The 288358-nt window shown below is 43.7% G+C and overlaps 11 protein-coding genes, 2 long non-coding RNA genes and 1 other non-coding gene across 19 annotated transcripts in view; 7 read left to right on the top strand and 7 right to left on the bottom strand.

Moving 5' to 3' along the window:
- LOC126521321 (fibroblast growth factor 9-like) overlaps window positions 1-18452 on the top strand; it is a 109079-nt gene extending 90627 nt beyond the window's left edge. Inside the window, exon 3 of the mRNA XM_050169986.3 lies at window positions 10569-18452. Within this exon, the coding sequence (XP_050025943.1) occupies window positions 10569-10772 (204 nt within the window). The 3' untranslated portion in view covers window positions 10773-18452. The remainder of the gene's footprint in view (window positions 1-10568) is intronic.
- Window positions 18453-23870: 5418 nt separating this feature from the next.
- On the top strand, window positions 23871-37410 carry Pdss2 (Decaprenyl diphosphate synthase subunit 2). Of its 2 annotated transcripts, XR_008610353.2 has the most exons (6): window positions 23871-24268; window positions 25845-26181; window positions 29245-29493; window positions 32227-32391; window positions 34756-34885; window positions 35455-35543. XR_008610353.2 is itself a non-coding variant. In XM_050169982.3 (5 exons), exons 1-5 carry the CDS (start codon window positions 24000-24002, stop codon window positions 35605-35607), a joined length of 1173 nt encoding a protein of 390 aa, XP_050025939.1. In that variant the 5' UTR covers window positions 23872-23999; the 3' UTR covers window positions 35608-37410. The 2 variants fall into 2 exon arrangements, 1 of the variants encoding a protein (XP_050025939.1); XM_050169982.3 differs by lacking the exon at window positions 34756-34885 and having other exon boundaries at window positions 23872-24268; window positions 35455-37410.
- A 3350-nt stretch (window positions 37411-40760) lies between these two features.
- Window positions 40761-66128, bottom strand: Atg5 (autophagy protein 5). 2 transcript variants are annotated; one of them, XM_050169984.1, is made up of 7 exons: window positions 66011-66128; window positions 65554-65664; window positions 65331-65461; window positions 65163-65241; window positions 64790-65044; window positions 45089-45197; window positions 40761-42647 (listed from the first exon to the last, which is right to left on the bottom strand). In XM_050169984.1, the coding sequence occupies exons 2-7, from the start codon at window positions 65662-65664 to the stop codon at window positions 42520-42522; spliced, it is 813 nt and encodes a 270-aa protein (XP_050025941.1). In that variant the 5' UTR covers window positions 66011-66128; the 3' UTR covers window positions 40761-42519. The 2 variants fall into 2 exon arrangements, with proteins under 2 accessions (XP_050025941.1, XP_050025942.1); XM_050169985.2 differs by lacking the exon at window positions 66011-66128 and adding an exon at window positions 65825-65937.
- A 1873-nt stretch (window positions 66129-68001) lies between these two features.
- Window positions 68002-79317, top strand: LOC126521317 (ubiquinone biosynthesis O-methyltransferase, mitochondrial-like). Its single transcript, XM_050169980.3, has 5 exons — window positions 68002-68228; window positions 68304-68583; window positions 71376-71615; window positions 77874-78033; window positions 79109-79317. The coding sequence occupies exons 1-5, from the start codon at window positions 68164-68166 to the stop codon at window positions 79225-79227; spliced, it is 864 nt and encodes a 287-aa protein (XP_050025937.1). The 5' UTR covers window positions 68002-68163; the 3' UTR covers window positions 79228-79317.
- An 8765-nt stretch (window positions 79318-88082) lies between these two features.
- On the top strand, window positions 88083-98310 carry LOC126521316 (uncharacterized). Its single transcript, XM_050169979.2, has 4 exons — window positions 88083-88129; window positions 92000-94374; window positions 95643-95707; window positions 96336-98310. Exons 2-4 carry the CDS (start codon window positions 92017-92019, stop codon window positions 96430-96432), a joined length of 2520 nt encoding a protein of 839 aa, XP_050025936.1. The 5' UTR covers window positions 88083-88129; window positions 92000-92016; the 3' UTR covers window positions 96433-98310.
- Window positions 98311-107529: 9219 nt separating this feature from the next.
- Window positions 107530-128785, bottom strand: LOC126521314 (ribosomal oxygenase 2-like). Its single transcript, XM_050169977.3, has 9 exons — window positions 128270-128785; window positions 120461-120824; window positions 119451-119570; window positions 118429-118560; window positions 117305-117411; window positions 114093-114213; window positions 111979-112282; window positions 111823-111908; window positions 107530-107735 (listed from the first exon to the last, which is right to left on the bottom strand). The coding sequence occupies exons 1-9, from the start codon at window positions 128335-128337 to the stop codon at window positions 107559-107561; spliced, it is 1479 nt and encodes a 492-aa protein (XP_050025934.1). The 5' UTR covers window positions 128338-128785; the 3' UTR covers window positions 107530-107558.
- On the bottom strand, window positions 126602-128258 carry Arr2 (arrestin 2). Its single transcript, XM_050169978.2, has one exon. It carries the CDS (start codon window positions 127976-127978, stop codon window positions 126779-126781), a length of 1200 nt encoding a protein of 399 aa, XP_050025935.1. The 5' UTR covers window positions 127979-128258; the 3' UTR covers window positions 126602-126778.
- A 610-nt stretch (window positions 128786-129395) lies between the features above and the next one.
- On the top strand, window positions 129396-135966 carry LOC129382250 (uncharacterized). Its single transcript, XR_008610352.2, has 3 exons — window positions 129396-130094; window positions 132648-132708; window positions 135776-135966. It is a non-coding gene; the product is annotated as an uncharacterized lncRNA (long non-coding RNA).
- Window positions 131001-202738, bottom strand: LOC126521552 (kinesin-like protein KIF11). Of its 2 annotated transcripts, none has more exons than XM_055065909.2 (24): window positions 202526-202738; window positions 202159-202315; window positions 202014-202087; window positions 195985-196243; window positions 194500-194715; window positions 193153-193219; window positions 192714-192792; window positions 186399-186591; window positions 179879-179967; window positions 179368-179455; window positions 177382-177495; window positions 177157-177252; window positions 173263-173470; window positions 165056-165228; window positions 164410-164538; window positions 162848-163015; window positions 157337-157423; window positions 156202-156263; window positions 155541-155640; window positions 152211-152294; window positions 148905-149223; window positions 144886-145025; window positions 144592-144672; window positions 131001-132387 (listed from the first exon to the last, which is right to left on the bottom strand). In XM_055065909.2, exons 1-24 carry the CDS (start codon window positions 202615-202617, stop codon window positions 132295-132297), a joined length of 3168 nt encoding a protein of 1055 aa, XP_054921884.1. In that variant the 5' UTR covers window positions 202618-202738; the 3' UTR covers window positions 131001-132294. The 2 variants fall into 2 exon arrangements, with proteins under 2 accessions (XP_054921884.1, XP_050026207.1); XM_050170250.3 differs by lacking the exon at window positions 131001-132387 and adding an exon at window positions 135323-136120 and having other exon boundaries at window positions 202526-202736.
- A 285-nt stretch (window positions 202739-203023) lies between these two features.
- Window positions 203024-223910, top strand: FIG4 (polyphosphoinositide phosphatase FIG4). 2 transcript variants are annotated; one of them, XM_050169967.3, is made up of 21 exons: window positions 203024-203416; window positions 204346-204444; window positions 204534-204660; window positions 204741-204897; window positions 204982-205032; window positions 206575-206740; window positions 207672-207780; window positions 209842-209967; window positions 210252-210352; window positions 211266-211428; window positions 212004-212235; window positions 213512-213755; window positions 214843-214901; window positions 215095-215261; window positions 216114-216255; window positions 218226-218284; window positions 218627-218774; window positions 221123-221375; window positions 222455-222534; window positions 223206-223289; window positions 223606-223910. In XM_050169967.3, exons 1-21 carry the CDS (start codon window positions 203315-203317, stop codon window positions 223781-223783), a joined length of 2847 nt encoding a protein of 948 aa, XP_050025924.1. In that variant the 5' UTR covers window positions 203024-203314; the 3' UTR covers window positions 223784-223910. The 2 variants fall into 2 exon arrangements, with proteins under 2 accessions (XP_050025924.1, XP_054921883.1); XM_055065908.2 differs by lacking the exons at window positions 204346-204444; window positions 204534-204660 and having other exon boundaries at window positions 203026-203229; window positions 203330-203416.
- Window positions 223911-228222: 4312 nt separating this feature from the next.
- Window positions 228223-257548, top strand: LOC129382249 (uncharacterized). Of its 2 annotated transcripts, none has more exons than XR_008610351.1 (3): window positions 228223-228885; window positions 253472-253572; window positions 257285-257548. It is a non-coding gene; the product is annotated as an uncharacterized lncRNA (long non-coding RNA). The 2 variants fall into 2 exon arrangements; XR_008610350.1 differs by lacking the exon at window positions 257285-257548 and adding an exon at window positions 254094-254201.
- On the bottom strand, window positions 228394-228483 carry TRNAY-GUA (transfer RNA tyrosine (anticodon GUA)). The gene is given in 2 exon segments: window positions 228394-228429; window positions 228447-228483. It is a non-coding gene; the product is annotated as a tRNA-Tyr (tRNA).
- LOC126521308 (PAX3- and PAX7-binding protein 1) lies at window positions 231516-273317 on the bottom strand. The gene is made up of 19 exons (XM_050169970.3): window positions 273051-273317; window positions 268117-268310; window positions 267268-267373; window positions 266401-266509; window positions 265429-265544; window positions 262395-262486; window positions 260747-260877; window positions 259960-260149; window positions 257555-257675; window positions 254209-254296; window positions 248676-248809; window positions 247297-247496; window positions 242340-242469; window positions 239430-239548; window positions 236999-237075; window positions 236872-236938; window positions 235275-235421; window positions 232735-232877; window positions 231516-231651 (listed from the first exon to the last, which is right to left on the bottom strand). Exons 1-19 carry the CDS (start codon window positions 273244-273246, stop codon window positions 231591-231593), a joined length of 2421 nt encoding a protein of 806 aa, XP_050025927.1. The 5' UTR covers window positions 273247-273317; the 3' UTR covers window positions 231516-231590.
- Window positions 273318-281797: 8480 nt separating this feature from the next.
- Window positions 281798-288052, bottom strand: LOC129382248 (uncharacterized). Its single transcript, XM_055065907.2, has 2 exons — window positions 286820-288052; window positions 281798-285617 (listed from the first exon to the last, which is right to left on the bottom strand). Exons 1-2 carry the CDS (start codon window positions 286890-286892, stop codon window positions 285253-285255), a joined length of 438 nt encoding a protein of 145 aa, XP_054921882.1. The 5' UTR covers window positions 286893-288052; the 3' UTR covers window positions 281798-285252.
- Between the last annotated feature and the right edge of the window lie 306 nt (window positions 288053-288358).

The raw sequence follows: 288358 nt of genomic DNA, 5'->3' as shown, positions 1-288358 counted from the left end.
AGGATTGGCCCGAAACGTGCGCTACAGATTTGTCATCTTCGTCGTCTGCTTTTGGTAAAGAGAGCCGCGATGCGCAGGACACTTCGAATGAGCTCCTATTCACTTTAATCTGTGCGTCCGCTTACACGCCGCAGAGCGTGCCGTCTTTCTCTTTCGTTCCAGCGTAGTGCTTGTACTCCTTATAAAAACTACCAGGCGTGCGCACAAGACTGCGCTTGGCACTGAGCAGACGATCGTTCTGATGCGGAGAGAAGACGTGCTTTTTCGCGCTCTTCATTGGCTGACGACATCTGTCACTTTTAAGCTGTGGTGCCACACATTTTTGAAACAGCAATTATATAGATACTTCGAGCAATCTTTTACCATCGGCATCGCCGTGAGGTTCCGTATATATTTAGGTATATGTATGATATATGCCATGCCATGCTGTATGGCATGTATATGCGGTTTATATTGCCACACCATTCTATCATTGACGTTCTTCATACCAGGTCTCACTTTCTTGACAAACTTATTCCTCAGAATTTTGATGATGGCAGCCCACAAACAAATATCACGAAGCAAAACACCGACAGCGCATGCCTTTTGTCTTAAATATTCCCAGACTTAAATATTAAAAGTGCGAAGCAATAACAGAGCTCAAACCTGAAAATAATATTGGTACGGCTGCGCACTATACCTTCAGGATCGGCCCTGGAAAGAGATTGGAAACATACCCGAAACGAGAGAGCGCTGATAAAGTCGTTAAGAAACACGTCGGCTTTCATTAATAAATATAAATGAAATTCTCCTATGGCAGCATTAAAACAGAGGACACCTAGCACAACAGCTCGTTTTTACTTAGGCAGCTTACGTTTACTTCAGTTCATTCTGCCAGTATACAGCTACGACTCTCACACTTGGTGTAATATTCTAACATGTTGCTATCGCATTCAGTGCTTCGCCCTTATGGCGAAAGTGATTTTTTTCTTTTTTTTTACTGTGGAACAACCTATACACACCTTCGTCTACTATGTCCTATTCTTACTTAATCACACATTTCGTCTTTCTCTCTCTAGCGTATACTTGATTGCGTAATAAGCTAAAACGAATTCTTTCATTTCTTCAGATACTGCACAAGAGCTCGATTTGAACGTCCGACTATACGTCGATAGGCCACACCTGGCTTGGTGCATGTGAAAGTGTGATCAGGACTCATGTTTCTCTCTCTTTCTCTCACTCTCACATACTCCTTCGTACTTGCAGGGCAGCAAACTGGACAAGGTCTAATTATAGCCTGTCTGCCTTTTCTCCCTTCTCGATCTTCATGTGTCCAAGCGGTTCGCGAACTTTGCAGTGACAGTAATGGGAAGTCCTGTTAGCATGGGGGAATGCATGATATCTTCCCGGGGTTAGATGCACGAGAAGTCCCTAGCAGAGCGCTGAGGGACGAAAAGTGAGAACCTTGGGTAAGGACGCTCTCCGCTTGCTGCAGTCACACAACAAGCATAGCTCTCTGGAAACGCACACCACCTTTCTTTTTCAGCTATATAATAGGCAGCCGATTCAACAGCAAGGCTGCATGGTTATGATAAGGTATATTGTTACAATTATTTCTGGTAAACGCTGTAGCGTATTCAATTTTTAGCATAAATACTTTTCTCCTTCGTCATAACGATAACTGTAAAACCATTCTGGCAGGGAATTTAGCAGGACAGACAAAAGAAACGAAGATTGTATCTGTACCCACTTATATGTACCACTTATTTACACCTTGCCAATAGCTTTTCTCTTGACATAACCTAAGAAATGAGTCTTCATTTAGCCTATAGGCCATCTTGTCATCTAGCAGAGCTTCGCCAAGAATTATAACAATTTAGTATAGACAAAGAAAAAACCTATAAACAAAGCTCTGTGGGGCAAACATGCATATCACGTCCATCTCTCCTTTATTACTATTAGTTCTTCAAAACCTACTATAACCAAACAGACTTGTCTTAAATCCCATAAGCTGAATACACGAACTCTGAAACTGCCTTCTGTCCATTCCGCAAAGGCCTCGGAAGGACACGGAAGTGCTCACTAATGCAGCGGGCGGGGCGATACAAGAGGTTTCCTCCCCGGCAGTTGGCAGTGTTTATGCTTGCTCTTTGCCTCACGCCAACTAGTACACTGCGGGGGGAGTATCTGCTCCGCGCACACTCCCTCTCCCTGCTCCACCACAACGATTACATTGTAACTCTCCTGTCCAAAAGGACGTTGACCTCGACCGGATCGATCCTTGCCTGCAAAGCACTACACTACTTGCATTTTCCATTCCTACTTCTCTTATCCCATCTTTGCTTGTCTTCATTCTCGGAGCGCATTGCGTCTTCTGGGAACCTGATTCACCTCAGTTACTGGGCCAGAGACATAAGAGAGACGGAAACAAGCTCAAAGCGGCCAGAAATCCCCAGAAGAAAAGAACGCACCGAGAAATGTCTGTGTCGAGGAAACGTTCAGTACACGAGGCATCCATTTAGGCCGCCTGGTCGGGCTCTGCTAACTACGTTACCGCGCCCACATTTCAGCCGAAAGTAGCTCGTAAAGCCTCAACGTTAGCGTTCCTTTCTCTCCGCCTTTTTCTTTCATTTTTTTTTTTCCAAGTGGAAGAGCGCAAACGTTCACTTCGCGACTGTTTGCCGAGCCAGAGAAGAGACTGTTAGCTTAGGCTCCGGCGTTGCGTCTGCCCAGTTTTTTATGACTCCTCGTTCCACGTTAGTTTACGTGTATATGTTTTTCGTTAGCTTGCCGTACAAGCATGCGGTTCTGTTTACGACTGTTTCCTGCGATGATACGGGCTTTATAGCATATGCCACATTCCTGCCTCTTCTCCTTTGCGTAAATGAAAGCAGACGAAAGAATTCCAGCTTTACCACGGAAATCATATAGCGAACTCGAGTCTTACGATATCACAATGTGGCCGTCGGTCGCCGATTTGGGGCCAGCGCCGGTCGGCGCACGATTGCCGAGACCAAATGCGCCGTTCCCTTCCAAGAAATCTGATTGTTTTCTGTCTCACACTCGCACTTACAGGTTAGGCCTTCTTTTATTATTATTTTGTGACCTTAATGTCATTCGTTGCGTGCGCAGCCACTGAGGCATTCGGAAGTCTCACATTCTAAATTATAAATCACATTAAAGTGCCACAAAACGATGGGAGGACACATGCTTACCTTGCGTGTGAAACAGTCGTTGCTCCGCGTCTCAGTTTAGTAATTTTTTAGGGTCCTTTGCCTTCTCGTTAAGACCGGCATTCCTAGCTCTCAAGGCTCATCATGAAAAAGCGACCGCACTTCCAGAAGCTAAGCGAAAAATTGTGCTAGTGGCACAGGAGCGGAAGCCGCGAGCGGTGGACTGCCTACATAGCCAACGTAACCGCGCTATCAGTCGGTGCGGCCAGCGCCTGTTGTTGGCACTGACGCTATGAGTTCGCCTGTCTTCCTTATCGCCTCGTCTGTGTGCTTGCTTGAACTTTCAGCGCGGCTGGTGAATGGAAATTCTGAAAGCCAGCTTATTTCCAGAGCGCAGCTCAACTGGTCTGGTAGCGTTTTCATTTGTGCATGACCAGTTAATAATCTCATGTTCCGTATAGCTCCACTGGTAGAGCATCGCACTCGTAATGCGAAGACGTGGGCTCGTTTTCCATCTGCGGCAAGTTGTTTTTCATCCACTTTCAATTCCATTAATTTCTAATTTCTTTATTTCGATTAGCAAGTACAAGTAATTTCCCCTGTGTTGTCCTTGGTGTCTGTTTGGTGGCTTCTTATGGTATGTTTTATGATAGTGACACGTACAATATCTTTATCTGGGTAATTAACTTGATACATCTGTTTATTTTATCGCACAACTTTCTTCTTCTGCGAGCTGTGAAAAATGTTTTTTAAGAGATTGGGCTGCGTCGTAACGCACAGGTTAATCACTGTGGAAGTTGCTTTCGCTATGTCTGAGCTATTTCATTATTTTAGTCTGCAGCCTTTAGTCAGGCTTCTCCTCGTGACTACCTGTTTTACAGCGCAGCATAAATATTCGTAGTGATAAAAATCACTTGTTATTAAAGCTGGTATTCATTGTTCATTCGCAGTGCCCGCCGCTGTCTGACGAACATCGTGCTGTCGTCAGCGCGGCCTTTAATCTGAATGGGTTTCGGCTATTGGGATGGTTGTAAACAAAAAAACGCGACGCGCAACTCAACCATGATGCTTCTCCATCAAGCTTTGCCGCTCTGCCTGCTCGTAGGCGTAGTCATAATCTTCGGGACGCTCGAGCCCACTGTAAGCCTCTGCCTATTTGAGCGAGTTACTGACAGAGTTAATGACATGCTATGAGAAAAAGCAGCACAGATGACAGCAATGAAGAAATACAGCGATAGAAAAGAGTTGACTTGCAAGCATGCGGTCGTTTTCATTTACAGTTAATACACAGATTTCCTTCTTTTATGACTTTTATGCAGAAACCGTAGATAAGAAGCATTATGGGTGAGTAGAAGTAGCACTGATTAAGCAAAGCCTACAGCCCAACAGATAAAACAAACAAGCTTTAGGTTTCTGTAGGCCAAGTGTCTGGGGTCGTCGGTCACTCATGTCAACTTGTGTCTGCAGCACGAGGACAGGGAAGCCGGTCATTGGACTCGCGAGGAAGTTTGCGTGCTAATGTCGCAATCGTTTTTGCAGCCAGCGCGTGCGAGCATAGTTTGTTTGTCTCAAAAACATATAAAAATGTGTGCGTGACTCTACAAGTCACAGCCTGTGCAGCCAGTACTTCGTCTTCACATGAACGATGGCCGGTATCGCCAAAAGTTGGACTAATGCATTTATGTAATACGGAGCAGCGCTCTTGCAAATTGGGAAACGGGTCCAGGTAAAATTCGTCATAAATTTGTTCTCGTCCCCAACAATCGAAGCATTCAAGTTTAGGTCGGCGCTCATGTTTCTTCCTTGCTTTCCCTAGCACTGAGAGAGAGAAAGAGAGAGATGATAAGGAAAAGGTAGGGAGGTTTACCAGACTGAGCTCGGTTGTCTACCCTGCTCTTGGAAAGGGGGACTGAAAGATTAAAGAAAGAAGTTCACAGCATGCACGGACAAATACATGCAATGAAGCGTTCTTGTCCTGTTCATCGCAACCACCGAATATTCTCCGGCGACATTCTCTTTTGACAAAGCACTTAACGCACTCACGGAGAGTGGTGCGCCGCTCTAGCGCCGACCCGGACCACCTGTCCCGGCTCTGAGCTCCACCCCTTCGCCGTCGCGTCTCTGTCGCTGCCAACGCCGCCGAGCTCGGGTGCCGTCCCGGCGCCGTGCCCCCGAGAAGGAGAGAGAGCGAGAGAGCGAACGCGGAAGAGGCTCCGGAGCCGAGTCGCGACAGAGCACGTGTGCCGCGCGCAGACATTGTTGTCTACGGCGCGCGACTGTCGCAGGGGGAGGCCCCCCCGCGTGGCATTGGCAGCTACACAGTCGCCCTCGCTGACGGCTGCCGCATACACTGCAGCCGTCGCCTGCGCTGTAGGTAAACAGCCCGAGCATGCGGGCAACCGACGAACGGCGAGGGCAAGCTGCTGCGCGCCCGCCAGCGTTCCCCTGCCGCCGTTTTCGATGCTTCCTGATTCCCCTCTTCCATTCGCTCCGATTCTCTAAACTGGGATGGAGAAAGCGAAACGCCGAAAAGAAAGAAGAAATCGCAAAGTTCCCAAGTTATCGTGCAGAGAAAAAGAGCGATGATGGCACGCCCGCCCGCGACCACCCGGTCTGCCGGTGATTTGTCGAGGTTATGTCTCTGTCCTGAGGATTATGTCCTGAGATTATTGCGTCCTTTTTAGAAATTCTCCTTTTCTCATTGTCTTCTTTATTTTATGTTTATCTTGCTTGTTCTTTCTTTTATTCTATTCCCTTCTTCTCTTCATCATATTTGCGTTCTTTCTCTGTTCCGGCCCATTCGTGAAGAAGCGCAGGTATAAAATGTAATCGCATTTAACGGTAGTTGGCTGGCTTAACTTGGCTTATCCTGGCTTATCTAAGTATAAGCCTATGTAATCGCGCTCCCACCTCGTGTACTGTGAATAATCAACAGAAAAACGAACTCGTAAAAACTGCCTGAGTGCACTGCACATAAGTATTCGGTCCCATCATGTACCCCCTACGGCACGAAGCTTCACAGTTGTCACTGCTGATTATGGCTCTTGTCACTGCTGATTATGGCTTAAATGTTTTTGTTAAAGGTTGGCTCGAAGGCCTATTAGGTGGATTAGGAAAGGGCATTCAAAGCCATACTAGCATCTGCGCGTCTTTGGCAAAAGCCAAGAGCGAATCCAGACTGGCCCTGTCGGAGTCCGCCGGTCCGGTCCCCGGCCTAATACATGCCTCGTAGCACGGCGTTCTATCAAAACTAAACTGGCAGTGTTAGCGTTTCTGAGGTGACGTTCAGAAAAGCCGCTGCAGTGCTGTTACTGCTGTGGAAAATATCGCCGCTCAGAATTCTTACATTCGACAACGATTGCAGGCCTCGAGCGGCTTCTCGTAGCAAATGGTTTTGAAGAGTTTATCACATGCAGCTTTTAAAAAAGAAACTTACTTGCGCGAAAACGCTCATGCAGCGAATAAGACTTTCTTTTTTTAAATCCTGGTTTGATGTTCTTGGGAAGTACAAAAAGAATAGCGTACGAGATCGAATATATCGTGCTAAGCCCAGTGCTCATGCAGGCAATATGTATTTGGGATGAAGGAGAAGAATGAGTACCATGGAGCCCGATTTTTTGTCAGTCAAAACCCTATGAAGCCAACAGATAAATGTTGGCGGCGCCTGAAGATTATAGAAAACTAGGCAAGTTGGTATCGATTCATGGATAATAATAACAACGTATGCACTGAAGACGAAGTCGTAGACACAACATAAGTGATGACATTCAACTGGCAATTTAGTGAAGAAACGAGTCGTATGCACTTCTTACTGCGCCTGCTCCTGCAAGGCAACGAAATAACATCACAAACAACATGGCTTTGGGCATATGTCGCCCTGTCGGAGTCCGCCGGTCCGGTCCCCGGCCTAATACATGCCTCGTACGTAGCACAGCGTTCTATCAAAACTAAACTGGCAGTGTTAGCGTTTTCGAGGTGACGTTCAGAAAAGCCGCTGCAGTGCTGTTACTGCTGTAACACCGGACCGGACCGGACCGGTGTTAGACCGGATATTTAGACCGGTCCGGTCCGGTCTAAATATTACAAAGAACATGTGTTGTGCCTACGTCTTCGTCTGCGTTATTAGCCATGGCTTTATGTCGTTGTATACGTATTTGGCACAGAATTTTTTTATGTTGCAAATAAAGAGTGCTCTGCGAAAACAACGTTCTTCTCATCGACGTCGAATCGCGTACGTCAGATAAAGCTGTTTCAAGCGCTTCAGATGCTAGGTCAAGGGATCCCGGCATTTATTGCGGACAGCAAAGTGCAGGTAACGTGGACAGGGGGATTCTAAGTCGAATAGTCAAATTTGCGAGGTCTCTTTGAGGCTGGATATATTTCGAAACACATTATCAGAAAAGTAGAAGTGTAAGAGAACATGCCTAAGATCGGAAAATGTCGCATTTTTGTTGCCCTTTCTGAACGACACATGATACTGTGCAAGCTGAGAGTATGAGATTCTACCACAGTACGATGGGCGCTATTAACTAGCCTTGTTTGACGTGTGCCACCTTGTTTTTAAGCGCCATGTAGTTTCACTGTTGCATTCGTAAACTAACCTTCCGAGGAGACCCTGGTTTATCTTTAGAAAGTTCAATCCTTGAAAGAAAGAAAAATGAAAAGTGAATTTTTTATTATGCGTAGCGCACTCCGACTACGCACTGCATACAATGGGTACGGTTTTCAAAACATGTGCTTAAAAGGATCAGACGCTGCTGGCCCAGAGACCAATTCATTTCCCTCGCCACGGCGGGAAAGTCGAGCGGATTTCTTTTGACACTATCTGCAAGAATCGACGTTAGGACAGGCTAAGCCGTTTGTCTGCCTCGCGAATGGCGATTCGGAAAACCTGTTTGCGCACTTCGGACTATGTAGAAGCAAACGAAACTACCCGCTAAGACACGTCGAGACAAATTAGTAATCGCTCGAATAGTAAAGGGGGATGCGCCATGCGGTCAGCGACAAGCCGTATATAGTAGACGTCACAGCGGGACTTTCTCGTGCGAGCCTGCATGGCCACTCTGTCGCGTGGAAAGGAAATGCAATACACACGAGTATACGCAACGAGTAAGACGGCCGACTAGTAGGAATTTATTGCAGGTTACGGCTATGTCCCCTGCGCTGAGAAGCAGAAATCGTGGGAAACAGTAAAACTTGGCGCAGCCTGTGGGCAGATGTCCCTGCTGTTGTGAAGAGAATCGTTCGATGTGCGGCCAAGATTTCGTTAAACTTAGTTGCTTTGAGAACTAGATAGGCATGCTTAACCACACAATAACAAGTACACACTTAGAAGTTATTTTACTCTCTTCATGAGGCAGAGTCTGCACCACGGTGTTGTAATAGATTTGGTCAGAGAGGTTAAAGCAACGAAACGCTTTCAAGGCAGACAAAAGTGAGAGCTCCGGTGAAATACCAACTCCATAAAAAGACTACCCGTCGCCACTTTCGTTCATTTCGGGAACCGCCGCATCAGCCCTGTATTGCAAAAGCACTTAGCCTCATGGAAGCCACCCTCCTTTAAAGAGGAAGAACAGGACCAGCCTACACACTCCGGCATGGATGTTTAAGGCCAGCGCTGCTGCTTCCGCACTGAGTGCAACGAAGTGGCCGATTATAGTGCACTTCATCTGGTCTTGCAAGCGCTTCTATTCTGAAAGCAGGAGGCTTCTGGTCGGCACGAGAAGAAGGTTTCCTCAGGGACGTGCAGACAGTTAGTCTTCCCGGGTGAAACGCGGATAGCGTGCAAGAAAGCGTTGCGTATTCTTCTCAGATTTCTGCGAGATTTCTGCACTGATTGTCACATGGTGACATATTTGGCGCGGAATGAGGTGCTCAGGTTAACAACCGCCGGTCATGTCTGCCAGGCTAACTTCACATGCGGCAACATCATCGCAACCGCGGCCATATTTAGGCTCTAGTCAAAGCTTGCCACCGCCGATGGCTCTATCCTCGCTTGTCGGTTCCGCCGCTTTCAAAACAAAAGTAACTAATTTAAACGTATATTTAATGTGCGAGTGTGTTCAGACTCTGCTGCACTGTTTTTACTCGGCACTTCCACGACATTGAACTGGGACAGCTCGGTTACACGTCATCCATACTCTTACGCAAAGTAGATAACCCAACAAGGTTGCGATTTGCGTATGTTGGTACAGCATTATCGATGCTGAACCAGCGCAGAAACACAAAGTGGCAGAGACAAGTGCTTGTCCCTGTCGCTTGCTGGCGTATCGGTTTGTCCTATGTCCTTACATGTCTTCACAAAACACGGATTATAGTGCTACCGTTTAAAGCATCTCTTATTATTTGCCTATGCTGAGTTGGACAGGCAGTGACAGGCAGTGTCCAAGGCTGCGTACCCCCCCCCCCCCTCCCGAATGCATGGCCCAAACAAAACTTCAAAGCTAGATGTCATACAAACATGGTGGGGAAGTGGCGCGTCATGTTATTTTCAGATACATTGTTGCAGTTGACACAGCCGTCGCGATGAGTGATCAAGGCACCATTGTTATCCCATTCTGCACGCTTACTATGCGGCTGCGCCAACACCGCGCAACTGCTCCGCCGAACAGCTGCTTCAAGTATTTCAATACTCAAAATTGCGCCTGCACTTGCTTACGGTATGTGTGCAGACGCAAGTGCGCATGCGAGGGTAGTACGCGCCTGCGATTCGGGCTAACGTTCTTGCTGTTAGCGTTCGCCAGTGTGCCTCTCGCAACACTCGATGAATCCGAAGAAAGATGTATTTTCAAAAGTACACTATTGCACTTTTCAACGTGCCTGCATAAAATATTTCAGTCGCGTTCTTCACAGAAGGTATGCATAGTTACACAGTAGTCTATAAGGATTCGATTAAAAAGTGTCTTCGGAACATTGTTGTCGCAGTGAAATGAATCGTGTCACGTGACGTGGATGAACTTATGCATTGTATTTTGGGCTACACAATGCACAATAGCTTAAGCAGTGTTTTCATAACATGTTCATATAGTCCCGCTGCTACTATCTTGTCATTGCCCGTGTTCTGCCTTAATCAACTATATTGAACACAGTCTCCTTTCGGGTCATCTGACTTTTTTTTTTTTTGCCTTTACGTCCGCATTAGTCGCTCGACTTGTTGCAGCTGTTGTGTGCGTATTTTCTGTCTGTTTTTGTATTACTATTATTATCTTCTTTGCTTGTGCTTGCTTATATACATGTACCTCCCATCATATTTGATATATACCAATATAAGTTCAGGTTTTTTATAGCTTGCCATGGGGGATTATGAATGTTTAGGAAAGCCTAGCCTCTTCACATTAATCATGACGCTTGTGCAAGTTAGCGCTTTAAAGGCAGAACTCTGCTCACGTCTCGACCTTCTGTCTTTTGTCTTCGCAGAAGCGCCGCTCGGAGAAGTGCATCTTCCAGCTGACCGAGCTGCCCAACTCGTACACCACCTTCTCGTCGATGCGCTATTCGCGCGGCACCCGCTGGCGGTGGTACCTGTCCATCGGCAAGAACGGACACGTCAAGAGGGGTCGCCGGCCGCGACAGAAGGGCACAAACTTCCTGCCCAGGAGCGTCAAGGACTTCAAGCCCTGAGTCCCGCAGACGAGGAGCCGCAGGTCGTCATCCTGCGTTACTGCGTTATACAGAGCAGCCCAGCAGTCGTCGTTCTCTCCCAAGACTTCCGAGGCCTCTCCGCCAACGGCGCGACAGTCGGCATGGCTGTTGCCTCGTGCCACGTGACACACAACGTCGCCGGTGGCAGCACCAGAGTGAAAAGCCGGTCCCATCGGACTAATTCTGCTGCAGTGCCGTTGCTTACGTCTTCGAGATCGACAACGACATATTTCGACGTTGCGTGCCGTCTAATAGGTTCCGGCGGCCGGCAGGATCGCCGCTGGATGGCCTTCCAGCAGTGGTAGCCGTGACCTGCCCGCTCGCACTTGGCCGACGCGTCTTCCTGCACTGTTTGCGCGTTCCACAGCGGTGCTTTCTCCAATGTCACTGCCTCGTCCCGCGCATGCTGTTCAACGCGGGTTCTTCATTTTGCTAGCACAAGAACTACAGTCGTGCGTTTCACACTTCACCGCTTTGTTCTCTCGCGGTGCGCTCACTAGCGCACGATAATATCGTTGACGAACGCAGAAATGAATGCACTGCTGCAGCTCTTGTTCTAGTACGAAGGAAAAAAAACCGCAGTGGGAGGCGCTCCATATGATCAAGTGGCTCCTAGAAACTTTATGGTCCTACGAAGCTGCTCGGTTCGTATATGCCGAATGCGTGTGGTTTTGGTTTACTGGTGTCCTCCGGAATTGCTATGAACGAAATCCTGGCTAGTGGCTGGCACCGAGTCATAACAGCGAAAACTGACTGCACACTTTATCTGTTATTACGTTGTGGGTCTGTGTTCGATTGGTAGAAGGCAACGAATGTTCGCAAAGTCGTCTAAATTCTATCAGTACGAACAAGGTCATGTCCCTAGTTTGGAGCATAGAAGTACTTTTGGCTTCTAGATGTTCACATCCGAAAAGCATGTGAACAGCCTGCATTTATTTAGTTGGGAGCATATGCCTGTGTAACTTGTTTTGCTCTCTAGATAAAGTAAAAAAAATTCTGCAATGAACGACACTCTGTTTGTTGGCGGGCGCTATATACTGGGACATCCACGCTGTTTGGCTTGCTGGATTCAACGCAGTGCTAATGTCTGGACTGTATGTACCCATCTACGACGCTTGGAGACCATCGCAAAGTGGAGTGGACCGTGTATGCTTGTGGAACGAACTAAGGCTGTGTTATCTCGAGTTGCTACAGCATCGCGTATGTGCATGTTGTTGTGGTTTTTTTTCCCCCTTTTTATCTTTATGTGAAGCATGCAAAGCTGTTCGCAGTCGTGAAAGAGGACGTTGGTGACCCCACAAGGGTAGTATTGTTACTCGAGGAGTTGTGACAACGTGCCGATGCAATGTGCACTACTGAAGTGTGCGCTTTGTGATGTTTACGCTAGCTTCGCAACACTGACTACGCGAAGATCTACATTTTTCCTAAAAAGAAGGAGTGCTTTCATGTGGCGTCAGGCGAGCCGGGTCGTGTGCCATTCACAACGTCAATGTTTTCTCATAACGGCGACGCAATGAAAGGACAGTTCGCTTATTTCGTCCTCAGACGTGATCCCGCACAAACAAGAGGGCGCGCCGAGTCGTTAGGTATTAGAGTCCCTTTACACGAGAGCCATATGCAGGAACATTATTCGGTACCATGCCTGAGTGCATGCCGTGGTCCACGGGTTTCGCTTCGTCGTCCGTGAACACTCCCTCGTTCAAGGGAGTGTTCACACTCCCTTGAACGGGAGTGTGAACACTCGGTACCACTTAATGTGGTCGTCTCGCTGCAGGCACCAATATACTGAGCTACTGCTAGCCATGCATTTTGATTCTTTTCTACTGCCATAGCTAGAAATAGTAGTTTAAGCACTGTAATTTCTTTTTTTTTATTGTATATACAGGTTGCGAGGCATGCCTTATGACGAATGAAGAAGTGGCGTCTAAAATGGGTTTTGTTGCTGTTCAGATTCCGCCTTTCTTTTTTACATGTGTGTGCGCAGGTACACGTTCGAACATTTCTCGCATTTCTGTCCCTTTCGACGTTCCTGTGCGTAGTAAGGTGCAGGAGCGCTGGCGCTAGCAAGAGTTCAAAAGATCTGAAAGATGAAAAGCACGCGATTGTTTATATACAACGCGGGGCATCAACACTCCGAGCCTCGCTCTCCTCTGTTACTTTTCTTTTTCTTTTATCTCTTTCTTTTTCTCAGTTAAACAAGCGAAATACCTTCCTCTTATATGCGCTGTGTAAATGTTCTGAGAGCTGTAGTAAGGTTCCAACATGTACTGTTTACTAACTGAAAGTTTAAAACAACTACGTTGTTAGGTGCTCACTTGGTATCCTTCGTAAATTAAAATCTTACTTATTCCTCGTTATCTGTTCTTTCCCAGTTGAGCAGAGGTTCCCCAGTCGGAAATTAATATACGTGGTCCAGTACGACGGGGCAGTTTTAGCGACAAATATTTGTCATCTCTGATACACTGATCCCGGCTCCACGCATCTTTGATATGTTCAACAATTCGACGGTTGTTCTATACTATTTATTTTGTGCTCATTCCTTGCATTGAAAACATGTATCTGATCACTATTCTGAGTCCGGAAGCGATTTACTTGTTGCGCAATTATTTGTCCCGAGTTCTCGGTAAGCGTCTGAAGTAACATCACCCGATCAAACTTCATCTGCTTTTCTAAAAGACTCTGTTCTTCAACTAAACTAAAAACGCTTCCACCACGAATGCCTTTTGTACTCGTTATTTATTAACATCATTTCACTGGCAGCATTGCCTCTAAGAAAAAAAATAGCATCCGCTGCCTTCGCTCATTTTTCTAATGCATCGTTTCTCATACAAAGAAAAGTATTTATCACATCGCATGCCAGGCGATGAACGCGTTCCTAACCAAAGGCTCCGACACTTTATCTCAACAGAGCAGCAGCACCTCGCACGCATCAAATTACAAGGACAACTTCCCTACAAATTATTTATTTGCTGGCTTTTCATAAACAGCGAACTGAATATAAAAGACGAATTCTGTAATGTGTCAGAGAAACCATTCGATTAGCTTCTCCGTAAAGCCAGCGAAGAGTATAGGCAAGCTAATCTTTTCTTCCATTTCGTATAGTTAATTTCCTTAGCTATACTCTAAAGGTTTCGTCTATATTTCCTATGTACGGGCACTTGCAACGACAAAGCTATTGCAAGTATAGAGGCATTTAGGAAGTCCCCAACCCAGGGACGTCGCACGCAGTCAATCCTTACCTACCTCACTAGCTTGTGTCGGCCTTGTTTATCTATTACTGTGCAGTGCCTAGTATACAGTAGTCCTTGCGACGGGCGTATGCTGTCCAGCGCAGCACACCTGCTTTGCAGCACCGAGTCTTGTCCCTCCCGTTTTTAGACTTAGCAAAGTAGCTCATTGCTTTACCGCAAAGCGCAATTGCATTACAACTCACTTCGTACTCAGGACATAACTCGGCAGCCATAGATTTTTTTCTTTAAGCTATGCCCCGAGGAATACAACGCAGCATTGAGAGCGATACATTTTGAAGCACGCAGCTGCTGAAGGAAATAAATTTAAACTCAAGGAAAGGCAAGCAAACACACCACATCGGCAGATGAGAAGAACACGTAGTGTCAAAACGCATAGCACAAACAATTTGGAAGGCAAAGAACGTTGGTACTGAACGCTGAAATACGAAAGCGATAGCTGTAATTTTACTTAAGCGCTAGTGGACGACAAATGAAGACGCTCGTCTATAAAATCAAAGCCTTCTCTTTTTTCTTTCTGGTCTTTAGAAAGTGTAGACCTTCAGCGAAATTTTAGGTGTGTTTGCCGTCCTTGGGTGCGAGAGCCGGATCACACTTAAGTTTCCCAGGAAACAGGAATACGCACAGAGCCGCCGAATAAGTTAACATGGTAACTGTAATTCTGAGAAGAACAGCAAATTAAGCGCGATAACGTCTTCTCCCAACTCATCGCGATGAGAAAACAAACGTTGGATGCAGATTTATCACTGAAAGTATAGCAGAAAACGTCGTCAAACATGATTGTGAAACGTCGGAAGTTCTAAACTGCATGTGTTAAAAAAATAATAATAAAAAAACTTGCGCTGGTACGAAGCTCTGCTGTTAGTCCCCCTTTTGCAATAAACTTACTCAGCCTCCGATGCCGTCTTTTCTTACGTGTAAAAGGCCCGAGATGCCGTTATAGAAGCTTTGACTATTCTGTACCTCAAAAGTTGCAGTGACGTTATTGACAGTCTTGACGACACGCAGTTACAACGTCACAACGAAAAGAATAACAATAAAGAACACATCACGAGATTCGACAACACACGATGATCAGCGGGAGCTGTCGCAGTTCTGATGGATTTAAACGTGTTCATGGTGTGCCGAGCTTGTAACAAAAAAAAATTCTTTCACGAAAAAAGCATAAACGATATGCTTACTTAAGATTTGAAGGCGACAAGCGTCCTCTGGCTTTAATTTGATAGTAGCGCAACAATTTATTTGCAGACGTGCCACTTTTGGCTGGTATGCACCTGCGAGCAATACTCAGGTAACGTCATCGCATCTTTTTCCCACATATTTTACTCCATGTAAGAATCGTGACGCGTATTTAATTCCCTAGTAATCGAGCTTGCATCCTTTCATTAACCATGAGCTTTTCGAATCTTACTGCCATTTTCTGCGTTCTACAGCGAGTGCAGCTTAGTTTTGCTGCTTTGTAAATGTTCTGAACGTATTTGACAAGTTTGTGAGCGCAAGTTGAGCCAGTTTTATGCGAGTGCAGTGTGAAATGTACAGTGAAAAAGAAAATCGCACAGCGAGTGCAACAAGATGACGCCTACATCACCTTCAGTGTGCTTGTGCTGCACCGTGCACTCCCCATGTGTTCCTTTCTAGTTCCGAAACCGGTCGTGGTGAGGCGCCCTTAAAGGGACGCTAAGTAGAAACACTGAATCAAATCACACTTATAAAACATTATTTGAAAAGTATATTTTTGTTAATTTAACTGTGAAAAGTCGATCATTAGAAGATAAAATGAATGCCAAACTTCCATTTCTTGAATTTCGCAGCTACGTCAGTGTGACGTCACGTATCTCAAGGTATTTTCAGGTATTTGGATCGTTGTCGAGCAGTGACTGTTCTCTAAACTTGCTTACAGACATCTGGCTCTTTCAGAATACGATGAAGTACATCTTTGCAATAACTTGGCTCGCCGTCAAAATCAATGACGTCACGGCGAACTATTGCGGAAACTTCAAGCCGGCGTCGCCGCCCACCTTACGTTTCATAGCTTACCAAGCCTGCTCTAACCCTCTGGATGGCTTTGTTGGTATTATAGAAATGTAATTTACTCATAAGGCTTGAACTACTCGTCTATTTAGAGTCCCTTTACCGCATCACGAAGATTGGACCTTCTCTTTATGTCTGCTATTCGAATTTTGGCTGTGGTAGTGAGCGCCGTGTACGCGTACGTGTTCAGCCGAACAACCATTTTCCTTTTTTTTTCTGCACGTCGTAGCTTTGCCGCCAGTAAAAACTGGCTATTCAGCGGACCAATACTGGAAGGCGGACGAAAAGCACACGTTCGGGCCGGCTTCAAATCTATTGTGTCTGTAGTCGGCGAGAGTTCTCCGTGCTACAGTGTTGCTAGAAGCACCGCAATCTGATATATATTCGACCATCTATACCCAGAGCGGCCCGCTTACTGCAAGCCAGAAATGTATGCCATTTGGGAAAAAAATGCCCGACTAAAATGTACCAAATCACAGGAGGAGTTTAGAACCTAATCGTGATACAGTTGACCTTTATAACGAAGTGCCAACATGGGGCCTCCGTAATCATTCGTTATACAGGTCGCTTCGTTGCAGAGGTCGTGCACTGCAGCTCACAATGGAGGCGGGATAGAATTATTGCTTCGTTACGCAGGTCATTTCGTTGCAGAGGCGTTCTTGTTGAGGCGCTTGACAGTACCCAGTACTGATCGTATCAATGGACGATAACACCTGCCGTAGCTTGGCGCGAACAAAAGATCCACGCTATTGGCATTCGATGGTGAGTTTGGCAGCATACTCGATGAGCTGTAAATATTATGTGAAGCAATAAATCAAAATAAAATTGAAGTGCACGGTAGGTGGCTAAAAAGGAACTTCATTATGCGAAGTGAGCTTTAGGAAAAGCTATAGAACATGAGTGTCATAGGCTGGAAATGCGACTGAGATGTATTTTTAGAATTTTACAACTGAGGGGCTTCCGATGAACGAGTGATGAGCGTGTGTGAGAGGGGACGTGTCAGTGCAGTCTTCGTCACGTTTTCCACGGTCCCTCGCAGATGGCGACATTGGAGCGTTAGTTTTGTACGGCTTTGTCCCCGCTCGACTCCATCGACAACATACGTTCTTTAGGTCAATAACAGTGTGTCAGGAGCACTCTCACCAGATGCTTAAGCATGAAAAATGTCAAAACTCTAACCATCCTATCGTGGCGAAGGCCGCAGTGACAAACTGTACAGCACATTTAAAGAGATGGCTATGCAGCCTCACAGCAATGGCCTGCAACCAACGATGGATATATGAAAGGCGTGTTTTCACTTTTGTACTTTTATACCTTTCTACCAGCTTGTTGCTATTCGCCGTTGGTGATAGCACAGAACCAGTACCCGCACTAGAAGTACACAGTTGAACGTACGCGACAGGTTGCTCCTAAAAGAAGATTTTGATCCTCTGAGACTTCTACTCGGACAGAATTACGAAGTGGAACACAGACAAGGCGTGTCACCAGCCGTGAGCGAGTTGCACGCTAGTTGTGCACAGCAGCAAACTTTTCACAGTCACGTGGTCGCGATTTAATTTTTTTCCCTGTTGTACGCAAGTTGTACGCTCGGACGCTGCCGCAATAGCGGCTTTGTCCCTATTTCTCGTCGTGCGTTCATATCTAGGCTCATAGCTTTAAGTGTAGATAGTCTATATAAATATATATATACCAACCTCGCTCATCAAATGTAAAGCATGCACATGTCTTGTACATATACTAGTTATTGTTTCATATGGTACCCATGTGTTGTTTTCTCCTCGTGTTTTACATTGAAGTTTGCCACCGTTCTCAATCAAGAAAGAAAGGCGTACACATACAATGTGTCGTCGACACTAATGTCTGTCAATAGAGACTAATTTTTTGTGCATTGGAAAGGGAAATCGATTTTTACGGGTACGCATCCGTCCCGCAGTGCGATGCATCTGACATCTGGTGTGGACATTGAAACTGTGTCACCAAACTTATTTAAGGGCCGCATTCGCAAACCACAGGAATCGAAAGCACTTTGGGCCACCCGAACGGTGATGAAAATAATATTCATATGCCAAAAACGGGTGGCAGGCTTCGACAAATCGTCACAAAATTGCCACTTCAGCACGTTCACCCTTCCTTAAATTGCACCACTTTCTTCCCCCACATCAAGCACACAATGGTATAGTTGTTACTGTAGCATAGATGTGCATGTAGTGATGCATCAGATTTTTTAATTCGTTTATATTGTGTTCACATACTGATATAATAGTATTGTATGAAATTTGTGTTCTTTGTCCTTGTGTACAAGACGTGCTGTAGAACTCTTGCAAGCCTTGCAGTGGAAACTCCTACGAAATAAACATCTCTTAATTCTTTCGCAACTGCATACGATCTTTTTCTTTTTTTCTCTCGACTGATCAACAGGTGGAAACGATCTCATGGTCATGCTTACTCTGGAAAAAAAAGTGGTTGACGCCGCGAGGTAGACACCGTAAGCCACACGTTCGTTCGTTCGTTCGTTCGTTCGTTCGTTCAATCAATCAATCAATCAATCAATCAATCAATCAATCAATCAATCAATCAATCAATCAATCAATCAATCAATCAATCAATCAATCAATCAATGGCTGTTTATCTACCGTGTCCAGGAACAATCCTAAATTCTGAGTGCTGGCGCATGGATACATTAAAAACAGAACAAAAATAATACAGGGGAATGTAAGAAACACAATGAATAAAAAGAACAATCATGAAAAGAAGAGTGATAATAATAATAATAATAATAATAATAATAATAATAATAATAATAATAATAATAATAATAATAATAATAATAATAATAATAATAATGGTGGTTATGAAAGTGCATAGGAACAACCTCGAGGGTCTTGCAACTGGCGCACTAGGCAACACATAGCACAGGAAAAACAGTGCAAGCCCAGACACGTACACACATACAGACGCGCGCGCACATAAAAAAATAATAATTTCGCTGACCCAGATTTTAACAGAGCATAAAATGTGTACACGAAGAGAATACAAATCAAAAGTGGAGAAACAACAAAAGAAAGAATTACAGAATGACGGAATGCACAATAGATATAAGAGCTTTTGTTTGTTATTGAAATTCGTCTGGCACTCCTTTTAGGAAAGCATTAAAGTTAGCCATCAAGATAGCCAGGCGCTCTGAATGGGCTTTATATGTCACCTGCACTCTAGATAGAGGGTCACAAAAAAAAATCTCAGTGCCCTTCTACTCTGTGAAAAAGGATGACCAGCGAAGCCGTGCATGTGGGCCCCTTAATGACGAAATGCACCTCCACCGCGGGTCGGCACGGCATGCACTATCTTCGGGATCGGCCCACGTATGGGGACTGCTTAACGCCTGCTTCACCTCCGCCGCGGGTCGGGCCGGTATTGCACTATATTCGGCATCGGACTACGTATGGGGAGTGCTTAACGCCTGCTTCGCCTCCGCCACGGGTCGGCCTGGCATGGCACTATCTTCGGGATCAGCCCACGTATGGGGAGTGCTTAACGCCTGCTTCACCTCCCTTGCGGGTCGGCCCGGCATTGCACTATCTCCGGAATCGGCCGACGTATGGAGATTTTTTTGCCTACGACACGAAAATTTCCTTGGAGGGTAGAGGTATACAGCTTCGCTGTAAAATCTGTTGGCTGAAAGGCGCACTGTTTCCTTGTGCCTTTCTGCGGAATGTAAAAGCGCACATTAGAAAGCAAGTGTGGGCAGCAGATTTTTTCATGCAATAATTTGTGGGGAAAAAAAGAACATCCGATTTGTTGCGTCTACAGGTGAGGGTGAGTAACGTGAGTGTCCGTGTTAGCTCTATAGAGATGGAAGGCTTTTGACAGAATCGATGTTTAAATATAGATGGGAACTTTTCTGCATATTTTCGGAAAGTTCTGAATTTGACCTACAAGTGCCATCCCAAACGACGGAGGCGTACTCAAGAACTGGTAGGCATACGCTCTTATATAAAGTTACAGATGGCCCAGGTTGTTTGAAGTCTTTCATCACCCGACATACTGTGCCGAGCGTTCGAAGTGAACGCTGCTCGTCTGTTGAGCGTGGGACGAGAAACTCGGAGAGCTACCGAAGTACACTCCAAGGTCCTTTGTTCCCTGAGCTCTTGGCAGAAGAACGTTTTTGACGCTATAGGGAAATAAAGTCCTGTTCAGTCTTCCGCGTGAAGCTTACAACCTTCGTTTTTGGTGCATTTATGACCAGCTTGTTTGCAGCGCACCATGACGCAAAATTCCCCATGTCCTCCTGAAGAGCTGCGCAATCAACATTTTTTACCGCTTCGAAAAGTTTCGCGTCATCAGCATATAACGAAATTGAAAAGTTTTGAAGGACTGCCGAAACGTCGTTAATAAATAGCGAGAAAAGAAGAGGGCCCAAGACAGACCCTTGAGCAACTCCACTTGTAATCGCATAAAGTTCTGACGACTGATCATTTACGCTGACGTATCAGTACCGGTCGCGTACGTAGCTTCTCATCAGCGCTGTGACAGAGTGGTGCAGATCAAGTTGCGTCAACTTTTGAATGAGTATTTTGTGGCATACAACATCAAACGCCTTAATCAGGTCAAAATAATTGACATCCAGCTGTCGCTTCTTATACACTGCTTGAGAGGCATGCTTCGTGAAGCTAACGAGGATGGTGGTTATGGAGCGTCCCGATATGAATCCATGCTGCTGAGCAATGATACTATTTATAATAGAGGACGAAATTATTGAGCGCAGAGTTGACTCGAATAATTTAGATGCTGCGCATAGGAGAGAAATAGGCCTGTAGTTACTCGCAGCCTTTTTTACCCCCGTCTTAATGACTAGAACGACGCGCGCTGTTTTCCAAGCCTTTAGGAATATGTTCGTCTTTAAAGCAGAATCAAAAATACAAGTAAGCACTGGAACAAGCAAGGACCTGTACGTCTTGATCAAAGCAGGTGGACTGTCCCCAGGACCACACGAAAAAGACGGTTTTAAGCGTTTGACGCTCTTAAAGACAATTCCTTACAACAACAACAACAACAACAACAATAATAATAATAATAATAATAATAATAATAATAATAATAATAATAATAATAATAATAATAATAATAACGTTTATCAGATTATAACAAAAGCTGGCCTACCAAAGCCTAACGAGGGCTTGAAGCTAGGCGATTATATACTTAAATGTAACATCTTCGGCTTGAAGGGCAGTACCCGGCCGCTGGAGACATGAGAACATAGTCAACAAAAGATGATAAAGACAGGTTTAAAAGCATTAAATTTCAAAAAGTTATTCTTAGCTTTGCGGCCATCTATGGAAAACATCTCTACACACCATTATCAAACATGTTGGAATATAATATTCGCGAATAACCTTCCCGTATCTGGTACTCTCACGAGGAACAGCAAAACGTCGACGTGGACGGGGCTCTCGGTCCAAATGTACTTTAATACAATCATTTCTTTAAACAATACATCAAGATTATTGACATCCTCGGGCATGAAAATACACTCTTGTTTCCAGAATGTTTCTTTACTTTCCTTCTGTCGTTGTGCGACTATTGAACGCCATGTCGTGACCACCAGTAATTAGCGGAAGCTTTATGCCTTGAATGGCGGTACAACAATCGGCTCGACGGATAAAAATTAAATGGGACAAGGCTTATCCTATCTTTGTACAGAAACAAGGCCTCGCGATTTGCTGCAGACAAAGGTTCGCGCGAAACTCCATCCAAACGTCTCGCCTCGCTCACGTGCTTAATGACCAATTGACGCGTTGCTGCTGTTCTCCGCAAAACAGCGGCTGCGTCGACCGTGTGTGCGAGAGCAGTGACTGCGCGAGCGAATCGGTTTCGCCTGGTCAACATACGTTGCAAAGTAACACAATGTGCCGAAAGCTATTTTAATCATTGCTAATAATGCTGCAAAGTCGTCGCCGCACGGGTCAAGTCAAACATTCCTTCGTGAAAGTGACAACTTTTTTCTCCTTTTCGGAACGAATTCGCGTGGGACTCAATTCTTTAAATTTGGAACCTTACGAAATGGCTTCTGCCGTAGGTGATGGTGGTTAATACCAGAGGTACTGAAGGAAAGTTAAAGTTGGCAATCAGTAGCCGCAATATTTAAAAGCTATTCTTAGGTATAGTTGATGACGCTGAGTGTCTTTGCTGACTCACTCTTTTAAGAAGACGCAAGAAAACAATTGCATTTTGTAATGTGTAAATCACTCTGTGTTGCTCGGCCATTTAAGTACGATTACAAAAATTGCATCTCGCGGTTGATTCATTTGCCTAGCTAAACGTGAAAACTCACTGCGGTGGAATAGCAGCATACTGTGAAGCGTCATGCTGAAGAGTATTTACTGATTAAGTATTTGGAGCAAGTTCTCCGTCATTTTCATCATTTGCAAATACGAAGAAGCAAACAATCTAATACGGTAAAATGAAAATACTATAAGGCTAGACTGGAGCCGGGACAGATAAAGTATCTTCCAAATGATGGAGTCTGTTGTGCTAAATTAAAGAAAATTCGATCGATGGTGCTCTAGCGTAATGCGTAAAAAAATGTTTGCTTGAGAAAACAAGAACCTTGGAATTCAAGAAAACGAGGTCTACTGAGGTCATGCAATATACGAAGAACATAAAAGAAGAATGAAAACGAAAGTAATATAAATTCGTTAGTCCTGACTGTTTGTAAAACAGTGAGGTTCTTTATTCCAGAACCAATAAATAAATGAATATTCGGCCTTTGATATAAAGGTTGGCAGTGAGGGCTAAGGAGCGCTGGGAAGAATCGCTTTGAGAAAGGCCTCAGTGTAGCTGCAGGTGACGAAACCGAATACACGTATATCTGGAGCGGGTAAATCACCTACGTACTCTACCACCCCAGGGCGTACTGACATGCCAACCGTGGCAGTGACACACCGTGCTAGTGGGGTGACAGCAGTGCGCGAGGACTCGTGGTGGGGAAGTGAAGTTCGAGTGGTCAGCCACGAGGACCATCAACCAAAGCGTAACTTGTTGATTTGCTGTGCATGACAGTGATCGATCTTCTAGTACTAATAGAAGCGACGGCAGCTCTTTTTTGCACGCAACGACTTATGAAACACAGCGTAGGCAGGGGCGTATACAAAGGGGGAGGGAGAGGGGAACACCGGGCTAGTGCCCCCCCCCCGAGGAATACTGCTGGCTACGCCACTGAGCGTAAGGCGTGGGTTCGGCTCCAACCGACGACAAGTTGTTTTTTTCGTCCCACTTATTTCTTTTTAGCCTATCATTTCTACGTTTCAATTAAAAACAACCAATATTCTCCCCTGGGCTTTCCTTGGCTTCATATGGTTGCGACTAAAAAATCGACACTCGGTTTTCCTTCTCGTTCGCAGCGTAACATCGCACCTTCAGCAAGACTCGGTATTGGTCAAGTTGATGCATGTTTAGCTGGAAAGGCGTGGTGCAACCAGGGCGAACGTATTCTGTAGTTCGCTGATGCGCACAGAAAGCGCGAGCGCTATTCGCCAAAACCGAAACTAGCTGAACCGTAAAAGTAACAAACAATGCCGCTACACGGCGCTAGTAACAGCATCAAGCTCTCGGTGTAAATTATTGTAAACCCAAGCACCCTGCGCATTTGTTTCTATTCAAAGCTTTATATAACTTAGTTTACTTTATAGGGTACTTTAAAGACAAACTGCATATTTACAAATATTTTTGCACACGTTTTTTATATTTTCACTAGCGCCACCATTTTGTGAGCGCAAACATTGAACATTAAGCAAGCCTTACCCAGTCACGCCGGTTTTCTTCTGCTCGAAGCAATGGGTCGCCGAAGTAGGGGCAAGTTTGTTTCGGGACCGCGGCGGCGGGTAAAACCTTTCTGATCGGTCCCGAAACGTAACTTCGTTGTCTGCGCGACATGAGTCGAGCGCTGTTGCGTGCACTCTGCGCACCAAGACGTGCTGTCGTTGGTCAGTGGTACACAAGCAGAACTTTCGCATCAGCTGGTTTCTGGGCTTCAACAAAAACTACAGACTGGAACCGCGCTGTGTCGAACGCAGAGAAAATCGTCGGCTACCCGACGTCGTACTTCAGCCTGCGATGCCTGCTCAACGACGAAACATCCAACATTGCATTCCACGTGCGAAAGTTGATCGGTACCAATCACCCCGTATTGAAGACAGCAAAGTGAGTAACAGTGTAGCCACTATTGCGTGTGGACAAGTATCTCCGAGTTTTGCGTGTCATTCTAACTTACATGTGTCAGTTTGTGGCATGGTCTTTAAAAAGCTTGTGCGCGTCTTCCGTAGCTCTGCTCACGCGTTGACAATACGGCTGTGCACGCTAAACACAGTAAACTTGCTCATGTCAGTCCCCGCGAAAAAGCATGTGGAGACGATTTATCCCGCCAGTATCACATTAGACTGTTTATTATTATTTTCTTTTTCGTTTGTCTTGCGTGTTCATAAATTTTCGTGTATGCTGCAGCCACCGTAATGATGCATTGTGCGAAGTGACAAAATTAACCAGAGAAACAGAGAATCATAAACGGTACACCCCAACCTCCGCTATCGTACGCGGTCGGGCATTTGCCCTGGAATCCGTGCGAACGAACTTCCTTGACCGGATGACCCAGTGCCTTTGAACGCGTGAGCAAGTCGCGTCTTGCTCGACATTCGGAGAGGAGGCGCTGGTCGCCCGCCTACATCCACCCCGCCTCCGTCGTCGAGGGCCAGACACTGCGGTAAGGCGGTCAAAGAACCAGTGTAGCGCGTCGCCATGGCAACTGCGCGCTTGCGTCTTATACAGCCCGTTATGCTTTTGCCAGCAGTAATAAAAATAAATAGTACCTACCGATACGAACTACATAGTTTGCGTTCAAACAGTGAATAATTTTCTCGCCATACAGTGATGACTATCCACAGTACATAATACGCGAGCGCTTGAAATAAAGACCACGGTTGTGATACCAGAGAATAACTTCGGAGGAAAATGCAGGCGCTTTTGGGCCATATTTGATGCACGCGCAGCCTAATTTATGTATAGTTTAGTGCATTGCGTTTTGCCTCACATTCAATATCACATTCTCCACTGGACGAGAAACAGATGGACATCACACATTGATTCTGCATACCTTTTTGTGTAATAATCACGATAGTTTATGCGTTGGCACGACAACTTTCATACATTAGCACAAGATTTTGCATTCCCGCTTTGACTGATACTTTGATGGCATCATAGGTGAATTGCTTCAGCTTGACACAAGAAAGTCTTCCAGACCGGACCTCACACTGGCAGCAATTATTGTGTGTATCTGTTAGAAGTCAGCTAAATCATGAGCAAAAATTGAAAATATTATTAGGTGCATATGACACTACAGAATGCTCTGCCTAAATCATAGTATCTAATTGACAACAGCTGTCTTTACAATCATTATGGTGGTGGGGGGAGGATGTTTATATAAACATACATTAGCATGTGGAGAAGGCTGACAGGTATAATCAGGTGCGATTCCACTGTGAAACTGTGCAAACTTCCACCACTTAAAACTATTGCCTTTCCCACGAGCCACTTAATTGTTTCAAATCTGCTTGTATGTCTAAGCTCTTTGATTCCACAGGCTTGGCTTACTTGCTTTTACTGTTGTGAGCTTGTGGCCTTGGCACTGTATACATTCCTGTAATGAATGATTTGACGCCAGCTTCATTAGGTTCAAATTTTCTGCTGGTAAAAGTAGCACCCATGAATGATTTGCCCTTTGCAGGCGGCTGATATACAATGGACGCACCAACATTCAGACAAGAGGTCTCATTGTGCTGTTGCTGTCAAAAGCAGCTGGACACCCAAGCACGCGGCAGGACTGTCTCGAGGAAGAGCGTGTGGCAGGCATCACGCAGCGGCAGAGGTCGCTGGCTGAAATCACCGAGATGATCCACACGGCACATTTGATTCACCGCGGGGTGCTGAACCTGTCGAATGACCTCTTCCCTGATGCCACCACACTCAAGGACCTGCAATTTGGCAACAAGATATCCGTCCTGACGGGGGACTACCTTATTGCCAATGCCAGCAAGTCCCTAACGGATCTCAAGAACTGCAAAGTATGTAGCGAAATGGGGATCACTTGAACACTTTCAAACACAAATTGATTCCGTCAGCTGAAAATTTAGCGACAATATTTCTTACATCTTCGCCCATCACAGCGGCTCCAAGACTATGGTGTAGTGCTGCTGAGCTTATGGTCACGGTTTCAATTCCTGGCTAATGGAGGTGGAACGCAAATGTGGCGATTTCGTTGAAAGCGGAATGTGAAGACACTTGTCTATTTTAATTTAGATACACATCAAAAAACCTTGTGTTGTGAAAATTGTCCAGAGCCCACCCAGCATTGCTGGCATGTTAAACCGCATGAATCAATCATTTCTAACAACTTCATCTTCCTCAGAAATGGACAGCACCAGGACAGAATCAAAAGTTCAGCATTTTTTAAAAAGTCTTATAGTTCCATTAATGTAGACTCCAAGCATTACCTCTGAAACTAATACAATTATGGCAACAAGGACTGCGTCATGTGTACTGCACTTTGAGAATACCCAGCCACTTTAGAAGTTTGCCTAATATGAACCATTACTGTAAAGAAGACAGGACCCACAACATCGCTACCTACTCTCCAGATGTGTTGTGCTTTTTTTTTCTATAACATCCTTCACACATATTCGCACTGATTCTGCAGCACACGTGTGACCAGTGGGTATACGCAACACATTTTCTATGTCATTATTAAAGCAAATCGCTTTCGTTAGCTCTTTCACCTGTTTTCATAGTCAATGGTTGGTGGTCAGAGGTTGGGCTGTCATTGCCGGTACAAAGGCACCTATACAAAGGGCGCATGTGCTCATGCAACCGAGTTTCGGGGCACGTTCACTGCCAAACACGAACTGTGAAAGTTTTTGACACACATGTGATGTCCACATATACTACCGCTAGAGATTTACTGGTTAACGGCCCTGTTCTTTAGAAAATTACGCAATGAAACAATAAACGTTACCTAAATATCCTTACTGCAACAAATGTGTGCTGTCAAGTACACCATTCCTTTAATAAAGTGAATAGCTTTATTAGCTATTTGCTTACATTGGCAATTATTGTTGATAGTTTCTGCACAAATTTAAAAGAAAGTTTAAATTTTGCAGTTTTACGTACCACAAGCACAATATGATGTTGAGGCACACCATAGTGGGGGGACTCCGGATTAATTTTGAACACCTTGGGTTCTTTAACGTGCACCCAATGCACAGTACACGGATGTTCTTCCATTTCACCCCAATCGGAATGCAGCCACAGCGGCTGAGAATCAAAGCCGTGACCTCATGCTAAGCCGCACAATACCAAAGGCACTAAGCCACCATGGCAGGTGCACAAATATTTTTATTGGTATTTGTGATTCTGAGGCGTTGTTTTGGTAGGTACGTTTGTTGATGGAATGCCCCCAGGGACCAATGTATTGCTGAAAAAACTGCATTTCATGTCTTATCACATTTAATGTCCCTTTTCTGTTAAGCTTATGATGGCTGCCCCATGCCAACAAGTAAAATTTCACTGCGTCTGCTTACAGGGTATAAGTGATCATCTCAGGTAAAATAAATATAGAACAAAGATCAGCAACTCCATTAAAATAGTGAGATTTTGACGAAGAAAACCATAATGAAATATTTGTCTTTCTTTTTACCTCATAAAACAATACATAAAACTTAAATAGGTAAAACAGCACAAACACATAATCAGCTGCAGTAATGCAGCATGGACTAAAACGGTAACTCAGAAAATAATTTTCGTTAATACCAGATATGTATTAGTGAAACTTGTACTCTTTGTGCATTCCATTTACGATTAATAAATTAGCTTTATATTACCTAAAGCCCACTTGTCTAATTGCATACCACTGCACTTGATATTATGTTAACATTGTTTTGCTAATTAAAGTTGTATGCATATATTTCTTTTATGGCCAACACAAGTTTCTTTTACCATGGTGCTTGCTGCAGCTTGTGAGGCCAGACATGCAAATTACGCACAAAGTCTGTACCATATGTGGCATTTCATTTTCAAGTAACTACAACGTTCCATTAGTTATCCAGCATTTGAATAGCCACTGGTGCCTGTCGAGACTTGGGTGAAATTAAAAGGCAGCGCAAACTGGGATGTCACATTTACATATCATAAAACATAATTAGAGTGCTAACGAAGGTGAAACATACACACAAAATGCACAGGAGCAATCTGGTAGTGCCAGTCTGTGGTACTTCTTGTTCTGTTTCACCTTTTCTAGTGCTGTAGCAATGTTTTCCAATGCCAGTGACCAACTTTACTGGCTTTCAGCAATAGTAACATTTACCCATGTCTTGGCGATAAAACGCTGAGTTAGCATGGCTTGAAGGTATGCTAAACGTTTGTGTTTGAAGACACAGAAGGTTCTCTCATGTCTAATATTTTTATCCGACGTCTAAGCAGTTTTAATGGGGTCTCAAACAACAGTATATGCTCATGAGCGTGTTATTTTGATAACTGTGTTGGACTAATATCAAATGCAACTTCATTTTTCCCATCGTGGGTTGCTTTTACCCATCATAGTTTCGACTTTGTATGTACAACTTTTTACGAACAATCTTTCTCATCGTGTGGAATTTTCACACTGTGGCTAGTATTGATGCTAACAAATCTTCACAATTGTTTTTTTGCTTCTTCTCACTTGCAAAGTCGGGAACTAGGAGCCAGGTGCATATTTTGCATATTTCAGATTTAACACTCAGTACTTATGCTAAAATAGCAACATTATTACTTTCATTTGTGTTCATGCTAAAATAGCAACATTATTACTTTCATTTGTGTTCCTTGGGGTGCTTCTTAGAAGTTTCCCATAAGAATTCTCAAAAACTGTCTGAGCAATTATTACTGCTTTACATCCATTCAAAATGCCAGTGCTTAGGCTATAATTTTATGTATAGTGGTATATGCTGCAACTACTCTGTCTTGAAACAAAACGCTCATTTCTAGCGGTAATGGAAGAGTCAATTAAGAAGCTTCACCTCATTTATATATATCATTCATTATGCAAGAGAAGGTTACTATGCTTCTTGTCGCTCTGTTTATGGCTGTTTGGACAGGTGGTGGACTTGGTGGCAACAGCCATTGGAGACTTCATGCAGTCTGAGTTCCTGGGAGAACACGACCAGCAGGGCAGTCCCATTCCTAGCCCAGGCATGGGCATCGCGCAGTGGGAGGAGAAGAACTATCTCTCTACAGGTTCGCTCATGTCCAACAGCTGCCAGGCCACACTGGAACTTGCAAGTCATGAACAGGCCTTCCAAGAGCTTGGCTTCGAGTTTGGCAAGAGCATTGGACTTGCATGGCAGGTTGGCACTGTTTTTATCACAATCGCAGCTGTCCTTAGAGACAGCCACAATCTTGGGGTGGTTAGTTTGCCTAGTGATAACGTGCAATAAAATTTACTCAAAAATATAAAATTTACTGATAATTTTCATTATCATATTGTGTATATTTTCTAAAATTTGTGACGCTATCAATGTGCCAATAATGCGGATAGTGGTTAATAAACAGGCAGTGTTGTAAGTTGTATTGGAAATAGTTGGCTTCAAGTTAAGTACATGATACCTACCCAACATGCAAAAGAACCTTGGCCAAGTTTGGATTCTGTGTTCACAGTGTATTGCTAATGCTATTTTTTGGGTGTGTGATGCTCTCAAAAACTATACACCATTTAAGGTGCAGGTGTGCTGCACAGTAATAATTGTCGTTTTTTTTTTCTTGCAATAGCAAGTTAAACTATGTGCTTGAGCTGGTTTGTGAAGCCTCTCGTTTTGTGTGTTATATGTGCCTCCAGGATGCATAATCACACAAAAGTTCACGTCACTGCACTGATTTATGTTATCTTGTCTCAAGCCATGTGCGTGTCATGCCTAATCATGTAAAAAAAGGGGGAAATAAGTTTGAAGGTGAGCGTCGAAATCTTAGGGTGCTACAGCTGCCATTCATAGAGATGCTAGCGGGTGCCACAATCCACACAGCAGCTAACTCGCATGCTTCACCAAGATGTGTGGTATCTGTATCTCCCTAGCACAAGTTTATCAGCATGTCCCTGAAGCTGCAATTGATGACCAACACCACATACATCAATGGCACTGCTTGCAAGATAGGCCTGAACTTGCTTTCACAAGTCCATTCAGTTGTAGTTTTGTGCGAAGAGCCTTTAGTGCTTTTCTTTAATGCTGCACACCAAGATCTTTGCTATGAGGGATGCCGTGTACATCTGGTAATGCCATTGGCATTAAAAACGGGAAAGTACCACGCACACAGAGTTAAAAAACAAAAGTGAATACACAACTGATAGTTTTTGTATGGCAAAATTACACCCTTTATGGTATGCTGTTTTTATGAAATTAAGCCACTTGTCTTCACCGTCTCTGTATAGCCCTCTAATGTGCTGTGCAGCCTCTGCCAACATTAACAAGGTGCACTAGTGGAATTATTTGGGAGATGCAGACTGTAAAAAGTAATCAGTGCTTTTCAGAGGGCAAGCTGAACTAGCATGTGCAAGCCACTCTCACTATATATACAGTTAAACCTCGATATAACGAAGTCGGCAAACTCGGCAATTTACTTCGTTATATCGAAACTTCGTTGTATTGAAATTCTACCTCTTGTGCAAATATGCACAATCGCCGATCGATTTTTTTCTTACACGGAAAGGGGCTACAGAATTTTCCGAATTATTGGACAATCGAAAAAAGCAAATCTGAATGAGAAAATTTCTTTTGATCAATTTGGAGTCGGCGACGAATGATACGGTTTCATGCCACGTAGACGATATATTCAAAACGGCGGTACGTATTAAGCGAAGCCAGCCACGCTTACGCGCGCCATCCGCCCAAGCTGCTGTTAGCGTCGCCCGCACTGGGACGACGCTATCATGAAAAGCGCCGGCAGCAGAGAGCGAATGCTTCGTCTGCTTCTCGCTCTAACGGGTCACCGTGACTCAAGATTACGCAACCCCCAACAATAAACGCGCGGGAAGATGGCTTACATGATGCCAAGCCGTCTCGGCACGCCCGCTCTTTGCACACGCGGCAGATTACCGCTAAAGTAGGATGCGCGGCTGCGTATGCGCTCAGCCGCGCTTACAGCCATGCGCAGCCACGGCCAAAACGCGCACCAACTTGTTCCCCACTCCGCTTCCTCGCGCGAGCTTGGTCGCGTTACCGCGACATCACTACCCTCTTTCCCTTTGCTTGCACGGGGAGGCGGCACTCATGAAGCCATCTTGTCTCACTCTCGCGCGCTTTCAATCGCACTTAAAGCACACAGCGCGCGGGGCGTGATAGGTTCTTATCGCAGTTGGACTTTATAGAGAACATGATGCGGCTCCACTTCGGCGGTCGCTCTTGTCGCGCGGCGCACGATTTGACAGGTGCGTTTGCTAACAGCTGCTTGCAGTTCAATCCTTTGACCATCTGCGTCCGCGGAAGTTTCCATTTATAGTCTCGGTATTCGTTTGCGGCGGCAGTGAAATTTCGTTATAATACAATCGCATACACACTTCGGGATATTTAGGTTCTAAATACAGTGTTCTATGAACAAGACTAAGTTTCACTTTGTTCTATCGAAAATTTCGTTATATCGAGGTTTCACTGTTTATATAATACGGACATACAGATGTTGCTGTATTGAGAGCTTTCCATCATTATGATGTGGATGCAGCAAGACATGAGCAGTGTGCTAGAAGCCCCCAAGGTGGCTGAATGGCTATGGCATTCTGTTCATGTCAAAGGGTAATTTGTCTCATTGCCAGTTAAGGTGGAATGTGAGAATGCCTTTTCAGTCGGGAAAGCTTAATTTGATGGGAATCGGGAATGAATCAGGAACAACCACTGTGGTGTACCAGCTAGGCTGCTCTTGCACTTCGCTGGTATGTAGCGAGATTTTGACACATGGAAAAAATTCTTTAAGGTGTCGAAACTCGGGACCTCCGCTGCAACATTTTTCGCATTCCACAAACGATTTTGAGGATGTGGTATGCAGAGCTGGGCAGCTTGTGGATGTTAAGGGCTGAAAATTCTTTCTCCATGCAGGTTCATTCTGACCTGCAGCCCTTTGTCGACACGTACAGGCATCCTCCTGGCATGCCATTTGTACTGACGTCAGCGCCAGTTGTTTTGCACCTGGAATTGGATCCATGCCTCCTTGAAGAGATTCGCAGCCACAGGGACAATGTTGAGAAACTGGACTACTTGAAGGTACTGCAATTTCCAGTATTGCATGCGTCACACCTATTGCATAATAATATACCAGTCAGTTTGGCTTAATACAAAAGATATCTTGCAGTTTGTCTTTGAAAAGATAACTTATTTTACACTTCCAAGCAGTTTTGAGGTGGGAAACTGGGTGGTTGTTTATGATTCAGTGAACCTGTTATACTTTAAACAGTATACTTCCATTAATTTGACTATCGTTAATTCGATCTCGGCCAAAGGTCCTAGCCACCGTCCATGCATTTCTAAGGGCCCATACTTTCGTTATTTCAATCCTAAAATTGACCTTTACCGGGTAATTCTAGCTTTACTACGAGTCGGCATGCACGCGCCCAACCCGTATGTAACCCCAATAGCAATCCCTTTAGTGGCAGCGTCTGTGTCGGCGGAGCTTAGGGGACAGTCATTGTGTTGAACACGCATCATCTCGCATAGAAAACACCTATTTTTGGCCTCCCATAGGAAAATTTACAATAATAACCATAGCTCACAATGTTTGATTGCAGTATTGACAAGATTATAACATGCAGCTTTTTTTTTTCAATAAATTTGGGCGAAAAATTGCTTGCATGGCTCAATCGGACAAGATACCAAAACTGTCCTCATGGCATTGTTATGCTTTACCGCATAATATGAACTGCGGTGAAGCTGACTTTAGGAAACCAGCTGCCCTTGTGCAACGCACTTCAGCCATATTGTTGTTAAGAAATCAGGTGTGCATTAGATTTCTACTTTGTTTACGAGTTTTGTTAGTTTCCTACTTTGGACACAGAAAGTGGGCATACGTTTGATTCAGGGCTGCATTAAAATGTGGAATATACTGCCAAATGAATGAGCGGTGTGTTTGGGCACTTCCTTCTGCATCTTGTTTAATTAAATCAATTTCATTGGTTCCGTCAGGGTCAAATTAACAGAAGTCAACTGTGTATTGTACATGGTGGCCCTGATGTTGCACCTGACATGGCAGCGAGGCAGGCAGGGTGAGCAGGCACGTGATGCTGTTGACGTCAGTGCCAGATCAGGCATCAGCCATACTTGTGCGTTCCCGTCTAGTGCACGTTGGTGGGGCTTGGTGAAGTTAAGCAGAACCCTTTACATCAGCTTACCAATTCCAAGAAAGCCAGAGCGTGGCGTGCTACTCAAGGAATTGATAAGAGAAAACGAAAAGCATTGCACGGGAAAATCCACACATTAACGCCTGCCAAGAGGCAGGGCTTAAAAGTGTCCCTTCAGGAAAGCATCATACGGTGGCAACCAGTATAGCGTGCGCGCACATACACACACACACACACACACACACACACACACACACACACACACACACACACAAGTGTTGAGCCACGAGATCCAGCAGTAAAATGGGTCATCGAAACACGTAAATACCTTCACTAAATCATGAGCTGGTAGTTTCACGCTCAGGTGGCTCATGAAACAGTACCCTGTGCCAAGAATCTTAGTCGAACAAGGGTGGTGACCGTCATCTGCAGTGCTTCGGGGAAATACATGCAGCAGGAGTACAACGTCTGCTTTCTTGTTTTTGCTCATCCCACATCAACCAATTAATTGCGATTAAATCATTAATTGAAAAATGGAGGGTTACAATTATCCCACACAAGGCACTACTAGCAATAAAATCACTTCCAGCGCTTGTCGAATGGCTGCTGCAGTGCTACAGTTGACCTGCCGACGGGAAGGGGAGGAGTCAATTCAGAACAGCCATTGTTGGCACTTCTCTCATTTAATCACCACCCTCGCTGGCACAGAGATTGAGGTAGAGTTGGTACCATTTGAAACTGGTTGAGGATTCCGAGTGGCAGAAATTTGTGATAGCAGTCAGAGAAGTAACCTGGTACCGTATTGCTGAGTAACATGTGAAGGAACAAACAGCGCATATTCTGAAGGCACACAACCAACTGGAAATATAGTATTCATAACTTAGCAGCTTGGCTTTTGTCAGCTTGGTTTGGGTGCAGTCAGCAACATAACCATACAAAAAGTAACTTTTTCTGCTCATCTCGGTGGCTTAATTAGCATGTAGTCACACAAATGGAGTACAAATTTTCAAACAGCGTGCTACAAGGTGTCCAGAATTTCAGTTGTGCTCATACATTACTTCTATAGGGCCAGTGGCAGTCTCGTAAAGCTTTCCAACTATAGGTCAGCGTTTGTATAGTGCTTCAAGCAAGTTGCATAGCACAGTTCTCTACTCAGGGTTGCTATGAATCTGTCACTTTCTTATAGTACGTTAAAGAGCTTGCAGAACACATGGTAAGATTATTGCTCTCATTAAAAATCCTGAGAATGCTCGTTCTACAAACTGTGTAATATGTTGTCATAATCGTGTTGCAGATTGAGCTGCAGGCTCAATAGTGAGGAACACACAGCAATACAGTTGAACCTCGCAATAACGAAGTCGACGGGGAACACCAAAAAAATTGCTTTAGCAAGAATTTCGTTGTTGCAAAATGAGACAGCACAGGTAGGTAATGCATCGCAGAAGGAAACTTGACTGTCAAAGTTCCGTTAGCCTACCTTGGCAAACTTGCAAGTATATATAACCGCTTTGCCAACAGTACAAACTGCGCTGCATGCGTCAACCAGCAGTGGCAGCACTGCTGTGGAGCCGTATTCTCGGTCAGCTGGTTTCGGAGATACGATCACTTTTGCGAGATTTTGCATAACTCGGCACCAGATGCAGAGCAACAGCGCTTCATGCATGCAGCATCATTTCTCCACTGCACGCTGTCGGCCATAGGCACCGACGTCTGGTGCCGAGCGCAAAAGTGATCGCATCTCGTTTACCGGAAGGCATTTGAGCACATTTTGGAGGCTGCTAGCTTTGCTTGAGTAGGTAATATGCGGGGTTATATTCCGGCAGATTTTGTCGATGCAGGATTGTAGTAGTACAGCGACATTTCGTTGTTGAGAGGTACGAAATGCATTGAATCCTACGGTTGTTTGTCGAGGATGCGAAAATATTTTGTTGTCACGAGAATTTCATAGTAACAAATGTACATCTAAAAAGCTTCTTTTTCTTGCGTGCCATAGGTTCACAACACTATAGTAAATGGAGATGGCATCGAGAAGACGAAGGCACTTTTGGAGTCCTACACGTCAAGAGCCCTTGCTGTTCTCAACCAAATCCCTCCTTCTGAAGCAACTACCGCGCTTCGGAACATTGTGCAAGCTTTGAGAGAGTGACATTGTTTTCATGTTGAAACTGACATTTTATTGAGCGGCATAACTCACTAATTCTATTGACTTGCAATGTATGGTGTTTTCTATCTATATCAGCTGCTTGCTTACCTTTGTTTTCTCTGACAGGGCATTACACAAATGAGCGCAGGCTGCTAGCAAAGATAACAGCAGAGCGCATATTGCCCACAATGATTCATTGTGATACATTGTACAAGTTGCTTTCATTGCAGCAACTATAATCTGCAGTGACATCGTGCTTCATATCAAAAAGAAACTTAAAATCTATAGGCATGACAAGTCCTGCTCACAGAGAAAGAATCCATGCAAGCTGTTCCATTTGCTGTTACCATGAGTTTTGTCTGTTACAACTTTGTTGCTTGAAAAATTTACCAAGGGTGCTTTTAAACTTTACAACACCATGTTTCACAAACTTAGGGAGTAAGAGTAAACATTGCCCAAGTGAAGTACACCCACCCACTCCTTTAGTAGGAGCAAACATGAATGCTCAGTGTTCACAATCCTGTTATGGATTAGCAACACACAGTAAGTGCACTTTTTTTGTAAAGGAAACAGTGGGTGCTCAATTCCAAAAAGCCATGTGTGTGGTCTCTTTCAACAGTGTGTTCCATCTGGTGCATCTGCAGCTGTTAAAGTACAATGCAGCTCCAGCAGACATGGTTGTGTCAAGTACGTTACGACAGTTTTAGGTTGTCATATAAATATAGATCCATCTCCCAACATTAACACCTTAAAATATGAAAGACTGTTGAATATTTCAGCACTGATTATTTCAATTAGAATTTTTGAAAATCTTGAAGTATGCAACAAAATATTTCTTGAACTGCTGATTTTCAATGTTTAATTGGATTAGCTGTATGCAAAGTTGCCTTGAAGGGGAGCACCAAGTCTGCCTTATTACGATATTCCATCTGTACTAGAGGCTTCAGTTATGCAGACCTGTGTGTTATCATATTACCCTTGCCAGTGTGTGGATTTCTTACATGGTAATGTAAGACACTCTTATTTTGCAAGCCCTTAAATCTTCAAAATTTTGAAAGGCATGTGGAATTCATGAATTGGAATCAGCTGACCATAGAAACAGTGAAAACATAGTTGCCAAACCAATGAATGACACGTCCATTTCATTGAAAAAATACCGGGTCCACAAAATTATATAAGGCAACATATTACTAATTACGATGGCAGCACAAATAATTTAGCAACAAGCAGCGAAAAAATTTCACAGGACAAGTTCTGTACTGACAACACACAAATTACTGCACACAAACACACACAAAGAAAATGTGCGATATGATAGAAGCCCTTCACATTTGAATGTGAAATCAGCCTGCTCAAAATATTTTTGTCCACACATGGTAGTACAAGTTGGGCTACAAACGCAGGTAGGCTTTTTGTACTTGTCCTATGCATGTATACACACTGAACTCTTAGCTGCAAGTTTCCTGCTTGCCCTACATGATTCTTCGACTGCTAATTGCCGATTTTTCACTGCCATCATAACGAACGTCACTCAACTTGCCAAGTTTACGTCCATCTCTCTCTAATGATTATACAGTATCACAGCCCTTGCATTGGTGCACGCACTACTACTTGAATCAACATGCCACTTCAAGGACCCAATAGTACTTGCATTTTCCCACTGTGTGGTAGGTATACCTCCATCACTGATCTGGGAAAGGTGAAACAGCCAGGTTAGAAAAGAACCTTGTTTTCACCAACTGTGTCTCATGTTTTTATAGAAGCAAGACAAAATAGTAAATGAGTCTTTTGTGTTGTTGTACATAATCTTCTTTGCACATTGTACAGTTGTATGGTGCAAAATAAGTTTACCGTGCACCTAATGTACGGCACATGAACGTCTATGCACTTCACCCCCATCGAAATGTGGATGCTACAGCTGGGAATCCGCAACCTTGTGCTCAGCAGCAAAACGCCAATGATAACGACTCATTAGCAGGTATCAAAACAAATTCAAAGTAAGAGCTAAAGAACATGTAAATCTATGTTACACTAGAGTGCTAAACAGCGACTGAAATGGCAGTGTGGCAAGACTTTACTTGCAGTCTTACCAGCTTTTTTTCTTTTTTTTTTTGCAAGTGTATCCACGTACTTCCTCTAAAAAATTTTGCTTCAAAGTCTTTCAAACTATCATAAATGTAGGAATTTTGGGACACCATAACATTGACTAACATGGGGCAAATCATCTACCGAAACTTTTCACCAATGTCTAGTTCAGACAGGTATTATAAGGAACGAGCAGTGAATTGGCTAGCAGAGTAAAGGGCTTTTACTTTACTAATCTGAAGCTGAAACTTTGTTTACCTTCAAATTATAAGGTTACAAATCCAGCATAATTCAAAACAACACGGGGAACCAGTTTCCTAGTTTAAGAATGCATATAGTCCACGCTATGCCTACAAATGTTTTAGTGCTTGTTAAAGGAGAACACGTATTGCTACCTGCATTTGGTTATGTTAACACGGCGACGACAATTATACAACCTTTATACAGGACAAATACTATGTTGCCACCTCTTGATCCAACTGAAAGGTCCATGCAGTATTGACTTGTCCAAAAGTCATGAAAAACGAAAGCAATACTTTAGGTTCCTCTGAGTGAGTCCAGCTGCTCCAATATATGTGCCTTTCTACAGTTGATCTGTCTTATTGTTCATTTGTTGCAATAAGTTTTGATAATTTACTGTTACACTTGCAAACATCCACCAATCTAACGTAATCAGTGAAACTGCAGCACTCGCAATATTAAGAGCCATTCTAATGGGTTCTAAGAAGCATAAAAATATATGTGTTTGATGAACACAACATGAAGCCTGAATCACTCAGCACAATATATACGACCTGTTGTAAATGGAGAACATTGTTGCTTCATCATAATCAACGAGCTGATGCACCGTACAATACATTTAAGCTGCCTGTTTGTGGCTATTATTCATAAACTATGTTCTAGAAGGTAAAGAAACTTCCTTAACTTCGAAGTCGCTAAAATATTTATTATTTTTATTATTCATACTTCAAAGGCCCCAGTGTGGGGTATTGCACAAGAGATGAGTGATCATTTCAGTGCAATGTGGATTCAATGGCAGCCTTGAAATGATGTGGATTGGAATGGTGCACGGCATCGGCGGAAAGGTCATTCCAGTCCCAGGCAGTATTCACAAAAAAGGAATGAAGGTGCACAATGGTTCAGGCAGGCGGAGGGTACAGAGATTTTTCGTGACGTAATAGGCAAGATTGACGGTGCACTGGAATGATGGCTGAAGTACTAGGAGCAGAATGATAAAATTTGTGGTAAAGCTCCTGCTTTTAATTTTAGCTGAGAGACAGTAGTGTGGTATGAATAATCAGAATAAATCAAACGAGCTGCACGATTTCGAACTGCTTCTAGAGTGTTAGGGCTGTTTGGTGTGGATCCCAAATAGAGTATGCATATTCTAGCTTACATCTGACAAAAGTTAGATAAGTTAGTATATTTAAGGATGGGGGTACAAAGTGCAAGTTGCAGCAGAAGTAACCAAGCATGCAATTAGCTTCGTTAGTAATGTTCGTAATATTAGAAGACCAGGAAAGGTTACTTGAAAGTGTAAGGCCAAGGTACTAGCACAACTCCACAGATGATATTTCCGAGTTGCAGAGAACGTACTTCGGAGTATGGTGGTGCTTCCACCGATGAAAAGGTACTAGTAAAGTCTTCGTAGTGTTCAGTCACATTAGCCACATGTTGCACGAAGTGGTAACTTTGTCAAGATCATCTTGCAATGTGCGGTTGTCGGTACAAGTAATGATTGGGCGAGATATGACACAATCATCAGCAAAAATGTGAATGTTAGAAGAAAGTTTAGTGAGTAAATCATTAATATGTATAAGGAAGAGAAGGGGCCCAAGGACTGTGCCTTGGGGTACTCCAGAAAGAATGGGGCTTTTAGAGGAGGAGTGGTTCTTAGCGTGCACAAACTGTTGTCTGTTAGTTGAGAAATTAGGTATCCAGTGTAAAACAAGAGGATTAAGGTGTAAGCGAGAATGTTTTAGAAGCCATCGATGCGGAACTTTGTCAAACGTCTTTGAAATCTAAAAAGAGGGCATCAACTGGGATTTTTTGATCAAGGTTAGAACCTATGTCATTCATAAATAGAGCTAATTGGCTATCACAAGATAGACCTATGTTGGTTATGGTGGAAGACATTGACAGACGTTAGGAATGTAGCAATGTGAGAGTAAAGTACATGTTCCATGAATTTTGAACAGATGCTGGTTAGAGAAATTGGGCGGTAGCTACTGCGTAATGATGAACCTTTTTTGGGGACTGGTATAACTTTACCCACTTTTCAGTCATCTGGCACCACTCCTGATGACAAAGACTGCTGAAAAATGTGACACAAGATCTCGCTAGTTATATAATTAGTATTTTTTACGACTTTGGAATTAATACCATCGATGGCAGGTGAAGATGACAGCTTCAAGGAATCAATACATTTCCTGATGCCATCAGAACTAAAGGTGATTGCGGGCATGGTATGGTAATTTGAATATGGGAATTCAGGGAGTTCACCTTTGGGTTCATTAGTAAACACGGAGGAAAATACGTGATTAAGTACTTCGGCGGTTTCATGACCAAGAATAAGCTTATTTTGCTTGTCACAAAGTGCAAGTGGTTGCGAGCACTTTGGATTTATAATATTCCAGAATTGTTGAGTTATTTCGCAGAATGTTTGGTAAAGTAGTCAAAAAGAAAGAGCGTTTTGTTTGACTAGCAAACGATAGGTACGTTTTTTTCAGCGTTGTAGTATTTATGCCATGCGCACTCAAAGTCAAAACGCCTAGCAGCACAGTAAAGCCTTTTCTTTTTATTGTTGAGCCGCTTTAGTGCCGTGTTTAACCACGGTGATGAGTGCTTTTTGGTTATAGTGATAGTAGGTATGCAAGTTTTTATCAGTTCACGAATTTCATTATTGAAAATGAGCCGTTAATTTCAACGGAACGTTCTGAGAAACCGGTAAAGAACAAGCTATATTGCTACTAACACTGCTAAATAAAGTTGCTAAATAAAATAATTTCACTGAATTTTAAAAAAAGTCACTAAATCTAGTGACAAAATCAATGGAATAGCAACACATCATATGCACTGTAAATCATATGGCTTGTATCGGGATACAAGCCTTTTTTTTTTATTTTTACAACCACAATATAAATCTAGAAGCATATGCACTAAGAACAACTTTTCTCATCTAAATAAATGACAGTTAATAAATTAAGAAAAATTCTATACACATACGCAGCTTACAAACACTGCACTCCAATCTTCAGACTGAACACATACAAAATTTGAAATATGTGTATAGATGACACAGAACATCTTTAATATGTATTTTTAAATAGATTATGAAAACCACGCGGTCATATGACCAAAGTATCTCAACTATCACGCATTGTTTAAAATTATTTAAAATTGACATTCGTTCATACTAAATAGCTTTTTTCATTCGTAGTAGGAGATCAAACATGTCATCGAACAAAGCAATCTGTGTGCTTACTACCATGAATACGAAGTGGCTGACAAACTCACATGAGTAAGTACCATGAAACCATGCATTTAATATGGGGCTTTGTTCTGGCTGCTGCTTATGAAATTTGCTTCTCGTTTTACATTCATGTATAAATGTTTAACCAAATTTTTACCGAATGGGTTAACTAAGCATTTTTAGTTGTTATGTACCAATAAATATATTTGTTTTGTGGCCCCAAAATTGTTCTTCATTTTACACTCACACTTGATTATATGCAGGATTTCCTGGTACATTTGGCAAAGGTTACAAAAGCTTTGCTGCTAGTTGGTAACTGAAGGTTTTCACAATCAGCTTTGTAAATGGTGTATTCCTGAACCCACTACATATGGAATACACATTTTTGGTGCCAAGACTTTTTTAGCATTTTAAAACTATGCATGACTGGTGGTATTGGATGAATGAAAATTTGTTGTGTATACCTTATTATTGGCTGTAGCAGCACAGCTTTCGAGCTTTTGGTGGAACGTTATTCAGATGCCACTTTTAAAAAAATGCAAGTTGTGCTGTCTATGAATGGTGCTGTAACAGACTAATGCAATTGTGAAATTGCTGCCCACAGCTTTATGCAATGTATCACACATTGACAGGGGCCATGCGACACTGTAAAAATAAGTAGGCTTTACAGCACAAGAACAAAAAGAAACTTGGGAATGACTTGTTTTTCGCAATATCTCACAACAGTGGAGTCACACTCAAGCAAGCATGACTGTAAATTTTGACAAGATCCAGTTAGATCTAATTTTCTTAATGGCAGTGCAGTAATTCGCTTAACGTGACCATGAAATAACGTCCAACAAGCATCATCATCAAACATGACAACATGTTCAATTGGTTCCAAAATGCTTCTGCAGCACTACAATGTTGAGTAAGATAGCATTTGAGTTGTGTTGTAGGGTTATGCGCGTTCTGACAGTGACAGTCTAACTTGATTGTGCATAGCGGAGCTGCTTTAGTCTCCAAATGTTGATGCTTTATACAGTCATTGTAGCACTGCTGCAGTGCTCTAAGCAACCAGTCGAAGATGTCAACAGATATCTAAAAATGTAAAAAGTGCACAATGTGGACAAGAAAAGCATGCACCTTGACAGGTAGGAATCACTTTTTTTTGACAGCCCAACTCATCGTTATGACAGTAGTACCATTCTGGTGCAAATCATCTGCACAGTCGAGCAGAATGTATGAAGTAACCACACAAACAATTTGCGCTTGATATATCATAGTCGTTGCAAGCCCTTTCTGCAACCAAGACAAGCTGCCCTCGACTAGTGAGATAAAATTTGCGAAATATCACTGATGGACACTTGAAGCTATCACTATGAACATGGCATGACACACAAATGCAGAAAGTTGTCCGGATAACTGAGGTGTTCACTCATCCACTGAAGCGGTGTGTCCAGAGGAACCTGGATCCCATGAGTGATGACCACATGTTTGGCTCCATCTGAAGAAATGGAAAACCCGCCATGTCGCTCGTGCAAAGCATGTAACTACAATAGAGGCATGCAACACAACAAAAAAAACCTGGGAAAATCATTCAGGAAAATGTCACTTTGAACGTGGAAACCTGAGGGCAGGCACATGTTCAGTGAAGGATATAGATCTTTATGTTTTACAGCTCGCCACTTGCTAAGAGACGTGAAACAAATGCAAACTCCTGTCAAACGGGAGTCCTGCATCCTGTCTCGTGCTCATATGAGTGTTTTCAGCATTTGGCCCACTGAAAACGGAGATTAAAAACATTCCGAAACCTCCAACAGAAAAATTAGGTTCACAGGAGCAAGAACTTAAGGATGAATGGTGCAAGTGAACAGGGACGAGACAGAAAGCACAGACAAGCGCTCGTCCGTGTTTTTTATCTCGTCCCTGTTCGTTTGTGCCATTCTTCCTTGAGTATGGTTTACCAACACACCCAACAGTCAGTACTTCTAAAGGAAGAGCTTGGTGACATTATCAATTTCCATTTCGGAAATGAAGTGGCACGGCAGATCTGTCACAATAAGGTGAAAGTATTGCTGACAGATTGTTGCAAAATACAACCCCAATATTTATGCAAAAGATCAAACAGTATATTGCCTTTAGGTTAAAGTAAACAGCCGCACGAGAAATGTGTTGCCCGCACCAATGGCTGCTTAACAACACTTTAGCAACATCATGCTGCAGTGTTCACGTACTTTTGTACTTTCAGTTTTCCTGTGTTGTGAGAGAGTTGCAACAATGTTATATCTGGCAGTAGAAATTAAATTTAGACGATAGCGTTCCAACTGGTTTGGAAAGCTTTTTCATCAACACATTTACTCATGCTGTTCAAAATCCGTGCTCTTCAACAACTGATTTAACCACTCAAGAGAGCTATATACTGGTGATCACAGTAAAAACAATATTTTTGTTTACCAGCTTTTGTTTTGTTAAAATAAAGCTGTTTTTGTATTTTTTGCATTTCTGATTAGCTTAAGTTAACATTAACCGGCTCAATGTCTTATCTTCTGAAGGTTCATGTCCTGTCAGAAAAAGGCTCGGATCATCTGCATGTATAGCAAAATGTGTGTCAGGATCAATACTTACAAATTACTAACATACAAAATAAAAAGTAATGATCATTATATGCTTCCTTGGGATACGGAACCAGCATGAATAGTCTGATGTTGGATACAAGGCGGTTAAGTGTTAGCTGCTGCAAACAACGCTTAAAATAAAACTGAGAAGGGTTTAGAAAAGCTACTACAATAGTTTGATATTTTCTCTAACTAAAATACAATGAGTAACAAAACTGTGTGACTTGAAATGACTAACTACGCAGAATGTAGTAAAATGTCTTTCAAATAATGTAAAATTTGTTCCTTCTGGCCCAACAGTCATTTCAGCAGCTTAATTTTATTGCTGGAAGGTATTTGAACCTTGAAAAGACAGAAATTATGGTATATGGAATGATAATAAAAACCTATTAATGCTAGCAGTTTGAAATTATGACTTCCACTTTTGACAACTGTAGTCACTCTGGAAAAATACCTTTGGAAAAGATAAGATTCACAATAGGCTTTTGAACGGTGCTATTGTGTTTACAACAAATGATTGAACATATCTACAGACCACAGGCATCAGTGTACATGCCACTTCACAGAAACTTATTGAAAGAGACTGATTTGTGTGCAGTGCCTGGAAATAAGATTGAATTGCTATTAAACATTTTTCATCTTAACACATTACTGATTAGACCTCTGCTGCAAAATTAATACACGCAATATGCACTAGAGAAAGAGTCAGGACACAAATATTGTAGTCATGTAGTGGGTTCTTTCTTCTTTTTTTTTCTGTCTCTCTGTCTCTCTCTCTCTTTTAGCATTAACAATTTACATAAGGCAAATTTCTCAAGTGACCGAGTGCCAAATACACTGAATGTGAATTAGTTGAATGCATTTCCTTCCCTGAAATATTTTTTCAAAGCTACGGCACAGCGTCCACAGATGCACTGAATACAGATTCTTAACCTGATCTACTGCTGTATGTTTTAATGATACCAAAAATGTATTAGACGATGAGCAAAACGTGAACAAGATGAATGCAGGAGCCAACGTTTCAACAAGTGGACTTGTCTTCCTTGAAGAAGACAAGTCTACTTGTCGAAACGTTGGCTCTTGCATTCACCTTGTTCACGTTTTGCTCATCGTCTTGAATTTCCATCTCCCGCATGTCCCGTCTTTTCCCAAAAATGTATTAATGTGTTAAAGCTATAGTTTCAGCAGGCAGAATTAAATGTTATCTGAAGGGGCCTCACCCGAAATATGTAGCACTTCTAATTTATGACAATGCTATATCTCGGTAAACATCCCATATCATTTCTCAGCAAGCATTAAACAACACTGAACACCCAACAAAGGTACTAACCACCGACAAGAACCTGAGGTGCCACTTGCTGCAAGAGGGTCTCTAGAGTTGCCTTGTCACCAGAAGGTGCCACCGGTGAGACTAACCTTTGGACAAGACTTCCATCTGGCTAATGAAATAAAAGGAAAATTTAATATTGTTAGTATGCATTCAATGTTACTAAAGTAGCCCAAGTCACTACACACAGCGTGTACTCACTTTTTTGAAGAATACAATATTTGCAGTGTGTAGCGACAAACTGCCCTCATAAAAATGGCATAGACTTTACAATCTATGACAGGCTCTACCGAGTAACTTCATCAAATTTACTTTGTTCACTTCCCTTAATATATGCGGCCTCAACACCACAGTAGTTGAAACAGTAGAGAGCAGAAAAAAAAAAACGGAGTAGTAATATTGCAGATTTCTTGTAACTGTGTCTGTTTCAGTCGACAAAAATTACTGCCTCGCACTTCTGATGGTCAACATTGGTGGCTGCTGCTACTGTTTCTGGCATGCAGTTGTCGTTTTTCTTGCATGTTTTACAGCAATTGGATTTAGCAAGTATGCAATGGTGCTGCTGTCCAAGTAGGTTTTCTGAATGCAATTTTAGGATATGTATTTTTACTTTAAATAGTCAACAACATTGGCCCTTATTCAAATAATTAGTACAGGTGCCTATCGTAGCACCCAAATCATCATTGCCACCTATTCCAAAGGACAAATTATTCTGCCATTTGGCACCCAGCCATCAAGATAGCATTTAGCGAGGCAAAATGGTACTTCCTCTAAGTGACACTAAATTCACCTGTCCAACCGAGGTATTACTTGGCTTTGTTATCATCGCCTCCTGGTGTCAATACACGGTTTCCTATGTTCTGTTTTTCTGTACTTCACTTAGCTAAGTTGCTCAAAAATAATTATGATACACATGTACATGTGAGCTGAGCTAACAAGTGACATAGTAAGTAGTGTAGCACTTCCAATTTATCACAATGCTATATCTCCGTAAACATCACATATCATTTCTCAGCAACCATTAAGCAACACTAAACACCCAACAAAGCTACTGACCACCGACAAGAACCTGAGTTGTCTCTTGCTGCAAGAGGGTCTCGAGTTGCCTTGTCACCAGAAGGTGCCACCAGTGAGACGGTGCCACCACTGGTGCCACCTCTGTCTGGAACATATGGCTCAAAATTCAAGGCTAATTCAAGACAGTGAGCAAAACAAGAACAGGTGAAAGCTGGATCCAACATTTCGACAAGTGGGCTTGTCTTTTTCAAGGCGACATATGCTTTCCTCAACATAGTATAGGGAATGGTTTTTCTAAAGAGGAGAAGAGGTAAGGTGGGTAGGCAAAGCAGCGAACGAGGGTGTGCTAGCGGCGAGGGTGTATAATTGAAAAGAAAGGTGCACTATTCAATGTAGGTGGAGGAATGTGATGCAGTGTTGTGTGTCAACCGGCTGATGCAGTAAATGAATATGAACTACAAAAAGATATAACAGAGTTTTCAAGACACATGCGTGTCAAGGAATTCTTTTTCAATAGGCCAGACATAGGAAAACAGGTCAGAGAATCTCTTAGACCAACTAGTATGTGGACACTGGAAACCAAACAATGCCCAGACCTTGATTTATACATACAGCTAATCTCAAAATTTGTCACCCGCTCAGCATCAAATTCTTAAATCTTTAGCTCGCGGAAAGAGAGAATATTGTAATTAAACCAGCAGACACAGGCAGCAGTATCGTAATCTGGCTTATAGAAAAGTACAAGAATGAGGTCTCCAAACAACTGAGCAGTCACACCCATTACAGAAAACTCGACTCTAACCCAACTTCACACTACAGCAACATTGTGCAAAGTACAATAGCGGAGCTCCTGTCCAGGGAACTAAACACCCAAACTGGCTTCATGATGCCCAATAACAAAGAAGCAGGCCTTTTTATCTTCTTCCTAAAGTACATAAGGTTCCTGTAGAAGAAATATTTACAGCAGAAATCTCAGTTCAGCCTATAGTGTCTAATAACAACACACCTACTGGGTCACTATCTAAATTCTTAAACCACCACCTGTCAAACATCCCGACCACACTCCCATCTTTTGTTCAAAGCACGCCCCACTTGCTTCGAATTATCAACTGCATTAACACCAACCAAATCCTTTCCTACCATGCTAATCTAGTCACACTAATATATCCATGAGTGAAGGAATTGAAGTTGTATCGAAGTCACTTGCAGTCAATCCTCAAGCGCAGGCTCCTCAAGTTTACCTCATTAAAGCTTCTTTCTGGGCGAGTTGGTGCATACTTGGTTTGAAAATTATAACAGCGCAAACACGTGCAACCACAAAGAAACAAGTAAGAGACACAAGCGCTGACTGTCAACTAAATTTTATTGAGGGAAGATGGACACCTTATATAAGGCGAAAGGCAGAGGTGAAGTGGAAGGGAGTGATACAATCGGGAAAAATCACATTGCACATCAATGAACGTATGTGCCGGCAATCAACTGAAACAAAAAACAAAAAACTAGAAAAGGGCAAGAGATACTAACACACAATCAATTCAGTAAGTGGTCGCTTCTAAAAATTAAAGCTCTGGAGCAAATAGCGATGCTGAGGGGGTGATTACGCACTTGCTGCCATATTTCTTTATGCAGAACGCTTCCAAACTGACACGTGCCGTCGTGTCGGCACTCTTACCGAGAATCTGTCTCTCCCAACCAAGCCTCGCAGCCTCTGCATTTAATTACATGCACGACCAAATGTGCATACTGGTCCTTTAAGTCACTTAAATTTCGGGCATAGTCCCCCAAGCGATCATTGTTGCAGTGGCCGGTTTGGCCGACATAAAGCCTTCCACACTTCAAGGGAATGGCATAGACCATTCCTGTGGAACACCTGACGAACGGCTTGTCATGTTTTACCTGAACACCTCTTTTTTTAAAAGTTGCAGATGCATGGGCATAACTGTACCAGCTTATTGGGTGCCAAAAAAACAACGGACACCCCATGCCTGTTGGCCACTTTCTTGAGAATGTGCGAAGTCTTGTGTAGGCAAGGCACAACCAAAGGCTTGTCGGTCTCCCGACGGTCACCTTTTCTTCGTGTTCCTAGTTTTAGCTTTTGAAGGAGGGTCTCAGACACAGCAATCAAGACCAACCAGGGGAACCCCGTCGCCAAAAGTCGGCTGGCCTGATTCTCAAAACTTTTCTGCATTAGGTGCGGGCACGGTTTTTGATGAGACGATTCCAAGCAGTGCGATGCTATAGCTGTTTTTACAGTTGGGGAATGCGCTGAATCATATGGCAAAAATCCTTTTTTGCTCGAGCGAAATAGCCCCAGAAACCGTGCCTTTCACAAAAGGGTAGTCTCAGGTCTAAAAATTGTAAAACATGTGTCAGATAGTTCATGGGCAAAATTGAGCTCAAGTCCATGTTTGTCAAATGCGTTTAAAACTTCACCTACTGTAAAGAGGTAGGTGAAGGCTGTCTGCTTTTTTTAAAAGCACTAAAAAATCGTCAACCCCCCATACCTAAAAACCTTCATTACAACAAACCCCCCTAAAAAACACCTATCTAAAAGTTTATCTACTTTTGCTAAAAATATGTCACAAAGAATTGGGGCCACGCAGGACCCAATGCAGATACCGTTGCACTGCAAAAAAGGCAGGTTGTCAAAAACAATAAAAGTAGATCTCAGGTAAAACTGCAATAAAGATTAAAAATTATCTACCAACAAGCCTGTTGAATTTTAGAAAAACACTTTGCCGTTTGCTTCTACACATTCCTTAACAGCCTACAAAAGTTGATCTTGAGGCACAGAATAAAACAAGTCTTGTACACCTACAGAGCAACCAAAGCCAATGGTATCTATGCTCTCAAGAAACAGCGTGACATCGGTAGATTTCTTTGTAAGGAACGGATCATCCAAAGCAAGCGTTTTGAGATGCCTTTGCAAAAACCGACTAACGTTTATCTGCCACAAACCTTCTTCACTAACGATAGTCCGGAATGGAATATCTGGTTCGCGGGCCTTGGCTGTAAAGAATGCATTTAGGCTACTACCTCTGTTTTAGCAATATCCCTCGCAAGTTTGTCAAGATGTGATTCCTTGTGGAAGTTAATAATCTTGGTCTTGACTCTAACAGCACTTTTCTTAACAGGCACAAAATTCTTATTGATCCCCAATTGCGCTTTTTGGTTGTACAACCCCTTTGGTAGAACAACAAACCCAGTCTCTTTGTCTGCTTAAAAATTAAAAATTAAATTATGGGGTTTTACGTGCCAAAACCACTGTCTGATTATGAGGCACGCCGTAGTGGAGGACTCCGGAAATTTCGACTACCTGGGGTTCTTTAACGTGCACCTAAATCTAAGCACACGGGTGTTTTCGCATTTCGCCCCCATCGAAATGCGGCCGCCGTGGCCGGGATTCGATCCCGCGACCTCGTGCTCAGCAGCCCAACACCATAGCCACTGAGCAACCACGGCGGGTCTTTGTCTGCTTGAACAAGCGTAAGGTTATTTCTTTTAAACAGAGAAACCATGCTATTTAACAGACGTTTTTTCTCTCTGTGTGTAAAGAACGTTTGGTGAGCATTTCTCGCAAGAGCACAGATTCTCAGTAAGAGTGCTGACACGACAGCGCATGTCAGTTTGGAAGCATTCCACATAAAGAACTATAGTAGCAAGTGTGTAAGCGCCTTCTCAGTATCGCTATTTGATGCAGAGCTTGAATTTTTTAGAAGCGATCGCTAACTGAATCGCGCTCCTGACTGTGATGTTTCCTTCAACCATGAACTAAATTCTGTACTAGCGAATCTTTACACACGCTTCCTGTCTGCGAATTTTATGCTCTGTGGCGATTTTAATTTTCCGGACATTAACTGGGCAAATCTAGAGGCACATAACCGGCAATCCAAAGATTTTCTTGACACAATCCTTACATTCAACTTTACTACGATGGTTAATATGGCAACCCGTGGGGAGAACATTCTAGACCTTGTCCTTGTTTCTAACCTCAAAATAATAAGATCGCTATCATCCGTTGCTGGTCTAAGCGACCACAAATTACTGCTATTTAATCTCTGCATCCCAGTTCCTTTCAGACAGCCCTCGACCAAATACATTAGGGACTACAACAAAGCAGATTTTAGCAAAATTAACACTGAACTGAACACGTTTTCAAATTCTTTTCGTGAGACTGCTCCTTCTCGTACAGTAGATGAAAACTGGTTGTTATTTAAGAATAAATTATTATGGCTTGTTGAGAGACATGTACTGTTGCACCGCAGGGCAATCCCTCCGTTAGCAACCAGTTTGTTGCATTGGTAAGCGATCCCACTGCTGGTGACCTGTCTCTTGCGTACCCCAGGGTAGCGTACCATACTGCTGCCGAGAAGTAGCGGCGACTGCCTTTCGAAGCCCGACCGACCTTTCCTTATTGGGTAGCGTGGCGTTGTCGGCGAGCTGCAGGCATCCGGTAGACCATGGCGACCGAGCAAGGGCGAGACGACGATTTTCTAGTGCGAAACTTGCACTGTTTATTCAAAGGTAATTGAAAGAAAATAAGAAGAGAATGAAGTATCAAGTATGAAGTATATGGTATGAAGTATCTCACAAGTACATTTCGGAGCCCCTTAAATAGGCTCTCTACAATCGTGTGGGCGGGATCTTGCTTCCGACGATGACATGTGACAGGCACTGAGAGAAGGCCCCTCCTCCAGCAATACCAAGCACGGGAAGAAGTCGATCCTCTTTTCGACGAATCCGGCGAGTAGGTCGTGTGAAGGACCTCTCCGGCGCCGTGGGGTCCGGCCAAGAGAAGGTGAGGGGGACGAGGTAGCACCCATGGTGCCACACCAAGAGAAGGTGAGGGGGACGAGGTATGGCCCTTGGCGTCCGGCCATACCTAACAGTACCTCTTGTTCGCATTCGCAGTGATTTAGTTAAACCCTGGTTTTCTAACACACTTTTGAGGCTGTCGGGAAGGAAAAAATTTCTGTTTCATGATGCGAAACGCTCTAAATCTTGTTCAAAGTGGGACAAGTACTTCAAATGCCTGCGCAAATACACTAGCACTTTGAGACAATCCAAAAAAAAGTTCTTCCACCACGACTTGCCTAACATCATACGTGTCAACCCCAAAAAATTTTTGAATATTCTGAAACCAAACAATAGCTCCAATAACATTTCCTTGACTTATCCTGACGGCTCAAATGTGCCGCTTGATCAGCGGTCAGATGTAATGAACTCATATTTTTCTTCTGTTTTCACTCGTGAGCCTGCACTGAAGGATTTTGATTTGCCCAGCCACAGTTTTCCCCTCATGTTTCCCATTACAATTAATTCTCAAGGCATTATGAATCTTATTGATAACCTAAAGATTTCTAGTGCCCCCGGGCCAGATAACATCACTGCTAAGATACTAAAAGGTACGAAAGCAATTTCCAGTCTAATATTACAAATAATTTTTACCCAGTCCATTACTGAAAGTTCACTTCCAAATGACTGGAAGATTAGTAAAGTGGTACCGGTATATAAGTCAGGCAGCCACTGTGATCCTTCCAACTATCGCCCCATTTCCCTAACGAGTATTCCCTGTAAGCTCCTAGAACATATAATATATTCGCAAATATCATGTCATCTCGGTGATCATTCCTTCTTTTTTCACAATCAGCACGGTTTCCGGCCTGGTTTGTCATGCGATACACAGCTTTTTGAATTTATTACTGAACTTCATCTGAATTTAGACTCATCACTTCAAACTGACGTCACATATCTAGACTTCGCCAAAGCATTTGACTGTGTTCCCCATCAGCGGCTCTTGGCCAAACTTTCATGCCTCGGTCTCGACCCTCTCGCACCGTCATGGATCCGTTGCTTTCTTACTAATCGATTCCAGTACACAGCTATCGGAAATCATTGCTCAACCACTGCTAGCGTCATCTCCGGAGTACCACAAGGGTCCGTCCTCGGTCCCCTTCTCTTTCTCATCTTCATAAACGACCTTCCCAATGGCATATCATCCAATATCCGACTTTTTGCAGATGACTGCGTAATCTACCGTTGCATTACAGACCCAGCCGACCATGCAACGCTCCAAAAAGACTTACATTCATTAGAAACCTGGTGTTCCAACTCTTTAATGAAACTTAACATCTCCGAATGTAAAGTTATGCAGGTATCCCGTAAACACTCTAACAAGAATCACCCGTACTTTTTAAACTCGACAGCCCTATCCACCATTGAATCGTATCGTTATCTCGGTATTACTATTAATAGCAAGTTGACCTGGTCCAACCATATAACAAAATTGGCTACCGACACTAATAACTCACTTGGTTACGTCAGACGTACCCTTGCGCTGTGCCCCTCATTCACAAGAAAACTAGCTTATGAAACTTTTATTCGAAGTAAACTTGAATACGCCTCAGCTATTTGGAGCCTGCACCAAGCTTACTTAATTAATATGTTAGAATCAATACAAAATCGTGCTGCTAGATTCATCACTTCCAGGTACAGCCGTGAAGAAAGTGTCAGTGCGATTAAATCATCTCTAGGGCTCAAACCATTGGTGTTGCATCGGAAAATTGCGAAACTGCGCCTTTTCCAGCGACTTTATTATAACTTCCCCGAACTGCATGGAAGGCTTCTAATCCCACCAACCCGTACATCTCGTGGCCTTTTTAATTTTAACTCTTGCAGCATCCAGCGCTTGCACGGTTAAACATTTTCCTTAAATCAATCGTTTTTGCCTAGCGCCATTATAGAGTGGAACAATTTACCAGATAGAGTTGTCAATGAGCGCAACCCCATTATCTTCAAGCAGCTGCTTACTCATCACCTTAAGCCCCAACCTTATAATGACTGTACTGTGCCTTCATTCTTTTGCGACTGCCGTCTCACATCGTGACTGTTCTGCTGATTTGCTTTTGCATTCTAGTTAGTGTGCCTCTTGGCTTTTTTTTTTTTTGTTGTCGTTATTTGTTTGTTTTAATGTGAATCCACAGGCTGAGTCTTGTAAGAAATTGTAACCATATCTTTGTTCTATCCTTATCTTCTGTAATCCCCCCCCCCTTATGTTATACTCCGACAGGGGTCCTTAAGCAAAAATAAATGATGATGATGATGATCTCTTGCCCTTTTCTAGTCTTTTGTTTTCTGTTTCTGTTGATTGCCAGCACTTAAGTTTATCGATGCGCAAAGTCATTTTTCCCAATTGTATCCCTCCCTTCCACTTCACCTCTGCCTTTTGCCTTATATAAGGTGTCCGTCTTCTGTCAATAAAATTTAGTTTACAGTCAGCGCTTGTGTCTCGTCCTTGTTCCTTTGTGGTTGCATGTGTTTGCGCTGTTATAATTTTCAAATGACGTTTACCTGTCACTCCTTAGGTTAATTCTCATGCTCAACATTTCAAATTCGATTCTAGTCACTACCTGCAAACTTTCGGCACAAACATGGGAACACCATTCGCTCCCATGTATGCCAACATTTTCATAGGACAGCTTGAAGCAAACCTGATAAAATCATACCCTCTAAAACCCCACGCCTATATGCATTACATTGACGACATATTTATAATATGGGAACACGATACAAGTGCGCTAACCGATCTAATTAGCCATTTCAACTGTTTTCACCCTAGTATTAAATTTACTGCTCACCACTCTTCTAGTCAAATCAACTTCCTTGACATGACGGTCTGCATAGAAAATGGAAAACTGAGAACGACACTTCACCGGAAGCCTACGCATAGCCAGCAATATTTTATGGTGATGACGATGATGATCAATGGGGTTTTATGGCGCAAGGGCCAGGGAAGGCCAAAGAGCGCCAGACAATGGTTGATGTAGTTGATGTTGTGGTCAGTGTTAGAGTGCATATGTGCACGGCTGTATGAAGGCCTAAAAACATTTGCTGTAGAGTGCGTAAAATATATGTTTAGGTAAAATTATGTTGGGCAAAAATAAAATACAGGCTACAAAGAGGTGATATACTAAAATGTGTGGCTGTCAGTAGCATTACTGTCTCATCGGCGCCCTTTCAGAGTAAGGGACTGGAGTCATTTGCTATACAAAACGGTATCATTGCAACAGCGGCTTCACAAGTGAAGCCCCGTTATGAATTTTTGGAGCTACTATAGCACGCAGCAAGCAGACTTCATCAAAAAAATCTTGTACTGATTTCATGTTAAATAGTGGTTCATTACCAAGAAACATTGCTGGATGAAGAGGGATAGGCTGTCTGCATGCTAGAGGAAAGTGTTTTTTCCTTTCAGTGTCTGCTTCCCGGCACTCCAGTAAGACATGGATGACAGTCAATCTCCTGCTACATTTAGCATAGATCGCAGGTTCATCGCCAGTCAAAAAGTAGTTGTGCATGGCCGTATGTGTGTCCTATTCTCAACAGAGTTAAGAGGACATCGGCTGCCCGTGATTTCGTTGCTGATGGCCATGAGCCTAACTGAGGTTTAATTAGGTGAAGCTTGTTAGACGTATTAGCATCTCAAAGGTGTTGCCAATAGCTTCTCAGTTTTGTTCGCAGGAAATGTTTCAGATCTATATCTGTGCCAGCTATGGGAGCGTTGCGAGGTTTCGTTGCTGCAGATGTAGCGAGTTCATCAGCAAGCACATATCCCCGAATGCCTCGGTGGCCAGGAATCCAGCATATTACAATACGTTGTTCAGCAGCACAACTAGTGCAGAAAAGCGAATAGAGTTCGATTACTACAGGATTTCTATACTTTTGTAGCGACATTAAAGCCCTAACTTTGCTCAATGAACCTGTAAATATAATTGCCTTCTCTAAATTCATATGCATGACATGCTTTACAGCCGACAATAATGCATATGCCTCTGCCGTAAATATGCTCGTTAGTGGGTGCAGAACATTTGATTCCAAAAAAGATGGTCCAATTGCTGCATAGGACATGCCCGCATGCGACTTTGATGCATCCGTATAACATTTCGTGCACAAGTATTTTGCTTACAGCTCCAGAAAGTGCATTCGAACGTGTTGTTGTGGAGCGTGCTTTCATACTTGTACAAATGACATGTCGCATTCTACAATTTCCCAGTGCCACGGCAGTAATGGCCTTGCTGGGGTCTTTAGATGGTGTTCTTGAAGCAAGACACTCATTTCATCACTAAGCCTTCAAACATGCAGCGAGAAAAGTGCTCTGAATGTTGGGCGATTATGAAACAGTGTAGCACAGGTCATGTCATTTACAGCTGAGTAACAAGGATGCTCAAGGTTCAAAAGCACTTTGAGAAAATATGCAAAATTAGAGTATGACCTTTGCAGGTTAAGTGACCACTCATTTGATTCCAAGTGCAGACTTTGTACAGGGCTTGTTCTGAAGGCACCTGTGGCCAGGTGGATGCCTAAATTATGAACGGCATCCAGTATATTTAATGCACTGGGTGTTGCAGAGTGATAGAATACAGTGCCATAATCCAAACAGGATACTATGAGGCTCCTGTACAGGTTTATTAGACACTTCCTATCACTACCCTGTGTTGCCTGCGACAAAACTTTAAGAATATTAATTGTTTTTAAGCATCTGTTCTTAATATATTTACAGTGGGCTATGAAGGATAGTTTGGAGTCAAGTATGACACGCAAAATTTGTGCACCGTGTGCAGAGGTATGCATTGCCCATGAGTTCAATATAAACACCTGGGACTAGGCCTCTCCTCCCTGTAAAATGGACGCAGGAGCTTTTCTGCAGATCTACCTTGAACAAATTTTCATTTGCCCGTCTTGACACCCTGCTCAGGCCAAGCTGAACCTGTCACTCGCAAATTGTGGGATTGCGCAATCTGAAACCTATTTGCATGTCATCAACGTATACTGAATAAAACATGGTACACAGAATTGATGAGCATAAAGAATTAATTTTTACAATAAAAAGAGTACAGCTTAGTACACCACCCTGTGGCACCCCCGTTTCCTGGAGAAATGGCCTGGAGAGAGCATTTCCAATTCTGACACAAAATATGTGGTTTGACAAATACCTTGCTATAACCTTAAGCATGTTTCCACGAATGTCCATCTCTGACAAATCTGGTAATATTTCATAGTGACACATCTTCTTCTTTTTCATATCAAGGAATATGGGCAAGAAGTACTGTATGTGAATGAAGGCATCACGGATGTGCGACTTTATGCGTACTAGATGGTCGGTTGTAGAGCGACCTTCCATGAAACCACACTGACAAGGGTCAAGCGTTTTGTTAGATTTTAGGAAATGTAACAAATGGCAATTTATCATTTTCTCAAACAGCTTGCAAATACAACTTGTAAGCGCTATCGGACGGTAACTCTTAACAGAAGATAGATCTTTACCTTGTTTCAACATTGGAATTACAACAGCCTCTCTCCAATTTAAAGGCAGGTGTCCAGAGGCCCAAATGGTGCTAAAAAGTGCAAGAAGTATTATTTCTGTATCTTTATGCAAGTTTTTGATCATGTCATGTACAATCCTGTCGGCTCCGGGTGCAGAGCTCTGGCATGCATTTAGAAAGGCTTTCAGCTTGGCAACATTGAAAGGACGGTTAAAGGATTCACTTGGTCTGTATTTCCGATCTAGTGTCTTATGTTCCGCTATTTCTTCGTATCTAAGGAACGGTCTAGAATAATTAATTGAGCCAGAGACGGTTTCGAAGTGCTCCCAAAGTGTGACTGCCTGCTCTTCCAAGGTATTCCCTTGATCATCGACCAAGGGTAATGGCTGGGTCTGCTGCCCATTAAGCCTCCTAAGCGTATTCCAAACTTTCGCATCTTGCGTGTAAGAGTTTATGCTTGAGAGAAATCTCTCCCAGCTCATTCTCCTCGCCTGTTGCCTTGTCCGCCTTCCCTGCAATTTTATGTGTTTAAATTCTAAGAGATTTTCTGCAGTTGGTGTTCGACGCAGTGTATTCCAAGCCCTGTTTTGCTTCTTCCATGCCTCTCTGCAATCGTCATTCCCCCATGGAATGCGTCGTTTACATGAACGACCATGTGTTTGAGAAATGCACATTTCTGTTGCACTGATAATAAAATCTGTAAAATACTGTACTGCGTCACCTATAGTAAAATAATCAATAAAATACTGTCTTAAATAAGTTGATTCATTTAACTGCTTCCAATCAGTCATTGCTAGTTTCCATTGAGGCATATGTGGTGAACAGTCATGTTCCTCTACTAGCTTGGTCACTCACTAATGGATTCTTTATTACCTCCCATTTCAGGTCAGGAATTAATGAAGTGGAGCCAATGGCCAGATTAATGAATGAGTACGAGTTATGCATGAAGTTAAAACATGTGGGTTCTTTTATATTAAAAACGCATGCACCAGAGCTTACCAGAAAATTTACGACAAGTCGCCCTCTAGTGTCGCACTGGGCGTCTCCCAAGAGATTGTTGTGGGCATGGAAATCACCTACTATCATGCAAGGTTCAGGAAGCTGATCTTCTAGGCAATAGAAATCTGTTTTTCTGAGCTGTTGATTATGGGGCAAGTACAACGAGCAGATTGTAATTAACTTGTTAATTAAGACTGCTTGTGCAGCGACTGCCTCAAGATGTGCCCGAAGTTCAAAAAAAGCGACAAGCTACACTCTTATCGATAATGATGGCTACACCACCAAACAAGGCATTAGCATTGTCATGATCTTTCTGAAAAATAGCATATTGTCGGAGAAAGTTTTATGTAAAGGCTTCAAGTGCGTCTCTTGAACACACAGCACCTTTGTATTATAGCTATGGGGAAGTTCTCTGATATTGTCTAGGTTATAGAGAAGCCCTCTAACCTTCCATTGTAGTATTTGTGTTTGTATTAGTATAGGAGAAGTGTTAGTGCTGTGTGCTGGACAAACAAAAATTAAGTCATGAGGCCTTTTCCAAGCACCATGACTCGAAGTTTGTCTTTTCTGGAGCGGTCGACAGAATCGCGCCGCTCCTTAGACACTGGATGCGCCGTCACAATCAGTGTTACGTCCTTTGCTTCTTGCAAGGCGCTGGACACATGCTCTTGCGAGCGCTGTGTTTGACAAGAGAGCTTCCTTTGAAGGGATGATACCATACCGAGATAAAAAATCGGGAGACTTTATTCGTGCCAACAAAGGGGGGGGGGTTCAAACTTTAAGGCAGTGTTCGATGAGCCCTTTTGCAGGGACCTTGCAGTAGCAGACTTTGCTCACTTCAAAAATTTGTCCGAGTAGCTTTGCTCAAAACATGGTCCAGACTGACGGCCCTTCACTAGCAGCAGGTGTTGGAGGGTTGTGTTGCACATTGGTGAGCGGAATTCAGTCCTAGTTTTTCACCCCGTGCTAAAATCCTTTCACACTCTGCCTTGCTATGCGGTATCACCAGTAAATCGAGCATCGCCTTAGCAACTCAGTGAAACATGTTTTCCATCAGTGTTTTTCATTTTTCCAACCATACACCACTGCACGTCCCACCTTTCTTCATTCAGAATGTGCTCTTGAAGACTGTACGCCTGTAGTGTGGCAAACTCAGCTTCGAGAGCATCTAAAGTGTCTGCAGCAGATTCATTGGAATCTTGGGGCAGCAGCTGAGGGAAACTGAATAAAAAACGAAGACTCGAGAGCAATGCCTGTGAAATAAAGTTCAGGTTGGCCACCTCCGCATTCTTCCAAGTTGCGTTTCAGAGTTGCGTCGACATCCATAACACTTCGCCTCGTCGCATTTCGGAAACATTTTCCGTAGAAGAGGCCCAACGTGGTCGCTGACACTAAGGGGCAGGTTGTGTTCGACGAGGAATGCCGTAAACAGGCACTCCACACATGTGACACTGTCGTCGCAGTTGTTCCGGAGAAAGTTCACTATGTTGTCTTGCTGTTCAGCGGTGCGCCGTGGAAACGTGCAGTTTCAAGTCGCCTTTGCCATTGTGTGCGGACGTCGCATCCACACGTTGTACAAAATGCATAAGGTTCTCCTTTTCTTGATGTCAAAAAGCATGGAAATTCAGAAGTACAAGATCGCAAAAACTTCTGCAAATACCTGTTCTTGGGCTTTGATAGCACCACGGCATCAAGCACACGAGGATTGTAACTTTACATACACGGTGCATCGCATACACACGGCCCAGCCAGCACTAATCATACACACAAGCAGCAATGCCTTGCAAGCAGCAGCAACAAGATGCACCATGGAGGAAGGCCTGCATGAAATGCAAGAGCTACATTGGCTCTGGTTTGGTCGGCTTACTAGGCACCATAGTCGGCTGCTTAGTCGATGATACTGATGGTGCTAGTGCGGCCTAAAGCCACTCCATCCACGTGCCACCGCCGCTTTTTTAAGTAGCGACAACCTTTGATGTGCGCAGCCTTTTCCCCTCACACCAAATCCAGTTCCGGCGTTTCCGCTTCCTTGAGTTGCGCTGCGGGAATTTTCGCTTTGACTGCTGTGACGATGTTGAGACGCCCGCGCGTGCACGCAATGCTGTGCTTGCAGATTCTAGAGCTGTGGCGGTCACCATAAGAAGAATGCAAAGGGGACAAGCTGTTGTATTCTACTGAAGTAGTAGTTCGCGGTCACTGTTTTCCAAATGCACGAAAAACGGCTGTGGTCTCCAAGCACCCAGGCATTACATTCCGTTGTACGTAGTCTCTCGTGGCACAACCCGTCGCAGGTTGACGCGAAGCAACGAACCCGGTCAGATCGCCGATTACAATAGGCTATGATTCTTGGATGGAATCGCATTAACAGTTAAAATCGCAGCTTGTGCAAACCGCAGCTGGTGCTTCTCCATCAATGCGAAAGTAAACAAGGCTAAAAAACATAGTGTCACTTCCACTCGGAAAAGGAAGCTGAAGCCATGTAAGTTCCGCTTCACGCCGGAAGCTAAGGGGGTGAGTGGCAGAGGAGCGTGGAGGAGGAGTGGAGGTTGGCAGTACTTAACCTGGTCGGCGGAAACGTGTATGGAGGGGCTTTAGCGTGGCCGTTGTTGGTGATGCTGACGATTACGATGTGGCTGTAGATTTCGCAGTGCCGGTTTCGCAAAAAACATTAATGCGCGAACAGAGACCACTTTTCGGGAGATATAAGACAATGATCGTACAATCGGAAAGTTCAGTAAAATATCGGGAGTCTCCCAGGCGAATCGGGAGGGTTGGCAGGTATGTGATACCCTTGAAGCCACCAGCCTGGAAGTCAATGGCCTCTTCTTCTGGCACAGTGGAGCAGCACTGGCTGCACCTGCCAAGGGGGCAGATGGCGTCACCGCTGGCTCACTCTGCATGGGCCGGACAGGCGCCAGCATGCCTTTTTGAATAATATATTTTCTTGCACTTTGATTGTCACAATCTTTTCTTTTTTTTTTTTTCCATAATGGACAGGACAGCAAGTATGCAGCATGTACCCCATCACAGTTAACACAGTGAAGGAAGTTTGCACAGTTTTAAGAAGACTGCTTGTGAGCACTGCATTTAGCACAAGTTTGGAGGCTGCGGCAGTTCTGTGAACTGTGGCCGAATCACTGGCACTTAAAGTATCACAGAGGGTTCGGTATACACGGTCTCACCTGGATCTTGACTTATTGCCTCGATTGTCTCGGGGAGCACGCTTGAACCGAAAGTGACAATAAGGTGCTTTGTTTGCATTTCTTTCCCGTCAAGCCTTATCTTAATCCGTTTCACATTGATCACATTTTGCTCTTTCCAGCCTCCTAAAAGTTCTGCCTCGGTCAGCTCCATCATATCGTCATTGCAAATAACGCCACGGATGGAATTCATAGTTCTGTGTGGGGTCACAATAACTGGAATGTTCCCAAAAGAGGCAAGGTTCTGTACCTGCTCATGTCATTTCTTATCACGTACTTCCAAAAGGAGGTCACCACTAGCTAGCTTCATAGCTTTTTATAACCTGGGCTTATAGAATCACATAGACATTTCACTACAAGAAAAGGTGAGATGACTCTCACTCTCTTTTTTGGTTGTTCAGAATGTATCAGATGATACTTTGGAAAGTTTTCACGTTGGTAGCCGAGAAATTGAAATGCTTCGGTGCACCCTCATTTATGAGGGCGATCAGGGAGTTTGGGAACATAATTTTCCATAGAAAATTATCAGTTTTGGCAGTAACACTAGCCGCATCCCATGGAGCCCAACAAGGGGATGCCATAGGTCTTATAAATAACAAGCGCCACGGACACCAACTGTATGTTTCCGCTATAACCAAATATGTACAGCCAAGGGTTATTGTACCACACAAGGTTAAATCTCGCTGCTAAGAATAATGGAAGTAAAAAGAAGCGAAGAGAGAACAGAAAAGATTGAAAGTGAGAAGAAAAGACGAAGATTGGGGAGAGAGAGACAGGAAAAGGAAACTACTGATTTCACCTGGGTGGGTCAGTCCGGGGGTGCCGTCTATGTGAAGCCGAGGCCAAAGAGGTGTGTTGCCACGGCTGAGGGGCCACAAAGGTCCAAACACTCTGCATTAGCTCAACCTCCAGGATCACCCTTTCACCGGACATGGGTAGGCCGTGCACGGTTACACACAGGAGGGTCCAACCCTCATGTGCTTGGGCAAATGGTGTCACAACACTAAACACCTGCTGATATAGGCACTCCTGCGAGGGCCAGCAATATTTAGACTACACCAGTCATCAGCCGTGACACTCCAAGCAAGGAATTTTTGTCGGACAGGCAAAGTGAATAAGAAGAATGTATAGCAAAGACAACGATTGGATCCACCACCTAAATGACCTTAAAGCAACGCTAGCAGAAAGAAACTATAAACAAGTTCCTCTCGACAAGCTTTATGACAGCACGTCAAGATTGGAGAGGCAGTCGGAATTAACTAAGAAACAGCCTACACCAGAATCAGACAGACCAACAGCCTTTATAACAAAATATTCTAATGCCCTCCCAAACGTAAACATCCTACTAAAATATCACCAAATATTATCAAGTAATGAGCGTCTGAGAAAATTGTTCCCAGTGGTACCAAGGGCGACCTATTGCCACAACATAAACTTTAAATATGTGTTAGCGCACGCAAAAATCATCTAGCATCATTCCCCCGTAATAAAAGCATGTTCTTGGCCCAGGTGCAAAACTTGCAGGCACCTTCAAAGTGACCTTAAAATTAAAAGCACCACAAACAGCTATGCACACAAAGTGAGAACTAGCTTTACTTGCACTAGTTCCGATGTAATTTATATGCTTGAATTCTCCTCTGTAAGAAGCAATATGACGGCGAAATGGGGCAATCAATGAAAGTCAGGTTAAACGGACATTGCGCAGACACAGCTAAAGAGCTTCCCAAAGCCGCCGCTGAGCATTTCAACCAACCAGCTGATACCTTCGATGAACTTAAACTCTACATCCTACATTCAAATTTCCATTCTGTGCGAGACAGAAAATACAGAGAATCATACCTCATCCATAAGTTCAAGACATTGCAACCATTAGGCATAAACGTTTCAAAGTGAGAATCTATTCGCTATGCTAAATTTAAAACTACAGACAACAGCACCTAGTTATTTTTATTTCTAATCGGGTTGCTCAATCTTTTTTTTTTTCCTGTTCCTTTCTTTCATTCATTTATCTATATATTTATTCAATTTTTTTTTCTATGAGCACCCTTTCTGCCGCTACTTTTATTCTCTCTTTCAGAGAGACAACAGTTCAATGACCTTCACAGAGCAGATTATCCCCACCCCTCTCCCATTGTCCAGGCCCCTTTCACAAAAGAAGGAACCTGCACTGACATGTCAACCGGATACCTCCCATTCCTCCACCGACGTTGAATAGCAAACCTTTGTTTTCAATTATACACTCTAGTTGCCAACACGCCCTCATTTACTGCCGTATCCACCTGGCTTACCCCCTCTCCCCTTTAGAAGAACCGTACCTATATATACTGTGCCGAGGAAAGCATATGTCACCTTGAAAAAGACAAGTCGACCTTTCAAAACGTTGGCTCCAGCTTTCACCTTGTTCTCATTTTGCTCATAGTCTTGAATTTCCATCTCCCGCCTTCCCCATGTATCCCAAGGGTAATTCAAGGATGACGAAGGGCAAGATACAAGGAGGGGGAACAAACATTATTCGTACAGATACAATGAAAAAGTGAAAATTTCTCCTTAGCTGCTGAGTTGGACATACACTTCAAATTGCAAAGATTTCACTCAGGTGATAGTTAATAGTGACTGACTTCAGCGAAGGATACCCGTAATGGTAAAGCCAAATGGCTGAAACTTCCTGCTAGACATTCCTAGAGCCTAGAACTTGGAAATGAAGCCATGATGGCTGTGGTGTGAACTAACTAACAAAACTAATGGTGGCACCACTCGGTTGCTTGATCTAGCTTTGTCTAGCTCCACAATGGCAACAGCGATTTAAACAAGCCTGTAATTGGTGGCTGTGGACATGCCACACAGCAATCATTTAGCGACAGTAAAAAAAAAAAAGATGTCTAGGATTGCTTCTTGATACGCTTTGCCCATGGCATAGCCCCTATGCGGAGTTTGTTATTTTGAACACTCAAATATCACCCCCAACATCAGCTTTCAATGAATTCAAAGAGCACATTTATTTTCGGAGTTTTAAGGGCCCTTGAATCTCTTTTTCCAAATTCAAGGGTTTTTAAGGATTTGAAGTAAGTGATTGAAGCCTGGTGGTGACATCGCGGCCACAATGCCTGAAAATGTGGTTGTGTTTACAAGACTAACACACCTGTACTGCTTCAGGTACTCACATGGCTACAATAAGAAATAAAGGCTAGCTCAGGCACTGCTGGAAATTGCTTACAATAAATATCAAATTTGGCATTTTCTCATACCGACTTCAAAAATTTTTCAATTTCGACAATATTCCCTCTCTTACTACCCGCATTCTTACTTGATTTGGTGAATTATGAAGCTGGCACGGAAAGATAGCAATAGCTTGGGATATTACAGCAAGTCACAAAGGATCCGTTATGGTTAACACCTAATACCACTTTCATCCTGAACACTTAAGATGTGTGCATTTCTGCTCGTTTGCTTGATATACAAAACACAATACTAACAAACACATGCCTGACACCAGCTCACACATGCCATATATGTATTACTAGTGCCTACAACAGAAACAAAACATGTTTGTGAACTCAAGGAAAGTGTGTTGGGAGGCTAGCTGGTAAGGCATTCTTTTGTGAACTTAAACTGCATAGGGACGAAACACCGAGGTAGAAGAAGACAGGATGAACGCAGACTAACAACTGGTTTAGTGAAATCACACAATGCTGTCTCCATGTGCATGGTTCGAAGAGGCAGCACTACGTGATTTCACTAAACCAGTTGTTAGTCTGCGTTCATCCTGTCTTCTTCTACCTCGGTGTTTCGTCCCTAGTGCAGTTTAAGTTCATAAAAACATGTTTGTGAGTTGTGTAGCAAAGGATTTTTGCAGCTGAACACTAGGATGATCCCAACTGATCAAATAGTGGTATTCTGTTCATGACATATATGTATATTAGAAGCAAATGTTTATCAACATGACAATACAAAAGACTATTAAACATTCTATCAGTTGTTTCCCTGTGTTCTACAGGATTGCTGTTTTTTCAGAAATTTCTCCCACTTGACCTACCATCTAATTATAGTAATATCTTCCCCACAAATTTTTCTGGCAATAGGCCCACTTAAGGGCAGTAAATAAAGTCAATTAAATAACAAAACGAAGAAATAATTGACTACAAATTCAGCTTACCGTTATATGCACTTACCATATACAGACGAAAAGGAATGTGCTTGAAGCTCTCTCCACCAATGCGTTCCATGAATTTTTTGTTGATTGCCCAGAACTGGTCGAACTTTGAGTTAAGTAATCCAACCCAAAGCTGATTGTGGTCTTTCTTCTGCATAGTGCTAACCACTTGGCTGCGATGCTTTAGCATATCTGCTTCTTTGATGGCTGACATGAAATGCGATTCAACCACAGCTCGACTTCCGCAATGAAGGATTTGCTTCTCAGGGAAATTCTAAGCAATATAAAGATACAGGACATTAAGACAAAGTTACTCTGGAGAAAAAGTCGTAGTTGTATGCTAAATCCATCAAAAATTTTCAAAAAGATAGTAAACACCAAGAGAAATGTACCTGGAAGTGAACCGTGATGCCCCATGGTAAAATGGAATCGCTAGCATTACAATCATAATGTACACCAATTGGCAAATGCCTGCAAGGGAAAAAAATTTAAAAATAGGTTTGAACGTGTGGACGCTACGTTCTAACACACTATATCGACATCCGATATGAAGTGCTCACCATTTCAAAGGTAGACCATTGTATTCAAGCCACATTTCATTTCCATGGTATCGCTCATCAACGTGCCTGGAGAAGTGCTTATGAACCTTGTCAACCACTAAAGGAAAGTAGCTTATTCTCGAAATCATTAGCTGTGAATAGAAACCAAGAACTACACTTAGCAAATCACCTACTGATTCAGTTTTCTTGCGCAACGAGTACTAATACTGCAACAGGTACTCACGTAGTAAGGTTCGGGCTGCTGCATCGTGTATACTTCTTCCTCGGCAAGCTTGAAGCACACCGGCAGTCGCCCGTCCCAAATTTCTCGTAAGACTTCTCGATCTTCCGCCATCTGTGGAAAAGGAATAAAGCCGTACCAATGAGGGATAATTATAAACTTGCAAAGTACCCCTGTCAGTTACTTTGATTTGCAAGAAAGTAATCACGTGCATCGCGTCAACTAGGAACTAGGGTCAAGGAAATTCTGCGGCTCAAGTAGTATTCTTATTTACCTGTTTTTAAGCTTAATCGAGAATGGTAATGACAACCACCGAATGATGTTATGGCAGTGATCATCTCAAAGTAACAGGCGCCACAAACCGCGCACAGAGCTTCAGTCGTCTCATTAATGTTCATTGCCACACCTGCGAACACCTTGAGGAACATAGCAAAGTGAATAGAATCAAGGTGTAACTTACACTTGACCGCAATCGATAGAAAAATCGAAATGTTTACATGAAATTTGCTTATCACGGCGGCTCCACAAAACAAATTCGCGACTCACGAGCTGTCACAAGCTCTTTTCATTAGCTATCATTATCAAAAAGTGCCTAGATGTACCACACCACTACTTGTATAATTGGAAGAGTGCTATGAGCGTCCCCTTCGAAACAGGGCGGTGGGTCGCGCTGTCAAGCTGTTCTTATTTCGTTTAAGGTCATCATCATCATCATCATCAGCCTAGTTACGCCCACTGCAGGACAAAGGCCTCTCCCATACTTCTCCAACTACCCCGGTCATGTACTAATTGTGGCCATGTTGTCCCTGCAAACGTCTTAATGTCATCCGCCCACCTAACTTTCTGCCGCCCCCTGCTACGCTTCCCTTCCCTTGGAATCCAGTCCGTAACCCTTAATGACCATCGGTTATCTTCCCTCCTCATTACATGTCCGGCCCATGCCCATTTCTTTTTCTTGATTTCAACTAAGATGTCATTTACCCGCGTTTGTTGCCTCACCCAATCTGCTCTTTTCTTATCCCTTAACGTTATACCGATCATTTTTCTTTCCATAGCTCGTTGCGTCGTCCTCAATTTCAGCAGAACCCTTTTCGTAAGCCTCCAGGTTTCTGCCCCATATGTGAGTACTGGTAACACACAGCTGTTATACACTTTCCTTTTGAGGGATAGTGGCAACCTGCTGTTCATGATTTGAGAATGCCTGCCAAACGCACCCCAGCCCATTCTTATTCTTCTGGTTATTTCAGTCTCATGATCCGGATACGTGGTCACTACCTGCCCTAAGTAGATGTATTCCCTTACCACTTCCAGTGCCTCGCTACCTCTCGTAAACTGCTGTTCTCTTCCGAGACTGTTAAACATTACTTTAGTTTTCTGCAGATTAATTTTCAGACCCACCCTTCTGCTTTGCCTCTCCAGGTCAGTGAGCATGCATTGCAATTGGTCTCCTGAGTTACTAAGCAAGGCAATATCATCAGCGAATCGCAAGTTGCTAAGGTATTCTCCATCAACTTTTATCCCCCATTCTTCCCACTCCAGGCCTCTGAATACCTCCTGTAAACATGCGGTGAATAGCATTGGAGAGATCGTATCTCCCTGTCTGACGCCTTTCTTTATTGGGATTTTGTTGCTTTCTTTGCGGAGGACTACGGTGGCTGTCGAGCCGCTATAGATATCTTCCAGTATTTTTACATATGGCTCATCTACACCCTGATTCCGTAATGCCTCCATGACTGCTGAGGTTTCGACTGAATCAAACGCTTTCTCGTAATCAATGAAAGCTATATATAAGGGTTGGTTATATTCTGCGCATTTTTCTATCACCTGATTGATAGTGTGAATATGGTCTATTGTTGAGTAGCCTTTACGGAATCCTGCCTGGTCCTTTGGTTGACAGAAGTCTAAGGTGTTCCTGATTCTATTTGCGATTACCTTAGTAAATACTTTGTAGGCAACGGACAGTAAGCTGATCGGTCTATAATTTTTCAAGTCTTTGGTCGTTTAAGGTAGCCTTTGTTTAATGTCTTACCTATCATTAACACACACACACAAATAATTTCCAGAATCAAACTTTCTGAACCACTATTGGGAACTTTGTTCTAGAGGCATAGTGTCACGCTGGCAGGGAAAAAAAGTCTTTATAGACACTTTATGTAGAGCACCGTGATAGCGTAAGAATAATAAAAAATTTTAGTGAGATGTGTTGTGAGGACACAACATTGCCGTCAGCAGCTGCTCTAATTTACTCAGGCCTAGTCAGTGCCCAGGCGCTTCTTTCACTTCTATTTTTCTGTAGTTGATTGGTTGCAGGCGTTCTATGGTTTTACGATAAGCAATTGCTTATCCAGTGTGAGGTTTTCCTTTTTATTTTCCCATTTATTTTATGGCCCAATGCGGGATTGCCCACTGATCTCCCAATTTAAATGGATGTGGCCGCCGGCATCATCATCATCATCATCATCACGGTTCTAGTTTCACTTCTGCTGCACAGCCTACTGAACTTCCGATGCGTAGTCGAACTCGCTCTTGTGTATCGAAAGTGCCAGTGTTTAGTTCTTCCGCACGAAAATAATCAATACGAACATCGTTTCACTAATTTGACTCGTGTTCGTCATGTGGGCCCGACTTCGGACAGCATTGACGTCCGGCTGCTCAAGTAGGAACTTGACGCTAACAAGGTAAACATAAACATGATGCACTTATACAAAGCTCGATATTCGGCGACCGATGCTCAAATTCCTCCGTATTTTCAGGCTCAGATGCACTGCAACAGCAAGTTCTGCAGGGTCACGCCAGTCTACGGTCTTTGAAGAAAACCGCAGTAAATTCGACGCACTTGTACATCAGTGGTGGGACCCGGAAGGCGAATTCTCTGCTTTGGCGAGAATGAACGCATTGCGCATTCCTTTGATTAGAGATGGTCTCTTGCAAACTGGAAGGTCGGCTGTGACACCGTCCGCTACATCGAGAACAAAACCGCTGCTGGGTCTGAAAATTCTCGATGTTGGATGTGGTGGCGGCTTGCTTTCTGAGGTATGGAAAAACTGGAAATGCCAGTGAATTATATATATATATATATATATATATATATATATATATATATATATATATATATATATAGTCCATTTGCGATAGCTAAAATTTTAAATGTGTGTGTGATGCGGAAAGTACATATATCAGATATGTGGGGTGGCGCTTGAAACTCTGTATTGTGTTTAAGAAGTACAAGGAGTAAACCGCTGGAGAGGAAAGAGGAAGCCACGAAACTGGTGGAATAAGGAAATTAGGGAGGCCATCGAACAACGACTGTTGGCATCACGGGAACACAGAGAAGCAAAGAAGGTGCAGTTATCTGAAGAGGAAATAGGCCAAAATGGGAATATTTTCAACAAAAGAAACAAGCGCAGGTTCTCATCCAGGCTAAAACAAAGCAGTCCTCTGATCGCTAGCCGGCTGAAGTTCGCGATGCAAATAAAGGGGGGTCAAGAAAATTCTGGAACCATATAAGCTGGCTGGGTGAAGCGAATCACAGAAAGCAGGAAGAGATTCACGATGCCGAGGGAAATTGTTTAGAGGGAGATGACACTGTGAACTACATTGGTTCAGTTATAGCTCAGTCATTTAGGAAAGACGATAGGGTAATCGTCCCAAATGAGGGAGCAACACATGATAGCACAATAGAAAATAGCTTAGAAATGACCAATCTTAACTGGAAAAAGGCGGAAGCAAATGTTCCAAAATGCACGTTGGCAGGGATAGACGAAATTCCAATCAAGTTAATTAATGAACTTGGCCCAAGAAGCAAGGAAACGCTGATAAAAGCATTGGAGGCAGTCATAACAAATAAGCAAATTCCGCACAGCTGGAAACAGAGTAAAATGAATTTGATTTATAAAGGGAGAGACGATAAGACAAACATAAAATCCTTCCTACCAATTACGATAACATCAGTTATATATAGGCTGGCGATGCAGGCAGTGAAATTAAAAATGCAGTCATGGGTAGAAAGTAATAGAATACTCAGAGAACTTCGGAACGGGTTCAAAAGTGGTAGGCGCTTAGATATAGCCTGTTCATGCTTATCCAGTGCATAGAAATAGCTAAGGCGAAAAATAGACCTCTGTATTTAGCCTTCTTGGACATAAGCGGTGCATACGACAACGTGAACAGAGAACTCCTGTGGAACATGTTAAAAGATGAAGGTATCGGTCATGAGGTAATTGATTTTCTGCAGAAAATATATTGAGAAAATCATGTTGAAATAACATGGGAAGGAATTAAAAGTACGACAACTGTCGAGGTACACAAAGGATTAAGGCAAGGTTGTCCTCTATCACCGCTGCTGTTCATGCTTTATATGATAAGTATGGAAAGAAGGCTACAAGGAAGTAATCTAGGGTATAATTTGTCGTACAGATCAGGTGGAAAGGTTGTTGAACAACGACTACCGGGTTTAATGTATGCGGACAATATTGTACTGTTAGCAGATAGCCAGGAAGATTTGCAAACTCTGGTTAATTACTGTGGAGATGAAGGAGACAGTTTAGCTTTCAGTTTTATTGCAGCGAAGTCCGGTGGGATGTTTTTCAACGATACAACTGATCAGGAGCTTACAATACAAGGCCATGAAATACCCTGAGTGGCCGAATACAAATATCTCGGGGTATGGATAAACAAAGGGCAGATGTACACGGAAAAGCATGAAAAGTCTCTCATAGCAAAATGCCGAAGACATGCCGGGATAATAAAACATAGGGCATTGTGGGAGTACTACAGGTATGAGGTACTGAGAGGTATTTGGAAGGGAGTAATGGTGCCGAGGCTTACTTTCGGGAATGCAGTCCTGTGCTTAAGGGCATAAGTTCAGTCGAGACTAGAAGTAAATCAGAGAGCTGCTGGAAGATTAGCACTAGGTGCCCACGGCAAAACCACAAACGAAGCAGTACAGGGGGATATGGGCAAGGCATCATCCGAAGCACGGGAAGCTCGGAGTAAAATCCTATACAAAAAACACCTGAGGAAATTGGACGATAACAGGTGGGCAGCTAAGGTATTTAAATACCTATACAGAAAGAGCGTTGACTCACAATGGTGGAAAATAACTAGGAAGCTAACCAGTAAGTATGCCAGACACGAGGACGGAGAAAGACAGAGCATTAAACAACAGGTTAAAAACGAAGAAGGTAAAAATTGGTTAAATTGAGTGGAAAAGAACCATAGTGTGGAACTATATCGATACTGGAAACAGCAGATCAGGAAGGAAGCGTTTTATGATAGCTCAAGAGGCAGTGCCCTACTCTTTGAAGCTAGGTCAGGATGTCTTAGAACTCGGAGCTATGAAAAGAAATTTAACGAAGAAGAAGACACATGTACTGTTTGTGGTAAATCTGTAGAAACAATAGAACACCTCATACTAAAATGTGATGATATCCATCCCGATGTCGATGCGGGCACAGTCACGTTTCTCGAGGCCATAGGGTTCAGAGATAACAATAGTCATGTAAATAAATATGTGTTTGAAAGTAGCAAAAAGCGATTGGAGGATTGGTGGCTCAAAAGCAGAGAGGTAACATAAGGTTAAAAGTATAGGAAGACGTATTTAAAGAAAATGGCAAATTTTAATAACGTACAACACAGTTAAACAAAAATAAAAAGCTGAGCATGGTGGCAACTGCCATCACCCCGTTTCAAAGGGGATGCTACAACCTTCCATCCCATCCATCCATGTGTACGTATTTTAAGCACGACGGCTGTTATATGTGTCGCATTGTACTGGGCAAGCACACTGAAACACTCATGTGTTTGTTTTTATCTCTCCCTTACAGCCACTTGCCAGGCTAGGTGCTACAGTGACTGGAATTGATCCTACACCTGGAAGCATTGATGTTGCAAGAACACATGCAGACCGAGATCCTGAAATTAAGAACAACATATCTTACGAGGCAACTGAAATTGGCGCTCTACTACAACGTGGCGTAAAATATGATGCAGTGGTAGCCAGCGAAGTTGTTGAACATGTTCAGAATTACTCAAGCTTCATCAAGTCCTGTGTCGAGCTGACAGAGGTAAGACGGCAACTGCCAGGCTAGAGTGAAACGTAAACAGCAGCAAACAATCTAAAATGTGGTTTCATCTTTCTAGGTAGCCAGCGAAACAAATGTAATTCTCTCTCAGGCAGTTAGCTTTGGGGCTAGACCATAATAAGCATCTGTTAATAAGCATGATACGTCACAACTAAAAATAATCATATGTGAGGTTATACATACCTTTGTTTCTTCCCAATAGGGTTTGACGCAAGTCGGCATTTTGGAACAGGGTCGTATTATTTTTGTTGAAATATAACTCTGCTTTGAATGTAAGCCAGCCACTGAAGTTGAAAATCCTTAAGGGTAAAAAGAAAATGTATGTCAACCTTCGTTGGCTTCCAATAGTTTGATTTCTGTGGAACATGAAAAATTGGTTTAGGTTGTTTGTGCACAGTAAGTTATTGAGTTAAACATCTATTCACAGAAAATGACTCGCATTCATTTTACACGAGCTTGCAAGCAGCTGCTTGTGAACGATTTTGCAAGGCAAGTATGTTTTGCAAAGTCTGATCAGCATACTGCAAGGCATAGTGTTAGTTTCACTTTAACCTTGATCACACGTATGCGTTGCCACCTGCAAGCTCCACCAATCGGGTGTTATGGATGAAGTTTGCACAACATTCCTTTTGCACATTTCTGCACTAAATGAGCACTGGCACAAAAGTCCCCCCTCCCTTTTTTAACATCTTTAGGCAGCCATAAACTTCATAGCTAGAGCATATAGCTTTAATTCTTGATCTTGCAACGAATAATTGCATCTCCTTTTAACACAACCATGAAGCTGAAGGGCAGTTATGAAATTGGAGATGATCACTTGGTATCATGAACCACTCACACACATGTCAGTCAGCCCAGTGCAGTGGTTGATGGTCTCATAATAACTGTCTTGAGAAACACTAGTCATGTGCTACCAGATCAATCCTTTCATTCTTCATTCTGCACTTCTCTGCATTTGACATGAGTTAAGCCCATCCTGTCGGTTATCTAGAAATTCAAAGTGTCTCTCTCACTTTTCTTTTATCCCTCAAGTGCTCAATGAATTCAGTGTACTGCTTTCAGTGGCACATTCACTGTCCAGCTGTGCACGTCTGTGCTGTGTGGAGCCACATGGCCACCGCCTCCAGCTTTTGTGATGTGACCAGCTTCTTCCTTCATGTTCAACGTCATGTTTCGCTTGGCACAGCATTTGAACTTGGTGCCATAAAAGACAATGTAGTTGATTATTTGTTGCATTCTTGAGTTATTGAGGATTTGAGTTATCGAGACTGCAACTGCTGGATTAACAGCTATCCATTAAGAAAAAATAATTAGACAAAACCTTTGTGTTGGTATTCTTCTGATGTTAGTGTTTGCTTATTCTTTCATGCTATCATAGCCTAACACCAGATCAGTTTTTGTTGGCAACTACTGAATAGTACCTTTCCATGCCATCACAAGATGCCAATCTGTGCCTCCTGAAATGTCTTGTGATTGTTAATGCCTTGAGAGCATGGTTCTACTCTTGGCTGAGCATGGTCGGAGCTTTAGGAACTACTCAAAAAGCATCTAATCCAACCACCAGTCATTCAACATTCAACATAGTTTAGATTGTCAGGCATTTAGTGTCCCATGATCAAAATACCCTTTGTAGAGTACATACTGACATCTCTCAGAGCATTTCAGTGATATTAAAGAAATACTCAAATTGACCAACGTCAGCTCAACTGAAGTCACATGGTATTGGTCAACTCTCGATTTAGGCAGAACAGAGGGAAGCTTTAAAGCAACAACCATTCATTTCAGTGTGCATTCACCGAGACATTGGAGCTCATGATTGAACGAAGCACCTTTGTCTGCATGCTCATGTAATTCACAAGCAAAGTTAGCACTAATGAAATATTGACTGGTGTCAGATTTTTTTTTTTTTTTGGGGGGGGGGGCGTTAAGTAAGCCGGTCTACACCTCCATGTTAGATTGTAACATGTGCACCTTGTTTGTTCAAAATATAAATTGCACCTCTTATGGCCCACTGGTACTTATAGCATTAAATTCCACAAATCTTCCTCACAGAATCTTGTATGGTCACAAACGGGTCAAAAACCAAATTTCGAAGGCAAGAACAATCAATATGGCATGCACTTGAGATGTTTCTGCAAGCTGAGAACATTGCTGTGGCCTTGCACATATTGATTTGCACAGAACAGTACATAGTGTGATTTCTGGCCCACCTTACAAATCTCACTACTCATTGAACGGGATAGTAATAACATTAATGCTGTCCCATTATTAGTCTGGAACAACCCAGAGTTCTTATGTCCTTATACAATTTACTAAAAACAAGATCAGTAGCACTTTAAAGTGTCAAAGTATCGAGTTAAACCTTGATATAAATGAGTAGAAAGAAATCGGTGGTTTGATGTGCTACATCGAAATTTCGTTACGTCGAAATACCATCTATTGTGTGAAGGCCGTGTCTGCGTAAGGGCCGCAACCCTAAATTTGGGATAAAATATTTCAGAAAAAAAGTTCGGAAATTATCCATGCGTGGTCCGCACCTCCATTTTCCAAGCGCGCACTTCGCCGGAAATTATCCGTGCATTGGCCGCACCCCTATTTCCCAAGCGTGCACCTCGTCGGAAATTATCCGTGCACGAGCTGCACCCGTATTTCCCAAGCGCGCACCTCGTCAGCCGTGGCGGGGTAGAACGCACTACGCTATCTCCCCGCGGGGCGGTCGCTCCATCAAGACGCGCCCTGTATGCGTTTTGATCGAGCGGCCGTGCACACACACACTTCGGCTGTTGGCGGGAGCTCCTGCGTCTTGTCCTGTCGCCAGCACCGGCCGCTGTGCGCCGTTTGTGCAGTAAGTTTTCGTTGCTCCTGCGCGTCATGAAAAATTCGAATAGTGGGTGTCTATACCGCAGTTGTGTGTTTCTTCAGTGTCTTTCTTAAAGGGCCTCTAGGCCTCATAGCAAATTTTGAGTATACGCTGGAAGTTGTTACGTGTCCTCTAGGGTGCGTTCTGCCGCAAAAAGTTTTCAAATCGGCGCATTAATAGCCGGGATAGAAATATTTCAGTGCCGCGAACCCATGATTTCAGCAGGCGGGCTCCACTGCCAAGCAGGACGCTCTCTCCACTCGCCCCGTCTAGCCTTCGAGCGAAATTCTTTTTTCTGAGTTCTCCCCTGTCGGACCTCGAGTATTGCGCGACACATACGTCACGGGCCCCGCCTTCACTTTTCTCTCCTTGTTTTTTTTTTTCTTTTTTTTCGGCGCTACGCATTTCCGCTGACGGCGTCGCGTGCAAGCTGTTGTCTCGTTCGCGCACAATTTTGCGCGCTGTGCACAAGGAAACAAGGCTAGTGGTATAATTCGTTGCTACCATATGGTGCTACACGAATACTGAGGCAGAACAAGCGGATCCCAGAGCGTGATCATGCGCCGGAGCACGGTAGAAAGTACGATTTATTACGCTTGATAATAGTTCGACACGGATGGATGAGGCGCTAAAGAGCGATAACGGTTTACGATGATCGGAGCAGCATCAGCGCGCCGTTCGCAGCAGTTTGTCTCCGCAGCGCTGTCGTTCGTATATTGGTCGGATCAGTTTTCAACATGACACCAGGTTGCTTGGAAATGAGCAAGTGGCACAATGCTTACGCATACTTAGACAACTCCCAGAGGAGTTTCTGCGTGAATAGTATTTTTTTTTTTTTTTTTTTTGCGAAACTAATGGCGGCGCGATGTCCCGAGGAGGCGCTTTACCGATGATGGTGTTACCTTAATTTAAATAGCAAGGTTTCGGCGCGGTGTGTAGAGCCCTATGGGTCTCCCCTTGTTCTTGTAGTTGATTGGAAGCTCGTCGACTAAGCATCGGCGGCGTCACGACTTTCGTTTACCGGCGCTCCACGCTTTGTTCTGCCACGCTTTATTGCCGCGCGCCGTGCTGGAGGTCACGCGATCTGCCGAGTTCTTGAGGCGCGGCCCAGTTGAAATGGTGAAGAAACGGCAGCACGGAATAGCTTTGAGACAAGTACGCGTGCTCGCCACTGCCGGCGTTATCACAGGGAGTGTTCGCGGTCATCCAGTGACTGTGGGTGCGTGTGTCTGGGCGCGTGACACGCATCACGCCTGTTTGGTTAGTAAGAGAACCTGTACAACAATTTATACTGACTGTAAGACTGCGAACTTTCCTCCTTCGTGTAATAGCGTACTACCTGCCTATGACGGTGAATTCTTTACCTACCTTTCGGGTGAGACTGCGACATTTTAACTCGCTCATTTTCACTTTTGATTAACGCATATAGGCTATAGCATTCTTTGCCTACTTCGGCCGTTTTGAGCCTTTCTATCTCTCTATCTCTTACGCCGACCAGTGACCTAAGTTGTCTACTTGCTTGGGCCACAGTATGTCGTGATGCCATCGTGGTCATTGCATCGTCGTCATTCCAGCCTTGTCATCCGACTCTCGTCATGCCGTCGTCACACCGTCGTCATTACGCGGTCGTTTTATCATTGTTATCACTTCAGTAACGTCATCCCATTATCGTCATGCCGTCGTTGCTCCACCGACGTCAATCGTTCTTTGTCATTCTATCGTATTCATACTGTTATCATTCAGTCGTGATTATGCCGCCCTTGTCATGCTATCGTCGTCATAAAGTCGCTATCATGCATCCTTTACCAGACCGTCACGCCGTCGTGGTCTTGCCATCGTCGCCACACCGGCTTCGTCATCCGACTCGTTACGCCATTGTCATCATACAGGTTTCATGATACAGTAATCGTTGCGCCATTGTCCTCATGCCATTGTCATGCCATCGTCGTCACACAGTCATCCCATTGTCCTCACGTCGTCGTCGTCACGCTGTTGTCGTTACAACATCGTCATAATCTAAGAATCGACATCTCATTGTCATGCCGTTGTCGTTGCACTACCTTTGTTGTCCCATCGATATCATTCCTTCGTCATTCCATCGTCACTGCGTCGGCGCCACACAGTCGTCGGCGTGCCGCGATGCTCATAGGTGATTTTGGCAAGTCAGTGCCGTAGCAAAGTGGGAAGATACCGGAGTATGTCGCATATAGCCGAAGTAACGAAAGTCTCAGAATCCTCAGAATAAATGTCACCTCAGGGATATTCAGGAATATGATGTGTCGCTACATTGCTCGAATGCTATTCGCATTACCGTCTACAGTCATCATGAGATGTGTTCTGCCGTAATTTCTTTATTGGAATCGCAATTATATGGACACTACAGGCGAATTCCCGGCGTCGGCGTCACAGTGATGTTCCGCATAGAGTCCATCTGCGATAACATCGCGGCCGCGCGCAGTATGCTGTAGGTACGAGTGAAAGCGTGCGAAGGCGAGCGGAGAAGCATGTTGACTCTATCCCGAGCGCGCGAGAGAGGAAGGCGTGGAGAAATCGCGCCGTCTTCCATCGCGCGCAAGGTAGCACGGAGGCGGCAGCTGCGTATTGCGCGGCTGAGTGCGGCAGCGGAGGCCCTATATCGTGAAAGCGTTCTGCGATGGCTGCAGAATCTAGGCGCGCCGAGGGCTGTTGGCTTTATGTGCTCTGTGTTCTCACCGCTTAGTTCGCGTTGAAGTGAGAGGCACCATGAAGGGCAATTCGCTCGCTGCTGCTGCCGCTCTTCCTCACGCCAACATTTTGACAGCGAGTAGTATAAAGGTATTTTATTTTTCGCTAATACACCCCGTTAGTTTATTGTCTAGCTATAGCTTTAGTTTGAAGATCTGGCAGTAATTGTGTGCAGCATGTGATTTCCAGCTTGTCTTCTCCAGCTGCGGTTTCAATGCAACATACTAGTATTACTTTTGGGAATAATTAGAATTCTCAGTATTTCTCACCATATGTGCCCAACTCAATGGTTCTGCCTTGGACCATGATAAAATTTGGATTCTTGCCTGAGCAAAGTTTTAATAGTCCATTAACTGTACTCAAACAAAATACTGCTACTGAGCTTTCTTTAACAAAGAATGTATCTCGCTTGCTTGCATCATATGTAGTGCTGTTGTGCACCCGTATACGCTAACCAACAAAGTTAATAGAACAACATTTTTTCTAATGTAATGCACGACCACAAAATTTTAATTGAGAAATGTATAGCACTGTTGCACTTAAGTAAAATATAGTGAACTGTCATGATCACATTCTATGAAAGCAACTAATAAGTGTTTCTTTGTACCATGCTTGTCTAAGAGAGGAAAGCTGATCATAGTTTACTCTGGTGGCAGGATGGCGGTTCCCTCTTCTTCACAACAATCAACCGTACAGTTCCATCATATTTAATAGCCAAGATTGCTGCTGAATACGTATTTCGCATTGTGCCACCTGGTCTCCATGACTGGAACATGTTTGTGCCACCAGAGCAGATGGAGGAAGCCCTAGAATCAAGTAAGTTTCTATTTCATTTTTGCATGACAGTCACATGGCATACTTCTTGCTCGGACATTACCTTCTTGCTACATGCGCTGTCATCTTAGCGGTAATCCCAGACACTTCCGTTGTGTTATTTTTGTATTATCCTTGAACTTTCCCTCTTGTTTACTTACTCAAAGAAGCATATGTGACATTGAATCTAGAAAGGTTGAACAGAGCATGGCAGTCAAGTATTAGCAGTCGTTGACGTGGCAGGCACGAACAGCGGTGACATTGGTCGTGGGGGGAGCTTAAACTACTGTTTGCCAAATACGAACTGCAAAAGTGGGAGATCATGTTTTATACATCCGAATAATTGGTGAGAAAACCTTGTTGTTTCTTCTTGTATTTGCCTTCTCGCCTAGAACGGTTGTGAAACAATGGGCTTGACAGCTCACTAGAGTCTAAAAAGAAACTGAGGGTAGTTATGGAACAACTTGCAAGGAAAAATTTGTGTGCAAGTCACTGCGTTGAGGTTTGAGTGTCCCTGATAAGTACAGGGGTGCGAGTAGACAGTGATCGTGACATTTATGTTTAAAAATGTTCACTGCAGTGTTATAGTGCTGCATATTTGCACTATTTCTTTGTTGTTGTTGTTGTTGTCGTGTCGTGCGTCCTGATGGCTTATACGATGCGCTGATCACAGCTTCCGAGATAGGACCACGCACTTCTGAATCCACACATGGATGGCGCTGGTGCATCGCTTTCTCGACAGGTGGCGACGGCCCTTTCGACAGTGGCTATACATGAAACAGTGCATGGAAACATGGGTGGCGGGAGGTTGATAGAAAGACTGTTGCCAAAAATGATTGATGAATATGAAAAACCAGGCAGTAAGTATTACTGGTGATGAAAAGGGCAGAGAAAGGGTGTTAAGCGTATAAGGTCATGTATAAAGAAGGAACGTACTGGATAGGCGTGGCGTACAAGAAACCGATCGCATCTAGCTGAAGAAATAAAGATCAGAAGGGAAACATTTTATAATTCAAAGAAACGCTAACGAACGAGCGCATTCACTTAACACGCGTTCTTTTCGCCTGTATACCCACAGGTGGCTGCTACGTCCGGCTTGTCCATGGCACCATGTACAACCCGCTCACTCGCGCGTGGAGCTGGGTGGACTGCACGAGCTTGACTTACGCGCTTCATGCCGTGAAGGACAAGGTGTGAAGACGCGTCACACCAGCCGCTGATACGAAAAATGCGAAAATGCGGCACGCACGCAGTCATGTTCTACAAAATAAATGTCTATACGTTTTCCAGGCTTGTCGTTTGTTCCAGTTGCCCGCCACGGTGGCTGTGGCGTTTTGCTGCGCAGCATAATGTCGAAGGCTCGGTCCCTAGCCGCTTCGGCCGCATTCCGATAAGGGCATAAAAAGCATAACGCTAAACGTTCGTGCACTGAGCTTTGGGTGCACCTTAAAGAAGCTATATGTGGTCTCAAAATTAATGACGAGCGCCCTGCTTTACGGAGTCTACTATAGCCGGGTTACCGATATGAGGTGTAAAATTCCATAATTTGCGTATTGAATAAAGGGAAAATCAGACTGATTTTCCCTTTATTCATTACTTCTCTCCACCTTGCGGGTTTCCGCAGAACTACTACGTCAATTTGCGTATTGCTTCAGTGGAATACCTGTGAACATTAAAATTTCCTAAATATTTCGTGCCCTGGAAGTGGGAAGGGCAGGGCGTGGCATTTTCATTTTTGAACTTGCCCTGAGCACAGGCCTTTCGAAGGATACATACGCATTTTATTAACGATGATTCACCTTTAGACGCAGTAAACAAGCCGAAACAAACATGGAGCAGCACATACCGACAAGCAACTCACTGTTCTCGCATTGCAGTGACATTTTGAGCGATACTGCTGCTGCCGATTTCTCCTGCTCCACAAACTTGTCCGAATAGATATGCTCGAAGCAGGTATCCTCTGGGGTACTTTCGCAGCCAGGAGACTTCAATTGCAATCTTGACTTACAGCGCGTCCATAGAGAAAAGGACCAAAAGAACGACGACGACAAAACGCTGACGTCCAACTGAATTTTTATTTCGAATAACAAGCATATATAACCAAGACAAAAGCGCCCCCTCCAAAACACGAAGCCAGCACGAATAGGCATTCAAAAATTCTAACCATAACTGCCTGCCTTAAAACGAACGATAGCGCATGTGCGATCTCAAGCAAGAATTTTGTTCGCGCATTCATGCTGGCTTCGTGTTTTGGAGGGGGCGTTCTTGTCTTGGTTATATATGCTTGTTATTCGAAATAAAAATTCAGTTGGAAGTCAGCGCTTGTCGTCATCGTTCTTTCGGTCCTTTTGTTTATGGACGCGCTGTAAGTCAAGTTTGCAATGGAATACCAACTAGCCCGTAGCAAAACCCGACTTCCAAAGGTACGGTCGGAGACGGATGAGCGAGACGTTTTCGCGAAAAGAATTTATTTTTTGAAAATTTGACGAACCGTGTACAATCGTACAATAGCCCGCATTTGTAAATTTTACGGAAAATTCGGAAAAGCTGGCCGTTGTGAATAAAAATTATGTAGATCAAGCGCACATGTTGGAGAATCTACGGGAAGCGAATCTTTCGTGAAGAGGTTAATAAATTCTGTAAAACTGAATGAGACCCTTGCGATGCTTACAAATGTCCTCATTGTCAACCTATGCAACGCCACCCCGTACCATGTTTGTGCGCCCACCCGCCGAGGTTGCTTAGTAGCTATGGCGCTGCGCTGCTAAGCACGAGGTCGCGGGATCGAATCCTGGCTACGGCGGCCGCATTTCGAAGGGGGCGAATTGCGAAAGCACCCGTGTACTTAGATTTAGGTGCACGTAGGAGAACCCCAGGTGGTGCAAATTTCCGGAGTCCCCCACTACGGCGTGCCTCATAATCAGATCTTGGTTTTTGGCACGTAAAACTCCATAATTTTAATGCGCTGCGCAGGTCACAACTTCAATTTCGTGAAGCGTTTACATTTATGCACTACCCCGTTGACTATCCGTGCCAAAGTTCTGACAGCAGTTCATGCCAATGCCCGTTGTGAGACGTGGACGGAGTGATGTCACGAGAATGAAGGCAATAAGCTGCATCGCCCTAAAATCCGTGGTGTGCCAAAAGCGTATTTCTGCTGAACTGCTTCTCTCCGATAACACATTGAAGGACATAATGAAGAAATATGAGGTACACATCGTATAATGTTTGTTGAGGGAAGAACGGTGAGGATAAGTGTATGCACGGAGAAGTAGTACGACGCGAGAGACAGTTGACAGTTATTGGCCCATGTTTAACAGATATTGAAGCGCACCGCCACATAGACAGAAGGCTGCAGAAAAGCAGAGAGGAGAGCGCTTCACTCACAACAATTTTTTTTTATTGAAAACAAAGCTGCATAGATAGTTGCACGATTCCTTGCGCACGCGCAGTAGAGCGTAGATCGATGACAGAAAGCTACTTAAACCGCCGTGGTTGCTTAGTGGCTTTGGTGCAGCGCCGCAAAGCTCGAGGGCGCGAAATGAGATCCCGCCCGCGGCGGCCTTACTTCTATGGGGGTCAAAAGCAAAAACGCTCCGTGTACCGTGCACGTCAAAGAACCCCGGGTGGTCAAAATTGATCCGGAGGCCCCCACTACGGCGTGCCTCATAATCATATCATGGTTCTGGCACGTAAAACCCCAGAATTAAATTAAAATTACAATAAAAATGTAAACACAGTGAAATCCTTATCATTTAGGTGGGCGAATCCCGGGCGAACTCCCCATCCTGCAAGATGATTGTGGCTTGACTGACGTACGCTTCCCCCACTTCTTGATATGGTATGATTTGTTCAACGAGCTCACCAGTTAGTTAATCTCGATACCTGGACATAATCTGTTTCTTTGAAAACGCGATAACGAATGCAGTTTCTGCAATGGTCAGCAAAATGTGAAGATCCTGTGGCTTTTACAATGCGTGATGTTCCCTAAGGCAATTGTTGACGCATTTTAGGTACTTCTCACATACACTTTCTCAGGCTATCGAACCGGAACTGAACCGAAAAAAGAAAACACGTTAGTTTCGCTTGAACCGGCATTAAACCGGAACTATACGATATTTTTCGCTCGCAAAGAAGAAATAACGGTTTTTGGTTCAGGTTGGCCACCTTTTGTAGAGCTTTTCATCCGTGCGTTGCCTGCATTTGTGGCTCAACTATGCTAGCCTATTTGTAAATACACACCATCTTCGCGTGATTTTAAAAATCGCGGCACCGTTAGTAGGTTTTTCAGTGTATTGCATTAGGGAGCAGACTAATTGCTGTGCTAACGCGACAATGTATTTGCATCGCTTCCGACGCGCGGACGCGCCAGACTGTGATGCGTACAAAGTACCTGAGACATATTATGTGTACTTGTTGCTTATTCTCGATACCGCAGGCACTGATCTCTTCGTTATAGCGCCAATAAACAACAGACCATTTAGATTAAAAGTGTAACTAGGCCGTCGACAGGACCTATCAATGATGCGAGCCATCGAGGCTCTCTCAGAATATTAATTTAACACAGGCCGAGATTCAAGGCCGTGAAAGTGCCGTTCGAACACGAACGCGTATATAATGGCATCCTACTGCCTGTCCCCGTGATTACTCCTCAGTCCCCAATTTTTCTTCTCTTTCCTTTCCCTCTGAGCAGAGTATCATGCTGGAGGATCCTCTGCGTTTCCTCAATATATTCACCCTCTCTCTCTCTCTCTCTTTCTCTAAAGCTTCGCTTCACATAGATTCCAGCATTGGTGCTGTATCTACATAATTCTTTTGTAACTACGTGCGGCCTCAAGAACAAACAATAGGCGTAATCTTTCAGCGCGCCTTAGCAGCAGCGTCGAATTCTTGTACTAAATAAATTGTTGCCGTCTTCCCGTCATTATTCTTCGGTTATGTAAATAAGCTTGAACCGGTTCGAACCGGTTTGGACTGAGTCGTTTTCAGTGAACTGAAACATATACCGGGAGAAAAAATTTCGCTTCGACACAATAAAATTTTACCGCAAGAAAGGGAAGCACTCTTGAAAAAGTTTGCACCTTTTGGGGCTTATCTTGTCCCACAGCAATAATAGTCATCTGCCTTGCTTGTGTGTTTCCTTTCCGGAAAACTCCGCGCTTGCTACTTTCCTTTCGAGAATGCTATGTCACGCTGATAACGCGCATGGCCGTTCGTGACTTGTAAGTACCGGGTTCGCAGCGTTAAAGAACTGAAATGCATAGATGACTATTATTGTTGTGGGACAAGATAACCCTCAAATGGTGCAAGCTGTTTTAAGAGTGAACCATGCATACTACGCTAGGTACACATTTAACAAGTTTGGTGTAGTGTTTCGCAGTGCAAGGCCACCATCATATGGTGCTGTTAACGCGCAAGCATACACGTGAAACATATACATGTCTATTACAGAGCAACCAACCCTGCCAGCACCCAACTACTTGCCGATGGATCCGATTACTGTTCCGAAGAAATTCGCTGCTTAATAAGGAAACTGAATATTTCTTTTTCTTGTGGCTGTGACGTCATAGCTATTAGGTTCCTAAAAACACTATCGAATATTCTTCTATTATCCTAGAGCTTATACTCGCGAAGTCGCTCCAAAATTCTTTTCTCCTCCAAAACTGGCTTACAGGCAGAATCATCACCGTCCACAAATCTGGAGCACCACATGACCCACGTAATTCCCGCCCAATTTCACTTACATCTATCCCGTGTAAGATGTTAGAACACATCATATTTGCCCACCTCGTACGTTTCTTGCTGACAACTTTTTTTTTTTTATTTTTTAGTCCGGCACAGCATGGCTTTCGAAAATCTTATTCCTGTGAGGCACAACTACTTGTTTTCAAAAAGCAACGTGCACTTAATTATCCCTTGGCTCCTGGTTTACAACCGACTGCATCTTTCTCGATTTTTCTAAAGCTTTTGACAAAGTTAATCACTCGCTATGATTTTACAAACTAAGCTTGCTTAACATTGATCCACTTGTCATTGATTGGATTCGTGCTTTTTTTACTAATCGTACGCAATTCGTCTCGACTAACTATCATGACTCACTTACTGCTACAGTGCAGTCAGGTGTTCCAAAAGTATCCGTACTTGAGCCCTTACTTCTGCTGACCTATGTGAACGACTTACTTAATAACATTTCTTCAACCATATGCTTATTCGCGGACGATTGCGTAATTTATCGCTTAATAACGAATGACAAAGATGTCACTGGACTTCAAGGAGATTTGCATGTCATTCTTAACCGGCTCAACAAAAGGCAAATTAATTTAAATGTATCTAAATGTAATTGCATGTGCGTGTCTCGCACTTGAACTTTCCCAGTGTATACTCCCAATAATACTGCCCTTTGCGCTGTCTCATTAATCAAATACCTGGGTGCTATCATTACCAGTAACCTAACTTGGAAGGATAATATAGATTCAATCACTGCAAACGCTAACCGAAAGTTGGGATATATCAAACGAAACTTCTACTTAGCACCACTTCCGTTAGCAATGTTGCTGTATACAAATTAATTCGGAGTCCCCCCACTACGGCGTGCCTCATAATCAGATCGCGGTTTCGGTGCGTAAAACCCCAGAATTCGATTTAAAAAAAAAAAAAACTACATGTACTCGCTCACTTCTTGAATTCGCTTGAGCCATCTGGGATCAGGGCAGTGTCACTTCAACTAACCAACTAGAAGCAATACAAAATCGTCGCGCACGCTTCATGTCGCCAGACTAAAACCGCACGTCCAGTGTATCCTACATGAAGTCAAAGCTTAACATCTTCCTACTTGCAAAACGCCGGCAGCTGTTTTGCCTTTGTTTGTTCCACAAAGCATTTTATCACAATCACTACCTTCAAACACTTTTGAGAAAATCACCGCCATACATCTCACGTGTTGACCATGCGCAGGAGGTATGTGTGCCAAGATGAAAAACCGTAGCATTTTTAAAATCTTTTTTTGCCGAAAATCTGTATGATTGAACACACCTCCTTCAAAACATTGTACTACTGACTCCTCCCGCTTTCATGCTATACTACTTGATTTTTTTTAAGCTACGACTGACTTTCGTTCTTGCTTCACATTGTACTGCTTGTGTTCCTCTGATAAATTATTTTTGTACAGCTTTATATATTTGTCTGCTTACTTGAAACTGCTTTTTTTTTCTTTTGCTAGTGCCTGCTCCCCTCTGCAAAGTTGTAAAGCCCTGATATAAAAAAATTTTTTAAATGTGATGCAAGTTTTTTTTTTCTTCGGTAAACACCTGATCGATCTTATACGTAGCGCCAGCATGACTTAACCTCTATACACCTGTATATGCTCAGCTGCGCGTGCGCAAGAAATCATGTAACTATTTATATAGTCTTTGTGTTCAATAAAGAAAATTCAGTCGTGAGTGAAGCGCTGTGCCGTCTGCTCAGCTGTAACCTTTCGTCTGTGTGCGGGTGTGCTCCGAGATCTGTTCAACATAAACTTCAACCAACTAGCCCGTCTCACGATGTTACTCAATTATCCGTCCGTTCCATTCCTGCGTCTGTGGCTCTATGGAAACTGGCGCGCGCGCGCATTTGCTCTCGCCCATAAATGCACGACGTGACGTGACGCGCGCGCAATCGCGTGAATGAGCTCCTTGGCATTTGCGCGAGAGAAGAACGTGAGCACTTGCGGCCTAGTAATCATCCGAGTGTACTTGAAGGACATTTATTACCAAGGCGATTGTCATCCGTATTGGTATCCACGCTTGATTGGTTGTTCAGGTTTTCATTTCTGGTTTTTAGTGTGATGAAGCGCAGATTTATCTAATGTACCGCTAGATTTATCTAATGTACCGCTAGATTTACCGTTATTAGTTATGTCCATCTGGCGCTCACAATACTGTGTATAGTTCCAGTACATACGCCATTTTACTCATTGTAATAAGTACTACGAAAAATAAAGCGGTTGTGGCGATATCGTTGAAGCACTTGGGCTATTGTGCAGAAAGATAGAGGTTCGATCTCGCATACGGGCACGTATTTCCTTTTTTTTATGTACTTTGTGCGAGCTATTCGGTGAAGAAGCAGCCACGGTCAGCAAGCTCCTTAGGGGCGAATAGCTTCCATAACTTTCATAATTGCGATATAAATAAGGATTATGTCGTATGCAAGAGAGGTTGGAAGGCACAACTACCGCTTTAAGAACCGGCGCGCATAGTAGAAAACACACATAATTAAAATAAACACGCAACAAGGTTTCGACAGTTTTTTTACGCTTCGCTAAGTATGTTACAATAGTAAGGTTGAGAGGCGCAGCATTCTGTGCAGTGTAAGAATAATTTAACAATTTCAATTGCAAAGCTACGATTGTGCTGAAGCAAAATGCTTCCTTCTCCATATAAAATGCCGCTTACTTGTGATTATTTGTTTTGAACACATATACACAGTTAACAGGAAAGGGAAAGCGACGAGCAGGCTGGCAACTGCCACCGGAAGGGGCACAACGCCTGCCTACTCTTCTGAAGGGAGGTGACAGCAACACAGAAAAGGAAGATAGGAAGGAGGGGAGGAGAGAAAAAAGGAAGAGCAACAGGACAAATCTAAAGACTAAAGTAGAGCACAGTACACTACGCACGTTGTTCTACCGAGTTACGACTCTGCAGCCGGAATTAAAGTGACGCCGCGTCGAGCTTACTTGTGAACTCACATGAAATTCAGTACTGTACAAAGGTGCGTTTCTATTCTGTAAAGCGTGCTTCGCCACGTATTTTTGGTGCCTGAGAAAAAGCGACATTTAGAGAGGAAACCGTAGCAGGGGGTAGATGAAACTTAATTCCTCAAGTTGTCCAGAGCTGTTAGTTTACAAACTAACCATCCTGATAACTATGAGCGATGGTTCATCAATAACACACCTTGTCACTCCAGTAGTATCCGCACGAAGCGGAGTTGCATGCTGTTATTTCATTTCTTCGTTTTATTACGCCGCGTGAAAAATAAAAGTTGTTTGTAAAAGACGTAATAGCCTTTATCTTCGAACAAGATCAGCACATGCCAGGCTGAGACCACTTCTCTTGGAATCTTGTTATTCCTCCGAACCTCGGCAGTCGCAAATAAAAGGACTGAATGATTCCCTCCACCGAGCTACGAGCACATCTGTTAACCTTTGAAGTGACTCGATCATAACTGTAACGCGCTGGTAGAGAAGTTGTGAGCCACTAACCACCGTACTAGTCAACAAAGTAAATGTTACGTTACATTATGAGGTTTAACCTCCTGAGCAACTCACGGGCTATTAGAGACGGAGTAGTAGTGCTGGAGTGCGGCTTAACATCGGCAATTTGGAATTAACGTGCACTCAAAGCAAGGTACACGATCAGTTTTGCGTACCGCCTCCCTATGAATTATTCCACCGTAGTCGCGGGAATCGAACTCGCCACCGCGTTCTCAGCAGTACAAAGCCTTATAGTCATTGAGCCATAGCGGTGAATAAAAACAGTGATGTTGCTTTGTCTCTCTCTCTCTCTGTCGGGAGGCGGCTATCACAGCATGCATTGTAGGTGTAACAAGTGGGAATTCGAACCTCGTGTAAACGTCTTCTAGGTTTGCGCTGCCGAGACTAGGCGTTTCTCTGCATCGTGTCCGCCTGTAGCGCCGTGAAGTAAAAAAACACGAATTGCTGCAGAGTCGCCGCAGCGTGTAATGTGTTTGCCAAGTCTAAAAGTAGCACTGCGGCGAAACTTGTCCTGCGCATCGTCCATTCTCATTGTCAATAGCTGAGATTCTTAGAAGCTTACGTCAATGGCCCGGACCGTAATCCCTTCCTCCAGTATCTGGCAGCGCAAGCAACGGAGTATTTCTGGCACGGTCAAGTCCTAGTGCACGAACCACAACACTAGACCGTTCTTGGCTTTTCGGATAGAACGCTTACCTAAGCCGCGCGTGCAAGCAGAGATAAGTCTGCGGCTAAAATCCAGCGGCGCGCTCCGCGCGCACGCAGCACCGATATAAAAGCGGCCGCCTTCTCGCCTGGAGCGTTGCAATCGGCGCTCTCCGTTGCGGCGACACCTTCTCGTGGAGAATTGTAAGTGCTGTCTCTGGGGCTGGTTTGACCATCACGTTTCTTAACGAAACATTATGGCAAGTTACTCAAAGCTATAGAATCGTCGAAAGCGTAAAAGCTCATTGTGCGAACGCCATTTTAGGCTGCGTCTGCGCAAGAGGACCAGAAGCGGACACACAGAACTACCTGTGTCTTCGCCATCATCGTCATAAGCCTATTATGTCCACTGCAGAACAAAAGCCACTCTCGGTGACCTCCAATTACGCCTGTCTTGCGCCAGCTGACGCCATCTTATGCCTGCAAATTACTTAATTTCATCGCGCCACCTAGTTATCTGCCATCCTCGATTGCGCGTATACCTTTTCTTTGGCATCCATTTTGTTATTATAACGGGCCACCGATTATCCGCCATACTCATTACATGGCCTGCCCAACTTCGTTTCTTCCTCACTCTCTCAACTAAATTATCCGCTACCCCCGTCAGTATGCCCATCATTTTTCGTTCCATCGCTCGTTGCGCCGTCTCTACAGCCTCTCTAGATTCTTTGTTAGGAATGTTTAAGGGCAGTGACAGATGGGAACAAGCAAGTGACGCGCACAAGCGCTAGCTATATAGTGTGTGCCCGCTTGTCTGCGCCTGTCACTGCGCTTAAACAATCTTAAGTATATGTCTTACCAACAAGGACGGACTTCAACGCTCCTAGAGTTCCTTGTTAGCCTCCAAGTTCCTGCTGCATGTGTTAGTACCGCTAGAGCGCAATGATTTCAAATAGCAGTAAGCTACCACTCGTGACTTGGTACTGTGAAGCGCTCCATCCCATTTTTATTTTTCTGTTGATTTCCTTCTTATTTGAGCCTTACTTTATTACTGTGACTTTGCGCGTTGTGCCACGACGTGTGCGTTAAGCCGCGAGAACGCGTTTTTTCGCGATTAACTGCTGTCAATGCGACTTCATCTAAGCATCGCGAAACAGCCCTTCATTGCAGTGGCGTAGCCAATGGGTGGAACAGCGAAACCGTGCTTCCCACCCCACCCCCGAAATTTCTGTGTTAGCATGCGGCCTGCTCAGCCTCCATCCCTCCCCCGCCCCGGCCAACGTGTGCCCTCTCCCTCCCCCCCCCCCCCCCCCTAAACAAAGTAAAGTCCGGCTATGCTACTGTTTCATTGTCATCACAGGAAAAAACTGCGTTTAATCGAAAGTAGCACCAAGCTATTTACAATGGAACCCATGCCCACGGGCTTATCAGAAAGAAAGCTTCGCAGTTGAAAAAAAAAACTCAAGGAGCACTTAGTATCCCTACGTGGATGCATATGAAAGCACTGCGAGCACCGCGAGATGCTTAGACATTATGCCACAACGCAAAGTCGTGGGCTCGACTGCCACCCAAGGTCGAGGGTTAGACTCCCACCAAAGGTCGTGGATTCGAATGTCTCAGTTATATGCACATTATTTCACTGTTCCTTAATTATGTTCGCCTTAATTAACATAAAATGACATGGGTTCGAGTATCGTAATTAACTTTATTTTAATTAACTGTGCCTAAATTAACTTTGCCTTAATTAGCACCAAAGGTTGAGGGTTTCGTAGCCTTTTTGTACCATCGTGCGGTCACGCCGCCAACGCCGGATTTTCCACCTCATGAGCCATTAAATGATTTCGCATTAAAAGCACAAATTCGTCCTGGATCGAATTCGGGATGAACGGCCTTGTGGGGCGCGGTCGCTATGCCATGCTAGAGCGACCGCTGTATTTTTTATTTTTTCCCCCCTAACTGCGAAGCTTTCTTTCCGAGAATCCCGTGAGAGTTTTCTACGCTTTCTCCAACTTGCGGAACTGATCTGCCACAGCCTTCACTGTAATCCTGTATGTAGTAGCCCTGCCATTGGCGCCATTTAAAACCACCGCCTCGTATAGTCTACAAACGCGAAGGAAGTGTGTTTGCGGCCCAGTGTATGCATGCTTCGCACACATTTTTAGCATTAGCGCACGCATCAGTCGCTTGTGAGGGACGCACAGCGCGGTGAACGCTGGTCTTAACAGCATGCACCATTCGGCTGCTTGGCTCATATTGCAGAAAACCTACGAATAAATGTGCAAACAGAATACTAGGCAGAAACTTAGCACCACTAGCTCTCTAAGTATGCAATATCATACTTAGAATGTTATGATTGTGACGTCTCGATAGCTGCGCGCACCCTTGCACCTTCTTTACCTCGTATCTCTTGCGATTTCGTGCACAATGTTACGCGCTCGCCTAGGCTCAACACACCTCGAGTTTTATATGCTGGATGCCTACAAAGGTGTGTGAAGTCTACCTATAATGCATCTATAAAGAAACACGTACCCAGTCGAACCTCTGAACTTCCAAGCACAGCAGCCCGATTCTCTCAACACTGGGCCACGATCGCACGCGTGCTTCTAAACATCTGGCGCGTGTGTCACAAGCCAGTTTCTCGCGTTCTTGGATCCCTCGTTACAGCTAGCGCTTTGAGGCGCTGTGTTACGACTGTCCCACCTTCGGGATCGGCCCACAGTATTAATGAGATGGATATCTTCAAAGGGGCAGCCAATATACGCCACCCACCGTGGTGGCGTAGTGACTACGGCGTTGCGCTGCTATAAGCCTGGGGGCGCGGGGTCAAATCCCGGCCACGGCAGCCGCATTTCGTGGCTTTGGCACGTAAAACCCCGGTATTTAAAATTTCTAACTGATTTCGCCTTTGCAGTAACATACGTCGCCATGCGGCGCCCAGCTTCCCTTCTTGCATGTTTGCTTCCATACACATGTAAACACATCTCGCAGAGAAGCACTATTTACGCAACGTTAAACAGGCAAAGTAAACACATCAATTGTTGCTTATCACAGCTAGTATTTCCAAAGTACACACAAAAAAAGTGGCAGTTTCGTCTGCAGGGCGAAGCATTGACAGTGACTGCAAGCTATTAGGATATTAGATAAAGACTCGTAGCACTACAAATTGCATTTAACATGCGCTACTAGCAAAAACCGTGCGCTGTCGATCACGCGCGCAATGACGCACATAAACAGAATTCAATCGATGCCCGCGAGCACTCGCAGCCATAACGCTAGCACGATACAGAGTTCACTAACTGTTTGGACATGCTGGTAGAACATGAATGCAGCTTTTTCCGCACGAGACAAGGACAGAGAAGAGGCTACGACACGTGAACGCAGACTTGCAACACCGTTTTGACCACACGTACATGTGACAAAATCTGTGAAATCTGTGACACATCACTGCGCGCCGCACGCAGAAAATTCAAAGTAGTATAGCTCCTTGCTGGAAAGGGCGATAGACGGTTTAGACACACAGGTGTCACCGCACCTGTCAATCAATACCGCTTCGATGGTCTCCAGGGTTAACTGATTACGACTTCTGCCGACAATTGTGCAAGCACTATATACCGGTTTACACGTGACCGTTGTTGTGGCGTTTGCCTGATTACGCATGCAATTTCTACAGTGTTCATCCAAAAACCCCCATCTCATGTCTATGCTAATGTAGCGATGTGTAGCTCCTGTGTCTTAGCCTCTTCTCTGTCCTCGTCTTGTACGCAAAAAGCTGCATTCGTGATACAGAGCGCCGACAGAGGGGAGAGCGCGCAGGCTTGTCCCTCTCGGTCGGCGTGTATATATATATATATATATATATATATATATATATATATATATATATATATATATATATATATATATATATATATATATATATATATATATATATATATATATATATATTGCACAGACTTTGCACGTTTTCTTGACCACTGCCCCTCGTTGTGTTTCTAGCCTGCGCCTCTTTTTTGCGTTCTTCCTACATTATTGCAGACGACATGACATTGATCTAAGCAAATGGGGTCATTGCAGACGGGCTCTCACTCTGAATGCTGACGCCGGTGTGGTTCATCCTGGTGGCGATCGCCATTCCCTGTCAGGCGTACCTGGACGACCGGGTGCTCCTTGACCAGCACTGGACCGGATTCAGTCCCACGGTCGGCGCCGCGAGGAGGGAGGAGTCCAAGATACCCATACAGGATCGCCGACACGCATCCGCTCGACTAAGTGTCAACGAACCCGACAAACGTTCTGCGGGCTTTCACCTGCGCAGTGCCGAGACGGGGCCACTGATGGTACGAGATATGCACTCTACCACAATACGTAACGCAGAGACTTCCCTCCGATTTCGCAGCGACAACGTGAGAAAGCCTCAAGTTGCGGAGCGAAGCATCCGCCACGTTCTGTCCGACCTCGAAAGGATCAGCAGACGAGAAAGGCTTAATGACGCAAGTGTACGTGGAGGCCGCACCGACAGAGATGCCTCCAGAACGTTATGTTTACCGAAGCAAGAACGCGAAATCGGGGATAGGACAATCCACAGCACGAACGGAAAAGTATCGCACAGGACGGACGACAAGCGGCGGAGAACCACTGCGGAGGCACCAACGTGGGTGAAGGGAGATTCGAGGAGAAGGGTCAGGTCTGCCCATCGCGATCTTGTTCTTTCAGACAGCCGACTGACACCCAGTCGCAGGAGCCACTGCGACGCTGGCGCGTCAGTCATTCGTCAGAGGAATTCTGTGGAGCGTATCGGACATCGGAAGCCAATGGACCGGCGGGCGCCGAGCGTAGAACGGCCCTCAGGACTCACCGAAACAGGGGCTCAAGGCCGCGAGCTAGACACAAGGCGTGAGGTGCGTCATAAGCAAGATGAAAAGAACTACGCGTCAAGAATTATCGCAGTGCGTCCAGCCTCAAGACGCCAAACACACGGCAAAATGAACCGCAACCACCACATTCATGACGCCATGTACCAAAGCCGCCTGGTCGTGGACCAACGTAACAATCTGCACGGCTTAGCGAAAAAAAATTCTTTCCGATCGAAAGCGCTGTCTTCCAGAAACTTAGCTACAGGGCGTCATCGAATGACTGAGAGGAGACGCAGCACCATGCTACCATTACAAGCCAGCACAGAGAGTGATAGAACAGACGATGGCCCTCACAACGAAAGGGTGTCAAGAGCATTATCTGGGCTTCCAAAACATGAGGTAATGCCGCCTAGAATGATATCGACCGTACGAACACAGAATCATAGAGTAGACGGAGACGTGACCCGGAACGTGCGACATACTGGACGTACTGAAACAAGGACGAGCGAACTTCGTTCTTCTTTTCGCGACACCAGAAATCGCGAAGTAAGACGTAGTCGCGTAAGCAAACGCTACGCCGTTGGTGCTACGGACGAGCGCAGACCAGCTCGCTATTTAGTCGAACGTGCACTGCCAAACATGCAAGAGAAACGCCGAGAAAGGCACGACAACTATTTACCTCTTCTCGAAAGGGTGCGGCCTTCAAACGGGAAGGAAATTATGCTGGAAACACGGCACGACCGTAGTTTTGGGTCACACGACAGCGAACGTACCAGTTACATTCTGGACAAAAGCTTCGCGGGCCCAGTACAGCATAAGAGTGCACGAAGCGTCAGTGCAGTGCGCAGACAGCTGGGTGTCGATCACGAAAGGTTTGACCGGACGAGCACAAGAGAGACATCAATCCAAGTCTACCGCGCCAGATGCGAAATCTGTAATGACAACGTTGCTTCGTCTCGCAGTGTTGAACATGGCCGCCGGATCCCTACGCCTGTGGACTCTTCGGCAAGGAATACAAATCGAAGCGGCAACGAGGTTGTTCTTGGGAAAAGCATCATTGGAGAAGGCAGGCCAAATGCGCGTGAGAGTGTCGCACAACGTTTGCAGTATGTAGAGCATGTCGTGAGGCACCGAGAACTTCGCCACGACAGCAGCGACGAGCAAATGCGCTTTGTCGACTCTCGTGAAAGAATTGTAGCAGACACCAGACGGACCAATGGTGAAACCCGGTTAGCTTTCGCGAAAATGCAAAATGCTAGACAGGTTCGCGAAGACTTCGGTTACAAGGCATCGCGAAGGTCTACAGACGAGCACAGCCGTCTAAAGACGAACCGCAACGACGCCGTGTTCGACACAACGAGATCGATACGGACCAACAAGGAAGCAGGGGATAATAGCGGTCAGCGCCCAGAAGATGCGCGGTCATCTCGCATCAGAACGGACCGATACATTTTCGAAAGAAGGCAAAGTGACAAGGGGCACATCGAGGACACTGTATCCAACGTTCGCCGTGACATGCCCACCACACTTCTTAAAACAGCGCCACATTCATCAAGAAGGTTCCAGAACGTTCGTCTGGCAGACTTTATTGTACAGGTAATTTCTCCATCGCATTTTTTTTTTAGGCTAGAAGGTGGCTAAGCTAGCCTAGTAAAATTATGAACCTACGGAACTCGGTTATTGAAAAAACTGAAACGTGCGTGTGTGCTGTAAGCATTAGATTGGATACCATCTAGTCCGATAAATCAGCGTCTTCCTGTTACTGAGTGCAGCCTAGAATCGCGGATTCGGTTTTCGTGATCATTCCGATAGGGGCGTAATGCCAGCTACACATTGAATCCTAGGTAGACGAAATTAATCTTGGCGCCTCATAGCCAAGCTGTAAATTTAGGACGTCAGACTCCAGAAAAATATTCAGACTTTGGATGTGTTAAAAACAAAACAATATCAAAGAGCTATACTAGCAAGTTCGGGTACAAGGGACGTGTCAAAACAAGTGGTCTAAAACCATAGGTCGGCTTCAATTTCTAAATGTTTGCACATGTATCCTAAAGTGAATAATTAATATTAATGAATCTTTTTAATTAATAACCTGAACATTGCGATTGTCGTGCAAGTAATGTCCGCTTTTTTAAGTTTTCACCGGAACAGGGTGAATAATATATTCATACGTTTATTTTTTCAATCTGTTATAAAAGACGGTATAAATGTATTCTTTTCAGCTGTAATTAGGGATGTGTGAATATTCGAAACTTTAGAATAACGAATCGAGTAGTGTCCTATTCGATTCGGTCTTCGAATCTAATAGACACTATTCGTAAATGCAAATATTTTTCGAATACTTTTCGAGTATTTTAAACGTCAACTGCGCCCAAATAAATATGCAATTGAAGCAAAAGCGTGGTAAATTGTTACTCCCGCGGGCATACGTAGTATATACATAAAACATGAGAGCTTGCGTAGTGCAGCAGGCTACGTCACTTAGGTGGCCATGCTTTACGGGCTGTGCAGCGACCATCCGCACCCTCTGAAGAAACTACTTGATTGGTCCTAATGCTCAATTTGTGCTTTTAATAAACAACCCTTCATAACGCACTATGTAATGAAAGAAACGTGCTAACTTTAAGAATAATGGAATGTGGGCATCGTTCTTAATCAGTTGTGATAACGACTATTCATTATTCAAAAGGCTATTCGAAAAGTATTCGATATTCGATTTGCTTCTGGCAAAATTCGATTCGTGTTCGATTCGATCTCAAAAATCACTGTTATTCGCACACCCCTAGCTATAATAATACAATAATATTGAAACGGGCAGAGATATAAGGTTATATAAGATATAAGAAATTTTGTTTCTGTTTCAGGAGGAACTAAACTACCCTGAAAATCACCAGGAGAGCACGCTGTATTGGGGTGAACTTGCGTCAAGGTAAGCGATGGCACATTGCTACGTTCTGCAACGATGGCTTTTAAATCTAGTCGAAAGACACATTGTAGGCTGTCAGAAGGGTCTGAACAATAACATCTTCAGTGATGCGGTGGGAACGGACTTATAGCACGCTGTATTGGGGTGAACTTGCGTCAAGGTAAGCGATGGCACATTGCTACGTTCTGCAACGATGGCTTTTAAATCTAGTCGAAAGACACATTGTAGGCTGTCAGAAGGGTCTGAACAATAACATCTTCAGTGATGCGGTGGGAACGGACTTATAGCTTAAAGATGCTCTCTTCTTTATTGTTGTTCTTACACGTAAAAGCGACACGGAGGCTCGGTCATTGCATGAAGAAATTTAGGCATAAGGAAACAAATGCTGTTACCCTGAAAATGGCAATCACTTCGCGCCAGTACCTTTCCGCGCAGCATTAGTTAACGATTGCCTGTGTGTGCGCATGCAGCGATCAGCTTTTACCTCAATAAAAGCCTCCGATCCGAGGTTCTACGTTCTCTGGGGACAACTGTCATGGCACAAAGGGTCAGACAACACGAATGGGTATAAATGACGGCACGGGTTCCTCATGCAGCGCATCGCCTGAGTCACTGTACATGCGCGCGCCAGCTATTTCAGGTCAGACGGCAGCCTGCTCGAGACGGTCCTGACTGTTGGCGTGGTTGCCTTGATGACCATGTCGCCAAAAAGGAAGCTCGTGGACTGATCACAGCTGGAAAGCAAACATACGCAGTACGCTCCTCGCCGAACCATTGGGACCCCTCCTGCCGCACTCCCTGCTTTTTTCAGACTTTACAACACAGATGATTTCTTTTATAGTGATTCGGTCGGCAATGCTATGTACAGCTTGGATGTATGCCGTATAAAATGAACAAAAGAATGCTTATTAATTTCCGCGACCTGTGGCGGCGCTCCTACAGCGGCCATCTGGAACAAGCAGTCAGTTCAACCCCCAGGTTGCTCCTCTGTTCCATTAAGTGGTCTGTGTAGTGTTCCTGTATACCTCCCATACAGTAACTCCAAAATGCGCATATTAAAATAAGCTATTGCCTAGTTATTTTAGGAGGGACCATGGTCCTGTCAGACCGAACGAAAAAAAGTTAATGTGTGCTACAGCACTTGCCAAAACAGCAGCTGGCTAGCGTGTTAGCAAGAAGCGCTCTAAACTCGCAGAACGTATACATAACCATCCACTCCCTGAAATATTATGCCCTAGTGACGTAGAAACACCATATGAAAATAAGCACGTGGAAGGCGCTTACTTCACGTTTATATGCGCGCCCTTCCAACCCTTTTCCATGACCCCTTCCCCCCCCCCCCCCCCGCCACCATATCGCCATGTGTGAGGATCACCCTTTCACGTGGAGGAAGGGCGTTCCTCCATGCCCTCACATGTAATTGTTCATACGCAAATTCAACCGCTTACCCCTAAACATCTGCATTACTTGGTGTCCAAAAGCTATACAACTAAAGATCTAATGCCCAAACAGTCCCGCTACTTTTTCCTAAGCCGAATGCCCATGCAAAATAGTCAAGACGACTGCACTTTCCTCAAACCACATGGGCTTCCCAAGTAAATTACGTGGCCAAGGTGTGCTTGACTAGGTTCTTTTTATATCACTGCATGATGGCATTGAGATGCTTGCCCCTTATCAACATGCCTGGTTCAGGGACCACAACGTGATTATTATACTCAACCATATCTGTTCGTTTCTAAACAAAAAAGGAACTTTGATGTGCTGCCTAGCTTATGCAGCCCGATTTTTTAAAAATCGCTTTAACGAACGGACCAACCATCTTATTAACAGTATATCACTGATCAGCTCTTTAATTAGTGATCTTAAAGAATATATTTACGTAGGTTACTTCAGGCCTGTCATTTTCCAAGGCCGTTCCATTTGAAAAATTTTCATACGCGATTGTGGGTCAACATGTCCGCCGCTAAGATTTCAGGCCCAGCATACGTACATCGTTTTGTAAAACCGCACGTCAAGCCCCTGGGGCGGTGGCTTGACGTAGGCGGATGACGATGCAACCGTCAATTAACTCGAGCAAGGGTATTACGGATACGAAATTCTGACAACGGATATTCCGATGCACAATTGCGTAACAACAAACTTTTAATGAAGATGACCTTGGAAAGTGGAATGCTTTTATAGCGCAATATAAATATATGTCCTAAAATTTATCTACATTACAGTCTCTGTTAAAGTGAACGCCAAATTATTGCGAAAATAATGTCAACCTTTAAATAATTCTGCGTGGAAATAGATTTTTTATTATTATAATTATTTGCTCGAATATAAAAATGCGTATAAATGTATGAATGCGTTTTACCAAAAATTTACCAAAAATTTATCACACAAGGCATATCGCCATACTGAAGAGAATACAGAATACGCGGCTAGTCTTAATTGAGATGCAGGTGCTGCATAAAATACAAGTGACCAAAAATGGTTTCTCGTCCGAGTCACATGGCATTGCCGACCGCTTACAACTGCAATTTTGTACGCCTGCTGTTATATGTTCTCTACAAATGCTTGACCTCAGAAAGTTGAAATAAATATACGGTTGCATTGCATAATCCGTCTAATCACTTAACCACACACAAATTTACATCTCTCTTCGTCACCATATAGTTCTCAGCACACGTTGCTGGGCGTCGACAACTCCAACTTCAGAAGGTGAGTGACCCGGCGAGTTCGATACCCGGCCACAGCGGCCCGATTTCGATAGAGGCTAAGTACGAAAACTTTCGTGTAACTATATCTATAGGTGCACTGTAAAGAACCCCAGATGGTACAAATTAATCCGAAGCCCTTCACTACGGCGTCCCCCAGTTCCGGAACGTTAAACCCAATAATTCAGGGCGAGTTCATTAGCCGCTTTATCTTTTACTTCTAGCAGCAAGTATTGTTTTCCCTGCTTCATGAAGCCTCTTGTGCGTGAGGCATGCCTCCGAGATGCGCGCTCATCTGACGTTTTGCTTAGGATAGCAAGTTACACGTACGTAGAGTTATTGGACCCGTGGCATCTCGTCTGAATGTTTAAGGCGATAACTTTTTTTTTTTTTTTTGTCTGCGTGTGAGACTCTTTCCTCCACTATGGTGTCACATGCCAGTTTCTTGCCGTCTATACGTGTCGTTCGGCATGTAACCTTGACACGTGCCTGGGAGCGAAAAACAGGTTAAGGTCGATGATTGCTTTTCGAAACCGGTGCTCCCAGCACTGCAGCGTATGTAACCGTAATGTTTACCGGGAAACGCTGGCTGGGAACGCTATGCACGAAGGCAAGCTTTCTGGTAGAAACGCGGCCTCTTGCGTGGGTCGATCTCCGGTTATTGTTTCGCACATTTAATATTTCAGTCTGCGAAGAGCTAACATAAAGGACATGTGCTGTAGGCGTCTTTCTTTTTTTTTTTTCATTACATTTGTTTGTGGGCTGCCGTTCTCAAAATTACGAGGAAAAACTTTGTAAAGAATGAAAGACAAGGTACGAGCAACTTTGGTGGTAGAGAAGCGGTTGGGTATGCGCGTGGTTCGGAATTTGGTTCGACATTCTTTTTGCCGAGCCGACGTCCAACGCGGGACGCCGGATTTTCTGCGACACGGGCTCATTGACGCTATCGCGTTGAAACTAAGCGCGCATAGCCGAAAATTAAGACAGAACGGGACGCGTTCGTCGCTGAAATTCGCTGCGCGTCTCTCGAATTACTGTGGCGCGTTGCCACGTTACGAGGTCGAGAACGTTGTGCGTTGTGTTTCAACAGGTTTTAATGATGCACAAAAAATTTACTTTCGCTGCAAGGTCCGCCATGGCGGCTGAGGGACGCGTTCGTCACAGAAACCTGCAACGTGTCTACTGTAATGCGTCATTTTTACTCGCTGGTTCTTGAAAGCTTCGCGTGCGGCGTACACCAATCACAGTGCGCGGCATCTGCATAATTTTGGTTACATTATATGCCCAATTCCGCAAAGAATAAAAGTTAAAAAAGAACGCAAAGGTATACAGCGAAATTTTGGAGGTCATAGCTGTCATTTTATGAGTGCATGCATACTAGATGGCGCCCAGTTATCAGGGTCCCAGTCAATATGCCTCGAGCAGCTACTGTGCAGAGATCATAAAAGTATTGTAAAAGTAAACAAAGAAAACGGACCGCAGAAATCAAATGGACACACTAGCAGCCCTCCCGAAGTGTATCTCCCGACACCGAAAACAGCGTTTGATGATGACGGCACAAGTTACAGCGCAGCTGTATATGGCTAGGGTTCCGTGTATTTTTGTTCTCCGTGAACAAAAACTATCATCATCAATGGCTCATACCCCGGTAAGCATGCAAACAATGTAATCGCTCATAGCCCCGTAAGGCAGAAGCTACGAGCACTCAACAATAGGAAGCGAACGGTGCTTACATTCTTTGGAATTATGCATACAACATACAGAACAGCATGTCCAAAGCTATCATCATCAATGGCTCATACCCCCGTAAGCAAGCAAAGAATACAATGGCTCATACCCCCAGAAGCTACAAGCACTCAGAAAAATGCATCGAACAGTGCATACATTATTTTTGTTTTGAAAACATATATACACTTGACAGGAAAGGGGAAGCGAGAAACGCCACCGGAAGTGGCACAATTCCTGCCCTCTCTCCAGAAAGGAGGGGACAGAAACTTAGAAAATTGCGCATACAACATGGAGAACAGCATACGCTTCAATAAAGAACAAGCTAAAAAAAGCATCCGAAACCATGATTGATGATAAGGCAGTCGTGATAGCAATGCGAAGCACGTAGCACTCTCCGCAAACATTTCCCACTAAAGATCACGTTGCGCAAGCTGCCACGGCGACGCCAGCTTTCGACATGGGGTGGGATGTCCCTAGCGTTTCATATATAAGATAGCCAGCCTAGCAACTGATTTCAATGTTGTTGCAGCACCGCTATGGGCCACCGCCCATAGCGGTGCTGCAACGACGTTGAGATTAGTTGCTAGGCTGGTTATGCTGTAAAAATTACGATTACTCCCATTCCTACCATTACTCTAACGTTGCGCTACTACCACTACTCTAAAGCCATAAAGCATTGCATACAACCCTCAGCAGTTGTAGGGGGAGGGGGGGGGGGGGGTTCAACAGCTTCTCTGGTCATCCACCTTCACAAAGTGGAATGGCTCATGTTCCTTTTATTTAAATTCAATTTTGTCGTTTCACGCACCAAAACCACAATTATGAGGCACGCCTAAGTGGGTGACTCCGGGTTAATTTTGATGACCTAGGGCTCTGTAATGGGACACTAAAGAGAAAAATGATTCAAGCTCTGCATAAATAAATAATCCCACCAAAGAAAAAAAAACTATTGCACGAGAAAGATGAAACTAAAGCACTCGAATTTCCCCTCGCGTGCTGAAACACTATGCAACAGCAGTGCCCATTTATATCTTTACATAACATTTGAAAAATTATCTGAGGAGTATTACCGTCCGACTGGAAAATGGCAAATGTTGTTCCAATTCACAAGAGTGACTCAGGAAAAGACGCATGTAACTATATAGGCCCATTTCACTCACATCAATTTTAAGTTATTAGAACACACTATCTATTCTGAAGTCATGAAGCATATATCTGTAAATAACCTGCCAATTAATGAACAACATGGTTGTCATAGAGGTGTGCCTTGCACAACACTTGATATTTATCATGATTTAGCATGTGTAATTGATGACGGTGGTCTAGCTGACTGTATTTCTCGACATGCAAAAAGCATTCGACAGTGTAACTCATTCCCTTCAGTACAAGCTCAGACAATTTAGATGAAAAAGTTACCCAGTGGATTCAAAATTACCTTTCACAGTGTAACCAATAGCTGTTGTACTAAACGGCAAAAAATCCAGTCTTGCTAATATTACATCAGTGGCTCCATAGGGCTCTATGTTTAACTGGACCTATTTTGTTTTAATCAGTATTAATGACATTTCCTTAAACATCACGTCATCAACATGGCTGTTAACAGATGAATTCTATAATTGGAATGTGTGCGATGTGGGTCAGCTGCAGAATGCCTTAGAAAGAATTTAAAGATGGTGTATGCAATACGGGTATGCATCTAAACACTAAGTGTTTGAATGTCAGTTCTACAAAAAAAAAAAAAAAAACGCCTCCAATCCATCTTGCGAAAGTGGATGTACAGCCAAGCTGGTGGTGAAGTTACATAAGCACCACCAGAAGCGGCACGCAAGTGAGCGGAAGTGCAGCATGCATGCTTATTCTTCAATATCCTCTGCCAAGCGCTTTATTGAACTAAACTGAGTGCTTTATTGAACTAAACGAATGTTTAAAAGTTAATTGCATCACAAAATTTGTAAAGTACAACTTACAGACAAGCTACAGACATTATATACCCAGATTGTAATTCGGATATATGAGAAAACATAATTCGGTTACGCGTAAACTCAAAAAGGCCATTTTCCAGCTGTGATTTTTGGTGAGCACAGACCAAGAAATACTGACCAACTAACTAGAGGCTTCGCTTTAAAAGAATTAGCCAACTGTAATTTATCTCATAAATTATGAACTAATAATAAAAACTGGAATTCACATTTAGCTGGGAGTGCTATCTTCTTCATACTGTACATGGAGCACAGGTGTGGTTGAATTGGTCACAGAAGCTGGCAGCGCACTAGGCTTCACTCAGCGAAACCTCAAAAGCTCAGAGTTCGCTTTTAAAGAATTGGAATACACTTGCCCCCTCTGGAATACATCAGAGGTCATTGTGATTGACTGTCTTGAGACGATACGAGAGGGGAGAGTGCCGCTGCAGTGAAGCACGAGATTGGCTGGGAGCATCTTTCTTTGCGACGAGAGAAATTGAGATTAACATTCTTTTTCCAACCAGAACTAAAATGGACAAAGAAAAATACTTTATGAAGCCTCATCGCATCTCAAAGCATAATGACCACGTGCTAAGAAAGTATCGGTTCAGGACAAATATGTTTGCGAATTCCTTTTTCTTTCAGGAGTAATACTGAGTAGAACAGTTTGTCTGAAGAGCAAGTGTGCTGTAAAAATGCAGGCATGTTTTAAATGCGTAAGCGTATCTATGCCTACCCAACAAGGAAACTCGTCCGTCCGTCACGTCAGAAAATATCGCCTAAAGATAGGGCCTGCAGCAGCGAGCGAATTGACCTTCATGCCGCTTATCGCTTCAACGCGAACTAAGCGGCGGGAACACGGCGCGCACGAACCTATCAGCGCTTGGCATCGCAGAATGCTTTCAAGATGGGGTCCGTGCGGCCGCACCATGTGTACCCCAGAAAACTTTCTGCTGGGTTTTTTTTTTTTGAAGCGCTGTAACCACCATTAAAACATCTTCTGGCAGCGCGGGCGATTTCTGAACGAAGAAAAAGAAAAAAAAGAAAAAGTCGCTCTTACAAGAGAAGATGCCTGGCAAGCCAAAAAAAAAAACGTAAAAACGAAAAACGAGTGATGCCACCGCCTTGAAATTCCTGCACCAGTTCGCTGCGACGTTGACGTCGTCTACTCGGGCCTAGTTAAATTTCTATCAGTATAAATGGACTACGTATATTGTATTCGAAAGATAATGAATGTTCCAAATAATGAACTTAGGAAGTTTTACCATTTCTTGCACCACAACTGCCGAAATATTAAACAAAAATGTTTTGCAATCCGTGACGTCACACTGATGGACTGGCTTCACGCTAAATTCAAAAATGAAACTCTCAGCGTCATTTTCTTTTTTTATAAAATAACATATTACCATGAAATTAATGGCAGTATAATTTTTAAGAACACTTTATAAATCCAAACTGATTCAGCGTTTCTTTTTAATGTTCTTTTATAAGAGTTCCATCTCTGTTCATTTCACCTCCATCGAAATGCGGCCACCGTGGCCAAAATCAAACCCGCAACGTCAGCTGCCACAAGCCACAGCCATAGCACACATCGTCCGCACAGGTTTCACTAGAGGGCATGACGGCATGACGACGGTGTAACGACGACGACAGCACGACCAAGAGGGCATGACGGCACCTGACAACAGTGGAATGACAATTAACAAAATAACGAAGTATGAAAACACTCAATGGATTCTTGAGGTAGGCAGAACGACGGATGCAAAGGCTGATCGAAAAGATTCTGCTACATGTAGGAGAGAAGATACTACCGTGTTACTACATTGTGCTTAGCAAAACACATCATATGAGCCACCACGGCAGCTGGTGGAAGCAGTAAAGCAGAGGCGAGAGGGAAAAGTTTATATTGTACGTTTTTAACATTGTGAAACCGCACAGTGGGTTATCGTAGCGTTCCGGTTCAATGCCGGTTCAAGCAAAAATAATGTAAAGTGTATGTCGGAAGTCCGAAATATGCGTCAACGATTGCCTTAGGGAACATCATGCATTGTTAAAGCCACAAGATCTTCACATCTTGCTGACAATTGTAGAAACCAAGTTTGCTACCCTCTTTTCAAAGAAACAGATTATGTCCGGGTGTCAAGATCGACTAACTCGTGAGCTCGTTGAATCATACCATATCAAAAAGAGGGGGAAGCGTACATCAAACAAGCCACAATCATCAAGTTTGCACGATAGGGAGTTCACCCAGGGTTCGCCAACCTTAATAATAGGCACCTCACTGTGTTTACATTTTTATTGTAATTTTAATTATAGGGTTTTACCTACCATAACCCCGATCTCATTATGAGGCTCGTCGTAGTGGGAGACTCCAGAAATTTGGACCACCTGGGGTTCTTTAATGTGCACCTAAATCTATGTACAAGGGTGTTCTCGCATTTTGCCCTCATCAAAATGCAGCTGCATTGGCCGGGATTCGATCCCGCGACCTCGTGCTCAGCAGCCCAACACCATAGCCACTAAGGAGCCACGGTGCGTTTGAGGAAAATACCGTAGTGGAGGGCTCGCATAAATTGAAGTACAGAAGCATTTTTACAGCAAAGCTGTAAACCTCTTTCCCCAATGTATTTGTTGTGTCCGTGGGCAAAAACTCAATCGCATCGGGCGGCACGTGCGGTTGGGTTCCTTGCAGCACCACCAGATGCCGCTTGCCTCAGCGCATCCATGGCGCCGGCCGTGCACGGGAAAAAAGAACCGGAAAGCTCGCCTTCGCACGTAGCGTTCGGTGCAAGCGTTTCCCGGTAAAGATTACGCTTGCATAAGCTGCAGTAGCCAGGAAGCGGCAACTGTGGCATACGAAGCAGGGAGTGACGTAACTACACTTTCGTATGTAAAAGAATAACCCACCTAGCAAATGATTTCATTTGTGTTCTGATAGCGCTATGGAAAGGCCACGCATAGTTAGGACTAGCGGGAACACGATGATCGGCGATGAGAACAGCAACATCAATATGCACAACGGCATCGTGCTCAGGCTAGGTAGGACACAGTGGTTACTGACCAAAGCAAGCCACGCACAGTTAGGATGCCTGAAGAACAGCACGATGAGCGACGAAACGAACAGCAACGTCAATATGCACAACAGCTCAGGCCTTGGCAGGACGCAGTTCAAGGCTATGTCGCACTAATCTATCGGATCAGCTGATACCACAGCTTCACTGACCAACCACCTTCACATCGTGGATTGGAGCCCATTTTAGTTTTTGCATTTTGTCTTCATCAAAATGTAGCAGCCGTGGTCGGAAATAATACCTGCGAGCACTATAACAGTAGTGCAGCAGTGGTAAACGAAGGTAATGCTGTTTGTTGTGCCCTTCTACATAACATTTAGAACATAATCTCACTTGAATGTGGATCACAAGCGTTGCATTGTGCTGGGGGAGTCCAACAAACAATCGGCAGAGCAGAAATGACAGGCGAGAAAAACCCTCGAACACAGAGGCGGTCCATTTCAATAGTTATCGCACCGGGGTGCGGTTTCATCCACTCGTCATCGCCGCTCGGTGCAATTTGTCGAGAATACCATGAGTCACACAGTTATGGCGCGATATGGCCTCAGGGTTGTTCCTATGCTAGCACCGCCTTAAGGCGTGGATAACTCAGGCACGATAACTTGTCTCTGCAGGACGTCGGCGTACATGGTCAGACTGCGCACTAGCCGATACGCTTCACATGATTGTCCCGAAAAAGGCTTCCCGTTCAGATTCAGAGCATGCCACTGGGATGGGTGTACACGATCACTTGGACACACTTTCGTTCATGGGATCACACTTGCGATTTTTTAGCATGTCTTTGTCGCGCAACTATTATTTGAATGTACAGTAAAACCTCGATATAACGAAGTAGGTAAAATCGGCAAGTTGCTTCAATATATTTAAACTTCGTTGAATTGAAATTCGTTCTTTTATGCAAATAAGTACAGTCAATTTTTCTTACACAGAAAGGGCCCGCAGAATTTTCCGAATTGTCGGCTAAAGGCGAAGCACCGATTGCGATAGCAAATTAGTAGATAGCTGTACGATGTAAGGAGAGTAGTTTTATCGGCCGTATATACTTGTAAACATTCGCTTACTAACTAAATTAACAATGATAGAACATGTAAGCGTGACTCAAAGAGGAGGTAGAAAGAAACAGACACACAGAGTCATGAAAACGCTGGAGTTGGGAATCGAGGCAGCAGCCGCGAGCCACTTGACCTCCGTGCATCCGTCGCTTCAACGAAACCTCGAAAGCACAGCGCATACGAAGCTACCGGCACTACGCGCACTCTGCAAACATCGCAGATTGCTTTGAAAACGAGGCCCGCGCGGGCGCGCACTTTGGCCATGTCGCAGATTGCTTTCAAGACACACGAGCTTGGCAACGCGTCCCTACGACGTCCGCCAAAGGCATCTATTACGGCGTCCGCGATTCGCATGACCAACGCCGTAGTAGACACCGCGGATGTCTCCACTCTGTATGGAGCGGCGGGTGAGGAGGATATCGAGACACCCTGGCAGCCGCCGGAGAAGAACGCTCCTCCTCCTTCGCCTGACCCCCCCCCCCCTTGCCTCTCGCGCCACAGGAGGGTGCGCACATCCAGGCCGCGAGATTGAACCGCGTTCGCCGACTCACCCTCACACGCTTTCACTCATACTACGCTCTGCCTCCTTCCCTTTGCTCGCGCGCGAAGCCGGCACTCGCGAAGACACCATCTTTCTTGTCTCGCCCTCGCACACTTTCTTTCGCACCTAAAGCACGAAGTGCGCGGGGCGCGATAGGATATTATTGCACATGGACTTTATACCGAACATGATGCGGCTCCACTTCGGCGATCGCTCTTGTGCCAAGCGCGATTTGAAAGGTGCGCCTGCAAGCAGTCGCTTGTAATTCAATCATTCGACCATCTGCGTCCGCGGACAAATTTATTGTCTCGGCTTTCCTTGGCGGCGGAAGCGAAATTTCGTTATATTGAAATTGCATACAAACACACTTCGTTATATGGAGGTTCTAAATACATGGTGTTCTATAGACAAGAGGTCATGGAAAGTTAATTACTTCGCTATATCGATAATTTCGTAATATTGAAGTTCGTTATATCGAGTTTTAACTGTACTTCGGTTAGCTGGCACTGTTGTACAAAATGAACAATAAATGCCCGTTTTGTGTGTTTGTGCACTACTGTGTGCAGTGTCCTTTGTTAACGGGCGCTTGAGACTAACAATAAGCAGGGCATAAGGTGTCCAACAGCTTGTTTGTTTCGGGTTTCAGTAAGCACAGCACAACTGCAACAATGCAGTTCATTTCTGAAATATGTAGTAGGTTTCACTGGATTAGATGTGAACACTAAAGTAACAGTGTCAATAGATGCGAGATTGGTAATACACATGCATAATTTAGCAATAACATAACATGTTTATTATTCTAAGTTCCTGATGCCTCAACATCTAGCAAATATAGAGACCACAGTGTTGTGACCAGCAGAAGTTTGTCTTCATCAGATGGTAAGCTGAGGTCTCCACAGCGTACAAAATCGTTGCTGCCACACAATTGTTTAATGGCATCGAGAAAGTGGGGAGGAAACTTTGCAATCTCGAGGTCCTGCATAAAGGCACAAGTATTACATCAATGGAACACACAGCCAGCACTAGTTGGTAGTACACATATATCAACTTCCACAGCTTCTTTATATTACGAGGATGACAAGTCGTTTTGTAGCCTGGCTTGCTATCGTGGACACCGATGGTGAATTCACAACTGCTCCATTGCTGCCTTGTTGCTGACATCTCTTACTGGCTTGAAAGAATGCCGATTATACTTAGATAAAATCATGAACGAAATAAAACATCTGCAAATATGCTGTATGTGTTCGGAATACTATTTTTTTTCCACAGCACAGATGACACATTGACACGAAAGAAATGCACAACACACATACTGCTAAAACACAAGACACGTAATTTCATGCAATAACAAGAGTCATGTTATCATTTTATGTCTATTATCCTTGTACCCATAGGTGCTCAAAGGTACTATGCAAGATTGCAGCAAATCAATTTTTATTTTTGCAGTAACTTAATATTTACACAGAAAAAGGAATTATAGTAGCTACTTGAAAGGTGTCTTGGCTTTGAAAAATAAATCTGTGAGGGTAGCAAGTTCTTGAAGTGCCTAAAATGGCTATAAAGACCATGTGTTAATAGCACAAATTAATCGAGCTCACAAAAGATTGTGCTGACCTTCATGAACAACATTTGAAGAGGCCCAAATGTAATTGGTAATTCAGAGCTATCAAAAACATCATGACCGCATATACAGACATCTGCTGAAACAATAGTATTGTTCCCCTCCCCCTTTTAATTTCCTTTCCTTGCTTAACAAACTAATTTTTTTTGTAAATTGCATAAATCAAATGTGTTATGGCAGTAACAATTGCTTTAAAGATGGCTAGGTTGCTACTGGGTTATGACATCTCCAAACAATCATGGGAATAAGAGTGCTATCTCTCCATACACAGTTTAAATTTAAGGAAGGGTTCCATGCAAACAGAAGCATATGTGTCTCTATATACAGTGGAACCCCGATTATATGACTTTCTCGGGAACGTAAGGAAGTGTCGTAAAATGCGGGTGTCGTAAAATCCGAACGTAAATTATGCCTATAAAAATACTACTTATTTCGTGCAACGGATTTACGAGAAACTTCATTGTAAACTACTAACATACTCTGCAGGGCTTGGAAACACAAATTACCAATAAAGTAAATGCGATAAGAATTAATGCTGCAGTACAGTTACCAATCATGCTTTATTCAAACGAACCTTTACGGCACTCTACTGCCCACTGCCGCAATTTCCGCCAACCGGCGCGAACTTTAAAAAAGTCGGTAAGTTTCTTTTGGACCTTGTTTGATCCGTGAACCAAGAGCTTTCGCTCGAGTTGGGCAACGTCCAAAGGAGGTCCTCTGTGGTGTCGCGTGAACAGATGAAGTTCTGGATGCCGTCTATGTGCCATAGCACCTCAGCGAATGTGGTAGGCACAGGCATGGCATCTGTGGCGTCCTCGTTGTCCTCGTCTGATGTCACAGCGGTGTCGGCACTAGGTGAAGCCTCCTCGATGGCATCATCCAGCGGCACCTCGCTGCAGATCGCAACATTGTCGGCCTCCATGTACTCGGCGAAGGTCGTGGTGAGGTTTAAACCCACGAAATCATCGTCGGCGAAGCCTGCACCGGTCTCGAGCGGCATCGAGGCTGTTGCGTCCCCAGCAGAGGAGGCAGTCTCTCATTTAAAGCCACTGTGCTTGAACGAGTTAGCGATTGTGCTTCGCGACACTGTGTTCCACAAATTGGCAATAAAATGCATGGCATCAAGCACAGTGATCTTTTTTTCCGACTCGCTGCACTCCATAGCCGCCAGACGACACTGCACTAACCACTTCCGGTACCCTTGCTTGACGCACTTAATGATGCCGGCATCCAGCAGCTGCAGCCGGCTTGTGCAGTTGGGCAGAAAAAAAACAACCTTTATGTTCCTCAGGCTGGACGTATCGGGTGGGTAGCAAGGTGTCCACGAAAAGCAATATTTTCCACACCTTAGCACCCATTTTGTTATCCAGTTGTTGCTAAAAATTGCTGAAGAGCGAAGGCGTCATCCACGCCTTTTTGTTGAAGTTGTAGCTGCACGGCAGTGTCTTCAAGTTCTTAAAGCACTGTGGCTTTGCAAACTTTCTAACAACGAGCACGGGCAGCCTCTCGGAGCCATCTTCAATAGCACAGAATAGTGCCGTCACACACTCTTTACTATGCTTGCCACCATGACAGCTGTCACCCTTAAACACAAGGGTTTGCTTGGGCTGCATATGGTAAAAAATACTGCTCTTATCGGCGTTGAAAACATTGCAGGGCTTGTATGCAGCAATCATCTCCGGCAGTGACTCCATCCACTCGTTCACCGTTGAAACGTCCACGGAAGTGCTTTCTCCGCAGGAGTGGCTGTACACAATCCTGTTTTGTTTTTTAAAGTGATCCAGCCACCCGTTCGATGCCTGAAAGTTGTTGATGCCCAGACACAATGCCACAAGGTCCGCCGTTTCTTTTAGAATGGCGCCGTCAATGATGATCGCAGAGCTCAGTGCTTGATGCAGCCACTTGACGAGAACTTTTTCTAACTTCTCATGCTGTCCTTCTTTTGCCGCTTTCCGCTTGAGCCCAAACTTGTTGGCATTCTGCAATATCACCGCTTTGTTTGCCAGGATCGTCTTAAGCGAGGATTCGGGTATCTTAAGGTCCCGGGCAATGCTGGCTTTCATGGCTCCATGCCGCTCTTCCGCTTCCTTGATAATATTCAGCTTATCGCCGAGCGACAAAACTGTCTGCTTTCGGGACATCGTGCGTTGCGTTGCTCCAGACAACTCAAAACCTCCGCTGAATGCTGGTCGCTAGGACTACGACTAAGAACATGTGCGATAAACCTAGGCTTCTCCGTGCTACCTTGTTGGCTATCTGCTGCTCTGAAACTGGAAGGAGAGAAACGCTTCCCCAACACAACGAGAGGCGACGCCGCCGAGAAGAGAGGGAGAAAGTGATTGTGGAGAAGAAAAGGCGCTATTTCAGCACAGCGGGTGTCGCGGGCGGCTGCTGATAGGGGAGAGAGAAACGAACGATGAGACGAGGCAAGGAAGAAAGCTGCGCCGGAGCGAACTGGTCGAGCGGTGTAAAGCGCTCTGCATGCGGATAGACGGAGCGAGGAAAGAGATCCACGGCACTTTTCTTTCGTCCGCCGTTCCACCCTGCGCTTTACGAGGGTCATCGTATAACGCAGGTCAGGCATAAAATTGCGTCGGATAACCAGGGTTTTTAATGCATTGCCTCTATAGGGACTTCGTCGGGACTTCGCTAATCGGTCATAAAACACGGGTCGTCTCAAAACCTGGAGACATATAACCGAGGTTCCACTGTATTACTTGTCCTGGTTGTTGATATATTTTATCACACATAATAAATAATTTACCCATTTCTTACTTTCACCACATTAGAAAACTTTAGGAACACTGAGAAAGAACCAAATATCCATGAGAGGCTAACTTTTATACTGTTTTGAAGCTTCCTAGTGGCCTCAAAAGCAAGGCCTCAAAATAAAGAAGAAAGTGTGCACTCAACCTTGCCTCACCTGATCAGAGCAAGAAGTACACACAGGCAAACCTCGTCACGTAGAGGTCATGCCCAACACAAAAATGCTTTTGCTATGTCTAAAATTTGTTATAAGCATACCTGTTGATATCGGAGGGAAGAAAAATTGCCTATTTTATATTTATTTAGTCATATAATATATTTATTTAGTCATATTTGATAACTTGGTATACCCATGTTTGTTATATCAAGATTCAACTTACACAGGAATGCTTTCAGCAAAAGCTGGCTTATTAAACAAACAACTAGTATTGATAGTTTTCAAAACAGTGCACCCACGACTTTCAGGTTTGCACCCTAATATTGCTTAGTCAAGGATTGGTAAAATAATTTAAATTAATTAAAAGTACAATAAAAATGATTATGACAAACAGAGGGCAGCACCACAGCTGCCTCTAGCTATGGAAAGCTCTTGATTACTTGTCAAGCCATGTGGGTATTCAGTTGGATCAATACGTGTGTCTGAAACAACCCTTTCAACATATCAAGAGCTTCTTACCTCCTCCTCGTCATCTTCGGTAGCAGAAACCATGTGTTTTTCCCTGTCATTGAACACTGATGTAACCAGCAGAACTAGCTTATTACCTGGCGGGCGAAACAACAGAACCTAATATAGTAAGCAAAAAAGGCCTAGGTACTACTGTGACAGCCTCACCATAATTTTGCTGCAGTGGTTGTTCAGCAAGTGAATACGAAGACTTATTGGCAGCATCATTCTCTTCACTCAAGTCTCCGTCCACCACATATGTCACATGGCTTGGATACCGAAACCTGATGCGATCATTCAGACCCGGTGCTTCTCCATCTGGTGTTGTCTCTAAAATGGCCTGGCAGTCCACACCAAAAGGAGGCAGCCGTGTTCGCATGAAGTCGTGGACAAGTTCTTCAGCCATGGGCATTGGACTATCGGTGCTCTTAACATAATTCAAAACGGCCTCAAGAGAAGTCTCCACGTCAGCCTTAAAGGAGAAGTGTAGAATGTACAAACTACATTATCAGCATTACCCAAGGCAATAGTGGGCACAACAATGCTCCACTTCAAGGAATCCCTCAATTAACCAATAAAAATGGGCCTCAGCACTACATCCAGCTCGGAACTCATTCACTGTGGCAGCAGCTGGCATTTACAAAGCACACGGTCATCATCTTAATTAAGAACAACTTCTTTGGAATGCGCATGTCATCCTTATCAGTTATCTGTGGTCATGCATACAGTGGTGGGAAATCTGCGCCAATTGCGCGAATCTATGCCGAATGGAATTTGCTGCGCCCTACTGCTCCTAAAGGGTGTTTCTTGCTTAAATTGTATGATTGCTGCACCAAATGTATGCTAAAGCGAACATATGCTGAAAAATGCACAGAGTGCATGCTAAAAATTGCAGAGCTGCTAATTGTGCATGGCATGAGATGAAAAATTTCAGTGACATTCAGGGAGGGCAAGCTGTGTTGAAGCAAGTGAGGAAGAAAATGGCAGATAGTGTGAAACAGCCAGAGTTGGTGAATAAGGCAAAGAAAAAAACAGGGCAGTGCACACTGAAGTGTACATTCTGTACGAATATGCTTGTGTTAAAATTCAAGCAAATTACGAGTTCATATTTTCTTGATCTTATGCTTTGTGAATGCTTACTGATGTTCTTTTTGTGCTGTGTTGGTAAAAAAAGGGCAAAGCAGCAATATATCCTGGGCTCTCTCTTTTTTTTTGTAAGCGCATGTTCTTGCGAACATGCTCATGCTGCAGGCAGCTTGTTCCTACACTCTTAAAGATGTTTACATCCTTTGGGGCTTATCTTGTCCCACAACAAAAATCATCACCTGCCTTGCTTGCGTTTCCTTGCTTGAAAACTTGGCGTTCACTACTTTCCTGTCAAGAATACTGCGTCATGCTGATAATGCGCAAGCCATTCATGACTTGCACATTCATCACGCAGCGCAGCATTAAAAGAAAGGAAATGTGTTAAAGGAAATGGGGGCAAGACAGATGAAGGTTATCATTGCGGGACAAGATATGGCCCAAAGGGTGTAAATTTTTTAAAAAGAGTTTATGTACAATATAACACAATTTCTGTTAATTTCCTAATATACACTGATCTGTGTTAAACTAATAGAATAAGTTTGAATAAGTTAATAGAATAAGACTAATATAATTTTTTTAATGTGTTCTGCTCTTTCTTTAGGATAATACAGAATTACACTTTTGTTGAAAGTGGGCTCCTTCTGTGATGTTTATAGTATTAGGGCAATCTTTTTTTTTCTGTTACAAACTGTGCTAACATTCTTACTGAAGAGGTCGAGGCTTGAATTTTGCTTGCCTATGAAAATAATATATTCTTGTACTTATATTGTTCATGGTTTTTATGAAAATCATATAAACTAGCGAGGACATTACATTAAATTTCGTACATCTGGTATGTGCTTTTGCGAAAACTCTACACCTGCTCCAAAACACTGAAGACCATTCCCACCACTGTGCATACCCTTGCATTCATTTTTTACTAAAAAAATAAAAGGCATCATTGTTATAGAATTTCAATTCGAAGACGTCAGTTTCAAGTTTAAGATGGGATTATGATCAATATTTAAGCTTATTGAACAAGTGAGGGCCATTTGCTCAATTTGACTTGGGAGTGTCAACCTAAGTGTTCCTTTTCCTTGACAAGGCTGGCATTAACGTAGTAGCAGCGAGTACTAACACGCTGAACAGTGTGAATTTTTCCATTTCAAGAAAGAGAGGTTGACAACAATCCATGTGAGTGCATGTGGTTATGTTACCTTGGCTAGCCTTGAATGCGGAAGAAACTGCATAGGAAGGCCTTTTCTCAGTTGCAGGCAGGAGTCTTGAGCAGCATCAACTAAATCCAGTACAAGATTCTTAAGACAGTCGCCTACTGTGCTGTATAAAAAATGAGAAACAAAACCGCTGAGAGTTTACACAATGACCTGCAAATGGACACTCAGCCACACACACAGCTTAGGAACAGGAACCAGACACAAGTACATTTGGACATAGTAGAAGGTAATTCTCACTGTAAAAAATGCAAAAAAGGAATTTTAAATAAAGCTGGATTACTAAGTTACGTTTCTGAAATACCAAAAATGTCACTCTCCTATGAGCAGAGCATAGGTAATTCAGAGAAGGTACGAAACTGGAGGACAGGCCCGAAGTACCTGTCAGAATACTTTGAAGACTGTAACGTCACACGAACACACTAGCATAGTATTTCAGGTGGTGCAACATTCAGTAAAAGAAGCTCTAGCCTGAAGGAGGCTCAAGAAAAACTGCAAGACTGCTTCAATGCTAGCTACCAAGAAAAAATTGTATTTTCTTGCTCACACTGGCACTGCCGCGACTGGCTCGGATGCGACGGAGACTCACTTCGTTATAGTAAGCCTCAATTGTATAAATGCTCTGCTGTCTTGCGTAAAGCCAAAACTGCATGGTGGCAGTGCGGCAGCGGGCAAAGGTGAACATGACTGCAGTCTCGCCATAAAGAGAGTCATCTCATGTGCAATCTGCGGTGATGCTGTGCGGCCAAATGTGCAACCCATTCCTATACAGAGAATCGACAGAATTCTTTTTTTTTCTGGGGGGTGGGGTGGTATAATAAACGTTTCACACTGCGGCATACATAGTGAGCATAAGCCAGGGGCATACTAGCCTTTACAACTGCTAACTGTAAATTACATCATTATATTCCCAAATAAATTGAGTTATCGGCGTTTTTCTCAATTTTCTCAAAACAAGCTTTTCGCTTAGCCTGCTTGTCTGTGGCAACAATATCTCAAGATCTAGGACAGCTACAGCTGTAACATTTTTGCCATGTGCAGTCAAATGCATAAAGCTTGACGTGCTGCAAGCAGATTCTTTCTTTCTTCATTTTTTTTAAATCTGATTTTGTTCTTATTCCCTAGTAGCCATACTGTAAACACTGAGCTGTAATGAGCTTCAAAATTGCCAATTGTTGTTGGATTTGAAAACTGATTCAAGAGCAGTCTACACATCAGCCTTAAAGGAGAAGTGTAGAATGCACGTGCTACATTATCAGCATTACCCAAGGCAATAGTGATAGTGGGCACAACAATAATGCTCCACTTCAAGGAATTCCTTGAACATTCCCTAAACATTCTTCTGTCCACTCAGGCATTATTATTGCTTTCTGCCCAGTATTTCTCTTGCCTATTGTCTCCACTAACAAAAGTAATGTACCTTTAATAATTAGTTAATAAGTAATTCCACAGTTATTTATCCTATCAAAAGTAATTGCATTTTTGAAATCAGCTCAGAAAGTTGAATAAAGCTGTCATTTAATTGAATTTGGTCTAAAAACAAGACAGCTCTATACACCATGCCCCCTCTTACAAAAGAGTTCAGGAAAATAGAAGGTTGTTGATCTAACAGCCGCATAAAACCACTTCTATTGCATGGGGGCAGTGATTAGATACGACATCAATATGTGAAAGCTAACAATATTTGAGCTCAGAAAAACATGCAATGTACGTCTTCCTAAAAAGAACTAAAGTGCACATCTAATAATACACCCACAATTGAATTGCTGTGATTTTTGTAATTCTTTCTGCAAGGCAGCCCAGGGGCGCTATAACGTAAAACTATTCCAAACTTTTCTATTCCAATTCTGATATCAGCCCTCTGCGATTGGCCAAAACTTTTTTGGACCACCCCCACTTCACCTGTCTGTCACGCGACATCACGAAAACCGCGATACCTACCCATCTGATATGATGTGTACACACTGATTATGCATGATTTGACCGAAAAAAGAAAAACAATTATTTCTGATTCGACGCCTTTTCTCCATTAGCCCCCGGCTATTGGTCAAAAGTTTTTGGGCTGCACCCACTTCACCTGCCTGTCACGCAACGTCACAAAACCGCGAAAACTCACCGCGTCAAAGTGACGTGTGCGCATTAAAGATGCATTAATATGCCGAACAAAACTGAATTTTCTTCTGAATAGCCGCAGGCTGCCCCATTCCAAGAGGAATAAAATATGGCTGCCGCCGATTGCTCAGGCGCTGGCTACTCGTACCAGCCGGAGAGCATGGGTTTATTTGCGTATAATAAAACTGCTTGCGCGGCCGTGTAACGTTTTTGAGCACTTTCGGCATGTTTACGACCTCATTCTGCCAACTCCTCTTTGCTGAGGATCCGTTTTAGCGTCATTCTTAAGCTTCCGTTGCATGCCGCCTCGATTTTCGACCAGCCACCTCAAGCTAAGTAAGGGAAAGCGGACCAATTGCAGACGCCGGCACCACCCTCTTCATCCGGTTATCGATTTTCAGTGCACTGGCTCTGCCCCATCGAATCCCTCTTCACTTGAGCATTCTCCTCGCCTCTTGTCAGCCAATTAGATACGACAAGCTGCTCAGTGTAGGCAATGTGATTCGTTTTTCAAGCAAACAAAAGTGACCTCCTATGAACGAGGAGAGCGTTTGATTGGTCTGTTCAGACAACCCTGCGGGTGACCGCCCGGTGCTTGCGTCGGTGGTTACGCAAATTCGACGTTATGAGATTGGAATAAAAACGTATTGGAATAGTCTTACGTTATAGGGCCCCAGCTTCAGGAAAACAGCTATTGGCTACTTTGGTGTCGTTTTTTGGTGCCCTTTCTATACAAAAAGCTACAGTAAATGTGCACATAAAGGCGCAGTAAATTTGAGCTGGAAAGACAAAGAGGATCCCGGGCAGGTGAGTGCACAGTCTTTGGAACATACCCAACATTTCACAACTAACTGGAGGTAAAAACCTGGATTCTGAAGCTACTTAGGAACAGACCTTATAAAAGCAGCAGTGTCAGTGCTATAAAACTGCCTAATTCTTGCTATCAACTATAGTAAAGGGGATTAAAAAACATGAGAGGCAATGGTAGTATTGGGTCATGCAATGGCAGCAGGCAACACTGACGTGGATTCACGTGGCAAGTGCACACTTTGTTATGTTACATAAGGAAGCCTGAAAGTACTTACTGATTCTGGTAAGTACTTATGGTGATATGTGTAGAGTGAGTGCCTGAAGACTCAGGTGTCAAAGCCTGGTGGATGGTTCCACGTGGCATGTACAGCAAGTCTCCAGGCTATGAAAACAATCACAAGTAAGACTGTAGATACAATTACCTGCCGTAACAGCTGCCTATTAAGTGCATAAGTGCTGCTGCTCAGCTCAGCTTTTCTGAAGAGCATTATTTAAAAAATAAAATAAGATTAATAAAAGCAAAGATGAGCTTAGCTCCTTTGCCCCTGTGAGAGAACCTGATGGGCAACACTATAACTTAACCAAAGCTATCTAATACCCAGTGAAAGTCAAAAGGAACCCACAGAAAATCTATATCAACGCAGCACAAGTATTTCGTTCACCAAATGGCAGACTAATAGAAAACTTTGACCTCAAGTATTGTTGGTTTGAATCAATCACACAGCATTAGCCCAGCTTATGTAAAAGAGATAATAATAATAATAATAATAATAATAATAATAATAATAATAATAATAATAGATTACTTTTACCAATGTGATGGGGGAGGTCGGGGAAAAAGAAGGTGGATTAACAGCTTGACTAGCCCCGTGCTCCCCAAAAGAAATAATGAATGAATGCTAACTGAGTAGCTATCACCCAAATTAACACAGTGACATTATGCATGTGGTTGAGTACACGTGAATCGGACCATGAGGGCTGTGATTCCACTATGCATAAAGTCACATCATGCCACAATTCTATAAAATTATGTGGATACATGTAAGCACCACTTTGAACAACCATATAACCATGGCATGGATAATATACACATCCATATACTACACTTAATGAACAACAGTTTACTTTTACAGCCAACAAAGGGATGACTAGCAAAAGAAAATGAAATATTTTTGTACTCAAGGTTGGCTAAGTTAATCTGAAGAGAAAATAGATATATCAACATAAAGGTAACAATGACAGGTTCTCATTCCACAAGGCATCAGGTAGGCCTGAGCAGATGTAGAAAAACTACATTGAGGATTATCATAACACGAAGAAGCTGAAAAAGCATTTTCCATGTACAAATGGGATATACTTTAGCTGACAAGGAAAAAAAGAGAAGCAGCTGCCTACTAACCTTTAATGTAAACTCATGAGTTGGCTGGCCAATTTCATCAATACTGAAATCCTTGCTGTAGGAGCGAGGCAACTTTACAGGTGGCTTGTAAAGCCTCCAGCATTTTTCACCTTCCAATTGGACAATAAATACCTGCAAGGAATTCAATTAGTGAAACTACATATATATATATATGCTGCAGCAACAGGCAAGTAGCAATAAACTTTAATGCATATAAAATTTTAAGAGTGATAATTAGGTACGCCTCCAAGATATTAAAGAAAGACCACTATTTTTCCTGAAAAACATGCTGCCAAATGTTCTTTTTTTTTCAAATTTTATCTTTTTCAGAGATTTACTTTCCATGAATCAATAAAAGAAATATTTTTCAGTGGTCCAACAAACTACTGAGCCAATATGTCACAATGTTGTAACCTGAAACTTCAAGTGAAAAAACAAAAACTGGAGATCACCTGACAAAAAACGTATGCAACAATTCTTTTCTATTCCAGTCTTTTATTTCTGACCCAGTTTCTTGACTTCTATATTTAAAACAATATGTAAAATGCATAAAGGCAAGACTAATTTTCATACTGGTTCTTGAGGAAACCACATTTTTTTTTTTTTTATACAGGCTTGAAAGTGAATCCTCAGTCCTCAAACTAAAATACTCAACTAAAAATGTGATTTACTACACCTTATAGAGCTGAGAGAACAGACAATACGCTTGGTGCAATATCACTGTTCTTACCATGTCAAGTACAAGAACATTTAAATAAAGATTTTTTTATTTCGTGCACGCTTGCTCAATGTTAGATAATAAATTTGTAAATACATGCTATGGGAAGAACATGAAAACAGCTGCACAGCTTGCTCGTGAATTCTACTGTGCTGTTCAATGTTATGTGCCACCATCTTACATGTTTAAGACTATGGTGAGCCTTGTGGAAGCAATGAACCCACAATTTCTTACCAACTATTCCAACGAATTCTTCCCGAATGTTGTCATAGCATAAGTGCAAGGGCAACTGACTAAAACTTGCCTCAACATCATCATAATGAGGGGCCAAACCTTGTGCAGACGGGGGAGTGATGTAGACATTGCATCCCACTAGGCAGCCAAAGAAACACTCCAGTTTCTCTAGAACTTCCCAGAGACCATCCTGTAGAAATATGTAGCACACTCAATGTAAACATTGCAGAAGTTTCAGAGGTGAAAAGAAATAAAAATAAACAGTGATTATTATAGACCACAACAACAGCAACACAATTGAAGGCACAAACTAGTACAAGACCAATAAAAAAGGGAGAGGTTTCCCATCAGTTATGTCATTAAATCATTATGAATGCTTGCTTCATTTTCAGTTAGCACAAGCTAAAAAAAAAATATTTAAGTGTCACCAATATTTAAGCATGACAAATTTTTCAGCAGCATGAGCTTGGTTTTAGCAATGCTTTTGTAGAGTCATGTTATCTCTGAAAGTTGCACTTATCTGTCTTTCACTGGTCTACAGGTAATAAAGCAATGCAATAAAGGTTCCCGTACCACTGGTTTAGCCTGAAAGTGAACTCTGGGCCTCTGTCACGAGGTGGCATGCCGATACTTTACAAGCTCATTAATGTCAGTTTTTAAACAAGCTACTGCTGCCTGTGAAATGTGTGGTATGTACTGGAGTTAGAAGTCCTGACAATAAAAGCTGTGAGGCAATGAGTAATTTGTCAATTACCACAGGTGCATATAGAAAGGTGATGTTGGTTATGATGATGGCCAAGTGAAAAGTGATCTACAGCGGATGTAAAATAACAAGGTCACAACTGCAATTAACTTTATGAGCATCAAAAATGTATTTGATGATGCAATTAAAACCATTTCATGGTTACACATACTTCCAGCTCCTTGATGGACAGTCATTTTCATGTTTTTTTCCATGTCTAGAGTCGCATCTCAAGCTTTTCTATAAGCACTTTTATTAATTTATGTAAAGCGTAAACAAGATCTATAAAGTGTAAGCAAACAACCAAGACAAGCAAGTTAAAGAGAAAAGTATATTACCACCCATCGTTGCGGCTGGTGGATTTGCAAGGTGGCTTTGTCACCTTCAAACAACTTCTTTATCTTAGCCACCGTGGCTCGTCCTTGCCTCTCAAAGTTTGTCCTCTTCCCACCTTCATACTTGCACACAGCAATGTCCTTTGAAAAGTAGACTTGTTTTTCTTTGACCAAAGCAAAAAAATGGTCTTTCCCAAAAAGTGGAGACCAAAATTCTGCCTGGATCGGACGATTCTGAGAAACAAAGGGCTCTTTCTCCCAGTGCTTTTTCACGAATGCTTGCAGTGACAACGGTGTGAGCAGGAACTCCAGAAATTGAAGCGGTGTCTCATATTTCTGGCTCCGGACACTTATGGCACTATTGGTGCTGAAAAAAAAGAATGAAAGGCCAAAAGAAGGCAATCCAGTTGGACAAGGTTTACGTACTATATACAACAACAGAACTGCTCAAATGTTCACACGTGAGAAGAAATCCTTTGGTGGGTCAGCATTTCTTTACCAGACAATGGAGCAAGACAATCAGAATAGAAAAATCGTTACCATATACATGACTGCTCTCAGCCTTTTTATGCCTTTTCACAGTTGGAAGAGGGCACATGAATAACGAAAAAAAGAAGTGGTTCTGCTGCAGGCAGTCATGCAGGTACTTAAGTAAAAAAGAAAAAGCTTGGAAGAAAAGCTTAAAGTAAGGGTTATTTAACTAACATGCAAGTCATGGTTGGGAAGTTGCAAGTAGCACGAAAAAACGCAGACAGAGAGAGAGAGGGGCGGAAAAACAGACAAGACTGTCCTTGTTTTTCCGTGCTGCTTTTAGCTTCTCAACTGTGAATACATACCAACTCGCCCAATTTTCAGTGCTTTTGTATGCAAGTCACACATTAAGAGAGCACGTTTTTTTCTGTCACCAGTCGCAAAAGTAGGTGTGTTGATCTATACTTACATTAATTTGTGTTGATGTAAATGCAGTAGGTACTTATTGATGTCAATACAGTAGCAACAGACAGTTCTGTTCATAGGCTAGCATGGCTTGCATAGGCTGTGTATCAGTTCAACCCTTAACAACAGCAGAGGTTTCATTGTTAATGTTAACGTTAACAATGGAACTCCTATATTTCCATGACAAAAATAAAATACTAAAAAACTGCTCTAAACTTATGAGATCATCCTTTGCAATCGGAAATGACTTTTCGGCTCGGTTTCGTGAAATAAGAGGGAACCTGTGGAACGCAGGCAAAGTAAAAAAAAAACATCCGGTGACAAGGTTTCTCTGGTATAAAATTAACAATGCTTCATTCAGCTGGGATGAGAAATCAAACTGCATACGACCGGCCTTCTGCAGTTTCCACCAAAAAAATGCCGTAGGAACGCAGACCTTGTGTCTCCACAGCAATCCTTTACATATGAAATAAAATTTGCTAACATAGATGCTCACAGCATCCAACAAAAACTGAACTGGATGGAATCTTAATACTCAGCTTCTACAGTGCTACTACTGGCGGGGGATGTACAGCTACGTTCAGAAGTTCGTTCGCTTTTGCCCCGATCGTCAGCGTCAGAGATCTTCAGCCTGCCTCTCGCCAGCCATTTTGAAACCTTTACCTTGCTCAGGGGGGCGGCAGAAAGTTAGGTGGGCAGATGAGATTAAGAAGTTTGCAGGGACAACATGGCCACAATTAGCATGTGACTGGGGTAGTTGGAGAAGTATGGGAGAGGCCTTTGCCCTGCAGTGGGCGTAGCCAGGCTGATGATGATGACGACCTTGCCCTACCTGGCCATTTGGGTGCGTCGGCATCGATTTGTATGGGCCCCTTCCCCTGACATCAGCTGGAAACTGCTGGGCCATTGTGGCAGTCGACCACTTCACGCAATATGCCAAAACTGCCGCCCTCCCGGAAGCTACAGTGTGCAATGTTGCCTCCTTCCTGCTTCGTCAGTTCATCCTGCATCATGGGCCACCTCAGGAACTGCTCAGTGATCGCGGACGTGTATTCCTGTCCGAAATTGTTGAAGCCATTCTTAAGAAGTGCCATGTTGTTCATCGTACAACTATGGCGTACCATCCTCAAACCAATGGCCTTACGGATTGCTTCAACCGTACGCTCGGCGACATGCTTGCCATGCACATTGCCTCTGACCACACAAATTGGGACGTCATTCTGCCCTTCGTGACCTATGCATACAACACCGCTACTCAGAGCACCACCGGCTTTTCACCCTTTCTCTTTCTGTATGGTCGGCACCCGTCACACACCACCAACACAATTCTACCATACCGGCCAGGTACATCTTAATGTGCTCCCATTTCTGCCATGTCGAGACATGCTAAAGAGTGCCGCGATCTCGCTTGGGCCTTTACGTCCAATGACCAAGAGCACCAAAAGAGCACTCGTGGTGACATCACTTCGGCACCCACCTTCCTTCCTGGAGCGCTTGTGTAGCTCTTGGTTGTTTCTGCTACACCTGGTCTCTCTTCAAGGCTACTACCATGCACATACCCAGGACTTTTTTTCAGGGGGATGGTAACTTTTCTATGCAAATGAGGGGCGGGTCTACTTTTATACTAGTACAAATGTTAATAATTCCCACCACTCACTATAAAGGCACGTAAAACCGCAAAACAGAAATGAAATGAGGTATCTCACAAGTACGCCTGTAATATACACCTCTGCTTTACTTGGCAAACCAGGAACTATATCAAATTGACTCGCACAGGAAAGAAATGCAGAAAGGACGCAGCCAAGAACAAGTAAACAAGCAAAAGTGTAAAATGAAGATTTCTAGTAGTATTTTGCTAATGAGCTCTGGAGGAATTATAGTGAAAGATATATTTGAGGAACAGTCACAGTTCTTTTAGGTCCCTTGTTTACAGCTCTACCAAGTGCCAAAGCCCATAAAGTTTCATACAATAATTACTAGAGGGAACTCTGGCAGTAATGTCTATGGGAGCTGTAATGGGTGCGCCTGAGCCAGCATGGGAGTTATGGGAAGTACATGGATTTGCCTAAACTTCATTCTTCCGGCTTCATACGGCTTCGTGACCATGTAAACTCTTAATTTTCAACAATGTAGCGGGCAGTAAACTATTAAATAAACATTATTAAAATTCTCCGACCGCAGAATTCGAACACAAGACCTCAAACACAGACGCCCGATACTCAAACCATTACGCCACGGTCACATGCATCAGGAAATGACATATAACACCCTTATGAATTTATCACAGGCATGCCAGTACCTTGAGACGCTAGGGGCTTTTCGATTTGGCCACCTCAACAGGTTGAACTGCTGCAATTAGCAGCGATTGTTTGTGTTCGCAGCATCTTCTGCACTTAGAAAAGCATACAATGCTCTGAAATTTACAACAATGAATGCATACAAAGTGCAATAAATAAATCCACAAGCACGAAGATCAGACTAATTCATGTACTTCCCATCAACAATTGAAGCGCCAGAGTTCCCTTCAGTACCCTGTAGGAAAGTCTATGCCAAAACCGACTTGTATTGTTATTTGGGAAGTTGCATAATGATGCGTGCTCGCCAGTTTCGTACAACTGTGTAGCATGCTGTGGTTCTAGACGTACTGTGCCCACCGTGGAAGGTTAGAAAAACACCCACATAAGCACAGCAGAGAAGTGCCTACATCGGGCAGCTCGACTGATAACTGTAAAAGCGCCATTCAAAACACACGGAATCATCCTCCACTTCCGGCTGCATTTTCTCTACTTCCTTTTTAAATAAAAAGATCATCCATAAATATTTTCACAAACAACAGCTAAATATGTTAATTCTTGCTTTTGCTTCCTGTTTGGCTGTTGCCTCGGCTCTTTCCCTTAGCAGATCACTTAATTCTTCAATTTCTTGCGACTCTTGTTTCCCATTGCCACTTTTGCACGAAAAGTACTCTACAATTAGGGGAAAACCAGACGAGGTAATGGGTGACATTCATATTGCTTATGGCTTCAACGGTTATTGCAGGGTTTGAATCAAATTTTCAAATTTTAGGGATGATTGCGAAACTTAGATCGTTGAAAAAATATTAGTGGGGCCTTTCTAGTGGCAGCACCTTCAGATTTCTAAACAAACATCAAATGAGAAAGGCAAGAACCTTCCACCATTTTTAGCTGGGAGAATACAAATCTGTTTCACGCCCTCAGTTCAGTGTCCTTTCCACTGACCCAATCAGCGCTCACTTCTACGCCTCGGCCATAGTAATACTGTAACAGCAGCCCAGTGTTGACCGCCGAATAGCTGTCAAGTCTCAAGATTGATTTGGTGGCGTTTTATGAGTGGTGGCGTGGCTGGTGGGGGATGGGGTGGAAGTATGCTGCTTAATTTTGGGGGAGGGGAGGGGGGGGCTCGGTACACGCCTGGCTACTACCCAAGTATGAAGGGCCCTATCGTGTTATCGAACGCGCATCCCCCGCCAACTACGTGATCGAACCCATTGAACAGTCTTTGGACGTTCGTTGTTGTGGATGAGACATTGTCAACTTCGACCGCCTCAAGACTTGCTATGACCCACTTATTGCGACAACCTGGTAGGTTGCTGGGTGGCTCGCTTTTCGTTCCCGGGGGCAATTGTAGAGGAGGATTGGAATGGTATAGTGGGCTTTGCTCTCCAGCACTTTCTAGTGGGTTGTTCTCTTCAGCACTCTTGCTCAGGAAACGCTGCTCGTGCTGGTGGTCCGTGCCCTGAGCTAATGGTCTGTCCCAAAAGCCAGTGGCCAGTAAATGTCTTTACACCCCAAATACCAGCTTTCAAAGAATTCAAGGAGCACATTTATTTTAAAGGAGCCTTAAGTGCCCTTGAATCTCTTTCCAAATTCAAGGGTTTTCAAGGATCTCAAGGAGGCATACGAATCCTGCTCATAAAACAGTTATCTGGTCAGAAACAGAAGAAAGATAGAACGTACTAATGCCGGCTTTTGACCTGGTTTACTCTGCGATGACAAATAACAGTGGTGAAACACAGTGCAAAAGTTTCTCATAAAATAAATAATATGCTCAAGTTATGCAACACAGTATATCCTAAATATCATAGACAATTTGCTGCTTTGCAATGTGCAGCTACAGTTGCACTTAAATCGGCCGCTCAGCATTTGGGTCAGAATATAAACTTTTCCATAAACAGCCCATACACAGTAATTTTAACGAAACTCAAAGACTCTCTGCATGCTTGTGTAGCTCAAAAGCTATTCTTTATTAAAGCTGCCTTCTCCGCAGCAGGATTAGCAAAGCCCACTTCACACATAACTTATAGACAGCTTGCACACGACGTCATGGACAGTGCTTTTCACATTGATTGTTCTCCAATATGGCACCTAGGATGACGTTAGTATATCACATTTACTGCCACGGGTAACCTGCTTCCATGAAGGAAAGCTTAGTAGGGATCCCTGCACTACAGGCTGTGTTGGAGCTGCAAAAGATGCAGACAGACACAGCTGCTCATCGTGCTGGTTCACCAACATGGCGCCTAGGATGACATCAGTGTAAGTCATCTAAAGGGAGAACAGTTTGCTTACTGTAAGTATTTACATAAGTATGTAACTGTGAATGTTGCCACAACAATATTTATGTGGTCAATCGACTTCGACAAGCCTTTTCCCCTCTTAAATGAAGTGTCAATGAAAAAATTCCGTAGGAACTTTTCTAAAAGCCATTACAGAAGCTTCGGCAGGTGCTTATCCTGCACTTAGTAGTGCTTACAGGTGAAAGGAAATGGCTTTTTGAACAGTATAAAAGAGAAAAGTGCAAACATATTTTTCAATAAACTGGTACACCTATTGATAGGCTGCAAGAGGTTAAACTTGCCTGCAGTTTTCCATTCACTTTTCCAAGCTATATGGCCTTTCTTCATTCTAGTTAACTTTGGTAACAATTATGAACTTTCTGTACCTTTAGATACTGTACCTTCACATGTCTTCAAGTTTGTCGGCGGTCATTTACCTAGTGGAGCATATTTCTGATGCCACATTTCCTGCTATTCATCATCCCTTGCATCTCAGCGGCGACCTCACTATTAGCATATAGTAACCTAGTCAGCCTGTCTCACAAACAGAATGCCAGTTTCATATCTGGTGACAGGTATCTGCATTAGGTTCTAGCAGATGTCACCAACATGAAGCAGTAATGAAGAGCACATTACTTAGATCATTCTTTATTAACATGAGGTTATACTTACAAACATGTGCTACCAATAAGAAGTACCACAAAGTTCCAATTCTTGACATGCAACTAAAGGAAAGAACTGATCCATAAAAACAGCAGTGAACAAAAGCAACAAAAGGTAATCTACCTGAACAAAAATGAATTTCGTAGCTATTCCCCATCTTCACTGATTTGCCTGTGCCATTGAAAGTCCTCAAACACAAGATTGGTGCTCATCTCCCTGGTCAGCTGCTTCTTGAACTTTGATCGGTCAATGATTCTCTTTTCCTGGAGTTTTGGATAGACTTCCTCGGGCTCAGCCTTCGCAAGCTTGAAGGGAACGTCGGCAATCAAGTCCCCAGACATGGGCCCCAGGTACAGCTGCACTCTGAGGACATAGGAAATGATAATGCCGATCGCATCCTCGTGGTTCAGTGTGGAGGAAGCTAGGCAGGCGTCAGTCTCCTTTAGCAGACCATCCAACGCAATGCCTCTCCGGTCTCGATTTTCCGATGCCAACGGTAGGAGATGAAACACCTTGGAGAAGGCTGCACCAGGAAGAATCGGGCAGTTTTCGCTGCTGTCCACGGATGCCACCACCTTAGAGTAATGACCGTGCACGAGCGTCACCTCTGTGTTCTGCAGCACCAGGACCTTGATGTTTCGCACGTTCTTCTTGGAGTAATTGGAAACGGACACGTGCGCGTTGATCTTGTCGTCGTGGAAGTAGATCTCCTTGTCGAGCACGACCTCGAGTTCCACTTTGCCAGGGCTGAGGGTGAAGCCCTTGCAGACCACGGTCGTCGGCTGGCGCTCGCTCTGCGTGAGCGGCGCGTACTGCACTTTGCGGATCGCCATGTTGACGGTGCTGCGCCGGTGCGCTTTCTGCTGATCGTCTTCTGCGACGTACACACGTAGTTCGTACTCGACACCCAGCGGTTTGCCGCGGTCGCTGGGGCCAGGCTGGAGCGTTACAGACATGGGCGCATTCGCCGGGAGGCTGAAGCTGAAAGAGTACGCGCTGTTGCCCAGTTTGCGAAGCAAGCGCTGCTGGAGATCAGACACTTGGGTAACCTGGTTGCGCTCGGGCACTATCTGGTCATGGGCAAGATACAACTGTCGGTAAAAGTGCAGTCCCATCACCTCGTCCTCTTCTCGACCGTACCGGAAAGTGGTGATCACTTGGCCGAAGACTTTCCTACCCTTGAGGTAGTCGTTGTCAACCACGACAACACCTTCAACGGGATCGCAGCTCTCGCCCCGCTGCGCGAAGTCCCGCTTGCCGATGTAAACGGTGACCTTACCATTGGGCGATACTTTCTTGTACACCTTCACGGCGACGACGAGACACAGCAAGACGAAGAACGCCATTGTGGAAGTGAGTACGCAGTGACAGACGTCTGCACGCCTGTCGTGATGCGTACTGCGCCGGCGACTGCGGCAGCAACGTATTTATGCGGTCGCCGAAACACCGCAGTCGTATGACGCGCGACAAACGAGATTAAGGTGAAACCCCACGATTGCAGTGCCCGTACAGAGAAAAAGGTCTCAGTGATGTGGCTTCTTGATCCGCGAGGATCATCGTCAAGCAAACCAAATAACGTGCAACAGCTCGACTCGCTAGCGGTCGCAACTCGCTTCCAACAGATCATGTGTACTTACCAAGTGTTGGCGGCAGTCTTCTTCCTCTTGCAGAGTTTTTCGGCACCAGCCTTGCGCTTTGAACTCATCTTTCTGCTAACTATACGCAACCGAAACTACTCCGGTAAGAGGCGACAAAATTTACCAACCACCCACGTGCGCGATGCACCGGCAACACAAGCTTCGCGTGCCCTACGAGCCTTCGAGTTGCCAGACGCTCACACGTCTCCGGCCGGCGCCTGCGAAGCAACGGAGGAAGGATAACGGAGGCCACTGCACTGACCATCATATCCAAACGCCCACATTTCTCGTATTGCGATCATGCTATTGATCACAGAGGTATCCCCCAAATGGAACTCCAAGCTTCCCGTTGTCCGGAATGAGGAAATGGGACTGCGATTCTCAGCTGGAAGTTTACAAACAAAAAGAAGTCGGCACTTTTGGAGATTCGTATAATGGATGGGTGTTCGTTCTGTATGCACGAAGTCCTGTTCATCAACGCAGTTGCCACAGCTGCAGTGATTAGTCTTGATTTAAAAAAGAAATGATTTCCACGAAATCTAGTTTTTTTCCAATAGACATTTACTTAAAGAGCAATGAAATTTTAATTAACACAACCAATGAGCAACGTGTTTCTCTTTTCGTAAGTTTAACCGTAGTCTAAAGCCATCAGAAACGTACTTCAAATCAAATACGATTAAACTTCGATATAACGAAGTCGGTAAAATCGGCAGTTCGCTTCCCTATAACGAAATGTTATGTTGAAATTTGACCTCTATGCAGATAAGTACATTCGCCGTTGGATTTTTCTTACACGGAAAGAGCTGGGAAATTTTCCGCATTATCGGGCAATCAAGAAAAAGCAATTTGAATTAGAAAAAAATATTTTGTACAATTTGAGAGGTGGCGACGAAAGATATGGTTTTCATCCCGTGTCGGTGATATCTTCACATCGGCGGTACAATTGCGAAGCCAGTCATGCTTCCGCTTCCCCCCCCCCCTCCCTTCAACACCACCAGCGGCCAACAGCCATACGCAGCCAAGGCCGCGCAGAAAACTAGACGCCAACTGCACCCCCACACCCACCCTCCTCCCCTCGCGCGCGCGCTTGATCGCGTTACCGCGAGCGAGCTCCACTCCCCCTTTCCCCTTGCTAGCAGGGGAAGAGAAAGGAGTGATGGTGAAGAGAAAGAGGCGCTATTTTCTGCAACCATTTAGGAAGCACGGCTTATTGCCTTGGCGAAGGGGTCATAGAGAAGAAAGGAGAGAAGGTCGAGGCAGTCATAGAGCCCTTGGCTGTCAGCGGTAGCCAGGTGACACATTTACATGTTACACAACAGCCCTATGTTCTCCAGGAATGTAAAAAATGTAATTAAATTATGGGGTCTTACATGCCAAAACCACAATCTGATCATGAGGCATGTCGTAGTGAAGGATTCTGAAAATTTGGACCACCTGGGGTTCTTTAACGTGCACCTAAATCTAAACCAGGAATGTAAGGAGGTGCCTGAAGGCGAAGCTGTGGTACTGGCTGGGGAACAGCAGTTACGATACCGAGACCGCAGAGAGTCCCAGCCATCTAAATGATAAGTGGAGGGAATTATACCTCTCTTTGGAGAAAGCGGGGGCAGAAACAAAGGAAATGCTCAACTGTTTCGGCCTCGCCGCATGCTGGAAATAGAGGCGGCGATCATCAAGCCATCCTTCTCAGCTCACCCTCGGACACTAGCTATTACTTGCACCTAAAACATAGAGCGCAGGGAGGATGATACGATCTTATTGCACTTGGACTTTATGTGGAACTTGATGCTGCTCCACTTTGGCAGCGCAGAATGCAATATGAGAGGTGCGTTCACAAGCAGCCGCTTGTAATTCAATCATTTGGCCATCTGTGTCCATGCAAGTTTCCATTTGTATTGTCTCAGTATTCCTTGTGTATTGTGCGTTGTGAAATCGTGTATAAACACACTTCTTTATGTTGAGGTTCTAATTATATGGTGCTCTATGGACAAGGAAGTTATATCCATAAGTTATATCCATAATTTTGTTATATTGAAGTTTATTCACTTTAAACAGCACCAAAAAACACACGGACAAGGAAGAGCACAGGACAAGTGCTGACTGCCAACATTTTTATCGAAGCCCACACAAATATATACTATTCGCAACGGGCTGAAAGAGAGAAAGGAAGAAAGGGGAGGCAAGTAATTGTCAATCAACTCCTGTTGCGCACGAGTTTCAGCCTGTTGCGAGTAGTATATGTATATTTGTGCAGGCTGCAATGAAAATGCTGTTGGCAGTCAGCGCTGGTCCTGTGCTCTTTCTTGTCTGTGTGTTTTTTTTGGCGCTATTTAAAATAAATGACCCGTACCAACTAGCTCGCACTCAAACCCTTCTATACATTGAAGTTCGTTATATTGAGGTTTAACTGCCAGATATAATCCAATGCACTTCCAAAACAGTTTGAATATTGAAACAAGTCCCTAATAGTTTACCAACATAAACACAGAAACCGTACCATCGAAAATACAATTTAAAGTAGCTATTTTGCCAGGATAAAAAGTCTACCTTTGACTCCTTGCATTCCCACATTTAACAGAGTACAGACCTTGTATTGAGCATTAGCATTTCTCGATTTTTCTTTAGTAGCGACTCAATTTCAGCCATACCCACCCAGGCAGCTAAGCACATTAGGAAATAGCCCTTGGCTGGGCTCATGCCAAGGTGCTTCTACTTAACTATGCAACAGATCCAGACAAAAGTGCAAGTTTATTTATTTAAAACACATCAACAGCGGATAAAAATGGAAGGAAGGCTGCCGTAATTGAGATTCAGCATGGTATCAGTGGTCTGGATTAGTAATGACTTGAGATGCAGCCACAAGGTTAGATTACTTTTAGTGGCTAGCACATCCGCCCTACCTCAGTCAACATTGTGTTCTCTTAAAACGGAATGCTCAGCAAGAGTGTTAGAAGAAACTTTTTTGTGTTACAACACCATAACAGTGTTCCTTGATGTGCCTTTGAAAATTACCCGTCTTGCCAATGTAGATGTGACTGCAGTCTGAACAAGGAATATTATCACAACACCTGGGTACTTTTCTTTGGGAAGCTTGTCTTTGACATATACAAGCACGTCTAAGTTCTTTCACTGGCACATGTGCAATGCGCTCATCAAAAGAACGAAGTATGCAGGCTAAGGCCTCGCTAGTATAGGGAGAATATGGTATGTTTACGAGCTACAAATGTGGCAGAGGAAGCACTAGGCAGGCGGGCAGGATAGGTGACGCTGCACTGAAGCAGGATAGTTGTTATGTGAAAGTTAAAGATGAATGGTTTCCAAATCTTTTTCTAAGTCTTTAGGAGAGCTGCAGGTTTGTTGCGAACACTGTATAAGTGATGCGAGGATGGGACATTTGTGGCAAGCAAGACGATTTGACTTGAAGTTCAAATAGCATCTCGTGTGCGTAGGTTTTCAGAACACATCGAAATGAAGTCCTGTCCCTTCACATTGCACCGTAACATCAAGAAAAGGTAAGCGATACAAACCACACAGAGGAATTCGGAGAAAAACCACTCCTTGGCAAGCCAGACAGAGGAATACAGAGAAAAACCACTCCCTGGCATACAGGGGATGAACATAGGACAAAGGAGAGTAGGATTTGCACTCATGCATAATCCTGTCGTAGACACCCAACAGACAAGTCTTTTCATGTTGACGAGCATGATGATTAGGCACATTGAGGTCTCTGGTGCTTGGCACCCATTCCATTCATCGCCGTACAGAGTGAACCATAACAACATGTGAACAGATGGTGCAAACAGTGGGAATAAACAGAAGGAAGGATGCAAAGTGATTCAACGTATTCAATTTGAGAATTCATTATTCAATGGTCTCGAATATTGTCTGTTCTTTTTTCAAATGTAAGGGATAATAGCAACACTTGTTGGAGTCTACATTAAGTCTACATAGCTTTTAGTTTGATGTGCAATTGTCAATGAATAAAAGCATAAAAGATCTCATATAATCGTAGTTTAAAATACGTGCTAGGCATTTTGCTGTGTCAATTTCTTTTTGGATGCATCTCTTGGCTGATTTCTTAGCTTGGCAGTCTGGGTGACATTTTCTTTGTTGTCAAGCTGCAAAATGAGAATGAAAGGGAATATATATTGCAAATAGGAAAATGGCATGTTAGATTTATTATGCACAACTGACCATGAACAAACAGAAATGTTTGCTTGAGGCAAACTCCGATGCCATTTATTTAGAAATGTAGAAATGCTTTTATGGGACAACAAATGGACTGATTTGAATAAAATGTGTTGCATTTGAGCGAGAAAATTAAATTCTAGTGACTGTAAGAAGCGTAATCTAAATTTATGCCCGACATTTTTTCCAGAAATTACACTGTGCAGAACAGAAGCCGGCAGCTGCGACAAGGCAAGAAGTGACAAAGAAAAGTATTTTTTAATTAAGCACTCCAATAAATCAATCGTGTTCTTACTAAAGAACTATGGTGCTCAACAGTGTGAAGGCATGCAAAAGTAAACCAACTAAAAGTTGAATGCCTAAAAAAGTCTGTAGTCCAGCAAATATTGATGTCAGAAATAAGTAAAGGAGGGCGGGACCCACATCGAAATAAAAGACAATGCACTAGACTTGATAATATGGTGGATCAAAGCCCCTTGCTAGAGCCGTGGAAGACAGTATCTATAGCCACAGAAAGCATGCTCGTGCAACTACTGTGCAGTTGTATCCCATCATGACCTCAGCTATTTTGGGCTCCATGACTGTGCAGTACACATGAATCTTCATAACCAAAGAAAGAAGAAAGAAGCTTTAAGCTATAGAGCTACTCACAGTGCAAAGGAATGACTAGAAAGATGAACATACTTACCTGCATTGCATCAACTTCAAATACTTTGTAAAATGTGAACAATTTGCGCAGAGTGCACTCTGGGATGACTGTCCTTGACAAGGACTTCCTTTCATTCTGGTATAACTTTCATAGCTCTGACAAGGCATTTCTGTTTCTCCAGCAGATATGGAGGCTTAGACAGACATGTGGGCTAAGTAAGTGCAAAGAATGCACAAAGCCACAGGGAAAGCACATGACACTCCATACACTTTTGTGACACACTTTAATAGGGACACAAATGCTGTTGATACTGAATTTTTGTTTTATGTATCATTTAAATGATATCAGAATATCAACAAAAACATTTATAATCTTACCGGCACCTTACAAAAAACTTGAATGTGCTGATTAAACAAGACATAAAGCGAACCTGCAAACATTAATATTTGTCAATTGTTGTTATCCAGTAAATGTAGGGTGCATCCCCTTTATGGGGAATTTATTGAGCAGATATTGGAATATTCCAACAGATAATAGAAATTTAGGACTTGTAAAGAATACTTCAAGGACAGAAATTTTCCCACTTGGAGAGCTTGTCTTTTTGACTCGTGAACTACCTCCCTGGGGCCATATTTTTGGGAAATAGCTTTCAGACACATTCCACCCTGTTTTTACTTCCACGAGACTTGACATGACTAGCACCGGACACATCATTGCCTATGAGCGACATTTTTTCTCTTGGCACAATGCCAAGGCAGCCCTGGCCTAGCGTGATCCAGCTTCTGTCGTGCAAAATTTTGCGAAAGTGAATGTATACATCTGAAAGAGATTGCCCGAGAATACCGCGACCCAGCGAGGTTGTCCAAGGGGAAAAGCCTTCGTTGGGGGAGCTTTCGGACAACTGCCTGGGATCAAGCATAAACAGTCATAAAAAGTAACAATTACTAGATACTAAAATGTCTAATACCACAGAACCCTTAGCTGAATCATTGGAGCCACAAATAGGAAAACACGATTGCAGAATGGGTATGACCACAGCCTCCTAGCTCCTTGTTGGTTGGTCCCAGGTGATTTAGGATATCACACAAAAAGAGACGCTTAATATTGTTAATGATTTATGATGAGAGGGAAAAAGGCATTGAAAAGGTTAGCATAGCAGTCTCCTTGTTTTGCTTGTAAAATTAAATATGGCATTATATACATTCTTGTTGCTGCAAGCCCACGGGTGGACTCTGGAGGGGGCAAGAGGGGGAGGGAGGGCGACCATAGGTGGGCCTTGCCTTCCTCATGACTATCGGTGGAAAGGGCGGGGACAAATCAATTGGGTAGGCGACACGCTCGCTCTCGCCTGCACGGTGTGGCCTAACAGAACAAATTGACAGGGAGTCGGTCATAATAACAGCTTAATAAATAGACATGGGGAAGTTTTCGTAGCACCAGGATTATCACTAATAAATCTGCCTGGAATATTAGTGCGAAGTCGGACAGTTGAAGAGAAAAAGATCTGTTTAATGATGGTGAAAAAATGCCCACGCCAGTATTCACTTACGGAAGCATCTGTGGAAATCACTGGATCTATTTGAAGGCTTTGAAGGTGGTCTTCCAACATTTAAGCCATTTATGTACAGTCGAACCCACATCACAATATTCCAAGTGCCACGAAAATTTCATTGCTATAACCGGGTAGCATGAAAACGTCAAAATAAGGGGATGGCAGAGGTGATGTGAGAAAACTATAACAGCGGGGAGGCCAGTGCCCCTCACCACCATCCTCCATTCAGCTGCTGATTGTGTTCACTCGTTTAATGCTCATCGTTCCTATAACTAAGCAACCGTAACTACGCTAGCAAGAGGAGACAAAATTTGCTAACAACCCCCATAAGTACTGCACCGACAACAATAAACTGTTTGCAATGTCCCCTATACGACCGCTGCTCAGCAATACCAGTCATCAGTAATATAAAATTACTGCGAAATTGAGATCCATACAAGTGGCCGAAGAAAGAAGACTGCAAAAGTCGCTGCTTGTGGTCTCATTTCCAGTTCCCGATCAACTTCTCACATTAAAAAGGATTAACGGGGAACAGATCTCGTAAGCGAGCATTTGCACTCGTCTACTGTTTTAGTGTCTGCTTACTTTGAACTAAGCCAATCAGGCTGCTAAGCCTCTGGCTAGGCTTATGCCGAGATGCTTCTACTAAAAAATGCAACAGATACAGATTACAGCTGAAGTTTATTAAAAGCACATCAACAGGAAGTCACGATTGAAAACTGTACTATATATAAAGATGAGACTACACAATGAATGGAAACTGCATGACTGAATGCACAGAAGCATCCACCTGTACAGCGGTGCATCAGCAAAACTTACAAGCATATTTATGAACAAAGCCATTCGGACATACATACATACATCAGTTGTAATGTTCACTTTAAGTTGGACTTGCTGCTTCTGCTTACTCATGTGACGTGAATTTCCAAAAAGTGTGCACATCTTAATCTTAAGTGCCACACAAAAACATTCTAAGCTTGAAAACTGACATCAAACAATGGGTAGCATCTAAATGTGTAAATATTCAAAATTTCGAATAGGAATCGAATAATCTGCTGTTCGATTCGTATCTAATTTGTAAATTTACTGTTCGAAGTTGTCACTTCTTTTTTTTCAGAGTGCAAGAAATGGTGGCGTTGATTGGAGTCTACATGGAGAAAAGCCAGACACAAGCAGAGATTGTTTTGAATGACTGCTGCAGAAGACCTGCGTTGTTGCAGAGGCACCGATGCTAAGCAAACTCTTGGTTTTATTAAGTTTACCTTGGTGTGCAGTCGTCAATGAATAAAAGCATAAAAGTCCGTATTACGAGTTCTCATTAAAAAAAAAAGGAAAAACCAAAACGCATGGTTCACGTAGTTAAAATGTGCTAAGCATTTCGCTGCGTCAGTTGCTTTTTAGAAGTAATTCTGGGCAGTTTTCGTGACTTGGCAGCCCGGGCGACGTTTTCTTTGTTGTCCAGCTGCAAAATCAATGAAACGAGAGAAAATGCCGCAAGTAAGAAAATAACATTGTATTCTCCCTGCACAAATAACCGTAACAGGAAACTTTAGCTCGGGCCTGGCTCCAGTGCGCCACTCATATACATGTAAAATGCAGAAACTTTCTTCCAAGATAACCACTGGGCTGACTTTAATAAAATTTGTTGCATTTGAGAAAGTTGAATGTAAATTCCATATTGAACAGTCACTACAATTTAAGACTAATTTTCAAAAATTAGTAAGTTCATAAACTTCTATATCTGTTCTTGGTGCAGAGCTACACATCTGAACAAGAAAAATGGAAGCACACAGTTCTGTAAATTGCATCTTTTAGAGCACCTAAAGTGGACAAATTTGATATATCAATCTATATCTTATGTGAGTTTGTGACATTGTTTACAAGGGTTTTGCTGGAGTCCTTCCTACTCGCATATTAGTGGTCTATTTGAGAGCCATGTATACTACAGTGTAGCCCAGTTATAATGAAGTCAGCGGGAATCAAATTACTTCGCTATAACCACATTTTCACCATCTCTGAACTATAAAAAAATTCAAGCATTAAGCAGACCAAGTAGAAAATTATATTTACACCCTCTGAATAAAGTGTTCAAGGGGTCCCCTGCATGCGTTTCGCGAGCATGCGTTTCAGAACGGCCTCAACACTTTAACTGAGCGCCAATGCCCTGTTCGGAACTCGGGTAAATACGTAACATGTCGACAGTTGCAACAGCTTCTCCAGAGGTCACTGGCCGAGGTGCACAATTGTCGTCACCTCCAAGGTCTGAGGCACTTTTATCAGAGATAGTTTCCTTTTCAGAAACACTTGTGGCGAGTTCGTCAGTGGTCAGTTCCTCAATTGCGACTAAGTCTTCATCCGCTAGTATAAAGTCCATATAATCCAAGCTGCGTGGTACAAGGTTTGCATTGCCCACAGACTCCCAAAGCTGCCCCAAGCTCATCACTGCTGTAGCACCGATGTCAACAGCTACTGTTTAGTCTATGGCAGCGCTTCTGCCCCACAAGAAACCTTTCTGGAAGCAGTGAAGTATGGTCTGCAACTTCACACCCCTGCAGGCTTTGCTTGCAAAAAATGTCGCCTTCACCAGCAGCACCTTCAAGTCAGAGTTGTTAGCTGTTCGACTGTAGACAAGCAGATGCTCGACGACACGGCTTCAGATAGTGGACTGAAGTTGGCGATCACTCCCTCGCCCATCGGCTGTAGTTTGGTGGTTGTGTTGGGAGGCAAGAAAAGGACCTCAACAGTGCTTAGATGTGTGTCGACATGGTGTGCACTACATTATCAAGCAACAGCAGCACTTTGCCAGGGTGCCTACCAAGCTGACATTTCCAATTTCCCAGAGTTTTCCAGGTTCTCCTTCAGTGGCTTTACAAAAGACCCCAAGTTGCACAAACTGTTATATGTCAAGACAAGCAGACACCATGTCGCCCGATGCTGTCACTCTAGTAAGCATGGTAGAAAATATAAAAAAAGTCTTAACCCAGTTTTTATAGTAAGGAGTAGTGCTTATTTTAATCAAAAAGGAAACAGAATGGAGAGGTTAGTGAAATGCACAGCAAATAAAATACCTACGAAAAAGAAAATAGTAAAACCTATTGCGAATCGAGTCGAACGTTCTCAAATACAAATAAAAAGGAGATGCATACAGAAGTTAATATTTTCAAATATGAGCCATTTCTATCAACTGATAGCAAGCTCATTGGTATGAGGCCCGAACTTTGTCACAAGTGAGTCAACCTCAACTGTCCTGACATACTCTCAGCTTGAGTACGACGTCTTAGTGTTGCGTCTCACTGAGCACTTTAAAGAGTTTATTTTGCTTTGGATGAGGGGCATCTGCATCTCGGTGTCAGGCGACACACACACTCTTTAGCTCAAGCTCCTTCAAAAAAGCGGCGGCACACTTTCTTTCCAGTTCATTCCTCAAAGTGTAGGTCATTTTTGTTCTCGTCCTTCCGCCGCGCGTTCACCTTGTGGACCATTTGAAGCATCCTCTTGGTCAGTTGTATAGACAATGTCCGATTCTTTGGATGGACTCCTTAGGGGCCGCAAAAACGTCAGAAAAATCTGGCAGTTCGAAAAAAATGAATGCATGTCTTTTACGACCTTAAAGGGCTCAAATCGCCACAGGCACATCCGAAAACACTCTGTATGCCTGCCAGTACACATCTTAGGCATATCAGCTCGCACTGGTACAGGAGATGGCGGGTGCACACCTGTATAAGGAACACAGACGGTGTCCCGTGACAATTGCCCCTTCACATGTTTGTTATGTTTCACAGCAATACTTTTACACATGCTACACCGCGTAACATTACCGTACTAAGGCGATGCTAGCTTTTGGGAGCCGGTATTATGCAACGCGCCGTGCTTTCTTCACTTCGAAGCTAATCGTGAGGACCACATAGGCAAAGTCGATGCCATTGCTGACAGCGGCAAATTCTTTCAATAAAAAACGCAACACCAAACGGCAAGAAGCTTAATAGTGAACATCGAAACAGCTAGGCCTAGCATTGGTGGTGGCTATGGTTCCCAGCAGATCTGCGTGCGATCGCCGGTTTGAGGCGTCGAAACAATCAAAATGGTGGCTGTAGTGGCTTTTATTAATGCTATTTTGGACCTGCGATCGCTGCGAAAGGATGGGAAAGTTCGACGACGCAAGGGTCTCTCGTCCGAAATTTCAGACGTTCTTATACATTGACTATGGGGTACGCGATGGCGCCGCGAAGCTGTCTAAATCATCGGGTGTCCGGAAAGTCAGTTGTTGACTGTACACTGGCAACTCCTACAGCCGACGACACAGCGTCAAAGTAGATTTGTTACGATTGCTCTCTGTTACTCGAGCCAGCATTAGCGCGACTTGAGTTCCCTTTGAATAACATTACAGCTAATTTTCCCCGAGTATTTCCAGAGTATTTAAAATCTGAGAATTCCTGGTTTTCCTGTTTGGTAGAAGCCCTGTTTGCACTTCTTCGCGCTCACCTTGTCAAAGTCACTGAGCCACTTCGAGAAGATGTCTCCTGTTATCCATGTCTTGGTGAAGCCCCGCTGTTTCTTAGCCTTGCCGATGACCAATAGGGGCAACTTGTCTGGGCCATTCACATTCGCACACACCAACACGATGATGTGATTCTTGCCGTTTTTCCTCCTACGCATTTATCCATCTTTGCCACGAGCGTTTTTGCTGGCAGTAACTGAAGAAATCGCCCCTTTTCAGCAGCTTTATGCATGTCCCTGTCGGTGTATGTATCAAGTATGCGGTCGCTGTGCTTCTCCAGCTAACGTTGGAGAATGTCTTCATCAACAGACGCAGCTTCACCGACAATGCTTTTGTACAAGATGCCGTGCCAATTCTCTAAAACGCTGCAACCATCCATTGCCTGGATTAAAGTTGTCATGGCCAAAAACAAGCCCCAAACTTCAGCCTTTGCTAGCAGGACTGGCCCACTGAGTGGGACGCTCTTTGCACGAGCATCTACAAACCATTTGCAGAGCCCTTCTTCTACATCGCTGTAAGTGGAAGCGCACATCCCCTTCCGTTCACCGATGCCAATGTCGTCCAAAACAGCATCAATGTTGCTTGAGTTCTTTTATGATTGTTGCCAAAGTCGACCGCGCAATGTCAGTCTTGCTTTTCTGGTGAATTTCATCAGAAATGGCGCATTTCACTTTCAGAGAGCACGCATTTCACTTTCAGAGAGAGCACCTTTCATTTAACTATGGACGTTTCGGGTCTCATGGACTCGACAGTGTCAAAACGTGGCGTTGCAGGAAGCACAGGGCAGGCCAAGCTGTTACCGTCGAAAGGGCAAGAGCGCCGTGAGAGCAGTTACTGCACGCTATATCCGCTGAGTTGCGTTTATTTACTTTATTAAAACTGTACCAAGACCTCGAAAATGCGAAAATTAGAACAGGAAATCAAGATCACTTAATTATAACTGCTATTTCACTGTTAGTGGGTTCGTTATAAGTGGGCTACACTGTACATCAGTTTTGTCTGTTTTATATGTACTATCAGATACAATTTATGGAATCGCAATATCGTTTCTTATTGCCGAGTTACAGAGTTGTATAATTGATAGTCTGATTTTTTGAAAATATTTTCAATGATTTCTATTAAAAAATTGACAACCTAAATCAAAAATTCACTAGCAACAGTCAATAGATAACTTTTTCTAAGTTTGTTGCATTATTGCATGATGGAGGTTTGAGGTTTGCACATGCAACAAACCTCATCAAACTTGGTGCAGTGGTTGCCGAGAAAAATTATTTCTCTTTTCTGATGTATTTAGATATAAGCCCCCAAGCTAAAACTTTCTCTGAAAGAGAATAAATAAGGAAATAAAGTAGGAGCACCGACCTTATCTTTTCATTAACAATGAGGTTGCTGAACAAGGATATCGGATAGACAGTGAATCAGAAACTTTATACAGTAGAACCTTGTTTGAAGAGACTACAAAAAAAAAAAGGAAATAAACAACAGCTAGGAAAATGTAACCATGTGGAAGGCAGCAAATTGCCAATGCAACTTCAGAAGTATCTCTGAATGACTGCAAGTAGAGTTATTAGGTGTATCAGCGCTCACACTTAGACCAGATATAACACCTGCGTGGGTCTATAGTTAAGGGACACATACAATGTTCTCACACAGTGGGCCCTTGAGATTTTGATTTCAACTCTGAATTTCAGTGCCTGTATATGCATCACCACATAACACAACTCTACTGCAGTGAATTGCAGTGAATTATGCAACGCATACAAGATCCTTGCTGGCCCCAAAACTTAGTGGCTCGCTGCTCCGGCAAGCGAGCTGCAAGTGGAGGAGACCAATAAGAGTTGCTCCTACAGTGGCATATGCATGAGAAACTGGTATCATGCGGACCCGCCCGACCGCTCTATCTGTACTCGCGCCTGTTTCAGCCGGACCACTTGTTTCGAACTGTCATCTGCTCGCGTCAGCTCTTACTCGCTGTATTTTTTTTTTTTTTTACAATGACTCATCTAAACCGTGACGTCCCGCTGGAAAGGTTGTTGGAGACAGTAAGCCATATCCAATTCTGTACGACAAGACAGGCCCTGGATACAAGGACGCGAAGGCGGCACCCAGTACCTCATTCTCCTTGTCTTTTGAACACAGTGACACCACAACAGAAGGGAGCACACCAGCACGATCATGACCAGTGGCAACTACTTTATCATCTTGGTACGACATTACTCGCGTTAAGAACGTAGGACAAAGCAGGTAAACACACCGCCGATCTGTCAGCGGACGAAGAAAAAAACATGCGAGCAGATAGAGGGACGCAGTAGCGAAGGCCAAGTCCTGCTCGGCAACTCCACTGCTTCGATGGCAGTAGGTGGCAGAGATAATTAGCACCATCCAGCAAGCTGGCAGGAAAGCAAATCCGCTTCCTCACAACTATGCTCCCCTTGCCTTCCCTCTCAACTCCCTCATCTTTGACAGTCTCCGCACATGCCTGCCTCTGCCTCTGCACACGCCTGCCTCTGCCACACGCCTGCCTCTGCCACACGCCTGCCTCTGCCTGCCACTCCTTGAAGTTTTGTTTTCTGCCGTTATCTGAGAGTGAGCTCACTGTGTGCTTGCGCGCCGGGATATTTCCGAACTAGCACTGTTCGTGCATCGTGCTATGCAGGACGAATACTTCAAAAACAAGTCCTTTCATTTCAAACTTCTTTTAATTTAAAAAATTTTCAGGCCCCTTCTAGTTTGTATTATCGAGATTTGACTGTATTGACATAAAGAACACTTTTCGCAGAACTATTGAATTTTTTTAAAATGGGTGTGACAGTAATACCGTATTTACTTGCATAACGATCGCACTTTTTGTAAAAAAAAATTGACGCAAATTCAGGGGTGCGAACATTACGCGGGTTAAATTTCCCGCAAAAAAAAAAATTTGTTTCCATCTCGCATTTGCTGCGGGATGACAACAGGTCAACAAATAGGCGGCTGCCCCTGTATGTAGTGCGGGACACCAAAACAAAGATGGCGGCCGGCGGAGCAAGCCGAACGCGCCGAACGCGATTTTTATTCTTCTCACAAGTACATTACATGCATTGAAACAGTTTCCTCCATATCAGTAATGAATAATATCGTTTATATCAGCAAGTTTTTTCTCAATCTGCATGCAGCCCAATATCATCCAATAGCAACGTTCCTCGTATGAAACCAATCGAACTCAGCGTTATCGGCATTGAATCTCTGCTAAAAAACCTTGATGAAAGTAAGGCTATCGGTCCTGACGGTATCTCTCCGAGAATTTTAAAACAGTGTTCTCACGCCATCTCGCTTTACCTTTATTTAATATTTCACAAGTCATTAACTACTGGTCTGATGCCACATGACTGGAAAATTGCAAATGTAGTCCCTATTCACAAAGCGGGCTCTAAAAAAGAAGTTACTAATTATAGACCTATCTCACTTACTTCGATTTCGTGCAAGATCATGGAACACATAATATATAAGGCTATCATGAAACATCTAACAGACAACACATTGCTTACAAACAGACAACACGGATTTCGCAAGGGGTTTTCATGTGCGACACAACTGATTGAATTTTATGATGACCTAGCGTCTGTAGTTGATTTGGGTGGACAAATAGGCTGCATATTTGTGGACTTCCGCAAAGCATTTGATACTGTTTGATATTCTTTACTACTTCATAAACTTCGTATGTTAATTATAGATTCTAGTGTTTTTAGAAGGATAAGGAACTATTTGTCAAGTCGCCGTCAACGTGTGGTCCTAAATGGTACTAATTCAGATTATCTTGAGGTCACATCAGGCGTCCCGCAAGGATCTGTTCTGGGGCCTCTTCTTTTTCTTATATATATATTAATAACATTAACTTAGGTATTGACTCTAACATGCGGCTCTTCGCGGATGACTGTATTGTGCATAGAAAAATCGATAATGAACATGATGTTCTCAAACTGCAGGCCGACCTAGATCGTATTTGCGAATGGTGCTCAAAGTGGAAAATGAATTTGAATACCGGAAAGTGCGTCCATGTGCGGTTTACTAAGAAGAAAAAAAGTAATCGATGCCAGCTACAGTCTAATGAATAATATATTAAGTAATAAATCCAAGACTAAATATTTGGGAGTGATGCTGTCTGTCGGGCGACTGCTCTTGGCGGGCACACGTGGATTATGTAGTTGGCAAAGCGGCAGTTGCTTTGAATTACATTCAAAGAAATTTAAAGTGCGCAAATTCTAACCTTAGAAGCACGGCGTACCTAACTTGTATACAACCTATTTTGGAATCTGCGTGTACCCTTTGGGACCCGTCACAGATATGTCTTATAAATAAACTAGAAAAAATACAAAACAGAGCAGCCAGGTTCGTCTCGGGTAGGTACGGGAGGAAGTACAGTTGCACAGCAATGAAAACAGCTCAACTGGGAATCCCCGTCGTCTCGCCGAAAGAAGCTGCGGCTAAAGCTTCTGTATAAAATCTATCACAACAAAACTGGAATTGATAGGGAAATGTACATAAAACCACCAAACTATATATCGGCACGCACTGATCATCAGTGCAAAATTAGAGAATACCGGGCTAGGACGGGCCTGTGTGCCAATTCTTTTTTTGTAAAAGCTATCGCTCAGTGGAATCTACTGTCATGTGAACAGGTGTGCAGTGAGAATCAAGATGTATTCTTTTCATGGTTGTAACCCCCCTGCTGTAACGCTTTCGGGCTAAGCGGGGATATGTCTGAATAAAGAATAAAGAAAAAGAATAAAGTTTGCGGCAATAACATTGCCATGTCCACTTTGAGGGGACAGAAACAGATGGGCGCGCTTAGCTGCCAGTGACATAAGAACACATGGCGGGCATGCTGCAGAAACTGCGGCATTTGTGTTCGCTACTATCCTAATACAGCAGGTTTCCGCTAAGGGTGGGCGAATATCTTAGCCGTGTTACAAGCGCCAGCGTATGAATAGGGTAGACTTCTAACGTATCAGTGTAAACGTGGCTGCTATTGTTGCCGGCCGCGATTTGTTGCGTGCCCACGAGTGCCGACGAGAAGAATCGAAAGGCGCCTTTTTTGTTGTTGACCACAGCCATTATAAAGCCTACACATAATAAAGCCGAATTTGGTTGTAGCTTTTTTTTTTTTTTTGTCACGGAAGTGCGGAAAGTGATGAAAGTAATGAAATGGGGCATCTGCTTGAGAGTTGTTGGTGCGTGCAGACCACTTGGTTTGTCTTGAAGAGTTGTTCGCGTAGCATTCGACAGATAGCGCAATTATTATTAGCTAGACTTGGCACACGAGATATCGCTGCGGCAAGTTTGGGGTGCGATCATTATGCGAGTAAATACGGTACGTTTGTTTCAATGACTCATTTACTTGCACAGTAGCAAGTATATTTTAAAGGCAAGGGTACTATTAATTTGAAAAAGCTTACCGCTGGATTAGATGCCAGTGACTCCGTCGAAGATGATGCTGAGGATGATTGAGGTTTGGACAGTGGTGCAGTCAGGTCATTCTGTAAATAAAGAGGTATTGTAATCATACCTTTGACAATTGCACATGCAAGAACAGATGACATCCACACACCCTGCAGTGGACAAAAGTTCAGCAGGCATGATATTTGACTTTAAGGGATTACAGTTACAACTACCAAAACAGACTCGATCATGCAAAGTAGCATACGATGACCAATGTCATGGCTACTGTACACATACACTAATGCAATTACCTCATCAGATGTGGGCAGCGCTAGGCGAGTTGCAGCGCTGAAATCGGTGGCCGTCCTGAGCCTGCTCAGGATCCGCTCATGAGGCGACGTCTGTGCCAACTCTACCGGGTACTGGTATTCCCGTCTCTGAGGAGTGCAGCCTGGCAGACAAAGAGAAAGTTTGCATACTATAGCAAAGCGTACAACACATTCGTTGGTAAGGTAGCACTCGGGCTCGATGTCTAGTGAAGTACCAAGTAAATGGAAGCTTTATATCGAGAGCTCCCACCTAATTATGTGCTGGAACAAAGAAGCTATTTGTTTAGTGCCTGGGGAACTGATGCAACAAATTTGATTGATTTTTTACCCTTTTTTTTCCATGCACCATCTAGGCAGTTGATTATCTGAGCCATGAATTTTTTCTGAATTATAACTCCGCAATAAAAAAATAGATCATCATAATGTCAATTGCTTGTACTGGAACATGGAAATTGAACAAAATGATCTTTCATTAACTGCCATAAATTATGCAAATAATCCAGGAACATTTGCAAAGCTTGTACTATAAACATTGTGATAATTTCACCAAGGCTGTAAACTTATATAGTCTGAAGTAGACAACTAGAGTGTATAACATTCCACAAGATTGCAATAGAGTCGAATATAGACCGCCAAAATTGATCGAATTATCCGGCAGGTTGAATTAAAAAAGATGCAGAAAAAAATACCAGAACATACTGCAGATTCATTTCGGCAGTATTTGACTTGGTGGAGTGTTAGAATTCAGCAAACGTAGGTCCGTCTTCCAGGTGTCCGAAGCATAAAACTAATGTCAGAATGACATCACAGCTCCTAAATGAAGTAGAAATCTAATGCGCACCCGATATGTTGGCTAGAAAAATTGTTGCACAATGGCGGTCTGATGTTAAAGCGAGCTTCACAACACCGTCTTTTGAAGTCAGCTCCGCCGCAATACAACCGGGTTATGCGGTAAAGCATACAACCGTTATGAAGGAAGTTATGGTTTCATGTTCAATTGCACCACGTTGGCAATTTCAGACCAAATTTTCATGGAAAAAAAAAAAGGGGGGGGGGGGGGGGTTGGAAGGCGCGTGTCACAATCATGTAAACACTGTAAACGCGTCAGTGTCAGCGCACAAATACGCACAGAAGCAAGTTGGAAGCAGTAATGGTTTTGATCAGCTTTCAGAAATGCAACTGAGTTTTCACTAACGCACTGTGGTCCAATCATGCTGGATTGAAGACGTGTGCAGTAGCTGAGTGCAAGAATAGTGACTGGCATATTAAGGAATGGAATGAATGTGTGGCCAAGTTCGCAGACCACTGCTGCAACTGTTCGTACGTGTTACTGGCACTTTCCTTGACGATACAGAAATTTGCTCATCCACCAGCGCTGTTCCACTAACCTTCAAAGAAAGTGCTTCAGCCCTGGAATGTCGGCAAGAGTGAATACCGCTCATTAAACAACAAAGGGAGCAGCGCTTCTGTCATAGTTTCACGTACAGTATCTACATACCTCTCCCCCAACTGGCACGGAGCTATGCTAACTCAATCGCCAACGTGTCAATAAGTGAATGCGTACACACTTGAATAAATGTGCACCATATATGCACTACAAATGAGGGACTACACTGGTAGTGCACATATGGTCAAAGCTGAATGGTTTGTAGCAATCCAGAAGAGTAAGCGAGTTACAAGCAATAATACATCTTTTGCTACAAGGCATTACAACATACAAAATAGCCACATGTCAAGCCTTGCGCTCAGCAAGAACAAATCTATCAGAACTGAGCACACCCGCAAGTGATCGGGCAGAAAATAATCAGGTGGTGACTGCACTGAGGAAATTTACTGAGCAAAACACTAATTCCGATTCAATTCAGGAGCGGAACGTTTGGATAGCTTGCAATACATATTTAGCCCCACTTTCAGAACAAGCACTGCTCGCGCCATCTGAACATAGCTTAATCGGCTCCCAAAGCGCTCTAGCATGTTCTGTGCAGTTGTGGCCAAAGCTTCATGTCGTCCAGCAAGTGATTGTCTCCGATACCTCCTGAAACAGAGGCTTGCTAAGCCGCACCAACGTCATACACACCAATTGTAAACATTGAGACAATGGGGGCAGTTGAGGCAAGCTATGGACACATCACATGGCAGCGCCCGGGGGATCGCCACAAGGGCCAAAAAGGGGCGCATGCTCATGTGTGCGCAAGCTGACAGGTCAAGTTGAAGTTGTACAGCAAAGGCCAATTTTAGGATAGAGAATGAAAGTTTCGGCCCCTAGAAATGCATGGGCACCAGTTGGGATTGAATTAATCGAAAAATGTAACTGGAGTCAAAAGAACTGAAGTCTACTGCATCATTTCCCATCTGCACAGCCGTGCTCTAAAAATAGAAATTACGAAAGAATTCAGGCAGAAAGCTTGCAACTTTCGACAACTAATGGTTGAAATCCCTGGCCATAAATTAAAACTGCTTCCCACAGTCAATAGAATTTAGCACTCTTCAATGCAGCAAATTGGATTCAAATGTGTTCAGCGTTTGTATAATGACAGCGTCTCTGTATTTCCTCAATTTCTGAACAGATGTGGAGCTTGCAGAGAGCGAAAGACTTTGGTTATTCATTGTATTTATTATACGGAAATAGTATTTGCTTAGCAGTTAATTTTCAGGGATAAATAAATTGGGCGATGTGAAATGCTCTTACTAGGAGATTACAGTGCATGTTTCTTTATTTCTCTTAAAAATCACAGTACAAGTTTCCTTGATAAACAGTGATTTTTTAAAATGTTCACTACCTGTAAATGAACAACAAAAAGTTTTCTTTTGCGCATCAAAAGTCTATTTGTCCACAAAAAAGGTAAGCCACAAGTAGAATGGGACTAACAGCAATGATTTGATGTGATGAAATGGCCCCAGATTTCCGTGATCAATTTCGGATACGTTGGACAGTATAAAAAATTGCCACTGCCTTTTTCGAGAATACAGGACAGAGGTGGAATAGAACAGACGAGCTCATCTCTTTCTGGCATGTCCTCATCTCCTACTTGGAGCCAAAAAACAATGAAATGTACCACCACCAACTGACTGAAGCCTATGCATTCTTTCATCCTTTGAGGGTCGATTTTTTTTATTGCAGATTTCAATTCTTAGGGACTTATTTCTAAAAAAATTTACCGCAATGTTTCTAGGGCGACCATAAAGTGAGAAAAAAATATATTTTGCATTGGTATATATGTACTCTTCATTCATGAATAACAACAAAAAAGGAAATGAACTTATAAGAATTAAAAATTTGATGCATTTTTATACACATAGTTCAAGGCCTTGAAAATGCGCAGACGAGAATAATTTGGAAGACTCCAATGTTCCTGCTCTTACACTAATATGTACATCCATACCGTAATCAAACTGGGTAGGTGCGTGCACTCAGGAAAACTGTGTGGTTGTGTGCCTGTAAAAAAAGCATGTGCGACAAACTTCCGCTAATCTTCATCTCATTGCCAACTAGAGGCAATTAGTTTTTGTGAGTGTCAAAAAAAAAAGAAAAAGCAACAGAAATGCATGCACAGCGGCATCCTTCCTGTGCGCACCCCTGTGAGCACTAAACGAGCGGTCGCCCTTTGAGCGATTAGTAACGAGATAGCCATCAGTTTTGCAAGCGCAAGGAGCTGATACCTCCCGCGGAACAAAACACGAACCACCGTCTGCGCGCGCGCCAATGCGTGATTGGTACTATATAGACGCGCGGGAGCAAACTAGTTCTAAAACAAACCATGCAACGAAAACCAAGAGAGGGATACGGGCGAAGAAAAAAATTCCCTGTATTCCCACATAGTGGCAGCACATGATAGAAAAGTTAGGAAATTGGCGGGCTTTTTTAGCGTACAGACGGCGCCATAAATATACGGCATCGGCCATATTTGAAGTTGTTTGCGGCGCCGTATATTTAGGCACGTCATTGACCCTGAAAGGGTTAAGAAAAGTACACAATGCATGTTAAAGGAACACCCTCTTACCAGTGGGGACATACTCCTGCAGGTCATTCCGGAAGAAGTCAGAGACCACCGAGGAGCATTTTGCCATGTTGTTCGCAATGCCTGCACGAAGAGCTTCAGAAATGTCCTGTGCTTGTGCAGTTTGCACAGTGCCACGCTGGCACATGGACAAAAGCTGGCCGCAGCTGTGCGACTCTGTGGCCTCCAAGTCTCCAGTCAAGGCCTTGGCTCTGTCAGCTTGGCCTTGTGCAGCGTCAGTTCCAGCAGCAACGGTTTCTGATATGCCCCTATTGCAGGCTGCCATTCTATCATCAGCAACTCTTTTCTGCTCAGCTAGAATCTGAAACAAAAGAAGCATGGAACAGGACTGTTGGAAACATACCGCTACTGGATACTCTGGAATAAGTGGATCATCTTTCACACACTTAGAGGAAGGAAGAGGAGAGAAACGAGGAAATTAATAATAGGATGTCCGCATGCAGTTCAGTACATTAAAGGACCATGAACGGATCACTTGATCCAGTAATTACAGTGCAAAGCGCGAATTCGTCAAGAGTGGAAAAAGTTGTTGCCATCACCTTTAATGAGACTAGTCCATAAAAACACAAGTGCAGAACAGCAGCATCGAATGCAAAGCTGAAGGTCAATTGCATTATGAAAACCTGCCTGCAGTGGTGGTAGCACATGCACGCATGAGCACACACTGTGCAAGGCTGTAAAAAGTGAGGTCCATTGAGCACTAGATGGAATAAGAAAGGAAAGAAAGTGAGAAAGGGGCATGCTGCTACACCAGCCAAACGACACCAGAGCACCAGGCTTAACTGTTGGATGTGAAATGCACAGTATGAAAGTGACCCATTTCTAGGGCAATGTTATTTACATGGGCTTACTGGGTGCACATCTGCCTTTATGCGAATTAAAAAATGCATTCATTGCAACATAGGGCCAGGAACTGGGGCAAATGCCATATTTACTTGTGTCGGCTAGCAACAGTGATGAGGACAACACGGAAAGCGACAGCACGGGCAATTCAGGACCGACAGTGGCAGAAGCTGCGAGTCACGTCAGCCTCATGAATGCAATCGTCGCGACGAGAACAGCACCCCGCAATCTAAAAGGCGCCCCGCGAGTTCTGCAGCGCTATCGTGCACGTGCGCGGAGAATACGTAATGCCAACGAGGAATTTGCCATGCGAGTGTTTGCCGAGAAGAGGGGGCTGGCTGAAAAGCTGCTAGGCCGCTGCGGCATCAAACGAAAATAACAGACTTTTGTTGCGCGAAGTGAATAAATACTGCCCGTTTTTTCCCTTTCATCGCACCCTCTCCGAGTTCCGTTTTTGACAGGTAAGTGGTCGATCTCGTGCTATTTCGGTTAAACAGTGCTACCGTTTAGCACGTACTTATTCCGAGCTCCGGCCAACTACGGTTTAACGAGATTTCACTGCACAATTCAATCATTTCAAGAATGCCGAAGGCCAAAATTCAAGGGGGGGGGGGGGGAACAAACCTTATTTGTACACATACACTGAAAAATAGTGCAATCTCCTGGTTATGTGCAATTTCTTGCAGCTGGTTTGCAGAGTTGGACACAGGCTTCAAGATCTTCAGGTTGCTTTTTGAAGTTGACTTTCCTTTTGTAATGACTTCAACCACCTTCTGGCACAATGGTCAACAGTCGCCGACCGTTTATTCGGACCTCACGGGGACTGCGGAAATGTCCCAATAAACAGGTGTCCGAAAAAGCAGATTAACGGAAAAAAAAATGAAATACTTTATTTCCACGCACTTATTCTGTCTCGGCAGTAGGCTTGAAGAAATTGTGAATGCGCCGTTGCACGCTGTTCCGTTTACGCGCCATCAGATAAGCCTGAATCTCTGAGAGGGTCGTACGGTCACTATAGGTGGCTGAAAGCACAGTCACTGCTTGTACACGCTTTGCATGCGACGGCAGCGTAGCACATGGTTCGTCATCTTCCAACTCGGAGTCATCGTCTGGCGATGCAGCAGAAACCGTAGTTCTGCGCATGTCAGTACAGCAGTGTCAGCACTTATGAAACTGTCAAATGAGACGGTGTCCAGAATCGCAATGCAACCACTGCGCAGGTCTCAGCAGAACATTTTCCACGTCAGTAGGGAGCACATCAGAAGGCGACAAATCCTAGGCCTCCCGGCACCCGCTTGCCAGCATTTCCCAGCACAGTCTGTGCGGGCACTGTTGGCGCCATTAGACACTTGACGCAATGTTTCCGTATGCCGCGTTGGATCACCGCAACCTCGACAGAGCACACAAAGCAAACACCACCATGCCGACACCAGTCACATAAACGAAAAACGTGGCCTATTCGCAGCGTTGTGCGCGAAGAAACAAATCGGCGGCTGGATTGTCTTGACATGGCTTACTAAGCTGAAACTGGAACTGCTATAGAGCCACTCTATCGAACCAGGCAGAAACGATGATAATGAGGGGGGATTTGCAGTAGTGCCACTTTGTGGGGCAGCAAGGAGGCTCCGTTCAAAACAAAAATGGCGTTCAGCAAGTCGAACCATGCACCGGCCAGAGTCGGTGCATGGTACTCTCGATCGAGTTGTCTAATTTTTCAGACAAGAGGTTGCAAGGTGTCCGAACTTTCAGCAGTTGTTATACATTATGGTCTATGGGGAGCCGCGAAGCAGACTGAACAATCGAGCATGTCCGAATTTTTTGAGTCCGGAAAATCAGTCTACAACTGTAGTGCCCGATTTCAGCCAACGTAACTCGTCACGTTAAAACCAAAAGGGCTGTAGCTTACTTGCCACAAGGCATGCCTAGGGCTTGAAAATGGGGCCGTGAGAGCTGCGGCATGAACTAACCACAAAAACAGCAAAATGGTGGTATGGTTTGGTCACTTGATCTGGCTTTGACTAGCTCCACAATGGCAACAGCGATTTAAACAAGCCTGCCGTTGGTGGCTGTGGACACTGCATATTGCAATTGTTTAGCAACAATCTCAACAAAAAACATATCTAGGATTGTTTGCCTATAGACAGTGTCTGCCCCTGTGCAAGCCCCTGTGCAAAGTCTGTTACTTTGAATGCTCAAAGGACGCCTCCAATATACCCAGTTTTCAAGGAGCACATGAATTTGCAAGGAGGTTCAAGGGCCCTTGAATCTTTTTCCAAATTTAAGGGTGTTCAAGGATTTAAAGAAGGTATACAAAGCCTGGGCCACACTCCCCACTTGAATAAAAATAAAAAAAATTGTTCATTATTCATTAAAAATTATATTATAATTTTATAAAATGTATAAATCATAAATAAAAATTATATTAAAAAATTATAAAGAACTCACTGCAGATGTCGAAGCCACCTCATCAGAGATGCTCTTTTCCACAATCTTATGGATGTTGGAAAGGCTGCCGGAGGCCTTTGCCGCCTGCATAAAATGGGCACATAACGTTTTAACAGGATGGTACAATGTAGAGTGCACCAGCTGCCACATGCAAGGAGGGCAACAATGCAGTTACAAATTATTGCCGGTTCGCAATGAGCCAAACTGACATTAAGAGTAGCTACAAACAGACTTGCTCCTGAAAGCTAGATCTCGGCTTTAAACCTACTTTCAATGATGGGACCTTTACTCTTAAAGGGCCTCTCACCAGGTCTGGCCATGTTGAGCCGTTTTGCGCAGTGCATACAATGCATGCTCACGTTCGTGTCTGCTAATAATTACATCGCTACGCGCCACAGAAAGCTGAAATTTCAAACTGAATGCCGTTTTCCCTTCTCGCAGATGCCGCACTCGAAGACAAGGGACAGGGGGGGGAGGGGGGGGTGACGACGTACATCAGCAAGTGCGCCTACATACATGTACATGTTGTGACGTTGCTCATAATAACCTGTGACACTAAGAATTATTCAAGGCAACATCTGTTACTTGTGTAATCTGTTGCTTCAAGAGAGGAATTAAAGTTTAAAGAAATAATAAAATACACAAACCAAATGTATGAATGTTTGTTTTTTTTGCTTCGCATCACAGGAAGAGAAATGTACTTCCATTTCGTCTGCTTGTTCCTACATCGTGCAATGGCGCACGCAGAGAACTAAACTAATTCTGTACCGGGTTCCAGCGTCGCGTTCATGCACCTTTATCCTCTTGTAGGACCTACTTATACCACTAAACAGGTGCTCTCGTGCCGAGCGCACAAAATTGCCCCCAGCACAAAACGAGACAACCGCAACAGCTCGCGTGCGGGATTGTCACCATAGGGGCGCAACTCGGCAAAAACGCGAGGGAGAGATGAAAAAGGCACGGCCTGCAACGTATTCCTTCCGCGATCCTCGAGCTTCGGTATGGGAGAACGCAGGGAAGGAATTTCGCTTGCGGAGGCTAGACTGGGCAAGTGTAGAGTTATGTTGGCGGTGATGCCTGCCTCATGAAACCATGAGTTCGCGGCACTGAAATATTTCTATTTTGGCTATTAAGGAACCAATTTGAAGAAGTACTGCGGTAGAACACTTCCTAGAGGGCATGTAACAACTTCCAGCATATAACCAAAATATGCTATGTGGCCTGGTGAGGGGCCCTTTCATGAATGGGGGTTCCATAACACACCAAAATTGAGTACAGGGACTTTGTGTTATGGTAATCTCAATCTTGTAGCAAACTGGCTCTCTAACCCAATAAGCATTTTCGATAAGCCTAACTTGTCAGTATGATACTGCTAAACATTGGCAATGTTCCTGTTTTCAAAATAAATTCAACGAAGGAACTTTCCTTGTACTACATAGATGGCTGCACAATGTTGTCAGTGCTCAAAAGCCAGATTTAGTGCACTCATGTTTTAGTACATCAATGGCAGCACTTCTTCAGCACTCAAAGGCAGTGTATTCAATGGTTGTATTCTATTAGATAGATAGTAGCCCTTTGCAAGTGCTGAAATACTTTGAAACTGGGCTTGCAGGACAGGTTTATGGCAGTGATCTCTCTCTCACACACACACACACATACACACAGTCAAACCTCGATGAAACGAAGGCATACTAGCAACGAAAAACTTTAAACGTCAAATTAACGAAATTTGCAATTTAAAGTCAGCAGTAAAAATAATCTCCCAAATTCCGAGGATATTCTTGATAGATATTATATAGTCAGAAATAATTGATAAAGAAATCGCAAGAAGGTCCGGCAATAACCCCGTTAGGAGTGCCAGCGAGGCGGTGCAGATCATGCCAAGGGTAATCCACCAGTGTGGCTCATGGCATCCAATTCGAGAGTGTTTGATTTGCTATCATAAATCTTGGAGGCATGGCAGAGCACGCTGACTTTGCTTAGTGCCAGCAGTCGTCACCAGATGGCACCCGCAAATTAAAAATAATTTTAAAAGATCTATATGAAGGAACGTTCATAGATTTATCAGTGTCGAACATCGCTCAGGCAAACATCAACAGATCTCGCTTTGACTACGAGCACTCACTGTCAGAACTCTGTACCACACCTCAGAAACTTGATTGAGCAACTGCCAACACTAGACACATGGGATCACAATCTGCATCAAGGCACAATCTTGGCTTGTCATTTGCAGTTGCTGCAGATTAACCCAGGACTATTCAGTGCAACTGAATCCAAGGAAAATTTGAATTAAGAGAGATTGAATTTACAGGAATCGACGATATTTCTGGATACTTGCACTGCACTTAAAAGAGAAAGCTGGTTCGGGTGCTCCTATCTAAATACATGTAAAAGGAGAATTAGTTTTTCTCTGCAAGTACTGCACCGAATTTGAAAAAATTTGTTGCATTTAAAAGAAAAACTTAAAATCTAGTGACTGTTGGTTTCAAATTTGTGATTTAGGTCAGAAGTATATTATTAAAATTTGGAAAAAATCCAAAATTTTCATATACAAAACTATCAAGTTTACAACTCTAATTCAGCAATGGAAAATGATATCAATTCTGTGAATTGCATCGAATAGTACGTCTAAAGCGGACAAAATTGAAATGTTACACATGAATCTCAAAAATTTAGTAATATGGAAATACAGCTTCTGCAAAACCCTTGTAAACAACGCAACAAACTCTCATAATATATAAAATGATGTATCGAATTTGTCCGCTTTCAGGGATCTATTGGATGCTGTTTACAGAACCGCAATATTCGTTCTTGATGCAGAGCTATGAATTTGTAAACTTCACGCTTCTATTTTTTTTTTCGAACTTTCGAATTTTAAAAAATATTTTAAACAAAATTCAGGCCCTAAATTGACGTAGCACTTCCTACAATCACTAGAATTTAACTTTCTCAAATGCAGCAAATTTCATTAAGATCAACCCAGGGGTTATCTCGGAGAAACATTTTTGTGTTTAACATGTATTTGAATAGGCCGCGTCGGAGTTGGGCCCGAGCTAAAGCTTCCTCTTAGCCGATGTTCTATTGCATGAGTATGTGCTTTGCATGGCATGCTGTTTAGACAGAATTCTATTGCTTTAAAAGATGCACCTGTAAACGAAAAAGAGCAAGAGGTCCATGCAGCGACAAGGGAAGACAGTACATATGCACACTACTAACTGACAAATTAAAGACTATTGGTTGGCATACATGAAGTGATCGCCTTTGAGATGCATTGGCCACTGAATTTTTAATCTGTAACCAACTACACATGAATGTTACTGGTTTACTTACTCTAGCCAAGCAATCGCTCGCTGCCTTGGCGCCGTCCTGGTGCAGAGCAGCCACGGTGGAAACAAGGCCCCCCGAGGACTTGGCGAGCGATTCAGCATTGCTGAAAATAAGGGCAAGTGAATTCACAGCTCACTCATTGAACGAATGTGCAACCTCTAATAGCTACAAACCCTAATCATAGACGCGACCTCCATTCTAAGCCTGTTGCAGGCAACTGGTCACTACATGTGGCGTCATGAGCTGTGCTCTAGGTATGTCCTGCTGACTACAAAACATGTTGCACATGCAATGTGTCAGTCTCAATGTAGTCTCTGCAAGCTGCTGCTACCAATGCTGCAAATAACAGCAAATGCAGTCACTACTAGTCACTCCTCAGTGTTGGTTAGCAATCAGTGCAGATTCCATAGGTAATTTCTCAGCAGACCTTCGTCAAATACAAACTTTATGGAGACTAAAGCTGCTTGAGGCTGTGTTAATGAGGACACCTAAAAATTGCCTTGCTTTTGTGAAGCTGCAAGAAATTGCTGTGTACAGCAGTGGAATATGAACTTTGTATATGTATTTGTACACATATACACACACACATACCAGTGAAACAACACCAATGCTATGAAGGAATCCATTGGAAAAATGCCAAAACGGGAACTTTCGTAGTACTTGCCTCTTAATGACCGATGTCTGCACCGTGCCTGCTTCTGAAACCTTAGCAGAGAGTCCATTAATCTGCAAACAACAACATTGACAAAATGCTCAAATACCATATTTATTAGAATCTCAGCCTGCAGTTTTTAAAGATGGAATGATGAAACTCCAGGATCAGCATAGATTCGAGGATTTTCATGGGAGCCATTAAAATGGAAAAATGTCACTCCGTTAGCACCTCCGCAAAAAGACATCATTGCTGCCATCACAATCCACTGGCCAGGCAACCACCACACAGGTGAAAGGACGCCATTTTGACTGCATGCTCTTAGCCTAGGCATGAATTGTGGGTGTGCAGGAATGTTCATTTTTTTTTTTGGCATTCGATTACGGCCAGACATCAGCGTAATGGCACAGAGCAACTGGTGTCACTATTGTGCTGCACTTAAGCAAAATGTGCTGGCAGCAGAGAAGACCTGAGTAGATATAAATGCTACATTTCGGATGCACTGGAAGACAGCTTACACGATGCCACGCCGTCTCTGCATGCCCACTCTTTCCACATGCGGCAGATTAGCTGCACTTATAGCTATGCGCAAGCACGGCTGCACCAGGAAACATATGCGCCAACTTACCCCCTCTTCCCCCTACCTTCGCGTCCGGTCACGCGCATTTGATTGAGTTACCGCGAGGTCACACCCCTCCCCCCCCCTCCTTTTGCTCGCATGGGAAGGTGGCACTCGTGAAGCCACCATGTTTCTTGTATTGCCCTCGCACGCTTTCACTCTCACCTAAAGCACGCATTGCATGGGGCGAGACAGGATCATATCGCACTTGTTCTTTAAATGGAACATGGCGCTGCTCCACTTTGGCACTCTTGTCGCACAGGACACAATTTGAGAGGTGTATTCGGAAAGAGCCACTTGCAATTATATCACTTAACCATCCACTTCCGTGGAAGTTTCCATTTATTGTCTCTGTATTCCTTTGCGGCAGAACACATTTTGCTATATTGAGGTCCTAAATACATGGTGCTCTAGAGACAAAGAGGTGATGAAAAGTTAAATACTTCTTGAAGTTCATTATACCGAAGGTTAACTGTACATAGCAGGTTAAATGTAGGTATATTACAGATTACACAGAAAAAGAAATACCTTGGCAATGGTGTCATTGTTCATAGCTTGTGAGGAAAAGAAGAACTGCGAGAAGTTCTCAAACTGTTGCCTGAAAGCAGCCATATTCTGAAAGATGGGGTAAAGGAAAGAAAATGAAAGGCAGTGTAAAATTACAAATATATCGTGTAAGGTGACCATGTGCTAAGCAAGTGCTTCCAGGGTTCTTAAAGACCAAAGCAATGCCAAGTGAAAAACTACAAAAGAACTACTGAACTAAATTCCTGATGTGTCCAAACACTATGGATGTGCAATATGCAGCTTTAGGCAAGCCACACACAATTTTCCAAGCGGAGTGATGCTTCAATAAATGCACAGCTGTAGCACAAGACAACAGATTTGGCATTTTTACAAGACCGGAAAATACAACCTGGTTCGTCTCAACAGTTCAGTCGAATTTTCAGTGATGAGGAATCGCGTGTCAGCACACATCATTGCTTGGTTTCCCATAGTCCACATCTTAGCGAAATTGCATATATAACTGGGCCTGTTACAGGATCAACTGAAGCCCAAGCCTGACCCGAAGCAGTTGGGCACGAGCCTGGCCCGGGATCATGTCAAAGCGTGCTTGCCTGCCCCAAGCCCGCACAGTGCTTTAACATTGCTCGCAGCTTTGTGCATGCCAAGAATAAGCACTGGTCATAGTGTGCACATGTTTTATGTACTCATTTCTGCATATATCCTTTTCACAATCAAATATTGTAGAAAAGCTGGTGACAAAATTTTGCAGTATCTGGAAATAAATCAATAAGCAAGGACATTCTTGATGTGCTGCAGTCTGGCGATAGCAAGGACGCATATATTTTGAATGCCAGGGCAGAGACATTTGAGTTGGTGTCAGCTTTTGCCGACATCACTTTAACGTGAACAGATTTTCATAGTCCTTTAGAATTTGATGTAACAGGTGTGTACTGTAGTGTGCGCTCTGCTGCAGTCACAGAGCACTGATGCACTGACAAAGAATGGTCTGCATGGTTCGCTCTGCAGTTATGCATTTATTTGGAAAACAGTCCGCTTTGCCATTTAGTTCTGAAGGCGTTGTGAATTGCCTTGACATAGTTGTACAGTCAAATATCGATAATTTGAACTCGAAGGTGACCGAAAATTTGTGTGAATTAAAAGGAGTTCGGATTAAGGGAAGCTAACTGAATGGAGGACTTACCTGCAGTGGTGCATGTGCACTTAGCGAACACATGAGTGGGAAGTTCGAGAAGATTTATTCACATGTATTTACAAACTACAGTAATTAGGCGTATCGGTGCTTGTACTGCGATAGGAAACGGCGGGAGCACGCATGTATAAAGGAAACATACCATGTCAAGTGACAATTGCCCCTTCGAACGTTTGGTATGCTCCACCGCGTAACACTGCTGTATTGGGGCGAAGCTGACTTTCAGAAACCGGCATTATGCAACGTGTCATGCTTTCCGCGCTCCAAAGCCTTTTTGGCGAGGATTACAAAGGTGGAGTCATCGGCATTGTTAACAGCGGCGAATTGTTTCAATGAAAAACACGGCACCGAACAGCAAGAAGCTTTGTAGAGAACGTCTAAGCAGCTAGGCCTAGCGTTGCTGCGGTGTGGCTACGGCTGCCAGCGGACCTGCGTGCGAGAGCGCCAGCTCGAGGCGGTGCGATAATCAAAATAGCGGTGCTAATGGCTTCGATTAATGCCTGTTCAGACTTGCGGTCATGGCAAAAAGTCCGGAAATCGGACGACGAAGGCTTTTTGCGTCCGAAATTTAAGACCTTTACACAGTGAATATGGGATACATGGTGTTACAGTGATGCCGTCCGCATTATCGGGCATGTCCCACAAATTGGGAGTCGGGAAAATTGGTCGACTGTACACTGGCAACTCCTCCAGATGAGGACACGGCGCCAAAGACAATTCGCTACGGTTAGTCTCTTTTACTCGAGCCACTATTAGGGCGACTTGGGGAATTTTTGTGCTTCCGAGTATTTCTAGACTATTTAAAATCCCCGATAATTCCTGGTTTTCCCGGTTGGTAGACACCGTCATGTAAACGCAGTCACGTCGAGCTCGGTCAGCTTGATTCTCGACTCGACTCGTTCACATTGGGTTCATGTAAACAGCCTTTGTCGCGCTAGTCGTGCAATGGTCAGTGTGTGGTCACCCCTGAATTACACCGGCACAGTAGATGAAAGGAAAGCCCACGAGGTCACTATGCACAAGATGTTGCGTTTTAGTATAGTTTGCAGCAGAATGCAGAGCCTACTGTCCACACGATGGTGGCATAGCCAAACCATATGACCACACCACAAAGGAAAACACAAGCACAGGGTGGCTAGCGTGGCTGTCAGCACCGTTGTGTTTAGCGAGCGCACTTTGATTCTTAGTGAGGTGGGTGTCTTTCGCATCAAATATATTGAATTCTTATGGGAGGAGTGTTAATTATAATAAGTAAGAACATAATTACAAGTTACATTCTTGTTTTTGTACAAAAACCAAACACCGCTGGATGCGTTTCTGGCGGCTATTTTTAAGAACTCGTTATTGGCTGTGTGACACGACCACTTCTTTGAGGTCGAACTCCCTTAGAAAATCTTCCGCTCCCTTCTCCTAAACGAGATCGTGGGTGCCCGTGTGGTACAGGCATTATTCAAGGCAACATCTGTTATTTGTGTGATCTGTTGCTTCAATAGATGAAATTAAAAAAAATACCGTATTTACCCGAATGCAACGCGAGTTTTTTTACCATAAACAGAAGTGAAAAGTCACCCCCCGCATTACATTCGAATACTAGGTATAAAAATGCTAAGAAAGGCACCAAACACTCATTATTAAGCTCGCTTAATGTGCCGCATTTACAGGCGTGTCAATTGACCTAGTCCTTCAAAGTCGCGCGCTCCAAATTCAGCGGTCAACCAATATGCGAACCACGGCCAGGGTGAGTCGCGAATGCGGTGCAAACACGAAAAAGGCAGAGCAGACGACACCAACGAGAGCGCGCCATCAACGAGTCATCTTGGAAGGACCAAACGTGCTCGTGAGTGATTCTACGACGAGCACCCCTTGGCGCGCGAAATGGATGCGCCTTTTTTTATTCTAGTGACGTAGCGATCAGTTTGGGCCACTGGCGGCGCGTCCTGGGCACTTGTTTCCACGATAGTACCACGTGACCTACACCACGGACTCCTCAGGGACCTCAGGCAGTGCATAGCCGCATGGTCTGTGCTTCGACACGGTGTGTTCCTGCCTGCTTAATGTGCCTACATCCAAAATGGCGTGCTCTCCCGCTCAGTATACCGCTGGCTTCAAGCGCAACGCTATTCTACTCGCCGAAAAAGTCGGTAACTCAGCGGCCGCAAGAAGCCTGGACATCAACGAATCGACGATAAGGGGATGGAGGAAGCATCGCCAGGAGTTGTTCAATTGCAACAGTCAAAGAAAAGGTGTCCGTGGGCCCAAGAAAGGCCGCTTCCCGGATTTCGAGCGTCGTCTTGCGGACTTTGTTGGTGAACAAAGCTCCCGGCTTCTTGGTGTGAGCATTGAAATGCTTCAGTGCAAAGCACGTGAACTTGCGCGAGATGCGGGTTTGGCGCCAAACCAATTCAAGGCATCATGCAGCTGGATACAGAAGTTCCTGCAAAGGGCCAGTCTTTCCCTTCGACGCACTACCTCGATTTGTCAGAAACTCCCCGAGGATTTCGAGTCGAAACTTCTCTCATTTCAGCAGTATGTCATTGATCTCCGCCGCTTTACGAACATGCCACTTGGACACATCGGGAATGCGGACCAAACCCCCGTGTACCTTGATATGCCAATGGTTAGGACAGTGCACAAGTCTGGTGAACACGAAGTTCGGATTAGAAGCACTGGAAACGAAAAGAATCGGATAACAGTTATGCTCGCATGTTTGGCTGATGGTCACAAGCTCCCTCCCTTCATAATTTTTCACCGGAAGACTATCTCGAAAGGAAAATTTCCGAACAATGTTGTCGTACGCTGCCACGAAAAAGACTGGATGGACTCTGGACTCGTCATAGATTGGATTTCCAGCGTTTGGGACCGAAGGCCAGGTGCATTGCTGCATCCAGAATCAATATTGGTGCTGGATTCTTTTCGAGGTCACCTTGCACCCGGCGTGAAAGAAAAGCTGCAGCGTGACCAAATGCATTTGGTTGTTATACCGGGTGGAATGACGTCCATTCTTCAGCCCTTGGATGTTTGCTTGAACAAGCCGTTCAAGGATCGCTTGCGGCAGCTGTATTGGGACAGGATTGAATGTGGATCTACCTCAACACCTGCAGGGAGACTGAAATGCCCGAGTGCATCTACTGTTGCCCAGTGGTTTTCAGCTGCTTGGTATGGGCTGCCTCATGAAACAGTCCACCGCGCAGGTTCTATTTCAAATGCCCTAGACGGAAGTGAGGACGATCTGTTGTGGGAAACAACTAGTCGCAAAGAGGAGTCCAGCTGTGATAACGACAGCGACATCAGAGGAGAGGATGAAGGTTAGGCATAGTTTGCAGGTACTTCAAAAAAGTTGCTCTAGACTTTTCCTATAGTAGTTTGTTTCCCGCGTTACATTCGTGTACTATAGTTTGGGTTCCTTGTGTTAAATTCGCGTTTTTGCGTCTTTGATCTTGCGCGTTCGCAAAGTCGACCCTAGCGTTACAATCGTGTTCTTTTTGTTTCCCGGTTTCGCCCTCGCAATGTCAACCCTCGCGTTACAATTGGGGTCGCGTTACATTCGGGTAAATACGGTAATAAGACAGAAACATAATGTCTGAGTGTTTTTGTTCTACTTCGTACCAAAGCAAGAGAAATGTACTATTTCGTCTGCTTGTTCCCCCGTCGTGCTGACATGCACGCAGACAACGAAACTCATTTTCTACCATGTTCCAGCGTGTGATAATTCTGTGATCTGCTTGTGTCTGCCCAAGCATTCGTGTAGCACTAACCTATACCGCTAGTCAGGTGCGCTCGTGCACAACGCGCAAAATCTTGCACTGCACAAAAGAAGACAAACGCAACAGCTAACGTGCAACCCTGTCGACGGAAGTGTGCAGCGCAGCAAAAATGCAAAGGGGAAAAATTAAGGCGGGGCCTGTGACGTACACATCACATGATCCTCTAGCTCTGGTATGGGAAAAGGCAGGGAAGGAACTTCACTTGCGTAGGCTAGACGGGACAAGTGGAAAGAGTGTCTCTTAGCTCTTAGTGTCTCTTAGAGCATCTCATTAATGCGGCGTTACTGCAATGACACATCAGAGAACTATGATCGACAGAGCACTACAATCACAAATTGACAATATACAATTGACATATATTTTTCGTCGTTGGAAGCATGTCAACAAGGTTGCAGTCTACTTGCTTGAATAAGAGCTTAGCACTGCAAAAAGACTTGCAATCATACATAACAGAAGACAGGAATAATTTCTGCAGCAAGTTGAAATGCAAAATGAATGTGAAGAACAAATGGGGAAAATAAAGAAAGCATTACAGAAGGAGGTAGTACATGTACTGACCTTCTCAGCTTCAGCGTTTTTCGTCTCCATTGCAGCTGAAAGTCTCTGGATCTCTTCATTATTGGCGATCAACTGCCAATTCAACTTGTCATTTTCCTCGACAATAGATGTTACAAGGCGCACCTGCTGATCATGGTGTGCGGTGACCTCGTCGGAGACAAGGCGACACTGCAAGACAATATGTATGCCCAGGAGGCTCAGGTTGGTGCTTGCAAGGTTTAACAGTTTACGAACGACACATTTAAGGCGGCTTGTTTTCCAAATTAGGCTTTTTATGAAGGGCTGTTATGCATCAAAATTTAGCCTTTCACATTTTAAGCACTTCACAGGTTTCAATAGTTAGGCTAAACTGCATGGTGGATTGAGTAGACATCCTTCAACTCATTTATAAACCCCTTGTTTTTCAACACAAACACTGACATAGGTCTCAGGAGGCTCACAGTGGGTACACTTTAACTGCATCTGATGTATGCAGGTTGTTTTGTAGCGCACAAGAGATACTCGAGAAAAATAGAGAAATCCAGTTTAAGTTCTCAAAGCAAAGGTGGGCTATGAGAGACAGTAGTGGAGGATCCCAGATTAATTCTGACCATCTGGGGTTCCTTCATGCACTCTGCATTCAGCCTCCGTTGCATTGCAAGAGTGAAAGAATGTACAGCAAATTTCTGTATGTAATGCAAACTCAAATATATAATGGGCAATTCTGTGGCAGGAAAATATTTTTTTAAAATTTGCAGAATACTACAGTTGAATCTCGATAATTCAAACTCGTTCTTGAAGTATTCTTCGACCAAAGCACGATGCACGAACAGTGGAAGCGAATACAGCGAGTGTAGTTGCTTTCTTGCCAGCTTGATGGATGGTGCTAATTACCTCTGCCACCTAAGGCTGCCACCGAAGCAGCAGTGTTCCTATCTCACAAAGCAGTCAACCAAGAATACCACTCCATTGTAGTTCTACCATTGTTGACCGATGCATGGGGCACACTGCTGTTGGCAATGCGGTTCTATAGCGTTGAACAAGGTGTCTCGAAGTAGGTTAACAAAATTTTAAGCGTAAAGTTTTATTTTGCAATGCACTCCCTATCTGTGCTGTGTCATTTTGCATAAATGGAATTGTCACAAAAGCATTTTTTGCTTTCCTTGCTGATTTCGCTCTTCTGGAGTTCAACTGTATATGCAGATTTCACAGTAGCCTACAGAACAGGGGTGGAAGCAGCCAAGCATGTTTTTGGAGTAGCTCTGGGAGTAGCAAATTTGCTACTCCGGAACAGGGATGGTCTGTTTTGGAGCAGAATATGTGCCTTGGAGCAGCTTGGTAAAGCTCAACATAGCCAACTGAGAAAGGGTGTTCCTTTTTTTTTCGCTTTGAAGAACATTTGAAGGAAGTTTCACAGCACCCTAAAAAAGCAGAAGCAAGAAGTGAGGCTTAGAAGAAAACATCGAAATTTACTTCAAGCAAACCAGCACCTTGTGCAGCTGCATCTTTTTAGTGTTCTTTCAGAGAAAATACAGCAGCATGCTAAAGAGAAAATGATGAATCAAAATGCAAGAACTGCTCACCACCAAAGCAACCTGCTCCCCTAGGGCCGACTGGTGCTTTTCCAGTTCTTGCAGCTTTATTTGTGCTGCTTGCATGCGCTCCAGAACAAGAGACTGGCACAGCTTTTGCAGCCTTGCTTGGTTGTTGGCCTGGAGAGAAAAAAAAAGAAAAAGCCTTTAGCAGGCTCACATGCAAGCACAATGTCAGCAAGAACTACTGGTGTTGCAGAGTCAACATGGAGCTGCAATCGATTAATCAACTGCTTTTAAAAAATGGGGCCTGCAAGAGGTTAGCACAATGGATGCCTCTGAATTAATCATTCAACCCTGTGAAGTTGTTCCTGAACATTCTGCTCAGTATACAAGCATTCTTGCATTCCAGTGCAGTGACCTGAAATCGAACTTACAAGCATGCACATAGCAGCTGAACAACAGCTTCGCACAGCCATGTTGCTCGGCTAGAACTGTGCTGCACATCGACGACTTGCTGTGTTAAGTTATTGATGAAGAATGCAAATGTGGGAGTGCAGAATGCTGGTCTGGGAGCAAGCCAGCAAAACCAAATTTGTGCTCTTATAATAAGGAAACCAGCATTAGTACAATGCTTTCAAAAACAAGACACTGATCCTCCCAACTAGCCATTGTACAGTAAAACTATGCTGTTTACCAAGTCGGCCGCCATCTGAGCCACCTGCTGTTCCTGGGAAGCTTGCATCGTGGACAGCAGTGATGAGAGGATGGAGGCGTTGGCTGCCGCACTCTCATCAGCAAACTTCCTAGCTTCCAATGTGTATGCAGCAACAGCAGCTTGGTGTTGCTGAACGAGGCTGTTAAGAGAGGCTGTCGAAAGAACAAGCAGAAGTAATCAAACAAACTCCCTTTATTCTGAAACATGTAAATGCTGGTCACTCCTAATTAAACACTTAAGAGTTGTGCCAGCAGCATAGACATCAAAAAGCATGCAAAACAGACTTCCAGCTGAAAAAAGAAGAAACGAACAACTCGTAGAATGTACCACTTTGTGGGAATTGTCTTCGCCAGATTTAATTGAGGTGCTTAACAGAAAGCATGCATAAAATAAAGCTCGTGCCCACTCCTACAGAAAACGCAGAATCTCCATTAAAATCTGGCACTTAAAACAACAAGGTATCTTGAAATATTGCAGCTGTACTCATGGACAAATTAATATGGCCATGAAGGCACAGCTTGCGCACTGAAGTCACTCATCAGGGTGTCTACTAAGCTGACATTTCCAAATTCCCCGAGTTCCAATTGCCCCTGAGTTCGAAAAAATAAATGCATGTAAATTACTGCTCTTATGGGCTCAAACCACCACAGGCACATTCGAAAATGCTCTGAAGGTCTATTAGTATTGGGCATATCGGTGCTTGTACTGTGACAGGAGATACCAGGTGCACGCGTGTTTAAGGAATACACACGTACTGGTCCTGTGGCAATAGCCCCTTCACACGCATATGCTTCACTGCAATGCTTTAACGTATGCTTCACCAAGTAACATATATGTACAGAGGCAAAACAGACTTTCAGAAACCGGCATTATGCAACGCACCGCACTTTTGAAGCTTCTAAGCCAATCGCAAGGACCACAAAGGCGGAGTCCGTGCCATTGATGACAGCAGCGAATTCTCCGAATGAAAAACACGGCACCCAATGGCAAGAAGCTTAATAACGAACGTCTAAGCAGCTAGGTCTAGTGTTGCCGCAGTCGTGGATACGGCTGCCAGCAGATCTGTGTGCGAGAGCGCCGATTCAAGGCGGCCAGGTAATCAAAATGGCAGTGGTGGTGGCTTTGATTGTCGTTTCGGACCTGCGGCAACGGCAAAAAGTCTGGAATATTGGACGGCGAAGAGTTATTGCGTTTGAAATTTCAGACGTTCCGATACATCGACTCAATGAGGTATGTGGTGGTGCTGCGAAGCCGTCCAAATTATCGGGCATCTGGAAAGTCAGTCGTTCACCGTACACTGGCAACTCCTCCAGCCGACGAAAGGGCGTCAAAGACAATTCATTACGATTCCCGTCTTACTCGAGCCAGCATTACTGAAACTTTTGATCCTTTCAATAAAATTACAGCTAATTTTCCCTGATAGAGGCATCTATTCCCCGAGTTCTTCCAGACTACTCAATATCCTCGAGAATTCCCGGTTTTCCTGTTTGGCAGACGCCCTCATGGGCATCTGCTAAGGGTGTGAGAGTTGTGCTCTTCGACTTTAGTTTGTCTTTTTCTGTGCGAAATCGGCCGGGATTTATTACACTCTGAGCGCCTCTGATGACGCACTTTATGTTTTCCGCTGGGACAAAGTCACATCGATCTTTTGGTTAAAAAAGGTCTAATTTGCATAATTACTTGTCAAATTACTACAAGGAGTTGTTTTCCAGTGTATGCCTCAGCAGCAGAAGCAAACTAGAGGGAATCACTGAAACACCTCATCTTTTCCTATTTAAGGGGGGGATGCAGGGCTGAAAGGTCAACTTTCGAACAGACATGCCAATTTTAAGCTTTGTCCTATCATTAATACAAATAAATTTATTTACACTAGCACAAATGAAAAGTTATGCATGCTCCGTTGAGCAAATGAGTCCCACCTTAGGAAAACAATCATATTAAAAATTGTAAAAATGAAGATTTCTGAATAAACATCTTCTTGAGAGCCAAAAATACAGGATAGTGGCAACCACTTGCAATTTTATGCTTTCTTTCTGCAGAAGCTGCATTAATTTGAAAACTAAATTTTTTTTTTTACTGTGATCGAGAAATCAATTGTACCTTATTTCTTAAAGAAACAATTTCAAAATTCAAGACATCAACACTCTTGTTTCTCACACATTTGCAGCCTAAAAACCATCACGCCAACAGTTTCCGACATTGAGCTTCAAAACAGGTAGTTTTCCCTGAAGTGAAAATTAGCCGAAGAGGATAAAATAAGAAAAATCTATTCAAAAACATCAAAACATGCAATTTTATTCTCCGGCAAAGGCTCAATTGAATGCCCCTTCTGCTTAGGTTAAGCCATCTCCTTCAAATGGACACTGCTCAGTGTCCCATTTTGCAGTTTGTGTCAGGCACAGTCCACCACAGCACCGACCTCCTGCCAATCAGTGAAGTAGTGAAAAATGCGGAACAATAGAGATAACCAGCACCGATGGTAGCAATAACTGGACAGTGCATAAATGAGCCGAAGCGTGGAAAATGGAATGCTAGAGTTGCATTTTCACCAATCGAAGCTTTAGTTTTGGTTTCGCAGGCAACCTGTACTTGTCATGGCCAATGCCTATTTGTGTTTTTTTCCACATTGTTCAGTACTCTGAACAGAAGGTCCCATCACTAGAACGCCTGAAAAACAAGCTTCTTAACGAGTGAATTGGCTCCACATTAGGTCCCCTCCCCCTCTACAGCCACATCTTGAAAATGGTGTTCATAGGTACTTTTGACAGGTAACATGTACCACCATCAGATAAAGAAAAGCTCATTTTCTTTTCTATCGCACTTGGAGCACAAAAGGATGGAGACAAGCTAGAAGGGACAACAAAGCTCATGTCATCCCTTCTTGCTTGTTTCAGTCCTTTCGTGCTGTAAATTATGAATCTGCTCCAACTCTCCAAGATTTTTTTTGTTTATTCTTATCAAAAAAACGCTTCTCTGACAGTGCTTCAAAGGGACGTTATAAAGGCAAGTACTAAACTGGTCCAAACAGTTAAAATACCATTGCAAAAACTTCACATTACTTGTTTCATGCCAAGAAAATAATTAGTTTACGAGAAAATAAAGTCTGAAGGGACCGTATACCTTTAGCACAATTCAAATCACCAGCCACCCAGCAGGGAGTGGTGACATTACATACACCATCATCATCCTTTACTGCCGTCAGCAAGTAAAACATCGGCCGACAGACAGAGCTATGGTTTTTAGCGCAAAATGCAAACCCGCGGCCATAGAGAAACCAAGAGCATTGGATGAAATGCTGCAGCTGCTGTTGGACAAGTGGCATGGACCATTCGGGAATGCTGCGACATCACGTGGACGTGGAATCCTTTGGAGGTTGTGAGAGTTTCACAAGCCAACAAAACCAGTACAGCACTACCCAATAATGAAACTACTGAAATGTGAAAGTGCACACAGTGCAGTGGCAACTGCCCCTGTTAAGAGTTCTTCGTAAAAAAAAGTCAAGTAGAACTGGACAAGTAGCATTTTCTGTCCCGTTATAATGCAATGATTTTTATTACGAGTGGTTGAGTACTAGTAACAGAATTATAATATGGAGTGCCTTTGTCATCTGGCTAGTACTTGAATGTTCCAGGGGAGCCTAATTGTGTCCTGCATTTACCCAAATTACTAGATTACCGAAGCTCTATTCTTCATAATACAGTCAACGACTGAATTTTCGGACGCCCAAATTTTCGGACATGCCTGATATTTTGGATGTCTTTGCGGCACTGCCACCATCCCCATAGAATCAATGTATAAGGACATCTGAAGTTTCTGATGCTCGAACCCCCACCGTCCAATTTTCCGCACTTTTTTGACGCGACAGAAGGTCCTTTGGCTCCTCGCACAGTGCCCTTGCGAAGGAAATCGACTTGCAGCCGAAGCATATCACCGCTTTAAACCACAACTAGCCGAATCTAGCCGTCACACACCGATTTGGTCTGGCCACGCTGGCTATGTTCATCGCTGCGATTCCGCCTCAGGCGGAGTTTCCGGAGTGGCGCCATCTCGTTTGTTTACGCAGGCCACGTTTTGGCTAGCGTGGTGTGTGGTTGTGCTGTTGTGTCAAGTGTGCTCTGCGACGCTAGGTGCTTCGACGCTCGTCAGCGAACTCTCCAATGTTCGCAACTTGAGGATTTCGCTTGCCTTCGATGGCCCCCACTCCGTCTTGTCATCCTCGCCGATGGCATCGAAGCGCGGAAAGGAGTACCCTCGGTTAGTACCGGCGCAGAACTGACTGACAAGGAAATAGTCTGTCAGGTAGTGGGGGATTCAGAAGACTCCGATGTTGAAAATGAGGAGCCAATGCCTGCGCCGCCTACAAGCACAGAGTTGACGCGAGCACTGTTGGCTCTTTCATCGGTGTACAGTGCTGACATGACCCTTGCTCAGATCGAGGTGAATATGATCCCATACAACCGGAACGCCGTCCAAACAACAATCCACAAGTTCAAGCCACTGCAGCAATAACACCGGCTGCCTGATGATGCACGTGTACATAATAAACCAGCAGCCGGCTGCATACAGAGTTCTTGACCGCTTCTTTTTATAGCCACTTCTCTGATGCTTTGGCAGGGTTTCGGAAGCCTGGTACTTCGCCCTTTACCTCTAGATCCGATAAAAAAAAGAAAAAAAAAAGGAGGTTTCTTGCATGCATTCATTTTTTTCGGACTGCCTGAATTTTTTGACATTTTTACGTTCCCTAGAGGGTCCGAAAAATCGGTCGTTGACTGTATTGACACCTCAGACGTTCTCAAGCACTAATCTATAATTTGCCTTTAGTGTCCCTTTAAAAAGGTTGTGTGTACTATTATAGAATTTTCGTTCTTAATTGAATATTGTGTGTAAACTAAGCCACAAAGGAAGAGGTAGTACCGTAAAAACCCGCTTATAATACAAGGTTTTTTTTTCCTATTATTAGCGTCCCAAATTTTCGCCTCGTGCTATGTGCAAATCTGGACAAAATTTCAGTAAGAAATTTAAGCTAGAAGTTTTGGTTTCACTATTCCTGGGTGGCTACGGCTTGACTTCTCTATTCCTGGGTGGCTACGGCTTGACTTCTCTATTCCTGGGTGGCTACGGCTTGACTTCGCTATTCCTGCGTGGCTACGGCTTGACTTCGCTATTGCTGCGTGGCTACGGCTTGACTTCGCTATTGCTGCGTGGCTACGGCTTGACTTCGCTATTGCTGCGTGGCTACGGCTTGACTTCGCTATTGCTGCGTGGCTACGGCTTGACTTCGTTACGGCATCGTTTATACGGCATCGTTTATTGTTCAGTGCACACCTTGGCAGCACGCGTGCAAACCACACTTCGCCAAGTGCATCTTTTTTACACCGCATTGAAGGACCAAGATGTCCGGACTACGAAAACAGTACTCGACTGCTTCGAGAAAGGTTATTTTAGCCGCACAGGACATTCTGCAGCAGTGCAGCCGGGAGGCAGTTTGGCGTCAACGAGGGAAGCATTCGAGAGCGGCGTCGACAGAAGAGAGCCCTTTTCAAGTGCAGCGGAACGCAAAGAAGTTTTCGCGGCCCGAAGAGTGGGACATTCCCGGAAATCAAACTCGCCCCGATGGAGTTCGCACGCCAAGAGTGAGCCGCATATCTAGCTGCGAGCATGGAGCTTATGCAGGCAAAAGGAGCTTGAAAAAGAAAAAGGGCTACCGAGCTCCACTTTCAAAGCGAGCAAGCACTGGATTTATCGCTACATGTGCTGTGCTGGATTTTCCTTATGCCACCGAACTTCGATTTCACAAAAGCTGACCAAATCGTTCGAAGAGCTGCTTGTGGCTGTCCAGCGCCACATTTTACTGCGCAAGTCCAAGAACTTCCAGCTAGGGCAAAGCGGCAATGCTGACCAAAAGGCCGGTTTATCTGTACATGCCATCGCCCCTAACCGTCCACGAAAAGGGCTCTAAACAAGTTTTTGCCCAGTCCACTGGCAATGAGAAAATGCAAGTTACCGTCATGTTGTGCATGGCAGATGGATGCAAGCTTCTGCCCTATGTTGTCTTCAAGCGCAAGACAGTGCCTAAAGGAGAGGAGCTGCCAAAAAATGTGGTCGTGAGATGCCATGAGAAAGGCTGAATGAACGAGAGTCTTGTGCTCAACTGGATAAAGTCCGTCTGGTGTAGGCAGCCCGGCTTACTGTTGTTATCATCCATCCTCGTGCTGGACGCATTTGTTGCCATTTGGCCGACTCAGTGAAGAGGCTGTTACGCGAATCTGGCAGTGAACTCGTTATTCCGGGTGGTATGACGTCTCAGTCGAGCCTTTAGATGTTTGTGTGACCAAGCCGTTAAAGGACGCGGTGAAGTGGTGTAACGCAGATTAGATGCGCTTAGGTGAACCTGCAATGACGCCGACCGGGCAGCTGAAGCGGGCTTCGCCAGCCACGCCATGCAAGTGGATTGTGGATGCATGGGCCAGCATACCAGAGGACCTTGTGCGTCGCGCATTCACGAAGTGAATCCTCTCATCCTCAGCACTAATCCTCCGAGCTTGATGGCACAGAGGACGAGTACCTCTGGGAAGATATGTCCGACAAGGAACTATCCGAAGGGAGCGCAGCTGAGGAAGACAGCGATTATAGAGCAGAGTGCAATTTAAATAAATGTTTTCCTCGAGTTTTCCTAACTCGTATTATATGCGCATAAAGCTTTTTCCATTTCGCGTCCCAAAAACTTCACCTCATACTATATGCGGGTTCGTATTATACGCAGGTTTTTACGGTAGAACCAGGGGTCCAAGAATTTTCAAAAACTTCCAACGCAAGTCGAATATCATTGTTTCAATATTTGCATGCGACCCGAAAACTATTTGAAATATTGTTAATATTCAATACGTAAAAATATTAGTAATTGGATCATAATTTGCTGATCGTGTGAAAGCAGACATGATCATTTGCTTTTGTTTTTATCTAATCCGCAAATGCGCACCTAAATTTGTAGTACATACTCAGCAGGGCTCTGCCACTGAACTAAGCTTCGTGGTAAAGCCAGCCTCTCAGTGGCAAGGGGCACGGGTTTCTGAACACAATCTGGTTGGCACAATCTGGATGGCAAAATCTGGCTGAACGAAATCAAATGCGTGGGTATTGAACAAATGAGCCAAACTGCAAAATCAACGATTTTCTAGAAAGGGTAGGTCCAATGGGCCGATCCATTACGGCAATGGCCTCGCTGTGCAAACGTGCCAGCCGCACGCTCATCTGGCAGTTGAACGCAGCCCATCGTGCTCCTCTTGAGTATTACAACAACGCTGGCATAGCAATATGAAGAATGGTTATTTTCTAAGCAATGGTTATGACAAACTGTACACCAGAACTTCACTTTGAGTGCTAACGCAGCTTTTGCTTCATTCATCTGTCAATGTTTGTGACACTATCCATGCTAAGCATATCTCGTCACGAGTGCATTTCTGATCACAATTGCTGTGGGGCCTTTGATGGGCATTTGATGCTGTATAATTATGCACACTTGGCCCATGACTTGCCAATGTTAAATAGTGTTCGGAACTAAAAAGGGTCAAATGAACAAGCTTTTACTGAAACTGCTTACTAGCCTAATTTTTACTGTTCGTAACATAATTGCATATGTGCTAACCTGTGGATTGAAAAATCTTGCAAACACAGCACCAAAAGGGTGAAATGGCATACACAGACGTTTTTGGATTCGTATGCACTTGATTAGCAATGATTTACCTTTAGATGCAGCATACAAACAACAGTGTAAACTAACAAGCAACATGATCTTTTAGGTTACAGTGGCTTTCTCAGTGACATTGTTGTTGCAAATCTTGCTTGCTTAAGAAACTTGCTTGCAGCAGGTTCATAATATGTACAGAGATTGACAAGTGGGACTTTCTCGCAATTTATTTTTTGTAACACTAAGAATTAGGCCTCGTTCTATTGTAGAAATGTTTTGTAAACTGCACGGAAAAATTTGGGAGTACTGACAGGTATGCAATTGTGCTGTGCCAACATATTGAAGCAACAAAGTTTGTTAATAAAGGCATCTGCATATCGTTAATCAATGCAATATTTGAAGAATGAGTATTTGGAAATCCCTACCTACTACACACTAATCTTCACAGATCTTGTGATGTCTAGAAAAGTAATTGAAAACTTCGCTGAAAGGCACTTACCGAATGAGCCTCCAATGCCAGTGAGGGTATCCTGTTGAGAAGCAAGCTGTGCGGTGAAACTGGATTCAATTTGATCAAAAAGCACACTTGAGTTGGCCACAAAGGCATACTGTCGCTCCTTGTTTGTCTGGTCAATGGCAGATGTCCGCTGAAGCTTTTGTTGCAGCAGGTCAATGTCTGTTGTGGTGGTTTGTGCCACACCAACCAACTGGGGGTTAAAGAAAAAGTGTATAGTTGTCTTCACAACGAAAACATTACCTTCACGCTGCAGTCTATATAAGCGCAACAAAGCTGTGTAGCCTTGCTGTAAGCAAAGTGATACAGTTAAACCTCGATAAAACAAAGTTGGTAAAATCTGCAATTTGCTTCATTATATCGAAATTTTGTTGTATTGAAATTATGCAAGTAAGGACAGTCGCCGATCAAGTTTTCATACTCTGAAAGGAGCCGTAGAATTTTGCGAATTATCGGGCAATTGAAAAAAGCAAATGTGAATGAAAGAACAGTTGAAGTTGATGAATTTGGGAGTCGCCGACTAATGTTGCGGTTTCATGCCATGTACGTCGACAATATCTTCTCGGCGGTACGAATGAAGCACAGCCAGTCACACTTGCACATGCACTCCACCTTTGCAGCTCATTAGTGTCGTCCCAGTGCGTGCGACACTATCATGAAAAGTGCCGGCAGGAGAGATCGAATGCTTTATCTGCCTCTTGCTTCAACAGGTCACTCAAACTCGAGATTACGCAACCTTCAATACTAAATGCCTGGGAAGATAGCTTACATATAAATAGCGCGGCTGTGTATGCGCTCAGCCGCACGTACAGCCATGCACAGCCACGACCAAAACACGTGCCAGAAACCACACACATGCCAACTTGTCCCCCACTCGTGCACGCTTGGTTGCGTTACAGGGACATCGCTCCCCTTCCCTCTTCTCTTTCCCTTTGCTGACACGGGAAGGCGGCACTCATGAAGCCACCATCTTTGTCTCACTCTCACTTTTACTCGCAACTAAAGCACACAGTGCACGATAGGATCTTATCGCAGTTGGACTTTATACTGAACACGATGCAGCTGCCCTTCAGCTCCTGCCGCGCGGCGTGCGATTTGAGAGGTGCATTTGTGAAGAGCTCCTTGTAATTCAATCCTGCGTGTCCGCGGACGTTTCCGTTTATCATCTCGGTATTAGTTTGCGGCAGCAGTAAAAGTTTGCTATATTGAAATAGCATACAAACACTTCGTTATATTGAAGTTCTAAATACACGGGTGTTCTATGGACAATAAGTTAAGAAATGAAATACTTCATTATATTGAGAATTTCGTTATATCGAAGTTTAACTATCTCCCACTGGTGGTAGACAGATTGCACTCCCAATCAGCATATGCATCTGTCCACTACATTCGACATGCCGTACCTTCGCACACAGACCCTGCCTCCACAGAACTGGTAAAAAGTCCTTCTGGAGTAACAATTTTTTGGCCTAGGTGCAAGTATGGCCTGCCAGAAAGACATACTGACCAAGCAAACCAATGCTGATAACCAACTGATCAAGTGACCGAGTGCTTTTTTTTTTTAACCTGCAGCAGTAAATCCCAGTCCATCCTTATCACTAATGTTCTCGTGAAGTCCAGTCACAGTGCCTACAATTTATTCCTCATTTACATGCTCCATTGCAATAGCTTCAACAGCCAGTAGTCGCAGAAGGTTTTGGTCTCGAGCACAAAACCAGCGTCACGAACAGTGTTCCACGACACTACTACAGCTTTATTGGGTAATGAATCCCCATCGAAAACATCATCCAAGCAGTCTAGTTCGTCACCACCACAGCTGGCACCAAATGAGGAGTGCCAGTAGTAGTTGGCACCTACATCTCGCGTACAAGTTGACGGCACTTTCAGTGGTCTGCTTTAAATGTCACGACTCCTTGGTGCAGCAGGAAAGAGCCGAGTTCTAGGCTTTTACGTTCCAAAACCACGATTTGATTATGAGGCACGCCATAGTAGAAGACTCCGCATTAATTTTGACCACTAGGGGATCTTTAACGTGCCCCTAATGCACAGGACATGCGTTTTTGCATTTCGCCCCTCAGCAGCAGGAAGCACAGCGCAATGTTGTGGAAAATCAGAGTACATGTGGTGGGCCGTACAGATACCCAGAATGAGGCATATTTTGCAGCCCTGCTTGCTCAGTCCCTCGTCTCATGCCCGTAGCTACTGCACAAAAATTTGCGTCATCCAGGCCTCATGGTTCAAAAAATACTGCACTGCAAGTTTCAATTTCCCCTTGAAGCAACTGGGCAATGCTATTTCTCTGATCACAAGAGCAAGCATCTCTTATGACCAGCCCGTTTGCACAAAGCAGCGAAATCACAAGGACATTACCGAGCTCGCCAACATTACATGTTGTTCATCTCTAGTAGCGAGGGTCTCCTGAAGCAGCATCTGATAAAAGAGTTGTCTCATCCAAGCTGAATAAGTACCCCACGCTGTAATTTTCTAGCAGCGGTCCAATGGCAGTTTGAATACATGCTACTGCAGCTTCTCAGCCAATAGACTCAGCTTCACCACTGACAATCCTGCCAACTATGTCATGGTGTTCCTTGAAACACTGCAACCATCCAGCACTTGAAAAATTATTCGTGCCCCATAATGCAAGCAAAGTCTCTGGCTTTCCTCGTAAGATGTGTGCCGCTCACGGGAATATTCACAACCCTTGTGTCCCAAAAACCACTTCGATACAACTTTTTCTACGCTTTTGGATGCTCACAGTTTCTTTCTGCCGCCTTTTATTCCACATGGAACAACACCAGCGACGGCGTGCTTGTTATTAAAAATAGTTGTTAATGCGCTCGACACAATGCCTCAGTCTTCCACCACGTAGCGATCCCATGCTGTGCAACATTGCGTGATTGACTTAAGAGGAAGCTTTAGTTCGGGCCAAACTCCGATGCGGCCTATTCACATGCATGTAAAATGCAAAAACGTTTTCCAGGATAATGCCTGGACCAATTTTAATGAAATTGGTTACATTTGAGACAAAGTTAAATTCTAATAACTGTTGGAAGTGAAATTTCGATTTAAAACCTAAATTTTGTTAACATTTTAAAAATTCAAAAATGAGAAGAATAAAGCACGAAGTTTACAAATTAATAGCGCTGTATCAAGAATTGATATTGCGGTTCTGTAAACAGCATCCATTAGATCGCTGAAAGCGGACAAATTCGATACTTCATTTTATATCTTACGTGAATTTTTACATTGTGTACAAGGGTTGTAAAAGCTGTATTTCCATATTACAAAAATTTTTTTTATATTCACGTGTAACATATCAATTTTGTCCGCTTTAGATGTACTATTAGGTGCAATCCAACAATTTTATTATCATTTCTTGTTGCTGAGTTAGAGCTGTAAACTTGATAGTTTACAACTTTATATTTTTGCCAATTTTGAATAAGAAATTGACGACCTAACTCAAAAATTCTAAACCAACAGTCACTAGATTTTAAGTTTTTCTTTTATGTGCAACAAACCTCATCAGATTCGGTGCAGTGGTTGCAGAGAAAAATGAATTCTCCTTTTACATGTATTCAGATAGGAGCACTCGAGTTGAAGTGGTCAGTATATCATCATTCTCAAGTAGAATTGGTTCGTTGTCTCTGCTGTAAGAAGATTTACTGCTTCATTATATCCCGTTTTACTGTACTCGCTGGAAGATGCAGAGAAGATGCACGGATAACCAATAAGCACGTACATGAGAGTTCAAATTTGCATAGAGAACTGCAATCCTTTATGAAACTGCCATAGTATGGTATGGAAACTCAAGTGCAATAACAATAGTTGAATCCATTTCATTTTATTCAATGCTATTAATAATGTAATTAATCTTTTTACCTCCTGAGCAGTCGCAGTAAGTGCAGCCTCTGTCTTGCAGTGGGCTTGCACAAGGTAAGCCTGCTCTTCTTTCTCAATACTTGTTTTGGACAGCACCTGCAATATTGGTTCATTATAATTGCAACTGCAACACAGACATGTTGCGGTAAGCTTCTACACATATACTGAATATGGAACGAGGGCATACTAGTACAATTTCTATTTCAAATATGCTTGGCTACATACCTGCTCTGTTGCAACCAAGCTTCTCTTAGTGCTGTGGAGCTCAGCAGTTGTTGCCTGAAGCCGTTCAGTAGTTTCAGCAACTTCTTGCTTAGTTCTCTCAAAAAGTTCCGTAACCTAGAGGACAATACAAGCATTTCATGTAGGAGTATGCATACTCAATGTGAAAAATTTTTTTCCTGTTAGGACATGCATTTATGCTAATCTCTAATCACAGCACACAGCATCTTTAAAAAATGACTCTCTGCAACACAAAGTAGCAATTAGCCTTCAAAATAACTTCCTACAGTTTGCATACACATATTCACTGGAATTCAAGTTGTCACAATCTAGTGTGCATCGACGGCTATGTTGAGAAATACATGCTACTACCTAATTCAACTCTAGTCAGGTTCAAATGAACTCAAAGTCCCGGCTGGGGCCTATACATTTCTATGGGCCCAAACTTTTGTTATTTCTACCTCAAGATTGGCTTTCGCCAGATGGTCGATGACAGATTTTAAGGACACTCGATTTTTCACCACCACGTACCCCATAGTCAGTAGAGATTTTTAGGATGTCCAGTATCCAGGTAAACACAAGCAGACTAGGCATTTTACCGGATGAGCGGATGTGCAAAAGTGAACAGTATGTACTGTGCAGCCACCTGGTGGCGCATAACTCAAGCAGACAAATACAGATAATACTGCAGCAATGAAGTGTATATTGCTTTGCTGCTCGTGTAAATTTTCGGCAGCAACACAATTACGCCACTGCCGAAAATTCACACCAGCAGCCAAGTAAAGTACACTTGATTACTGCGATCAGCTGCATTTGTCTGGTTGAGCTCCGTGGCCACCAGGTGGCTCCACCGTGCAGACCGCTCACATTTGCGCGTCAGCTCATCCAACCCCTTCTTTGGCGAGGAACTTGAGTGGCGATAATGCTCAAAATTCAGTATCGAGCAGTGATTAAGCAGGCCTCGTGTTTCTCGGGCGAGTGCATGCTACTGATGAACACGTGTGCAGAGTTGAAACTCCTACACTGGCCTCCTAAGAGATGGCACTGTGTGCCTGAAGTGGCCGTTTTGAGATCGCTTCAAGTTTTAGATCTCAGGCCGGAAACTCGGACAAGAAAGTAAGTTAGTTATATCTCATTTATTTTAACATTTGTTACATGCTGGTATTCGTGGGAAACATTTTAGATTCACTTCACTATATCCGATAATTTGGTATATCCGTATTTGTTTTGTCAAGGTTTGACTTATTTCGAATACAGAAGCAAGCTTGTAAGTTTAGTAACTGGAAGGAGGTAGTTAAACATCCTTAACAAAGTTTACTAGCATAAGGTAAGGTACTACATTAAATTCCTTAATAAACCCCAAATTTATTTTACAAGACATGCTAAAATGTATTCAAAGACCAAAGGAACATGTTTACTAGCTTGAAATGAAACGAACAAATTGACAGTTATTCATAGTATCCAAGTATCCATAGTATTCAAGAACCACCAACTTTATGGCCAGATATCGAAGTGAAATCTTATCAGCCATATGAAATATTCGAGTATGTCACAATATTGTGAGATTTTAAGAACCAGTGAAGACTGATTGGGGCACTGCAGAAAAAAAGGCATAAAGAGAATGTAACTTATTAATTTGACTAGTTACTTTATTAATACATTCCCTCGACCTTGCAGGTTTTCACAGAACTATTATGTCAAACCCTTGCCTTTGCTTAGAGTTGTCAATAAATTCGACTTCGCCCTGCCATCTGCTAGCTGCCTGGTTAACTCGGATGGTAGAGCGGCTGCCCCAGAAAGGCGGTGGTCCCGGGTTCGAGTCCCGGACCAGGACAAATTTTCCTTAAACTTTGAGGCTTTTCTTTCGAGGAACCCATATGGGTTTCCTTTGTAGCAATTGCTACGATTGGGTGGATGTCTCATTTTCTCTTTAATTACTTCCCTCCACCTTGCGAGTTTCCGCAGAACTATTACGTCAATGTAACTTACGGTCAGAAGCTTTGCATTTAGGGACTCTATTTGCGCTTCTTTTTCCAAGATGTCTTGAGACTGGCTGGTGAGCCTCAGCTCCATCGTCCTTGTAAAAAAGCACAAATGTAAGAATTTAGCATTAACAAAAAGTAGTGCATCAAACACAGTAATAAATAAGTGGTCAAGGACTAGGCAAAGCACTGAACATCTGAACTTGCACCCCAAGAATAGTAAAGCAAGCACAGCTTAAACCTTGCAATTAAAGCTACTTAACCATGCAAGAGGCATACACAAGGTCACAAAAATTTATTACAATTCATTAAAGCTTAAACACAGGCAATATTTATGAGAGGTTTGTTGCACAATAACGTACACCACCAGTGCTTCAGCAGAAAATTAATGTTGCTAGTATAAAACGTATTCAAAACAGAATAACCAATTAATTGAGAAATCTCACTTTACCCTTCTACCATTACAGACAAGGTAGGCAAGGAAGACAAAATGCCACACGTCCACTAGTAAAAGGTACCTGTAGTTCTCCTGGTCCACAAAAACACCATTCTTATCTCTGGTTGCAGCCAGGTCCCTTCGAAGACGCTCAATTTCCTCCGTGTACTCCTGCAATTAACAATGTGATAAATATTTCGAGCCTCGTTGCAACAAAAGCAGACTCGTGCGAATAAAGAAAAAAAAATGTGTGCAATCCCTCGCAGGTAACTTGCTTCACAAGTCGGGCACTGAAGGTGAAAAAGTGTATACAGTCGAACCCGACTATCGAACCCGTTTACATCAAATTTTCCAGTATATCAAAATATTTCTGATCAAGATATAGTTATAATGTGTATATATAGCAAAAACGACACTTACATCGAACAAAAATAGCAGTGACTCCCAATATATCAAATGCCAAGTGGGACGAAAGTGCCCCCAGAAGTTTGCTTTCCCTTGCAGCTGCAGGGAAACCCAGTGGCGAAGCTCAATCCACCCGCTCTCCTTAAGGCCCAACCACTGGCACGCATCGGCAAGCTTCGGCATGCGCCAAAAGTGTCGATCGGGAACAAGCGAAGCGTGCCGACGGGCAGCAATTTAGTCGACTGCCGATGCTAGAAGTTCGCCGACGTATGGCAACGCTTCGCCAGCGTTCACCAATCCGAGACTGCAATGTGTTGCTGGTGTCAACCAATCTGAGGCTGCGAGGCCTCCGGCTGCTATGCCTACGATGGCTGCCGATGTCAAGACGCCGACACTAACTATTGTCCAAGTTCTTTGGATGCACGACGCACACGATAGTGTTCCTGAAAGAATGTTGCGATAGCAGGCCAACAATGAAACGACCGACGACCGTGGCACAATGTGGATCCGAACACACTTATGATACCTACAAATCCAACCTGCCCACTGGGTTCCGCCTGTCTCAGTGCGATAGTCTGCTAAAGCATCCAACCGAATCATGATTGCTGCAACGCCCGCGCTTAGTGTGTGTCTGTACTTCGTCGTGCTCAAACCAAATGGAAACATGCGTCCCACCTCCGCAGTATGGATATTCAGCACTCGCCTACAGCTGATGTTTATGTTCCGCATTGGCCTAGCGTGTACACCGAGCTCGTAACTGGCAAGTGAACGAGCCCAGCTGAAAAACTGTCGAAGGAAATTAGTTTTCTATTCAGTTTGGTGCTGCAGCAGGGGCGAGGCGCATGGGGCTTCTGCCCCCTCAAATTTTTTTTTGCCGTCATGCACTGCCAACCAAAACACGAGTCGCTGGAAATCCTTCTGGATTTTGTCTAGAATGTCTTTTTCATGCTCGAAAAGAGATTTCAGCGAGAACATTGTGAGCTTGGACTGGATTTTGTGCCAACGCCAACGTAAACTTGCACACCAACGGCGTGCAAGTTTTCGAGGAGCACTCGGCACGATTTTGAAGCATAAGGGAGAGATTAAGGCTAAAGCAGACAAGCTTGCGACCTGGTGCCCGACGAGTATGCATGGCCATGTACAAAACGTCGAGGCAGCCATGTACAAGTGGTGCATCTGAAATTGCTTCACACATGCTGGCTTCTGCATGCTCTGTGACGAGTGCGACGAAACTGTTGCCAGTGTTGAAGTTTAGAGTGAGCCGTCAGAATTTCCAGAAGCCATTGACGGATCAACGATCAACTGCATCGACCCGCCCCTGCACGATTACGGAAGCCGAAGAGCTGGCCATCGCGTTAGCCATCCGCGAGGGCCTACACGCAAAGCAACCACTGACGATCCTCACGGATTCCCAGCAGGCCTGCCGCAACTTCCTACAGGGAAGAATTGGAAGACCTGCTGCACAAGTCCTAGCCGAAATACTCAAGGAGGACCCTGAGAACTTCACCACCCAAACCATCATCAGGATACCGGGCCACACTGGCATCACGGGCAACCTGCAGGCCGACAGAGCAGCTCGAGGATTTGTACATAACTGAGCACTCATCACGCCGGCTGCAGAAGACCTGGACCCTGTCGACCTCGAGTATTCAGCTATCGTGAACTACCACAGAGGGCGTCACTTGCGATATCCACCATCCCATTGAAATCTTAAGACAGAAGATGCCGCTGCCTGGTGTAGGCTCCACACAGGCACTCACACGAACCTACACATATTACATCGGATACACCCCACAGCCTACAGGGACGAATGCCCATGGTGTGGGGCCACACCAACCCTATACCACATTACGTGGGAGTGCACACTACACAACATAGAACACCCAGACACGAAGACCACGAGGGAGCAATGGGAGGCACTGCTGTCCAGCTCGGCCCTCGACGACCAGCTCAAGCTGATAAAGAGAGCCGAGAAGATGGCAAGAGCCAGCGGAGCCCTGTACTAAGGGCCCCGACCTTTAGCGGTTTTTCCGATTATTTTTTTTTTTACAAAGTTTATCTATCAATCTATCTGTTGCTGCCGAAGTGTCGACTAGCGACAGTGATGAGGACGACACGGAAAGCGACAGCACGGGCGATTCAGGCCCGACAGTAGCTGAAGCAGCTAGTTACGTCAGCATCATGAATGCAATCGTTGCGACGAGCACAGGGGCGCAATAACGTAACTATTCCAAACGAAAAGTATTCCGAACTCCTGCACCCGGCAATGAAAAAGGCGCCCCAAGACTGCAGCACAACTGCGCGCTTGCACGGAGAATACGTAACGCCAACGAGGAACCTGCTATGCGAGTGTTTGCCGAGAAGAGGGGGCTGGCTGAAAAGCTGGCATGCAGCTTCAGTAAGTTTGAGGCCGCTGTCGTCGTGCTAGGCACTGCGGCATCAAACGAAAATAACACTTTTGTCGTGCGAAGTGAATAAATACTGCAAGTTTCTTTCCCCTTTCATTGCACTCTCTCCGAGTTCAGTTTTCGACAGGTAAGTGGGCGATCTCATGCCAATTCGGTTAAACAGTACGACCGTTTAGTAGGTACTTTTCCCGAGCTCCAGCCAACTACGGTTTAACGAGGTTTCACTATTTTTTCTCAACCTGTTCAATTCATGGCCTTTACATTGTTTATATCAGCAGCATGCACTGCTTTGCTTATTTATTATTTATTTACTTATTAAATAGACAAAAAACACTGAAGCATTGATATCGGTTATTTCAGGTACAATTTTTGGGACATACGAGTATTATTTCATGAAAAAATACACATTTTACTTGTCTTGACAGTGCATAGCATTCAAGAAATAGTTTGCAGCATCTTCGGCAATGGCAATGCAGTTATTCATGAATTTGATCCCTCGACAAGTTCTATAAGGAGGAAGCCGAGCTGCAACGCGCTTGCTCAGGCAGCCAATCAGGCTCTTGTGCCCTCGTCGTGCAAGATGGCACGAGTGCAAGTTGTCTCACTGCTTTTCTGGTCCATTGTGTTTGCACCTTGTGGGCCTTCGTCTGTAGTGTTGCTGTGATGAAGCAGCAGAGTTTGACTTTCGTCGTGAAGCTCAAAATAATAAATGAAGTCGAATGCGGTGAAAAGTCTGATGTCGTTGCAGCGTGCAAGTTTTCGAGGAGCACTCCACACGATTTTGAAGCATAAGGGAGAGATTAAGGCTAAAGCAGACAAGCTTGCGACCTGGTGCCCGACGAGTATGCATCGCCATGTACAAAACGTCGAGGCAGCCATGTACAAGTGGTGCATCTGAAATTGCTTCACACATGCTGGCTTCTGCATGCTCTGTGACGAGTGCGACGAAACTGTTGCCAGTGTTGAAGCTTAGAGTGAGCCGTCAGAATTTCCAGAAGCCATCGACGGATCAACGAGTGTGAGTGCGGATGATAGTGTCGCAACCATGGGAGAGCCTGAAAACGAAGACTACAATGCCCACATCACACCGAGCACAAGTGAAAGCGGGCACAATGAGGAAAGCAATGACAATCCTGTGCCCACATCCTCCCAGGTTAAGGATGCTCTCACACTAGTCCGGCACTTCTGCACGCATGCGGAAGGTTGTGGCCTCAGCTGCTCCAACTCTTTAGACAATGTGGAGAAGTGTGTGCATCGCATGCAGCGAAAGTGCCGAAGCAGAATAAAATACAGGACTATTCCATGCGAAACTAAGCTAGTTTCACCGATAAAGTGTTTTTATAAATGGTATGCGCATTTATGATGTCCAATTGTTTAAGCAAACTGGGAGAGTGGCTGAGGAGTTCTATAGAGATTTATACAGTATCAGTGGCACGCACAACAATAATGCAAGAGAGAATAGTCTAGAGGAATTCGAAATCCCACAGGTAACGCCGGAAGAAGTAAAGAAAGCCTTGGGAGCTATGCAAAGGGGGAAGGCCGCTGGGGAGGATCAGGTAACAGCAGATTTGTTGAAGGATGGTGGCCAGATTGTTCTAGAGAAACTGGCCACCCTGTATACGCAATGCCTCATGACTTCGAGCGTACATAATCCTAACCCATAAGAAAGGGGAAGCCAAAGATTTGAAAAATTATAGACCGATCAGCTTACTGTCCGTTGCCTACAAAGTATTTACTAAGGTAATTGCAAATAGAATCAGGAACACCTTAGACTTTCGTCAACCGAAGGACCAGGCAGGATTCCGTAAAGGCTACTCAACAATAGACCATATTCACACTATCAATCAGGTGATAGAAAAATATGCGGAATATAACCAACCTTTATATATAGCTTTCATTGATTACGAGAAAGCGTTTGATTCAGTCAAAACCTCAGCAGTCATGGAGGCATTGCGGAATCGGGGTGTAGACGAGCCGTATGTAAAAATACTGAAAGCTACTTATAGCGGCTCCACAGCCATCGTAGTCCTCCATAAAGAAAGCAACAAAATCCCAATAAAGAAAGGCGTCAGGCAGGGAGATACTATCTCTCCAATGCTATTCACAGCGTGTTTACAGGAGGTATTCAGAGACCTGGATTGGGAAGAATTGGGGATAAGAGTTAATGGAGAATACATTAGTAACTTGCGATTCGCTGATGATATTGCCTTGCTTAGTAACTCAGGGGACCAACTCCAATGCATGCTCACTGACCTGGAGAGGCAAAGCCGAAGGGTGGGTCTAAAAATTAATCTGCAGAAAACTAAAGTAATGCTTAACAGTCTCGGAAGAGAAGAGCAGTTTACAATAGATAGTGAAACACTGGAAGTGGTAAGGGAATACGTCTACTTAGGACAGGTAGTGACTGCGGATCCGGATCATGAGACTGAAATAATCAGAAGAATAAGAATGGGCTGGGGTGCGTTTGGCAGGCATTCTCAGATCATGAACAGCAGATTGCCATTATCGCTCAAGAGAAAAGTTTATAACAGCTGTGTCTTACCAGTACTCACGTACAGGGCAGAAACCTGGAGGCTTACGAAAAGGGTTCTACTTAAATTGAGGACGACGCAACAAGCTATGGAAAGAAGAACGATAGGTGTAACTTTAAGGGATAAGAAAAGGGCAGATTGGGTGAGGGAACAAACGTGAGTTAATGATATCTTAGTTGAAATCAAGAAAAAGAAATGGGAATGGGCAGGACACGTAATGAGGAGGGAAGATAACCGACGGTCATTAAGAGTTACGGAATGGATTCCAAGAGAAGGAAAGCGTAGCAGAGGGCGGCAGAAAGTTAGGTGGGTGAATGAGATTAAGAGGTTCGCAGGGACAACATGGCCACAATTAGTACATGACCGGGGTAGTTGGAGAAGTATGGGAGAGGCCTTTGCCCTGCAGTGGGCGTAACCAGGCTGATGATGATATCGAATTATGCCCTATATCAGACTGATAGGCTTCTTTTTTTTGAGAGTTTGATATAACCAGGTTTGACTGTTCTGGTCTATCACTACGACAGTGAAGTTGTTTCAAGCCTTAGAGGAACACTAAAGAGGAATACAACTTAAGCTGTATTATTACATTATCCTTCTACAATGCTAAAAGAAAGCCAATCTTAGCATGAAAAGAGGCTCGGTAATCGAGAAAAGATGCAAAAACGAAAAAAAGAGCAGCGGCACCGCCCTGAGCTTCTGCACCAGCTCAACATGGTATGAATTACTAGTCTGCTCGGGCCCGGTAGAGGTCCTTTTTATCGCTAAAGATAGACTGCATGGAATTCCAAAGGGCCAAAGACTGAATTTTGCAGGTTTGAAGTACTTCAATAAAGAGCCACAATGATTCAAGTACACCAGTTGTCATTTGTCAATGCTTTGCATGTGTGTCACTATGCAGCCCTGAACAGACATAGCATGACATGCACCTAATCGGGAACAGCATAGAACAGCCATTACTAAAACCAGGCGGAGGAATGAGTTCGAAACTGCAGCGAAGGAATTGTCAAGGTCACAAATTTAGCAGCAAAAGTGTATGTAAAGACAGACAGTTTACCTATGTAACAAAAAGGAATAAGCACTAGTTAAGGAAGAAGGCAACAAACAATTTAGACTAAAGATATGCGACAGTAGTGAGGAATGTCTACAAGTCAAAGAAACATGCAAATGCCACATAAGGGCAAGCAGAGAGACCTGCTTGCTACAGCCAGGTGAAACGGGAAGCAAAAATTATAGAGGACGAAAAGTAAGGCCGTCTTGCCTTGATCAGTGCCCGCTTTGTCATCTTTTGATTGACCTCTGGACGGTTGGTGATGTTCTTGGCACGATGAGCGTAGTCCAAGGTGCTCAATGTCTCCTCCAGATTGGACATGTCAGGCGAGATGGTCGCAATGATGGAAGTCTTTGTGCGGCCACCCAGAGAGTCCTGCAAGAGCCGAGTCAGCTTGCTTTCCCTGCAATGAGAAGGCAACAATTTGATTTCATACCTAGCAATCTGAACATTGACCCCTTTGTATCCCAGCAGCAACACGTTTCCATAAGTGCTCGACCACAACCTCTTTATGCTGGTTAGAGCTCTTTTGTATTAACAGTACCATCTTGCTACACCAGGGATGAAACGAGAAAAATAAATGCAATCTACGTTTCAGTTTACCGTGCCCACATTTAAAAAAAATAAAAGTCCAAGGATGCCTTTGCTACTGTACTTTTACCTCAAAATGCAACATAGTTGTTTTGTAGTTATAGGGGCGCGAAATGCGTCCGCTATAGACAGACGCACGCAGAGAGAAGAGAACGAACTTTGAGAGCAACCGGCGAGCAGCCGACCCTCTACCCCAGCGGAGCACGTCTGGTGGAGCGACAGCAGCGCCATCTGTTGGAGCGCGGCTGCGGCGTTGCTAGGCAACGGCGGCTCAAGGTCGTCGGCCACGGCATATCGCATATGGCCGCCTGCTTACAGCACAACAATCCGAAATGGCTCGCTGGCTGGCGTAGTAAAGCTTTCGCTTTAAAAAAAGCGATTCAGAACCCAGCTTCAAAATCTAGTGTTGGCGAGGCGAGTTGACCAACGCTAACCCGTTCTTATTACAGGGACTGCTTGTAGATGAAGAGGGTCATTCTGTATACATTAAGTTTCCCAAAAGAAAATGACAGTCTTCTGTCACCAGCCTAATTTCCACTGCAGGTCGTAAGCATCTCCAAGCAATCACGATTGCATCTATGTTGTGTCTGTAGACTCCATTCCCTCGCACGATACTGGCCTCTGCTGTCCTCGAAGGCATTTTCCTTCCCTTGGCAACCAGTCTGGTCATCTGCTCTATCCTGGTGAACTATTTCATACAAGCTCAGAGGGAATATTTATTTATTATTTATAGTAGTACCCTCAGGGGCCCACAGGGCATTACAGAAGGGGTGAATACATTTGCGTTCATACAAATCACAACACAGTATGCAAGAACAGAGCAGGTTATTCTGGTGGGTGGTCAACAACAGAGGCCTTGAGTGACTGAATGTTCAATCGAGGTGATTACATTATAAAGGCGACTCCATTCTGGTATAGTCTTAGGCAATAAAGGAATTATTAAGAGTCAACTCTAACGTTTTTTTAACCATATTAGGATATTGCCATTTTCAAATGGCATTGACAGTCCCATCACCGGTAGGGCGACTCAATTCGCTCAGAAATTCATCAATAATTTTAAATAACCAATAAATGAGATACCAAAACCTTAAATGGGTAGCTGCTTCGTGCAACGTCACGATCAGTCGATGACGTCAGATACTACACAACCATAATGTAAACACGCAGGATGCGCGCTAAACTTGCAGTAGACGTGGTGCTAACGCCAAAGAAGCGAAGCTGATGATGTCTCCCGACGACACAGGGAGCTAGTTTTTCCAAACTAGATGCGGCGATTTCAATGACGGTGGCGGTGTAGTCTCCTACGTCACAAACACGGGGTGGCGAGTAAAAAGCCACGAGTTGGCAACACAACCAATCTTTAAAATTCATTTTCAGGAAAACTAAATGACTTGCAGCCATATTGTTTGGCACAGATAATCAGAGTGTGAAAGAGAACGTATATCCAACATTTTATCAAGATCAGTGGACATAGATAAATTGCTGGAGTTGCCCTTTAAAGAGGCTAGTACAGTTAAACCTTGATATAACGAAAATCTTGGTATAAGGAAGTATTTAACTTTTCATAACCTCTCGCCCATAGAACACCATGTATCTATAGCCTCAATATAATGAAGTGCGTTAGTATTAAATTTCAATATAACCTAATTCTGCTTCCACTGCAAAGGAATGGTGAGACAAATAAATTGAAACTTCCGCGGATGCAGATCGTCAAATGATTGAATTACAAGCGGTTGCTCGCAAACGCACCTTTCTAATCGCACACGGCACGACAAGAGCGATTGCCAAATTGGAGCTGCATCATGTTCAGTATGAAGTCCAAGTGCGATAAGATCCTATCGCGCCCTGTGCACTTGGTATTTTGGGAGGGAAAGAAAGTGTGTGAGGGCGAGACAAGATGGTGGCTTTGCGAGCACTGCCTTCCCAAGCAAAGAGAAAGAGGGAAGGGGAGCTAGCTTTTGATAATGCTATCAAGCAAGTGCTAAAGGCAAGAGAGGGGGCCGGAAGTCTGGATACGAACGGACGGAAGTCTCGACGGCCGAAATGCCGTCCCCTCTATACTGTATACTTTGAAGCGGCTGCTTTGGCTACTCTCTTCGGAGCATGTGCAGAACGGCTGTGTGCAACCGTCGGCAAAGAAGCCTGGGCACCTTTTATCTCTGCGCCATGCATTCTGGGTCGGTGCAGTCGGCGCAACAAACACACAGATGGAGCAAGGCCATCTCGACATCAGGCATGTGGGACCGCGTTGGCCGGCATGTCCGGTTACATTGGCTGCGTCAACGCATCAAGCTGTAATAGCTGTTCTCACAAACTTGACGTAGCATGTGCCCGTGCTCACGCTACATCACAGTATATATGCGCGTTAACCGAGCGATTCTTTCGCTTTGACTTGGTTAATTCGAATTATAAAAGATTCGAACTAATCAAACATTTACTGCATGGAAAATTTGCTCACAATGCTTGCAACTTTCTTTTTTCAAGCAACATTAATGCAAAGTAGAGGAGGGCAATAAATATGCAGAAAAATTTGTCTGGTAGAGCATTCAAGATGCTAAATACAAAAGTTGACATGTATAGTTCTAAATCAGTTTTTACGCCAGGCACTGTCAACTCAAACAGCACTTACATTTGTAATAAAAGCAGAGGCTCTCGACAAGCAGGAATTGCAAAAGCTCATTATTTGAATGCTGGCTGAACGAAGAGTCACTAAGCAAAAAAGTAACTAAAGCCCGACATATTCACAGTAGGTGTCAACATGGACTTCTGAACAAGCAGACTTATCTTTACAGCAATTTTGAAGGGTGCAATCATAATTCGAGAAAAAAATGAATTCTAATTTTAATGAATTCTAATGAACTCTAAGCATTATGCAAGTAAATATGGAGTAATCTTAAGTGGGCTTGTGCCTCAGCAAAATTGCAGCCCAGGTATCCAAGTGCACAGTCAGCATCGTTAAGTATATAATTAACATAAATTGCCATTAAAGTTTATCCGTTACAAGCAGAACAGGTGATCGAAATGCAATTGGAAGACAGCGTGGAGTGTCCAGTAATGTGGTATCAAATAAAGCATCAGATGTACCTCATTCTTTCGACTACAGTGGCATAGATCATAAGCCTGTCAAGCTGCTCCAGAACAGTGGCCCAGCTGTACGTCACCAACATCCATGCAATCAAACAGTGCTTGTTTACGCTCCAGATTTCATTAGTAAGCCTCTATCTCTGTATGAGGAGGGCGGGCTTGAATTACTTCAAATATGTCCCTTTGAATTAACTTGATGTTCTTGATGTACACAAACATGTAGCAAGAATTAGTGAAAATAAAGTGAACCAGATAGTGTGGTGCGTTTTCATTTGATCAAGTCTGCGCTAATACATGCGTGATATAAAAAGGGTTAGAATTCATAGAGACCTCGCAGACATGATATTAGGAGGAGGGAGAAAATGCGTGTATAGTATTCTTATAGTACATGCCTCAAGTGCACGCCATTTCTGGGATACATACGTACTTTAACGATCATGGACATTGCAGCACACAAGTAGCAGCAGCAAATTTGGAAGAGCAAGATTGAGAAGAAACGCAGCAACAGACGTACCGTATTTACTCGCATAATGATTGCACTTTTCAGTAAAATAATTCACGCAAATTCAGGGGTGCGATCATTACGTGGATTAAATTTCGCGCGAAAAAAATTTTTCATGCTGCGTTTGCTGCGGGATGAAAACAGGTGAACAAACAGGCGGCTGCCGCTGTAACAGTGCGGGACACCAAAACAAAAATGGCGGCCGGTGGAGCAAGCCGAACGCGTAGAATGTGATTTTTGTTCTCGCAAGTACATGATGCACATTGAAACAGTCTTCCGTATCAGTAATGAACGATATCGTTAATATCAGCAAGTTTGTGACAATAACGTAGCCATGTCCACTTTGAGGGGACCGGAAACAGATGGACGCACGTAGCTACCAGTGACATAGAAACACATGGCGGGCATGCTGCGGAAACTGCAGCACTTGTCTTCAATACTATCCTAAGACTGCACGTTTCCGCTAAGGGTGGGCGAATATCCTGGCACTGATACAAGCATCGGCATATGAATAGGGTACACTTCTAACGTATCAGTGTAAACATGGCCACTATCATTGCCGCTCGTGATTTGTTGTGTGCCCACGAGTGCAGACGAGAAAAATTGAAAGGCGCCTTTTTTTTTTCTTTTGGCCAAAACCATTATGAAGCCTACAAGTAATAAAGCCAAGGCAAGTATCATTGTAGCTTTTTTTTTTTTCTCGTGGAAGTACGGAAAGTGATGAAAGTAATGAAATGAGGCATCTACTTAAGAATGTTTGGTGCGTGCAGACCACTTGGTATGGCTTCAAGAGTCATTCGCGTAGCATATGCCAGCATTCGACAGATGGAAAGTGCGATTATCATTAGCTTGACTTGGCACACGACATCGCTGCGACTGATCAGCTAGTGCGATGTTCCCGATTTCACCCGTTTCAGGAACTTTTCTGTCAAATTGCTTGAAAGAAGTATTCCTCTTGCACCATCGGAAGACCTCGAACAGGAAGTTCAGAGACCAATGAGTGAAACTTTCACGGGCAGAATTTACCAGAAAAACTCGACACAACATTAGTAAATCAACCCCAAATTGATAAAGTTCATGGGGAATCCCATACCTCCCAACTCTCCTGAATGTTCAAATAACAGCCAGCTGTGTTTACATTGCTTGAAGTGAATGAGCTACAACGAAAGTCTTGCACAACATCCTAATCACAAGCAAGTGGCCACCGTGAGATTTTGCACACAGCACTTATAGATGGCACCAAGCCAAGACTTCACACTTAAGACTGAACAGGTTTCTGAAACAACCAGTACCTAACATTTAGCATTTATTACATAACCCGACATAAGATGGGTTAGTTAACCATTTGCAGCTACAGGGGCTGCATGCATACAAGCAAAAGAATGCTCTTCCGCTGTCTTGTTCAGCGACTACAGGCAACATACCACGTCTTCCTTCAGGCCTATCAGACACAACAGCTACATATATCTTGCCGTGTGTGTTTGTGCTTTATGCAGTGCAAAACAAAATTGTGATAGTGCACTGACAGAGCGTAGGATGCACACAATCTGGCAATTCGACAAGTATGCGAGGGATGCAAAAGTGGGAATAGCATGCACATCTTGAAAATAAAGAACCAAAAGAATTTTTGCAAACAGAGACTGTAGAATATGTAAATTCTATAGTACACAAAACCTGGATCATGCTTGTGGCACACTGCACTAGAACCTGCCATGGTTGCTTGTCAGAGACTTCCATCATGTAGAGGCACTGAGAAAACTGACTGCAATGAGAAGTTTGCATATGGAAGTGTCTCATCAACCTCGATGCATTTTCAGCTCCTTGCTTAGCAGGATCAAGCACTTCTGGAACCTCCATTTACGCTAGCAATGATCACTACTGCGTCATCCATGATGTAGAAGCGCTAGAAGTTACGGGAGCTGGAAACATGTCATGGATACGATGTTTTGACGGCACTCTCTCGCGGCAGTAGACCAGGAAATGTCTGCTGCAGTTTCGCTATCTATGGTCCGCGCACACAACAGTTTAGCATGCATTAAGCAACTACGGGTGGTCAGCCAATACATTAAATCCAATGACGACCCCCCCCCCCCCCCCCCCGCCCAGTGTGGGAAATTCATTGCAACTATAAGCCAGAATATCTTATTAAGCAGGTACATATTGACAAGGCTTTCTTGCATTTTGAACACGAACAGGGAGGACAAAATTTGATTAAAGAATCATTGCACCTTCTTGTCGCATTTGTACAAGACAGGTCTAGATGAAAATGTTCCACGAGATGGTCTGTCCTGCACCAACACAACCAGCGTAGATAAAAATGCGATGTTAAGAAACGTGGCCAGACTCACCTGTACGGAACATGTGGTCCCTTGTCCACCAAGGCAGTTATAACACGACCCAATGTAAGGAGAGATTGGTTGATATTGCCTGCGAAAATTATGCAAACAATGATTAACACAAGCTGTAGAACGAAATTATCCACTTGCTTTTCTAGTAATGCACATAAATGTTTAAGGCTTAAATAACTGCCACAACGTAGAGCAGTGGCGAAGAAATAGAAAATATGTTGCAAGATGAAATTAGAGATAGAATTTAATAAAATGACAGTCATGGCACTGTAAATATAGGTGCACATAAAGATCAAGCTTCCGTTGCTTATAAAAATGAGATGCGAATGTTATTCTATAAACTTTAGTAAAATTGAATATTCAGGTGAATACAACACATACTGAATCATGCTGATCAGAGCTGAACTCTCCCTAGGTGTTCGCATAAACAAGAACTTACCTGCTTCACGTGCCCTCCTGTCAATCGCACCAGAGCGGCCAATGTTCTCACTCCCCGCAAGGTCGACCTTGGTGCATAATAGAATCACAAAGATTCAATGCAGTGCACAGACACAAGAGCAAACAGCAAGTGACAAGCGAGATGAAAAAAGAAACTGGCACATGTTTAGCGCATATTATGCGACACTTATGATCAGATGGTCAAACAGACAAGGAAAAGGCAATAGCTACACAGATGACATGAACCAACTCATCATGGTATACAAATGATTAAACACAGTTTTTGGGCACAAGCAGAAATTGCTAGCGACAATAATGCCTTGTTAATGACAAATGAAGCAAGCAAAATAAAATTCATGAAAAATAAGTTTCATCCAAAAAAACAATGGCAACTTATCAACGAGTTTTTGAATGTACCACGTTCTGGCAGTTCCATTGAAAAAGTAATTACAATAATTCGACTATCACTGACCCGCCTAGCATTGCTCATGCGTTCAGTAATCACTTTTATGAAATTTATAATACTACCCATGTTCCTTCTGTTTATCATACGAGCCGATGTGATAAATCTTTGTTTTTGTTTCCTGTTTCCAATTCCTGTTTCCAATTTTCTAATTATAAACCCTACGAAAATGCAATTCATGTTATTTAAGTCATCACAGAGACATTTACCTTGCTCTCCGACCATAACTCTGAATGGGCATGACATTCCTGCCTCCACTTGTGTTTCTTTCCTCGGCATCAAATTAGATCCCCACCTTAAGTTTACTAACCACATTGCACACATCAAACAAAAAACAGCATTTGGCATTAGAGGACTACTCAAATCCCGTGCAGCTTTTTTTCCAAAGAAGCATTATCGTTATACTTCACTTTCATTCATAGTCGTATCATTTATGGTATCGCTTCTTGGGGTAATACTGTCATCTTTCCTCTATTCAGCACATTCAAAATCAGGCTATCCGCATTATAACGTGAACCCATTTTTTTCTCTAACGCCTCTTCACAACTACGTAAAAACCACATTCTTCAAGTTACTGATTTGTTTAACTATCATTTAGCGATATTATTTTTCAAATTACTGACTCAACAAGTTTCCTACAACTTCCGTTAGTTCCGATCTCCTTTTTAATCCCAATAACACAAGGTTTACAGCACAAGGAAATTTCTTGTTGCCTTTATGTCATACTAATTACGGAAAGATGGCTTCCCTGTTTTGCACGCTTAAACTTTGGAACAGTCCCTTATCTCTATACCATTTTTTGTAACAAATTGTTATGAACGAATAATAAACTGAAACTGAACAGCATGAAGTGTGATGCTTCTAAAATGGGTCACTGTTACTCACGAGGTTGAGCTTGCCGGTTTTTACCAGCTCCTCGCCATCATCTGTTGTCTCGCGGATGTGAACGGTAACCGAGAAGACTGTGTGGCTACGTGAAGATGTCGCATTCAGAAGTGTAGCTGCAGTTTGACGTTTTGCAGCCCCCTTCTGGAGTATGAAGAACACTTCTTCACGATTGTGCACAGTGATCTCCTCTAGGCCCTGGATTATGACAGAACCCTGAAAATGCACAGAAAGAGCTGCAAGATCAAGATTTTTCCTGCACTGGGAATCAAGTAAAAAGTTTGCGTTTTGCTGCCCCATGCATGTTGGAAGTGAACATTTAGAAAGTGATTTAGATGTGAATAGCAGTGGTTGCAGGTAATCAGCTCTACATAAACAAAAGCAAGGCAACTTGCTCAATGCATATGTAATACAAAAGCTGAAAGGAGCGCAAAAGTGCTTAAGCTTCAGCTAACAATAACTTGGACTAGAAATGCAAAGGAAATGACTTTACCATTTAGTTTCTATAAGATGAAGGCACCAGACACAAGGTACAGTGGTAGTTCAGCTTAAAAACAATGTTTAAAAGACAACTAACAAAAGTACAGAAGCTATAGAAGTTTACTGATGTTCGTTGAATAAAAGAAACAGTGAAGGTACATGGGCATTAATTCTAAGCTTTTGTGTGTAGTCCTTTGACAAGATGAGAATTCTAGCTGTAGTGCAGGAAAGCTAGGCAACTTCGAAATAACTGAGGTGGCACAATACTAGGCTGCCACAGACTGCAGCTCCATCGAGCTACAGAATTACGAAAATGATGTAGTTTCCACTATTTTCTAACACAGGATCAGTTAAAATCGAGTACAATCAATGGTAGTAAACAACATGTTACGGAAAACGATCCACAACTGGCCGTGTACTTTAAAAAGAGCTTGTTCGCTATGTGGGGAATACCCAAGAGACCATTATTCAGTACACATTGTACTTACCAAGCATTTAAATTTGTAGCTTAGAATTGCAAAACTGGTTTACCAAGTATAGTATTTCCGTATTGCACCCAAAAATTGCTGAACATGACAAACTGCCTAGAGTTATAAACGGATACATGAAACCACTTAAGTGTACTCGCAATTAACTAAAAAAATATGTGGGACTAGGAGAAGAATATACACCCAACAACCTAGGACATCCCCTGAAATTGCAAGTGCTCAGCTGTCCAACTCATCAGTCAATCTACATTTTGCATCAGCTAAAGCAGTGAAGGGAGTAACACAAGGCATTACACCAAAAGAACTCCTGAATTTTTAGGCACAGCAGTGCATGTTTCTGCATAAACTTCATGGAGTGCTTGAACTAGGCAATGAATGCAGCTATTTATTTGTTTATTTATTATTAATACCTCAAAGGCCCCGGCATGGGACCAAATTTCAGGACAATGTGCACTTCATGCCAGCTTTCATATTTACACGTACCAATATTGGAAACTAATCAAGAAGCCACATGCACCTTTCTAGTGGAGTCCTCGAAGATTTTCAGCCTTGACGTGTCCTCATGTGCACTGAGCAGGTCAAAGAGTTCTTCATTGTACAACTCAAGAAAGGACACCTTGATCGTAAATTCAAGGTCCTGGGACTGAAGCTCTTCAAACAGCTGCTGCAGCGTACGTGGGATGATACCAGCCAAGGGGTCATCAGCCCAACCCAGGTTCACATTTGATCTTTCACCTTCCATAGTGAATGTCTTGCCAGTACCGGTTTGACCATATCTGAAATCATAAAAGCAAAGAGTCAAATGCCGATTACTGTGCCTGTACAGAGTATTGACAGTACAGAGGCAGAAACAATGGTAGAAAAGGTAAATTTTTAAAAATAGATGAAAAAAATAGGTAAAAAAAAAATAGGTAGAAAAGACTCTTATGGGTGAATTTGCACAGAGAAATTAAAGCAACACTTAGGTTACAATGGGCAGTATGTGCAGTTCAGATTTAAAAAGAATCACCCGAGTTGCCTCTCGAGTCAAATTTCTCGATGTCAATGGTTGTCAATGAAATTCGGTGGGCAAGTTCCTCTGCAACTTTCAGTCATGTCAAAAAAGCAGGTTTGAGAGTTACCGTCACTCAGCTACTGGCCACATAGTGTTAGACCGTAAAAGGCAGCATACACAGACTCTGTAGGGAATTAATGGCAGACTAAATGTTGAGAAGCCGGCAATCACGAGTTTGTGTGGTGTGAGAAGTTACGTTCTGTGTGGACAAGCGAGTGATGGTTGGCAAGTGGTGTTAAGTCATTGGCTGCATGAGCTTAAGCTCTCCTCAGCTGCGCACAGTTTAAGCCAGTATCGATCACATTCAGCCGAGGTTAGGCCTATAACAGTTGCAGAGTTCGCGTGTCTGCACTTCCGGCAGACTTGCGCGACTGACCCGAAGCTAATTAAGCCATTAAGGATGAAGGTAAGTGCTGTTGAAATTCTGTATTGACCATATGAATTTTAAATCAACTTTTCATTTTGCACAGTGCACACACAAAAGCGACAAGCGCCGACATGGCACACTATCAACATAGGTAAACTGCTGTTCTCGAAGGCTGCTGGCACTTCCCCAAATCAAATGTGACTACGCTCATGGATGTATGAGCATGTATTGTTATGCCGGCTCCTCATTTTGCCTCTTATCCCAAATTGCCAACAAGTGGAGGTCCCTTCAATACAGCAGTCAACACCTCATTTGACTGCCAACAGCGCTAGAAAAATATGTGTTCTCTAAATGAACGATAATATGCCCAAAGTCTTAATCTAAGTCTGCGTTATGGAACACCGTGCATGAAAAAGAATTATGAAGAATGATAAGTAGGCAGCATAACGCATATTTGAGTCTCCTACTCGCTGTTTTCGATAGGTGTTCGGTCACTCAGAACAGCGAGTCAGATTGATGCGACAGTGCTTACAAGCGTGCAATCCACGTGTTTTGCTTTGTTTCCACATTATTTGACATCGCCGATGCTAGGCCGCTGTACCATGCCAACGTAAACAAATGTACCGGTCAGTGCTTTGGACACTCGGTGGCATTTTGAAGACATTGTGCACTCTATAAATGGACATAAAAGTGAAGAAATCGGAGCTTGACAACACAAAATTGCAAGCAGCATGTCTGAAATCGGTGGTTAAAGCTACCCTTGGCCTTCAAACGCAGCGCTATGTGTTGCAGTGAGTGCTGCCTCTTGCGATGGCAGGTCGAATGCAAACAGCGATTCATGGCCATCGAATTTGTCGGTATCATAGCCATCACTGTTTTGACAGCTATCAAGAGCTCACGCTGCTGACATGTCGCTCAAAGACATTGTGCCAATGGTCCAACACAGTCATGGATCAGCCGAGTATCTGCTCTTCACCACTTTCATTCTCCACGCTGGCGGGACCGGCATGCTTCGAGCGCCTTTCCTGCTGGTGTGCAGTTCATGGCGTTGCATAAATACGATTGCTTGGCTGTTCGACCAGGTATCAGTTTCATTCTTGTGCCCTTGAAAGTACCAATATGAAAATTGTCATTTTTCTTGCATTTTGGGCAGCTGTAAACACCACAACTATCGTAAGGAGGTCAATCCTTTGAGAATTCAAGAAAACAGCTGCTTCTACACAACAGCAGGTGAAACTGAAGATCGCACCATTTGCAGGCTAAACACAGCACGAACCCTGATGGCAATAGCTGTGGAGTTTCCCTTTATATCAGGCAATCTACAGGAGGACGAAACCTGGATCTGATCTTTAAATTCTCAAAAATACTCGTAGAAAACGTTCTTCCCATTGGCATTTTTGCACATTCTTGGACCACTCAGGCGGTTTTTGAGTGCGCCACCAGCGTTCAAGTTGGCATATCATAGTCTCAACTGCTTTCCAGTCAGGCTGCTTGCCACATTTGCAAAATCCTAACACTAGTGCCACCACATAATTTTTGTCTGCCTGTAGCATAGCTTTGGGCTGAAGGTTCGTACACTCCAGGACAATGCTCTTCAGCAACTTTGCAGTGATAGCAGGTTGTACTCACGTCCACTATGCTATGCTTGCAAAAACATGCGGCTATGGGGAGGTGGGGTCAGACGGACCTTGCTGAAGCCGTACCGTTGGAAGAGATTAAAGCAAAGCTTTATTCATCCCTTCCTTCGACTTTTCCACTGCTGCTGCTGTCTTACATGCCACATCGAGATGGAATTCAGAGCTTGTATATACATTGCAGGAGCGCGGCAGAGAGGAATGGCGACACAAGAAACTCGTTTGGCCCTTTCCATCGCAACGCATTACGCGATGAGCAGCTTGACAGGCTTAAAATCTGATGCTTTAATTGACTGCGAATGAACATAGTTGTACACCTATCAAGCACAACGGTCGTCAGACATTACGCTTAGTCTCCGTTTCTGAGACTTGCCATGGCCTTGCACACTTCAGAGGGACAACCAACATCTCCCTGTACTGCCTCATTAGGTATGCCACTTGTGTGTGCTCACAGCAGTGCAGCGAGCTTCCGTTGGTCGGGCTTGTAGGGCCTGTATTGCGCGGGTTGATGGGCATAGTGCAACATTCCCGAAAGCGAGGCCAGGTGCAGCCACTTTTCAACAAACCCCTGCAGGCCTCGAAACAAATGAAGGACCATAGGGCCTTGGAGCCAAGACAGGAGTGACTGGTCTTCCGCTTTGTTCGTTGCTTCTCATAGCTCTGCATGAATTTTGGGGCTGCCGTGATAATCACCTTTACGTACCTGTACTCATTGGCCCAAGCCATGGAGTTGCCTTGTATGGAGAGCTCCAAGATCTCGTGGAGAGCCACATAAGCAAAGGTAATTGCCCCAGATTTCTTAACATTAAGCAGAGCCTAGGCTTTGCGCCTTCCTTGCAGCTCTGCTGTTTGGCATGATGACATGATCAGCGTAGAATAGTGCTGGTATCCACCCCGTGTTGGCAATGACTTCCTACTTATAGCGTAGGTGGAAGCTCTGCCCGCTTCCTGCCAGATGCCGCTCCATGCTCGATACGAGCATGAAGAGCAAAGGCGACACAGGACATCCATGTCTCAGGTTTCTCAACCTCAGTCTGATGTCTCTTCCTCACTAGATAACAGCCTGGGAGCCTACATACAACGTCTTCAGCACTGCAAGCATTCAGTCTGCTGCAGCCAGGTCCGACAGAGCAAACCACAAGCTCCTCCAACTTTGCACAATGTGGTCAACCTGCACCCTGAAATTTCCTTTAAAATAAATAAGGCAAGAGTTTTCAGAGAGGCCTTGTATTTCAAAAGTCGAGGGTCTCATGAAATTTTGACTGGCTGAGCAGAAATTATAGTCGCAAGCAAATGGAGGTGGGATTTATGTAGCAATAGAAAATTCTATACATAAGACCTGCCAGCGAAGTTGATCAAATTGCCATGTGCCGGGATGGAAGTGGCCAAAGAAGCTTTGGAGCAGCAAATTTTGCACTTCGGAACAGGTTTGGAGCATGAATAGTTCATTTTGGAACAGTAAAGATGCATTTTAGAGCAGCTTGGTAAAGGGCAATACAAATGAAATACAGGCAGACGAAGTAAGGGCGTTCCTTATTTGACTTTGCAGAACACTATAGGTTACGGCACATCAGTTCTGCGAAAGCCTGCAAGGTGAGCAAAGTTGCCGACTGGCAAAAATTGTCGACATGCACATCACTGTGGCATGAAGCTACAAGGAAACCCATATAGGTTTCTCGGAAAGCACCATAAAATTACATGCTGGATGTGCCAACTAAATGTGGCCAAGAAAAAAAATAACCGAGGGCTTTCTGTTCATAGGCTTATGTTTAAAACTTAATTAAAACTTAGTTGCTTCTTCAAAATAAAGCTCAAGTTTTAATTTCAATGAACTGACATTTATTACCTTATTTATTCAATAAGGTGCCAAAGCAAAGGTTGTAGAATACATCAAGAAATGATAAATAACAATGTATATAGCAACCTAGGTCTTGTGTGGTCCTTTCTTTCTGACAAAAAATAAAAACAAGACAAAGCCAGCAATATTTTTTTTTATCCACGACATATAAGTGGTCTTAGACGTGAACATCATCAGTCCATTGCGTATATTACGGACATACAAACAGTTACAAGATCACGCAACTTCGCACGTGATAGAGACCAAAGATGCACACACCAAAACTCTGGACACTGCGATAAAAAAGAAATCAAGGCCGCTCATTCCCAGTGTCACTGTGCGACGAGGTTTGCATAAAAATTGACACAATCCTTGTGCAAGTGTCACAGTCGCAGCATTTCTTTATTCGATCTTATTTGTTCATTTCACGGCTTTCTTTCTCGTTAAAAAAAAGCCTTCATGAATCCTAGGTTGTTTTAAATGCCGTTATTGGTGCCGACATATAGGGCATAGACTGAGACTGACAAAGAAGCTCGAAAACACGTTAAGGACCTTCACGGTTATATTGCGCTTAGTGTTACACTGACCATTTTAAGTGAAGGACAGTTCGTGGACATACGTAGCCCAACGTTTGCTCTCTGACCCAAACCGCGGTTTGGGTCAGAGACCCAAACCGTTGGAAATCTAGTTGGAATCTGTTAGCGCAGGTCAGGGGTAATTGTAGATGACAATGTTAGAACAAATGTACAGAACAATAAACAAAAACAATGTTAGGAACAATTGCAAAAAAAGGGGAACATCGTGTTAGAGTAAGGGTAGATGGTATCGGTAATTAAGCAATGTGGTTATTTAACATATTGCGGCACGTTTTACGGTCAGTGCATGACACGATATGTTCTGGGAGGTGGTTCCAATGTGTCATTGTGCCGGGGAAGAATGAAGTGTTCATGGCAGATGATCGGGTGTTAATGTTTGCTATGGGACGACCGTGGCTTAAGCGAGAGGATGTATGCAAGGGTGGATTTAATAGGGAATGTCTGGAGTGACCAAGAAGTTCCGTAAAAGCAAACAGATCAATTGTCGAGGTGCTGCACAATCACGCCAGTAAGCGGACCTGGTGCAGGCGCGAAATAAGATTAAGAATGTCACACGCACGGCGTTCGCCCATTAATCGACGCAGACGCACCAATAAGGCGCAATATCGAGTGCCAAAATGTGTAGAGAAACTGGGGCCGTATTCCGAAACTATCCACTTCGGCAATACGATCGCCGAAGAGGATCGTTTCAGATTACGGCCCCTGATGAGCACTGAGCAGACTGTACGACCTTATTCATTCAGCGCGGCTTTCCTTCCCGACCGCCCCATGAAATGAGCACCAGTCCAAATGTTTACCACGTCCGCACATGCGCAAAAGCGTAACACTTATAAAACATTCGGAATGTACTGTGTAGCACAAAGCGGTCCAGACGCTGACGCTGAAACGTATTGCAGGGCTAAGCGCTAGCCAACGTATGTCTATGGGCTGTGTAGTTACCACTGAACAAACACATCCTGCTAAATTTGGCAACATCATTCGAAATTAGTGTTTTGGCGCATGTTGGCGCAGCCATTTCATCCCTGGACGTGGGAAAGAACTACAGCAAGAACACTCACGCAAATACGGTGCAGTTGTAGCCCATCATGACCTCGGCTATGGTAGGCTCCATGACTGCCCGGTACACATCGATCTGCACGACAGAAAAAGAAGAAAAACAAGTCAGTGACAGCAGTAACGGACTAGAAAGGGGAACATGCTTACCTGCTTTGCATCAGGTCCGAATACTTTGTCAAACGTGAACGATTTGCGAAGGCTGCGCTCGGGAACGACTCTGTCATTTACAAGTACCTCCTTCCTTTCCGGTACGACTTCAACAGCTTTGATGAAGCCACTCCGTTTCTCCAGCGAGTTCGGAGGCCTAGACATAGGTGAGGGCTATGCGTTAATAATGCACGAAGCCACATGGAAAATGCGTAACACTCGTTCAAATTTTCGCAACGCACTTCAATAATGGCACATGGGTCGCTGCTGACACTGAAAGCACTACTCAGGCTATCTGTTTTAGGCTTCGTTGGAACAGCAACGGAACATGACGCACCACGGACAAAACAGACAGTCATATGCTTACCGGCACCGTACAAAAACTTGAATGTGCTGGTTACCCAGCTTCCTTGAAGACATGGCGCTGGGATACAAGTAAGAAGGTGAAGCTGCAAGCATAAACAATTGCCGATTCAGGTTTCCATGCAGCACGCGCAATGCCGCTACCGAACGCTTGCACGAGCCACAAAACTGCCACTAGCCTTCACCAGTGCCGTCACTGTGCTGCCGTTTTAACATGCGTTTTAAAACCGCACCTGGAAAACATCGATCTGCCATTGGTCACAACTTAGCCACGTGATATAAGGTTGTTGATGGCAATTACATTTAGCTAAACGAACAAATTTTTTTTAGTGTCTGTAAAATGTTTGGGTAAATCATTTTTTAGAAGGTAACTAGCGTATACTATTCAATAAACATAAATATATTTTTTACACAAGGCCGTTATTTGGCGATTGTTAATTTTCTAGTCATTGATAGGGGAAGGCACGGAGGAAGGTTTGTTTACATCACGTGGTCTTTTTTCCTCCTCGTTTACTGCTGCAACGAGAACACAGCTTGAAAGAGAGCATGAATCATTTGGAGGCGTATTGTAGGCTATGAGGCATGTGCACTTCACCGAGCCATTTGATGATTTGAGATGATGTCACTGGTGTGAGGTCGTAACTAGCCGTAACATCTACACGCGCCGAAGAGAACCGGAAGTTTTCGTTGCGTACACGTGTGCACGCGGTCAGCTTTCGTTCTCTAAAATACATCTTTTGACGCTGCCATATCCTTGTGAAACATTTGGCTGTCACCGTTTCAATTGTGGACGATGACATCCTCGCAGATGTACAAGATGCCCACTGCAACTACGATGGTCTTGCAACCGGTCATTAGCTCGGTGCAACGAATGGCCCTTTACGAGACGAAACTGGTGCGACTCATCATATTTTGCATTCCCTTCATGCATATGTAGATTGGATATTACCGCATTTCTTCCAAGGGGTTTCTACGCATATCAAGCGCAAAGTAATTGTGTTATTCCAAATCAGAGCTTGTAAACTATTACCGCCTGCCTAAATGCATTGTTTTCGACCGTTGCGTCGTTACTTTTGCCCAGTCGTAGTATGAACAGTGCCACACGGTGCGCTTTCTCTCGGGATCCGATCGCGATTGAAAGTGAACCGTGTGACATCCGTATAAATTGCGAATCATGCTTCGTAATTATTCTCTCATTGTAAACCTTCCAGCAGTATAACACACTGTTGTGCATTGTGTGACAAGCCCTACATGACATAATAGTAATTATCAGAGCTAGTTGGCTTATAGCTAAACCCGCCGTGGCTGCTTAGTGGCTTTGGTGTTGCGCTGCTAAGCACGAGGACGCGGGATCAAATGCCGGCCACGGCGGCCGCATTTCGATGGGGGCGAAATGAAAAAAAAAAAAAAACCGTGTACTTAGATTTAGGTGCATGTTAAAGAACCCCAAGTGGTCACAAAATTAATTTGCAGCCCCCCACTACGGCGTGCCTCATAATCAGATTGTGGTTTTGGCACGTACAACCCCATAATTTAATATTTTCTTTTTCATAGTGTAGACGAGTTTTGATCATTCGTTAGTACAGCAACGACCTTGTCTGTCTTCCTTAGCCCTTTGTTCTTTTAGTTCAGCTGTTCAAAGCTCGTCTTACATACATGGCAGCTGCCTGTTTGCGGTGAAGCATCTGTCAATGGGAGTTCCTAATGTGTAGTCTCACACAAAGTTGTGAAGTGCAGACTTCTCGTACGTCCTTCTGTCGTGCACTGATGTGCGTAGCATTTACTACCCTGACATGCACTCTCGGGTTTTCTACTACATTGCAGAAGTACTACCTCGTCGGCTCGAATAACACGCAGACCAAGTTTCGCGTATTAGAGATTGACCGGACGGAAATTAATAAGCTGCTTGTATTTGATGACAAGGTTTGTGGTCTTTACAAAATATTCTGCTTTTGCCGTAAAACACAACCAAATAATTATTGTTTTCCTCGCTGTTCACGACATACTTCTAGGTTGAATACAACAATCGAGAAATACGAGAATTTCTCAATGAGATTAGTCAAGGAAAAAAGATACCGAAAACTGGACAGAAAGGTAGCTCTGGCCTGAATAGAACAGTGTCTGCATTTGGCATAGTGGGTAAGGAGCTTGTTCTGCATCGATTTGCTCTGGCTCCATTCATGTAATCACTGGTTGCAAAACAACCACATCTTTTCTAGGTTTTGTGAGGTTCTTGGAAGGATATTACATTATACTGATCACAAAGAGGAGACGAATTGCCATTGTGGGGCATCATACAATTTACAAAGTGGAAGACACTCGTATGGTCTACCTGCCAAACAACACTGACCACAATGTTCATCCAGATGAAAACAGGTGGAATGGCATTTTAAATTTATGCTATGCAATTTTTGTTAGACTCTGTCTCGGCTATATTTTTGTTACCTCTTTGCTTTATAGATATGTGAAGATTTTCCAGAATGTCGACTTGTCCAGCAATTTCTACTTCAGGTAAATGCCTTGCTTGATGAGCAAGTTTAGTCATACGTATATTATTTTCAGCATTTTCTAACCATTCAGATTAGTTCAGTAGGCTTTTTTTATTATTATAATAATTACAGCATCACTTGCTGGCTGTAGCTTGTGCTTTATGCAAAGAGTTACCCCTGTATTCAGAAATGCATCTTAACTTGAAGCCCACGCTTGACTTTATTTAACTGACGCCTGTCCTAAACACCCCAAAGAAAATGCAATGAGCGTCTTGGGCACGTTCACGCGAGGCATCATTTATATCAAGTCAAGCATGGGCTTCAAGTTAAGATACATTTCTGAATACGGGGTTAAGGTTTTTAATGACTGAAAGTGATAAATTCATATTGTCATTCTTGTTAACCATACAACTGCTCCCACGTGGCCCTTGCACCATATTTAAGATGTAGGCAGACAAGATACATTTTTCATGTCCTCCTACTGACACAGAGATGACAAGAAATGCTTGTTTAATATCATGGACAAATGAAATGGAGTTTTGCAGTACTTCCACTTTCCACAACTCATTCTTTCTAAGGACTTATGAGGAGTAAAGCTACCTTACTGTGTTCACTGCATGTATAATATACCACCAACTTTTAAAGAACACTTTAACTAGCAGCAGCTAATAGTAACAATTTTTGCTATATTGGTTCTCTGTTATTCCATCTTTTATTTGTTTTTACCTGTGCTATTATTTTGTGAAGTTATATTATGGTTTTAGTTATTTGCATTTGTCATCATTTCATGTATTTATATATTTAGTTTTCTTTTTAACTCTGCTCCCCTCTGTAATGCTTCAGTCCTGAGGGTACAATAATGAAATCAAACAAATGGCTGATGCATTTTTTCCCCACTTCTGCCATTTTTCATGATGTTGGCATAATTTCAGCTTGTGTTTTTTGTTCAGAGTTTACACTGTCGTTCATAAATGGATACTTAGCTGTGTGAATTCGTGCTCTCTAGCTATTGCTGGTAAAAGGGGTTCTACTTTGTCCTTTCCTGTTTGTGTTTCATTGGTCTATAACAGTTTACATGTGACAAAGATAGTCTGCACAGATAGCACACACAACATATTATGAATTAGGCAGCTACATATGTATACAAGAAGGTATCGCAATCAACCATATGCGAGGTGCATGAAACTGTACTCTTTCTCAGCATCAGAGTGCCATCCAAACGAAAGTGCGACAGCTGGCACAGGTGTAGCACAACAGACGTTGGCACATTGCCATACTATTAAAGAAACAATAAAGGCAATGTACTTGACTAGTCAAGTTTTCTTAACCCTTTGATTACACCACTACCTTTCTCTCCATTTTCTTTTTCACCTCTTTTATTAAAGATAATGTTGCACTGTTATGGTTATTCATTTTAATGACTAATAATGAACACATTAATCTGAAGTGCCGCTTTCCCTCCAGTACATATGTGAGCTTTAATGACATGACTGATTCAGGCTGTGCAATAGAGGCACCGAAGCAGAACCTCTGTTATGCCATTAACTTCCATTACTTCTTGCAGCTACAGTTACGACCTGACGCACACGCTGCAATACAACCTTACTCCACTTGCCTGCACTGTGCCAAATAAACCAACAACGTTCAAGAGCGAGTCAGAAGACTCTCTGTCCTCGCCAAAGATTTCTGAAGTGGAAGTGGCTGACACCTGGGACTTGCTCCCCATTGATGTGAGGCTATGGTTTAGACTCGTAGTAGTAAAATGGCATGCCTACTTAAAAGGACTAACGTTAACTAATCTTGCACTGGTGAAGTGGTTATTTAAATCCCTGTATTTATGTATTTGGTAAGAAGGGGTTGATTATTACAGGAAAAAATGAAGTCCAGGCTTCCTTGAATTACTTGCCAAAAGCTCTGCAGCAGTATGTTGGCATGTACGAGTGTTCTCATTCAAATTTATATAATGAACAAAAATATAACAAAGTATTAGATACACCCAAGCAAATCCAGAATGTTTCTCGCCAATATCAGTGTGTAATGAATAATGCTTGTAACAAATACCTGATGTAACGAAGATATTTTCATGTTGGGCAGAACTTTGTTATGGCGAAATATGACTGTACCCGAGTATTCCCTTATCTTCGGGTAGCTTTGGCACATGAAAGACTCTCAAAACTTGCTAGGGTGAGTTATTGGCTTCTTTTGAATGCAACATAGACCTTATTTACCGCTAAACAGTTAACTAGAGCCCAGCAGGGCCTGTCATTATAACAATGGGCTGGCACAAAAACTTCAGGGTGGCATTATTGCTGGTCGCCTCTGTTTTTGCTTTTTTTCCGGCTTGTACGGTTTCTTGTCTTGATAAAAGTGGGCCTACACTATAGCAGAAGCAATAATTACTTATACAGCCTAATCTAATATTTCTCTTAGTGTTACTTTTATATAAAGAAAACTGCCTTCTAAATTTTATGGCTACTTTTTTTTTAGAGATGCACAACATAAATGCAATGTGCATACGCTAAGTCTGGTTGCTTGTTTAGCCTGCACGGAAACTCAGCCATTTTTGTGACTTTACTATTTCAAAGCTTCTGTATTAGCTGCACATATTACCTGGGTTTTGGAGTGCCTTAAAGGCATACAGCAAAACTGGTGTCATTGCAGAATGCTGACAAGCCTGCGTACAAACTTCCTGGCAGACGTTTTCGAAGTGTTGGCAAGGAGGCCAGCATAGAAAATCCATCAAACATTGTGTTCAGTAATTTGTCTGATGGTGAGTAAGCTTCGCATTTTTACTGTTTGTACATTGCCACATGTAGGTGTGTGTTAGCTCATTTTTGTTACTGCTTAGCGTACATCCTCTCCTCTGCATATATACCCAAGGTTGCTGTCTATAAATTCATTCAAATCACTTTGCTACCAGTTGTGTAGCTGTGCATCTTTTACCATGAACTGAGGCAGGTGCATATATTCTGGGTGTACAAGGCATTTGAGAACATAGTAATGATTTCAGGGATGGCACTCATATTTCAGACAAGATTCTGTACATTTGTTCAAAATTTTTTTACGTTGTTTCTTTTACCTCTGTTTTTTAAGGCTGTTGAATAAAACTATCCTAAAGCCTCAGTTATTGACTGAATTTAGCTACAATAATGCCTGTAATCTTGGATTAGATGTTGATGTTGTACACTGCTTCCACAATAGCAGCCTTTAGCAAGTCTTTGGCATTGTGTGGCTGCCTGTTAGTCTCCCTCTCAGTGACCTGGCCACAGTTCACGGTCAGCCATTATTGGGTTGCACAGGCCCTATGGGATGGAGCAAATTCACGGTTTAGCAGTGGCACCTAATGACCTCATGCACAGAAAGCTTGACTGTTGATTCTGCCTCCTGAAGCCGCTCTACAATGGCCTTCATTGGCTTTTTGTGGTTCTCACTCATGAAGGCCTCTACCTGCTGGAGAAACTTGACAACCTGAATGATGGCTGATTGCTGTCAGCGCTTAGTTCTCTCTGTCACAGATTTCAATCAGCCACTGACTATTGTTTAAGCTTGAAAACAAAACATTCTTAACATTCAAGAAAATTATGGTTTTCACGTCACTGTGGTTGGCTTGCAAGGTGGCTAAGACAGCGTGTATCTTAACCTCCTGTGTCATACAGGAAGTTGCTACCTTAGGATAAAATTGCTAGGTAGGTGACACAGGGGTTGTTGAAGATGAAGCGCTTATACAGGGTCCTGAATATCTGGCTGTGCGTGTTCAAAAAAAATGATTTTGCGGTCACTGCTGCACTTTTCTTGCTCAAATTTTGCAGAACGATCGCATTTTGGTGTTGACTTCGTTTAGTATAACACTTGGCACGATTAGTCGCCTGTTTTTTAAGACAAAAATTAGAAACTGTTTTCGTCTATGGGAAAAATGGCGTCTGAAAAACCGGCCCTGGCACAGACTTGTGTTGCCACCTGCCATCATCTGCAGGAAGCAGCGTTTCAGGGAGGGCTGCCACATGTAACCCGCTCTTGGAACAGGTGACTGCCCTCCCTGAAATGCTGCTTTCTGCAGGTGACGACAGGTGGCGACACAAGTTTATGCTTGCGCCATCGCAGCAGTAGCTCGCATCCCCATAAGTGCCACCAAATTTCTACCTTTTTCTTAGAAACCAAACAATTAACTGTGCCAAGTGTTATACTAAACGAAGTTGACACCAAAATGCGATCGTTCTGAACATTTTGAGCAAGAACAGTGCAGTGGTGAATGCAAAATCTTTTTTTTTTTTTAACACGCGCAGCCAAATGTTCAGGACCCTGTACAGATAGACTGAAGATCTTATGTCTGTGGCGATTTGGAGTGATGTGGTCAAATAGCTTGCGCACCTGGCACGTATTCGATCTCAGTAATAGCAGTGAAATGTGTTGCATATGTTGCTTATAAAATCTTCTCTCACTGCAACAATATGCTTGCCAACGTATATGTGTAAACATACTTTCATATGTTGTGTTATACACCCAATTGCAATCATCAATACTCTAACCACTCTTGTCTGCTGAACAGTGGGGCAGATTCAGAGCAGTGCAGTTCTCATAGCCATGAGACTGCAACACAAAGCAAATTTTGCAGATATGCAGATGTAGTCTGTGCTTAGACTAATTTAATTTGTAGGGCAAGAAATACGTGTGAAAAAAAAAACATCTTTTGTATTACAAACATAATGGGCAATAGGGGCCAGTGTCATGAAACACATCATTACTCGTTATGCACATGAACTTGTTGAGTGAGCTCACACTTGTATAGCATTTATGAACTTTTGCAGTTTGTGACTAGATTCCTCTCTTTTAGGCACATGTTTTGCTGGACGTACAAAACCTAACTGGAGGTATGTGTGGAACTCTTACCTCCTGGAACCAGTGGAACTCCACACAGACTGGCTTCTTTATGTTACACATGGTTTTGTTGGTCAAACAAGTATCCTTTTGTCTGCAGAGGCTGGACAGAAAGAACACTTGCAATTGAAAGTTTTTTGTAACGTGGTTGCCACAGAATAGTAGAGTTCTTTCCTCTGTATGTAACTCTGCGTGACCTATTAAGTACACGTCTTATCCTCAGCATAGTGCCCAGGCAGGCAAAAAATGAAAGTTCTTGTTTTCTATTGGTTTTGCATTGCAGGCACATATAATTGTGCACTTCATAAAGTAGCTTAGACTTCTAGTTCTAATCCTCTTGTTTTTGCCTTAAACATTGTGTCCCAGATATTAGCGTGTACGGCCGTCCCGTATATCTCACGCTCATTGCCCGCCGTTCCCAGAAGTTTTCAGGTACAAGGTTTCTGAAGAGAGGTGCCAACTGTGAGGTTGGTAAGCTTATGTACCTGTTCTTGTTTTTTTTTTTTTTCAATGCCTGCAGATCAGCTGTCAATGCATACATGATCGTGTGCACTAGGACACATTTCATTGCACAACGTAACGATGGAAACAAGAAAACAAACATAATTTATTGCAGTGGCTAGGGCATTCTGCTACAGAGCACAAGGCCGCAGGTTTGATTCCTATCTGCAGAGGCTGCATACTAACTGGGTTGAAATGCAGAAACATTCATTCACTGAAATTTAGGTGTACTTTAACTAGTTCCATGTTAATGGAGCAGCTTACAAAGTCGTGGCCAAAAAAGGAGAGAGTGTTGACTTGCAACTAAAGATTTTATGATGTACCAGTAAAATGCAAAGCGGGGCAAGTTAGTGTGTCGAATCATTTTTGAAGCTGTTCGGTTTTATTGCGTGAACTTAAACATGCTTGATAGGACCTTACAAGAAGTACATTTGAATGCAGTCACTGTGCAGTGATGGCACCATTCATTGAAATAGTGGTGGCTGGAAATATCGAATACTACAACCCTTTGATGAACAGCAGAACTGAATGGCAGATGGCATACTCTTGCTCACGCCATTCAGTGTGAACTGTCTCCTCAATTTTTGCCTGTGTGCCATTCAATGTCCTTTAGTGTACTGCAGCTATGACATATCATCAACTAACCCAGTTGTAAATACTACATATGAATTAAGTAGTGCCCCATCAATTCTCTCTATGATACCTCTAAATAATTCTGAGCATCTTGCACTGCTAAAGCATGAACTTCAGACCGAAAGATTATGCTAATTTATTATTTAATAAAACAAACACTATGCACAGCACTAGGTCACAACTTTCTTAATTAATGTCTGCATAATATGTAAATAAACATGATTACTTTGTTTTTTCATCCCACAGGGTGACGTGGCAAATGAAGTGGAAACAGAGCAAATTGTCCATGACTCCTCGGTTTCCTCCTTCACAAGTGGCAATTTCACCTCATTCGTGCAAGTTCGGGGTTCAATTCCTTTCAGCTGGTCACAGGACATCTCCAAGATGGTGCCTAAGCCAGCCATTAATGGTACGTCACAGTGTTCACTCATAATATGGTAAGAGTGTGGATGGAGTGGAAAATATGTTATGAAACAAAAGGAAGCAACAATGCTGTTTGATGCTGTATTGGCAGCAGGTACTTTAACAAGCAGAAATAAAACTTACTCGCACAGTACTGCATTATTAAAGCACAACTGCAGTGAAATTTCACCTTAGCTAAATTCGTTACGAGTATTACTATTGAACAGACCGTGGCAAGGCTGTTAATTGTCTAATTTTCATATTAACAGCCTTTACATAGCACCTAAGCAGACGAGACATGCACCAGAAATAGGCAAACGGTGTTAAGCTGATACGGCACAAACCCCAGACCATGGCATCTGAGATTTTCGGTGCACAGAAAGTGCCACCTAATCTCAGACATTATGCCGAGGAACCATGCATGATTTCAACGTTGTGGGTTCTGCATTACTTCCAGCAAGCGGAATCAAAAATGTATGTTTTCGCTAACTTTTAGTGACACATCCACTTGTATTTCAAACTAGGTTTTGCGTGAAGTTGGCCTTTAACTGATGTGTGTGCTTGGTGCAACTTCATGTGCAGTGGACTTGGTGGACCCATACTGCTTTGCAGCGGGTCGGCACTTCAACCTGCTGCTGCGGCAGTATGGTGCGCCTGTCGTCGTGCTGAACCTGGTGAAGAAGCGTGAGAAACGCCGCCACGAGAGCCTCCTCAGTGACCCCTTTTTGGACAGCATTGACTACCTTAACCAGTTTCTCCCTCGTTCACACCACATTGCCTACCTGGCCTTTGACATGGCTAGAAACAACAAATCGTTAGTGTTCCTGCTGCACTTTCTAGTCTCGTTTCTTTACTAAACCTAGTTGCAGAATTCTACCTGCTAAGTTCCATAAAATTCTAAGGTATTTGGGGTCCATTATTGAGTCAAACACAGCTTAACATTTTGAGGCATTGAAAAAAAAAAAAAGTTTGGTAGGCCTTACCATATTTCTTCAGTATGTACTTATTGGATATACAAATATAGTTGTATTATGTATACAACACTACTAATCAGTCTTAGGCATTATAAGTATAATTGCAAAGGCCTTGAAGGCACAATGACTGGTCTTGATGTTGGTCAAAATGCACTACTGGAATGTTAAAGACACAGAATAAAACATGGAAAACACAGGAACAAAGTGCAATTCTCTGTGTCTTTGTTGTTCCAGTAGCATGTATCAGTCAACAGTAACAATGAACTAGCCACAACCTCAGCGGATTTAATGCAATAGAGATCAAAGAAACAGTGATGCTGATTCATACGAGGCAACTATTGCCTACTAGCTTTAGTTGCATGTACTTATGTTCAAAAGGCCTGATGGTATGATACGGTAAAAATTTGGAGGACGCTTAAGCTTCGCCTTTAAGAGTGGAACGCGATAGCATTCAAAGACCCTTGATTGCTTTTCGTGCTTCCTGGCAACTGCAGCTTATGTAACCCTCACGTTTACCGGGACACGCTGGCGGTGAACGTTATGCACAAAGGCAAGCTTTCTGGTAGAAACGCGGCCTCTTGCCTGGGTCGATCTCCTGTTATAGTTTCGCACTTTTAATATTTCTGTCTGAGAAGAGCTAACATAAAAGATGTGCACTGTTGGTGTTTTTTTCTATTACATTTGTTTGTGGGCTGCCATCCTCAAAATTCCGAGGAATAACTTTGTAAAAAAATAAAAGGCTGGGTATGAGCAAGTTTGGTGGTAGAGAAGTGGTTGGGTATGCTTGGTTTAGAATTTGGTTTTGAAATTCTTTATGCCAAAGCAATTTGGATTGGAAAAACTTTAATATTTGCCAAAGCAACGTCTGACACTAAAGCCATGTCCGACACTTTACGCAGGACGCCGATGCCGAATTTTCTGTGACATGGGACCCTTCACGCTAGCGCGTTAAAGGTTCACAGACAGTACAGATTAACCTGCACAGAGCTTGAAACCTTTTACACAAGCTAAGAATTTGGGGTATACCATTTCTGAATTTAATCAGTGCCAGTAGGAGGCTGGTTACATAAGAGTTTCGCTTAACTACTGGACCTTACATGGCATTCACCAATGCAGAAAAGCAGCAAATGTGATGGGTCGCCTGTCTGACATCGCGCACCACATCCTGCGCAAGACGGGCATATTCCACACCCATGGCAGCCAGGTTGGTCCACTGCCTACGCCGTACATGCTGGGAGGTGCCATGACCACCTATGGAGCACGGCTGCAGACGGGCGTTGCCCGTGTCAACTGTGTTGACTGCTTGGATCGCACCAACACAGCCCAGTTTGCCCTCGGGAAGTGTGCTTTGGCTTTTCAGGTAGATACCGTATGTGCGACAATGGAGCACTGCTGCAAATGGCACACTCTCGTAAGAGGGCCTTGCAGAACTTATTGAACAGGGTAAATAAATAAGCCCTCTCATGGCAGAAACCAGGGTGACAAAGAGAAGAGATAACATAAGTGCATGATCTCAACATAACATTCAATTTTTTTTATGAACTAATATAAACAACAAGGAGAACCAATGGGCCCAATTCTCGTTAGCCACAACCATATAAGCCAAGGAAAGCATAGGGAGAAGTTATTTGTTGTTTTTAATTGAAGTGTAAAAATTATAAAGTAGAGGGAAATAAAAGTGGATGAAAGAACGACTTGCCACCAGTGGGAGCTGAATCGGAGCATGTGGTTTTGGCTCAGCGGCAAGTTGTTTTTCGACAAGTTGAGAGTAAGCTTGTGTAAGCTCTTTCTGTCATCTTTTGTCTATTATGGTGCTACTTTACACTCGGTCACCATATTAACCATCATACCTTCTCAACAGCAAGATTGCCTAGGCCCATAATGTGCCTTCACACACGGCACCACATACAGCATTCTGCGGAAGTAGTGAATTGCTCTCTCCTACAGCCATTTGAAATTGCAGGCATTTCTTTGTCATGGTTTGACATAAGCCACATTATAGCACTAAATTGTGCCTGTTAGTGAATATTTTGTTTATCAGCAATGTAATGACTTTGTTTTAATGTTAAGGACTTGATATTGCATATTAGTATCAGAAATTTATTTGCTGAAGAGGTGTTCATTAAAGACAAATGAGTATTGTTTGCTGCATTTTCTTTTGAAGATTTTGTTTGTTTGTTTCCGAGCAGTGCACAGATAAACTACTTTACATCAACTATTGAAGTACTCAATGTTTGTCCACAACAGATGCTATTAAAATACCCACAGATTGTGTGTCTTGTGCATGAACTTATGCATATCACTATAATTGGCACATTTTGAAACTGATATTTTCTGATGAGCAAGTATACAGTGCATAGTTTGAATGTATGGTACCATATATGTTACCATCTATGTTACAAAGCATGCATGTTTCCTTGCGTAATGATCCATTATTTTTTGTGCAGCTGAATGCTCTTGGTGTCCTGCCAAAGCCTGACCTGTTCTTCGACACCGACAGTGTTCGGTACGGCATAAATTTCATGTTGAGTTTGAACTGAACTATTTGAGCTGAACTGATATGACTTCAGCATAAATTCTGAGTCCCACCAGATAACGGCTGTAAAGCAGGTTTCATCAGCAATGAACTGTCAGAATACAAGCATTGATATTTAATTATCTATTAAATTGAATTTAATTTAATTATCTCTGTTTTGCAGCATGTTGGAAGTTCTCTATGAGGACCATGGTGACACCCTGGCTTTGCAGTATGGTGGTTCTCAGCTGGTCCACCGAGTCAAGACCTATCGAAAGATTTCACCCCTATCTTCACACTCGAGGGACATAATGCAGACCCTCTCCCGTTACCTCAGTAATACATTCTCAGGTTAGAACACCTCATTGTGTACACAATAATGCACAGTGCAGTTCACTGTTAAAAGGAACACACTAATTTGCAGCTTTCTGTTTGTTGGTGATCCAGCTACAAATACCAACTGAAGCTATGTCATCGCACAGCGCAGGTGTTTGTAGAAAGGTGACAGTGCCCTAACCGCAGTTCATCTGCAGCAAAGTCAGGCAATTCCCACTTGCTAGAGGAGATCATTTGCATGTGATCTGCACTCATGTATTCCTTTCAACAGTGGACTGCACTGTACATTACGGCCTTTTCTAACTGGAAATGCAGCCAATTCAACTTTACCATTTCTTAAGTTTTAACAAAGATAGTAGCTTAGAAATGTAGACATCTGTGCTTATACCAATTGTACTGGAGTGCGTACTGTGCGAATACGTAATGTACCAGTTGCAAGTTGTACGCCATAAGTATAAGTATATTTAAAAATTATTTTTGCTCCTCCCATGGTTTAAAAGCTCTTGTATGTAATAGTGCTTTTTCTTAAAATGTGACAGACATTTGTATTGACAGCATGGTTATTCACTGAATTTACTTGTCAGCTGCTTCTTTACTCAGACTCAAATTAATTTTGATCGGCTCTCTCCAGCAATAGCTTCCTGTCTCCTTGTTACTACTTGTGTGCCCTGCTGTCATGCTCCCTGTGTAGTCATCCGTTGATGGACTTTCTCAGATAATCTTGTTTGACTATTTGCCTAGACTTATACACTATTAATGCTCAAGGCATGCCACTGGTTACTTTAGTTAAACTTCCTCAGAACCATCTTTTGTATTTTATTTCCCTTAATTTCATTTGTAGATTTGTATTCCACCATTTATGTGCAGATGCTGACAAGCAGAATGCCATAAACCTTTTCCTTGGAGTCTACCGGCCCTACGAGCACAACTTTGCACTTTGGGATCTCACGACTGACTACTACTTGCATAATTCTATCCCTGCTGGGAAGTTGCTTTGTCACCGCAATCCGTGAGTCTGTGAATAACTTAACTATTTTTGTTCACGCTTGTTTATAAACAAGAAGGGAAACAGAGAGGCCCTATTTTCGTAAGTCACAATCACATAAGTCAGAATATGAAGCCAACAGGCAATGACACTAAGGAAAGCATAGGGTGAATTATCTATTTTAATTGAAATGCAGAAATGAATGTAGAAATAGTAATTTCATATGTGAACCAGTGTGCTTTGTTTTACGATTGTACGTAGTACTTCTAAGCATGAGCTGTTAACGTTATCCCCCCCCCCTTTTTTATCACTTTTTATGCGAAAGCGTTTTACAGGAGGGACAGTACTTCATGATTGGGGCCTGTTAAATACCTTTCCCCACCTTGGTATTGTGGAGGGGAGGGTGCAGGCACTGTGTGAGAAAGAGTGGAGAGGGTTTTGGAGTGCCACTAGATTATTGAAAGAGGAGGAATGAGGAGGACGAACAGGGCATTGGAGCAGTGCTGACTGGTTCAAACACCACACAGACGCTATGTGGAATGATGGCTTAGCGCTCCTTGGTATACTGTGTTGCTCGCTAAAAACGTTCAGTTCGAGGCAGACAGTGGAGCAGCGTTGGAAGGGACACTACGTAATAGCCTGAACAGCTTGTCCTAAGAAAATTCTGACTGAAGCTGATGTCGTCAACCAACACTGCTCTGTGGCGAGGCCTTATCATGTGCCCGAGATTCTCGAGCTGTGGGCAATGCATTTGTTACGTAATCAAACATATATATTGTGGTCTCCGTCTATAGAGGTGCTCCGCCAGGAGTCACCTAGATCACCGCGCGGGTCCGAGGATCTAAGCCCCGTAGGGGGGGGGGGGGGGGGGGGGATCAGTTAAGCCACGTGTGTAGCGTGTGCCCGGAGCGGACGCTCGTTCGGTCTCCTCTGGGAGTGAAACAGAGCACCGCAAGGAGAAGGCCCAGAGTACAAGGGAGGCGTTTTATTATATTACCACCTTGGCGTTCAGGATATCTGGTACACCCGTATCAGCGCGGGGCCCGTGAGCCGAAGCTCCCGCAAGTCAAGGGTGACACTCAGTATCTCAAAAACGCGGTAACACGCCGCTATACGGAAGGATGGCTCCCAACGACCGTGCTACCAGGGCAACGTTCCTTCAGCTCGGAGTAGCCTCCGAGGGCGACTCGGCGCAGTACGACCGCGCACGTCACGTGAGCCGCGCCTCTTTGGCGTAGCCTTCAGAACAGGAGCAACGAATAGGTACGCAACCGCCTCGGGTCGAGGACCTTTGGCAAGATCGGCCAACCAAAGGGGTGACCGGGACTCCCGGCGGAGCACCGCTATAGACGGAGACCACAATATATACACTTCCGAACATCACTGTATAATAACCATCTTAGTACAGTTGAGCACCTCTATGAATGCCTCTACAACGAAATAACTTGTATAACAAAGTGATAATTGTGCTCTGGTTCTAATGTGAGCGGTTCAGGGCACAATCTTTACAACAAAGTTACCTGTATAACAAATGATTTCAGAGACCCCAATCACTATATCATAAATGTGTTCAACTGTATCTGAGAATTCACATGTTGTGGGAGTGCATTGTGCACTTAGCCAAGGGGTGCAATGCTTCAGCATACATCTTATTCAATGTAACATGAGAAACCACATAAATTCTTGCACTTTATGTGCAACTTTATGTCTTGCACTTTATGTGCAACTTTATGTCTAACTTTAAGTTAGAAAAGAAGATCAGCACTCTTCATTATTATTTCATGGTGGTATTGCAAAGGAGGTTTAGGTCTCCTTCAACTGATATAGTATGATATTAATTGTAGCACTAAAAATTTTTTTATCCATACTTGCCTGAACAAGCCTACCAAATGTTTCTTTCATACATGATAGAAAATGTTGCCTAATGCACTTACACTACTGCGTTCAAGATATTTGCTCATGTACACATAATGCAAATTTTTCTACATTTTCAGTTACACTTGCTGGTTTGACGAAGAAGTTCCCATGTCTCTGCCTTTTGCTGTTGAAGAAGGTTAGTTATTAGACCTTCAGTCTGCCATTTTGTATCATGACCTCATAAGAAGTGTCGAAGTTTGTTATGCTTTACTCCTGAAATCTTCCAGTCTTCCGTCTGTGAAGAAATCAACAGATGTATATTCCCATTGTTACGTATATCAGACTTAATTATAGCAACCTAATGATAGTAGTGGAGCATTAAATGCCACCAAGCTGCATTGGTGATAAAGTATAGCCTAGCCGCAGTTTGACATTGAGCAATTTTGGCTGTTTTCAAGTTCTCTTCTTCTGACCGCTCATAAGAATGTTGGGTGACAAATTTTCAGGTGCCATTTTGCATTTATTTCTTCTCAAACAGTGCTAAAGTACTATGGAAAATCCCTTTTGGAAGTGATGAAGCTGGAGGTCACCAATGAGAAAGTGGATGGCTTTGTGGAGCTGTACCGGCCATATGAGATGTCAAGCCTCAATGACTTGTTCATGATCAACCTGAGCCATTCTGTCAGGTAGTGCATCCTTTCTGAGCACCCTTACGTAGGCAAGCAGTTGCTTAATAAAAGTGTCTTTAATTTCAAGCCACATAGACCTTATTTATTGCCCCACAGTTCGTTGTTTTTCTTTGGCTATGAATCATCTCCCCAGTTATTGCCTTTACTTAAAGGTGTGCGATAATTCAAAACTTTTGAATGACAAACCAAATAGTGTGCTGTTTGATTCGGTCTTCGAATCAAATCGTCACTGTTCATAAATGTGAACATTTTTCTAATACTTTTTGAAGATTTCAAAACATCAACTGTGCCCCATTGAACATAATATTGGAGTAAACGTACAGTAAATTTTCACCTCCGCAGGCATGGCATATAGGCAAAGAACATGAGAACTTGTGTAATGTAACAGGCTACGTTGTTTAGGTAGTCATACGTTACAGGCTATACATACAGCAATCATTCACTCTCTGAAGAGTCCTGTGCACATGAAGGAACTACTTGTTTGCTCCTAGTGCTCCATTTGTGCTTTTAATAAACAATGCTTCATAACATACTACAGTCGAACCTGGTTATAACAATGAGAAGCTGCTGCAGCGTCAACTTTTGTACGTTTTTCATTGTGAAGTAACCCGCTTACTACAATGCCCCGATGCCGCATTATCGGTTATAACGATGAAGTCTGGCTGCTGGGTGTCCGAACCTAAAGGTAGTGAAATGCGAAGTCCTTGAAAAGCAAAAAAGAAAACGAGAGATTCGAGCCGCTGCACAATGGCCCGCTGCTCCAATGGCCCGCTGCCACTGTGCGCTCATTTTTCAGCCTTCTCCATGCACCTCTCTCCTGTCGCCCTTCCATCACACTGAACATGAATGGGCTGCGCCCATAGCTCTCCACCGCACCACCCTCCGAAACACGGATGGACTGCGCCAACTGCGCTGCTCACATGTTGCTTGCTGGCTCCTTGTTCAGCGCAGTTTTGTAAACAGCTTAATCGCTCACGTTCATCTTTGTTGGTTGCCTCGAAATCATTCCTGGCCACATGGTTTCTCAGCCTCGTTTGGATCACCGCTAAGATGGAAGATGGTTGATCCGCCCGCTGATCATCAGCAATGCATGACGTTGCCGGTGAAAAGAAAGCGCACGGCTATAGATTTGGAAACTAAGTGCTTCTAACCGATGAGGCGATCGTCGCAAACATGCTTGCATCGGATAGCAACTGCGATGATGGCAGCAATGATGCGGTAGGGCAGGATGCCTCAACGTTGTCCTCACAGGAGGCTCAGCAGATGATTCAGTCCGTGTGGGGCTTCGTTTTCACGAGGAACCTTCCGCTGCACTATGTGAAGTGGATGCCTTGGAGAAGGATGTCGGCAAGCTTTGTGTAAAGCACACAAGGCTGACAGACCTAGGGTTTTCTCATGCAAGCCAGTGAAAAGTACATAGCGAGATACTTGTGGCGATCTTGCCTCAGCATTTCTTATGGATTTCTCAAGCTGACAGGCTGCTGCAGCAACCGTTTTGCATCTTTTAAAAGGCCCCTTTTGGGGCCACCAAAGCGATGCCTCGGCAGTGCTCACATATCGCTTGCCACCCGTGACCCCTTTTTGCAGTTGTCATAGTAGTGCCATTGTTTAACGCCGACAGCCGCGGCTTGTTACATGTGATTGTAGAACCCAGGAAGCAGTTAAACGAGTGAACACAATCAGCAGCCAGATGGAGGAAGGTGGTGGGGAGGGGCACTGGCCTCCCCACCATTATAGTTTTCTCACATCAGCTCTGCCATCATCCTATTTGTTTTTTTCATGCAACCTGGTTATAACAATTATCGGTTATAACAATGGAATTTTCGTGGCACTTGAATATTGTTATAAGTAGGTTCGACTGTATGTAATGACAGAAACTTGCTAACTTTAAGAATACTAGGATATGAATCATTGTAGGATAATTGTGATAATAGTTGTTCATTATTCAAAAACGATTGAACAACTATTCGATATTCTATTCAATTCGATTTCAAAAATCACTATTCGCACACCCCTACTTAATATGGTCATGAAAACACCAGCGAACAAGGATCATAATATGGATTTGTTAACATTTTTTGTCTCAGTCTGCAGTTAAACATACTTTTAAATCTACAAGTTCATCACACCTGTCTTTCTCGTCTGTGAGGAGAAATGAAAATGTTGACAATGCTTCAAGTGGCATTTGTTATTAATCTAATTGACAGGTGCAAATAAAAGGGTGGCTTTGTGTTGCTTTCTGCATGTCAACAACACATATACTAGTTGTAACTCTCCTATTTTTTTTCAGTTGTTTGATGTATTTGTGTTGCTCATCTAATGTTGCATGACTCTACTTTATATAGGGACATCATGCCGAATTCTGCAACGGACTACAGCCCATTTTCAGTGCGGATTAGACCTGGAAAGCACCGAGAAAGTGCTGGTGGCAACAAACCGCCCAACCCATCAGTGACTGGCATCTCTTCTACCATGTCCACTTCCAGTGGTGCCAGTGACTCAGACAGCTCTGTTTCAAGCGAGGCAGATCCCGAGTTTATGGTGGAAAGTGATGAGTCATCGTCAAATGATCTGTCACAAAAGCCTGTCACATTCGAGGTTGGTTACAGTAAGATCTTAGTATGGGGTGAACAAAGATGGTGAAAAATCTCTCGACTGTGTTTAAATACGCTTTACAGAATCTGTGGTCACCTTTCAGCAATTTTATGCTTGCATCTGTGATGCGAAACACTGGTTTATTTCAATAAATAATAATATGCCAGTCCCAGCAATGGGGTTTAAAGTAGTACAGGGAGATGCAATCACACCTTGTTCATTTGATTTTTTTTTCTTTATAAATTGTGCCCCAATCGCCGTGGTTCCAGAAAGGTGCATAAAATTGTTCTACCTCTGGTGATTTGAACTAAACACCGCCAGGTGCCCAATGGCAGCTACTTTTCTGGCCTAGCCCAATAGTAGGGAATTAGGATCTGTGCATTACGCGGTCTATCAGTATTTGGAATTTCCGCAGGGAAGGCCATGGTGTCAAACCAGAATGCTGCATCTTCTGAGCAAAGAAAAGAAGGAAGACATATGACCACAATCGCATCCACGGAGCAAGAATCAGTGCTATTGTTTTTATACATTGTGGAAATAGCTCTCACAGGTCTCCTGACTTTTGGAGAGTGCAAATATTATTCCATCCACTGCAGTAGTCTCCCAAGAGCATACCAATGACAATTGCTTTTTGAGAGATAGAGTGCAGGTACTGATTAGCGGATTTCATATTCAAATGAAGGACAGCTTTTTCATGTGCTCCCTGTCATTCCCTTATCAGATGCAGTTTTCTTCTGCCTTACATTACTATTCATTTTTGCTTTAACTTTTCTTTTTTTTTCACCTCTGTCAAATTCAGATTAGCTATCTTTTATTGTGCAGTGTTGAGTAGATTTATATAAATTTCTAAGTGTCACTTATTCTAAGCACTGCAGAGCCTTAGCAATCCCACTGATGTTTGCACATACCAGTGTGTGAGAACCACACAAAACGTTGTTGGAACATTTTGTGTCTAGCACGTCTAGCAAGGCTGTTGTCAAATTCCAATATGTAATGGCTAAGGACAAGCAGTTCTTGCAGGACTGAAATTGCAGTCCGTCATTGTATTACCCTTGACATAACTTTCCCATTATCTCTCACAGTCTGTCTTTCAGACAATGCTGCAGACTTATGGCAGGGAAATACATGAGCCTTCTCCCAAAGACCTCACCATATACAAAAGGTAGGCAATGATAATTCCTTTATCTCTTTCTTCTTTGCATTCTTTTTCCGTGCTTTGTAAAGCTGAATAAGCTGTTGCCAGTTGCTGTTGGAGGATGCTGTAGAAGAGTGTGTTAAAAGCTCGCTTATCAGCCCCATGTGCGCTATCAACAGAAAGGAAGGCAGGGTGGCAGAAACATGCATCCTGTATATGTGAGCGTGAATTTGAGTAACGAGTGTAAAGTACAGAGTTGGCATGTACACCTTCATGCCACCTGTAGTCCTCTCTTTGTCCTGTGACAAAACCTAACTATTCATTAATGAATGTGTTTGCCTAATCAGGCAATTATGGCCAGGGCTTCAAGAGAATCATATCAAACTTCTTTGAAAATGAAGAACTGACACTTAAGTGCAACACTATAGTGCAACATTAACCGAGGTTAGATTAGTGAACTCATTCTTTCAACACTCTGCTTTCATTTATATATTTGCTAAAAAGAAGGTTGTGGTGGGAAAAATGAAGGCCAAAGTTTTCTTTTCCGACTTTCACGATTCCACGTGGTGTCGTGAACTTCAAGGTTAACAAGAAATCTGAATAAACAGTTTTGCCCTGGTGCTTTCTAATTTTAGAACCATAACTAGGATCTTCAACTTTGTACTAGCATGATTTTGAATGTCATATCTTTGTTCCAGGTTTGTAACACTGGGAAAAATGTCAGGAATGACCTGCAAGAATGATGCCAGTAACATTTCAACACCAAAGAGATGTCTGCAGTTGTACGTTGGCTTTCTTTTAATTTTTGTTAAATTTGTTTTTGCACAAACTTACTGTTGTTGATTGTTGCTACACAACCATGAGGCCCCTGGATAAGTTTACGAACCGTTTATGGAAGCTTAGCATTCCTTTTTTAGTGGTGTACTGTACGTAGAAATTGTAAGTGGCCTTTCTTTCATCAACCTTTTATGTAATGAAAATAGCATGTTTCAAAATATGTGGTAAAACAGTAAAGAAGTATAAAACTTGCCGCACCAATTACATAAAACCTGAGGTGACAATATGTATTATTTATTTATTTTTATTTTCTCCCCATAGGATAAGGCAGAGTGCTTTCACCATTGACTCAGTCTATGAAGTCAGCCCACCCATGGTTCCTCGGTCATCAAGAGACATCTACCAAGTCTATGTTCAGAAAGGGAAAACAGGGGCACTGATGCCTAACCAGCATTCGCTTGTCAAATACCAGAGATTTGTTGCCAGCAAATATCACTAGACTGCAGTAATTTCTATCATTCCTTTGGACAATGCGATTTTTGTACATATATAAATTAAGATGCCTAATATATATGTTATATATATGTTGGAGCAGTGTATATCAATAAATATTTATAAGTTCAGTATGTCTAAAATGTGTGTCTGCATCTTAGTTTCTTTAATTTTTGTGCATACAGGGTAAAGTCAATGCTGTAGTGCATTGCTCACTTCCACCCAATTTAACCATTACTAAATGGAAAACTTGTGGCCTGCAAGCTTCAATGCTACAATGAAAATTACAAAGCCAAAAATGTAACAGGAGGCTTTGGCTTTAAGGGACCCTGAAACGATTTTGTACAAACGTACTGAGTTGTTAGAGTACGTACTTCTGATCATTAATTGACACAACTATATGCTCCGCGTAAAATGTGTAATTTATTATAAGGTTTTAAAAATGTACATCGCTGCCAATCGCAGCACACTGCTTGGCGGAATTTTCAGCCGCCCCTACCCATATGACGTAAATCACCCATTGATGTCAGTAGGGCGAGCTATCCAATTGGCTGCCCATGGCACGTCATCAATAATTTTTCTAACTTTATGGTGAACAAATGTTTGTAATAGATGGAATGTTAGTTAATTTGTTTCTATAAAAAGAAAGTAACAGAAAGAGAATGCACAAAAACAATTTCTCACTACACTTAAGCACTTCCAACACACAGCAAGCGTCATCTGCTTGGTTTGTGCTCCATTATGACGCGAGCTTCGCGGTCGGAGTGGGTCTCAGTTTTTTCACAAGCACCATGATTCGACTTTGATGCGTTGTAGGCTGCAAACGTAGCAACTGGCAATATGTCAAGCTGTGACATTGTGTCCCTCTGCAAGGCGGCAGACAAGGGGACTGGCTGCAGCGCATCGCACTGCCGCTATCCGATCGGCGCCAGGATTTGCGCACTTGTGGCCGTCACTTCATGCCGGAAGATTACTAACGCAATAGCATTTCACGAGTCCATGATTGGGGTAAACGCAAGCACAAGGGGACAGTGCCTGGCCCTGTCATTTCACGGTATAAGCAGAAGCGCAAATGTTAATGGTCTGCACGATGCAGCCACCTGGTGGTACAGAGTTCAACCGCACACTAGCAGTTTAACACACAGTAGTAGTAATGAAATGTATTCTTTGCTGCTGGTGTACATTTTTTGCAGGAGTGTAATCATTAACACATTGTGTTTGTAAATGTTTAAAATGTTTTACACTTGGTTAGAGCAATATTAGCTCTTTGTTTGGCTGGTTAAGCTCTGCGCCAACAGGTGGCTGGACCGTGGAGACCGATCAGGCAGCTCACGTACGTTTACGCTAAAGTTCTTTCGTCAGCTTGAGTTTATGCCTCCACTGTTCCGTCAAAACTCCCAGATCGCCTGTGGTTATCGGAATACCAGACACGTTGGGTGCTGCGACAGAATGCTCGCAACGCACGCTGCTTCGATAGCTCTCGCTTGGAGTCGACTGCCAAGCAGCTGGCGGAGAGTTTGGAGAGGCTTCGCGCGCTTGCTCCTAGAGCGGAAGTTGACGACACGACGTGCCATCATGACGCAGAGCCAATGAAGGCAGAGCTTAGCCCCAATCACACGGCGAATGAGTTGAGGTGAAAATGCATGATTATGGAGGAGGGTAACTTGTAATCGTCCGTAGCTCTCTTAATATGAGACGTTTCACACAAATTGTGGTGCAAATGATTAACTTTAGCTGTACCCTACGCATCTAAAAAAACCTTCCGAACCGTTTCAGGGGCCCTTTAAGGTCAACTCCAACTTTCTTATTCAGATGTATGTGAGAAGCAGAAATGCTCTCTCAGACCATTGATAAACCGATTTGAATGAAATGTTTAATATAATGATATTTAATATACCTTCAGTCTAGAAAATTGCAGATGCGAAGGGACCCTTTAGCCACAAATGCTCTGTATCCGTATCTACTTCCCTGTCCTCATCCCCCTCTCTTTCTCCCCTTTCCCCTGAGCAAAGTAGTAGGCCTGAGAAATTTCCCATAAGGCTGACTTCTCAGGCTGAGTTTCTTCAAATTAATTTTGCTCTTGTAGTTACAATATGAAAAGCTAAATTCTACTGACTGCTTTAAGCATTAGTATGAAACTGTGGTTTTAAGGGCCGCTCACCAGGTCTGGCCATTTGGAACCGACAAGCGCAGCTAGTACATTGCGCGCTAACGATCGTGCCTGCGAAGTATTACACCCCTACTCGCTGCGAAAAGAGCTGAAATTTCAAACGAAATGCCCTGCGCCCTTCTCGCGGTCTCCGCTCTCCCAGCCGAAGATACGTCAATAGCGCAAGTGCGCCTACGTAGGTCGCCGTGCTGTGACGTCACTGATAATAGCAAGTGACTGAGACTTATTCAAGCCAACAGCAGTTATTTCTTTGATATGTTGCTTCAATGCACAAGCTAAAGCTTAAAGGAATAATAAAACATACAAACTGAATGTCTGCGTGTCTTTGTTTTACTTCGTACCATACCAAGAGAGATGTACTTCCATTTCGTCTGCTTGTTCCTATGTCGTGCAGTCGCGCGCGCAGAAAGCGAAACGGCGAAACCATACGTCATTTCTACCGTGTTCTAACGCGCGATCATGCTCTGTGATCCGCTTGCGTCTGCCTCAGTGTTCGTGTAGCACTGACTTATATCGCTAGTCAGGTGTTCTCGTGCACCGCGCGCAAAATCGTGCGCTGCGCGAAACAAACAGCTAGCCCGATCGAGAGACCGTGAGCGGAAGTGCGCCGCGCAAGAAGAAAGTGGACAAAAAATAATAATAATAATAATAAGTGAGAGAGAGAAGAATAAGAAGGCGGGCTCGTAACGTCTGCGTCTCGCGATCCTGACGCTCGCCTCCTGAGATCATGGGTTCGCGACACTGAAATATTTCTATCTCGGCTCTAATATAATGAACCAATTTGAAAAATTCTTGCTTTAGAACGCTCCCTAGAGGGCACATAACAACTTCCAACGTATAACCAAAATTTTGGAGGACGCTTAAGCTTCGATTTAAGGATGGAACGCGATAGCATTCCCTGATTGCTTTTCATGCAACTGCAGCTGGCTTATGTAACCGTAACGTTTACCGGGAAACGCTGGCTGCGAACGATATATATGTATATATGCCCGAAGGCGAGCTTTCTGGTTGAAACGCGGCCTCTTGCGTGGGTCGACCGTCTGTTGTTTCACACTTTTAAGAGGAAGCTAGCTCGAGTGCTCCTATCTAAATACATGTAAAAGGAGAATTCGTTTTTATCGGCAACCACTGCACCGAATCTGACTAGGTTTGTTGCGCTTAAAAGAAAAGCTTAAAATCTAGTGACTGTTGGTTTCGAATTTTTGAGTTAGGTCGTCAATTTTTTAATAAAAATTGGCAAATATCGAAAATTTTCAAAAAACGAGACTATCAAGTTTACAACTCTGTATCTCAGCAACAAAAAATGATAATACAATTCTGTGGATTGCATCTAATAGTACATCTAAAGCGGACAAGATTGATATGTTACACGTGAATATAAAAAAAAATTTAGTAATATCGAAATACAGCGTTTGCAGAAACTTTGTAACCAACGTAACAAATTCACGTAAGATATAAATTGACATATAGAATTTGTATGCTTTGAATGATATAATGGATGCCGTACAGAACCGCGATATCTGTTCTTGATGCAGAGCTATTACCTTGTAAACTTCGTGCTTCTATTTTTTTTTTTTCGAACGGTCGAATATTTTAAAATCTTTTTAACAAAATTCAAGCCCTAAATCGAAATTCTGCTTCCAACAGACTAGTCACTAGAATTTAACTTTCTCTCTCAAATGCCACGTCGGAGTTGGGCCCGAGCTAAAGCTTCCTCTTAATATTTCAGTGTAGAAGATCTAACATAATTGGACATGCGCTGTCGGTGTTTAATTTTTCCCATTACATTTGCTTGTGGGCTGGCGTTGTCAAAATTCCGAGTAATAACTTTGTAAAGAATGAAAGACAAAGTATAAGTATGAACAACTTTGGTGGTAGAAAAGTGGTTGGGTATGCGCGGTGGTTCGAAATGGTTCGAAATTCTTTTTGGCGAAGCGACGTCCAGCGCCGACGCGGGACGCCGACGCTGGATTTTCTGCGACGCAGGCTCCTTTTCTATCTGGCCTTGTGATCGAGGGGCGTGTGAAAATTTGGACCTGCACATTTTTTTCAAAGTTTGCTGAAAGTTGGCTAAAAAAAAGCAGTTGAAGCACGACGAAGTAATGCCGCACCAGAAAGGGCATCAGTTCGCAGTGCATTTAAAATTGCACGATTTGTTAACACGTGTTGTGCAGAGCAATGTTTTGTCCACTTAAATTTCTCAATTTATATGCAGTTTATAATAAGGTGTTATGTGCCCCCCCCCCCCCCCTCTACCTTTTCAGCGTTGTAAACATTTTTTTTTTCTTGTAATGGAGTTTTCCCAGCTTTGGCTATGGTTATTTTAAAATATTGGCAGCCGAAATTGAACAGTCATTAGATAAATGTATCTTGTGTAAACCTAACATGCTGAACAAAACGTATTTTCCACCGCTTAAAAAATTATAACGCAAAGAAAAAAAAAAAACTCCGTCGAGCCGGATTCGAACCAGCGACCTATGGATGTCCATAGTCGAAACCTCTACAGTCCACCGCTCTACCAACTGAGCTATCGACGGGAACGACGAGTGGCGCTTGTCTTTCATACAACATGACTGAGAACAGTACTTGTATAAATATGAGACTTGTTAAAAAAAGCGATTGTGCGCTCACCGCTGCACTAGTTCTGCCTAAAATTTTGCAGAACGGTCGTATTTTGGCGTCGACTTCGTTTAGTATAACACTTGGCACAGTTAATAGCCTGGTTTCTAAGAAAAAAAATTAGACACTGTTTGTATCTATGGGAAAAATGGCGTTTGAAAAACCGGCCCTGGCACAGGCCTGCTTCTGGAACAAGCGACTGCCCTCCTTGAAACGTTGCTTTCCGCATGACAAAAGGTGCCGACAGAAGTTTATGCTTGCATACCCATAAGCGCCGAAATGCGATCGTTCTGCAAAATATGAGCAAGAACAGTGCAGCGGTGAGCGCAATCTTTTCTTTCAACACGCGCAGCCAAAGATTCAGGACCCTGTATGTGAAAACGAAAAAAAAATGCGTTAATGTAGCTGATCGCAAAACCTTGGTCTTTTTTCTTTTAATCTTGTAGCCACTGCCGCGGGCGTTGCCGAGCACCGTGGTCTCGAGTTTCGAACAGGCCAAATGATACGCGCGCTGCGCTCCTTCGGACACAGGAACTCAAGTTGTACGTTTGAGTTGTACGAAATTGCACTGGGGTCATTACGAAACTTGACCAAAATGTCTAAAAACTTAGCACAGCGCTGTTAGGGTAGAAAGGCAGGAACTGTGTGGTACGCGGCCGAGATGCAGCTCAATCGAGTTATATGTAACCATACCATAGAATAAAGACCATACTGCAACACGTCTTTGCACACACATGCACAGTGCAGTCTCGCCGCTAATTGTTTGGCAGCAAATTCTAACACAAGGTTCGAATGTGTGCAACACCTCAGACACACCGGGCATTTTGGTCGTCATGTAGCGAAGCCGTAATACGCATTATGAAATTACAGTTATGCGGTGAACTTTGTAGTATTAAAACAATGAAAAAGTCAATTGACCCCGCTAAGCCAAATCCTCAACCTTCGGTAATCCGATTTGTCATGTTCGATCCACGCACTGAATCGGTAATTTGCTTCACCTTCTGAACACGAATATAATGCATTGGGTAATTACGCAGCTAGTTTGGCAGCTTAACACATGACAAAGAGTCATGATCCACTTCACTCTGTGAAGGTGGCCGGATGACCAGCGAAGCTGTGTAACACGACAAAGAGGTGACACAGAATTTTGAACAAAGGTACAAACACATTTATTGTCTTGATCGGTGGTCGTCGTGACGAAAAGTACGCACACATTTTTTATAGATTCGCGTTCATTCGTGTTATATATTCGTGCTTTCATTTCGCGATATATTGAGGGAAAGAATTTGTGACCGAAATCATCGCACCGATTGGCAGTGGGCGAATGCCGTCAGCGCCTTCGCACAGGAAGGCGCAGTATGGGAACGCCGGAATCTCTTTTCTCTATGTTTGCTCTGTGACGATGGCATGATATGAGCACCATCGGAGCCAGCTGTGGAAGAAGACGACGAAGGCGCGAGCAGTGGAGGGCAGCGGCACGAGCGCGAGGCAGTATGGGAACACTGGCATGATGCGCGGCGACGGGGCCAGTCATAGGCCAGTTACGGAAGACGAACTCGCGAAAAGTGGCACAAGCGTGGTTGCGCTGAGCCAGCTGTGGTAGAAGACGACGACGAGCGCGTGAGCGGTGGCACGAGCGCATTTGCGCGGTTACGCCGAGGGACGCTGACGCTCAACCCAGGAACGAGCGCTGCTGCGCTCTAAAAGAAGGCCTGCTCTTCAGCCACCTAATGAAAAAAAAAAAAAGAAAGAAAGGCGGTTCACCCCACCCTTCACAGATGATTGGCGACCTTAATGTTATTAGCAATTGATCTGATGGTTAGTGCGAAATCGTTGGTGATAAGTCTTATATGATGGTAACTATGAAAAGCCACCCGTACCTTGCAACACATACACACCGACCCAAGTTGTTTGAGAGTTCTTTATTTGCATAATAATAAGGTTACAAATGGGGATTATACATACATACAGAGGCATTAAAGATGCTCATTCAAGGAGCTGAGGCTGCAGTAGGCGCATGAAAATGCACACCGCACGTGACCAGCTAGAGGTTTCACACCAAAAATAGTACTGGTTGATCATGAGAGCAATAAACTAATGTACATGTGGCCATTACACAACTAGTGCATGCCTTTAACATCAACGGCCTATCATGAGTACACATCGGTTTCGAGCTGCCACCCAAGGATATGACGGAGAGACGAAGCGAACACAGGCCAGCTGCGACGCCTTTGCTAACTCCAGAAAATCAACATATCACCGCACATACGCGAGAGATGTGAAAAGGAATACCACCAGAGAAAGATGAACTGAAAAGGCACTGCAATTTGTGGGGCAGAACAAAAGGGCAGAGCATCTACAACTTGCGCGGAACACAATGCAGATAGCATTTACACATGAGTGCGGCACACTGTTCACAGCACTGGGAACAAGCCTTCACAGGACAAACACACACAGACACAAAAGAACACTTTAAATGGTTCACCACCACACGTATCGCACCACCTCGCAAGGCGGAGCGGTGCGTCAGAACCTTAAAAAATAACACTAGAAGTAATGCAATCCAAAGGTGACCGTCGCCAGTTGACTGAGCGAGGTAAAAGTCTTCAAGTGCCCGTGTTGCAATCCGTGAAGCCCCCATGAAGATGGCAGCGAGCGCTCGTCGCCTCTTTTTGCTGTCCGCTAGCCAGAGAACTTCCAGAGAACAGCCAGACCTAAATCGTCCTGGCTGTTTCTGGCAGCCCGCAGGTAGCCAGAAACGTCCAGCCCGAGTAAAACGAACATGCGGCGGAAGTGCATTGTGCGGTGGGCAGAGCAATCCGAGAAAGACGAAGGCGTTCTGGCTGGCTCTGGCAGCCCGCAGGTAGCCAGAAGTGGAAAATCGAAAAGGCCCATTGTCTACTAAATGAAAATTGAGAAAATTATGACGAGGGAAAAAGGATGACAAAGATACACAAGTATGACACTCCTACACTGCCACAAGAATGTTGCAATGCAAAAGTGCCTCTTTTATTTCCAACATGTCTTATGATTTGGCCTTGTCTGTCAGTGAGGCCAGAAGCTTTCCAACTTCTTCCAGCGCGTCTCTGAGAAAAGGAAATAAAAACATTTGTGGATTAATCATGCGGCACCATCTTGCAAGGAGCTACGTCACTGGCACAACCTTCCCTTCAAGAAAAGGAGTAAATTTCTTTGCACCAAAAGCCTGGCCACCTCCATCTTCCCATGGCCATGCAAGCTGAATGGGTAGGCATGCAAATTTTCTGATAAATATTGCACGTCTCTCATTATTCAGGTGCCAAAGCTTTTAAAGATTAACAGCTTTTTTTCTTACAATGGCCAAACAAAAGACTTTCTTAGTCCTCATCATCAGCAGCAGCAGAAGCCTATTTTGTGTCTACTGCAAGAAGATGGCCTCTCCCTGCAATCTCCAACTCCTGTCCAGTACCAACCAATTCCAACTAGCACCTGCGGATTTCTTAATTTCATCACCCCACCTAGTCTTCTGCCGTCCTCGACTGCGCTTCCCTTCTTTTGGCACCCATTCTGTAACCCTAATGATCCACTTACCTGTCTCTGTTAGCAGTGAAAGGGGAGGGGAAATTGTGCACTCATTCTGTATAATATTTATGTTTTGATTATAAGCAGGATCTTACAATAAACTGGAATTTTCAAAACCAAGGAAAAAGTGAAAATAGCTGCTTCTGCCATTGTCACAACATATTGGGAATACGACAGTGGCATTACCACAAAGCTTAAACAGTTAAGCTGCATGCAAGCAGATTTCATGAGCAAGAACACCAGTCTTCCTTTCCTGTACTTTTCATTTCCTCGCTGCTTTCATATAGTGCCTTTCTTGGAGGCGATTATCAGCCCTTCAAAATACTTTGGTTGTGTTCACATGGTACTAGTTAATTGTTATGCATATCACGAACAGTCGTGTAGGACACTCCATTTACTGGTTGGCTGGTTCATTGATGAGATTTTCGTTCACCAGGGATACAGGAGAGAAAGTGAATATCATCATTTATTATATTACAATAATTATTTCAGTGCACTACTGAACAAGAAATACTGGTATGCAAGAAATGGTAGTTTGTAAAATCTCACACATAAATTGGCACCTTACAGTTGCACCAAACACTTCGTAGTTCAAGAGCATGTATCACCTGGCATGCATATCCGGTCCCAAAGCAGAGGAAGCACAGAGGCCCTCCAGGTGCTGCCGGTAGAGTCGCAGAAAGCGTGTCAACAACTCCAGCTGTGGAAGTGGGCTCCCTCGCAGCCATGCTGTTGGCAACGTTGACACCAGCTGCATAGAAAAGTCAGAGCCAATGGATGCATTACAAATGCTGCCAAGGCCTTCGTGCTCAACCATGGATGAAAGAAGGGAACTAGGGGGGAGCACAACATCATGAAACCAGTGTTAGCAAGCCAACACTCCGTGAAGTCATCCCCTTCGCCTTTTCTCTCTCCCATGCACCCAAAATTCAAACCAACATGTGAATGCTATGTCATGGGTGAGCTCAACTTCTAACAGTATGTTTTGTTCCCAGTAGATTTTAAACGAAGCGTACTTCCTCAGGTACTCTGCCAAATGCACTGTGCACATTTTCTACCGAAATGCTTGCACAACTACTGTTGTTCCATGCAATACATTTATCTTTGTAGCCACATGCTGCTATCACACCTGCTGTCTTGTCAGAAGAGTGCACGCTGAGCGCGACGGTGGGAGTACTAACTTACCACAACATGATCATGTGCTGGGCCGACTTTCTTTTTACTTCATTTTTATCATGTAATGCTCCTTCCTAGCTTTCTTTTCTTTTTTCTCCCTCGCCATGTGCACAACTCACTCTTTTCCATACTGGTATAGATTACACACAATGGCTGTCTAAACCTGCCTTATGATTGTGTCTATTCTGCACAAATGCACAGTGTAGCGTTTCTGCATCAAACATGCACACAAAATCAGGCAGCTTTATCCTCACTGCCTTTATGAAAAATAATGATATCCACCAGTTTTGAAAGAAAGTAAAATGACCTTAGTCATGACCTGTCTAAGAGCAACAGAGTAAAGACTGACTTACTGCCAAGTGTTTCTTCTGCACAAAATGAGCAACTTGCTTCCAAACTTGCTGAAGTTTTAACTTCACAAATGTTTCTCTTTATTCCCACCTCCACCCACTCCCAATGGGAGGCCACACTGCTCAGCTCGGCAGCCAAGGCTGCAGAAGCCCTGGTCTAATGGCCTCTCATGCTGGGACAAAATGCACTTCAAATTATTTCGATTTTAATAAAGTTGATTGAAAGTGCTATTGAACACATGTTGTTGAACACATTATTTAACAAACTTGGAAACAAAGCACTCACATGGCAAAGTTGTGGCCATAATTGGAATGCTACAAAGCAAGGTAGTCATAATTGTGATAACAAAACAAGAGAACTTGTGATGGCACAACTGACAAACAGGCCAACATAGATGTGAATGAACAATATGCTTGAATGCATCAAGAGATATATATGTATACTATATACACCAGTACGCGATATTGCATATACTATAGGGTATACTTCATTCTCAAGTAATACCCAATTGTTGCTCTTTGCACCACAAGCAGCCTTTTTTAAAGATTAGGGTAACAACTATGCTTTATTAGAATTAGAATTAGTTGTCAACAGACAGAGTTAAACAGAGAAAGTGTCAGTATCTGCAAATTGGGATAAGAAAAATGCACGTCAGCTGCTGTCAAAGGTGCACACAACAGTTCAGAGTGATAGATTGCTGCTGCCTGAGGAAGCATTCTGCCATATCTGCCAGAGGAAGCATTCCCGCCCTTGTGACACTGTACAAAGCTTAACCCTCTGAGTATCACCACCGTACACTTATGGCAGCAGAAACAAGTCTGAAATGGCCAAAGAGGTACATGTACAGCAGCAAGACGCACCTTTTTGGAATGAAATGCCGCCCGACACATCCCCGAGGTGCTGCTACCAAAAAAAATTTTACTGTACTGCCACCTCATGGCTTCTTCCAGAACCAATTTTTCCCTTCACACCATAGCAGCTATCCTCAGTGGCGCCCTAGAGCTATGTGTGTTCCACCTTATTCACTGCTGCATGCACATGCCAGTGCGTACACACTTTAGATTTGGTACCCTTGGACATGCTATTTCAGGTTATGGTTGTAGCAAAAATTGATATGATAGGTTATGATTGTTGCTAGAAACAGGCTGTCGCGAAGGAAAGATACTGCTGCACAAGTCTCTTTTTGCAAGAGGAGCAAGAACTGATTGTATCCCATTTAGCAATCCAAAAAACGATTACTGAAAGTTTCTCACTTGCTGGGTTTCTTCTGATGGGCACACAAACACTGACTTTACTTGTGAGTGCCAACCTGGCATGTCTCATTTTCACTATGGCCGCACGTGCAGGTTGTTTCAAAGCTACTTCAAAAATGAAAATAAGCTGTATGAATTTTGGTATACACAAAAGGAAATGTACTTAACCATTGGACCCTTATATAATGAAGAATATATACCACACAATCTCTTTGTCACTTTGATTTCACTCAAAATGTTGGTCTACAAAAAAAAAAAAAAAAAAAAAAAAAAGAAAAGAGAAATCGACCCCATGAGGATGCATGTCAAAAAGGAAAAAAAAAAATTGTCTTTCAAATGGTTAAGGATGGACCAGGCCGGGCACTCACGCGGGTGCATTTTTCAACTGTGTCCCTTTGAGAGAGGCCGGCCTGCAGGGCCACAATCAGGTAACGGTTCAGCAGGCTGCACAAGGACAGCTCTTTGAGTGGCTCCTCAGCCAGCAGGCCTTGCCAGCTGAGGACATTCTTCATAAGCTGAAACATATGAGAAAGATTGACTTTCAACGTCCCAAGGCAACATTCAGGCTATGGAAGATGTCGCAACTGAAGGCTCAGGATTAACTCTGAGAACCGGGGGTTCTTTCATGTGCCCCCAATGCAGAGCACACAAGTATTTCTTAATTCAACCTCCAATTGCAATCTGGCTGCAAAGGTAAGGAATCGAATCTATGATCTCACGAACCAGTATCAGAACACCATAGCCACCAAATCACAGCAGCATACACTAAATTAAGACCACCTTGCTTCCGTCTACGGTATAGAGTGCACTCTGTTTGTGCTAGGATATTCAAATTATAACTATACACATTTGATGTAATAGTTCTGCGGAAACTAGCAAGGTGGAGAGAAGTAATTAATAAAGGGAAAATGAGACATCCACCCAAATGTAGCTAAGTGCCACAAAAGAAACCCATACGAGTTCCTCAATAAAGAAAAGCTTCACAGTTGAAGAAAAATTCGTCCTGGTCCAGGACTTGAACACCGGACCACCACCTTTCCGGTGCAGCCACTCTACCGTCTGAGCTAACCACGCGGCTAGCAGATGGCAGGTGAAGTCGTATTTATCACCAACTCAGAAGCAAAGGCAAAAAGAGTTTGACATAATAGTTCTGCGGAAACCCACAAGGTGTAGACAAGTAATTAATAAAGGGAAAATTGGTTTCCCTTCTAGTTATGTTTGGGTAGATGTCTCATTTTTCCTTTATTATTAACTATACACATTGTATATAGGGTGTTTCTCTATCATATATATATCTATGTAGTACACTAAAGTTCATTGCTTTAACCAGTTATCATCAAAGGTATCATTACAAATGGACTGCACTGTATTTGATTGCAACAATTGGTCAATAGTACAGCAAGTTCTTAACATAGCAACCTTTAAACTGTGTTTCCTAATTCACAGTGTTACGCCACGTCTGTCAAATGCAGAAGTCATGCTCTCTTGTATGTCACCGATTGAACATAGTATTTGAGTGGCATTGTGTGCAACCACAAAAGAAATGGCTGTACGGTCATGCAATAATTTTCAAGGTAGTAGTATCTATGAAAACTAAAACAGAGTAGGCGTCAATATTGTTGACAGCTTCTCGTGCCATGACAACCACAGCATACATCAAAGGAACTTGTTATAAACCAAGAGAGAGAGAGAGAGAGAGATGTAAAGGAGAGAAAGACAGGAAGGTTAACCAGAATTAAAGCCTCCGGTTTGCTACCCTGTAGTAGGGGAACCAAGAGTGTCACAGCAGCTCAGTACGGGAGCTCTACTGTAAAAACAGCTGTCCAGGTCTTTGTCCTCGTTTCACCCTACAAGTATTTTAAAAGTTTAAAAGCACCAGAGTACGTGCAAACATGCTCTGTTTTCAAGTGCTGCAAAACTCGCAATAACCTGCCTGTTTGCTTGCTTTTTGCTGCCAATACGCACCTTAAGGCAGGACCAAAACTGCCGGTGAAAGAAGGCCGCAGGTGCTCCTGACCTGTTCTCTAGGACCCTGCAAAGGTGACAGAGCGTGTGTGGTCACAATGAAAACAAGACTTGCAGGGTCACTCACTCTTTGGGATAGAGGGGAATGTAGACATCTTCATCCAAAGCTCGACTAATACGTGCTGCCACCTTGGCCAAGAAGTTCTGCAAGTTCAATAAGGTAATACATGTTCTTGAAGGTCAACTACAACTAAATTTCACTTTGGCTAAATTGGTAATAAATGAGTAGTATATACTACAGAAGCAATTTTGGCAAAGCTGCAGGGCTGGCAAGTGTTAAATTTTCTTAACAGCAGCACTTGAATAGTGCCTGAGCAGACAACGCATGTGACTGGTGCTTAGCGGCTACGACACAAGTCCCAGCACCATTGCCTCCGAGATATTTCAGCGTGCTTTGGGAAGCTGCAAGCACTGCCTAACCTCAGATGCCATGCTGATGAGCCATGAGGTCTATGTCATCCGTCACTTTCAACAAGCAATAATCGTGGTATTTTTCATTTTCGGTATTAAAAGTGCCTACTTTACGAGCATTTTTCAATGCATCCACTCATTTTAAAAAAATAAGAATTGCATGGTGGTTGTTCTGTATCTAATTTTTGAGTCTAGGCTTTTTATGTAGCCCAAAATTTCATTGCAGTTTGCTTTTTAAGAGTCGTGACAAACAAATGAAATTATGTACCTTTGCTTATCTCTATATCTTACAATAGAGTTGGTCATATTTTCTAAATTAAGCAAATAAACAACCACACAACAAGACACGTCACTTTAGACGTAAGGGTGCTACTGACTGGCAGCTTGCAGTTTGACTTGTAGCTGTTATGTCTGATATCTGGTCAGTGGAGTGAATGGCAATTTGATCCAACCATGTGGGAACCGCTCAAACTGACTTACTCATACATCTCAAATGCTAAAAGGAACAACAAACTGCAGCAGTGGCAGCCAAATGAGACTGGTGAGGGGCAAGCCTTTTAGTTTGTGCCGTCATATAGTTTGTGCCGTCTCATGGAGCGATGCAGAAATAAGCAGGGGCAAAACACAAAAGTAACATCTATAAGCACTCCTTTCACAATTACGTCTTTCATTAGCACTTCTTCGAGCCCTTGGCTGTCATTGGTGGTGCAAAGTGTTCCATTGCATTATAGCTGTAAAAATGTGTTTTACTAATGGTGTGAGACTATTTGAAATTTTAAAGACAAATCAAATAGTTCAGAATATTCAATTCATATTTGACATGAGAATTCGTTATTCAGAAGTGTCAAATATTCGCTTCTGTTCAGAAATAAAAGAGATAAGCCTCAGAAGAGAAAGGTGGATGCAAGCAGGCCCTTTTACAAATGACTCTGCTCCAGAAGAGCCTCAGTTGCTGCACAGAGGCACCAGTTTCTGAGTAAGCGCATGAGGCAGATAACTTATATTGAAGAACCTCTAGTCATTCAATAAAAATGCCTGGCTTTTAAGGCAGTGTAAGAATTCACTGTCTCGATTTAGACTGTGGAAATTAGTTTGCAAGAGGCTCCTCCTACAAGCAGTGGTCCTCCACTCCGCAATGCACAAAGGCGCTACAGTAGGGTTTGTCGACTCTCTGACACGGCACAGAGAAGGCACAGGAAACAGAATGCCAGCAAACCGGGTTTATTAACCCAAGGTACAACACAGTGTGACAGTCAAGGCATTTACAGGCAAAGGTTCACCACAAAACTGATCAACTACATGCACCCGCTGTGCTAGGGCTGTATTGTCCCTGCATTGCAACTCAGGGTCGAAAAGGAGGCTGCCTCTTGGGAGGCCAATAAGGGCACATCCCGGTGACATGTGCTTGCCTAGTGACTTGACGCCAGGAAGGAAAATCGCAGTTTGGGCAGGAAATCAGCTCTGGTGCACTAGCCATGTCCACCATGTTGCCACTGAAGCAGCAGTACCCGTAGATAAAGGTAAGCACGAGCTGAGGGATGAGGCGCAGGAAGGCACCTCGATCCCCATAAGGCAAAGCAAATTATTTTCCAGTCTCACTATATTTGCATCCCTTCAGATCAATGTGCAGGACTGTTGTGTTGAACTAATCTCCAACAAATGCAACACAGGTGCATCTTTTGAGGTGCCATACCTTTCTTCCATTACTGTTATGTGATGGTGTTCCAAATAACTAAAAGCAATTGTTTGTCACAAGCTTCTCATTTGAACGAACGTCCATTTGTGAACGGCATTACACGAACTCTCTTTCTTTCTTTTCTTTAGCCAAATGTAAACCACTACACAAGCTTCATATTTCTTTTTGTTTGGAAATGATAAAATATTTGGTATTCAATTTAATATTTGTAAGTATTCTTTCTATTAGTATTAAAATTCAAATTCGGAAACTTTAATATTGAACACCACTGCTTTTAAGTTCACAAATGTCATGAGGGTAGCCCATACATCTGCACAAAGGTGGCAAACACAGTGAGAAATGAGTACACGCTTGCATGCACACAGAAACTGCAACAGAAGGTAAGGCAAACCTGTAGGTGCCGACTTTGGGCGTTGACCGTTGGGTAATCCTCAACCAGCTTCTTGGCTGTCCGCACCAGGTTCAGTGTCTGGGTGCTGGACATGGGGTCCCAGACCTTCTCTGCCAGTGCTGTATACAACATATATTCATGACTTTCATGCTTCACCACTTTAGAAAAGACAGCAGTGACATGCAATCTGCAGTAAAAACTGCACACATGCCTCCATTATACTGTGACCAACATTACAAAACAAATCAAGTAATCCTACTTGTTCTTTCAAGCACGAAACATGCCTTAGGATGAAAGATGAGAACAGTTCTGTATGTATTAAAGTGCAACATGAGACAACAAAGTGACAGCCACAGGACACACACTGTGTTGTCACCATGCTATCACTCTTTTCCCATGTCTATACTCGTCTTGCCTCTTGTAGCACTTACAAATATACATCTTCCCATCTTGCAGCAGCTGTCATTTCTTGTCATTACAATCGACTCTCATTGCAACGGACCCTGATAATCCAACAAAAAACATCTGTTGTATCCGAAGTCCGTAATATGCGAAACGCCTCACTTCCAAAGTAAAAAAAAAAAAGAAGGTGCAGTTTCGCCCAAAAGGTGAAGCATTGCTTGCGATAGCAAATTAAGCAACATAAGCACAGCAACAGCAGCGAGCGAATTGACCTTCATGCTGTCTCTCGCTTCAACGTGAACTAAACGTCGAAAACATAGCACATACGAAGCTACCGGCACTGGGCGCACTTTGTCCACATCACAGGCATTGAAGATGAGGGCCACGTGGGCGCACACTTTGTTACTTTCTCTGCTTAAAGGGCCCCTCACCAGGCCCCCAAGCAAATTTGGGTTATACGCTGGAAGTTGTTACGTGTCCTCTAGGGAGCATTCTGCAGCAAAAATTTTTCAAGGTGTCTCATTAATAGCCGAGATAGAAATATTTCAGTGCTGCGAACCCATGATTTCAGCAGGCAGGCTCCACTGCATAGCGAGACTCCCTCTCCGCTCGCCCCGTCTAGCCTTCGCAAGCGAAATTCTTTTCCCTGCGTTCTCCCATGCTGGACCTCGAGGATTGTGCGAAACCTATGTCATGGGCGCCGCCTTCACCTTTTTCTTCTTCTCGTATTTTCTTTCCCCTGGCACTATGCATTTCCGCTGACGGCATCGCGCGCGAGCTGTTGTCTCGTTTGCACAGTGCACGATTTTGCGCGGCGTGCACAAGGAACCATGACTAGTGGTATAATTCAGTGCTACACGAATACTGAGGCAAAACATACGGATCGCAGAGCATGATCACGTGGCAAGATGGCATAATTTCGGTACCTACACACGTGACCGCATGACCGTGCAAACTTTGTTCACATCGCAGATTGCTTTCAAGATATGGTGTCAGCACGGGTGCGCACTTTGTCCACATCGCAGATCACTTTCAAGATATGGCGGCCATGCCATAAGTATAGCAGCCGCCAGAGTAGAACCAGCCCTCTCTCTCTTGCCTCGTGCATGCGATGCTGAGCCGCGATCATCGGCTGACCATCACAAGTCAGTTGTCAGCCAGTGTAAACATGGCAAAAGTACGTTTTATACACCCGATTTTGAAAAAAAATTGCCGCTAATTTCGTCCGCTGTAGCCGATAGTCCGTTGTAGCGTGGTCCGTTAAAAGCGAACTTCATTGCATTAATAAAACAGGTAGAAGAAACTGAGGCTGAAATATGGTCCATTATATCCAAAAGTCTGTGGTATGTGGGTCTGTTGTAACGAGCTAGACTGTATGATAATTTTTTTTTTTACAGATATTTGCCTGAAAAGTCAGCTTCCCAGAAAGTGACAGCTCCCAAAAGTTTAAGAGCTCTGTAAAGGTGAATGAGACTAACTTGAGAGACATTCCAAAAGAACACACAATCCGTGATCAGCAATGATCTGAGATTAGTCAAAAAGACTGTAGGAGCCTAAGTATGGAACAAGCTCAGCACAAGCATTACGTAGAATGGAAACGTAGCTGTTATAAATTTTCTCACTTGCTGTTTGTTTCTTGTCTCTCGATTGTATACAGTCTTATGTCACATGTACAGCAACTAAACAAGAGCCAATCAGACAGGTTGTCTTTCCATCAGATTGGTTGCCTTTCCACAGATATGCTCACTTGTCACTAAAAAAGTCACAGTTTCACCTGAAAGGTGAAGCATCGATTGTGATAGCAAATTAGGAGACAGCCATAAGAAGTAAGGATAGTATGTTTATCGGCCGCATTAACTTGCAAACATTCGCTTGCCAACTAAATTAAAAGCATGGTGTCAGCGTGCACAGCAAACATGACCATTCAATGGCATCACATTCATGAGCAAACATGAGCATCACATTCAATGAACTGCAGACACTCGCTGTCAAAATGCTGGCATGAGGAAACGCGGCAGCAGCAGCGAGCGAAGTGATCTTCATGCTGTCTATTACTTCATCACAAAGTGAGCGCCGAGAACACACAACACACACAAAGCTACTAGCCGCCGACGCAACTAGACTCTGCCCAATTTCAGATTGCTCTCAAGACACGGCCGTGCGACTGTGCACAATGCCACATGCGCAGTTGCAGCCGGAGTACAATGCCGCCCCCCTCCCTCCCCAGGTGCCTCGCAATGTTGGGTGCCTCGCGCGCCACAGAAGATGGCGCACTTCCTCCCCGCTTCTGTTTGTTTCGCACAGGTGAAATTGAGCCGCGATCATCGTCTCCCTTCGCAAGCTTTCGCTCGCACATACAGCGTGGGGCAAGTGGTGATGGTGTTACTGCCTTTGGACTTTATACAGAACGTCACAGTGACGGCGATGTCGACAGCCGCAATGCATTTGGAGTGTCCATATGATTGCTATCGTAAAAATAGTTGCTTCACAAGGAGAGAACTGACAGACCTGCCATTTTTGGCAGAAGAACACGCTCCACAACGCGAGGCAGCAGGCACAGGTCAGGGTCATCTGGAGTGTCCTCGCCGTAGAACAGGAGTGCTTCGTACCATCCACAGCCTTCTGGGCTCTCAGGCTTCTGCACGTGACATTGCCATAAGAATTGATGTATGTAGGAAGACAGGAATCACTACTTCAAAGACCAAATTTTTGCTAGGCAATCTTGGAAACTGCAAAGAAAAGCACAACTTGGTAGTAGCCATTGCAACACAGAAAGCATGGACGGTAATTATTCAATCAAATGGTACTGCTGGCAGTCAGCCCTTCATTCATAATTAATTATGGGGTTTTACGTGCCAAAACCACTTTCTGATTATGAGGCACGCCGTAGTGGGGGACTCCGGAAATTTCGACCACCTGGGGTTCTTTAACGTGCACCTAAATTGAAGTACACGGGTGTTTTCGCATTTCGCCCCCATCGAAACGCGGCCGCCGTGGCTGGGATTCGATCCCGCGACCTCGTGCTCAGCAGCCTAACACTATAGCCACTGAGCAACCACGGCGGGTAACTACATTCATAGGGCATCATCAGCTTCTGGATCAATCAGCTGCCATTTGTTCACCTGATAAAGCTGGCTCATCATGCTGGGACCTATAGCGCTCGCAATACAATATCAATCCAATACCATGAGCGCGTCTCAGGCAAAATCTGAAGCTTAAAATCTTGAGAGCAGACACAAAGCAGGCGTGGTAACACTCACGGCAGAGTCAAAAGTAAGAAACACAAAATGCATGTGGCAGTATGAGGTTGTTTTAGTAACATGTAATTCACTCGATGACACAATGAAGTACAACAGACCATTGACAAGCCAGAAAAAAAAAATTGTGGACAAGCGTACAACCAGCAATGTGCAGGTTCCCTTCTCACATAAAGCTCTGGCTAACCACTCCCTTTCGCAATATACACCACACGACCTCTACCTTTTATATGAGCAAAACCAAGATGATAACACATCTCCCATCTCACAATGTTTTCAGCACACGTGCTCCCTCTCTAAATTTAAGCATAATGTCTATTCAGCAGGGTAGAAACCTCGCTCTACCAAAATATTCTTCCCTTCTGCACTGAATAAATGAACAGTTTTCTCTAGCATCATAATATCATAATGTTAGTAAACTCTAAATGCTTTTCAGTAATTTTAAGGTAGTGAAGTAGTAAGGTAGCACACTCACCGAACTGGCTCACACTGAATCAAATGGAAATGCCACAGTGTTATAACAAGCTGGCAGCCAGAAAATTTGGCAAGCGGCACCTTGTCCATTCTTAAACCCAGATATTGCTTTCTTTATACTTTATTTATTGGGGCCATTCCTTGCCACACACCAGGCACTGAGTTCAAACATCCCCAATCTCTTTACATTCTTTACAATCTCTTTACAAACATCCCCTTGCTCTCGTTATTGTAACAGGTGTTTCCGCAAAGTATTTTGGCTACAAAAATGTTTCGGGAACTTTCGGTAGTTTACTATTCAGCCCAGCGTGTCTCAAAACAACATTTTAGGGCAACTTAGAGGAAAACTTTGACTATCATTAAATCGTGAGTGATGTAGTTTTACATTGAGAAGTTGGAGAGTTGGTTATGAGGGACACCATAGTGAATGGCTCTGGGTTAGTCATGATCATGGTGGAAGAATAGACAGGTGCCTCAATGACACCCAAAAACCAGTTCTTTTTATGTTCGTAGTTTCTGCCTCTCCCACTAAGGGTGCTACAGAATAGGGGGCACAATTTTTCAGAATGGAAGTGTGGAACTGTATGGCGCAATTGCTGCCAGTGCGTATAAAAACGAGGAAAAATTTCAACAGAACGAAAACATTGAATTTAAACAACCACAATCATAGTAATAAGCACTGTTCAGGTTGAATGCAAATTTGTTCAATTTCTCTGCTTAAAGGGCCCCTCACCAGGCCCCCGAGCAAATTTTGGTTATACGCTGGAAGTTGTTACGTGTCCTCTAGAGAGCATTCTGCCACAAAAATTTTTCAGGTTGGCTCATTAATAGCCAAGACAAAAATATTTCAGTGCCGCGAACCCATGATTTCAGCAGGCAGGCTCCACTGCATAGCAAGACTCCCTCTCCACTCGCCCTGTCTAGCCTTCGCAAGCGAAATTCTTTTCCCTGCCTTCTACCATGCCGGACCTCGAGGAGTGCATGACACATAAGTCACAGGCCGCGTCTTCACTTTATTTTTTTCCTCGCTTTCTTTCTTTCTTTTTTTTTTCAGCACTACGCATTTCTGCTGACGGCATCGCGTGCGAGCTGTTGTCTCGTTTGCGCAGCGCACGATTTTGCGTGCTGTACACACAAGGAAACATGACTAGTGGTCTAATTCAGTGCTACACGAATACTGAGGCATAACAAGAGGGTCGCAGAGCATGATCAGGCGCTGGAGCACGGTAGAAAATGGCATAGTTTCGGCACGTATGCATGTGACCGCACGACCGTGGGAACAAGCAGACGAAGCGGAAGTACATCTCTCTTGCTTCAGTGCAAAGCAAAAAACACGCAGACATTCCATTTGTGTGTTTTATTATTTCTCTAAACTTCAATTCGTCAATTCAAGTAACAGATCACACAAATAAGAGATGGTGTCTTGAATAATTCTCGAAGTCACGTGTCACCATAAGCGACGTCACACTGCAGACTCGATTACCTAGGCGCAGGGACGCGATTATGTTATCCTCTGGCTTGGAGAGCGGCGGCCACGAGAAGGAGAAACGGCATTCGGTTTGAAATTTTAGATCTTTCCGCGGCGCATAGCGATGTAATACTTTGCAGACACAATCATTATCACACAATGTATGCTCTGCACTTGTCAGCTCAAAATGGCCAGACCTGGTGAGGGGCCCTTTAGGTGATTACTGGAGAGCCCCAAATAAATAACTTCAAGGGGTACTAGGCCACGGTTTGAAACTTTTGCTATACGGATTGCTTCACGGTCGCATGCGGGATGAAGCACAGAAAGGCAGCTTCCGAGCAATTCATGGTCATGCTCGAAAATTAGCTCTTTGAATTTCATTTCTTATTCTTATTGACATAGAACTTACGCTTTTTTTTTACTGATAAACTTCTTGCAAAGCTGAAGAGTAACAGAGAACATACAGATCAACCACCATGGTATATGCTTGAATTAATAAATTGCACGGATTGTTCAAAATTCATGCACTAGAGGAATAAAAGAACAAGTTAAGCACACAAAGCGAGGAACCACGGCTTGCCGAGTGTAGCAATATTCGCAGTTATTAGCACGCATGCTAACCGCACACTGCTGCTAACCGCATAAATTACTTTTATTATTGGTTGTTCTAATCTAAAGTATCTTAAGGTTACCCTATTCTAATTTGTTATTTACGCAAAGTAGTGCCCACCTAGTCTATTGAATGTTAACATTGGGGCATTGGGATAGCTGGGGCAAAAATGAAGAAAATGCAAGTACATGACTGTACAGACATTTCCTAATTGGAAATAAATGTCTGCATGATGCACACGATAGCAAGAATAACGCTAGAACGATTGTTCATGACCAAAATAATGCGTAAAAAGGAGCTGCACTCCCAAATCAGAAAAATTGAAGGTTCCCGTACATACGATAGGAGGTTCCGAAAGCAAGTTTTGTCATTTATTTTCACACGAAAACATTATTGCAGAAAAAAAAAAAAAACACCGTGGCATTATAAACGATATGCCTTGCACTATTCTTCCGCATAGTCGCCACCAACATTGAGACATTTGTCTCGTAGCTTGCAATCAGATTGAAGAAACAACTGTGGTAAAACTCGGTGCCCTGCGATGTAAGGAATTGTCCCACAGCCTGATCCACTTCAGCATTGTTTTGGGAGTGACGTCCAGCGAGTGCGGCTCTCAATGCAAGGAGCAGGTGCCCATTCATGCCAGATAACAGCACCAACTTCCATTGGTAACCACATTGTTAGCACACATCTGTGTGCCATTGTGATTTGTACTCGAATAACCTCAGGCACGCTGGTCTGCAGCTACTCTTTCTTCCTTGGCGCTCTGCACGTGTGCCATTCCTCCTTCGGCAATGCTCCTTCCGTTGTTGAACCAGCAATGGGCATGGATTCTTATGGTGATTGTTTATTTCACCTGGTGTACCACCTCCTCTTTAAAAAAAAAGTTTGAAACTTACTTTTGGAACATCCCTTGTACAAACAAAAATGTGCTCACGGCACCAACTTCTCAGTACATCTCTATTACTACCAGCACGTTAATGCACAATCGAGACTACCGTGCAGCAATTTTCACCCGAGACATGACACAAGCACATCTCAACAAGCACAGGCAGAAAACTTGCTGAAAAACACCAACAAGGACAGTGTCCCAATGATGAATGAGCACAATGTAAATCAAGATCCAAGAGCGAGCTCGGTAGATAGTTTCTAGTTGCATATTCAATTTTTATTCGCAAATGACGCGGGAAACAGTAACACAGAATTGGCAAGAGCTAGCAGAGCCACAGAAAAAGTAACACTGCACATTATAAGCCCCTTTTTCAGTGAAATACGCAAGTGCAGGACCTCACGCCACTAGTAGACAGCAGAATATGATGACCCCAATACTGCAGCACTCCTGCCGGTGAAAGAAGGAAGTGTTAACATAGTTGTCATCAGTTCGCTCTGCAGACAGACAGCGCCGTTGAAACACCTGTCTATCCTTTCACTGTGATCTTAACCAAGTGAACGTCAATTAAAGCACACAATGGTTCTGCATTTCACCTCCTTCAAATTAAGGTCTCAGTGGCAAGAAATCAGAACCACAACCATGTGCTCAACAGCAGAATGGCATAGCTACAGAGCCACTGTGGCAAGTCTTCATTAAGTTCCTACCCCCTTTGTTCATCCCCGTCAACAACATCACAGCCTGCCTGGAAATACACACTGTCCTACCTCAATGGGATTCCAAGCAACCATCTGCAGTCGCACAAAGGGCACCAGCAGCTTGACCAAGCACAAGGGAATGTAGGCCTGCTCGTAAGATTCACCAAAGTCCTGCTTCCAGCGTTCAAACTTCTGCTTCAGGGAAGCCACGTTGCTGAAGTGCTCCGTCACATCTTCAAAGACGTGCCGCGCATCATCCAGGATAAGCTCTGAAATCCCATGCACACTAATCAGCTGCTTCAAGAAGACTGATAAGGCTAGCATTGTGCCATACTATGCTGCAGTTGGTTTCTGAGACAGCATTTTGTCAAGTTGGTGAACAGAACTGATATTTAATAACTATGCCAGTATGGCGACTGTGCTGGCCTGAGCTAACTGAGTTCATGCCAACAATAGACAAAGGCACAATGTTCTTGAACACCTCCCACTGGCAATATAGTGAAGCTGACCTCGGTTCCAGAAGTGCTGTGATAGATAACTCTGATCCCGCAGAAGGACTATGGCTGAGCAACATAATACAACTCCACCTTCGCACTGGTGCAGGGAGTGCACAGCGAACATAACACACTGCAATTATGCAGCTAAATAAGTGAACATATGCAAAAAATTTATACACAAAATGACAGTGCATGGTGGCCACGTTTATATCATCCCACTGTCCTCTGTTCATTCTACAACTTGGCATTCCACTCATTGCATACTTCGCCAAGTAGCTCAACTGAAGCTTATAAGAAATTGATCATAATTTACAAACACACAAAGGGTCCATGTAAATGTTCTGTAGTTAAATAGTTCACTCATGAAAGGAAGGCTCTTTGACCCCCTCCAGGGGAAGGGGTAATGCAGTAAATTTCTGGTGAGAGAAAAAAACACAAAATAGACAAACACCACACAGTACAAGCTCTTCACTCAAGACAAATTTGTTCATTGGTATGACAAAATAAACAACTCCTGAGTATGCATGACAGCAAAAATGAGCTCTGTGACATAAGTTTCAAACTCAGAGGAGAAAACTTGCTTTGAAAAGAAGTTCATAATTGGCCCATCAAAATATTTTTGTTGTTGTTGTTTAGCGTAACCTACCCACTCCTTTCTAAATAAATATTAAAAATGTGAGCTCTCAGTCATGCAATGTGACCAATGCTCGACTCTTGCACACATCCTCCCTTTATTCAAGCTAATGCTTTTGCTTGAAGATGTCAGTTTCTTCCAAGATAGGATAAAAATGACACACCTGTGTGTGTCCCAAGTGGTATTGGTCGTTCGCTATTTTTTTTTTTTTTGTACATTGCAAAACAAAGATGAATGTTGACCAACTAGCCCACGTTACACTTGTTAAAAAAAAAAAAAAAAGTTTTGCAGTGATCAGAGCACAAACCAGCACTCACCTCGCTCCTTGTCAAAGGCCAGCCTGTCGGCATCAGGCTGCTCATCATCCGTGGACATGCCATCATGATGCGCCAAATTCCGCTGCTGTGCCAAGCCTTGCTGCTGAGCCTCACGGGCTTTGCGTCTGCGCACTCTGCAAAGTGCAGACCACGTTGCTCAGGCATTGCGACAAATGAAGACACAGACAAGACGAGTGCAATGAAACCTCATTAACATAAGGGAAGGTTTACATCGGGCAAACTGGGTGCTGTGTGAATGAATGTGCATGGGATCATCGGCTGATGAGCAAGAACAAAGAAGTGGCTAATTTGCCAGCCTCACATTGGGAACAGAGGAACTGTCTGTGCAAGCAACTCTTCAATATCGCTATACTGCTGATCCTTCCTGGGATCATTCGGTAGGACTTTTACATGTGCTTATGTGGCAGTATTTTCTATTGCCTGTCTGTGCCAGGATACTGCATTGGTACAGTTCACCTCCGTTAATTCAACCTGATGGTACCGACTAAACTGATCAAATTATCCAGCGGGTCGAATTGAACAACAAAAGAAAGAACTGTCAAGCAACATCACTGATTCATATGTGAGTATTTGTTCGATTCTAACACACCCTCAAATCAAATTCGCACCTGCTTTCTATGTGTTCGAAGTATAAAACTAACATAGAGCTAACATTAAAGCTCCTAAACAAAGTAGAAGTGTAACACACAGTTTATTTTTTAGCAAGCAAAATGGGCAGCGTTGCACAGTGGTAGCCGGTATTCTAATGTAAGTATCACCGAATGGCTTTGAAAAGTCAACGTTGCCACAGTATAGCCGTGTGATGCGGCAAAGCATACAAATGCGGTTTCTTGGTTCAATTTGCCTGGAATAAAAAAAAATTAAAAAGGCGCAAGTTAGAACTGGGTTAATACCGTAATCGGACATTGTGAGACACCATTACACATTGAAAATGTTCCTGGAGCAGGTAGAAAGTAGGCTTTTTCTATGGGAGATGATGTGTGTTTAATGCATTCATTGTCCACTAAGCTCCGCCAGGACCGACACTGCTAGTAAAGAGTTCACTACTGGGGTCACCACAGGGGTCAGGCATGTGCAAGCTGTCTGGTCAAGTTCAAATTATCTGGCAAAAGCCATCTTTAAGGTTGGAAGTTTGGGCCCATCGAAATGCATGGGCACCGGTCGGGAACTTCGGCCGGGAACGAATTAACTGAAAAATCAAATTACTGGAGTCGAATTAATGAAAGTCCACTGCATATCTAATATGCTGTGAAGTAGTTATTAAACTCGGGTGGTAGATTGCACTTGTCCCGTCTACGCTAACATATCCGAATTGCCTAATCTGGTCATGTACGCTGACGATACGAATATATTTTTTTCATTCCCCTCCTTGTCCCAAATGGAGGCTACAGCAAATGCATATTTAAGAAAGCTACATAACTGGTTATTGACCAATAGGCTAAGCCTTAATTTATCAAAGACAAACTACATTATTTTTCATCCAATTAATACAGTAGAAAGTATCACTCTGAAAGGTTGTCTACGAGCATACTGAATTAAAGCGTGTTTCAAACCAGAAATTTCTTGGTGTTTGGTTCAATGAGAATCTTACTTGCAATATTCACGCCAACACATTAATGTCTGATCCAAGTAAAACAGTCGGTTGTTTGTATAGGATATCTCATTTGTTGCCCCCCTGGTTAAAGATATCCATGCATTACGCACTCCTGTACTCAAGGTTATCATACTGTATTCTTGGTTGGGGAACTACAACGTCCAACCTTAAACTAATTTCAATTCAGAAACGCACTTTGCGTGCTATTGAGGGGTTTCATGGCAGACATTCAGATTTACCTACATCACAGCTACAGTAAAACCTCGTTATTCAGCCCCCGTTAATTCGGAAATTCGTTTAATTCGGACGCGCCGTCTGGTCCCGTCAAACATGTACATAACCCTAGGGCACGAAACTCCTATTAATTCGGACATATTTGGTCATACTTCGGTTAATTCGGGCAGTTCGTGGAGCTCAGAGGCACACGAGGCATATAGGATCGGGTGGCACTTGGCGGTGTTCAAATCGCACCGCCAGCGATGGCATCTCTGATTTACGTGCGCCGATCTCAACGGCCATGCTTGCATGTTCTGGAAGTGCCGAAAGGCCGGAAATAGGTCAAGGCTGCCATGTTTATTTTATTGCTACATAATAGACAAACCTACATATAAAAAAACATGGTGACAATGACGTACTTCTGGCTTTGCAGTCGCTTTTGGCGCTTGGCACTACCTCTGCATCGCTATGGTTATCGGCATGGTAGTTATTGGTCTATGCTAGCAGCCCTAATCTATACATACATGTTTTTTTCTTTGTACACACGTATTGCTGTCTGCCATTTCCGACTTTGTCTTTTGCTTGTGCAGTTGTGTGGTTATGGAGTTGTGCAGTTTTTTTTCGTTGTCGTTTTTATAGTGTTTATCGGTTTGCGTCAGGTGCGTGTGCGAGGATGGCAGAACTTTTTTTTATGTGTGTGTGTTAAATTTTGTTTGCGCTTTTCTTTTTTTCCGATTATACTTTGTTTTTTCTTGACATCGTGTGTGTACCAGTCACTTCGTTGCCACGCCTAGCTGCGCCGCGCAAGCCGCGCCACCACGTTCTCTCGTGCCCCACCGAAGCGGGCGAAGTATGAGGTGAAGGGTGAAGGATTTGGAGTGAAAGCATAAATATTGAAAGCAGTGAAGGCAGGTCATAATGAATAAATTCAACGTGAAGAGAAGTACGTTCAGCACATATGTGAAAAATGAAGCGGAGATTCTTCAGGCGTACGACAGCGACAAGTTCGCTGACAACAGGAAGAGACTGTGAACGGCAGCGCAACTGAAACTTGAAGAAGCACTGTTAAAGGGACACTAAAGAGAAAAATGATTTCTTCTACATCAGTAAAGTACCTTTCTACGACACCAAAAACACCACTCTTAATATGATAAGATGCTTGCCAAGCCAGAAAAAGCGCAAAAACGAAAGACGGGTGGCGACGTCTCCTTGAAGTTCCCGCACCTGCTTGCTGTGACGTCATGGATTTTGATGGCACCTTCTAGGGCCTATTTAATTATATAGCATTACAGACTGGCTACATGGTGTTCTATTGGAACCGAATATTAAACATGGCAAGTTTCGTGAACCTTTACTCAGCCAACGCGGCCCAAATCCCTGACGTCAGACTGATGTACCGGTATCGGGGTTTCGGCGCGAAATTCAAATACTGATACTTCGACCTTCATATTCTTATCTCATGATCAAACTATTATCTTGAAATGACTGCCTGCAGGGTTCTCAAACAAAGCTTTATTAGCCTAAACTGATTTATTGTTTCGCTTTAGTGTCCCTTTAAGATGGATTGCCGATTCGCGCTATGCACAGCTGACTGAGTGGCCCCCTTATCTGTGCGCAGGCCGAAAAGTAAGCGCTGAAGCTCAGCCTCGAAGACTTCAAGGCTTCGGAAGGCTGGATTGACCGATTCAAGAAAAGACACGGCCTGGTCTTCCGAAGCGTGTGCGGCGAGAAAGGGGCTGTGAATGAAGGCGTTGTCAAAGATTGGAGGGCCGGATTACCCGCACGCCTAGCCGATTATGATACGACATTTTTTACGCAGATCAGATGAGGCGGCCCTCTTCGACAAAGCCCTGCCGGATAAAACCATCACATTTAAGGGGGAGGGGACCCTTGCGTTGGCGGTAAACGAAGCAAGGACAGAATAACAGTTTTGCTGGCTGCCAACATGACTGGCACGGAGCGGCTACCGCCATTGATAATCGGCAAAACAGAAAAGCCGAGATGCTTCAAAAGCATAAAGAAACTTCCCATAGACTATCGCTCGAATCGCGTCGGGGCTGACTAACATGCTGCTGCTTTTTTTGCCGCCTAACACAATGGCATACAGAAGACAAGTGCTTGAGTGCATGTTGCTCTGTATGGAGGCAAAGAAAAAAATATGATGTAAGTCTGCTCAGTGCAGTGCACATGGTGGGGCATGTGTGGAGCAACTCGGCTCCCGCAGTAATTGCGAACTGCTTCCTGACACAGCGGCTTTGTCCGTGATGGTGATTCTTTGGAAGCCGAGGATGCGGATGTGGATACCAAAACGCCGAGGAAGATGACAGTCACTTCGACAGACTTCTGCCTCCGGACGTCCCGCTGGACGAATATACATCCACAATGATAGTGACGTTGCCTTTGCCGGTCGCCTCAATGACGACGAAATACTGGATGTACTAGGCGACGAAGAGCCCGACTCTGAGAGCGAAAATGCGCCTGTCATGGATGCGTGTGAAGTGCCGTGCTGCACTGCTGAAGAGGCCGATGATGCCCTTAATGTTTTGGAGGACATCTGTGTCAATTCTCCCGACAGTGTGCGCGGACTGTACCGCCTACAAGAACTCCGAAAAATTGTGCTTTCCGCGCAAATTTTTCGCGTGCAACAAGCAACAATAACCAGTTATTTCATGAAGTAAAGGTATGCTGATGTTTTAGGCATTTTTTGAGTTATTATTGTCGAAACCTCATGAATTCACAAATTCATTAAATCTCATTAATTCACTAATTAAACCTCATATATAAATAAATAAATAAATAAAATTCGACATTCAATTAAGTCGGACATTTTCTCCGGTCCCTTGAAATCTGAATTAACGGGGTTTTACTGTACTTCAGAAATGTGGCATCCTTAAAGTAAAGGAAGTACATGATTTCTGTCTACTTAAGTACATCCATCGTCATAAATTGTTCTTTTCTTGTCCAGATAATTCCAGAAGCCGATATGCTTTCCGGACGAAACATAAGCTTGTTCCAATCACACACACCAATTACGGCAAGCAAACACTCAGCTACCAAATTCCCACGGTAATAAATCAATTTCCTTTTGAAACTGAATATTACCTTTTACAAGAATGTTTTAAATCTACAATTAAAAAATACCTATTGGAACAAATGGAATGAGATATTTATTTAGTCAACAGACTTTGTATTTATTTGTATTTATTGTACTACCTCTGAGATGTTTTTTCTTTAACGCACATGTTGCAAGCTTTGTAATATTGTTACTGTGTTTTTCGACTGACATTCTTATGTTTGTAAAAAAATGATGTATCTTTATACCGCTTATACGATAAGTTGTGTTGCAATTTATTCTTTTCTAGTACAAATTTCATGCATGTTAACTTAATGCGTCATGCTTTTTACACAGCTTGAGAAATTTATTGTGAATTTGTGGTGAAGTGCTCCTGCACAATGCCAGCTGTTCTATGGGTGACCAGGACCTTGTCAGACTTTTGCCTTTTGTCTTGGCGCCCTCATTTCATTGAAAAGAAATAAACGTTCACTTTCACTTACATCTTTCTTGCATGGTGTGTGTTTTTATGCAGTTGATCTGGTTAACAGAAGTACACTAACTAGCCCACCAAGTTGTCCTTGTAAATGACTGGCAATAACAGCACATCACACCCTTGTGAAATGTGATCCAAAGAAAAAAAAGCCCACCTGCGGCCCTCTCGCTCAGCAGCCCGCCAACTGCGCTGTTGGCTGCCTCGATTGTTAGGCTCCACGGGCAGTCCCCGCAAACCCTTCACTAAAAACAGGAAAAAAAATAAATAAATAACACAAGTTACAATGACTCATTTATTCCCATCACTCTATCACTGCAGACAGCAATTGTATGCAAAACTGTCTCTGACAATCCTTCTGCACACTTTTTCCTGATTTGCCAAGTAATCTTTCAAGCTTATGTTGTATCCAACTCAATTCTTTGCTATGGCTGAGTAACATTGTTCACTGTATCCCATACACACACTATCTACATCAAGCAAGTGCCTAGTCAAACCCAGTTGTAGTGAACATGGATAGAACAAATTTTACTATGCACCGAACAAAAGGAAATCAGCTATAAAAATACATCCAAATTTATTCCATATAATAAACTGCACATCTCATACATTGAACTACTTGCACCTATGGTTGCCACCAGAATGTGCCTGTGGCTGGCTCCCCGCAATGCATATTAGTAGAGCAGCAAAGGCGCATGCCGGTACACAAGCCAACACAAAATTGAAAAAAGCCAGTTTTCCCAGGAAGGATGGTGGAATTGACAAAAGGTCACTGATAAAGCTTGCTTACAATTCAGCAGTGATTGTCAGTTGGCTCGCCGAGGAGTTCAACATGCAGTAAAGCTGCATCTGCTTGTTCTGGCCGTCCGTCAATGCAGGCAAAGTTGGAGCAGCAAAGTCAGAAGTGCCAGCAAAAATTACTGTTCTTTGCGGAAAGTAGCTGAATTTCTTGAGATTAATTGATTTTTTTTCACGCACTGAGTGCCATCTTCTATCCTGTATACATTAATATCTTGCATACAGTGAACATGTATCCAAAATTTGTAATATGCTGGTTCAACTATATTGAGCTCTATCAGATACAGTGAAGCCTTGATATAACAAAATTCTTGATATAACAAAGTATTTAGGTTTTTATAACTTCTTGTCCATAAAACACCATGGATATTGAACCTCAACATAAAGAAGTGATAAATGGTCTGAATATAATTAAATTCACTGCCGTCGCAAAAGAATATCAAGTCAACAAATGGAAACATCCGCAGATGCAGATGGTCAAATGGTTTAATTACATATGGCTGCTTGCAAACGCACTTCTCAAAACGCACGCCGCGAGACCAAGAGCGACTGACAAAGCAGAGCAGCATGATGTTCCGTATAAAGTCCAAGTATAATAAGATCCTATCGCAGTCCGCGTGTTGTATGCTTTAGGTAGGAGTGAAAACATGCAAGGGTGAGCCGAGAAGAATGGCGGCTTGATGAGCGCCATCTTCCCACACAAGCCAGGAAAAAGTGGGACGGGGAGGAGAAGAGCGAGCTCGTGGTAACGCGATAAAGAGTGCACAAGGGCACGCTTGATCTGCTTGGAGCACATGTTTGATTTAGGCCATCATTTGTTCTGATGCTCTAAATGCACATAGCAGAAAGAAGTACAAGGAGAAACAATTTTTCATGCTTGAATTGTAGCGGGTATGCCTTGCTGCTGCCCACTGGCGAGTGGAAATGAGGTTAGCTTCCCCCCCCCCAAAATTGGAGGATACCTAAGCACTTATTATGAGCTGTGAATGCAAAGGCATTAATGTCCAATTGAACGCCACTGAGCAGTCCTTCAAGTTTTGCACTGCGAGTAATGTACCATAGCGATACATGCTGCTGGAGCCAGCGAGCAGTAGCAGCCTGCGGTGCCAACTTCGCACTCCACCGACGTCCTGCACAATGAAAGACTGAGGAAGCAGCAGTAGCCACCAAGGCTGGCAGGCACGCACAGCAGCTAAGGCCAGTGGGGCGGGGGGGGGGGGGGGGGGGGGAAGAGAGAGATCCGAGATACGGACTGCACGCCAGCTTCCAAGAGTGAGAGCGAGGGTGACATGTCATTGTGGCGATGTCCTCTTCCCTCATGCAACACCTGGTGCACTAACGCAGCAGCACGTTAACATAGCAACTACAGTAGACTTCCATTCACTCGACTCCAGTTAATTCAATCTCGGCTGAAGGTCCCAGCTGTACCCATGCATATCTATAGGCCCAAACTTTCTTTATTTTGATCCTAAAATTGGCCTTCACCGAATAATTAAAATTTGACCATTCAGTAGGCACATGCCTGAGCCCTATGGTGACCCCAATAGTGACCCCTTTAGCAGCAGTGTCTGCTTCAGCAGAGCTTAGGGGGAAGTGCATGCATTGAACACACATCTCCCATCAAAAAAAGCCAATTTTCAGCCTGCCCTTGGAAGATTTTCAAGCAACTGCAGTTCACAATGTCTGATTACGGTATTTACCCAGTTACAAAAATGCTCATTTCTTTTTCAAGAAATTGTAACCGAAAATTGCCTGCGCAGTACAATTGAACATAATGTCAAAACTGCCTTTGGGGCATTCGTATGCTTTACCTCATAACACGAATGTATTACAGCGATGTTGACTTTACCGCTATGCAGCGAAGCTGACTTTAGAAAACTGACCTCCACTGTGCAACACGTTAGACACTTGCGCATTTTTCTACCTATAAATCTGAGGCGCATTAGATTTCTGCTTTGTTTAGGAGATTTGATATCATTTTTTATGTTACTTTTCTATTTTGGACACATAGAAAGTGTGCATACGTTTAATTCAGGACATGTTAGAATCAGGAAAATACTGCAACATGAATCAGCGGTGTGCTTTTTGGCATCTTGTTTAATTCGGCCCGCCAAATAATTCGATAAATTTAACCAGTTTCATCAGGGTTGAATTAATAAATGTCAATTGCATAACTACGGGAGTAAGCACTGGAATAACACAATGAAACAGGGCCAAATACAATCGTATTACCAACCACAAATGTTACCACACCAATTTGCCCAGCACAGAAAGAAAGTGCATTACAGCAGCTGCGCCATAGGCTTTTGTGTTTTTGTAATGTCATGTGATGGCGAAGTGACAGCCAAACCTTAGGTCACTTGGGGGAGTCACTTTCCAAACACTTTGTCATAGTTTAAGAGGTTCAATTATTGTCATGTCAAGTTTCTTTTCAGGTACATCATGCAGAAACAAAGGAGTGAGCATGAAGCAACAGCAGCACCTGGCAAAAGTAGTTCATCCTCCATCAACAGCAGTGACAGAAAAAATGCAGTAGGCTATGGCTGCACATACCAATGCAAACTGTGTCTCTCAATCCCAGGATGCATGCCTAGGCTGTAGGGGTATTAAGCTTTATTCAGCTCCCATGGTCCGCAAAGCTTTTGCCTCATCTATCATACACATATGCATTCCCTGAAGAAAGAGAGTGGGACAACTGACACCACCTGCAAGGTTGCATTCTTCAGCCTGGTCTTTTATGTCCTGGTGCCGACGCTGTACAAGCTTCTCACTGCGCTGACAAAACAGCGACATCATGCGTCCCTCCAGGGCCAAGATCACGGGTGTCTGCAACAAGTAATTAAGGGTCACAATCAGCCAACGCACCGAACTCTTTTCTGTGTGCATCGCCAGCCAAACGCTTCACCTCAGTTTTACTGCAATAAATACCAGACGTGACTGACATAAAAGGGCCCTATAGACCAACATTCAAATTATGCTAGTAAAGTATTGTTTAAGAAACTCTTTTCTGTGTGCATCACCAGCCAAACACTTCAGCTCAGTTTTATCGCAATGAATGACCAGAGCCACATACCAGACGTAACTGACATAAAAGGGCCCTATAGACCAACATTAATGCGAATTATGCTAGTAAAGTATTGTTTAAGAGGAGATGCTCTTCAAAACAACTTCTCTTTGATTATTATTTTTTTTTATCGGGTTTTACGTGCCAAAACCACTTTCTGATAATGACGCACGCCGTAGTGGAGGACTCTGGAAATTTGGACCACCTGGGGTTCTTTAACATGCACCTAAATCTAAGCACACGGGTGTTTTTGCATTTCGCCCCCATCGAAATGCAGCCGCCGTGGCCGGGATTCGATCCCGCGACCTCGTGCTCAGCAGCCTAACACCATAGCCACTGAGCAACCACGGCGGGTTTGATTATTCTTGCTGGATATCTGAAAATATTGCCATTCATAGAGTATATTATATAGATTTTAAATATGTCATTAGTTTTCGTGTAGCTGTTATATTTTTTAGGTACTATGTCCTAAACAACGGCAAAATATAGTGAATTTTGCAGGCACTTTCTTGTGTATAAAATTTTGACAAACAGCATCGTGATGTAGCTTATTTAGTTTGCTGTAGACCGCAGACTGCCAATATTTATCCAAACAGCATGTACAATTACTGGAGCATTAGAAAAAAAATTATTACACTTTAAGCATTTTTTACACAATCCCATGAAATATAACCTTGTACTTTCGCAACTACTGCTGAGAGATGTTGCGATTTCAAGCAGATATCACCATATCAAAGAAGCAAATTGCCGATTTTACAATCTTCGTTATACTGTTAAAACTCAATATAAGAAAGTCGGTAAAATCGGCAGTTCGCTTCGTTATGTGAAATTTCTTTCTATTGAAATTCATCCTCTTATGCAAATGTATACAGTCGCCGATCGATTTTTCTACGGAAATGGGTCGCAGAATTTTCCGAATTATCAGGCAATCAAAAAAAGCAAATTTGAATGGAAAAATAATTCATTTTGATAAATTTATGAGTCCGCGACGAATGATGCGGTTTCATGCCACATGCATCAATATCTTCTCGGTGGTACGAACTAAGCCAAGACAGCCCTGCTTTCGCCTGCACTTCACCCCATGGATGATGACGTTGTCCGCACTGGGACGACACTATCAGGAAAAGCGCCGGCAGAGGGAAGTGAATGTTTCGTCTGCCTCTTGCTCCAACAGGTCACTGAAACTCATGATCACGCAGCCTCTGATACTAAAAGCGCGGTAAGAGAGTTTATATGGTGCCATGCCGTCTTGGCATGCCCACTCTTCGCACACGTGGCAGATTACCTCTAAAGCAGGGTGTGCGGCTGTGTATACGCTCAGCCACGCTTACAGCCGTGCACAGCCACGGCTAAGACACGTGCCAGAAATCGAGCTGTACGCCAACTTAACCTCCACTACGCCCCCACCCGCCCCCTCGCATGCACTTGATAACATAATCGTAAGCTGACTCCCCTCCCTTTCTTTGCCTTTGCTAGCGCGGGCAGGCGGCACTCGCGAAGCCGCCATCTTTCTTGTCTCACCTTCGCACACTTTCACTCGCACCTAAAAGCACACAGTGTGCGGGGCACAATAGGATGTTATCGCACTTGAACTTTATGCCGAACATGAAGCGGCTCCATTTTGGTGGTTGCTCTTGTTGCATTGTGCGCAGCTTGCGATTTCAAAGGTGCATTTGCAAACAGCCGCTTGTAATTCAATAATTTAATGACCTGCGTCTGCGGAAGTTTGTATTTATTGTCCCAGCATTGCTCTGCTGCAGCAGTGAAATTTAGTTATATTGAAATCACATGCAAATGCACTTCGTTATACTGAGGTTTTGAATACATGGTGTTCTATGGACAAGAGGCTATGAAAAGCTAAATACTTCATTATATCAAGAATTTCGTTATATTTAAGCTCAGTATATCGAGGTTTAACTATTTGGAACATTACAGTAACTGGCGAGTTGTACAGCCTAGTAATCACGTAACATTACCTATCCGCGCTGTCTATGTCACTGGGTCTCACAGTACGAATGAATAAGATCGCTATAGGTGCCTACCCACCTTGGCATCAAGGCATTCAATAAGATCAGCAGCATATGACCGCATCTCCTGGAAGAAGCGGAAGTTTGTTTCCAACTGTGGCTGCTCCTCACGAAGCTGTGCAGAGGCTTCTGCTGACACCTCCAGGTCAGTCAGCGCCTGCGTTTTCTGCCGCCGATGCAGAGCCAGCATTTCACGGACTGTATTGAGCCTGGAAGTGCAACCACACATTTTCAAACCTTGGCACAAGAAACAGAATTGTTGCCAATCTCTCCTCCGAAATACTGTGGTTGATTTTATACAAGTTCTTGTGCAAATGAATCACTAAAAAGCCCACAATCCACTCCAAATGCTAAGCATAGCAGCAGCGATAGCTGCAACCCCTTATCAACATTATGCATTTTGCAATAAGCTTGTGATAACCTCATGACAGGCATGTGATTAACGCGTGCATGCCTGGGTGGCTGATTTCGATTACACTAATATTGCCTTTAACAGTGACAGTCCATAACAGCTATCGCTGCCTGTACTACATTAACAAAGAAGGCGAAGCTTTCTCATAACATCTGAACTGCAAGTACAGTATGAAACTCTATGAGAATACTAGCAGAATTACTCCTACGTACTGTATGGAATGCAGAACCAGGTGAAGAATATGAAGTGCTCTAAATGACTAGACAGATGTGCAGGATATATGTGCAATAAGTGGACAACAGAGTTCATGCTCCTTGCCTGGTTTGTTCTATTTGATTTTCTTGTACGTTCAAATGTGGCCACAAGAAACAAAATTTCTGACAGGGCCCCTCACCGATCTGTGATCCGCTCAAGGACAGCCTGCGAGCTGAGGTTCTGCCGGTCCTGGATTAACACAGGGACCGGCTGCTCTGTGAAGTATGCTGGCACAATACAGGGTTCCTCTGGTGTCGGGACTGCTGCAACCTGCATACATTTACGCCAGCACCTTAACACACTGTTGGACACACCAAAGACAATGCGGCATGGCATCGAGCTAATTGAGAGTGTGTTCATCCCAAATGAAACATGTTGCATCTGTCTTTCTTCGTGCTGCTTTATTCATATTTACATGCATGATGAATGGATGAAGCTTTCTGTTCTTGCGTTGTTTTTTATGTGCGCATGGGCATCTTATACTGAAGAAATGCAAGAGGTAGTTTATTTTCTGCCCTCCTATCGTTGCCATCTTATTCAACAGTACACTTGACCCCTAAGTAAGTGACCACCAAGTGAAAGTTCATTGCCCAAGGCATAAATGGTAATGAGAAGGCATTGCAAGTCTTACAGTAGTAAAGAAATTTTCTCTCGTCACACTTTCTCCTTGCTCAAGCTCTCATAACGGTTCTATTGATATCAACCGAGCAGCATCTAGGCAACTACCAGAAGTTAGGAATTATGTCATTGTGGTGGTTACGGGACAGCTGAGAAAATTGATGCAAGGTGTCTTTCTTTATTTAACTTTTTTATGGAACCTGCCTCTGCCATCTTGATAAGAACTGCATTAAAGTGCTACTGAAACAGATAGCAATTATTCAGATAAGTGGTTATCAGACTGAAAAACATGCACACATACAAAGTTAATCATTTGCTTCTGTAAAGTAAAAAGTTCGGGCTTACCTAGATATAAATTGAAGGAGATCAACTTGTATTCCATTACAGCATGAAACAGGAAGATTAGAACCAAGGTGGCAATTACATTCTGGGGTATTAAGTTCCAAAACCATAATTTGATCATGAGGCAAACCATAGTGTGGGAACTCCGGATTAATTTTGACCACCAGGTCATCTTTGACGTGCCCCCAATGCACGAGACATGGGCCTTCTTGCATATTGCCCCCTACAAATATCGGCCGTTACAGCCGGAATTTGATCCCGCGGCCTTATGGTTAGCAGCACAACACCAAAGAAGCTAAGCCACCAGGACAGGTATCTTGAAAAGTGAATTAGGTACAACACTTAGTGGCACCTGCAGTTCCAGGAGCAAAGGAACAAGCAACTACTTTGTTGTTCAGCTTTGGAACAAGAATATCTCCGCAGGTTCTAGTTCTCATTAAATGAAAGCAATGATTGGGGGTTCTAGCTCCGTACAGGCTAATTTATTCTAAATGTAAATACTATGTTGGGCCAGCAGCTAGATGCTCAGTAGGATGAAAACAGAGACCTAAGCAGCCTTATTTATGGTATTTCTTCACAATAGACACTTCTAAATTATAAATTTTGAGTCATTTTAATTCAAACATCATTAAAGAGTTTTAAAACTTGGCATTTAAAATGTTAGTCTCGCCTAAGACAACTCAAAATGTGATAAGAACATTTGCCACACGTCTTTTTCCTTGCAGATAAGACCTGCAGAAGTGCTAGTGGTTCAAACACTGCCCTGTGTCGCAGAACATTAATGAATTTGAGCCAATATAACATAACTAATGAGGATCTGCACTTACTGGTGCAGTGCTGACGCCCTTCTTCATCTGCTCCTGCTCCCAGCGCTCCAACTCTGCAACATCCTCGCGAGCCACTTCGTCACCACTTTGCTCTGCAAAGGTAGCAGTCGTTACCACAGTTTTACCATCCTTACAAAAGCACTACTGCAGCAAAGGAAAGCCAATTGATCTGGCCAGAATATTGAACCGGAAAGTTTTTCTGTTCCAGTTCAGCATAAAGATTCAGTTCCAGTTCAACTCCACAGCAAGCAAATAACAGTTCAAACCGGTTAGAACCAGTTTATGTTCTTTACATAACCTAAGGATAATTAAAGGGAAACAGCTTTAATGTATTTTGTTCAAAAACTCAACAGTGCTTTAATACTAAAAGAAAATGCAGCTGATTCAACGAGTTAAAATCTATATACAGCGAAGCTTTATGTGAGTGTATTATAATGAGTTTAAATATGAATACATGCACGCAGGCACGCACGCACACGCACACACACACACACACACACACACACACACACACACACACACACACACACACACAAGCATGGCCAAACAGAAATTATACCAAGCCTTGTGTGAAACGGAGTCGCTGACTACTTGCAAACATGATGGACACCTCGAACGTCAGTACGCGCATACATATGAAGCGCAATTAAAATACATTCTATCTGCAAGAAGCGTTTACTTCCTCATTACTGTGCAGCCACGGATGCGCAAAGGTGAGCTTTCTGTTTTTTTTTTTTTTTTTTCTATTCCTTGCACAGCCAGCACCGCCGCTGCCATGGAGGCAAGTGCCATCCGGTGGTAGCACAAGGAACCCAGCGGCGCACACTGGGCGCATACCCTGCTGTGATTGGTTGGCCTATTCGGCAAGAGAACAGCGAGGCCACAGCCATGGTCACGAAACCTGGCAAGGTTCGCAAAGAAAAGCTTCGCTTTTAAAAAGACATTCATGCTGTTCTTCAGGGCAGAAGTATCTTTTTAATATCACGTTGTGTAGGCTCAGCTAGAAAGCGATATGTGACAAACAATATGTCATTTCTATAGTAATTACTTTAGCTGACACCCAGCTAAGAACTATTCTTATCAAGGATTATATATAGGTTTCCCATCACCAGAGCAGTGTTTGACATTCACCAATTACTAAGATGCCTGCCTCTCAATACGACAAGTTGAGAACCGCACTGTGGCACTGCTTCATATAAAATGACAGCAAGTTTGAGTGCATTTACAAATGAGGTAGCATGGTTGAGCGAAAAGTCCAGAAATGCATGGATGAAAAGTTTCAGATTAGGCGGCCAATGTGAGCCAAAAACCATTTTAGAGCACAGCTCTTAAGCTGCCCGTTCTCGCGTTAAGCGTCAGCGTGCCTCAAAGCATTATACCTCGTAACCGAGTGAACGAGCACAGGCAAAAGATAAAAGCAAACGTGAAGCGCAGTGGTAGATGAAAGAAGAGTGCACGAGAAGCGGAGGGAAAATGGCCTGTGCATATGCTGAATTGCCGGCGACCACGGCATCCACCGCCGTGTGGGAAATCTCATCTGCACTTCCAATGGGGGGGGCAGGCAGAGCTATGCTTGTCTGCGGCATAAGCTGCCGAGGTCAGTCCACGGTACCAGCGTGTGTGACCTGTATCACTGCTCCTGCAAGCGGCGATGGCGAGCAGCTACGAGTAAGGCTCAATGTGACGCTCCCTTGGGTGTTGTCGCCGCTGGCACTGGTGGCACGATTTCCCTGCGACGAAGGGTCGCTCTTGTCGTTGGTGGAACCAAAGCGTGAGAAGAAAAGTGTAGAGCCACACAAGACAATGGCTACAATATGGCACCAGAGTAGCATGTATCGTCTGTACGGAAACAAAGTGCGCTACTCACAATGTTCCTTTCCTAATATAAACTATGTACTAATATAATCATAATACAAAATATTGACATGTGAAATTAAAATACGTATAGTGCTGCACTCAAATTTCATATTAGGGAGTATTTTAATCATCGGTTAATTTTCTTTTCTTCTTCTTTTCAGTTTTGTTCCAGGATGAAATAGAAAGAAATTGTAACATTCGGTTTTAGTTCCAACATGCAAAAATAATGTTTCTTTCCTTTTCGGTTCAGTTGCAGTTTGATCCACTAAATGCGAAAGCATTAAATTCAAAAGGCGCAGCGCAACTGAGACAGACACAAGGAAACACAAGGCCACATCACAGCACTTGTGATGTAGTTTTGTGTTTCTTTGTGTCTGTCTCAGTGGTGCTGCACCTTTTGAATAGCTGGGAACTAACTCGGCTAAATCAAAGCTTTAATTCAAGTAATATTGTCCCCCTCCCTCCCCCCACATTTTTTTGCACAATTATATCCGTTAACAATCACCTTTAGTTTGCTTTGCAGAATCTGAATACTGGAAATAATACAATGCGTAAACCATTCGTGGTACATACATTGACTACTCCTCATTGCAGCTGCCCAGTGACTATAGCATTTTGCTGCTAAGTCCAAGGTCGCAGGTTCAATTCCAAGCTGTAGCCGTCACATATTGACGAAAGCAAAATTCAAAAAACAAAACGCTTGAGTGTACAGGTTTAGGTTTACATTAAGGAACGCTATGTTGTGAAAGTTAACTTAGAGACCTCCACTACAGCATCTCTCATAACCTCAGTCTTTCCTTTGACCATTAAAATTAATAAATAAATTGAGCAAGCAATCAATCAACCGATCAATCAATCAGTCATACATTCGCAACTGCTCCACTGAAGTCAGCCACTAGCGGAAAATTCAGTGCTGAAGCACAAGGACAAGCTGTAAAAATGATGACGCACAAGTCATTTATTCTGCTCCTAAATGAACAAGCCCACACGTTCACAATTGTCATGCTGCAATGCATATATGCATTGCACATGCATGCACACATCTATGCAGATACATTGTGCAATGCATATATGCACTGCACATGCGTACACACATTTATGCAGATACATAGTGTGATCCACTGAAGACAAAACTGACCTCAAAAGCTAACAGTAACGAAGATGCACACATACTGACCTTCCTGCGCTTGAATAAGCGCCTCCCTGGCACGCTGCTTCTCTATGGCGGCTGTGTTCACTGTAAAGTTGATGCGACCCTCCTCGTCTTCACTCTGGTCTTCCTCCTCACCAGCACTGCAGTTCATAGGATATTGCCACACCTCAGCAACATACAGTGCTGCTTTGTGACTGAGCAGAACAAGCTGTGCAGGTGCAAACGAGAACTGTGGCTGTCAACAGACTCGGTTTACAAAGGTTTATCGACTGAGAATCATTACAAAATGCATGCTCATTGTGTGGGCACTATGTAATAGAACTCGTAACGTGTCAGCATTGGCGATCCTAATCAAGAAATTGTGACACAACATTTTCGACCGGTCTTTTATTTTTTCTGTCCTAAATGAAGTTGCAAGCCCTCTAAAAGCTAGAAAAGAATACTTGCAAATATCAGGGGACACTAAACAATTTACTGTAATATTTGTTTCTATGAATTAGTAGTTTCAGTTTTGGCACCCTGTAAGTGGATACTTCACGACGTCGTGACACATTGGCTTGCTTCATTTCTGCGATCGCTACAGATGCCACACACAGGCACAGCCACAAGAAATGTCCACAGCACTCATGTTTATATATCTTTTATAAGAATTTCATCATGCCTAGCCTTATTGCTCCACAATGATAGCATATTTTGCTTTGTGTCATGACACCCAATATTGTTGATGACGCCAGATGTGGCATTTTGAGATCAACTTAAGTATTAGATTAGTATCTTGAAAGTCTTCACACTCATTAAGAGTCATCCTTTTATGCTCAAGAAGTATATCCTAGAGTTTCTAAAGCTTCAAAAATAAGCATCAGTACCCCTTTATAACTTAGCTATTTTCTCTATTTCGTGGAATTAGCATGATTGAAATGCAAATGTGACACTAGCAATGTGAGCTCTGATAATCCACACGAGGCTTCTTTAAATTATGGCATGGCGTTAGCTCACCGTCCTTTTTGGTCCTCCTGCTCCAGGGGAATAAAGTCACCCATCTCGCGCGCCATTTGTCTTCGCTTTTTCAAAGCATAGATAGTAGCCGCATCGGGAATCACACCACCTGCCATCAAGAATAGCAACAACATACTTTTATCCACAATCTGCAAGCATGATCAACACAATGCACGATCAGGCGTCAGTGAAGAATGACTAATGCACTTTCCATCACAGACTTGACAAATGCCTCGTCAAGCTATTTAGTATAACTTAGCAGAATTGACTATTGCAACTAGTTTGCTAAAGTCAACTAAGCCATTTTGCTTGCATTTAGCATGCCACGTAAGTTCCTGGCAAACTCATTTTCATGTATCTTCATCTTCCACGAACACTGTGGTCATACCATTTCTTATGAAAAACAGCTAATTTAATGCTGCAGTTCTATGGCAACTGGTTTATTCCTAATGGACAGCGGCGTTAGGCAACAATTATGAGAGAACAACATGGACACATTTAAGACAATTAGATAAATAGTAAAAGTTGCCTCATGGTGTTCCAATAATCACCAATACCATGAAAGTTGAACACCAACTTATCAATCTCAGCTTTGAGTAATGGTGGCTCGGATCAATTTCATTAGACATGTTCAGTAACAGGGGCTTTAGACAACACTTTAGTAAAGTGTGATACACCACAAACCATGCAAGTTAATCTACATATACAACTATCCCACACAAATGCAAAATGTACAGGCAGTAGACAATTTTTAACACAATGATTTTTTTCAGAGCACCTTTTCATCGGTAGCACACGCATTACATACACCATAAGTGAAAGAGGACGAAGGTATCAAGGAAAGTATGATACAGAAGGAAGCCCTACTTTGGATCACATTTCTGAGACGCCGATACTGAGGTCCCTCTCCTTCCTCCTCTTCCTCACTCTCAGATCCCTTGATTTCTTCAGAGTTGAGGATCTTGAATGTGTTCTAAATCACAGCAAGCAAAGAATATTGAAAAGTGCAGTGAATTACATAATTATAATAAGTGTTTGTAAAGAATGCATGATTCTTCTCAACTGTACATGTACTGTCCATGAGACACAAAATTTTGGGGGGAGAATGAGATTCAGTTGCTACAGTACCTGCTTATTTAGTGACATGTCTTATGCACCTGTTCAGGGTATACATGTTGGTAGTGGGTAGCAGTAAATCATTTACATCACAGAAGCAGTTAAGTCAGACACTATTCTTGACAAATGTTAAAGTTATGCAACAGCAACTTACATTTGTCAGGATTGACAGACAGACATAAATAAGTATAAGCAAATGTGTGTCCGAAACTTCTAGAATACTTTCAAGTAAAAAATGGACATGAATGGAAGCTTTGAATCAGACACAAGGCCGTGACGACCACATGTGCACTGCGACTTGGAGCATTTTTCTTAAACAATAACCAACCAAATATGAGAAAACACCTTGAAATGCTTGACATCACACCGACATTCTTGTTCTGATGTTTCGTTTCAAAGAATGCTTTACCAGTGTAATCTTATTTAGCGTTGTTCTTTAACATTACTTTAAATAATTAAAGTTGAAGTTGTGGGCTACCACAGCTGCTCTCGGCAAACAGTTTACATTATGAAGCCACAAAACAAGAACAGTTTTATAAGACAAATTAAACCCTTCGGATTGGTGGTCCGAGCTATGGTCATAATTTCTGACAAGCTTACCTTAATCTTAATTTCAAGCTCATCACTAAAAGGCCGCGCAGAGGGCTTTTCAGGAAGCGCAGAAGGTAGTGGCTCAGGCTCTGGCTTGACTTCCACCTTCGTTGCCTCGCGAAGCTTCTTCTTGCGGTCACGTTCCAGCTGTTTGGCCAGACGTCGGCTGTATGTCGACTTCCGCACTTTGAACACCTCCGTCTCTGCAACAACAAATAATACTATCTTCTAAACTTATGCTGAATAATAGCAAAAACCTAATACATCTGCCCTCTAAAGTGAACGAAGTCAAGCCTACTTGTAAACAGTCCCAGTTACAACAACTGCTATTACGAACAAAGGCAGCATGAATATCAAAATTTGAATCCATGCAATGTTAGCACATCTCATAAGGTGACTTGGTTGGGACAAATACCAGCCTGCATCACTTACCTGGAAGAGGCATTATACTATTCTCCACTTATTTCATCAATTCCATGTAGATTTCACTTGATGACTAATTAGCACACTGTGTATAGAATGTTCCAACAGTGTTCTCTAGCAGCATCCCCATAGAAGGGATAAAAATTTTTTTCAACTGCACACTTTATTGTTATTAGAAGTTTCAGGTTTTACCTCATTTCTATCACTTTACATCATAGGTCAGCAGTGTAGGAGAATAGTCACTCACACTCACTCTCCATAGTTTTTCCAGGCCCCGCACTCACTCACGTTCACGCTCACCTCCACTCACACTCACTGGCACGCACCTCAAACTCACACTCACTGGCACTCACGCCTTTTAAATGAGTGCGAGCGAATGTGAGTGCACTCTTGAGTTAGTGTGCTACCCTTTGCCAATCACAATACGTGTATATTCAGACCGAAGCTTCCAGTTTAGCACCTATTACATCTGGAGTGCGAGAAGGCAGCGTTTTGGACCAAGTTTTATTTTTAATATAAATAAACGATTTGTCGTCACGATTTCATGGTAACAGCCGTCTATTTGCTGACGACTGTTTTTTGTACCGCGAAATTAATTCTAATGATGATCACCATAAACAAAATTTTACCTTTTCTTGGTGTCAGGAGTGGCAGATGACACTAAATTCCCAAAGACAAGTAATGCTAACAGTAAGTAGAAAGAAACAGATATCTGATTTTACCTACATTATTAATGACACACCTCTCACTTGTGTATTTCAGAGTAAATATTTAGGTGTCACTTTAACACGCGCTCTCCAATGGGAAACCCATGTTGACAACATAACCTCAAGTGGAAATCAATGTATATGCTGAGCACCAAAGCGACTCATCTTTCTGAGAAAACACCTTCGTTTTGAGTGAGCAGATACAAGTCTGCTGGCCTACAAAATGCTTGTTCGATAAGTGTAGGAGTACGCATGTAATGTTTGATTTACGTACACAAAAGAATTCATAAGAGGGGATGCAGAGGAAGGCAATAAGGTTCATTTATAATAAATACAAGGTAACGGATTCATCGACTGAATTAATAAAAAGAGCTGGTTTATTAACGCTGCCAAATAGGGCAAAGCTAGCACAACTAAAGTTTTTGTTTCAATTTATTCATGGTGACAAAACAATTGACACATCCGTACGAAATTCTTTGAATCGTTCTAGGTCAACAGGTCACAAGCGCTCTAGAACACCTAATGAATACACCTTTAACTCAAATTCCTTTAAATATTCATATTTCCTTAAAACAATCAGGGAATGGAATGAACTTGGTTGTTCCAGTGCTAACACTTTATATTTAAATAACTTCATGACTTCGAGCGGCTGCCAACTTCAACAGCGTTTGCTCGAAGCTTGCCCCTCGTTGATCATCGAGGAGGGAACGGCACGTAGATGAGACAACGTAAAACAAACTGGTTTAGTACATCGCTACAGGTGAGCAAACATCAAGCAACAGAGCACCGTAGAGTATGCCAGCCATAGGTCAGCAGTGTGGAAGAATACTCACTCACACTCACTCACCTTTATTTTTCCAGGCCCCGCACTCACTCACGTTCATGCTCACCTCCACTCACACTCACAAGCGCCCACTGGCGCTTGCACTCACCTCCACTCACACTCACGTTCATTCATTCACTGGCGCTCACCTCCACTCACACGTACTGGCACTCACTCGAACTCATCTCCACTCACGCTCATTGGCACTCACTCACACTCGCACTCACACCTTTGAAATGAGTGCAAGTGAGTGTGAGTGAGTGCACTCATGAGTGAGTGCGCCGACCTATGCTTTACATACTGTGGGGATTCAGCATTTGATGCCGCAAGCATGGAAAAACATGGTCAAAGACAAAGGACAATGCCTTGCTGCCTCCTTGAGGTTGTGTCCGTAAATTCACAATTTTTCACAATCAAGCGCTAAATGAAGGCAGTGTAAAGTCTTAACAGAAATCATATCTTCTACCAGGACTAAGCAATGCTGTGCTATCTTCTCCTCCTCTTTCCTCCTCTGTCTTCCGTTTCAGCATGACAGGAAAGTTCAAAATAACGATCAAGTTAGCGTCACGGTAATATGAATTATGTGTACACAGAAGTGGCATGCATTGGTAGTAGGGGTGTGCAAATAGTGATTCTTGAGACTGAATCAAATACGAATTGAATAGTGCCAGAAGCAAATCGAATAATTTTCGAATCGTTTTTTTGAATAATGAATAGCCTTTATCACAACTGATATAATATGATGTGCACATCCCAATATTCTTAAAGTTAGCAAGTTTCTTTCATTACATAGTACGTTATGAAGTGGTGTTTATTAAAAAGCACAAATTGAGAATTAGGAGCATACAAGTAGTTTATTCGCATGCATAGGGCTCTTCGGAGAGTGTGAATGATTGCTGCACAGCCTGTAAAATATGGCTACCTAAGTGATGTAGCCTGCTCCACTACACAAGCTCCCATGTTTTATGTCTATACTATATATGCCCATGAGCATGGAGTTTCTCACTATATTACCTTGAGCGAAATCTGGCGCTGCTGTGCTGTGGTATGCGTGGGAATGCCGGTATATTGTGACTTCGGATTGGCATCGTTCTCGGAGAGCCAGGCAAGCACCGTTCCGTCTGTCACAATGATTAATTTACTACTAAAACAGCATGTAAAAAGCTGTTTAGCTTTATTGTTACACAAAAATATGTTTTGTTCAACTATGAGATTTTGTTGTTGCATGTACAATTATATGAAATGTAAAAAGTATCAGCGGGCCGCTAAAGTAGGAGGATAGACGACAAGATTCGTGCTCGCTCTGGAAATGTTTGTCGTCTGTTCTTGCTTTTCTTCGCTTCGTTATGCATTGTAGAATAGTAAACTTCACTGGCAGATGTAATATGCGTGAATGGAAACATGTTATGAAAATGTTACTTTAGAAATGCGTTATTTGTGTAGCCATATCCACGTTTTACACGAAGCCCCTTACAACACCAGCCAACACAAGCCTCGCAGACACATATACCGTCATTCTCACGACGGCACAGCGTCCCTTAGGAAACTCCCATAGACGGTGGCGCCAGAGTTTCCTCTAGGTGCTATAGTGAAAAACTCTATGCCCATGGGGGTGAAAATTGACTACGTTTTTGCTTCAATTTTATGTTTATTTGGGTGCAGATGACATCTAGAAATATGCAAAAAGTATTCGTAAAATATTCGCATTTACGTATTGTGTATAGTGTCTATTTGATTCGAAGACCAAATCGAATAGGACACTACTTGATTCGTTATTCGAAAGTTTTGAATATTTACACACCTTTAATTACACCTGAAAAGAATACATTTATAACGTCTTTTCTTATAACAGATTTTAAAAAATAAACATACCAACATATAACGGATTCAGCCTGTTTAGGTGGAAACTTTAAAAAGCTGACATTACTTGCATGAAAAATTGAAATGTTCAGGTGAGTAATTAAAAAGATTCACTAATTTTAATTGTTCACTTTAGGATACATCTTCAAAAATTGTGAAACTGAAGTCGAGCTGTGGTTTCAGCAAGTTTCTTTTCCTACATAGTACATTATGAAGCGTTGTTTATTAAAATCACAAATGGAGCATTAGGAGCAAACAAGTAGTTTCTTCGCATGAATCGGGTTCTTCAGAGAGTGCGAATGATTGCTGTACAGCCTGTGAAGTATTTTAGCAGAGAAGAAATTTGGGCGTGTTGGTGGGATACATTCAGACTGGGATACATAGCGCAACAAAATATGACACTCGTTCTGTGACACTCGTTAGCGCTCGTCCTGTGTTCTGCTTGTCCCTGTGTCATATTTTGTTGTGCTATGTATCCCAGTCTGACTGTAAAGTATGGCTACGTAAGTGATGTACCCTGTTCCCTACAAAAGCTCTGATGTTTTACGTCTACGAGGGTTAAAATTGATTAAGCTTTTGCTTCAATTTTATGCTTATTTGGACGCAGACGACGTCTAGATACATGCGAAAAGTATTAGATAAATATTCGCATTTATGGATAGTATATATTCAATTCGAACACCGAATCGAATAGGACACTATTCGATGCGTTATTCGAAAGTTTCGCACATTCGCACAGGCCTAATTGATATGCATGTAATTCAGCAATGCATTGTAGTCATTTAAGAAGTGCGTCAAACGAAACGTCGCACAAATGGCGCAAACATCGAAAGCAATATGCTGCCGAAATATTCGTTGTCAGCGATGTCATCCTGGCAGCCTACAGCACGTATCATTAAATACGGTTGGCCTAAAGACGGTTAAGTTGCAGAGATAACAATGACAAATAGAGAGGAAAAGGAGTCGTTTCTGCGTACGTAAACTGTCATTGCCTTCGCTATTCCTTTCGGTAGTCTAAACGAAATTTTTGTCTTAAAAGCTGGATGTGATCAGGTGAAGATAGCTCAATATTTTCGTTTCTTGCGGCTCCAAATATTTGTTTCTTTGCCCTTTGTGAATATCTTACTTACCCTCTTCGTCGTCATCACCGAAACTAAGTAGCGACGCCGGCGCCTTCGATTCCTCTGCCTCTACCGCCGCCGCTGGCGTCTCCACTCGAGGCGGCGACTTTTCCTCCTCAACATTTGTCACCTCTGCTTCGTCTTCGGTGTCACTGTGATGCAGTCTCTGCCGAAATTTTCTGTTAGGTTTCCTAAAGAGAGACATCGCTGAAACGTCGCTTGTGCGACTTGCCGCCGCTTGCGAACACGCAATTGTTGCCTCAACAAATGATGATGATAGCTTTATGAAAAACAAAACCCAAACTCAATTGCACCACACCAAAGTGAACTTCTTTATACGTTTGACGCATCAAATGAAGGGCTGAGATTAAGGTGATTCAGCATCGGTCTGCAAAACAGATATTTGTGACGTTCATATGCGATGCATTCTTTCATGCAGGTCCAGACATGTCCAGCATATGTCCAGCGTCCAAGCATCAGGTCCCAGGCAACGTTTGTCCCAGGCAATTCGCCTGAAATAGAGAAAATTTATAAGCTCAGTGCAGGTGAAAATGAATGTGCTGGCGCTACATAGGCTACATACCCACCAAGGGATGGCGGAGAGAAGAACGCAAAGCTAGTAATCATAAGCCGTCTTTATAACTGGCCAAAATAGCGCATCCTTCCTCTATGCAAGACATTTCTTTCTCGCCTCGATATGTGCTCCGCGGTGGGGAAGGGGACATCGAGGCACCCTAAATTGACGTAGAGTTACTGTATATGCTACCAAAGGTAGCATATACAGTAACAGCATGTACCTTTGGTAGCATATATATACAATAACTCTAAACTGACGCCTTTCTCTATGACTGACGTTAGCTGCAGCGCCCCCACCAATCACAAATCTCCATATATGTTCTGCTAAAAACTTCGCTTTGCTTCTCATCGTAACTGGCCGAAATAGCGCCACTTTCCTCTATGCAAGCTCTTTCTTTCTCACTATAATTGACGTAAGACGCAGCGCCCGCACCAATCACACCCCTCCCCCTTTATTCTTTTCTTTTTCTAGAGAGAGAGTGAGTGAAAGCTAAAAGGGGGAGGGGTTGAGGACCACGAGTGTCCGGTATTGACCATTTACGGCCTTACACAGCTGGCCGGCGTGCGTTTAAGCATAGCAAATACATGGCGAGCCGGTCGAAAATTCCATGTGAACCCAGAAAATCCATTTCCCAATACAGGGCAAGAATTCACGGTTTACTATACTAAAATGGGGATAGCAAGCAGTATGAGTGAGTCATATTCACTCATACTCGCCACGGAGCTCCGCAGCGGACGTCTCACCCAGCCTGGCACCAAGCTTCCAGTGGAAGGCACCGCATCTGCAGCTGCAATGCCGACTACACATACCTAGTACGTTGCTCTACCTCAGCCACAAGACCTTGGCAAGTTCACTGGCCTCGATGGTGTTGACGTTGAAGAATGGTTGAAGATGTATGAGCGCATCAGCAAGGTGAGCAGGTGGGATCCGACCATAATGCTGGCCAATGTCGTGCTCTACCTCGACGGAACACTGCGAATGTGGTTTTACACACACGAGGAAGAGCTAACCAGCTGGGACTTGTTCAAAGAAAAGCTGTCCAACGTTTTTGGCAATCCAACCAGTCGACAACTAGCTGCCAAGCAACAACTCGCCACGCGTGCTCAAACTGCTACCGAGACGTATGTCTCCTACATTCAGAATTTCCTAGCCCACCATCATAAAATCGACACGTCCATGCTAGAAGGGGACAAGGTTGGGCACATTATCAAAGGCATCGCGGACAACGTATTCAACCTTCTGGTCTTTAGAAACTTGTCGACTGTCGATGCCATCATGAAGGAATGCTGCCGCTTCGAGCAGGCAAAGAGTCACCGTATATACAATCAGTTTACATGGCTTCCAAATACTGCAGCGACCTCTTCCTGAACCGACCCCACCGACCAATCTAGATCTCCACCACCAAGCGAAAATGTGACCCGAATTGTACTCCACGAACTCGAAGCGGCATTTCCTGCCTCACCTCAACAGACGTCGTGGAACAACACCGCTGAGACAATTTCGCTCATCCAGTCCGTGGTTCGCCAGGAAATAGCTAATATGGGTCTTCCCAGCACCTGCTCCTTGAGTTGCCCTGACACCCGCCCTGCTCCTATGCCTTGGTCCTATCGCAGTCCACCTCACGGTGTCAGTTATTCCTACACTACCAGGAATCCATCGGATTGGCGTACACCTGACGACAAGATCTGTTTCTGCTGTGGCCAAATCGTTCACGTTTTCCATCACTGCTGGAGCCGCTGGCTGTCCCCTCCTCGAAACTCCTTCCGGAATTCAAGTTCGCCCCGAAGTTCCTTACCCCGTCGCTTCTACAACACTTCCGACGCCACTACCTCGACTCGCCGCTATGCTCGCTCGCCCTCGCCTTATTGTCGCCAGCCATATCCGCTCAGCTTTACCGCTCGCCGTCGCCGACCTACCCAGGACTGTCCCAGCAGGAGAGCTAGGCAATGTGGCACCTCAAGGTGGTGCTGCAATGTCGGATTCACCGCAAAATCCTCCTTTGAGGCTCTTTACGAGAAATAACCTCCTTAATTGATGTCCAAGTTGATGGCACCTCCATCACAGCCCTCATAGATACCGGAGCACACATATTGATTATGAACAGCCGCCTACGCCGCCATTTAGAGAAAATTGTTATGCCTGCCATTACTCGGTTCGTACGAGTCGCCGACGGTAGCACGGTGACCGTGTTTAGAATGTGTACTGCACATGTGAGCATTTCCGGCCGCCATAATGTCGTCCTTTTCACTGTGCTTGACCAATGCCCCCATGACCTCATCCTAGGCCTAGACTTCCTCTCCGCCCATTCAGCGCTCATCGATTGTTCCTCAAGTACTGTGCATCTTGACCTGCCTCTACTGAATGTTCCTCCAACACCACACGAAATTAGCCTAAGATTGACTGATTTTGTTCACGCTCCACCACAGATCTTGACAGACGTCGAAATGTCGCCTTCTGCGCCAGTTCCCGATGGTGATTACATCTCCGCTCCCACAAATGCCATCGTTCTCACCCACAGCGTTACTGTCCCGCATACAATACTGAGGGTCACGGACAATCGCATGTACCTCCCTGTCGTGAATTTCGGGCTCGCTAAGCGAATTCTGCCTAAAGATACCACCCTAGCTACAATTACTGCTTTAGAAGTTAGTTGCATTGAGACTTTTGCTGTCGACATTTCCTGTGAGCCTTTCCGGTCTGCCAAATGTACTGACGACATTAGGAAAATGATTGCCCCGAATCTCACTCCTGCGGAGACTAAACAGCTGTGCAGCCTATTACTTTCCTACAAGGATATATTCGACCTGAACAACTGTCCCCTAGGCCAGACGTCACTTGTCAGACATCGTATACATACAGGCAATAATCCACCCATCCATCGGATACCCTACCGAGTTTCAGCTTCAGAGCGTCACGTCATCAAAACAAAAGTAGACAAGATGCTAGCGAAAGATATCATAGAGTCATCTTCAAGTCCCTGGGCGTCCCCTGTCGTGCTGGTCAAAAAGAAGGACGGCTCATGGAGATTTTGCGTCAACTATCGCCACCTCAACCGCATCACGAAGAAGGACGTCTACCCACTACCTCGTATCGATGATGCCCTCGATTGCCTATATGGTGCGCAGTATTTTTCGTCCATCGACCTACGGTCCGGATATTGGCAAATCGCTGTCGATGATCTAGATCGTGAAAAGGCCGCCTTTATAACGCCTGATGGTCTTTACCACTTCAAAGTTATGCCTTTTGGGCTATGCAACGCTCTGGCTACCATTGAGCGTATGATGGACTCATTACTCCAAGGATTCAAGCGGTCGACTTGTCTCTGCTAGCTAGATGATGTTATTGTGTTCTCACCCTCATTCAGCACACACATTGAGCGTCTTTCAGCTGTACTTGCCGTTTTTCGCAAGGCTGGTCTACAGCTCAACTCCAAGAAATGTAACTTCGGCCATCGTGAGATTACTGTTCTTGGACATGTCGTCAATGTAACTGGCATCCGACCTGACCCAGAGAAAATTAGCGCCATGAAAGAGTTCCCTGTTCCATGGTCCGCAACAGATGTCCGAAGTTTCATGGGCCTTTGCTCTTACTTCCGCCGCTTTGTTAAAAATTTTGCCACCATAGCAAACCCTCTCACAGATCTCCTGAAGAAAAGTGTGCAGTTCTCATGGGGATCCTCTCAGGCCACTGCCTTTTCTTGCCTTACCACCATGCTCACCACACCACCAATTCTAGGACACTTCGCTAATTCAGCCTCTGCAGAGGTGCACACCGATGCCAGTGACCACGGAATCGGTGCCGTCTTGGCACAAGTTCAACACAGCCATGAACGTGTCATCGTGTACGCTAGCTGTCTTTTGTCACCTGCGGAGCAGAACTACTCTATTACCGAGCGCGAATGTTTGGCTGTTGTTATGAGGACAGTGGCGAAATTTCGTCCGTATTTATACAGCAGGCCCTTTTCTATTGTAACGGAACATCATGCCCTCTGTTGGCTTTCATCCTTAAAATATCTCACAGGGAGGCTTGGACGATGGGCTTTGTGGCTACAAGAGTATTCCTATTCGGTGGTGTATAGGTCTGGTCGCCTACACAAGGACGCAGACTGTTTGTCCCGTTACCCTGTACACATGCCCGCCAATGCCGACAAGTACGCTTCTGTAAGTGTTCTTTCCATTTCCCAGCTTTTGGACATGGCCAACGAGCAACGCTATAACACTACTTTGAGGACCCTCATTGACCGAATGGAATTCGCTCCTACTGATCCATCGTTACGGTGGTTCGTTCTCAATGATGGGATATTGTACCGACGCAGTTTTCGTCCTGACGGTCCTCCGCTTCATCCTGACACCTCCGCTCAACCGTGCTTCAGGAGCTTCATGACACCCCAACTGCCTGACACCTTGGCTTTGGTCGCACTTACGACCATATGCACTGCCACTTCTACTGGCCTTGCACGTGCCGTACGGTGCTATGTAGCTGCTTGCAAGCCCTGTCAACATCGCAAAAAGTCAGCAACGCTTCCTGCTGGGTACTTAAAGCCGATTGACATTCCACCTGAGCCGTTCTTTCGCTTGGGTTTGGATCTCCTTGGCCCTTTCCCCTGAGTCTAGCTCCGGCAACAGGTGGATCGCTGTCGCTACTGATTACGCGACGCGCTATGCCATCACTCGGGCACTTCCCACAAGCTGCACAACCGACGTTGCAGATTTCCTACTCCGGGATATCATTTTAGTACATGGCGCCCTGCAACAGCTCCTTACTGACTGCGGCCGCACTTTCCTCTCCCAAGTCATCGCCGATATCCTACGCTCATGTTCTACCAAGCACAAACTGGCCACCTCCTATCATCCCCAGAGAGAGAGAGAGAGAATAAACATTTTTATTCGGTGAATGAAGCTTTGGAGAGGCGTCCTCATACCAGAATGCCTTGAGCTCGGGCCGCGACCTGGGCCCTCGCAATCAGCCGTTGCTGATCCTCGAGGTCGGAGCTGGCCAAGGCTCTCTCCCAAAGCTCGTTAGTGGGGTAAGGGTTCGGAGGATTTAATGGTGCCGCTCTGCAACCCCCTACTATGTGCCTGAGGGACCCGGGCTCTGCGCAGAAGTGGCATTGCGGAGAGAATTGTGTAGGGTCTATGAGGTGATTTCTGGTTGGGTGGGGGAATGTATTAACCTGTAGAGCTCGGAGGAATCGCTCCTGCTCTCTAGGTAGGGATTTGTGTGGTGGTGCATATGTTCTGCGGGTTAGCTTGTAGTGTTGTGTGATGTCTTGGTAAGAGACTAGAGGGTGCATGCGCTCGGGTTCAGATTCCTCGGCGCCGGCTCGGTGGGTCAGATCTCGAGCCACGTGGTTGGCGACCTCGTTGCCAGGAATGCCTTGATGAGCTGGCGCCCAGATGATCATGACTGATCTCGTTGGCGGCTTTTGACTGATGATCCAGAGTGTAGTGGTATGAATTCTGCCGCTAGCAAAGTTGCGGCACGCCTGTTGGGAGTCGGTCACTATGACTTCAACCTCTGTTTGGGAGAGCGCGAGGGCTATAGCCGCTTCCTCGGCTTGGAGGGGATTGTTCCGTGTGAGCGAAATGCTGCTCCGATGTTCTGTGTTGACTACGGTGGCTGTTGTGGCTGCGCGTCTGGAGTAAGAAGCCGCGTCCGTGTAGGCTGTAGAGGGTAAAGTCCCGTATCGCTTGTGTATGGCCAGGGCGCGGGCCTCCCTTCGCTCTGCGTGGTGCACTGGGTGCATATTGCGAGGTAGAGGACGTACAGTGATGTTTCTCTGGATGGCATGGGGTAAGCTCACAGTCTGAGGCGGCAGATGGCTCAGAGGGGCAGAGTGCCCCAGGCGTAAGAGAATGGACCTCCTTACTTCCGTAACCGCCAGCCTTGTTCGCTGACTGGATAAATGTGCCTCGATCAGCTCCTCGGCCGTGTTGTGCACACCTAGTCGTAGTAGGCGTTCTGTGGACGTACTGATTGGCAGGCCCATCGCCTGCTTATATGCCTTTCTGATCATTGTGTTGATTTTCTTCAGTTCCGTCTCGTTGAGTAGTGCGTATGGAATAGCGTAAGTTATTCGAGACACGACGAAGGCTTGGACATCCCCAGACCAATGGCCTTACTGAGCTACTTAATAGGACTATTACTGACATGCTATCAAAATATGTTTCACCCGACCACAAGGATTAGGATGTGGTGCTGCCCTACGTCACATTCGCCTATAATTCATCACGCCACGATAATGCTGGGTATTTCCCCTTTTACTTACTCTTCAGTCGTGACCCAGTATTACCATTGGACGCGTCCCTCCCTTTGATACATGATTCGAGGACCGAGTATGCCAGCGACGCCATCGCCCACACTGACCATACGCGCCAGCTTGCCCGTACTCATCTGTTGGCATCGCAGGAATCTCAACGACATGCTTAGAATCGCCGCCATCATGACACATATTTTTTACCAGGCTCTCTAGTGCTACTTTGGTCCCCTTGCTGCCGAGTGGGGCTCTCTGAGAAACTTCTTCCATGCTACAAAGGCCCTTACCGTGTTCTACATCAAGTGACCAATATCACTTACGAGATAATCCTCGAGACCTCCGTCATGCCACCCGGTTCCACATCACCTGACGTCGTATATGTCTCTAGGCTTAAGCTGTACTATGCCCTTACCGACGGCCCCGTCTGAAGCACTGGGATGGTGCTTTTTCTGCCGGGGGTCGTGTTATGGTGGAAAAGAGGACAAAGTTGTCGATGGTAAAGATGACAAAGTGGCAACAACCTCTCGAGATTCTCGGCTGCTGTTTATATATGCCTTGTAAATACATCTTGTAAATAGTTTTATACCCGTGACAATATATATACACATACACGTGCAGCCATCCGCTCTCAAAGATATATATGCGTAGGATGCCTATGGCGGTTAGTGTGATGTGGAATGTATATGTTCAGCAATGTAAATGTGCTCATGTTTCTACTCGTATTCCTCATGCATATACAAATAAATAATGCATACTACATCAGCATAACCCCCTCACAAATCATTACCATGCATAACACATTCGACACCATGCCGACCACCATATAATGCAAAGCATATCTTGGACAGTTCCTATTCTAGGAGGTTCTGCTTAGAGTTCAAGTGACTTGTGAACAATGGCCAAAATGGTGTTTGCAGAGTCATGGCAGAGCGATTGAGTCCCACAAGCAAGGCCGTGGCTGTTTTCACCATTATGTTCATTTGATTGATCAATGTAATTTAACATCCCGAGGCAAAAGGAATTGTGAGAGACGCTATAGTGGAGGGCTCCGGGTGTATTTTTATACAAAATCAAGAAGGGGGCTGACAGATGGAGCAGCACATCATCATCATCAGCCTGGTTACGCCCACTGCAGGGCAAAGGCCTCTCCCATACTTCTCCAACTGCCCCGGTCATGTACTAATTGTGGCCATGTTGACCCTCCAAACTTCCTAATCTCATCTGCCCACCTAACTTTCTGTCGCCCCCTGCTACGCTTCCCTTCCCTCGGAATCCAGTCCGTAACCCTTAATGACCATCGGTTATCTTCCCTCCTCGGCACACTGTGGTATAAAGGTTACAAACAGGGATAAGGTGCCTCAGAAAGGCTGGTGAATGTTTTGATAGGAGGACCTATCTTTGTCAAAGGTGGCCTTGTCATCCTCAACAGGTTAGTTTTAACAGGTTAGCCGAGTGACGTCACATGCAGTCGGTGGCGGCTGGCTGTAAACTCTCCCACTCTTGTCCCCTCGTCTTACAAAGAACCCGAGATAGATCTCCTATCAAAACATTGGTCAGCCTTTCCGAGGCACCTTGTCCCTGTTTATAACCTTTATACCACAATATGATTATAAGGTATACCGTAGTGGGAGACTATAGATTAATTTTCACCACCTGGCGTTTTTAATGTGCACCTATTGCACGGTACATGAGCATTTTTGCATTCTGCCCCCATCGAAATGCTGTCGATGCGGCCAGGATCAAACATGCAACCTCAGGCTCAGCAGTGCAACGTCGTTGCCACTGAGCTGCCACAGTGAGCAATTTTTTTATGGCTTTGGAAATCAATATTTACAAAGCACAAGTCAAGTCTTTCAACAAGCCTGCTTCCCACCGCATGAAAGATCATACAGTACACCAAGAGAACTGCAAAACAAGGCAAAGTAAGAAAGGAGTGACTTTTATTATCACTTTCAAAATAAACTGCACTTATAGCATGTTTATTTACATCAAAATGGGTAGAAGAAAACAACCCTATTCTTTAAAGTGTATGTAATCACCACACCAAAAGGAACAAAAGAGTACTAAATACAGACCTTCATCAAATGAACACATTTGACAAGTATTTAATCAACTGGTATTGAAACACTGAACTACAGCAGTCACATAAGCACATAAGAGAAGACAGTCACTCAGACTTCATCAGATTAAAAGTAACTCACATAGTGCTAAGCAACTTCATGACATCCTTTTTGCACCTTCAAAATTAAAAACACCGTTCATACAACAAAGAAAGGCTTGAACCTAGCAGTGAAGGAAGCAAAAGCAGAGTGCTAAGCACCACAGGGAAAAGAAGTGCACCAACAGCACATCAAAGATTCAAGTAAAGAAAATAGTTTAGTGCCACACAGGAAGCTTTTTAAATAAGTGGCCACACAATCTGAAGTAGGGCGGTTTCAGTGATACTTCTGCTACTTATGACGCACTGATAATGTACAGTTCTGTGAACTGCACGCTGTTGGCTTATCTGTACACCTATTTACAATAGCGGGTTTAAGTCGGGAAAATAACACGTGCTATCACTTGAAGCTTCATCACAAAAGCATGACGAGCAATACAATGTTATGCTTCACTCTCAAAAACTTATCTCGCCTAAAAGTGAACATTTTCTAGTGAAGCACAGGGTGTCTTAAGTACTGAAGAAACACTACATTTGCCTAAGCTGGGTACAGTCACAAGACAATACAGACCACGCAATCAAATGCGTGAAAACTGACTTGACAAAAACTAAGCTGCACACATTGCTATGCACTCGTCATAAGTAGAGCGACAAAAAAAAAATATTACTTAAAAGTACTTTTTGCCATCATAAGAGTATGTCGATGTTTATCTCCATTCAAAATAATTCACACAAATGAGGCACGGGCTTGAGTTTTGGTGCACATACAGGTAACCTTTGGCAGGTGAATGTCCTTGCCTCTAAGTGCATCATGTCACAATGCACTCTGTCCCACACTGTGCCAAGTGGACGGCATTAACATGCTGGGCAAGGCAGCCCATTCACACTCACAAAGCTTGGCTTCTCATAGCAGCTCAAAGCCTACTACATTGCTCAGGATTGCAGGGGTGTCGAGTGTTAAAGAAACATAACATCATAGATAAGTGCAGCAGCACACTGTAGACTGCTAAAGAAAAAATGCAATGACACTACACTCTGGTTACGAAACCTGACATAAAAGCATTTTGATCCTAACGTCTAACTTTGTGACCTGAGGACAGCCGCTACAAAGCGCTTGTTTTTTATGCCTGTTAGAGCCATCAAGCATACCCGGCTCGCAAGCTAAAGAGTTTTGGAAGTGAAGTTTGTTAAAGAAGGGGACACCATACCTCTATACAACATCGCCAAGTTGGCAAGCACTACTCCACAAAATGGAACATTACATGCTCAGCTTAAGACAAAACTTAGGCAGTAATTTCCAAACAGGGTCTAGTAATAATAAACTCGCAAAGGTGGTGGCACAGCTCTGCAGCATCGAGCTGGGGCAGACCAGCATGAATGCTAGCACAACTCACCCAAGTACAGGTCAAGCATGTTCTGCCCCTTCGGCATTTGACTCCTGTATGGAGCAGCGTTTTCTCAAGGCAGAGACAATCTACAGCAGGCCACTGGCTTCAGCATGTAGGCTCTACCATGACCACAATTACCACTTCATCATAAAAGGTTATCTGCATACATAGAAACAACAGGGCCCTTTGCTCAAACTGTATTGCTAACCTTTTAATTCGATACGCAACTAGTACCAAAGTTTTCTTAGGATGCTATTCCATGCTAAGAGACATGTTATAAAGTTTAAAGGGGGCCCTGAACCGCCCCTCGGGCTTATTGAAATAACATAGTCCACAGGTAGAATACGCTGCTGTGATAATCTCAGCGATGTTTTGCTGTTGTACACGGTGCGTAGAGCTCACAAGCAGAGTGCAAAGTCACCTTTCTCTCAAACACTCTCTTGTCAAACAGAAGGCTGCTCCTCACTCTCTTCTGGATGCTTTATTTCGTAATAAAGTGGATTCCCATGTGCGGCTGCCAGTGGTAGCTGCGGTCGGCTATGCAGTGAAGATACCGCGGCCGCCGTGGGGCACCGTCACAAGTCCACTGGCTAAGTGCACTTCAGCTCGCTGATGACAACCGCATTTGGCTTACATGCAACACGTCATAGGCACCAAAATCGGAAGTCGTGTGCGCCTATGTTAACATCCAAAATGTAATTTGAACTGCATGCCACGGTGACATTTTGAAGGCGGAGCGTTGTCGCCGCAGCCTTCACAGTTCAAGGAATTGATGGAACGGAAGCACAGCAGAGGCCACATTTGAGTGCCAATAACTCCGCCTCTGCTGAACACATTGAAGTACTTTTTGCGGCAAAGTATTTCTGAAATAGCCCATTTTCACTTCAAATGCCTTTCTCCACTTCGATAAGAAGTGGTTCAGGGCCCCTTTAAAACCACCAGGTCACAGAGTGGTTTATGTCAAATGAATTACATTAAGTTACCTACCAAATGGAAACTTTGTTGGCCAAAGGTCACGGACATGTAGGTCACAGACTACAAGCAAAGACAAGACACTGAAAAACAAGGGCGCATGTTTTAGTTGCCAGTGTCGCCTGTGCAGGTGAAATTTGAATAAAATTAAAGCTATTTTTGTGATTAAACATGCAGATAACAGCATGGTCAGCAGTACTAGAAAAAGAATTGTGCTTGCTAGCAGCTGCTCTTTCTAATATGAAGCCCGAAAAGCTTAGCTTAGAGCTTACCCTATAGGAAATTATTGCACATGTAGTAAGGTAGAAGCAGGGGCAGCCAGCATATGCATCTGGATTGTATTATCTGATCACTCTGATGCACTATTTGAAGCTGCCTAGACTACAGCTTGAACCTGGCTTACACATTTCATGTGCACTCTTGTGTGTAGGAAACGAAACACAGGTGGCAGGAAGTTGGTCACCAGATGCTGACATTGGCCAATCCATGTCTACAACACATCACAGAATCCACCCTTTATACATCAGTCTAAAATTCAATCTAGTGCGGAAACCAAAGCCATGCCTTAATGGTGCAGTGAACCGAATGCTATTTGCTGATTTGATACTGCTGACCTGGCTACAGCAATACCAGGGCTACAACAGTACCATGCTTTCATTACAGTAAAACAAGAACCATCCCATGTCTGCACTATTAAAGTAGGCACCAGCTTTATGACCTAACAGATATGATGTATTAGGATGGCATGCTGATTAACAGCCACCAACATTGCACTTGATGAAAGGTGCAGCTAAATAATTTTTCATTACTGACGCACTAGATTGTATTGTAGATCCATGAGGCATTGAATAAATGCTGTTCTAAAGCGTGTGATAGTTGCGCTCAGTACGTGCTTTGTAAAACTTGAATCCCACATAGCAGATGGCGAGACATCCCAAGGTGAGAATGATACCACCCAGGAAGCTCAACGTGTCAAAGTGCCTCTCAGGAGGAGGCATGGCAGTCGGTGACATGGTTGTTGTAGGTTGCACTGTAGTGCCGTTTGTGACTGGCACTGTAGTAGGCAATGGTGTTGTGGTCGTGGTATTGCGAGTTGTTGGTGCCGTTGTAGTGGGTAAAGCAGTTGTCACACTAGCTGGTGTTGATGATGGCTGTGGTGGCACTGGTGCAGGTGTTGGTGCCGAAGCAGTTGTCTCATTTGACATTGTCGTTGTTGCTGGTAAAGCTGAACGTGGAAAAGAATAAACAGCTCACTTTTAAAGCAGCCTAGAACAGCAACGGGAAGAATATAGGTATGTCGAGAAATGCTACTATATTATACGACTCTGTGCCTTGGACAAGCTGGGTTCAACCACGTGTTTCTGGTAAAAATGGCCTAGGACGAGTTCTGCTCATTGACAGTACTTTTAATTTTGTAGCAATGCTATGGACAAGGCTAGTTTCATCTCAGAGCTCTGTCGTGCTTTTGTTAGATGGACCCATGGAGTAGTGCAAGCGGAAGCGAATTTATTCTTTTTGAGGCAGTAAAGCATGTTGGCAACTGGTGCTGATAAAAATAACTTGGCTGTTTTGAGTGAGAATTCGAGGTAACGGCATGTCACAGAAGGGTTTAAATAATATGCTGCTCATAAAATATCTGCAACTTGAACAGTACTCAGGCCATAAGTATGGATTGTCAGCAAAGCACACTACATGGGCAGCTAACAATGTTTTTTACCATTTCACTTTTTAACCGCGAACATTTTGGAATAAATCCGCACGTGGTTCGATTTAATTTTTGGTGCCTTCCAAATAGTTTGCATTTAATAATGAATGCTCAACTGTTAATGCTCAACTAAAATTTTGCCCTTTCGGCGAAAAGCCTTACACAGGCGTGGTTCTCTCAGATGCGAGTGCTAAATACAGCGCTTTATGCCAGTGACTAAAGCTTAAAATAATGAGACACTGCGCGCTGATTCAGTAAGCACCTAAAGGAAAATCTGGCCACATCACCTAAATCGCAAGCTTTTTGTCGAAAGGTTCACGAGAGGCTGTCGGTTTCGATCACTATAAATTTAAACTGCGCTTTTAGCACATGCAATGTGATCCTCCTATCAATGGCAGATGGCGCATTAAATACGACATGCAAAACTAGTGCTTTCATCGGCGGCAGCAACACCTGATCGCATGAGCGGGGGCGTCTCGCCTCGCGAAACCGGCGACTATCGCTCCACCAGCTGAAAGGCGTTTACGCTGCAGTCATACAACGTAATCCCTGGCTATCGGGCGGTCATTACCTGACGCCGGTAGGAAATATTTCGCCTGTCACGAGAGTTTCTTGGCCACATTAGAAAATGCCACTGTTTGATACATGAGCGTTGCTCAAAAAGAAGCAAGGCTGAAGAGAAAGAGATAACGTTCAGATGCGACCTATGACGTATTACTTACTGGCAACGTCGTTCTGGCAATGTGCGACAGCCCATAGCCCGCACAGCAGCAATCCGGAAATTAGCAGCTTCATTTTGCGTGGCACTTGATGTGTGAGGATGAAGTTCTGGTTACTTAACAAGTCCAGCTAAACGTGGCAGGCGCAAGAACGCAAGAACTGGTGGCAAAGTAAAACGTCTTGCGGATCTCATACGCCACTATGCGAGTTGACGTGCGGAGAGACGGAGAGAATACACTACAAGTTAGCTGCGCACAATGGCGCTGCATTACTGTGGCGCTCTAAGCAGCACTGATGTAAGAGTAACAAGGACATTACACTGATGGGAGAATTGTTATGGTGTCATATTTTTCAGCGCTAAATGCCGGACTAGTACGGTCGGTCTACATGTTTGTTTACCTGCACACTTTCTCATCCGTTCACTCGCGCTGCAAAATATAGACCCAGCGCTTTTTCATATTTGTCCCAGAAGTGGTTTAAACCTAATACCCAGCTCAAATTGAGGGATAAAAAGACGCTGACTACATGGGATCAAACACAATTCGAAGTTTCACACTCAGAACCATCGCTTAAGAATCTTCCTCCTCTCCTTGGCATATGCTTTGTATCCCGATGAAGAGCTAGACCGCCGAAATGGTTTTGTCGAAATCACAGGCCTGCAAAGCCTTTTTTTTTTTTTTTTTACAGCGAAGTTGTACATGGCTAGGGTTCCGTACATTTTTGTTCTTCATGAACAAAAAACTATCATCATCAATGGCTCGTACCCCCTTGAGCATTCAGAGTCTAGTCTATGGTCTAGTCCACGACCTACTGTATACCCTTATTATGGTGGTCGGTCGTGGTCTAGTCAGCAAGCGAAAAATATGGCTCATAAAACGACCACCCAGCGGCCTACGTGCATCGATTTGACATTATCAAAGAATGCGATTGCAGTTCGGAGTGAAATAATGACCACCGATCAAGACAATAAATGAGTATGCGTACCTTTCGTTACGATGATCACCCATCAAGACAATAAGCGAGTTCGTACTTTTGTTCAAAGGTATGCATCACCTCGTGTACTAAACAGCTTCGCTGGTCTACCATCTTTACTAAGTGGAATGGGCTCATGTTTTCTTTTTTTTTTCTGGTTTCTGACACCTTAATTTCATCATCAGCACATATTTATTCACGCATGTCCACTGCACCTCCCAGTGACCTTGCGCCAGCTGACTTACGCAGAGCGTGAGTAGCTATATATATGTCATAGCATAACTTAAATGATATTGCGCGACAAAAAACGACACGGACGTGAGAGAAGACGACACACCAAGCGCAAACTTTCAACTAAGTTTATATATTGTGCCACTGCGTCGATTATATACATTGGAGGCAGTGTAGACCGCGCATGCGCTTACAAGAAAATGAAGTGCGAATTCATGTAACATAGTTAGGAGTCATGTGATGCCGCGTCCAAGAAACTGAATTCTTTTTCTGTGAGAGCCAGAGACGGGAAGCTAACACACTTATCACCCAATTTCGCGATCATCTGCGCTCTGCGT

Source organism: Dermacentor andersoni, chromosome 6 (genome assembly GCF_023375885.2).
Source record: "Dermacentor andersoni chromosome 6, qqDerAnde1_hic_scaffold, whole genome shotgun sequence".
Taxonomy (NCBI): Eukaryota; Metazoa; Arthropoda; class Arachnida; order Ixodida; family Ixodidae; genus Dermacentor; species Dermacentor andersoni.
Note: the sequence above shows the minus strand (reverse complement) of the source record. Positions and strands in the feature narration are given on the sequence as shown.

Excerpts from the sequence above, each read along its gene's own strand:
- Pdss2 (XM_050169982.3), top strand. The coding sequence starts at position 24,000 with ATGAGTCGAGCGCTGTTGCGTGCACTCTGCGCACCAAGACGTGCTGTC. Across the intron at positions 24,269-25,844 it reads CCCGTATTGAAGACAGCAAA|GCGGCTGATATACAATGGAC; the intron begins GTGAGTAACAGT and ends TGCCCTTTGCAG. Across the intron at positions 26,182-29,244 it reads CGGATCTCAAGAACTGCAAA|GTGGTGGACTTGGTGGCAAC; the intron begins GTATGTAGCGAA and ends CTGTTTGGACAG.
- Atg5 (XM_050169984.1), bottom strand. The coding sequence starts at position 65,664 with ATGGCGGAAGATCGAGAAGTCTTACGAGAAATTTGGGACGGGCGACTG. Across the intron at positions 45,198-64,789 it reads TTCCTTTTCGTCTGTATATG|CCAGATGGAAGTCTTGTCCA; the intron begins GTAAGTGCATAT and ends TTATTTCATTAG. Across the intron at positions 42,648-45,088 it reads ACCTCAGGTTCTTGTCGGTG|ATGGAGCCAAACATGTGGTC; the intron begins GTTAGTACCTTT and ends CCATTTCTTCAG.
- LOC126521317 (XM_050169980.3), top strand. The coding sequence starts at position 68,164 with ATGTGGGCCCGACTTCGGACAGCATTGACGTCCGGCTGCTCAAGTAGG. Across the intron at positions 68,229-68,303 it reads AGGAACTTGACGCTAACAAG|GCTCAGATGCACTGCAACAG; the intron begins GTAAACATAAAC and ends CCGTATTTTCAG. Across the intron at positions 71,616-77,873 it reads CCTGTGTCGAGCTGACAGAG|GATGGCGGTTCCCTCTTCTT; the intron begins GTAAGACGGCAA and ends CTCTGGTGGCAG.
- LOC126521316 (XM_050169979.2), top strand. The coding sequence starts at position 92,017 with ATGCTGACGCCGGTGTGGTTCATCCTGGTGGCGATCGCCATTCCCTGT. Across the intron at positions 94,375-95,642 it reads TGGCAGACTTTATTGTACAG|GAGGAACTAAACTACCCTGA; the intron begins GTAATTTCTCCA and ends TTTCTGTTTCAG. Across the intron at positions 95,708-96,335 it reads TGGGGTGAACTTGCGTCAAG|CTATTTCAGGTCAGACGGCA; the intron begins GTAAGCGATGGC and ends TGCGCGCGCCAG.
- Arr2 (XM_050169978.2), bottom strand. The coding sequence starts at position 127,978 with ATGGCGTTCTTCGTCTTGCTGTGTCTCGTCGTCGCCGTGAAGGTGTAC.
- LOC126521314 (XM_050169977.3), bottom strand. The coding sequence starts at position 128,337 with ATGAGTTCAAAGCGCAAGGCTGGTGCCGAAAAACTCTGCAAGAGGAAG. Across the intron at positions 118,561-119,450 it reads CTCATTATGATGATGTTGAG|GTATTTATTGTCCAATTGGA; the intron begins GCAAGTTTTAGT and ends AATTCCTTGCAG. Across the intron at positions 114,214-117,304 it reads ATAAGTACTTACCAGAATCA|CACAGTAGGCGACTGTCTTA; the intron begins GTAAGTACTTTC and ends TTTTTTATACAG.
- LOC126521552 (XM_055065909.2), bottom strand. The coding sequence starts at position 202,617 with ATGCTTGCAGCTTCACCTTCTTACTTGTATCCCAGCGCCATGTCTTCA. Across the intron at positions 186,592-192,713 it reads GGACCACATGTTCCGTACAG|GGAAAGCAAGCTGACTCGGC; the intron begins GTGAGTCTGGCC and ends TTCTCATTGCAG. Across the intron at positions 179,968-186,398 it reads CAAAGCGGGCACTGATCAAG|GAGTACACGGAGGAAATTGA; the intron begins GCAAGACGGCCT and ends TGTTAATTGCAG.
- FIG4 (XM_050169967.3), top strand. The coding sequence starts at position 203,315 with ATGACATCCTCGCAGATGTACAAGATGCCCACTGCAACTACGATGGTC. Across the intron at positions 204,445-204,533 it reads TGCTTGTATTTGATGACAAG|GTTGAATACAACAATCGAGA; the intron begins GTTTGTGGTCTT and ends ACATACTTCTAG. Across the intron at positions 211,429-212,003 it reads GCCTAAGCCAGCCATTAATG|TGGACTTGGTGGACCCATAC; the intron begins GTACGTCACAGT and ends CTTCATGTGCAG.
- LOC126521308 (XM_050169970.3), bottom strand. The coding sequence starts at position 273,246 with ATGTCTCTCTTTAGGAAACCTAACAGAAAATTTCGGCAGAGACTGCAT. Across the intron at positions 257,676-259,959 it reads TTGAATGCCTTGATGCCAAG|ACACCCGTGATCTTGGCCCT; the intron begins GTGGGTAGGCAC and ends TACTTGTTGCAG. Across the intron at positions 254,297-257,554 it reads TGAAGAATGCAACCTTGCAG|TGAAGGGTTTGCGGGGACTG; the intron begins GTGGTGTCAGTT and ends TCCTGTTTTTAG.
- LOC129382248 (XM_055065907.2), bottom strand. The coding sequence starts at position 286,892 with ATGAAGCTGCTAATTTCCGGATTGCTGCTGTGCGGGCTATGGGCTGTC. Across the intron at positions 285,618-286,819 it reads TTGCCAGAACGACGTTGCCA|CTTTACCAGCAACAACGACA; the intron begins GTAAGTAATACG and ends TTCCACGTTCAG.